Raw genomic sequence first — 278,208 nt, 5'->3', positions numbered from 1 at the left:
AGGGGGCACAGGGCACTGGAAAAGCAGTGACTCCTGCCTGGGGAGATGATGGGGGAGGCAAACCCTCCTGCAGTGGCGGCTGGTGGGACAGAGGCAGCAGCCACCAACACCCTCCAGGGAGCTTTGAACGGAGCATCAGGAAAAACTGAGCAGGCGGTGGTGCTGCCCTGCAGCAGGACACCCGGGGACTCTCGGAAACAGGTGTAGCTGAGGGTCTCTGCAGCAGAAGCCCATGGGACTAGTCAGGGTGACATCATCCTGTGCTTAGGAGGTCTCCAGTCCCACCTTGATCCACCTTGATGTTTCCTGGCCAGTGTCATTACCCCTGTGGTGCTTTAGGCTGTGAAGAGAATCAAAACGAGGTGACTTTCATTTTCCGTGCTGGAATGCAGGGTGGGAGATCAGAGCTGCCGGGATCCTGCTGCACAGTCCGGCCTCAGAAGATTCTGTCCGGGCACTCCAGGGCTCAGGAGCAGCGGGTGCCAGTCACAGCACCACATTCTCATTTTGCCTTCCTTTGTGCCTTTTCAGAAACCTTGGGGTCCTTTGGCTAAAAGAGAAACCACCACCGTATTCTACCCCTCAGCCTCCTACCAAAACCAGGGAGAAAATATATTGATCAGGCATCACCAAAAGGCAATTCTGTCTAAGAGTTGTAATCTTTAAATATCATTTAAATATAATTTAAACAAAGGAATAGCCCTGAGAGCAAAACTGCCCCTTTAAGAACCTCATGCCAGAGGCTAACTACTGAAGAATTACACCTGCTTTGACAAGGAAGGACATGAAAAAGCTTCAGTTTTTCTCCTAAGAACAAGGAGTTCCCTTGCAGCACGGTCCTTTTTCTGCTATTAGTGACAGTGGCACGAATTCCAAACCACGCTTGAGAGCCGCTTTATTTTTCCTTGTGTCCAAAGCCCATCCCGCTCATCCCTGGGAAGGACTCCTGCCAATCTCTGCAAAGCACATCTCTCCAGCCTTGTGTCATCCACAGGTTTCTGTTCAGCCCAGGACACTTCTCCCCGTCCCTTCAGCACACGGCCAGCTCTCAGGTTTGCAGCTGCATGGAGTCAGGCCGCTCCCCTCAAAGTCTTCCCTGCTAAAGTCTTCTCTACGTGCTGATTCCAATATATGGCCTCATATGATGTACGGCTCCACGCTCCTTCTGCAGAGCTCCATGGACGGGGCAGTCTTCCTCTGTCTTTCATGGTTATTCACCTTCGCTTGTTTTGTTTTCTTGTTGTTTGGTTTATTTGTTCTGTGGGGACCTCTGGAGCTCCTCCGGCCAGGGTCACCACTACCCCCCCAGCTCTCCCCAGGGCCAGGAGGGAGGCAGGGGTGCCGGGATCAGCCCAAGGGTGCTGGCCACCAATGTCCAATGTGCTCCTGAAGTCTCTCTCTGCTCTGCTGTCACGGAGGCACCCCGAGGTTAGTTTAAGGGACAACAGGGTCCAAAACAACTTTTATTAAACCGGGGAGAAACAGGGTTTTAGCACTCCAAAAGTGACTTAAATAAAGGTTCGGGTATCAGTTGAGGAAAATTATTAAGGGGCAGCAACTAATACAACAGGCGGTCCACAGAGTGCATGCACGTGGCTTCACCAAAACAATGCCGGAGCCGGCCCTGAGTCCCGGAGAAGCACACACTTGCCTGAACACGGTGTGGGATTATTTTTAAAGAGATACACGTACTCGTAGTGAGTACGGGAAGTGTACACTCGCGATTCTGTGAGGGTAAATTTATAATACACTCGCAATCCTGCGAGGGTTAATTTACTTACACGTGGAAATGTGCACGGAATATTACACGTGCTTATGTGGAAGCACGGGAGGAAAATACACTCGCGATTGTGCGAGGAAATAATTTATACACGTGCTCGTATTGAGCACGGAAAGCTACGCGTGCAAATGTGCACGGAAAGTACACGTGCTTGTATTAAGCACGGAAAGTATGCGTGCAAATGTGCACGGAAAGTTACACGTGCATATGTGCACGGAAGGAAAATACACCCGCGATTCTGCGAGGATTAATTTTACGCGTGCTAATATTGAGCACGGAAAGTTACACGTGCATATGTGCACGGAAAGTATAAATATACTCGCAATTCTGCGAGAAGTTTTACTCACACCCGTGGCGGTGAGGCAAGCGGAGTCTCCATCCCGGGGGGGCTCTCGGCGGCAGCATCTTGATCGTGCTCCGAGAGACCCGTGACGATGGGCGGAGTCTCGACGAGAATCCCGTTTTTATATTGGCTGATCAGATCTGACTGTGGGCATTCTAGAAGCTTCTCTGCACCCCCACCCTGGCTGTGGGTGCCCCTGAAGCCTCCAAACATCCCCCACACTGGCCGCAGGCGCCCAGCGTCTCCCTGGCGCCTCGGCACTCCCTTCTCCTAATGGCCCTTGCCAGGGGCTCTGGGGCCAAACAAAAGAAGCTGTTGGCCTCAAGTAGCAGAGAGAGAGGGAGATGTGCCTACTCCTTCCATACTGAAGGAGGGAGGGGAGAGAGGGGGGGTTTGCATTCTGCCACATCTGCCCACACTGACCCTCACCTGCGCAGGGAGCAGAGCCCTGCCGGCCTGGGGCAGGAGTTGGGGTGTTTCCTCCTTCCTGCCAGCCCCCACAGACACCCCACTGTCCTCACTGACCCTCGTAGACGACCTGGAGCTTCTCCTGGCACACGTCTGCCTGCTGGCGCCCGATGAGCCCCAGGCACACACAGCCCGTCACGCAGCCCTCTAGCCTGCCTGCCCAGAGACCCAGCTTCCTGCCACCAGCCCCACGGGCCTGGCCACGCACCTTCCTGCCCCTGGGCAAGGCTGAGCCAGGGCGGTGCCCCGAATGGGGAGACCAAGAAGGCTGCGAGAGACCCAGCAAAGCTCCCACGGGGAGCCCATGTGCGAGCCCGGGTGCAAAAGGGCAGCAGGGATCCCCGTGGGCCCCACATGGGGCAGGCAGGGCTCTGCAGCTGCCCGGCAGATTTGGCAGCTGCCGTGGGGCAGGGGGGGTCCCTCGGCAGGGCTGTGGCTCACCCAGGAACACGACGGCCGCCTCACACAAGGGCTCCTGCGGGCTCTGCAGGTTCGGCAGGCTCTGGCGCAGGTAGTCCTGCACTCTGCTGCTGTGCTCCCTGAGCTGGTGAGAGCACCAGGGGACAGGGCTGGCGCAAAGCCTCCCCCGACGCCCAGGACTGGCCTCGCCTGCCTTCCCCTGCCCAGACACCCATGGTGCCCAGCACGCAGCTGGCGCCGCAGTCTGGAGGAGCCGGGGGCTGGGTGTCAGAGTCCATGAGCAGCCGTCCTGAGTGCCACCACGCCAGCTTTATTTACCCGGAGCCATCCTGCTCCTTCGTTGGCAGCTTGCTGGATCTGCACTCTTTGCAGAAAGACACGTAAACAGCTCCTTCTTCTGCTTCTTCACCCCCATCCTGAATTGTGCTCTGCCAGGAAATGGGAGAGACAAAAAAGTAAGGGAGAAAGAAACAGGGTCCCTGCACAAGCACCAGCTGCAGACACCAGCAACCCAAGTTGCCTCTTTTTAGCTGCCTTGACTTACCTGGGGTTTTTTTGGACTTCAAATGAAAGCAGAGAGGAGCTGAGTGCACAAGTTACTGTACGCGCCAATGAAAGAGGTAAGAACTGAACCAGAGAGTCCAGATCTCCTGAACCCACCACTGACAGCCGCTGCATGAACCTTTTAATACACAAGGGTTAGCACCAGTTCTCTCAGGAGCTCTGCTGGTGCAGAGACTGTTGGAACTTGCAGCTGTGAACAGGAGGGAGCACATGAAAGCAAGAACATCACTTTGAGCTACAAAACCAAGAATGAGCTGTGTTGTCACAGGTGATCTGATCTGATCTGATCTGCTGGGCTGTGCATTTAGGTTTTCTGTGTAATACTCAAGTGATCTAGAATATGCTGAGGCAGATACAGGCTTTAATAATCTGACTAAAATGTGTTGTCTTCTTCTTTCTTCTCTTCATTGGGTTAAAAGGGAAATAATTGAAATGTTGCAAGAATTCAGCTTATCCATGGATCTCTTGTTTTTCTTTCATGCTACCTTCATTCTACCTGATTTCACCAAATCCTACAAGGATTTTATGGCCATCTTACAGCCCGGCAACAGTGCCAAGTGGGCACCATTAAACCAGACTCCTCCTTCACAGCTTTCTTTTCAGCACTGTTTGGATTTGCAGGGAGGAGCAAAGAAAAAGAGAATTATAAACAATGAGGTAACAATTAACTTTAGAAATACATATACTGGTCCCCCTGCAACCACATAATGTTTGGTCATCACACACACCGCTTGAAAAATTAAAATTTCAGGGCTTTTAACTACCACAGCCTTAAGCACAGCAATAGCTAAATTAGAAAGGATTTCTTTCGAGGGCACTGCAACAAAATCCTGGTTTGGGGAGGCTGGGCTTGGGTTCTTTATGAGCTGTTTGTTTTTACCTCCTCCATCTCTAAAATATCCCCTCGTCACACAGAACGGTCCGTACACCAGTGACTTGCCTCTTGAACGCTCTGTGGAGTCTCCACGTCCTCCTCTGTTGGTTCCTCAGACTCTCCTGAAGGCCGTGCAGAGACTCCACATCTTCCTCGCGCGTCTTCCTCCTGGGTGTCCTCCTCCTTCGTCTCCTCCAGCATCTCCAAAGACACAGGTTCTGAAAGGAGAAATTCCGAGCCTGTTTGAAAAGAACAGAAAGGCCGTTTTGAAAAGCAGATAGCACGACATTTACTTTTCATGTCCTTTCTCTCTCTCTCTCCCTTGTGAAACACCACAATTGAATAAGATCAGCACACAGACAGGAAGATGCTCAGTCACGTTCATTAGACGCAGCGCCAGCCACTCTCAGCCCAGGGCACGGTTACCTGCAGCCAAGGCCCCTTCCAGCTCCCCTCGGTCGCTGCTTTCTCTATCGCAGTCAGTGCCGCTGTTCAGTGGCCTGAGCCGGTAACCCAGACAGCGCATCTTCCTCTGCCTCGCCTGCCCTGCGTGTGTCAGTGCGGTGCCGAGCCTTCCTCCACCAGGACACCCCCAGATTGAGAAAACGGGTACTGAACATGTTTCTGGAAGTCACCTGTTTTTCTAGGGGAGGCAAAAATGCTTTTCCCAGCAGAAGTCAGCTCCAGCCCTTCTCCCTTTATGCTGTTATGACTCTTGTCTTCCACCCTGTGCAAACTCTGAGCTTTCCAAAGCCCAGATTCCCACCCTCCAGCTCAGTCAAAACGCAGCATTAAGACTTGCTTTTGCATTCAGTTATTTCGTGTTCACTCTTAAGATCTCTCAGAATCTTCTCTCTCTTCTGAGTCTCCTTATTTCCATCTTTTAGAAGCTTCTCACCTCTGCTGAGGCTGCTTCTCGCAGATCAACACCTGCCAGAAGCTCCCAATGGTAAAGTTCACTGCGAGCCTTTTTCTTTCATATGCTACCAATATACACCCGGTAACCATTTCAATCTGACCCACCCAGCTTTGAGATGCACCTTCGTTTTGATGCCAAAAATGCATCTGCAGTTCACAACAGTGACACAAGGATCCTGTGGGACACAGGAAACGTTTCCATTACTAACAAAAAAAGTGCCAATGATTTACAGCCTGCAAGTGATGCGTATCACTAGTGATGTGTAAATACTTGCTCTTGCTGAGATTCACCTTCATACTTGGCCCTCCCTCCTTCCCGTGGTTCACTCTACCCATGCTCTTTTTTTTTGCTTTCATTACATTCTTTGAGACAGACTTCTACCCATTTTCAAAAATACCAGGACAAGACAACAGAAACCCTGGCTGTGACCTTTAGGCACTATTACAATGCAAAGATAGACTGTGCGATAGAATCATTTTGGTTGAAAAACACCTCTAAGATCGTGGAGTCCAACCGTTCCCCACCCCCGGCACTGACCCGTGTCCTGAGACCCTCATCTCAGGTCTGTCCAACCCTCCAGGGATGGTGACTCCAGCACTGCCCTGGGCAGCCTGTTCCAATGCCCCACAGCCCTTTGGGCAAGAAATTGTTCCCCACATCCAACCTCAACCTCCCCTGGCGCAACTTGCGGCCGTTTCCTCTGCTCCTGGCGCTTGTTCCTGGGGAGCAGAGCCCGACCCCCCTGGCTCCAAGCTCCTTTCAGGCAGTTCAGAGATCAGAAGGTCTCCCCTCAGCTCCTGTTCTCCAGCTGAACCCCCAGGTCCCTCAGCCGCTCCCATCACACTTGTGCTCCAGCTTGGTGAGGCCAAGTCCCAGGGGGCCGGTGAGGGAACAGGTGGGACTGGGAAGGGGTGAGGGGCAAAGTCATCCGTACAATGTCCAGCCTCACAGGACTGTTCTCCTGCCTGTCCAGATGTCTCCAGGAGACCCCCTGGATCAATATTCATTATAGAATGCTGCTATCACTTCTTGTATACACTGAAAAATGATAGAAAACAACTGGGAAAGAAAAACCCCTCCTTTATGAAATCGTGTTTGAAATCTTCACCATGAAGTATCTGACGGAAAGCTCTCCCAGGAGTTGTGCGAGTGCTGAGGACTCTCTCAGCCGTTCCTCCCAGCAGAGCTGTTCCAGCCTCGATCCTCCCTGTGGCTCCTCTGGCCGCTCCCGCTGTCCCGCCAGCCCAGCCGGTTCCCGAGGGAACGCTCCAGTTTCTTCCCGGTGTCCCAGCGGCAGCGCCCCGGCCCCACAGGGACCCAGCGCGGGGCTGGGGCGGGCACAGGAACCGGCAGCAGCAGGTGAGGACGTGCATGGTGGCCCCTCTGCTCTCCTTCCCTGGGGCTGCCCTGCAGTTATTGACAGAAAGAACAGCTTGGTGGTCTAAATAAAAGAGGTTGCTGTGAGCCAAGAGGAGAAAACAAAAAGGGGAGCGCAGAGAAAGGGGAGGGGAAAAGACACAGACAGGGAGAGGGAAGTGGGGGAGTAGGAGAAGAATCAGAAGTGTTTTCCCTTAGAAGCAGAAAGGAAAAAAGGAAGGAAACGTTAAGGACAGAACCCCCAGCGCTGTCCCCAGCCCCGGCTGCACAGCGGCGCCCAGAGAGCCGGTGCAGCCGCTGCCTGGGGAGGAGGCGACTCTGCAGCCTCCAGCTGTGGTGTCACCAGCTCCCATCGCCCCCGGGGACACGCTGCCCTGACAAGGCTGGCGAGGCCGCCCCGCTCCAGGGACTGGCGCAGCCACCGCGCCGTCCTGAGCAGGGAGGCAGCAGCCAGTTCTCCAGCCTCTGCAGGGATGGGAACAAGAGCGGGGGCCTGGCCCCGCACCCCGACCCAGAGGGAGGGCAGAGCCCTGGGGCTGACGGGCTCTCCCCGCGCGCCTCCTGCTTAGCAAGGTACCAGCACCATTCCTGCACTCCCCAACACAAGCCCTGGCTCCGGAGGCACGAGGCACCTGCTGAAGTCTCTGGGCAGAAGCTCAGACTCACCTATGTGTCGGAAAGCGCCAGCTTCTTGGCCGGCGGTGGTGACACGGTGCTGCTGGGCTGCGGAGCAGCTCTGGCCGACAAGAAGGCTTTCAGCTTTGCCAGCACCAGGCTGGCAGAAGCCCTGCCGCGAGGGTCCCTTCCCGGTGTCCCGGTGTTCTCCCCGCTGCCCCACGGCTCCTGGCCGGGGATGGGCTCCGGCAGCCTGGGGGAGGCGGGCAGGGGCCCGGGCTCCCAGCAGCGCTTCTGGGGAACCTGCGCTTTGGCCCCACTGGTGTGACTGAGGCCGGAAAATCCTGGAGCCGCTCTGGGCGCGGGTGGCGGCTGCGAGGAGCGCGGCTTCTTGGGCCTCGGGGCTGCGTCACTGGGAAACGCTGCAGCCACGTGTGTGGCTTTCCGGGCCACCTTGGGTGACGGTGACCCAGAAGGCAGCTTGACACAGCCAGGCAGGCTGGAGGCAGCTTTGGAAACGGGACCCTCTGAGCTCTTCCCGGGGCTGGGGATCCTGGGGAAGGCAGAGCAGGGCACGTGTTAACTGCCAGTGTCTGAGTGACAACAAGGGGCTGGAGCTCTCCCTGCCACCCTCCCCCGAGACAGCACACGCACGTGGGCACTGGGGCTGCCTGGGCCAAGCTCCTTCCCACACCCAGGCACGTGTCCCCAGCCCCGTCCCACGTGCTGAGCAGGGGCAGAGGGGCCGGGGACACAGGGCGCGCTCACCTGAGGTAGAACAGCACATACGCCTGCTGGTTAAGGACCACCTTGATGTTACTGGGGCGGACCACGCTGTCATTCATTTGGTACCACTGCCCGTCGCTGGCCTGCGGAGGGAGAGAGAACGGGGTCGGGCTGTGTCCAGGGACGCTCCTGGCCTGACGAGCAGCAGGAACAGCGCCCGTCAGCAGAGCTCCGCTCCCCAAAATCCCCAGGTGGCCCTGGAGAGGTGAGGGTTCTCTGCGAGAGCAGAACTCCACGCTTCCTGTGACGGAGCACAGCCCGTACCCCGCGGTGCTCCGCACCACGCACGTCTGCTGAGCACCCTCCTGTCTGCACATTACACGGACCCCCGAGCGCCCGCCGGCCCCCAGCACAGAGCGGTGCCCAGAGAGCGCCCTGGGCTCACCTTCACGTAGCAGTAGTAGTGTCCTGCGTGGCTGCTGTACCCCGAGTGCACCAGCACCGCGTAGAGCCCGTACATGACCGGATCCCCGCTGGTCTGGGACATGTACGGGCGGATGTTCAGGAGCTCAGGGTAGCCCACGTCCTGCGGAGAGAGGATGTCTCAGGAGCCTGCACAGCAGGTGGCAAGAGCAGCTCAGCTGTCCTGCGAGTCCCGTCTCGCGAGGGAGGGGGAACCCGCTCTCCACAGGCAGAGCCCACGGTGAGGAAGACGCCGGGATGAGCCAAACTCCCACGGCAGCGCAGCTGGAGAAGGGCTGCAGGACTGCGGCAGAGCTCGCACCGCGCACAGAACCACCTCCCACCTGCTCGGGGCAGCAGGGCCTCGGGACAGGACACAGCCCCGCTCTGGATGGCCGAGCACCCACCTTTGTGATCTTGCCTCCAGTGAAGTCGGCAAAACGCTTCAGAGCAAGTGTGAGAACCCTCGGCGCTCGGTGGATGGTGAAGCGTTTGGTTGCCGACACTTTGTTCTTGCATCTGCACAGGGAGAGCTTGAGCTGTTCACACTGTTCCACCACCCAGGTGCTTGCCAGCCCTGGCCAAGCCGCAAACCCCACGGAAATGACCCTGCTGAGAGCGGGTACCGCTCCAGGGCGCCTGCTCACGGCCAGGTCTGCTGGCTCAGGTCCCCGTCTCAAGACGGGGGAGATGAGGAGTGACAGGCTTCATCGCCGGCTTCACAGCCACGTACCTCACGGTTTAGCGGTGGAGCAGGTGGAGAAGCCCTCCTGTACTGCAGCTGCCCTCCTGCTTCCCACCAGCACACCCGCGGCCCTTCCCGCCCCAGCCCGCACACTCACTTGTCACACCGGTAGGCATTCTCTCCGCCCAGCAGGTCTGGCTTCACAAACAGCTCCAGTGCCTGCTCTACGTTTGCGGCTTGCTGCCAGGACAGAGGAGAGGTCAGGGCCAGGCACAGGAGCCAGCGCAACAACAGAAGCTGATCCCCTCTTGCCTGCACCGTGCCTGATGCTGGCAGGTTAAACAGCCTCGAGCAGCAGCGGTGCAGCTGCAGGAACATCCCTGCAGAGCAGAGCTCCCCCCACCTGACCCTGCCCCGGTACCGTGATCTCCACCGGCAGGTCCAGACAGGGGTCAAAGGTGTCCGAGACTGCTTTGCACATCAAGCACCTCACTGCAAGAAAAGAGCAGTGAGCACCCCCTGGCACAGCACGGCACCACCGCCCCAGCACAGTGCAGGCAGCTGCCGTGTTCCCCCTCTGCGCGTTTGGGCTCTGGGATGGCAGCACCAGCATTCGCAGCCTGTACGTGCTAGGACAACAAGTGTTGCTGGACAGCTGGCAACGTGGGTTCCTTTGCTGGTGGCAATGAGCTGGGGACCCACAGCTTCAGCTTCGTGACCCACAGATACCAAAAGACTGACCAGCTGCAGCTCTGCATAATTGGCACATGCTTAGTGACTTTCCCAAGTCACTGCAAGGCTCTCGGGAAACAGCAGCCCTGAGAGTCACAGGCCCAGGCCCTGGCAGCCAGCACTCACCACGGGACCGCAGGGAACCGCCAAAGATCTGGTGGATCAGGGTGGTGGCTTGGGTCTGGCGATCCAACCTAGAGACGGCAGCTCGGATCACACAGCGCCCGCCCCAAGAGCCACCCCCACGGGCCAGCGCTGTGTGCTCAGGATCCAAACCCAGCCCAGTCACAGGATGTGGGGACAGAACCGCAGCTGTGCTGGGGTGGAGGCGTCAGGAGAAGGCAGAGAGCAGCCCAGCAGACGAGGGGACCAGCAGACAAGGGCAGTGACGGCCACCAGAGGCCCCACGTACTCGGTGCAGTCGGGCAGGCAGGCCTTCTGCATGGCATCGACGGTGAAACGGAGGAACTCGTGCGCGTCCTCTTGCCTGCCCCAGCGGATGTGCGGGGCGATCTCTGCAGGAGAGGGAGGGATCAGGCGCAGCTCGCGCTGCAGCAGGGGCAGGTCCTCCCGCCCCCCCTCGGGCAGGGACTGCGGGGTGTGAGCTCCCTCGGCCCAAACCAAACGTCAGGCTCATGTCGGCCGTGGGGGAAGCCCCACAAGGCCCATGAAGGCCCTGGCAGGCTCAGTGAGTCGTCTCAGAAGAACCTCTGCCAAGACCTGCCCTGATCTCAAAGGTTCTGCTCCTGCAATGGTCTCTGCCCTCCTGCACGGCTACCGGAGGGGACGCGCGGGCAGCCATCCTTACTCTTGAGGTCTCGGACAAAGGACACTGGCTTTATCACGCTGCCGCTGTTCGCGAACGCCTGCGTGACGTGGTTCTGCATGACGCACATCATGCAGAAGCCGCTTTGGTGACCTGGAGTGGGAGAGGAGAAGACAGGACGTTGAGGACAAACCCATCTTAGTCCTGGCTGTGTGCAGCACAGACAGAGCCGCTCAGCCGCAGGATGCAGAGCTCGGGAACACTGCTACGGCCAGGAGAAGTGGATGCTCCCGTATGCAGGAATGTCCTCTCCACGCAGAAACGGGCGGGCGGGAGCAGAGAAGGCACATCCCGGCAGGCGCACAGCCCCGGCACAGCCGTGCGCAGGGTGCTGAGCGCAGCCCCGGGACAGGCGGCGCTCCCCTCCCCACTCACAGGCGCGGCTGTGCTCCTTGGACAGCAGGTAGTTGGCGAGCGGTGGCGTGTACGTGAGGCACTGCAGGGTGGCGTTGAGGAAGCAGGTGTTTCGCAGGTTGAGCAGCCCGGCGCCGATGCGCTGGACACGCTGCCACTGCATGGCGAGGCGCCCCGCAGGGAACAGCCCCTTCTGGGGCGCAGGGACGCCGTCCCCGTGGCGCCCCGGGGTCCGGTCGCTGCCTGCGGGGAGAGAGGCGGGTGAGCCGCGGGCTGCGCAGCGCAGGGAGAGCCCCCCGGCCCTCTGCACCCACCCTGCTTGCCCGGCTGTCCCTGCTCAGCGCCGCGGGGGTGCTCGGCGGGCTCGGTGCGGGGGCTGAGCAGCAGGTACTTGGCCCGCAGCAGCTCCGGCTGGCCGGAGAAGCCGTGGCTGGCGGGCTGGAACTCGATCTTGTGCAGCAGCACCTTCTTGGCCGAGGTGCTCAGCAGCCGGCCCAGCGCCCCGGCCTCGCCCGCGTCCCGCCGCGCGTTCAGCAGCTCCCTCGGCTTCGCCGTGCCCGCCATGGCGTGTCACCGCACGTGCCACCGCCTCAAGGTCGCGCCGCTCTCTCGTCTCTCCCTCTCCACCACCACACGCGCTTCCCGCGCCTCCTCCTCAAGTCCCGCCCTTCGCTGCGGTTCTCGCGCTCGGCTCGGCCCACTGACTCCTCCCCTCGGCTTCGCCGTCCGCTCCGCTCCGCGTCCAGAACAGGACTGAGCTGCGCCCGCGCGTCCCGGCAACGCCAGCGGCGGAGCCTGCGGGGGTTGGTTGTGATGCCATCGCGCTCTGGACACGCCCCAGAATCCCTAAATGGTCACACACTGTAGTTTCAGTGCAGGGGAACCTGGGCACAGTGGTGGATTTGGCCAGCAAAAGCCTCTGCAAGTCTTACAAGGCCAAGACGCAAGGTGTGCGCTGGGGGCAGAGCAAACCTGGTGTCCCGGGACAGGCTGGGATGGGACCGGCTGAGCAGTCCTGAGGAGAAGGGCGTGGGACTTATGGTGGGTTTATGTATATTTACTAGTAGTATATTAGTATTTCGTTATTTTATTAAACTGTGTTTCTCTCAGTCCAAATTTCTCCCTTCACTTTCGATTCTCTCCCCTGTTGGGAGGGGAAGGGGTAGGGGGTGAGTGATCAGCTGCCGTGGTTGTGTTGCCAGCTCGGGTTACACCACGACACGGTTGAAGGTCCAGAGGAACATCTGTCATGGTGGGTCAGGGGCACATGAGCTTTGTGGAGCAGCTCAGTCAGTTGGGCCTCTTCAGTGCTGAAGGGGGCACAGGGCACTGGAAAAGCAGTGACTCCTGCCTGGGGAGATGATGGGGGAGGCAAACCCTCCTGCAGTGGCGGCTGGTGGGACAGAGGCAGCAGCCACCAACACCCTCCAGGGAGCTTTGAACGGAGCATCAGGAAAAACTGAGCAGGCGGTGGTGCTGCCCTGCAGCAGGACACCCGGGGACTCTCGGAAACAGGTGTAGCTGAGGGTCTCTGCAGCAGAAGCCCATGGGACTAGTCAGGGTGACATCATCCTGTGCTTAGGAGGTCTCCAGTCCCACCTTGATCCACCTTGATGTTTCCTGGCCAGTGTCATTACCCCTGTGGTACTTTAGGCTGTGAAGAGAATCAAAACGAGGTGACTTTCATTTTCCGTGCTGGAATGCAGGGTGGGAGATCAGAGCTGCCGGGATCCTGCTGCACAGTCCGGCCTCAGAAGATTCTGTCCGGGCACTCCAGGGCTCAGGAGCAGCGGGTGCCAGTCACAGCACCACATTCTCATTTTGCCTTCCTTTGTGCCTTTTCAGAAACCTTGGGGTCCTTTGGCTAAAAGAGAAACCACCACCGTATTCTACCCCTCAGCCTCCTACCAAAACCAGGGAGAAAATATATTGATCAGGCATCACCAAAAGGCAATTCTGTCTAAGAGTTGTAATCTTTAAATATCATTTAAATATAATTTAAACAAAGGAATAGCCCTGAGAGCAAAACTGCCCCTTTAAGAACCTCATGCCAGAGGCTAACTACTGAAGAATTACACCTGCTTTGACAAGGAAGGACATGAAAAAGCTTCAGTTTTTCTCCTAAGAACAAGGAGTTCCCTTGCAGCACGGTCCTTTTTCTGCTATTAGTGACAGTGGCACGAATTCCAAACCACGCTTGAGAGCCGCTTTATTTTTCCTTGTGTCCAAAGCCCATCCCGCTCATCCCTGGGAAGGACTCCTGCCAATCTCTGCAAAGCACATCTCTCCAGCCTTGTGTCATCCACAGGTTTCTGTTCAGCCCAGGACACTTCTCCCCGTCCCTTCAGCACACGGCCAGCTCTCAGGTTTGCAGCTGCATGGAGTCAGGCCGCTCCCCTCAAAGTCTTCCCTGCTAAAGTCTTCTCTACGTGCTGATTCCAACTATATGGCCTCATATGATGTACGGCTCCACGCTCCTTCTGCAGAGCTCCATGGACGGGGCAGTCTTCCTCTGTCTTTCATGGTTATTCACCTTCGCTTGTTTTGTTTTCTTGTTGTTTGGTTTATTTGTTCTGTGGGGACCTCTGGAGCTCCTCCGGCCAGGGTCACCACTACCCCCCCAGCTCTCCCCAGGGCCAGGAGGGAGGCAGGGGTGCCGGGATCAGCCCAAGGGTGCTGGCCACCAATGTCCAATGTGCTCCTGAAGTCTCTCTCTGCTCTGCTGTCACGGAGGCACCCCGAGGTTAGTTTAAGGGACAACAGGGTCCAAAACAACTTTTATTAAACCGGGGAGAAACAGGGTTTTAGCACTCCAAAAGTGACTTAAATAAAGGTTCGGGTATCAGTTGAGGAAAATTATTAAGGGGCAGCAACTAATACAACAGGCGTTCCACAGAGTGCATGCACGTGGCTTCACCAAAACAATGCCGGAGCCGGCCCTGAGTCCCGGAGAAGCACACACTTGCCTGAACACGGTGTGGGATTATTTTTAAAGAGATACACGTACTCGTAGTGAGTACGGGAAGTGTACACTCGCTATTCTGTGAGGGTAAATTTATAATACACTCGCAATCCTGCGAGGGTTAATTTACTTACACGTGGAAATGTGCACGGAATATTACACGTGCTTATGTGGAAGCACGGGAGGAAAATACACTCGCGATTGTGCGAGGAAATAATTTATACACGTGCTCGTATTGAGCACGGAAAGCTACGCGTGCAAATGTGCACGGAAAGTACACGTGCTTGTATTAAGCACGGAAAGTATGCGTGCAAATGTGCACGGAAAGTTACACGTGCATATGTGCACGGAAGGAAAATACACCCGCGATTCTGCGAGGATTAATTTTACGCGTGCTAATATTGAGCACGGAAAGTTACACGTGCATATGTGCACGGAAAGTATAAATATACTCGCAATTCTGCGAGAAGTTTTACTCACACCCGTGGCGGTGAGGCAAGCGGAGTCTCCATCCCGGGGCGGCTCTCGGCGGCAGCATCTTGATCGTGCTCCGAGAGACCCGTGACGATGGGCGGAGTCTCGACGAGAATCCCGTTTTTATATTGGCTGATCAGATCTGACTGTGGGCATTCTAGAAGCTTCTCTGCACCCCCACCCTGGCTGTGGGTGCCCCTGAAGCCTCCAAACATCCCCCACACTGGCCGCAGGCGCCCAGCGCCTCCCTGGCGCCTCGGCACTCCCTTCTCCTAATGGCCCTTGCCAGGGGCTCTGGGGCCAAACAAAAGAAGCTGTTGGCCTCAAGTAGCAGAGAGAGAGGGAGATGTGCCTACTCCTTCCATACTGAAGGAGGGAGGGGAGAGAGGGGGGTTTGCATTCTGCCACATCTGCCCACACTGACCCTCACCTGCGCAGGGAGCAGAGCCCTGCCGGCCTGGGGCAGGAGTTGGGGTGTTTCCTCCTTCCTGCCAGCCCCCACAGACACCCCACTGTCCTCACTGACCCTCGTAGACGACCTGGAGCTTCTCCTGGCACACGTCTGCCTGCTGGCGCCCGATGAGCCCCAGGCACACACAGCCCGTCACGCAGCCCTCTAGCCTGCCTGCCCAGAGACCCAGCTTCCTGCCACCAGCCCCACGGGCCTGGCCACACACCTTCCTGCCCCTGGGCAAGGCTGAGCCAGGGCGGTGCCCCGAATGGGGAGACCAAGAAGGCTGCGAGAGACCCAGCAAAGCTCCCACGGGGAGCCCATGTGCGAGCCCGGGTGCAAAAGGGCAGCAGGGATCCCCGTGGGCCCCACATGGGGCAGGCAGGGCTCTGCAGCTGCCCGGCAGATTTGGCAGCTGCCGTGGGGCAGGGGGGGTCCCTCGGCAGGGCTGTGGCTCACCCAGGAACACGACGGCCGCCTCACACAAGGGCTCCTGCGGGCTCTGCAGGTTCGGCAGGCTCTGGCGCAGGTAGTCCTGCACTCTGCTGCTGTGCTCCCTGAGCTGGTGAGAGCACCAGGGGACAGGGCTGGCGCAAAGCCTCCCCCGACGCCCAGGACTGGCCTCGCCTGCCTTCCCCTGCCCAGACACCCATGGTGCCCAGCACGCAGCTGGTGCCGCAGTCTGGAGGAGCCGGGGGCTGGGTGTCAGAGTCCATGAGCAGCCGTCCTGAGTGCCACCGCGCCAGCTTTATTTACCCGGAGCCATCCTGCTCCTTCGTTGGCAGCTTGCTGGATCTGCACTCTTTGCAGAAAGACACGTAAACAGCTCCTTCTTCTGCTTCTTCACCCCCATCCTGAATTGTGCTCTGCCAGGAAATGGGAGAGACAAAAAAGTAAGGGAGAAAGAAACAGGGTCCCTGCACAAGCACCAGCTGCAGACACCAGCAACCTAAGTTGCCTCTTTTTAGCTGCCTTGACTTACCTGGGGTTTTTTTGGACTTCAAATGAAAGCAGAGAGGAGCTGAGTGCACAAGTTACTGTACGCGCCAATGAAAGAGGTAAGAACTGAACCAGAGAGTCCAGATCTCCTGAACCCACCACTGACAGCCGCTGCATGAACCTTTTAATACACAAGGGTTAGCACCAGTTCTCTCAGGAGCTCTGCTGGTGCAGAGACTGTTGGAACTTGCAGCTGTGAACAGGAGGGAGCACATGAAAGCAAGAACATCACTTTGAGCTACAAAACCAAGAATGAGCTGTGTTGTCACAGGTGATCTGATCTGATCTGATCTGCTGGGCTGTGCATTTAGGTTTTCTGTGTAATACTCAAGTGATCTAGAATATGCTGAGGCAGATACAGGCTTTAATAATCTGACTAAAATGTGTTGTCTTCTTCTTTCTTCTCTTCATTGGGTTAAAAGGGAAATAATTGAAATGTTGCAAGAATTCAGCTTATCCATGGATCTCTTGTTTTTCTTTCATGCTACCTTCATTCTACCTGATTTCACCAAATCCTACAAGGATTTTATGGCCATCTTACAGCCCGGCAACAGTGCCAAGTGGGCACCATTAAACCAGACTCCTCCTTCACAGCTTTCTTTTCAGCACTGTTTGGATTTGCAGGGAGGAGCAAAGAAAAAGAGAATTATAAACAATGAGGTAACAATTAACTTTAGAAATACATATACTGGTCCCCCTGCAACCACATAATGTTTGGTCATCACACACACCGCTTGAAAAATTAAAATTTCAGGGCTTTTAACTACCACAGCCTTAAGCACAGCAATAGCTAAATTAGAAAGGATTTCTTTCGAGGGCACTGCAACAAAATCCTGGTTTGGGGAGGCTGGGCTTGGGTTCTTTATGAGCTGTTTGTTTTTACCTCCTCCATCTCTAAAATATCCCCTCGTCACACAGAACGGTCCGTACACCAGTGACTTGCCTCTTGAACGCTCTGTGGAGTCTCCACGTCCTCCTCTGTTGGTTCCTCAGACTCTCCTGAAGGCCGTGCAGAGACTCCACATCTTTCTCGCGCGTCTTCCTCCTGGGTGTCCTCCTCCTTCGTCTCCTCCAGCATCTCCAAAGACACAGGTTCTGAAAGGAGAAATTCCGAGCCTGTTTGAAAAGAACAGAAAGGCGGTTTTGAAAAGCAGATAGCACGACATTTACTTTTCATGTCCTTTCTCTCTCTCTCTCCCTTGTGAAACACCACAATTGAATAAGATCAGCACACAGACAGGAAGATGCTCAGTCACGTTCATTAGACGCAGCGCCAGCCACTCTCAGCCCAGGGCACGGTTACCTGCAGCCAAGGCCCCTTCCAGCTCCCCTCGGTCGCTGCTTTCTCTATCGCAGTCAGTGCCGCTGTTCAGTGGCCTGAGCCGGTAACCCAGACAGCGCATCTTCCTCTGCCTCGCCTGCCCTGCGTGTGTCAGTGCGGTGCCGAGCCTTCCTCCACCAGGACACCCCCAGATTGAGAAAACGGGTACTGAACATGTTTCTGGAAGTCACCTGTTTTTCTAGGGGAGGCAAAAATGCTTTTCCCAGCAGAAGTCAGCTCCAGCCCTTCTCCCTTTATGCTGTTATGACTCTTGTCTTCCACCCTGTGCAAACTCTGAGCTTTCCAAAGCCCAGATTCCCACCCTCCAGCTCAGTCAAAACGCAGCATTAAGACTTGCTTTTGCATTCAGTTATTTCGTGTTCACTCTTAAGATCTCTCAGAATCTTCTCTCTCTTCTGAGTCTCCTTATTTCCATCTTTTAGAAGCTTCTCACCTCTGCTGAGGCTGCTTCTCGCAGATCAACACCTGCCAGAAGCTCCCAATGGTAAAGTTCACTGCGAGCCTTTTTCTTTCATATGCTACCAATATACACCCGGTAACCATTTCAATCTGACCCACCCAGCTTTGAGATGCACCTTCGTTTTGATGCCAAAAATGCATCTGCAGTTCACAACAGTGACACAAGGATCCTGTGGGACACAGGAAACGTTTCCATTACTAACAAAAAAAGTGCCAATGATTTACAGCCTGCAAGTGATGCGTATCACTAGTGATGTGTAAATACTTGCTCTTGCTGAGATTCACCTTCATACTTGGCCCTCCCTCCTTCCCGTGGTTCACTCTACCCATGCTCTTTTTTTTTGCTTTCATTACATTCTTTGAGACAGACTTCTACCCATTTTCAAAAATACCAGGACAAGACAACAGAAACCCTGGCTGTGACCTTTAGGCACTATTACAATGCAAAGATAGACTGTGCGATAGAATCATTTTGGTTGAAAAACACCTCTAAGATCGTGGAGTCCAACCGTTCCCCACCCCCGGCACTGACCCGTGTCCTGAGACCCTCATCTCAGGTCTGTCCAACCCTCCAGGGATGGTGACTCCAGCACTGCCCTGGGCAGCCTGTTCCAATGCCCCACAGCCCTTTGGGCAAGAAATTGTTCCCCACATCCAACCTCAACCTCCCCTGGCGCAACTTGCGGCCGTTTCCTCTGCTCCTGGCGCTTGTTCCTGGGGAGCAGAGCCCGACCCCCCTGGCTCCAAGCTCCTTTCAGGCAGTTCAGAGATCAGAAGGTCTCCCCTCAGCTCCTGTTCTCCAGCTGAACCCCCAGGTCCCTCAGCCGCTCCCATCACACTTGTGCTCCAGCTTGGTGAGGCCAAGTCCCAGGGGGCCGGTGAGGGAACAGGTGGGACTGGGAAGGGGTGAGGGGCAAAGTCATCCGTACAATGTCCAGCCTCACAGGACTGTTCTCCTGCCTGTCCAGATGTCTCCAGGAGACCCCCTGGATCAATATTCATTATAGAATGCTGCTATCACTTCTTGTATACACTGAAAAATGATAGAAAACAACTGGGAAAGAAAAACCCCTCCTTTATGAAATCGTGTTTGAAATCTTCACCATGAAGTATCTGACGGAAAGCTCTCCCAGGAGTTGTGCGAGTGCTGAGGACTCTCTCAGCCGTTCCTCCCAGCAGAGCTGTTCCAGCCTCGATCCTCCCTGTGGCTCCTCTGGCCGCTCCCGCTGTCCTGCCAGCCCAGCCGGTTCCCGAGGGAACGCTCCAGTTTCTTCCCGGTGTCCCGGTGCAGCGCCCCGGCCCCACAGGGACCCAGCGCGGGGCTGGGGCGGGCACAGGAACCGGCAGCAGCAGGTGAGGACGTGCATGGTGGCCCCTCTGCTCTCCTTCCCTGGGGCTGCCCTGCAGTTATTGACAGAAAGAACAGCTTGGTGGTCTAAATAAAAGAGGTTGCTGTGAGCCAAGAGGAGAAAACAAAAAGGGGAGCGCAGAGAAAGGGGAGGGGAAAAGACACAGACAGGGAGAGGGAAGTGGGGGAGTAGGAGAAGAATCAGAAGTGTTTTCCCTTAGAAGCAGAAAGGAAAAAAGGAAGGAAACGTTAAGGACAGAACCCCCAGCGCCGTCCCCAGCCCCGGCTGCACAGCGGCGCCCAGAGAGCCGGTGCAGCCGCTGCCTGGGGAGGAGGCGACTCTGCAGCCTCCAGCTGTGGTGTCACCAGCTCCCATCGCCCCCGGGGACACGCTGCCCTGACAAGGCTGGCGAGGCCGCCCCGCTCCAGGGACTGGCGCAGCCACCGCGCCGTCCCGAGCAGGGAGGCAGCAGCCAGTTCTCCAGCCTCTGCAGGGATGGGAACAAGAGCGGGGGCCTGGCCCCGCACCCCGACCCAGAGGGAGGGCAGAGCCCTGGGGCTGACGGGCTCTCCCCGCGCGCCTCCTGCTTAGCAAGGTACCAGCACCATTCCTGCACTCCCCAACACAAGCCCTGGCTCCGGAGGCACGAGGCACCTGCTGAAGTCTCTGGGCAGAAGCTCAGACTCACCTATGTGTCGGAAAGCGCCAGCTTCTTGGCCGGCGGTGGTGACACGGTGCTGCTGGGCTGCGGAGCAGCTCTGGCCGACAAGAAGGCTTTCAGCTTTGCCAGCACCAGGCTGGCAGAAGCCCTGCCGCGAGGGTCCCTTCCCGGTGTGCCGGTGTTCTCCCCGCTGCCCCACGGCTCCTGGCCGGGGATGGGCTCCGGCAGCCTGGGGGAGGCGGGCAGGGGCCCGGGCTCCCAGCAGCGCTTCTGGGGAACCTGCGCTTTGGCCCCACTGGTGTGACTGAGGCCGGAAAATCCTGGAGCCGCTCTGGGCGCGGGTGGCGGCTGCGAGGAGCGCGGCTTCTTGGGCCTCGGGGCTGCGTCACTGGGAAACGCTGCAGCCACGTGTGTGGCTTTCCGGGCCACCTTGGGTGACGGTGACCCAGAAGGCAGCTTGACACGGCCAGGCAGGCTGGAGGCAGCTTTGGAAACGGGACCCTCTGAGCTCTTCCCGGGGCTGGGGATCCTGGGGAAGGCAGAGCAGGGCACGTGTTAACTGCCAGTGTCTGAGTGACAACAAGGGGCTGGAGCTCTCCCTGCCACCCTCCCCCGAGACAGCACACGCACGTGGGCACTGGGGCTGCCTGGGCCAAGCTCCTTCCCACACCCAGGCACGTGTCCCCAGCCCCGTCCCACGTGCTGAGCAGGGGCAGAGGGGCCGGGGACACAGGGCGCGCTCACCTGAGGTAGAACAGCACATACGCCTGCTGGTTAAGGACCACCTTGATGTTACTGGGGCGGACCACGCTGTCATTCATTTGGTACCACTGCCCGTCGCTGGCCTGCGGAGGGAGAGAGAACGGGGTCGGGCTGTGTCCAGGGACGCTCCTGGCCTGACGAGCAGCAGGAACAGCGCCCGTCAGCAGAGCTCCGCTCCCCAAAATCCCCAGGTGGCCCTGGAGAGGTGAGGGTTCTCTGCGAGAGCAGAACTCCACGCTTCCTGTGACGGAGCACAGCCCGTACCCCGCGGTGCTCCGCACCACGCACGTCTGCTGAGCACCCTCCTGTCTGCACATTACACGGACCCCCGAGCGCCCGCCGGCCCCCAGCACAGAGAGGTGCCCAGAGAGCGCCCTGGGCTCACCTTCACGTAGCAGTAGTAGTGTCCTGCGTGGCTGCTGTACCCCGAGTGCACCAGCACCGCGTAGAGCCCGTACATGACCGGATCCCCGCTGGTCTGGGACATGTACGGGCGGATGTTCAGGAGCTCAGGGTAGCCCACGTCCTGCGGAGAGAGGATGTCTCAGGAGCCTGCACAGCAGGTGGCAAGAGCAGCTCAGCTGTCCTGCGAGTCCCGTCTCGCGAGGGAGGGGGAACCCGCTCTCCACAGGCAGAGCCCACGGTGAGGAAGACGCCGGGATGAGCCAAACTCCCACGGCAGCGCAGCTGGAGAAGGGCTGCAGGACTGCGGCAGAGCTCGCACCGCGCACAGAACCACCTCCCACCTGCTCGGGGCAGCAGGGCCTCGGGACAGGACACAGCCCCGCTCTGGATGGCCGAGCACCCACCTTTGTGATCTTGCCTCCAGTGAAGTCGGCAAAACGCTTCAGAGCAAGTGTGAGAACCCTCGGCGCTCGGTGGATGGTGAAGCGTTTGGTTGCCGACACTTTGTTCTTGCATCTGCACAGGGAGAGCTTGAGCTGTTCACACTGTTCCACCACCCAGGTGCTTGCCAGCCCTGGCCAAGCCGCAAACCCCACGGAAATGACCCTGCTGAGAGCGGGTACCGCTCCAGGGCGCCTGCTCACGGCCAGGTCTGCTGGCTCAGGTCCCCGTCTCAAGACGGGGGAGATGAGGAGTGACAGGCTTCATCGCCGGCTTCACAGCCACGTACCTCACGGTTTAGCGGTGGAGCAGGTGGAGAAGCCCTCCTGTACTGCAGCTGCCCTCCTGCTTCCCACCAGCACACCCGCGGCCCTTCCCGCCCCAGCCCGCACACTCACTTGTCACACCGGTAGGCGTTCTCTCCGCCCAGCAGGTCTGGCTTCACAAACAGCTCCAGTGCCTGCTCTACGTTTGCGGCTTGCTGCCAGGACAGAGGAGAGGTCAGGGCCAGACACAGGAGCCAGCGCAACAACAGAAGCTGATCCCCTCTTGCCTGCACCGTGCCTGACGCTGGCAGGTTAAACAGCCTCGAGCAGCAGCGGTGCAGCTGCAGGAACATCCCTGCAGAGCAGAGCTCCCCCCACCTGACCCTGCCCCGGTACCGTGATCTCCACCGGCAGGTCCAGACAGGGGTCAAAGGTGTCCGAGACTGCTTTGCACATCAAGCACCTCACTGCAAGAAAAGAGCAGTGAGCACCCCCTGGCACAGCACGGCACCACCGCCCCAGCACAGCGCAGGCAGCTGCCGTGTTCCCCCTCTGCGCGTTTGGGCTCTGGGATGGCAGCACCAGCATTCGCAGCCTGTACGTGCTAGGACAACAAGTGTTGCTGGACAGCTGGCAACGTGGGTTCCTTTGCTGGTGGCAATGAGCTGGGGACCCACAGCTTCAGCCTCGTGACCCACAGATACCAAAAGACTGACCAGCTGCAGCTCTGCATAATTGGCACATGCTTAGTGACTTTCCCAAGTCACTGCAAGGCTCTCGGGAAACAGCAGCCCTGAGAGTCACAGGCCCAGGCCCTGGCAGCCAGCACTCACCACGGGACCGCAGGGAACCGCCAAAGATCTGGTGGATCAGGGTGGTGGCTTGGGTCTGGCGATCCAACCTAGAGACGGCAGCTCGGATCACACAGTGCCCGCCCCAAGAGCCACCCCCACGGGCCAGCGCTGTGTGCTCAGGATCCAAACCCAGCCCAGTCACAGGATGTGGGGACAGAACCGCAGCTGTGCTGGGGTGGAGGCGTCAGGAGAAGGCAGAGAGCAGCCCAGCAGACGAGGGGACCAGCAGACAAGGGCAGTGACGGCCACCAGAGGCCCCACGTACTCGGTGCAGTCGGGCAGGCAGGCCTTCTGCATGGCATCGACGGTGAAACGGAGGAACTCGTGCGCGTCCTCTTGCCTGCCCCAGCGGATGTGCGGGGCGATCTCTGCAGGAGAGGGAGGGATCAGGCGCAGCTCGCGCTGCAGCAGGGGCAGGTCCTCCCGCCCCCCCTCGTGCAGGGACTGCGGGGTGTGAGCTCCCTCGGCCCAAACCAAACGTCAGGCTCATGTCGGCCGTGGGGGAAGCCCCACAAGGCCCATGAAGGCCCTGGCAGGCTCAGTGAGTCGTCTCAGAAGAACCTCTGCCAAGACCTGCCCTGATCTCAAAGGTTCTGCTCCTGCAATGGTCTCTGCCCTCCTGCACGGCTACCGGAGGGGACGCGCGGGCAGCCATCCTTACTCTTGAGGTCTCGGACAAAGGACACTGGCTTTATCACGCTGCCGCTGTTCGCGAACGCCTGCGTGACGTGGTTCTGCATGACGCACATCATGCAGAAGCCGCTTTGGTGACCTGGAGTGGGAGAGGAGAAGACAGGACGTTGAGGACAAACCCATCTTAGTCCTGGCTGTGTGCAGCACAGACAGAGCCGCTCAGCCGCAGGATGCAGAGCTCGGGAACACTGCTACGGCCAGGAGAAGTGGATGCTCCCGTATGCAGGAATGTCCTCTCCACGCAGAAACGGGCGGGCGGGAGCAGAGAAGGCACATCCCGGCAGGCGCACAGCCCCGGCACAGCCGTGCGCAGGGTGCTGAGCGCAGCCCCGGGACAGGCGGCGCTCCCCTCCCCACTCACAGGCGCGGCTGTGCTCCCTGGACAGCAGGTAGTTGGCGAGCGGTGGCGTGTACGTGAGGCACTGCAGGGTGGCGTTGAGGAAGCAGGTGTTTCGCAGGTTGAGCAGCCCGGCGCCGATGCGCTGGACACGCTGCCACTGCATGGCCAGGCGCCCCGCAGGGAACAGCCCCTTCTGGGGCGCAGGGACGCCGTCCCCGTGGCGCCCCGGGGTCCGGTCGCTGCCTGCGGGGAGAGAGGCGGGTGAGCCGCGGGCTGCGCGGCGCAGGGAGAGCCCCCGGCCCTCTGCACCCACCCTGCTTGCCCGGCTGTCCCTGCTCAGCGCCGTGGGGGTGCTCGGCGGGCTCGGTGCGGGGGCTGAGCAGCAGGTACTTGGCCCGCAGCAGCTCCGGCTGGCCGGAGAAGCCGTGGCTGGCGGGCTGGAACTCGATCTTGTGCAGCAGCACCTTCTTGGCCGAGGTGCTCAGCAGCCGGCCCAGCGCCCCGGCCTCGCCCGCGTCCCGCCGCGCGTTCAGCAGCTCCCTCGGCTTCGCCGTGCCCGCCATGGCGTGTCACCGCACGTGCCACCGCCTCAAGGTCGCGCCGCTCTCTCGTCTCTCCCTCTCCACCACCACACGCGCTTCCCGCGCCTCCTCCTCAAGTCCCGCCCTTCGCTGCGGTTCTCGCGCTCGGCTCGGCCCACTGACTCCTCCCCTCGGCTTCGCCGTCCGCTCCGCTCCGCGTCCAGAACAGGACTGAGCTGCGCCCGCGCGTCCCGGCAACGCCAGCGGCGGAGCCTGCGGGGGTTGGTTGTGATGCCATCGCGCTCTGGACACGCCCCAGAATCCCTAAATGGTCACACACTGTAGTTTCAGTGCAGGGGAACCTGGGCACAGTGGTGGATTTGGCCAGCAAAAGCCTCTGCAAGTCTTACAAGGCCAAGACGCAAGGTGTGCGCTGGGGGCAGAGCAAACCTGGTGTCCCGGGACAGGCTGGGATGGGACCGGCTGAGCAGTCCTGAGGAGAAGGGCGTGGGACTTATGGTGGGTTTATGTATATTTACTAGTAGTATATTAGTATTTCGTTATTTTATTAAACTGTGTTTCTCTCAGTCCAAATTTCTCCCTTCACTTTCGATTCTCTCCCCTGTTGGGAGGGGAAGGGGTAGGGGGTGAGTGATCAGCTGCCGTGGTTGTGTTGCCAGCTCGGGTTACACCACGACACGGTTGAAGGTCCAGAGGAACATCTGTCATGGTGGGTCAGGGGCACATGAGCTTTGTGGAGCAGCTCAGTCAGTTGGGCCTCTTCAGTGCTGAAGGGGGCACAGGGCACTGGAAAAGCAGTGACTCCTGCCTGGGGAGATGATGGGGGAGGCAAACCCTCCTGCAGTGGCGGCTGGTGGGACAGAGGCAGCAGCCACCAACACCCTCCAGGGAGCTTTGAACGGAGCATCAGGAAAAACTGAGCAGGCGGTGGTGCTGCCCTGCAGCAGGACACCCGGGGACTCTCGGAAACAGGTGTAGCTGAGGGTCTCTGCAGCAGAAGCCCATGGGACTAGTCAGGGTGACATCATCCTGTGCTTAGGAGGTCTCCAGTCCCACCTTGATCCACCTTGATGTTTCCTGGCCAGTGTCATTACCCCTGTGGTGCTTTAGGCTGTGAAGAGAATCAAAACGAGGTGACTTTCATTTTCCGTGCTGGAATGCAGGGTGGGAGATCAGAGCTGCCGGGATCCTGCTGCACAGTCCGGCCTCAGAAGATTCTGTCCGGGCACTCCAGGGCTCAGGAGCAGCGGGTGCCAGTCACAGCACCACATTCTCATTTTGCCTTCCTTTGTGCCTTTTCAGAAACCTTGGGGTCCTTTGGCTAAAAGAGAAACCACCACCGTATTCTACCCCTCAGCCTCCTACCAAAACCAGGGAGAAAATATATTGATCAGGCATCACCAAAAGGCAATTCTGTCTAAGAGTTGTAATCTTTAAATATCATTTAAATATAATTTAAACAAAGGAATAGCCCTGAGAGCAAAACTGCCCCTTTAAGAACCTCATGCCAGAGGCTAACTACTGAAGAATTACACCTGCTTTGACAAGGAAGGACATGAAAAAGCTTCAGTTTTTCTCCTAAGAACAAGGAGTTCCCTTGCAGCACGGTCCTTTTTCTGCTATTAGTGACAGTGGCACGAATTCCAAACCACGCTTGAGAGCCGCTTTATTTTTCCTTGTGTCCAAAGCCCATCCCGCTCATCCCTGGGAAGGACTCCTGCCAATCTCTGCAAAGCACATCTCTCCAGCCTTGTGTCATCCACAGGTTTCTGTTCAGCCCAGGACACTTCTCCCCGTCCCTTCAGCACACGGCCAGCTCTCAGGTTTGCAGCTGCATGGAGTCAGGCCGCTCCCCTCAAAGTCTTCCCTGCTAAAGTCTTCTCTACGTGCTGATTCCAACTATATGGCCTCATATGATGTACGGCTCCACGCTCCTTCTGCAGAGCTCCATGGACGGGGCAGTCTTCCTCTGTCTTTCATGGTTATTCACCTTCGCTTGTTTTGTTTTCTTGTTGTTTGGTTTATTTGTTCTGTGGGGACCTCTGGAGCTCCTCCGGCCAGGGTCACCACTACCCCCCCAGCTCTCCCCAGGGCCAGGAGGGAGGCAGGGGTGCCGGGATCAGCCCAAGGGTGCTGGCCACCAATGTCCAATGTGCTCCTGAAGTCTCTCTCTGCTCTGCTGTCACGGAGGCACCCCGAGGTTAGTTTAAGGGACAACAGGGTCCAAAACAACTTTTATTAAACCGGGGAGAAACAGGGTTTTAGCACTCCAAAAGTGACTTAAATAAAGGTTCGGGTATCAGTTGAGGAAAATTATTAAGGGGCAGCAACTAATACAACAGGCGGTCCACAGAGTGCATGCACGTGGCTTCACCAAAACAATGCCGGAGCCGGCCCTGAGTCCCGGAGAAGCACACACTTGCCTGAACACGGTGTGGGATTATTTTTAAAGAGATACACGTACTCGTAGTGAGTACGGGAAGTGTACACTCGCGATTCTGTGAGGGTAAATTTATAATACACTCGCAATCCTGCGAGGGTTAATTTACTTACACGTGGAAATGTGCACGGAATATTACACGTGCTTATGTGGAAGCACGGGAGGAAAATACACTCGCGATTGTGCGAGGAAATAATTTATACACGTGCTCGTATTGAGCACGGAAAGCTACGCGTGCAAATGTGCACGGAAAGTACACGTGCTTGTATTAAGCACGGAAAGTATGCGTGCAAATGTGCACGGAAAGTTACACGTGCATATGTGCACGGAAGGAAAATACACCCGCGATTCTGCGAGGATTAATTTTACGCGTGCTAATATTGAGCACGGAAAGTTACACGTGCATATGTGCACGGAAAGTATAAATATACTCGCAATTCTGCGAGAAGTTTTACTCACACCCGTGGCGGTGAGGCAAGCGGAGTCTCCATCCCGGGGGGGCTCTCGGCGGCAGCATCTTGATCGTGCTCCGAGAGACCCGTGACGATGGGCGAAGTCTCGACGAGAATCCCGTTTTTATATTGGCTGATCAGATCTGACTGTGGGCATTCTAGAAGCTTCTCTGCACCCCCACCCTGGCTGTGGGTGCCCCTGAAGCCTCCAAACATCCCCCACACTGGCCGCAGGCGCCCAGCGCCTCCCTGGCGCCTCGGCACTCCCTTCTCCTAATGGCCCTTGCCAGGGGCTCTGGGGCCAAACAAAAGAAGCTGTTGGCCTCAAGTAGCAGAGAGAGAGGGAGATGTGCCTACTCCTTCCATACTGAAGGAGGGAGGGGAGAGAGGGGGGTTTGCATTCTGCCACATCTGCCCACACTGACCCTCACCTGCGCAGGGAGCAGAGCCCTGCCGGCCTGGGGCAGGAGTTGGGGTGTTTCCTCCTTCCTGCCAGCCCCCACAGACACCCCACTGTCCTCACTGACCCTCGTAGACGACCTGGAGCTTCTCCTGGCACACGTCTGCCTGCTGGCGCCCGATGAGCCCCAGGCACACACAGCCTGTCACGCAGCCCTCTAGCCTGCCTGCCCAGAGACCCAGCTTCCTGCCACCAGCCCCACGGGCCTGGCCACGCACCTTCCTGCCCCTGGGCAAGGCTGAGCCAGGGCGGTGCCCCGAATGGGGAGACCAAGAAGGCTGCGAGAGACCCAGCAAAGCTCCCACGGGGAGCCCATGTGCGAGCCCGGGTGCAAAAGGGCAGCAGGGATCCCCGTGGGCCCCACATGGGGCAGGCAGGGCTCTGCAGCTGCCCGGCAGATTTGGCAGCTGCCGTGGGGCAGGGGGGGTCCCTCGGCAGGGCTGTGGCTCACCCAGGAACACGACGGCCGCCTCACACAAGGGCTCCTGCGGGCTCTGCAGGTTCGGCAGGCTCTGGCGCAGGTAGTCCTGCACTCTGCTGCTGTGCTCCCTGAGCTGGTGAGAGCACCAGGGGACAGGGCTGGCGCAAAGCCTCCCCCGACGCCCAGGACTGGCCTCGCCTGCCTTCCCCTGCCCAGACACCCATGGTGCCCAGCACGCAGCTGGTGCCGCAGTCTGGAGGAGCCGGGGGCTGGGTGTCAGAGTCCATGAGCAGCCGTCCTGAGTGCCACCACGCCAGCTTTATTTACCCGGAGCCATCCTGCTCCTTCGTTGGCAGCTTGCTGGATCTGCACTCTTTGCAGAAAGACACGTAAACAGCTCCTTCTTCTGCTTCTTCACCCCCATCCTGAATTGTGCTCTGCCAGGAAATGGGAGAGACAAAAAAGTAAGGGAGAAAGAAACAGGGTCCCTGCACAAGCACCAGCTGCAGACACCAGCAACCTAAGTTGCCTCTTTTTAGCTGCCTTGACTTACCTGGGGTTTTTTTGGACTTCAAATGAAAGCAGAGAGGAGCTGAGTGCACAAGTTACTGTACGCGCCAATGAAAGAGGTAAGAACTGAACCAGAGAGTCCAGATCTCCTGAACCCACCACTGACAGCCGCTGCATGAACCTTTTAATACACAAGGGTTAGCACCAGTTCTCTCAGGAGCTCTGCTGGTGCAGAGACTGTTGGAACTTGCAGCTGTGAACAGGAGGGAGCACATGAAAGCAAGAACATCACTTTGAGCTACAAAACCAAGAATGAGCTGTGTTGTCACAGGTGATCTGATCTGATCTGATCTGCTGGGCTGTGCATTTAGGTTTTCTGTGTAATACTCAAGTGATCTAGAATATGCTGAGGCAGATACAGGCTTTAATAATCTGACTAAAATGTGTTGTCTTCTTCTTTCTTCTCTTCATTGGGTTAAAAGGGAAATAATTGAAATGTTGCAAGAATTCAGCTTATCCATGGATCTCTTGTTTTTCTTTCATGCTACCTTCATTCTACCTGATTTCACCAAATCCTACAAGGATTTTATGGCCATCTTACAGCCCGGCAACAGTGCCAAGTGGGCACCATTAAACCAGACTCCTCCTTCACAGCTTTCTTTTCAGCACTGTTTGGATTTGCAGGGAGGAGCAAAGAAAAAGAGAATTATAAACAATGAGGTAACAATTAACTTTAGAAATACATATACTGGTCCCCCTGCAACCACATAATGTTTGGTCATCACACACACCGCTTGAAAAATTAAAATTTCAGGGCTTTTAACTACCACAGCCTTAAGCACAGCAATAGCTAAATTAGAAAGGATTTCTTTCGAGGGCACTGCAACAAAATCCTGGTTTGGGGAGGCTGGGCTTGGGTTCTTTATGAGCTGTTTGTTTTTACCTCCTCCATCTCTAAAATATCCCCTCGTCACACAGAACGGTCCGTACACCAGTGACTTGCCTCTTGAACGCTCTGTGGAGTCTCCACGTCCTCCTCTGTTGGTTCCTCAGACTCTCCTGAAGGCCGTGCAGAGACTCCACATCTTTCTCGCGCGTCTTCCTCCTGGGTGTCCTCCTCCTTCGTCTCCTCCAGCATCTCCAAAGACACAGGTTCTGAAAGGAGAAATTCCGAGCCTGTTTGAAAAGAACAGAAAGGCAGTTTTGAAAAGCAGATAGCACGACATTTACTTTTCATGTCCTTTCTCTCTCTCTCTCCCTTGTGAAACACCACAATTGAATAAGATCAGCACACAGACAGGAAGATGCTCAGTCACGTTCATTAGACGCAGCGCCAGCCACTCTCAGCCCAGGGCACGGTTACCTGCAGCCAAGGCCCCTTCCAGCTCCCCTCGGTCGCTGCTTTCTCTATCGCAGTCAGTGCCGCTGTTCAGTGGCCTGAGCCGGTAACCCAGACAGCGCATCTTCCTCTGCCTCGCCTGCCCTGCGTGTGTCAGTGTGGTGCCGAGCCTTCCTCCACCAGGACACCCCCAGATTGAGAAAACGGGTACTGAACATGTTTCTGGAAGTCACCTGTTTTTCTAGGGGAGGCAAAAATGCTTTTCCCAGCAGAAGTCAGCTCCAGCCCTTCTCCCTTTATGCTGTTATGACTCTTGTCTTCCACCCTGTGCAAACTCTGAGCTTTCCAAAGCCCAGATTCCCACCCTCCAGCTCAGTCAAAACGCAGCATTAAGACTTGCTTTTGCATTCAGTTATTTCGTGTTCACTCTTAAGATCTCTCAGAATCTTCTCTCTCTTCTGAGTCTCCTTATTTCCATCTTTTAGAAGCTTCTCACCTCTGCTGAGGCTGCTTCTCGCAGATCAACACCTGCCAGAAGCTCCCAATGGTAAAGTTCACTGCGAGCCTTTTTCTTTCATATGCTACCAATATACACCCGGTAACCATTTCAATCTGACCCACCCAGCTTTGAGATGCACCTTCGTTTTGATGCCAAAAATGCATCTGCAGTTCACAACAGTGACACAAGGATCCTGTGGGACACAGGAAACGTTTCCATTACTAACAAAAAAAGTGCCAATGATTTACAGCCTGCAAGTGATGCGTATCACTAGTGATGTGTAAATACTTGCTCTTGCTGAGATTCACCTTCATACTTGGCCCTCCCTCCTTCCCGTGGTTCACTCTACCCATGCTCTTTTTTTTTGCTTTCATTACATTCTTTGAGACAGACTTCTACCCATTTTCAAAAATACCAGGACAAGACAACAGAAACCCTGGCTGTGACCTTTAGGCACTATTACAATGCAAAGATAGACTGTGCGATAGAATCATTTTGGTTGAAAAACACCTCTAAGATCGTGGAGTCCAACCGTTCCCCACCCCCGGCACTGACCCGTGTCCTGAGACCCTCATCTCAGGTCTGTCCAACCCTCCAGGGATGGTGACTCCAGCACTGCCCTGGGCAGCCTGTTCCAATGCCCCACAGCCCTTTGGGCAAGAAATTGTTCCCCACATCCAACCTCAACCTCCCCTGGCGCAACTTGCGGCCGTTTCCTCTGCTCCTGGCGCTTGTTCCTGGGGAGCAGAGCCCGACCCCCCTGGCTCCAAGCTCCTTTCAGGCAGTTCAGAGATCAGAAGGTCTCCCCTCAGCTCCTGTTCTCCAGCTGAACCCCCAGGTCCCTCAGCCGCTCCCATCACACTTGTGCTCCAGCTTGGTGAGGCCAAGTCCCAGGGGGCCGGTGAGGGAACAGGTGGGACTGGGAAGGGGTGAGGGGCAAAGTCATCCGTACAATGTCCAGCCTCACAGGACTGTTCTCCTGCCTGTCCAGATGTCTCCAGGAGACCCCCTGGATCAATATTCATTATAGAATGCTGCTATCACTTCTTGTATACACTGAAAAATGATAGAAAACAACTGGGAAAGAAAAACCCCTCCTTTATGAAATCGTGTTTGAAATCTTCACCATGAAGTATCTGACGGAAAGCTCTCCCAGGAGTTGTGCGAGTGCTGAGGACTCTCTCAGCCGTTCCTCCCAGCAGAGCTGTTCCAGCCTCGATCCTCCCTGTGGCTCCTCTGGCCGCTCCCGCTGTCCCGCCAGCCCAGCCGGTTCCCGAGGGAACGCTCCAGTTTCTTCCCGGTGTCCCAGCGGCAGCGCCCCGGCCCCACAGGGACCCAGCGCGGGGCTGGGGCGGGCACAGGAACCGGCAGCAGCAGGTGAGGACGTGCATGGTGGCCCCTCTGCTCTCCTTCCCTGGGGCTGCCCTGCAGTTATTGACAGAAAGAACAGCTTGGTGGTCTAAATAAAAGAGGTTGCTGTGAGCCAAGAGGAGAAAACAAAAAGGGGAGCGCAGAGAAAGGGGAGGGGAAAAGACACAGACAGGGAGAGGGAAGTGGGGGAGTAGGAGAAGAATCAGAAGTGTTTTCCTTTAGAAGCAGAAAGGAAAAAAGGAAGGAAACGTTAAGGACAGAACCCCCAGCGCCGTCCCCAGCCCCGGCTGCACAGCGGCGCCCAGAGAGCCGGTGCAGCCGCTGCCTGGGGAGGAGGCGACTCTGCAGCCTCCAGCTGTGGTGTCACCAGCTCCCATCGCCCCCGGGGACACGCTGCCCTGACAAGGCTGGCGAGGCCGCCCCGCTCCAGGGACTGGCGCAGCCACCGCGCCGTCCCGAGCAGGGAGGCAGCAGCCAGTTCTCCAGCCTCTGCAGGGATGGGAACAAGAGCGGGGGCCTGGCCCCGCACCCCGACCCAGAGGGAGGGCAGAGCCCTGGGGCTGACGGGCTCTCCCCGCGCGCCTCCTGCTTAGCAAGGTACCAGCACCATTCCTGCACTCCCCAACACAAGCCCTGGCTCCGGAGGCACGAGGCACCTGCTGAAGTCTCTGGGCAGAAGCTCAGACTCACCTATGTGTCGGAAAGCGCCAGCTTCTTGGCCGGCGGTGGTGACACGGTGCTGCTGGGCTGCGGAGCAGCTCTGGCCGACAAGAAGGCTTTCAGCTTTGCCAGCACCAGGCTGGCAGAAGCCCTGCCACGAGGGTCCCTTCCCGGTGTGCCGGTGTTCTCCCCGCTGCCCCACGGCTCCTGGCCGGGGATGGGCTCCGGCAGCCTGGGGGAGGCGGGCAGGGGCCCGGGCTCCCAGCAGCGCTTCTGGGGAACCTGCGCTTTGGCCCCACTGGTGTGACTGAGGCCGGAAAATCCTGGAGCCGCTCTGGGCGCGGGTGGCGGCTGCGAGGAGCGCGGCTTCTTGGGCCTCGGGGCTGCGTCACTGGGAAACGCTGCAGCCACGTGTGTGGCTTTCCGGGCCAGCTTGGGTGACGGTGACCCAGAAGGCAGCTTGACACGGCCAGGCAGGCTGGAGGCAGCTTTGGAAACGGGACCCTCTGAGCTCTTCCCGGGGCTGGGGATCCTGGGGAAGGCAGAGCAGGGCACGTGTTAACTGCCAGTGTCTGAGTGACAACAAGGGGCTGGAGCTCTCCCTGCCACCCTCCCCCGAGACAGCACACGCACGTGGGCACTGGGGCTGCCTGGGCCAAGCTCCTTCCCACACCCAGGCACGTGTCCCCAGCCCCGTCCCACGTGCTGAGCAGGGGCAGAGGGGCCGGGGACACAGGGCGCGCTCACCTGAGGTAGAACAGCACATACGCCTGCTGGTTAAGGACCACCTTGATGTTACTGGGGCGGACCACGCTGTCATTCATTTGGTACCACTGCCCGTCGCTGGCCTGCGGAGGGAGAGAGAACGGGGTCGGGCTGTGTCCAGGGACGCTCCTGGCCTGACGAGCAGCAGGAACAGCGCCCGTCAGCAGAGCTCCGCTCCCCAAAATCCCCAGGTGGCCCTGGAGAGGTGAGGGTTCTCTGCGAGAGAAGAACTCCACGCTTCCTGTGACGGAGCACAGCCCGTACCCCGCGGTGCTCCGCACCACGCACGTCTGCTGAGCACCCTCCTGTCTGCACATTACACGGACCCCCGAGCGCCCGCCGGCCCCCAGCACAGAGAGGTGCCCAGAGAGCGCCCTGGGCTCACCTTCACGTAGCAGTAGTAGTGTCCTGCGTGGCTGCTGTACCCCGAGTGCACCAGCACCGCGTAGAGCCCGTACATGACCGGATCCCCGCTGGTCTGGGACATGTACGGGCGGATGTTCAGGAGCTCAGGGTAGCCCACGTCCTGCGGAGAGAGGATGTCTCAGGAGCCTGCACAGCAGGTGGCAAGAGCAGCTCAGCTGTCCTGCGAGTCCCGTCTCGCGAGGGAGGGGGAACCCGCTCTCCACAGGCAGAGCCCACGGTGAGGAAGACGCCGGGATGAGCCAAACTCCCACGGCAGCGCAGCTGGAGAAGGGCTGCAGGACTGCGGCAGAGCTCGCACCGCGCACAGAACCACCTCCCACCTGCTCGGGGCAGCAGGGCCTCGGGACAGGACACAGCCCCGCTCTGGATGGCCGAGCACCCACCTTTGTGATCTTGCCTCCAGTGAAGTCGGCAAAACGCTTCAGAGCAAGTGTGAGAACCCTCGGCGCTCGGTGGATGGTGAAGCGTTTGGTTGCCGACACTTTGTTCTTGCATCTGCACAGGGAGAGCTTGAGCTGTTCACACTGTTCCACCACCCAGGTGCTTGCCAGCCCTGGCCAAGCCGCAAACCCCACGGAAATGACCCTGCTGAGAGCGGGTACCGCTCCAGGGCGCCTGCTCACGGCCAGGTCTGCTGGCTCAGGTCCCCGTCTCAAGACGGGGGAGATGAGGAGTGACAGGCTTCATCGCCGGCTTCACAGCCACGTACCTCACGGTTTAGCGGTGGAGCAGGTGGAGAAGCCCTCCTGTACTGCAGCTGCCCTCCTGCTTCCCACCAGCACACCCGCGGCCCTTCCCGCCCCAGCCCGCACACTCACTTGTCACACCGGTAGGCATTCTCTCCGCCCAGCAGGTCTGGCTTCACAAACAGCTCCAGTGCCTGCTCTACGTTTGCGGCTTGCTGCCAGGACAGAGGAGAGGTCAGGGCCAGGCACAGGAGCCAGCGCAACAACAGAAGCTGATCCCCTCTTGCCTGCACCGTGCCTGACGCTGGCAGGTTAAACAGCCTCGAGCAGCAGCGGTGCAGCTGCAGGAACATCCCTGCAGAGCAGAGCTCCCCCCACCTGACCCTGCCCCGGTACCGTGATCTCCACCGGCAGGTCCAGACAGGGGTCAAAGGTGTCCGAGACTGCTTTGCACATCAAGCACCTCACTGCAAGAAAAGAGCAGTGAGCACCCCCTGGCACAGCACGGCACCACCGCCCCAGCACAGTGCAGGCAGCTGCCGTGTTCCCCCTCTGCGCGTTTGGGCTCTGGGATGGCAGCACCAGCATTCGCAGCCTGTACGTGCTAGGACAACAAGTGTTGCTGGACAGCTGGCAACGTGGGTTCCTTTGCTGGTGGCAATGAGCTGGGGACCCACAGCTTCAGCTTCGTGACCCACAGATACCAAAAGACTGACCAGCTGCAGCTCTGCATAATTGGCACATGCTTAGTGACTTTCCCAAGTCACTGCAAGGCTCTCGGGAAACAGCAGCCCTGAGAGTCACAGGCCCAGGCCCTGGCAGCCAGCACTCACCACGGGACCGCAGGGAACCGCCAAAGATCTGGTGGATCAGGGTGGTGGCTTGGGTCTGGCGATCCAACCTAGAGACGGCAGCTCGGATCACACAGCGCCCGCCCCAAGAGCCACCCCCACGGGCCAGCGCTGTGTGCTCAGGATCCAAACCCAGCCCAGTCACAGGATGTGGGGACAGAACCGCAGCTGTGCTGGGGTGGAGGCGTCAGGAGAAGGCAGAGAGCAGCCCAGCAGACGAGGGGACCAGCAGACAAGGGCAGTGACGGCCACCAGAGGCCCCACGTACTCGGTGCAGTCGGGCAGGCAGGCCTTCTGCATGGCATCGACGGTGAAACGGAGGAACTCGTGCGCGTCCTCTTGCCTGCCCCAGCGGATGTGCGGGGCGATCTCTGCAGGAGAGGGAGGGATCAGGCGCAGCTCGCGCTGCAGCAGGGGCAGGTCCTCCCGCCCCCCCTCGTGCAGGGACTGCGGGGTGTGAGCTCCCTCGGCCCAAACCAAACGTCAGGCTCATGTCGGCCGTGGGGGAAGCCCCACAAGGCCCATGAAGGCCCTGGCAGGCTCAGTGAGTCGTCTCAGAAGAACCTCTGCCAAGACCTGCCCTGATCTCAAAGGTTCTGCTCCTGCAATGGTCTCTGCCCTCCTGCACGGCTACCGGAGGGGACGCGCGGGCAGCCATCCTTACTCTTGAGGTCTCGGACAAAGGACACTGGCTTTATCACGCTGCCGCTGTTCGCGAACGCCTGCGTGACGTGGTTCTGCATGACGCACATCATGCAGAAGCCGCTTTGGTGACCTGGAGTGGGAGAGGAGAAGACAGGACGTTGAGGACAAACCCATCTTAGTCCTGGCTGTGTGCAGCACAGACAGAGCCGCTCAGCCGCAGGATGCAGAGCTCGGGAACACTGCTACGGCCAGGAGAAGTGGATGCTCCCGTATGCAGGAATGTCCTCTCCACGCAGAAACGGGCGGGCGGGAGCAGAGAAGGCACATCCCGGCAGGCGCACAGCCCCGGCACAGCCGTGCGCAGGGTGCTGAGCGCAGCCCCGGGACAGGCGGCGCTCCCCTCCCCACTCACAGGCGCGGCTGTGCTCCTTGGACAGCAGGTAGTTGGCGAGCGGTGGCGTGTACGTGAGGCACTGCAGGGTGGCGTTGAGGAAGCAGGTGTTTCGCAGGTTGAGCAGCCCGGCGCCGATGCGCTGGACACGCTGCCACTGCATGGCGAGGTGCCCCGCAGGGAACAGCCCCTTCTGGGGCGCAGGGACGCCGTCCCCGTGGCGCCCCGGGGTCCGGTCGCTGCCTGCGGGGAGAGAGGCGGGTGAGCCGCGGGCTGCGCAGCGCAGGGAGAGCCCCCCGGCCCTCTGCACCCACCCTGCTTGCCCGGCTGTCCCTGCTCAGCGCCGCGGGGGTGCTCGGCGGGCTCGGTGCGGGGGCTGAGCAGCAGGTACTTGGCCCGCAGCAGCTCCGGCTGGCCGGAGAAGCCGTGGCTGGCGGGCTGGAACTCGATCTTGTGCAGCAGCACCTTCTTGGCCGAGGTGCTCAGCAGCCGGCCCAGCGCCCCGGCCTCGCCCGCGTCCCGCCGCGCGTTCAGCAGCTCCCTCGGCTTCGCCGTGCCCGCCATGGCGTGTCACCGCACGTGCCACCGCCTCAAGGTCGCGCCGCTCTCTCGTCTCTCCCTCTCCACCACCACACGCGCTTCCCGCGCCTCCTCCTCAAGTCCCGCCCTTCGCTGCGGTTCTCGCGCTCGGCTCGGCCCACTGACTCCTCCCCTCGGCTTCGCCGTCCGCTCCGCTCCGCGTCCAGAACAGGACTGAGCTGCGCCCGCGCGTCCCGGCAACGCCAGCGGCGGAGCCTGCGGGGGTTGGTTGTGATGCCATCGCGCTCTGGACACGCCCCAGAATCCCTAAATGGTCACACACTGTAGTTTCAGTGCAGGGGAACCTGGGCACAGTGGTGGATTTGGCCAGCAAAAGCCTCTGCAAGTCTTACAAGGCCAAGACGCAAGGTGTGCGCTGGGGGCAGAGCAAACCTGGTGTCCCGGGACAGGCTGGGATGGGACCGGCTGAGCAGTCCTGAGGAGAAGGGCGTGGGACTTATGGTGGGTTTATGTATATTTACTAGTAGTATATTAGTATTTCGTTATTTTATTAAACTGTGTTTCTCTCAGTCCAAATTTCTCCCTTCACTTTCGATTCTCTCCCCTGTTGGGAGGGGAAGGGGTAGGGGGTGAGTGATCAGCTGCCGTGGTTGTGTTGCCAGCTCGGGTTACACCACGACACGGTTGAAGGTCCAGAGGAACATCTGTCATGGTGGGTCAGGGGCACATGAGCTTTGTGGAGCAGCTCAGTCAGTTGGGCCTCTTCAGTGCTGAAGGGGGCACAGGGCACTGGAAAAGCAGTGACTCCTGCCTGGGGAGATGATGGGGGAGGCAAACCCTCCTGCAGTGGCGGCTGGTGGGACAGAGGCAGCAGCCACCAACACCCTCCAGGGAGCTTTGAACGGAGCATCAGGAAAAACTGAGCAGGCGGTGGTGCTGCCCTGCAGCAGGACACCCGGGGACTCTCGGAAACAGGTGTAGCTGAGGGTCTCTGCAGCAGAAGCCCATGGGACTAGTCAGGGTGACATCATCCTGTGCTTAGGAGGTCTCCAGTCCCACCTTGATCCACCTTGATGTTTCCTGGCCAGTGTCATTACCCCTGTGGTGCTTTAGGCTGTGAAGAGAATCAAAACGAGGTGACTTTCATTTTCCGTGCTGGAATGCAGGGTGGGAGATCAGAGCTGCCGGGATCCTGCTGCACAGTCCGGCCTCAGAAGATTCTGTCCGGGCACTCCAGGGCTCAGGAGCAGCGGGTGCCAGTCACAGCACCACATTCTCATTTTGCCTTCCTTTGTGCCTTTTCAGAAACCTTGGGGTCCTTTGGCTAAAAGAGAAACCACCACCGTATTCTACCCCTCAGCCTCCTACCAAAACCAGGGAGAAAATATATTGATCAGGCATCACCAAAAGGCAATTCTGTCTAAGAGTTGTAATCTTTAAATATCATTTAAATATAATTTAAACAAAGGAATAGCCCTGAGAGCAAAACTGCCCCTTTAAGAACCTCATGCCAGAGGCTAACTACTGAAGAATTACACCTGCTTTGACAAGGAAGGACATGAAAAAGCTTCAGTTTTTCTCCTAAGAACAAGGAGTTCCCTTGCAGCACGGTCCTTTTTCTGCTATTAGTGACAGTGGCACGAATTCCAAACCACGCTTGAGAGCCGCTTTATTTTTCCTTGTGTCCAAAGCCCATCCCGCTCATCCCTGGGAAGGACTCCTGCCAATCTCTGCAAAGCACATCTCTCCAGCCTTGTGTCATCCACAGGTTTCTGTTCAGCCCAGGACACTTCTCCCCGTCCCTTCAGCACACGGCCAGCTCTCAGGTTTGCAGCTGCATGGAGTCAGGCCGCTCCCCTCAAAGTCTTCCCTGCTAAAGTCTTCTCTACGTGCTGATTCCAACTATATGGCCTCATATGATGTACGGCTCCACGCTCCTTCTGCAGAGCTCCATGGACGGGGCAGTCTTCCTCTGTCTTTCATGGTTATTCACCTTCGCTTGTTTTGTTTTCTTGTTGTTTGGTTTATTTGTTCTGTGGGGACCTCTGGAGCTCCTCCGGCCAGGGTCACCACTACCCCCCCAGCTCTCCCCAGGGCCAGGAGGGAGGCAGGGGTGCCGGGATCAGCCCAAGGGTGCTGGCCACCAATGTCCAATGTGCTCCTGAAGTCTCTCTCTGCTCTGCTGTCACGGAGGCACCCCGAGGTTAGTTTAAGGGACAACAGGGTCCAAAACAACTTTTATTAAACCGGGGAGAAACAGGGTTTTAGCACTCCAAAAGTGACTTAAATAAAGGTTCGGGTATCAGTTGAGGAAAATTATTAAGGGGCAGCAACTAATACAACAGGCGGTCCACAGAGTGCATGCACGTGGCTTCACCAAAACAATGCCGGAGCCGGCCCTGAGTCCCGGAGAAGCACACACTTGCCTGAACACGGTGTGGGATTATTTTTAAAGAGATACACGTACTCGTAGTGAGTACGGGAAGTGTACACTCGCTATTCTGTGAGGGTAAATTTATAATACACTCGCAATCCTGCGAGGGTTAATTTACTTACACGTGGAAATGTGCACGGAATATTACACGTGCTTATGTGGAAGCACGGGAGGAAAATACACTCGCGATTGTGCGAGGAAATAATTTATACACGTGCTCGTATTGAGCACGGAAAGCTACGCGTGCAAATGTGCACGGAAAGTACACGTGCTTGTATTAAGCACGGAAAGTATGCGTGCAAATGTGCACGGAAAGTTACACGTGCATATGTGCACGGAAGGAAAATACACCCGCGATTCTGCGAGGATTAATTTTACGCGTGCTAATATTGAGCACGGAAAGTTACACGTGCATATGTGCACGGAAAGTATAAATATACTCGCAATTCTGCGAGAAGTTTTACTCACACCCGTGGCGGTGAGGCAAGCGGAGTCTCCATCCCGGGGGGGCTCTCGGCGGCAGCATCTTGATCGTGCTCCGAGAGACCCGTGACGATGGGCGAAGTCTCGACGAGAATCCCGTTTTTATATTGGCTGATCAGATCTGACTGTGGGCATTCTAGAAGCTTCTCTGCACCCCCACCCTGGCTGTGGGTGCCCCTGAAGCCTCCAAACATCCCCCACACTGGCCGCAGGCGCCCAGCGCCTCCCTGGCGCCTCGGCACTCCCTTCTCCTAATGGCCCTTGCCAGGGGCTCTGGGGCCAAACAAAAGAAGCTGTTGGCCTCAAGTAGCAGAGAGAGAGGGAGATGTGCCTACTCCTTCCATACTGAAGGAGGGAGGGGAGAGAGGGGGGTTTGCATTCTGCCACATCTGCCCACACTGACCCTCACCTGCGCAGGGAGCAGAGCCCTGCCGGCCTGGGGCAGGAGTTGGGGTGTTTCCTCCTTCCTGCCAGCCCCCACAGACACCCCACTGTCCTCACTGACCCTCGTAGACGACCTGGAGCTTCTCCTGGCACACGTCTGCCTGCTGGCGCCCGATGAGCCCCAGGCACACACAGCCCGTCACGCAGCCCTCTAGCCTGCCTGCCCAGAGACCCAGCTTCCTGCCACCAGCCCCACGGGCCTGGCCACGCACCTTCCTGCCCCTGGGCAAGGCTGAGCCAGGGCGGTGCCCCGAATGGGGAGACCAAGAAGGCTGCGAGAGACCCAGCAAAGCTCCCACGGGGAGCCCATGTGCGAGCCCGGGTGCAAAAGGGCAGCAGGGATCCCCGTGGGCCCCACATGGGGCAGGCAGGGCTCTGCAGCTGCCCGGCAGATTTGGCAGCTGCCGTGGGGCAGGGGGGGTCCCTCGGCAGGGCTGTGGCTCACCCAGGAACACGACGGCCGCCTCACACAAGGGCTCCTGCGGGCTCTGCAGGTTCGGCAGGCTCTGGCGCAGGTAGTCCTGCACTCTGCTGCTGTGCTCCCTGAGCTGGTGAGAGCACCAGGGGACAGGGCTGGCGCAAAGCCTCCCCCGACGCCCAGGACTGGCCTCGCCTGCCTTCCCCTGCCCAGACACCCATGGTGCCCAGCACGCAGCTGGTGCCGCAGTCTGGAGGAGCCGGGGGCTGGGTGTCAGAGTCCATGAGCAGCCGTCCTGAGTGCCACCACGCCAGCTTTATTTACCCGGAGCCATCCTGCTCCTTCGTTGGCAGCTTGCTGGATCTGCACTCTTTGCAGAAAGACACGTAAACAGCTCCTTCTTCTGCTTCTTCACCCCCATCCTGAATTGTGCTCTGCCAGGAAATGGGAGAGACAAAAAAGTAAGGGAGAAAGAAACAGGGTCCCTGCACAAGCACCAGCTGCAGACACCAGCAACCTAAGTTGCCTCTTTTTAGCTGCCTTGACTTACCTGGGGTTTTTTTGGACTTCAAATGAAAGCAGAGAGGAGCTGAGTGCACAAGTTACTGTACGCGCCAATGAAAGAGGTAAGAACTGAACCAGAGAGTCCAGATCTCCTGAACCCACCACTGACAGCCGCTGCATGAACCTTTTAATACACAAGGGTTAGCACCAGTTCTCTCAGGAGCTCTGCTGGTGCAGAGACTGTTGGAACTTGCAGCTGTGAACAGGAGGGAGCACATGAAAGCAAGAACATCACTTTGAGCTACAAAACCAAGAATGAGCTGTGTTGTCACAGGTGATCTGATCTGATCTGCTGGGCTGTGCATTTAGGTTTTCTGTGTAATACTCAAGTGATCTAGAATATGCTGAGGCAGATACAGGCTTTAATAATCTGACTAAAATGTGTTGTCTTCTTCTTTCTTCTCTTCATTGGGTTAAAAGGGAAATAATTGAAATGTTGCAAGAATTCAGCTTATCCATGGATCTCTTGTTTTTCTTTCATGCTACCTTCATTCTACCGGATTTCACCAAATCCTACAAGGATTTTATGGCCATCTTACAGCCCGGCAACAGTGCCAAGTGGGCACCATTAAACCAGACTCCTCCTTCACAGCTTTCTTTTCAGCACTGTTTGGATTTGCAGGGAGGAGCAAAGAAAAAGAGAATTATAAACAATGAGGTAACAATTAACTTTAGAAATACATATACTGGTCCCCCTGCAACCACATAATGTTTGGTCATCACACACACCGCTTGAAAAATTAAAATTTCAGGGCTTTTAACTACCACAGCCTTAAGCACAGCAATAGCTAAATTAGAAAGGATTTCTTTCGAGGGCACTGCAACAAAATCCTGGTTTGGGGAGGCTGGGCTTGGGTTCTTTATGAGCTGTTTGTTTTTACCTCCTCCATCTCTAAAATATCCCCTCGTCACACAGAACGGTCCGTACACCAGTGACTTGCCTCTTGAACGCTCTGTGGAGTCTCCACGTCCTCCTCTGTTGGTTCCTCAGACTCTCCTGAAGGCCGTGCAGAGACTCCACATCTTCCTCGCGCGTCTTCCTCCTGGGTGTCCTCCTCCTTCGTCTCCTCCAGCATCTCCAAAGACACAGGTTCGAAAGGAGAAATTCCGAGCCTGTTTGAAAAGAACAGAAAGGCAGTTTTGAAAAGCAGATAGCACGACATTTACTTTTCATGTCCTTTCTCTTTCTCTCTCCCTTGTGAAACACCACAATTGAATAAGATCAGCACACAGACAGGAAGATGCTCAGTCACGTTCATTAGACGCAGCGCCAGCCACTCTCAGCCCAGGGCACGGTTACCTGCAGCCAAGGCCCCTTCCAGCTCCCCTCGGTCGCTGCTTTCTCTATCGCAGTCAGTGCCGCTGTTCAGTGGCCTGAGCCGGTAACCCAGACAGCGCATCTTCCTCTGCCTCGCCTGCCCTGCGTGTGTCAGTGTGGTGCCGAGGCTTTCTCCACCAGGACACCTCCAGATTGAGAAAACGGGTACTGAACATGTTTCTGGAAGTCACCTGTTTTTCTAGGGGAGGCAAAAATGCTTTTCCCAGCAGAAGTCAGCTCCAGCCCTTCTCCCTTTATGCTGTTATGACTCTTGTCTTCCACCCTGTGCAAACTCTGAGCTTTCCAAAGCCCAGATTCCCACCCTCCAGCTCAGTCAAAACGCAGCATTAAGACTTTCTTTTGCATTCAGTTATTTCATGTTCACTCTTAAGATCTCTCAGAATCTTCTCTCTCTTCTGAGTCTCCTTATTTCCATCTTTTAGAAGCTTCTCACCTCTGCTGAGGCTGCTTCTTGCAGATCAACACCTGCCAGAAGCTCCCAATGGTAAAGTTCACTGCGAGCCTTTTTCTTTCATATGCTACCAATATACACCCGGTAACCATTTCAATCTGACCCACCCAGCTTTGAGATGCACCTTCGTTTTGATGCCAAAAATGCATCTGCAGTTCACAACAGTGACACAAGGATCCTGTGGGACACAGGAAACGTTTCCATTACTAACAAAAAAAGTGTCAACGATTTACAGCCTGCAAGTGATGCGTATCACTAGTGATGTGTAAATACTTGCTCTTGCTGAGATTCACCTTCATACTTGGCCCTCCCTCCTTCCCGTGGTTCACTCTACCCATGCTCTTTTTTTTTGCTTTCATTACATTCTTCGAGACAGACTTCTACCCATTTGCAAAAATACCAGGACAAGACAACAGAAACCCTGGCTGTGACCTTTAGGCACTATTACAATGCAAAGATAGACTGTGCGATAGAATCATTTTGGTTGAAAAACACCTCTAAGATCGTGGAGTCCAACCGTTCCCCACCCCCGGCACTGACCCGTGTCCTGAGACCCTCATCTCAGGTCTGTCCAACCCTCCAGGGATGGTGACTCCAGCACTGCCCTGGGCAGCCTGTTCCAATGCCCAACAGCCCTTTGGGGAAGAAATTGTTCCCCACATCCAACCTCAACCTCCCCTGGCGCAACTTGCGGCCGTTTCCTCTGCTCCTGGCGCTTGTTCCTGGGGAGCAGAGCCCGACCCCCCTGGCTCCAAGCTCCTTTCAGGCAGTTCAGAGATCAGAAGGTCTCCCCTCAGCTCCTGTTCTCCAGCTGAACCCCCAGGTCCCTCAGCCGCTCCCATCACACTTGTGCTCCAGCTTGGTGAGGCCAAGTCCCAGGGGGCCGGTGAGGGAACAGGTGGGACTGGGAAGGGGTGAGGGGCAAAGTCATCCGTACAATGTCCAGCCTCACAGGACTGTTCTCCTGCCTGTCCAGATGTCTCCAGGAGACCCCCTGGATCAATATTCATTATAGAATGCTGCTATCACTTCTTGTATACACTGAAAAATGATAGAAAACAACTGGGAAAGAAAAACCCCTCCTTTATGAAATCGTGTTTGAAATCTTCACCATGAAGTATCTGATGGAAAGCTCTCCCAGGAGTTGTGCGAGTGCTGAGGACTCTCTCAGCCGTTCCTCCCAGCAGAGCTGTTCCAGCCTCGATCCTCCCTGTGGCTCCTCTGGCCGCTCCCGCTGTCCCGCCAGCCCAGCCGGTTCCCGAGGGAACGCTCCAGTTTCTTCCCGGTGTCCCAGCGGCAGCGCCCCGGCCCCACAGGGACCCAGCGCGGGGCTGGGGCGGGCACAGGAACCGGCAGCAGCAGGTGAGGACGTGCATGGTGGCCCCTCTGCTCTCCTTCCCTGGGGCTGCCCTGCAGTTATTGACAGAAAGAACAACTTGGTGGTCTAAATAAAAGAGGTTGCTGTGAGCCAAGAGGAGAAAACAAAAAGGGGAGCGCAGAGAAAGGGGAGGGGAAAAGACACAGACAGGGAGAGGGAAGTGGGGGAGTAGGAGAAGAATCAGAAGTGTTTTCCCTTAGAAGCAGAAAGGAAAAAAGGAAGGAAACGTTAAGGACAGAACCCCCAGCGCCGTCCCCAGCCCCGGCTGCACAGCGGCGCCCAGAGAGACGGTGCAGCCGCTGCCTGGGGAGGAGGCGACTCTGCAGCCTCCAGCTGTGGTGTCACCAGCTCCCATCGCCCCCGGGGACACGCTGCCCTGACAAGGCTGGTGAGGCCGCCCCGCTCCAGGGACTGGCGCAGCCACCGCGCCGTCCTGAGCAGGGAGGCAGCAGCCAGTTCTCCAGCCTCTGCAGGGATGGGAACAAGAGCGGGGGCCTGGCCCCGCACCCCGACCCAGAGGGAGGGCAGAGCCCTGGGGCTGACGGGCTCTCCCCGCGCGCCTCCTGCTTAGCAAGGTACCAGCACCATTCCTGCACTCCCCAACACAAGCCCTGGCTCCGGAGGCACGAGGCACCTGCTGAAGTCTCTGGGCAGAAGCTCAGACTCACCTATGTGTCGGAAAGCGCCAGCTTCTTGGCCGGTGGTGGTGACATGGTGCTGCTGGGCTGCGGAGCAGCTCTGGCCGACAAGAAGGCTTTCAGCTTTGCCAGCACCAGGCTGGCAGAAGCCCTGCCGCGAGGGTCCCTTCCCGGTGTGCCGGTGTTCTCCCCGCTGCCCCACGGCTCCTGGCCGGGGATGGGCTCCGGCAGCCTGGGGGAGGCGGGCAGGGGCCCGGGCTCCCAGCAGCGCTTCCGGGGAACCTGCGCTTTGGCCCCACTGGTGTGACTGAGGCCGTAAAATCCTGGAGCCGCTCTGGGCGCAGGTGGCGGCTGCGAGGAGCGCGGCCTCTTGGGCCTCGGGGCTGCGTCACTGGGAAACGCTGCAGCCACGTGTGTGGCTTTCCGGGCCAGCTTGGGTGACGGTGACCCAGAAGGCAGCTTGACACGGCCAGGCAGGCTGGAGGCAGCTTTGGAAACGGGACCCTCTGAGCTCTTCCCGGGGCTGGGGATCCTGAGGAAGGCAGAGCAGGGCACGTGTTAACTGCCAGTGTCTGAGTGACAACAAGGGGCTGGAGCTCTCCCTACCACCCTCCCCCGAGACAGCACACGCACGTGGGCACTGGGGCTGCCTGGGCCAAGCTCCTTCCCACACCCAGGCACGTGTCCCCAGCCCCGTCCCACGTGCTGAGCAGGGGCAGAGGGGCCGGGGACACAGGGCGCGCTCACCTGAGGTAGAACAGCACATACGCCTGCTGGTTAAGGACCACCTTGATGTTACTGGGGCGGACCACGCTGTCATTCATTTGGTACCACTGCCCGTCGCTGGCCTGCGGAGGGAGAGAGAACGGGGTCGGGCTGTGTCCAGGGACGCTCCTGGCCTGACGAGCAGCAGGAACAGCGCCCGTCGGCAGAGCTCCGCTCCCCAAAATCCCCAGGTGGCCCTGGAGAGGTGAGGGTTCTCTGCGAGAGCAGAACTCCACGCTTCCTGTGACGGAGCACAGCCTGTACCCCGCGGTGCTCCGCACCACGCACGTCTGCTGAGCACCCTCCTGTCTGCACATTACACGGACCCCCGAGCGCCCGCCGGCCCCCAGCACAGAGCGGTGCCCAGAGAGCGCCCTGGGCTCACCTTCACGTAGCAGTAGTAGTGTCCTGCGTGGCTGCTGTACCCCGAGTGCACCAGCACCGCGTAGAGCCCGTACATGACCGGATCCCCGCTGGTCTGGGACATGTACGGGCGGATGTTCAGGAGCTCAGGGTAGCCCACGTCCTGCGGAGAGAGGATGTCTCAGGAGCCTGCACAGCAGGTGGCAAGAGCAGCTCAGCTGTCCTGCGAGTCCCGTCTCGCGAGGGAGGGGGAACCCGCTCTCCACAGGCAGAGCCCACGGTGAGGAAGACGCCGGGATGAGCCAAACTCCCACGGCAGCGCACAGCTGGGGAAGGGCTGCAGGACTGCGGCAGAGCTCGCACCGCGCACAGAACCACCTCCCACCTGCTCGGGGCAGCAGGGCCTCGGGACAGGACACAGCCCCGCTCTGGATGGCCGAGCACCCACCTTTGTGATCTTGCCTCCAGTGAAGTCGGCAAAACGCTTCAGAGCAAGTGTGAGAACCCTGGGGGCTCGGTGGATGGTGAAGCGTTTGGTTGCCGACACTTTGTTCTTGCATCTGCACAGGGAGAGCTTGAGCTGTTCACACTGTTCCACCACCCAGGTGCTTGCCAGCCCTGGCCAAGCCGCAAACCCCACGGAAATGACCCTGCTGAGAGCGGGTACCGCTCCAGGGCGCCTGCTCACGGCCAGGTCTGCTGGCTCAGGTCCCCGTCTCAAGACGGGGGAGATGAGGAGTGACAGGCTTCATCGCCGGCTTCACAGCCACGTACCTCACGGTTTAGCGGTGGAGCAGGTGGAGAAGCCCTCCTGTACTGCAGCTGCCCTCCTGCTTCCCACCAGCACACCCGCGGCCCTTCCCGCCCCAGCCCGCAAACTCACTTGTCACACCGGTAGGCGTTCTCTCCGCCCAGCAGGTCTGGCTTCACAAACAGCTCCAGTGCCTGCTCTACGTTTGCGGCTTGCTGCCAGGACAGAGGAGAGGTCAGGGCCAGGCACAGGAGCCAGCGCAACAACAGAAGCTGATCCCCTCTTGCCTGCACCGTGCCTGACGCTGGCAGGTTAAACAGCCTCGAGCAGCAGCGGTGCAGCTGCAGGAACATCCCTGCAGAGCAGAGCTCCCCCCACCTGACCCTGCCCCGGTACCGTGATCTCCACCGGCAGGTCCAGACAGGGGTCAAAGGTGTCCGAGACTGCTTTGCACATCAAGCACCTCACTGCAAGAAAAGAGCAGTGAGCACCCCCTGGCACAGCACGGCACCACCGCCCCAGCACAGCGCAGGCAGCTGCCGTGTTCCCCCTCTGCGCGTTTGGGCTCTGGGATGGCAGCACCAGCATTCGCAGCCTGTACGTGCTGGGACAACAAGTGTTGCTGGACAGCTGGCAACGTGGGTTCCTTTGCTGGTGGCAATGAGCTGGGGACCCACAGCTTCAGCTTCGTGACCCACAGATACCAAAAGACTGACCAGCTGCAGCTCTGCATAATTGGCACATGCTTAGTGACTTTCCCAAGTCACTGCAAGGCTCTCGGGAAACAGCAGCCCTGAGAGTCACAGGCCCAGGCCCTGGCAGCCAGCACTCACCACGGGACCGCAGGGAACCGCCAAAGATCTGGTGGATCAGGGTGGTGGCTTGGGTCTGGCGATCCAACCTAGAGACGGCAGCTCGGATCACACAGCGCCCGCCCCAAGAGCCACCCCCACGGGCCAGCGCTGTGTGCTCAGGATCCAAACCCAGCCCAGTCACAGGATGTGGGGACAGAACCGCAGCTGTGCTGGGGTGGAGGCGTCAGGAGAAGGCAGAGAGCAGCCCAGCAGACGAGGGGACCAGCAGACAAGGGCAGTGACGGCCACCAGAGGCCCCACGTACTCGGTGCAGTCGGGCAGGCAGGCCTTCTGCATGGCATCGACGGTGAAACGGAGGAACTCGTGCGCGTCCTCTTGCCTGCCCCAGCGGATGTGCGGGGCGATCTCTGCAGGAGAGGGAGGGATCAGGCGCAGCTCGCGCTGCAGCAGGGGCAGGTCCTCCCGCCCCCCCTCGGGCAGGGACTGCGGGGTGTGAGCTCCCTCGGCCCAAACCAAACGTCAGGCTCATGTCGGCCGTGGGGGAAGCCCCACAAGGCCCATGAAGGCCCTGGCAGGCTCAGTGAGTCGTCTCAGAAGAACCTCTGCCAAGACCTGCCCTGATCTCAAAGGTTCTGCTCCTGCAATGGTCTCTGCCCTCCTGCACGGCTACAGGAGGGGACGCGCGGGCAGCCATCCTTACTCTTGAGGTCTCGGACAAAGGACACTGGCTTTATCACGCTGCCGCTGTTCGCGAACGCCTGCGTGACGTGGTTCTGCATGACGCACATCATGCAGAAGCCGCTTTGGTGACCTGGAGTGGGAGAGGAGAAGACAGGACGTTGAGGACAAACCCATCTTAGTCCTGGCTGTGTGCAGCACAGACAGAGCCGCTCAGCCGCAGGATGCAGAGCTCGGGAACACTGCTACGGCCAGGAGAAGTGGATGCTCCCGTATGCAGGAATGTCCTCTCCACGCAGAAACGGGCGGGCGGGAGCAGAGAAGGCACATCCCGGCAGGCGCACAGCCCCGGCACAGCCGTGCGCAGGGTGCTGAGCGCAGCCCCGGGACAGGCGGCGCTCCCCTCCCCACTCACAGGCGCGGCTGTGCTCCTTGGACAGCAGGTAGTTGGCGAGCGGTGGCGTGTACGTGAGGCACTGCAGGGTGGCGTTGAGGAAGCAGGTGTTTCGCAGGTTGAGCAGCCCGGCGCCGATGCGCTGGACACGCTGCCACTGCATGGCGAGGCGCCCCGCAGGGAACAGCCCCTTCTGGGGCGCAGGGACGCCGTCCCCGTGGCGCCCCGGGGTCCGGTCGCTGCCTGCGGGGAGAGAGGCGGGTGAGCCGCGGGCTGCGCAGCGCAGGGAGAGCCCCCCGGCCCTCTGCACCCACCCTGCTTGCCCGGCTGTCCCTGCTCAGCGCCGCGGGGGTGCTCGGCGGGCTCGGTGCGGGGGCTGAGCAGCAGGTACTTGGCCCGCAGCAGCTCCGGCTGGCCGGAGAAGCCGTGGCTGGCGGGCTGGAACTCGATCTTGTGCAGCAGCACCTTCTTGGCCGAGGTGCTCAGCAGCCGGCCCAGCGCCCCGGCCTCGCCCGCGTCCCGCCGCGCGTTCAGCAGCTCCCTCGGCTTCGCCGTGCCCGCCATGGCGTGTCACCGCACGTGCCACGGCCTCAAGGTCGCGCCGCTCTCTCGTCTCTCCCTCTCCACCACCACACGCGCTTCCCGCGCCTCCTCCTCAAGTCCCGCCCTTCGCTGCGGTTCTCGCGCTCGGCTCGGCCCACTGACTCCTCCCCTCGGCTTCGCCGTCCGCTCCGCTCCGCGTCCAGAACAGGACTGAGCTGCGCCCGCGCGTCCCGGCAACGCCAGCGGCGGAGCCTGCGGGGGTTGGTTGTGATGCCATCGCGCTCTGGACACGCCCCAGAATCCCTAAATGGTCACACACTGTAGTTTCAGTGCAGGGGAACCTGGGCACAGTGGTGGATTTGGCCAGCAAAAGCCTCTGCAAGTCTTACAAGGCCAAGACGCAAGGTGTGCGCTGGGGGCAGAGCAAACCTGGTGTCCCGGGACAGGCTGGGATGGGACCGGCTGAGCAGTCCTGAGGAGAAGGGCGTGGGACTTATGGTGGGTTTATGTATATTTACTAGTAGTATATTAGTATTTCGTTATTTTATTAAACTGTGTTTCTCTCAGTCCAAATTTCTCCCTTCACTTTCGATTCTCTCCCCTGTTGGGAGGGGAAGGGGTAGGGGGTGAGTGATCAGCTGCCGTGGTTGTGTTGCCAGCTCGGGTTACACCACGACACGGTTGAAGGTCCAGAGGAACATCTGTCATGGTGGGTCAGGGGCACATGAGCTTTGTGGAGCAGCTCAGTCAGTTGGGCCTCTTCAGTGCTGAAGGGGGCACAGGGCACTGGAAAAGCAGTGACTCCTGCCTGGGGAGATGATGGGGGAGGCAAACCCTCCTGCAGTGGCGGCTGGTGGGACAGAGGCAGCAGCCACCAACACCCTCCAGGGAGCTTTGAACGGAGCATCAGGAAAAACTGAGCAGGCGGTGGTGCTGCCCTGCAGCAGGACACCCGGGGACTCTCGGAAACAGGTGTAGCTGAGGGTCTCTGCAGCAGAAGCCCATGGGACTAGTCAGGGTGACATCATCCTGTGCTTAGGAGGTCTCCAGTCCCACCTTGATCCACCTTGATGTTTCCTGGCCAGTGTCATTACCCCTGTGGTGCTTTAGGCTGTGAAGAGAATCAAAACGAGGTGACTTTCATTTTCCGTGCTGGAATGCAGGGTGGGAGATCAGAGCTGCCGGGATCCTGCTGCACAGTCCGGCCTCAGAAGATTCTGTCCGGGCACTCCAGGGCTCAGGAGCAGCGGGTGCCAGTCACAGCACCACATTCTCATTTTGCCTTCCTTTGTGCCTTTTCAGAAACCTTGGGGTCCTTTGGCTAAAAGAGAAACCACCACCGTATTCTACCCCTCAGCCTCCTACCAAAACCAGGGAGAAAATATATTGATCAGGCATCACCAAAAGGCAATTCTGTCTAAGAGTTGTAATCTTTAAATATCATTTAAATATAATTTAAACAAAGGAATAGCCCTGAGAGCAAAACTGCCCCTTTAAGAACCTCATGCCAGAGGCTAACTACTGAAGAATTACACCTGCTTTGACAAGGAAGGACATGAAAAAGCTTCAGTTTTTCTCCTAAGAACAAGGAGTTCCCTTGCAGCACGGTCCTTTTTCTGCTATTAGTGACAGTGGCACGAATTCCAAACCACGCTTGAGAGCCGCTTTATTTTTCCTTGTGTCCAAAGCCCATCCCGCTCATCCCTGGGAAGGACTCCTGCCAATCTCTGCAAAGCACATCTCTCCAGCCTTGTGTCATCCACAGGTTTCTGTTCAGCCCAGGACACTTCTCCCCGTCCCTTCAGCACACGGCCAGCTCTCAGGTTTGCAGCTGCATGGAGTCAGGCCGCTCCCCTCAAAGTCTTCCCTGCTAAAGTCTTCTCTACGTGCTGATTCCAATATATGGCCTCATATGATGTACGGCTCCACGCTCCTTCTGCAGAGCTCCATGGACGGGGCAGTCTTCCTCTGTCTTTCATGGTTATTCACCTTCGCTTGTTTTGTTTTCTTGTTGTTTGGTTTATTTGTTCTGTGGGGACCTCTGGAGCTCCTCCGGCCAGGGTCACCACTACCCCCCCAGCTCTCCCCAGGGCCAGGAGGGAGGCAGGGGTGCCGGGATCAGCCCAAGGGTGCTGGCCACCAATGTCCAATGTGCTCCTGAAGTCTCTCTCTGCTCTGCTGTCACGGAGGCACCCCGAGGTTAGTTTAAGGGACAACAGGGTCCAAAACAACTTTTATTAAACCGGGGAGAAACAGGGTTTTAGCACTCCAAAAGTGACTTAAATAAAGGTTCGGGTATCAGTTGAGGAAAATTATTAAGGGGCAGCAACTAATACAACAGGCGGTCCACAGAGTGCATGCACGTGGCTTCACCAAAACAATGCCGGAGCCGGCCCTGAGTCCCGGAGAAGCACACACTTGCCTGAACACGGTGTGGGATTATTTTTAAAGAGATACACGTACTCGTAGTGAGTACGGGAAGTGTACACTCGCGATTCTGTGAGGGTAAATTTATAATACACTCGCAATCCTGCGAGGGTTAATTTACTTACACGTGGAAATGTGCACGGAATATTACACGTGCTTATGTGGAAGCACGGGAGGAAAATACACTCGCGATTGTGCGAGGAAATAATTTATACACGTGCTCGTATTGAGCACGGAAAGCTACGCGTGCAAATGTGCACGGAAAGTACACGTGCTTGTATTAAGCACGGAAAGTATGCGTGCAAATGTGCACGGAAAGTTACACGTGCATATGTGCACGGAAGGAAAATACACCCGCGATTCTGCGAGGATTAATTTTACGCGTGCTAATATTGAGCACGGAAAGTTACACGTGCATATGTGCACGGAAAGTATAAATATACTCGCAATCCTGCGAGAAGTTTTACTCACACCCGTGGCGGTGAGGCAAGCGGAGTCTCCATCCCGGGGGGGCTCTCGGCGGCAGCATCTTGATCGTGCTCCGAGAGACCCGTGACGATGGGCGGAGTCTCGACGAGAATCCCGTTTTTATATTGGCTGATCAGATCTGACTGTGGGCATTCTAGAAGCTTCTCTGCGCCCCCACCCTGGCTGTGGGTGCCCCTGAAGCCTCCAAACATCCCCCACACTGGCCGCAGGCGCCCAGCGCCTCCCTGGCGCCTCGGCACTCCCTTCTCCTAATGGCCCTTGCCAGGGGCTCTGGGGCCAAACAAAAGAAGCTGTTGGCCTCAAGTAGCAGAGAGAGAGGGAGATGTGCCTACTCCTTCCATACTGAAGGAGGGAGGGGAGAGAGGGGGGTTTGCATTCTGCCACATCTGCCCACACTGACCCTCACCTGCGCAGGGAGCAGAGCCCTGCCGGCCTGGGGCAGGAGTTGGGGTGTTTCCTCCTTCCTGCCAGCCCCCACAGACACCCCACTGTCCTCACTGACCCTCGTAGACGACCTGGAGCTTCTCCTGGCACACGTCTGCCTGCTGGCGCCCGATGAGCCCCAGGCACACACAGCCCGTCACGCAGCCCTCTAGCCTGCCTGCCCAGAGACCCAGCTTCCTGCCACCAGCCCCACGGGCCTGGCCACGCACCTTCCTGCCCCTGGGCAAGGCTGAGCCAGGGCGGTACCCCGAATGGGGAGACCAAGAAGGCTGCGAGAGACCCAGCAAAGCTCCCACGGGGAGCCCATGTGCGAGCCCGGGTGCAAAAGGGCAGCAGGGATCCCCGTGGGCCCCACATGGGGCAGGCAGGGCTCTGCAGCTGCCCGGCAGATTTGGCAGCTGCCGTGGGGCAGGGGGGGTCCCTCGGCAGGGCTGTGGCTCACCCAGGAACACGACGGCCGCCTCACACAAGGGCTCCTGCGGGCTCTGCAGGTTCGGCAGGCTCTGGCGCAGGTAGTCCTGCACTCTGCTGCTGTGCTCCCTGAGCTGGTGAGAGCACCAGGGGACAGGGCTGGCGCAAAGCCTCCCCCGACGCCCAGGACTGGCCTCGCCTGCCTTCCCCTGCCCAGACACCCATGGTGCCCAGCACGCAGCTGGCGCCGCAGTCTGGAGGAGCCGGGGGCTGGGTGTCAGAGTCCATGAGCAGCCGTCCTGAGTGCCACCACGCCAGCTTTATTTACCCGGAGCCATCCTGCTCCTTCGTTGGCAGCTTGCTGGATCTGCACTCTTTGCAGAAAGACACGTAAACAGCTCCTTCTTCTGCTTCTTCACCCCCATCCTGAATTGTGCTCTGCCAGGAAATGGGAGAGACAAAAAAGTAAGGGAGAAAGAAACAGGGTCCCTGCACAAGCACCAGCTGCAGACACCAGCAACCCAAGTTGCCTCTTTTTAGCTGCCTTGACTTACCTGGGGTTTTTTTGGACTTCAAATGAAAGCAGAGAGGAGCTGAGTGCACAAGTTACTGTACGCGCCAATGAAAGAGGTAAGAACTGAACCAGAGAGTCCAGATCTCCTGAACCCACCACTGACAGCCGCTGCATGAACCTTTTAATACACAAGGGTTAGCACCAGTTCTCTCAGGAGCTCTGCTGGTGCAGAGACTGTTGGAACTTGCAGCTGTGAACAGGAGGGAGCACATGAAAGCAAGAACATCACTTTGAGCTACAAAACCAAGAATGAGCTGTGTTGTCACAGGTGATCTGATCTGATCTGCTGGGCTGTGCATTTAGGTTTTCTGTGTAATACTCAAGTGATCTAGAATATGCTGAGGCAGATACAGGCTTTAATAATCTGACTAAAATGTGTTGTCTTCTTCTTTCTTCTCTTCATTGGGTTAAAAGGGAAATAATTGAAATGTTGCAAGAATTCAGCTTATCCATGGATCTCTTGTTTTTCTTTCATGCTACCTTCATTCTACCTGATTTCACCAAATCCTACAAGGATTTTATGGCCATCTTACAGCCCGGCAACAGTGCCAAGTGGGCACCATTAAACCAGACTCCTCCTTCACAGCTTTCTTTTCAGCACTGTTTGGATTTGCAGGGAGGAGCAAAGAAAAAGAGAATTATAAACAATGAGGTAACAATTAACTTTAGAAATACATATACTGGTCCCCCTGCAACCACATAATGTTTGGTCATCACACACACCGCTTGAAAAATTAAAATTTCAGGGCTTTTAACTACCACAGCCTTAAGCACAGCAATAGCTAAATTAGAAAGGATTTCTTTCGAGGGCACTGCAACAAAATCCTGGTTTGGGGAGGCTGGGCTTGGGTTCTTTATGAGCTGTTTGTTTTTACCTCCTCCATCTCTAAAATATCCCCTCGTCACACAGAACGGTCCGTACACCAGTGACTTGCCTCTTGAACGCTCTGTGGAGTCTCCACGTCCTCCTCTGTTGGTTCCTCAGACTCTCCTGAAGGCCGTGCAGAGACTCCACATCTTCCTCGCGCGTCTTCCTCCTGGGTGTCCTCCTCCTTCGTCTCCTCCAGCATCTCCAAAGACACAGGTTCTGAAAGGAGAAATTCCGAGCCTGTTTGAAAAGAACAGAAAGGCCGTTTTGAAAAGCAGATAGCACGACATTTACTTTTCATGTCCTTTCTCTCTCTCTCTCCCTTGTGAAACACCACAATTGAATAAGATCAGCACACAGACAGGAAGATGCTCAGTCACGTTCATTAGACGCAGCGCCAGCCACTCTCAGCCCAGGGCACGGTTACCTGCAGCCAAGGCCCCTTCCAGCTCCCCTCGGTCGCTGCTTTCTCTGTCGCAGTCAGTGCCGCTGTTCAGTGGCCTGAGCCGGTAACCCAGACAGCGCATCTTCCTCTGCCTCGCCTGCCCTGCGTGTGTCAGTGCGGTGCCGAGCCTTCCTCCACCAGGACACCCCCAGATTGAGAAAACGGGTACTGAACATGTTTCTGGAAGTCACCTGTTTTTCTAGGGGAGGCAAAAATGCTTTTCCCAGCAGAAGTCAGCTCCAGCCCTTCTCCCTTTATGCTGTTATGACTCTTGTCTTCCACCCTGTGCAAACTCTGAGCTTTCCAAAGCCCAGATTCCCACCCTCCAGCTCAGTCAAAACGCAGCATTAAGACTTGCTTTTGCATTCAGTTATTTCGTGTTCACTCTTAAGATCTCTCAGAATCTTCTCTCTCTTCTGAGTCTCCTTATTTCCATCTTTTAGAAGCTTCTCACCTCTGCTGAGGCTGCTTCTCGCAGATCAACACCTGCCAGAAACTCCCAATGGTAAAGTTCACTGCGAGCCTTTTTCTTTCATATGCTACCAATATACACCCGGTAACCATTTCAATCTGACCCACCCAGCTTTGAGATGCACCTTCGTTTTGATGCCAAAAATGCATCTGCAGTTCACAACAGTGACACAAGGATCCTGTGGGACACAGGAAACGTTTCCATTACTAACAAAAAAAGTGCCAATGATTTACAGCCTGCAAGTGATGCGTATCACTAGTGATGTGTAAATACTTGCTCTTGCTGAGATTCACCTTCATACTTGGCCCTCCCTCCTTCCCGTGGTTCACTCTACCCATGCTCTTTTTTTTTGCTTTCATTACATTCTTTGAGACAGACTTCTACCCATTTGCAAAAATACCAGGACAAGACAACAGAAACCCTGGCTGTGACCTTTAGGCACTATTACAATGCAAAGATAGACTGTGCGATAGAATCATTTTGGTTGAAAAACACCTCTAAGATCGTGGAGTCCAACCGTTCCCCACCCCCGGCACTGACCCGTGTCCTGAGACCCTCATCTCAGGTCTGTCCAACCCTCCAGGGATGGTGACTCCAGCACTGCCCTGGGCAGCCTGTTCCAATGCCCCACAGCCCTTTGGGCAAGAAATTGTTCCCCACATCCAACCTCAACCTCCCCTGGCGCAACTTGCGGCCGTTTCCTCTGCTCCTGGCGCTTGTTCCTGGGGAGCAGAGCCCGACCCCCCTGGCTCCAAGCTCCTTTCAGGCAGTTCAGAGATCAGAAGGTCTCCCCTCAGCTCCTGTTCTCCAGCTGAACCCCCAGGTCCCTCAGCCGCTCCCATCACACTTGTGCTCCAGCTTGGTGAGGCCAAGTCCCAGGGGGCCGGTGAGGGAACAGGTGGGACTGGGAAGGGGTGAGGGGCAAAGTCATCCGTACAATGTCCAGCCTCACAGGACTGTTCTCCTGCCTGTCCAGATGTCTCCAGGAGACCCCCTGGATCAATATTCATTATAGAATGCTGCTATCACTTCTTGTATACACTGAAAAATGATAGAAAACAACTGGGAAAGAAAAACCCCTCCTTTATGAAATCGTGTTTGAAATCTTCACCATGAAGTATCTGATGGAAAGCTCTCCCAGGAGTTGTGCGAGTGCTGAGGACTCTCTCAGCCGTTCCTCCCAGCAGAGCTGTTCCAGCCTCGATCCTCCCTGTGGCTCCTCTGGCCGCTCCCGCTGTCCCGCCAGCCCAGCCGGCTCCCGAGGGAACGCTCCAGTTTCTTCCCGGTGTCCCAGCGGCAGCGCCCCGGCCCCACAGGGACCCAGCGCGGGGCTGGGGCGGGCACAGGAACCGGCAGCAGCAGGTGAGGACGTGCATGGTGGCCCCTCTGCTCTCCTTCCCTGGGGCTGCCCTGCAGTTATTGACAGAAAGAACAACTTGGTGGTCTAAATAAAAGAGGTTGCTGTGAGCCAAGAGGAGAAAACAAAAAGGGGAGCGCAGAGAAAGGGGAGGGGAAAAGACACAGACAGGGAGAGGGAAGTGGGGGAGTAGGAGAAGAATCAGAAGTGTTTTCCCTTAGAAGCAGAAAGGAAAAAAGGAAGGAAACGTTAAGGACAGAACCCCCAGCGCCGTCCCCAGCCCCGGCTGCACAGCGGCGCCCAGAGAGCCGGTGCAGCCGCTGCCTGGGGAGGAGGCGACTCTGCAGCCTCCAGCTGTGGTGTCACCAGCTCCCATCGCCCCCGGGGACACGCTGCCCTGACAAGGCTGGCGAGGCCGCCCCGCTCCAGGGACTGGCGCAGCCACCGCGCCGTCCTGAGCAGGGAGGCAGCAGCCAGTTCTCCAGCCTCTGCAGGGATGGGAACAAGAGCGGGGGCCTGGCCCCGCACCCCGACCCAGAGGGAGGGCAGAGCCCTGGGGCTGACGGGCTCTCCCCGCGCGCCTCCTGCTTAGCAAGGTACCAGCACCATTCCTGCACTCCCCAACACAAGCCCTGGCTCCGGAGGCACGAGGCACCTGCTGAAGTCTCTGGGCAGAAGCTCAGACTCACCTATGTGTCGGAAAGCGCCAGCTTCTTGGCCGGCGGTGGTGACACGGTGCTGCTGGGCTGCGGAGCAGCTCTGGCCGACAAGAAGGCTTTCAGCTTTGCCAGCACCAGGCTGGCAGAAGCCCTGCCGCGAGGGTCCCTTCCCAGTGTGCCGGTGTTCTCCCCGCTGCCCCACGGCTCCTGGCCGGGGATGGGCTCCGGCAGCCTGGGGGAGGCGGGCAGGGGCCCGGGCTCCCAGCAGCGCTTCCGGGGAACCTGCGCTTTGGCCCCACTGGTGTGACTGAGGCCGTAAAATCCTGGAGCCGCTCTGGGCGCAGGTGGCGGCTGCGAGGAGCGCGGCTTCTTGGGCCTCGGGGCTGCGTCACTGGGAAACGCTGCAGCCACGTGTGTGGCCTTCCGGGCCAGCTTGGGTGACGGTGACCCAGAAGGCAGCTTGACACGGCCAGGCAGGCTGGAGGCAGCTTTGGAAACGGGACCCTCTGAGCTCTTCCCGGGGCTGGGGATCCTGGGGAAGGCAGAGCAGGGCACGTGTTAACTGCCAGTGTCTGAGTGACAACAAGGGGCTGGAGCTCTCCCTGCCACCCTCCCCCGAGACAGCACACGCACGTGGGCACTGGGGCTGCCTGGGCCAAGCTCCTTCCCACACCCAGGCACGTGTCCCCAGCCCCGTCCCATGTGCTGAGCAGGGGCAGAGGGGCCGGGGACACAGGGCGCGCTCACCTGAGGTAGAACAGCACATACGCCTGCTGGTTAAGGACCACCTTGATGTTACTGGGGCGGACCACGCTGTCATTCATTTGGTACCACTGCCTGTCGCTGGCCTGCGGAGGGAGAGAGAACGGGGTCGGGCTGTGTCCAGGGACGCTCCTGGCCTGACGAGCAGCAGGAACAGCGCCCGTCGGCAGAGCTCCGCTCCCCAAAATCCCCAGGTGGCCCTGGAGAGGTGAGGGTTCTCTGCGAGAGCAGAACTCCACGCTTCCTGTGACGGAGCACAGCCCGTACCCCGCGGTGCTCCGCACCACGCACGTCTGCTGAGCACCCTCCTGTCTGCACATTACACGGACCCCCGAGCGCCCGCCGGCCCCCAGCACAGAGAGGTGCCCAGAGAGCGCCCTGGGCTCACCTTCACGTAGCAGTAGTAGTGTCCTGCGTGGCTGCTGTACCCCGAGTGCACCAGCACCGCGTAGAGCCCGTACATGACCGGATCCCCGCTGGTCTGGGACATGTACGGGCGGATGTTCAGGAGCTCAGGGTAGCCCACGTCCTGCGGAGAGAGGATGTCTCAGGAGCCTGCACAGCAGGTGGCAAGAGCAGCTCAGCTGTCCTGCGAGTCCCGTCTCGCGAGGGAGGGGGAACCCGCTCTCCACAGGCAGAGCCCACGGTGAGGAAGACGCCGGGATGAGCCAAACTCCCACGGCAGCGCAGCTGGAGAAGGGCTGCAGGACTGCGGCAGAGCTCGCACCGCGCACAGAACCACCTCCCACCTGCTCGGGGCAGCAGGGCCTCGGGACAGGACACAGCCCCGCTCTGGATGGCCGAGCACCCACCTTTGTGATCTTGCCTCCAGTGAAGTCGGCAAAACGCTTCAGAGCAAGTGTGAGAACCCTCGGCGCTCGGTGGATGGTGAAGCGTTTGGTTGCCGACACTTTGTTCTTGCATCTGCACAGGGAGAGCTTGAGCTGTTCACACTGTTCCACCACCCAGGTGCTTGCCAGCCCTGGCCAAGCCGCAAACCCCACGGAAATGACCCTGCTGAGAGCGGGTACCGCTCCAGGGCGCCTGCTCACGGCCAGGTCTGCTGGCTCAGGTCCCCGTCTCAAGACGGGGGAGATGAGGAGTGACAGGCTTCATCGCCGGCTTCACAGCCACGTACCTCACGGTTTAGCGGTGGAGCAGGTGGAGAAGCCCTCCTGTACTGCAGCTGCCCTCCTGCTTCCCACCAGCACACCCGCGGCCCTTCCCGCCCCAGCCCGCACACTCACTTGTCACACCGGTAGGCATTCTCTCCGCCCAGCAGGTCTGGCTTCACAAACAGCTCCAGTGCCTGCTCTACGTTTGCGGCTTGCTGCCAGGACAGAGGAGAGGTCAGGGCCAGGCACAGGAGCCAGCGCAACAACAGAAGCTGATCCCCTCTTGCCTGCACCGTGCCTGACGCTGGCAGGTTAAACAGCCTCGAGCAGCAGCGGTGCAGCTGCAGGAACATCCCTGCAGAGCAGAGCTCCCCCCACCTGACCCTGCCCCGGTACCGTGATCTCCACCGGCAGGTCCAGACAGGGGTCAAAGGTGTCCGAGACTGCTTTGCACATCAAGCACCTCACTGCAAGAAAAGAGCAGTGAGCACCCCCTGGCACAGCACGGCACCACCGCCCCAGCACAGCGCAGGCAGCTGCCGTGTTCCCCCTCTGCGCGTTTGGGCTCTGGGATGGCAGCACCAGCATTCACAGCCTGTACGTGCTGGGACAACAAGTGTTGCTGGACAGCTGGCAACGTGGGTTCCTTTGCTGGTGGCAATGAGCTGGGGACCCACAGCTTCAGCTTCGTGACCCACAGATACCAAAAGACTGACCAGCTGCAGCTCTGCATAATTGGCACATGCTTAGTGACTTTCCCAAGTCACTGCAAGGCTCTCGGGAAACAGCAGCCCTGAGAGTCACAGGCCCAGGCCCTGGCAGCCAGCACTCACCACGGGACCGCAGGGAACCGCCAAAGATCTGGTGGATCAGGGTGGTGGCTTGGGTCTGGCGATCCAACCTAGAGACGGCAGCTCGGATCACACAGCGCCCGCCCCAAGAGCCACCCCCACGGGCCAGCGCTGTGTGCTCAGGATCCAAACCCAGCCCAGTCACAGGATGTGGGGACAGAACCGCAGCTGTGCTGGGGTGGAGGCGTCAGGAGAAGGCAGAGAGCAGCCCAGCAGACGAGGGGACCAGCAGACAAGGGCAGTGACGGCCACCAGAGGCCCCACGTACTCGGTGCAGTCGGGCAGGCAGGCCTTCTGCATGGCATCGACGGTGAAACGGAGGAACTCGTGCGCGTCCTCTTGCCTGCCCCAGCGGATGTGCGGGGCGATCTCTGCAGGAGAGGGAGGGATCAGGCGCAGCTCGCGCTGCAGCAGGGGCAGGTCCTCCCGCCCCCCCTCGTGCAGGGACTGCGGGGTGTGAGCTCCCTCGGCCCAAACCAAACGTCAGGCTCATGTCGGCCGTGGGGGAAGCCCCACAAGGCCCATGAAGGCCCTGGCAGGCTCAGTGAGTCGTCTCAGAAGAACCTCTGCCAAGACCTGCCCTGATCTCAAAGGTTCTGCTCCTGCAATGGTCTCTGCCCTCCTGCACGGCTACAGGAGGGGACGCGCGGGCAGCCATCCTTACTCTTGAGGTCTCGGACAAAGGACACTGGCTTTATCACGCTGCCGCTGTTCGCGAACGCCTGCGTGACGTGGTTCTGCATGACGCACATCATGCAGAAGCCGCTTTGGTGACCTGGAGTGGGAGAGGAGAAGACAGGACGTTGAGGACAAACCCATCTTAGTCCTGGCTGTGTGCAGCACAGACAGAGCCGCTCAGCCGCAGGATGCAGAGCTCGGGAACACTGCTACGGCCAGGAGAAGTGGATGCTCCCGTATGCAGGAATGTCCTCTCCACGCAGAAACGGGCGGGCGGGAGCAGAGAAGGCACATCCCGGCAGGCGCACAGCCCCGGCACAGCCGTGCGCAGGGTGCTGAGCGCAGCCCCGGGACAGGCGGCGCTCCCCTCCCCACTCACAGGCGCGGCTGTGCTCCTTGGACAGCAGGTAGTTGGCGAGCGGTGGCGTGTACGTGAGGCACTGCAGGGTGGCGTTGAGGAAGCAGGTGTTTCGCAGGTTGAGCAGCCCGGCGCCGATGCGCTGGACACGCTGCCACTGCATGGCGAGGCGCCTCGCAGGGAACAGCCCCTTCTGGGGCGCAGGGACGCTGTCCCCGTGGCGCCCCGGGGTCCGGTCGCTGCCTGCGGGGAGAGAGGCGGGTGAGCCGCGGGCTGCGCAGCGCAGGGAGAGCCCCCCGGCCCTCTGCACCCACCCTGCTTGCCCGGCTGTCCCTGCTCAGCGCCGCGGGGGTGCTCGGCGGGCTCGGTGCGGGGGCTGAGCAGCAGGTACTTGGCCCGCAGCAGCTCCGGCTGGCCGGAGAAGCCGTGGCTGGCGGGCTGGAACTCGATCTTGTGCAGCAGCACCTTCTTGGCCGAGGTGCTCAGCAGCCGGCCCAGCGCCCCGGCCTCGCCCGCGTCCCGCCGCGCGTTCAGCAGCTCCCTCGGCTTCGCCGTGCCCGCCATGGCGTGTCACCGCACGTGCCACCGCCTCAAGGTCGCGCCGCTCTCTCGTCTCTCCCTCTCCACCACCACACGCGCTTCCCGCGCCTCCTCCTCAAGTCCCGCCCTTCGCTGCGGTTCTCGCGCTCGGCTCGGCCCACTGACTCCTCCCCTCGGCTTCGCCGTCCGCTCCGCTCCGCGTCCAGAACAGGACTGAGCTGCGCCCGCGTGTCCCGGCAACGCCAACGGCGGAGCCTGCGGGGGTTGGTTGTGATGCCATCGCGCTCTGGACACGCCCCAGAATCCCTAAATGGTCACACACTGTAGTTTCAGTGCAGGGGAACCTGGGCACAGTGGTGGATTTGGCCAGCAAAAGCCTCTGCAAGTCTTACAAGGCCAAGACGCAAGGTGTGCGCTGGGGGCAGAGCAAACCTGGTGTCCCGGGACAGGCTGGGATGGGACCGGCTGAGCAGTCCTGAGGAGAAGGGCGTGGGACTTATGGTGGGTTTATGTATATTTACTAGTAGTATATTAGTATTTCGTTATTTTATTAAACTGTGTTTCTCTCAGTCCAAATTTCTCCCTTCACTTTCGATTCTCTCCCCTGTTGGGAGGGGAAGGGGTAGGGGGTGAGTGATCAGCTGCCGTGGTTGTGTTGCCAGCTCGGGTTACACCACGACACGGTTGAAGGTCCAGAGGAACATCTGTCATGGTGGGTCAGGGGCACATGAGCTTTGTGGAGCAGCTCAGTCAGTTGGGCCTCTTCAGTGCTGAAGGGGGCACAGGGCACTGGAAAAGCAGTGACTCCTGCCTGGGGAGATGATGGGGGAGGCAAACCCTCCTGCAGTGGCGGCTGGTGGGACAGAGGCAGCAGCCACCAACACCCTCCAGGGAGCTTTGAACGGAGCATCAGGAAAAACTGAGCAGGCGGTGGTGCTGCCCTGCAGCAGGACACCCGGGGACTCTCGGAAACAGGTGTAGCTGAGGGTCTCTGCAGCAGAAGCCCATGGGACTAGTCAGGGTGACATCATCCTGTGCTTAGGAGGTCTCCAGTCCCACCTTGATCCACCTTGATGTTTCCTGGCCAGTGTCATTACCCCTGTGGTGCTTTAGGCTGTGAAGAGAATCAAAACGAGGTGACTTTCATTTTCCGTGCTGGAATGCAGGGTGGGAGATCAGAGCTGCCGGGATCCTGCTGCACAGTCCGGCCTCAGAAGATTCTGTCCGGGCACTCCAGGGCTCAGGAGCAGCGGGTGCCAGTCACAGCACCACATTCTCATTTTGCCTTCCTTTGTGCCTTTTCAGAAACCTTGGGGTCCTTTGGCTAAAAGAGAAACCACCACCGTATTCTACCCCTCAGCCTCCTACCAAAACCAGGGAGAAAATATATTGATCAGGCATCACCAAAAGGCAATTCTGTCTAAGAGTTGTAATCTTTAAATATCATTTAAATATAATTTAAACAAAGGAATAGCCCTGAGAGCAAAACTGCCCCTTTAAGAACCTCATGCCAGAGGCTAACTACTGAAGAATTACACCTGCTTTGACAAGGAAGGACATGAAAAAGCTTCAGTTTTTCTCCTAAGAACAAGGAGTTCCCTTGCAGCACGGTCCTTTTTCTGCTATTAGTGACAGTGGCACGAATTCCAAACCACGCTTGAGAGCCGCTTTATTTTTCCTTGTGTCCAAAGCCCATCCCGCTCATCCCTGGGAAGGACTCCTGCCAATCTCTGCAAAGCACATCTCTCCAGCCTTGTGTCATCCACAGGTTTCTGTTCAGCCCAGGACACTTCTCCCCGTCCCTTCAGCACACGGCCAGCTCTCAGGTTTGCAGCTGCATGGAGTCAGGCCGCTCCCCTCAAAGTCTTCCCTGCTAAAGTCTTCTCTACGTGCTGATTCCAATATATGGCCTCATATGATGTACGGCTCCACGCTCCTTCTGCAGAGCTCCATGGACGGGGCAGTCTTCCTCTGTCTTTCATGGTTATTCACCTTCGCTTGTTTTGTTTTCTTGTTGTTTGGTTTATTTGTTCTGTGGGGACCTCTGGAGCTCCTCCGGCCAGGGTCACCACTACCCCCCCAGCTCTCCCCAGGGCCAGGAGGGAGGCAGGGGTGCCGGGATCAGCCCAAGGGTGCTGGCCACCAATGTCCAATGTGCTCCTGAAGTCTCTCTCTGCTCTGCTGTCACGGAGGCACCCCGAGGTTAGTTTAAGGGACAACAGGGTCCAAAACAACTTTTATTAAACCGGGGAGAAACAGGGTTTTAGCACTCCAAAAGTGACTTAAATAAAGGTTCGGGTATCAGTTGAGGAAAATTATTAAGGGGCAGCAACTAATACAACAGGCGGTCCACAGAGTGCATGCACGTGGCTTCACCAAAACAATGCCGGAGCCGGCCCTGAGTCCCGGAGAAGCACACACTTGCCTGAACACGGTGTGGGATTATTTTTAAAGAGATACACGTACTCGTAGTGAGTACGGGAAGTGTACACTCGCGATTCTGTGAGGGTAAATTTATAATACACTCGCAATCCTGCGAGGGTTAATTTACTTACACGTGGAAATGTGCACGGAATATTACACGTGCTTATGTGGAAGCACGGGAGGAAAATACACTCGCGATTGTGCGAGGAAATAATTTATACACGTGCTCGTATTGAGCACGGAAAGCTACGCGTGCAAATGTGCACGGAAAGTACACGTGCTTGTATTAAGCACGGAAAGTATGCGTGCAAATGTGCACGGAAAGTTACACGTGCATATGTGCACGGAAGGAAAATACACCCGCGATTCTGCGAGGATTAATTTTACGCGTGCTAATATTGAGCACGGAAAGTTACACGTGCATATGTGCACGGAAAGTATAAATATACTCGCAATTCTGCGAGAAGTTTTACTCACACCCGTGGCGGTGAGGCAAGCGGAGTCTCCATCCCGGGGGGGCTCTCGGCGGCAGCATCTTGATCGTGCTCCGAGAGACCCGTGACGATGGGCGGAGTCTCGACGAGAATCCCGTTTTTATATTGGCTGATCAGATCTGACTGTGGGCATTCTAGAAGCTTCTCTGCACCCCCACCCTGGCTGTGGGTGCCCCTGAAGCCTCCAAACATCCCCCACACTGGCCGCAGGCGCCCAGCGTCTCCCTGGCGCCTCGGCACTCCCTTCTCCTAATGGCCCTTGCCAGGGGCTCTGGGGCCAAACAAAAGAAGCTGTTGGCCTCAAGTAGCAGAGAGAGAGGGAGATGTGCCTACTCCTTCCATACTGAAGGAGGGAGGGGAGAGAGGGGGGGTTTGCATTCTGCCACATCTGCCCACACTGACCCTCACCTGCGCAGGGAGCAGAGCCCTGCCGGCCTGGGGCAGGAGTTGGGGTGTTTCCTCCTTCCTGCCAGCCCCCACAGACACCCCACTGTCCTCACTGACCCTCGTAGACGACCTGGAGCTTCTCCTGGCACACGTCTGCCTGCTGGCGCCCGATGAGCCCCAGGCACACACAGCCCGTCACGCAGCCCTCTAGCCTGCCTGCCCAGAGACCCAGCTTCCTGCCACCAGCCCCACGGGCCTGGCCACGCACCTTCCTGCCCCTGGGCAAGGCTGAGCCAGGGCGGTGCCCCGAATGGGGAGACCAAGAAGGCTGCGAGAGACCCAGCAAAGCTCCCACGGGGAGCCCATGTGCGAGCCCGGGTGCAAAAGGGCAGCAGGGATCCCCGTGGGCCCCACATGGGGCAGGCAGGGCTCTGCAGCTGCCCGGCAGATTTGGCAGCTGCCGTGGGGCAGGGGGGGTCCCTCGGCAGGGCTGTGGCTCACCCAGGAACACGACGGCCGCCTCACACAAGGGCTCCTGCGGGCTCTGCAGGTTCGGCAGGCTCTGGCGCAGGTAGTCCTGCACTCTGCTGCTGTGCTCCCTGAGCTGGTGAGAGCACCAGGGGACAGGGCTGGCGCAAAGCCTCCCCCGACGCCCAGGACTGGCCTCGCCTGCCTTCCCCTGCCCAGACACCCATGGTGCCCAGCACGCAGCTGGCGCCGCAGTCTGGAGGAGCCGGGGGCTGGGTGTCAGAGTCCATGAGCAGCCGTCCTGAGTGCCACCACGCCAGCTTTATTTACCCGGAGCCATCCTGCTCCTTCGTTGGCAGCTTGCTGGATCTGCACTCTTTGCAGAAAGACACGTAAACAGCTCCTTCTTCTGCTTCTTCACCCCCATCCTGAATTGTGCTCTGCCAGGAAATGGGAGAGACAAAAAAGTAAGGGAGAAAGAAACAGGGTCCCTGCACAAGCACCAGCTGCAGACACCAGCAACCCAAGTTGCCTCTTTTTAGCTGCCTTGACTTACCTGGGGTTTTTTTGGACTTCAAATGAAAGCAGAGAGGAGCTGAGTGCACAAGTTACTGTACGCGCCAATGAAAGAGGTAAGAACTGAACCAGAGAGTCCAGATCTCCTGAACCCACCACTGACAGCCGCTGCATGAACCTTTTAATACACAAGGGTTAGCACCAGTTCTCTCAGGAGCTCTGCTGGTGCAGAGACTGTTGGAACTTGCAGCTGTGAACAGGAGGGAGCACATGAAAGCAAGAACATCACTTTGAGCTACAAAACCAAGAATGAGCTGTGTTGTCACAGGTGATCTGATCTGATCTGATCTGCTGGGCTGTGCATTTAGGTTTTCTGTGTAATACTCAAGTGATCTAGAATATGCTGAGGCAGATACAGGCTTTAATAATCTGACTAAAATGTGTTGTCTTCTTCTTTCTTCTCTTCATTGGGTTAAAAGGGAAATAATTGAAATGTTGCAAGAATTCAGCTTATCCATGGATCTCTTGTTTTTCTTTCATGCTACCTTCATTCTACCTGATTTCACCAAATCCTACAAGGATTTTATGGCCATCTTACAGCCCGGCAACAGTGCCAAGTGGGCACCATTAAACCAGACTCCTCCTTCACAGCTTTCTTTTCAGCACTGTTTGGATTTGCAGGGAGGAGCAAAGAAAAAGAGAATTATAAACAATGAGGTAACAATTAACTTTAGAAATACATATACTGGTCCCCCTGCAACCACATAATGTTTGGTCATCACACACACCGCTTGAAAAATTAAAATTTCAGGGCTTTTAACTACCACAGCCTTAAGCACAGCAATAGCTAAATTAGAAAGGATTTCTTTCGAGGGCACTGCAACAAAATCCTGGTTTGGGGAGGCTGGGCTTGGGTTCTTTATGAGCTGTTTGTTTTTACCTCCTCCATCTCTAAAATATCCCCTCGTCACACAGAACGGTCCGTACACCAGTGACTTGCCTCTTGAACGCTCTGTGGAGTCTCCACGTCCTCCTCTGTTGGTTCCTCAGACTCTCCTGAAGGCCGTGCAGAGACTCCACATCTTCCTCGCGCGTCTTCCTCCTGGGTGTCCTCCTCCTTCGTCTCCTCCAGCATCTCCAAAGACACAGGTTCTGAAAGGAGAAATTCCGAGCCTGTTTGAAAAGAACAGAAAGGCCGTTTTGAAAAGCAGATAGCACGACATTTACTTTTCATGTCCTTTCTCTCTCTCTCTCCCTTGTGAAACACCACAATTGAATAAGATCAGCACACAGACAGGAAGATGCTCAGTCACGTTCATTAGACGCAGCGCCAGCCACTCTCAGCCCAGGGCACGGTTACCTGCAGCCAAGGCCCCTTCCAGCTCCCCTCGGTCGCTGCTTTCTCTATCGCAGTCAGTGCCGCTGTTCAGTGGCCTGAGCCGGTAACCCAGACAGCGCATCTTCCTCTGCCTCGCCTGCCCTGCGTGTGTCAGTGCGGTGCCGAGCCTTCCTCCACCAGGACACCCCCAGATTGAGAAAACGGGTACTGAACATGTTTCTGGAAGTCACCTGTTTTTCTAGGGGAGGCAAAAATGCTTTTCCCAGCAGAAGTCAGCTCCAGCCCTTCTCCCTTTATGCTGTTATGACTCTTGTCTTCCACCCTGTGCAAACTCTGAGCTTTCCAAAGCCCAGATTCCCACCCTCCAGCTCAGTCAAAACGCAGCATTAAGACTTGCTTTTGCATTCAGTTATTTCGTGTTCACTCTTAAGATCTCTCAGAATCTTCTCTCTCTTCTGAGTCTCCTTATTTCCATCTTTTAGAAGCTTCTCACCTCTGCTGAGGCTGCTTCTCGCAGATCAACACCTGCCAGAAGCTCCCAATGGTAAAGTTCACTGCGAGCCTTTTTCTTTCATATGCTACCAATATACACCCGGTAACCATTTCAATCTGACCCACCCAGCTTTGAGATGCACCTTCGTTTTGATGCCAAAAATGCATCTGCAGTTCACAACAGTGACACAAGGATCCTGTGGGACACAGGAAACGTTTCCATTACTAACAAAAAAAGTGCCAATGATTTACAGCCTGCAAGTGATGCGTATCACTAGTGATGTGTAAATACTTGCTCTTGCTGAGATTCACCTTCATACTTGGCCCTCCCTCCTTCCCGTGGTTCACTCTACCCATGCTCTTTTTTTTTGCTTTCATTACATTCTTTGAGACAGACTTCTACCCATTTGCAAAAATACCAGGACAAGACAACAGAAACCCTGGCTGTGACCTTTAGGCACTATTACAATGCAAAGATAGACTGTGCGATAGAATCATTTTGGTTGAAAAACACCTCTAAGATCGTGGAGTCCAACCGTTCCCCACCCCCGGCACTGACCCGTGTCCTGAGACCCTCATCTCAGGTCTGTCCAACCCTCCAGGGATGGTGACTCCAGCACTGCCCTGGGCAGCCTGTTCCAATGCCCCACAGCCCTTTGGGCAAGAAATTGTTCCCCACATCCAACCTCAACCTCCCCTGGCGCAACTTGCGGCCGTTTCCTCTGCTCCTGGCGCTTGTTCCTGGGGAGCAGAGCCCGACCCCCCTGGCTCCAAGCTCCTTTCAGGCAGTTCAGAGATCAGAAGGTCTCCCCTCAGCTCCTGTTCTCCAGCTGAACCCCCAGGTCCCTCAGCCGCTCCCATCACACTTGTGCTCCAGCTTGGTGAGGCCAAGTCCCAGGGGGCCGGTGAGGGAACAGGTGGGACTGGGAAGGGGTGAGGGGCAAAGTCATCCGTACAATGTCCAGCCTCACAGGACTGTTCTCCTGCCTGTCCAGATGTCTCCAGGAGACCCCCTGGATCAATATTCATTATAGAATGCTGCTATCACTTCTTGTATACACTGAAAAATGATAGAAAACAACTGGGAAAGAAAAACCCCTCCTTTATGAAATCGTGTTTGAAATCTTCACCATGAAGTATCTGATGGAAAGCTCTCCCAGGAGTTGTGCGAGTGCTGAGGACTCTCTCAGCCGTTCCTCCCAGCAGAGCTGTTCCAGCCTCGATCCTCCCTGTGGCTCCTCTGGCCGCTCCCGCTGTCCCGCCAGCCCAGCCGGCTCCCGAGGGAACGCTCCAGTTTCTTCCCGGTGTCCCAGCGGCAGCGCCCCGGCCCCACAGGGACCCAGCGCGGGGCTGGGGCGGGCACAGGAACCGGCAGCAGCAGGTGAGGACGTGCATGGTGGCCCCTCTGCTCTCCTTCCCTGGGGCTGCCCTGCAGTTATTGACAGAAAGAACAGCTTGGTGGTCTAAATAAAAGAGGTTGCTGTGAGCCAAGAGGAGAAAACAAAAAGGGGAGCGCAGAGAAAGGGGAGGGGAAAAGACACAGACAGGGAGAGGGAAGTGGGGGAGTAGGAGAAGAATCAGAAGTGTTTTCCCTTAGAAGCAGAAAGGAAAAAAGGAAGGAAACGTTAAGGACAGAACCCCCAGCGCCGTCCCCAGCCCCGGCTGCACAGCGGCGCCCAGAGAGCCGGTGCAGCCGCTGCCTGGGGAGGAGGCGACTCTGCAGCCTCCAGCTGTGGTGTCACCAGCTCCCATTGCCCCCGGGGACACGCTGCCCTGACAAGGCTGGCGAGGCCGCCCCGCTCCAGAGACTGGCGCAGCCACCGCGCCGTCCTGAGCAGGGAGGCAGCAGCCAGTTCTCCAGCCTCTGCAGGGATGGGAACAAGAGCGGGGGCCTGGCCCCGCACCCCGACCCAGAGGGAGGGCAGAGCCCTGGGGCTGACGGGCTCTCCCCGCGCGCCTCCTGCTTAGCAAGGTACCAGCACCATTCCTGCACTCCCCAACACAAGCCCTGGCTCCGGAGGCACGAGGCACCTGCTGAAGTCTCTGGGCAGAAGCTCAGACTCACCTATGTGTCGGAAAGCGCCAGCTTCTTGGCCGGTGGTGGTGACATGGTGCTGCTGGGCTGCGGAGCAGCTCTGGCCGACAAGAAGGCTTTCAGCTTTGCCAGCACCAGGCTGGCAGAAGCCCTGCCGCGAGGGTCCCTTCCCAGTGTGCCGGTGTTCTCCCCGCTGCCCCACGGCTCCTGGCCGGGGATGGGCTCCGGCAGCCTGGGGGAGGCGGGCAGGGGCCCGGGCTCCCAGCAGCGCTTCCGGGGAACCTGCGCTTTGGCCCCACTGGTGTGACTGAGGCCGTAAAATCCTGGAGCCGCTCTGGGCGCAGGTGGCGGCTGCGAGGAGCGCGGCTTCTTGGGCCTCGGGGCTGCGTCACTGGGAAACGCTGCAGCCGCGTGTGTGGCTTTCCGGGCCAGCTTGGGTGACGGTGACCCAGAAGGCAGCTTGACACGGCCAGGCAGGCTGGAGGCAGCTTTGGAAACGGGACCCTCTGAGCTCTTCCCGGGGCTGGGGATCCTGGGGAAGGCAGAGCAGGGCACGTGTTAACTGCCAGTGTCTGAGTGACAACAAGGGGCTGGAGCTCTCCCTGCCACCCTCCCCCGAGACAGCACACGCACGTGGGCACTGGGGCTGCCTGGGCCAAGCTCCTTCCCACACCCAGGCACGTGTCCCCAGCCCCGTCCCACGTGCTGAGCAGGGGCAGAGGGGCCGGGGACACAGGGCGCGCTCACCTGAGGTAGAACAGCACATACGCCTGCTGGTTAAGGACCACCTTGATGTTACTGGGGCGGACCACGCTGTCATTCATTTGGTACCACTGCCCGTCGCTGGCCTGCGGAGGGAGAGAGAACGGGGTCGGGCTGTGTCCAGGGACGCTCCTGGCCTGACGAGCAGCAGGAACAGCGCCCATCGGCAGAGCTCCGCTCCCCAAAATCCCCAGGTGGCCCTGGAGAGGTGAGGGTTCTCTGCGAGAGCAGAACTCCACGCTTCCTGTGACGGAGCACAGCCCGTACCCCGCGGTGCTCCGCACCACGCACGTCTGCTGAGCACCCTCCTGTCTGCACGTTACACAGACCCCCGAGCGCCCGCCGGCCCCCAGCACAGAGCGGTGCCCAGAGAGCGCCCTGGGCTCACCTTCACGTAGCAGTGGTAGTGTCCTGCGTGGCTGCTGTACCCCGAGTGCACCAGCACCGCGTAGAGCCCGTACATGACCGGATCCCCGCTGGTCTGGGACATGTACGGGCGGATGTTCAGGAGCTCAGGGTAGCCCACGTCCTGCGGAGAGAGGATGTCTCAGGAGCCTGCACAGCAGGTGGCAAGAGCAGCTCAGCTGTCCTGCGAGTCCCGTCTCGCGAGGGAGGGGGAACCCGCTCTCCACAGGCAGAGCCCACGGTGAGGAAGACGCCGGGATGAGCCAAACTCCCACGGCAGCGCACAGCTGGGGAAGGGCTGCAGGACTGCGGTAGAGCTCGCACCGCGCACAGAACCACCTCCCACCTGCTCGGGGCAGCAGGGCCTCGGGACAGGACACAGCCCCGCTCTGGATGGCCGAGCACCCACCTTTGTGATCTTGCCTCCAGTGAAGTCGGCAAAACGCTTCAGAGCAAGTGTGAGAACCCTCGGCGCTCGGTGGATGGTGAAGCGTTTGGTTGCCGACACTTTGTTCTTGCATCTGCACAAGGAGAGCTTGAGCTGTTCACACTGTTCCACCACCCAGGTGCTTGCCAGCCCTGGCCAAGCCGCAAACCCCACGGAAATGACCCTGCTGAGAGCGGGTACCGCTCCAGGGCGCCTGCTCACGGCCAGGTCTGCTGGCTCAGGTCCCCGTCTCAAGACGGGGGAGATGAGGAGTGACAGGCTTCATCGCCGGCTTCACAGCCACGTACCTCACGGTTTAGCGGTGGAGCAGGTGGAGAAGCCCTCCTGTACTGCAGCTGCCCTCCTGCTTCCCACCAGCACACCCGCGGCCCTTCCCGCCCCAGCCCGCACACTCACTTGTCACACCGGTAGGCATTCTCTCCGCCCAGCAGGTCTGGCTTCACAAACAGCTCCAGTGCCTGCTCTACGTTTGCGGCTTGCTGCCAGGACAGAGGAGAGGTCAGGGCCAGGCACAGGAGCCAGCGCAACAACAGAAGCTGATCCCCTCTTGCCTGCACCGTGCCTGACGCTGGCAGGTTAAACAGCCTCGAGCAGCAGCGGTGCAGCTGCAGGAACATCCCTGCAGAGCAGAGCTCCCCCCACCTGACCCTGCCCCGGTACCGTGATCTCCACCGGCAGGTCCAGACAGGGGTCAAAGGTGTCCGAGACTGCTTTGCACATCAAGCACCTCACTGCAAGAAAAGAGCAGTGAGCACCCCCTGGCACAGCACGGCACCACCGCCCCAGCACAGCGCAGGCAGCTGCCGTGTTCCCCCTCTGCGCGTTTGGGCTCTGGGATGGCAGCACCAGCATTCGCAGCCTGTACGTGCTGGGACAACAAGTGTTGCTGGACAGCTGGCAACGTGGGTTCCTTTGCTGGTGGCAATGAGCTGGGGACCCACAGCTTCAGCTTCGTGACCCACAGATACCAAAAGACTGACCAGCTGCAGCTCTGCATAATTGGCACATGCTTAGTGACTTTCCCAAGTCACTGCAAGGCTCTCGGGAAACAGCAGCCCTGAGAGTCACAGGCCCAGGCCCTGGCAGCCAGCACTCACCACGGGACCGCAGGGAACCGCCAAAGATCTGGTGGATCAGGGTGGTGGCTTGGGTCTGGCGATCCAACCTAGAGACGGCAGCTCGGATCACACAGCGCCCGCCCCAAGAGCCACCCCCACGGGCCAGCGCTGTGTGCTCAGGATCCAAACCCAGCCCAGTCACAGGATGTGGGGACAGAACCGCAGCTGTGCTGGGGTGGAGGCGTCAGGAGAAGGCAGAGAGCAGCCCAGCAGACGAGGGGACCAGCAGACAAGGGCAGTGACGGCCACCAGAGGCCCCACGTACTCGGTGCAGTCGGGCAGGCAGGCCTTCTGCATGGCATCGACGGTGAAACGGAGGAACTCGTGCGCGTCCTCTTGCCTGCCCCAGCGGATGTGCGGGGCGATCTCTGCAGGAGAGGGAGGGATCAGGCGCAGCTCGCGCTGCAGCAGGGGCAGGTCCTCCCGCCCCCCCTCGGGCAGGGACTGCGGGGTGTGAGCTCCCTCGGCCCAAACCAAACGTCAGGCTCATGTCGGCCGTGGGGGAAGCCCCACAAGGCCCATGAAGGCCCTGGCAGGCTCAGTGAGTCGTCTCAGAAGAACCTCTGCCAAGACCTGCCCTGATCTCAAAGGTTCTGCTCCTGCAATGGTCTCTGCCCTCCTGCACGGCTACCGGAGGGGACGCGCGGGCAGCCATCCTTACTCTTGAGGTCTCGGACAAAGGACACTGGCTTTATCACGCTGCCGCTGTTCGCGAACGCCTGCGTGACGTGGTTCTGCATGACGCACATCATGCAGAAGCCGCTTTGGTGACCTGGAGTGGGAGAGGAGAAGACAGGACGTTGAGGACAAACCCATCTTAGTCCTGGCTGTGTGCAGCACAGACAGAGCCGCTCAGCCGCAGGATGCAGAGCTCGGGAACACTGCTACGGCCAGGAGAAGTGGATGCTCCCGTATGCAGGAATGTCCTCTCCACGCAGAAATGGGCGGGCGGGAGCAGAGAAGGCACATCCCGGCAGGCGCACAGCCCCGGCACAGCCGTGCGCAGGGTGCTGAGCGCAGCCCCGGGACAGGCGGCGCTCCCCTCCCCACTCACAGGCGCGGCTGTGCTCCTTGGACAGCAGGTAGTTGGCGAGCGGTGGCGTGTACGTGAGGCACTGCAGGGTGGCGTTGAGGAAGCAGGTGTTTCGCAGGTTGAGCAGCCCGGCGCCGATGCGCTGGACACGCTGCCACTGCATGGCGAGGCGCCCCGCAGGGAACAGCCCCTTCTGGGGCGCAGGGACGCCGTCCCCGTGGCGCCCCGGGGTCCGGTCGCTGCCTGCGGGGAGAGAGGCGGGTGAGCCGCGGGCTGCGCAGCGCAGGGAGAGCCCCCCGGCCCTCTGCACCCACCCTGCTTGCCCGGCTGTCCCTGCTGAGCGCCGTGGGGGTGCTCGGCGGGCTCGGTGCGGGGGCTGAGCAGCAGGTACTTGGCCCGCAGCGGCTCCGGCTGGCCGGAGAAGCCGTGGCTGGCGGGCTGGAACTCGATCTTGTGCAGCAGCACCTTCTTGGCCGAGGTGCTCAGCAGCCGGCCCAGCGCCCCGGCCTCGCCCGCGTCCCGCCGCGCGTTCAGCAGCTCCCTCGGCTTCGCCGTGCCCGCCATGGCGTGTCACCGCACGTGCCACCGCCTCAAGGTCGCGCCGCTCTCTCGTCTCTCCCTCTCCACCACCACACGCGCTTCCCGCGCCTCCTCCTCAAGTCCCGCCCTTCGCTGCGGTTCTCGCGCTCGGCTCGGCCCACTGACTCCTCCCCTCGGCTTCGCCGTCCGCTCCGCTCCGCGTCCAGAACAGGACTGAGCTGCGCCCGCGCGTCCCGGCAACGCCAGCGGCGGAGCCTGCGGGGGTTGGTTGTGATGCCATCGCGCTCTGGACACGCCCCAGAATCCCTAAATGGTCACACACTGTAGTTTCAGTGCAGGGGAACCTGGGCACAGTGGTGGATTTGGCCAGCAAAAGCCTCTGCAAGTCTTACAAGGCCAAGACGCAAGGTGTGCGCTGGGGGCAGAGCAAACCTGGTGTCCCGGGACAGGCTGGGATGGGACCGGCTGAGCAGTCCTGAGGAGAAGGGCGTGGGACTTATGGTGGGTTTATGTATATTTACTAGTAGTATATTAGTATTTCGTTATTTTATTAAACTGTGTTTCTCTCAGTCCAAATTTCTCCCTTCACTTTCGATTCTCTCCCCTGTTGGGAGGGGAAGGGGTAGGGGGTGAGTGATCAGCTGCCGTGGTTGTGTTGCCAGCTCGGGTTACACCACGACACGGTTGAAGGTCCAGAGGAACATCTGTCATGGTGGGTCAGGGGCACATGAGCTTTGTGGAGCAGCTCAGTCAGTTGGGCCTCTTCAGTGCTGAAGGGGGCACAGGGCACTGGAAAAGCAGTGACTCCTGCCTGGGGAGATGATGGGGGAGGCAAACCCTCCTGCAGTGGCGGCTGGTGGGACAGAGGCAGCAGCCACCAACACCCTCCAGGGAGCTTTGAACGGAGCATCAGGAAAAACTGAGCAGGCGGTGGTGCTGCCCTGCAGCAGGACACCCGGGGACTCTCGGAAACAGGTGTAGCTGAGGGTCTCTGCAGCAGAAGCCCATGGGACTAGTCAGGGTGACATCATCCTGTGCTTAGGAGGTCTCCAGTCCCACCTTGATCCACCTTGATGTTTCCTGGCCAGTGTCATTACCCCTGTGGTGCTTTAGGCTGTGAAGAGAATCAAAACGAGGTGACTTTCATTTTCCGTGCTGGAATGCAGGGTGGGAGATCAGAGCTGCCGGGATCCTGCTGCACAGTCCGGCCTCAGAAGATTCTGTCCGGGCACTCCAGGGCTCAGGAGCAGCGGGTGCCAGTCACAGCACCACATTCTCATTTTGCCTTCCTTTGTGCCTTTTCAGAAACCTTGGGGTCCTTTGGCTAAAAGAGAAACCACCACCGTATTCTACCCCTCAGCCTCCTACCAAAACCAGGGAGAAAATATATTGATCAGGCATCACCAAAAGGCAATTCTGTCTAAGAGTTGTAATCTTTAAATATCATTTAAATATAATTTAAACAAAGGAATAGCCCTGAGAGCAAAACTGCCCCTTTAAGAACCTCATGCCAGAGGCTAACTACTGAAGAATTACACCTGCTTTGACAAGGAAGGACATGAAAAAGCTTCAGTTTTTCTCCTAAGAACAAGGAGTTCCCTTGCAGCACGGTCCTTTTTCTGCTATTAGTGACAGTGGCACGAATTCCAAACCACGCTTGAGAGCCGCTTTATTTTTCCTTGTGTCCAAAGCCCATCCCGCTCATCCCTGGGAAGGACTCCTGCCAATCTCTGCAAAGCACATCTCTCCAGCCTTGTGTCATCCACAGGTTTCTGTTCAGCCCAGGACACTTCTCCCCGTCCCTTCAGCACACGGCCAGCTCTCAGGTTTGCAGCTGCATGGAGTCAGGCCGCTCCCCTCAAAGTCTTCCCTGCTAAAGTCTTCTCTACGTGCTGATTCCAACTATATGGCCTCATATGATGTACGGCTCCACGCTCCTTCTGCAGAGCTCCATGGACGGGGCAGTCTTCCTCTGTCTTTCATGGTTATTCACCTTCGCTTGTTTTGTTTTCTTGTTGTTTGGTTTATTTGTTCTGTGGGGACCTCTGGAGCTCCTCCGGCCAGGGTCACCACTACCCCCCCAGCTCTCCCCAGGGCCAGGAGGGAGGCAGGGGTGCCGGGATCAGCCCAAGGGTGCTGGCCACCAATGTCCAATGTGCTCCTGAAGTCTCTCTCTGCTCTGCTGTCACGGAGGCACCCCGAGGTTAGTTTAAGGGACAACAGGGTCCAAAACAACTTTTATTAAACCGGGGAGAAACAGGGTTTTAGCACTCCAAAAGTGACTTAAATAAAGGTTCGGGTATCAGTTGAGGAAAATTATTAAGGGGCAGCAACTAATACAACAGGCGGTCCACAGAGTGCATGCACGTGGCTTCACCAAAACAATGCCGGAGCCGGCCCTGAGTCCCGGAGAAGCACACACTTGCCTGAACACGGTGTGGGATTATTTTTAAAGAGATACACGTACTCGTAGTGAGTACGGGAAGTGTACACTCGCGATTCTGTGAGGGTAAATTTATAATACACTCGCAATCCTGCGAGGGTTAATTTACTTACACGTGGAAATGTGCACGGAATATTACACGTGCTTATGTGGAAGCACGGGAGGAAAATACACTCGCGATTGTGCGAGGAAATAATTTATACACGTGCTCGTATTGAGCACGGAAAGCTACGCGTGCAAATGTGCACGGAAAGTACACGTGCTTGTATTAAGCACGGAAAGTATGCGTGCAAATGTGCACGGAAAGTTACACGTGCATATGTGCACGGAAGGAAAATACACCCGCGATTCTGCGAGGATTAATTTTACGCGTGCTAATATTGAGCACGGAAAGTTACACGTGCATATGTGCACGGAAAGTATAAATATACTCGCAATCCTGCGAGAAGTTTTACTCACACCCGTGGCGGTGAGGCAAGCGGAGTCTCCATCCCGGGGGGGCTCTCGGCGGCAGCATCTTGATCGTGCTCCGAGAGACCCGTGACGATGGGCGGAGTCTCGACGAGAATCCCGTTTTTATATTGGCTGATCAGATCTGACTGTGGGCATTCTAGAAGCTTCTCTGCACCCCCACCCTGGCTGTGGGTGCCCCTGAAGCCTCCAAACATCCCCCACACTGGCCGCAGGCGCCCAGCGCCTCCCTGGCGCCTCGGCACTCCCTTCTCCTAATGGCCCTTGCCAGGGGCTCTGGGGCCAAACAAAAGAAGCTGTTGGCCTCAAGTAGCAGAGAGAGAGGGAGATGTGCCTACTCCTTCCATACTGAAGGAGGGAGGGGAGAGAGGGGGGTTTGCATTCTGCCACATCTGCCCACACTGACCCTCACCTGCGCAGGGAGCAGAGCCCTGCCGGCCTGGGGCAGGAGTTGGGGTGTTTCCTCCTTCCTGCCAGCCCCCACAGACACCCCACTGTCCTCACTGACCCTCGTAGACGACCTGGAGCTTCTCCTGGCACACGTCTGCCTGCTGGCGCCCGATGAGCCCCAGGCACACACAGCCCGTCACGCAGCCCTCTAGCCTGCCTGCCCAGAGACCCAGCTTCCTGCCACCAGCCCCACGGGCCTGGCCACGCACCTTCCTGCCCCTGGGCAAGGCTGAGCCAGGGCGGTGCCCCGAATGGGGAGACCAAGAAGGCTGCGAGAGACCCAGCAAAGCTCCCACGGGGAGCCCATGTGCGAGCCCGGGTGCAAAAGGGCAGCAGGGATCCCCGTGGGCCCCACATGGGGCAGGCAGGGCTCTGCAGCTGCCCGGCAGATTTGGCAGCTGCCGTGGGGCAGGGGGGGTCCCTCGGCAGGGCTGTGGCTCACCCAGGAACACGACGGCCGCCTCACACAAGGGCTCCTGCGGGCTCTGCAGGTTCGGCAGGCTCTGGCGCAGGTAGTCCTGCACTCTGCTGCTGTGCTCCCTGAGCTGGTGAGAGCACCAGGGGACAGGGCTGGCGCAAAGCCTCCCCCGACGCCCAGGACTGGCCTCGCCTGCCTTCCCCTGCCCAGACACCCATGGTGCCCAGCACGCAGCTGGTGCTGCAGTCTGGAGGAGCCGGGGGCTGGGTGTCAGAGTCCATGAGCAGCCGTCCTGAGTGCCACCACGCCAGCTTTATTTACCCGGAGCCATCCTGCTCCTTCGTCGGCAGCTTGCTGGATCTGCACTCTTTGCAGAAAGACACGTAAACAGCTCCTTCTTCTGCTTCTTCACCCCCATCCTGAATTGTGCTCTGCCAGGAAATGGGAGAGACAAAAAAGTAAGGGAGAAAGAAACAGGGTCCCTGCACAAGCACCAGCTGCAGACACCAGCAACCCAAGTTGCCTCTTTTTAGCTGCCTTGACTTACCTGGGGTTTTTTTGGACTTCAAATGAAAGCAGAGAGGAGCTGAGTGCACAAGTTACTGTACGCGCCAATGAAAGTGGTAAGAACTGAACCAGAGAGTCCAGATCTCCTGAACCCACCACTGACAGCCGCTGCATGAACCTTTTAATACACAAGGGTTAGCACCAGTTCTCTCAGGAGCTCTGCTGGTGCAGAGACTGTTGGAACTTGCAGCTGTGAACAGGAGGGAGCACATGAAAGCAAGAACATCACTTTGAGCTACAAAACCAAGAATGAGCTGTGTTGTCACAGGTGATCTGATCTGATCTGATCTGCTGGGCTGTGCATTTAGGTTTTCTGTGTAATACTCAAGTGATCTAGAATATGCTGAGGCAGATACAGGCTTTAATAATCTGACTAAAATGTGTTGTCTTCTTCTTTCTTCTCTTCATTGGGTTAAAAGGGAAATAATTGAAATGTTGCAAGAATTCAGCTTATCCATGGATCTCTTGTTTTTCTTTCATGCTACCTTCATTCTACCTGATTTCACCAAATCCTACAAGGATTTTATGGCCATCTTACAGCCCGGCAACAGTGCCAAGTGGGCACCATTAAACCAGACTCCTCCTTCACAGCTTTCTTTTCAGCACTGTTTGGATTTGCAGGGAGGAGCAAAGAAAAAGAGAATTATAAACAATGAGGTAACAATTAACTTTAGAAATACATATACTGGTCCCCCTGCAACCACATAATGTTTGGTCATCACACACACCGCTTGAAAAATTAAAATTTCAGGGCTTTTAACTACCACAGCCTTAAGCACAGCAATAGCTAAATTAGAAAGGATTTCTTTCGAGGGCACTGCAACAAAATCCTGGTTTGGGGAGGCTGGGCTTGGGTTCTTTATGAGCTGTTTGTTTTTACCTCCTCCATCTCTAAAATATCCCCTCGTCACACAGAACGGTCCGTACACCAGTGACTTGCCTCTTGAACGCTCTGTGGAGTCTCCACGTCCTCCTCTGTTGGTTCCTCAGACTCTCCTGAAGGCCGTGCAGAGACTCCACATCTTCCTCGCGCGTCTTCCTCCTGGGTGTCCTCCTCCTTCGTCTCCTCCAGCATCTCCAAAGACACAGGTTCTGAAAGGAGAAATTCCGAGCCTGTTTGAAAAGAACAGAAAGGCCGTTTTGAAAAGCAGATAGCACGACATTTACTTTTCATGTCCTTTCTCTCTCTCTCTCCCTTGTGAAACACCACAATTGAATAAGATCAGCACACAGACAGGAAGATGCTCAGTCACGTTCATTAGACGCAGCGCCAGCCACTCTCAGCCCAGGGCACGGTTACCTGCAGCCAAGGCCCCTTCCAGCTCCCCTCGGTCGCTGCTTTCTCTGTCGCAGTCAGTGCCGCTGTTCAGTGGCCTGAGCCGGTAACCCAGACAGCGCATCTTCCTCTGCCTCGCCTGCCCTGCGTGTGTCAGTGCGGTGCCGAGCCTTCCTCCACCAGGACACCCCCAGATTGAGAAAACGGGTACTGAACATGTTTCTGGAAGTCACCTGTTTTTCTAGGGGAGGCAAAAATGCTTTTCCCAGCAGAAGTCAGCTCCAGCCCTTCTCCCTTTATGCTGTTATGACTCTTGTCTTCCACCCTGTGCAAACTCTGAGCTTTCCAAAGCCCAGATTCCCACCCTCCAGCTCAGTCAAAACGCAGCATTAAGACTTGCTTTTGCATTCAGTTATTTCGTGTTCACTCTTAAGATCTCTCAGAATCTTCTCTCTCTTCTGAGTCTCCTTATTTCCATCTTTTAGAAGCTTCTCACCTCTGCTGAGGCTGCTTCTCGCAGATCAACACCTGCCAGAAGCTCCCAATGGTAAAGTTCACTGCGAGCCTTTTTCTTTCATATGCTACCAATATACACCCGGTAACCATTTCAATCTGACCCACCCAGCTTTGAGATGCACCTTCGTTTTGATGCCAAAAATGCATCTGCAGTTCACAACAGTGACACAAGGATCCTGTGGGACTCAGGAAACGTTTCCATTACTAACAAAAAAAGTGCCAATGATTTACAGCCTGCAAGTGATGCGTATCACTAGTGATGTGTAAATACTTGCTCTTGCTGAGATTCACCTTCATACTTGGCCCTCCCTCCTTCCCGTGGTTCACTCTACCCATGCTCTTTTTTTTTGCTTTCATTACATTCTTTGAGACAGACTTCTACCCATTTTCAAAAATACCAGGACAAGACAACAGAAACCCTGGCTGTGACCTTTAGGCACTATTACAATGCAAAGATAGACTGTGCGATAGAATCATTTTGGTTGAAAAACACCTCTAAGATCGTGGAGTCCAACCGTTCCCCACCCCCGGCACTGACCCGTGTCCTGAGACCCTCATCTCGGGTCTGTCCAACCCTCCAGGGATGGTGACTCCAGCACTGCCCTGGGCAGCCTGTTCCAATGCCCAACAGCCCTTTGGGCAAGAAATTGTTCCCCACATCCAACCTCAACCTCCCCTGGCGCAACTTGCGGCCGTTTCCTCTGCTCCTGGCGCTTGTTCCTGGGGAGCAGAGCCCGACCCCCCTGGCTCCAAGCTCCTTTCAGGCAGTTCAGAGATCAGAAGGTCTCCCCTCAGCTCCTGTTCTCCAGCTGAACCCCCAGGTCCCTCAGCCGCTCCCATCACACTTGTGCTCCAGCTTGGTGAGGCCAAGTCCCAGGGGGCCGGTGAGGGAACAGGTGGGACTGGGAAGGGGTGAGGGGCAAAGTCATCCGTACAATGTCCAGCCTCACAGGACTGTTCTCCTGCCTGTCCAGATGTCTCCAGGAGACCCCCTGGATCAATATTCATTATAGAATGCTGCTATCACTTCTTGTATACACTGAAAAATGATAGAAAACAACTGGGAAAGAAAAACCCCTCCTTTATGAAATCGTGTTTGAAATCTTCACCATGAAGTATCTGACGGAAAGCTCTCCCAGGAGTTGTGCGAGTGCTGAGGACTCTCTCAGCCGTTCCTCCCAGCAGAGCTGTTCCAGCCTCGATCCTCCCTGTGGCTCCTCTGGCCGCTCCCGCTGTCCCGCCAGCCCAGCCGGTTCCCGAGGGAACGCTCCAGTTTCTTCCCGGTGTCCCAGCGGCAGCGCCCCGGCCCCACAGGGACCCAGCGCGGGGCTGGGGCGGGCACAGGAACCGGCAGCAGCAGGTGAGGACGTGCATGGTGGCCCCTCTGCTCTCCTTCCCTGGGGCTGCCCTGCAGTTATTGACAGAAAGAACAGCTTGGTGGTCTAAATAAAAGAGGTTGCTGTGAGCCAAGAGGAGAAAACAAAAAGGGGAGCGCAGAGAAAGGGGAGGGGAAAAGACACAGACAGGGAGAGGGAAGTGGGGGAGTAGGAGAAGAATCAGAAGTGTTTTCCCTTAGAAGCAGAAAGGAAAAAAGGAAGGAAACGTTAAGGACAGAACCCCCAGCGCCGTCCCCAGCCCCGGCTGCACAGCGGCGCCCAGAGAGCCGGTGCAGCCGCTGCCTGGGGAGGAGGCGACTCTGCAGCCTCCAGCTGTGGTGTCACCAGCTCCCATTGCCCCCGGGGACACGCTGCCCTGACAAGGCTGGCGAGGCCGCCCCGCTCCAGAGACTGGCGCAGCCACCGCGCCGTCCTGAGCAGGGAGGCAGCAGCCAGTTCTCCAGCCTCTGCAGGGATGGGAACAAGAGCGGGGGCCTGGCCCCGCACCCCGACCCAGAGGGAGGGCAGAGCCCTGGGGCTGACGGGCTCTCCCCGCGCGCCTCCTGCTTAGCAAGGTACCAGCACCATTCCTGCACTCCCCAACACAAGCCCTGGCTCCGGAGGCACGAGGCACCTGCTGAAGTCTCTGGGCAGAAGCTCAGACTCACCTATGTGTCGGAAAGCGCCAGCTTCTTGGCCGGCGGTGGTGACACGGTGCTGCTGGGCTGCGGAGCAGCTCTGGCCGACAAGAAGGCTTTCAGCTTTGCCAGCACCAGGCTGGCAGAAGCCCTGCCACGAGGGTCCCTTCCCGGTGTCCCGGTGTTCTCCCCGCTGCCCCACGGCTCCTGGCCGGGGATGGGCTCCGGCAGCCTGGGGGAGGCGGGCAGGGGCCCGGGCTCCCAGCAGCGCTTCCGGGGAACCTGCGCTTTGGCCCCACTGGTGTGACTGAGGCCGGAAAATCCTGGAGCCGCTCTGGGCGCGGGTGGCGGCTGCGAGGAGCGCGGCTTCTTGGGCCTCGGGGCTGCGTCACTGGGAAACGCTGCAGCCACGTGTGTGGCTTTCCGGGCCAGCTTGGGTGACGGTGACCCAGAAGGCAGCTTGACACGGCCAGGCAGGCTGGAGGCAGCTTTGGAAACGGGACCCTCTGAGCTCTTCCCGGGGCTGGGGATCCTGGGGAAGGCAGAGCAGGGCACGTGTTAACTGCCAGTGTCTGAGTGACAACAAGGGGCTGGAGCTCTCCCTGCCACCCTCCCCTGAGACAGCACACGCACGTGGGCACTGGGGCTGCCTGGGCCAAGCTCCTTCCCACACCCAGGCACGTGTCCCCAGCCCCGTCCCACGTGCTGAGCAGGGGCAGAGGGGCCGGGGACACAGGGCGCGCTCACCTGAGGTAGAACAGCACATACGCCTGCTGGTTAAGGACCACCTTGATGTTACTGGGGCGGACCACGCTGTCATTCATTTGGTACCACTGCCCGTCGCTGGCCTGCGGAGGGAGAGAGAACGGGGTCGGGCTGTGTCCAGGGACGCTCCTGGCCTGACGAGCAGCAGGAACAGCGCCCGTCGGCAGAGCTCCGCTCCCCAAAATCCCCAGGTGGCCCTGGAGAGGTGAGGGTTCTCTGCGAGAGCAGAACTCCACGCTTCCTGTGACGGAGCACAGCCCGTACCCCGCGGTGCTCCGCACCACGCACGTCTGCTGAGCACCCTCCTGTCTGCACATTACACGGACCCCCGAGCGCCCGCCGGCCCCCAGCACAGAGAGGTGCCCAGAGAGCGCCCTGGGCTCACCTTCACGTAGCAGTAGTAGTGTCCTGCGTGGCTGCTGTACCCCGAGTGCACCAGCACCGCGTAGAGCCCGTACATGACCGGATCCCCGCTGGTCTGGGACATGTACGGGCGGATGTTCAGGAGCTCAGGGTAGCCCACGTCCTGCGGAGAGAGGATGTCTCAGGAGCCTGCACAGCAGGTGGCAAGAGCAGCTCAGCTGTCCTGCGAGTCCCGTCTCGCGAGGGAGGGGGAACCCGCTCTCCACAGGCAGAGCCCACGGTGAGGAAGACGCCGGGATGAGCCAAACTCCCACGGCAGCGCACAGCTGGGGAAGGGCTGCAGGACTGCGGCAGAGCTCGCACCGCGCACAGAACCACCTCCCACCTGCTCGGGGCAGCAGGGCCTCGGGACAGGACACAGCCCCGCTCTGGATGGCCGAGCACCCACCTTTGTGATCTTGCCTCCAGTGAAGTCGGCAAAACGCTTCAGAGCCAGCGTGAGAACCCTCGGCGCTCGGTGGATGGTGAAGCGTTTGGTTGCCGACACTTTGTTCTTGCATCTGCACAGGGAGAGCTTGAGCTGTTCACACTGTTCCACCACCCAGGTGCTTGCCAGCCCTGGCCAAGCCGCAAACCCCACGGAAATGACCCTGCTGAGAGCGGGTACCGCTCCAGGGCGCCTGCTCACGGCCAGGTCTGCTGGCTCAGGTCCCCGTCTCAAGACGGGGGAGATGAGGAGTGACAGGCTTCATCGCCGGCTTCACAGCCACGTACCTCACGGTTTAGCGGTGGAGCAGGTGGAGAAGCCCTCCTGTACTGCAGCTGCCCTCCTGCTTCCCACCAGCACACCCGCGGCCCTTCCCGCCCCAGCCCGCACACTCACTTGTCACACCGGTAGGCGTTCTCTCCGCCCAGCAGGTCTGGCTTCACAAACAGCTCCAGTGCCTGCTCTACGTTTGCGGCTTGCTGCCAGGACAGAGGAGAGGTCAGGGCCAGGCACAGGAGCCAGCGCAACAACAGAAGCTGATCCCCTCTTGCCTGCACCGTGCCTGACGCTGGCAGGTTAAACAGCCTCGAGCAGCAGCGGTGCAGCTGCAGGAACATCCCTGCAGAGCAGAGCTCCCCCCACCTGACCCTGCCCCGGTACCGTGATCTCCACCGGCAGGTCCAGACAGGGGTCAAAGGTGTCCGAGACTGCTTTGCACATCAAGCACCTCACTGCAAGAAAAGAGCAGTGAGCACCCCCTGGCACAGCACGGCACCACCGCCCCAGCACTGCGCAGGCAGCTGCCGTGTTCCCCCTCTGCGCGTTTGGGCTCTGGGATGGCAGCACCAGCATTCGCAGCCTGTACGTGCTGGGACAACAAGTGTTGCTGGACAGCTGGCAACGTGGGTTCCTTTGCTGGTGGCAATGAGCTGGGGACCCACAGCTTCAGCTTCGTGACCCACAGATACCAAAAGACTGACCAGCTGCAGCTCTGCATAATTGGCACATGCTTAGTGACTTTCCCAAGTCACTGCAAGGCTCTCGGGAAACAGCAGCCCTGAGAGTCACAGGCCCAGGCCCTGGCAGCCAGCACTCACCACGGGACCGCAGGGAACCGCCAAAGATCTGGTGGATCAGGGTGGTGGCTTGGGTCTGGCGATCCAACCTAGAGACGGCAGCTCGGATCACACAGCGCCCGCCCCAAGAGCCACCCCCACGGGCCAGCGCTGTGTGCTCAGGATCCAAACCCAGCCCAGTCACAGGATGTGGGGACAGAACCGCAGCTGTGCTGGGGTGGAGGCGTCAGGAGAAGGCAGAGAGCAGCCCAGCAGACGAGGGGACCAGCAGACAAGGGCAGTGACGGCCACCAGAGGCCCCACGTACTCGGTGCAGTCGGGCAGGCAGGCCTTCTGCATGGCATCGACGGTGAAACGGAGGAACTCGTGCGCGTCCTCTTGCCTGCCCCAGCGGATGTGCGGGGCGATCTCTGCAGGAGAGGGAGGGATCAGGCGCAGCTCGCGCTGCAGCAGGGGCAGGTCCTCCCGCCCCCCCTCGGGCAGGGACTGCGGGGTGTGAGCTCCCTCGGCCCAAACCAGACGTCAGACTCATGTCGGCCGTGGGGGAAGCCCCACAAGGCCCATGAAGGCCCTGGCAGGCTCAGTGAGTCGTCTCAGAAGAACCTCTGCCAAGACCTGCCCTGATCTCAAAGGTTCTGCTCCTGCAATGGTCTCTGCCCTCCTGCACGGCTACAGGAGGGGACGCGCGGGCAGCCATCCTTACTCTTGAGGTCTCGGACAAAGGACACTGGCTTTATCACGCTGCCGCTGTTCGCGAACGCCTGCGTGACGTGGTTCTGCATGACGCACATCATGCAGAAGCCGCTTTGGTGACCTGGAGTGGGAGAGGAGAAGACAGGACGTTGAGGACAAACCCATCTTAGTCCTGGCTGTGTGCAGCACAGACAGAGCCGCTCAGCCGCAGGATGCAGAGCTCGGGAACACTGCTACGGCCAGGAGAAGTGGATGCTCCCGTATGCAGGAATGTCCTCTCCACGCAGAAACGGGCGGGCGGGAGCAGAGAAGGCACATCCCGGCAGGCGCACAGCCCCGGCACAGCCGTGCGCAGGGTGCTGAGCGCAGCCCCGGGACAGGCGGCGCTCCCCTCCCCACTCACAGGCGCGGCTGTGCTCCTTGGACAGCAGGTAGTTGGCGAGCGGTGGCGTGTACGTGAGGCACTGCAGGGTGGCGTTGAGGAAACAGGTGTTTCGCAGGTTGAGCAGCCCGGCGCCAATGCGCTGGACACGCTGCCACTGCATGGCGAGGCGCCCCGCAGGGAACAGCCCCTTCTGGGGCGCAGGGACGCCGTCCCCGTGGCGCCCCGGGGTCCGGTCGCTGCCTGCGGGGAGAGAGGCGGGTGAGCCGCGGGCTGCGCAGCGCAGGGAGAGCCCCCCGGCCCTCTGCACCCACCCTGCTTGCCCGGCTGTCCCTGCTCAGCGCCGCGGGGGTGCTCGGCGGGCTCGGTGCGGGGGCTGAGCAGCAGGTACTTGGCCCGCAGCAGCTCCAGCTGGCCGGAGAAGCCGTGGCTGGCGGGCTGGAACTCGATCTTGTGCAGCAGCACCTTCTTGGCCGAGGTGCTCAGCAGCCGGCCCAGCGCCCCGGCCTCGCCCGCGTCCCGCCGCGCGTTCAGCAGCTCCCTCGGCTTCGCCGTGCCCGCCATGGCGTGTCACCGCACGTGCCACCGCCTCAAGGTCACGCCGCTCTCTCGTCTCTCCCTCTCCACCACCACACGCGCTTCCCGCGCCTCCTCCTCAAGTCCCGCCCTTCGCTGCGGTTCTCGCGCTCAGCTCGGCCCACTGACTCCTCCCCTCGGCTTCGCCGTCCGCTCCACTCCGCGTCCAGAACAGGACTGAGCTGCGCCCGCGCGTCCCGGCAACGCCAGCGGCGGAGCCTGCGGGGGCTGGTTGTGACGCCATCGCGGTCCGGACACGCCCCAGCTCAGAACAGGAATGAAGGCTCAGAACAGGAACGAGGATGGGAACGCTGCCATACAGAATGATAAAAGCCAGAGGCACAGCATGACAAAGGCATAGAGAGAGAAGGCAAATGAAAGGAGGAAGGAAAAAGAGACAGCAGGGCGGGGAGACAGAGCAGCATGTACAGACACAGATAGGAAAAGAACAGCAGGGAAAAGAACGGGTCAGAGAAAACATGGGGAAAAACGAGATGGAGGGCATGGAGGCACCACGACACGCAACGGGGACAAGGCCCCGAGGGCCAGGGACTCATGGCAGCTCTTGCTCTCGCTGCTGCCAGGAGGCTTCTAACAGCTCGGATGCTCCTGTCTCCTCCTCTCCTCCCTTCCTTTTCTGCAGCTCCAGGCGCTCAGCCATCCTCCACCTCGGAGAACACATTGGGGTGTCAGAGCTCCTACAAGACGAGGCTTTGGGGACATGGATCCTCGCTGGCTCGCTCACCACGCAGCCGTCCCGCTCTGGGCTACTCGCACAGACTCTGCCATGCACATTGTAGCCTGGTGGGCTGCAGGCTATGCAGAGGGTGCGTTCCCCACCCAGAGAGAGGGGATCTCTGTCTTGCACACCACAGGAAGCAGATGTCAGACCAACGGTCCCAGATTTCTTCGTCTTTCCCTCTCTCCAGCTTCATCCACAGCAGCCTGTGTCCACAGACAGGACGTGCTCCCCTATCCCTTTTCCCACCACGCTGTGAGGAGAGCGAGGCCAGTGGAGACGAGCCTCGTCAGCCCAAGGCGGGTGCAGCCAACGGCATCCCCGGGGTGGGAGCGAACGGCCATGTCCTCAGTGCGGCCTCTGGGAAAGGGAGAGAAGCAGCAGCGACTGTTAGCACCATAGCTCACACCTGGCTGAGCCTGCTCCTTCCGCAGGGGCCACCGCAGACACACCCAGGGCCAGCTTGCCACCTTCATGACGGGGCTCGGGGGCGGCCCAGGAGCACAGGATGGGTTTGTAGGAGCTGCCAGAGCTGGGGCCGGATGCGCAAGGCCAGTGGTGCTGGAGGAGGAGGCTTAGGGGGAGCTCAGGGGGAGCTGCCCCCAGCTGGCTGTCGCCTCCAGCCCCTCTGCCGGCTCCAGGGACCTCCCCAGGGGCTGCCCTGAGCCGGCCGCAGGGAGCGCTCCGCTGCCTTCCGTCCCTCGCCCCCCACGTTAATCCCGGGACACCCGAGACACCACGGACACGCTGCCAGGGACGCAGCTGTTGACGCTGAAGAGAACCAGCGTGCTCTGATTGGCTGCTTCCCACCACACCGCGCTGTCCTATTGGCTGCTCCTCCCTGCGCCCCGCCCCCACGAGCCCCCGAGGGGTGGGACCGGAGTGAAAACCTCAAGCCCATGCGGCCCGCCCCTCCTGTTCCCTCTTGGCAATTTGATTGGCTGGCTGCGCACCCCAATTTCCATTCTCTCCGCCTATCATCGCCCCTCCCCGTTTCCCCGGCACTCCACCCCCAAGCTTTATAGCGCGATCTGATTGGCCCGTTCTGCATCCTTATTCGCGCTCTCTCTGCCCACTCGCCACCCCGCCCGAACCCCGAGGCGATCTGTTTAATTTCTGTTTCCATTTCTATATTTGTTTTCTTTTTCTGTTTCTACATCTATTTCTTCTTTCCCGGCGGCCGGTTCGAGCCCTCGGATGCCTTATTTGCATATATAAATGCATATATATATAAAGGTATATATAATATAGATGAAAAGTATACATAAACATATATACATATGTATATACAAATACATATGTAAAGACACACCATACAGAAAAACATACATAATATATATAAAACTGTATATAAGTATAAATGCATGCCCTTCCTATTTGCACATCCCCTCCCTGACAGCACCCAGCGTGTCCACAGAGCGTCACTGCGCATGCGCCGGTTGCTACCTGCAGTACCGCACTGTGGTCACCAGAGGGCAGCGCAGAGCACGGCGCTGCGCATGCGCCGTTTTGAGCTGCAGTACCGGGATTTCGTCACCTGGCGGCAGCACCGAGCACGTTTTAACACGGTGACAGTGCGCATGCGCAGCTCCCCGGTGCAGTACTGCAGCTCTGCCAGCAGGCGGCGGCAGCCGCACTCGGCGGGAGGTGCTTGGGTGGGGTTTTTTCCTACCCCCAAATTTGTTATTTTTATTAATTTATTTATTCTCCGCCCCCATCACTGCAGACCCAGATTCAGGGTGTTTGGGGTATGTTTGTGCCATGGCGGTGGCTCCCATTCTGTGTGCGCAGCCCAGCAGCAGAAAGTTTCCATTTGGGGGAATCAGCCCCAAATCGGGGTGGGAAAAGGACAAGGGGGAAGAGGCAGCTTTTGAAAGCGCTTTACCACCTTTCTTTCCTTTTGAGAGATAGTGTTGCCGCCGAGCGACTGAGGGCTCTGCCTCCTGCAGAACTATGTTGAATCTCTCGCAGAAAAGCAACTGAACAATGTTTTGGGGCAGGTTCACCCCATTATTTAGCGCAGGAGGAACCGCCGTGCTGAACCCCACTCACCTTCCCTCCAGGGCTGGGGTCAGATCAGTCCACAATCTGCATCTGTTGGCCTTGAAGTCATTATTTTCTCCCCAGTCAACTCCATTCTTCCCAGCAAAGTGCAAACCACACCTGATCTCGACGATGTTCCATGTAATCTGTAGCCATTTGGGTAAATGTGAGCAGAACTTTACAGTGCACAGCTTTCTAAGTAACATGAAGTAGAGAATGTCTGAAAAAAAAAAAATCACAGCACCTTATAATTCCAGGTCATTATTCAGTACGCATTTCCTTAAGCTAGATGATATGAAATCAAAATTGGGCTCACCCAGTGACGTGTGAGTAGTAAAAATCATCCCCACAGGGCCTGTCACTCCGCAGAGAGCTCCCAGGCTGTCGTATTTATGGGATAAAGCAGTTGGATCACAGTTGAATTGCGCACGGTGGGAAAGGTCTGCACCAGACCCCCCGCACCCACTGAACACTTGGAACCAAGAGCACGAGGACCTTCCCCAGGTTGGTGTCCCGGTTTTGTTAAAAACAAGTTTCTCTTTCAGTGAATTTGCCTGTCAGCTCAAGCTTCATATCAGCTGCATTTTCCTGGAGAGCCAGATACATGTTTTGGTAAACAGAGCAATGGAATGTGAAGATATTGATAAGCATGGATGGGCATCTCGTGAGAGGGACAATGAGAAACAGGTGACCAAGAAACTGACCAACTGTGTATAACATTCCATTCACATGAATACTTCATGTAAAAGTGGGAGATCACGAGAATCTCGTCCCTTTTCCTTATGGCGACATTAGGAGAGGACCTTGCGAGTCGTCCCTGCGAACTGAGGCCAGTGACAGACTGAATCCAGCTCTGGTTGGCTGCAGAGTCCAGTCCAGGACTTTGGGTGCCGGCTCTGCAGTTGCTGGGACTTTCAAGATTGGTTTTGTATATTTTGTATTATTTTCTCTATTCTTATTAGTAGCATTAGTAAAACATGTTTAATATTTCTGACTCTCTTCTCTCTGTCCTTCTGTCCCTCCCGATCACCTGTCCTGAGTGGGAGGGGGAGAAGGAGGGGGGAGAGGGGGTTAACAATACATCTGCCAGGGTTTTATTGTCACCCCGCAATCTAAACCCTCGAGGGTTGGCTTCGGCAGTTGTGTTCCACTGCCCAGCGGTATGAACCCACCAGCCCCAATCCAGGGCTGTTTTCTCGGTCCTGATCCCACACCTTCATTCCCAGAACACGTGCTGAATCCTTCTGCTCCCAAAATCCAAGACCTGCAGCATCTTCCCCTGGTAATGGAACCGTGAAGTGTTTGGAACTGACCAGACCTACTGGCAGGGAAAGGCCAGTTCTCAGGGCTATTCTGAGGATGCTCTGGAGGAATAAGGGTAGGGATTAATCAGGGATTTCCACTCTAATGAATTTCCTCTGAAATTGTTAAAAGTGTGTATTTGAAGTAAACACCTGCTACCCTCAGGGTCACTCCTCAGGCAAATCTTCAGGCTGTCAGAGCACACACAACCCCTCGCTACTAAAAATAAATCCAAGATTAGCCCATAGCTCCAAGTGATGACTTTTTATTTTAGGAAAAAAAAAAAAAAATCCCAAAAACATTCCAGTATTGCGGTTTGTAAAATTGTCACTGTTTTCAGTAGAAACAGTTCGCAAGTCAGAACTGAAGATTGAAAACAACATTGTGCAAAATAGTACTGGCATAACTACACATAGCAGAGAGACTGGTGTACATGAAGAATTCCATTGACATTAGTTGAGCTGCTCCAGTTTCACACCAGTGTACATCACCTCAGAACGGGCCCTTTTCGCAGAACATCCCTGGAATTCCTCTGGCTTAAGAAAATCGCCTTACATGCAACAAGTAACCTATGGGGACAACATACACAAGAACAGCTCCACCAGGTATCACAGTGTCACAGAGGAAAACGTACCAGCCCGTTCCATACAAAGGCAAACCCAAAGGCAGTTGTGGACACCCCTGGACTGCTACCCTCAAAAATTGCACATTTCGACACAGGAAACCATTTAGAAGAAAGCCAAACAACATTGTTCTGTAACTATTAGTACACTGACAATTCAAGTGGATGAGGCGTCCAGAAACGTTGTGTTGTTCACTTACTAGATTTTCCAAAGAGAGCTGTTTCAAAAGCAATCTGTGTAAGAAGTGTTAACTTGCAGAATTACCGGGCTAAGTGCTCTTCTGTAATTCAGACAGACCCGTCAACACTGCGGAAGCCTCTGCAGTCAAGCACAAACCCCAGTGAAGAACTATTAAACCAGGACCACACCTGAAGTCTCTACTGATGACGTACAATGAAATCAAGCAGGCAGCACCAGGACCCCGTTGACACCTGGAGCATTCGGAGACTGTGGCGGTTCCCCCGGGGTGCAAGGCTGGAATGCCACACCACTGGTGAACGGTTCATGTTCTCTCCCCCCTTGACTTGGCACACAAAGTAACAGCGCATCCAGGTCATTCTTCTATCAGCAGGACTGATTTTCAGCATTGCTGAGCACTCACAAACTCACATCGAGAAAACATACAGGCACATGTTGCAAGAAGTGGTCATTTTGTTTAGAAATGGCTTGGAAAAGCAGTTCTGTCAGAGCGCTTTGATCACAACACCACCAGTGGTTCCAGTGCTTCTCACGACCCTCGGTTAACAAAGCTGTGCCTTCTGTTACCTTTCCTAACCTCAAACATTTCTGTTTTAATACGCACCAGCCTCTTTTGTGTCAAAGCCATGATGACATCTTTAGGTGATGACATTTGATGGAGAGCACCCACTGAAACTATGGAATTATACGGAGAAAGCACAGCCCTGACATTCGCAAGTGTTTGGATGCTTTAATGTCAAGGGTGTTTTTTGCAGGTTCTATCCATCCGGTGAGAACAAGTGACGATGACACACGAGCTTTGCCTTGGAGATCCATCTGAGTGCGCACCAGTTTGGGATGAGAACAGATCTGCCTCAAACCATTCAGATAAAAGCTGCAGGAGTGCGTGAGCTGCAGCACCGGCCTTGGTGTCTCCCCATGTGTTCTCCACCCTGCCCATTGCACAGAGAAGCTGTGAAAACATCAGCATTTCAGAGGTGGCAGGGAGAGAACAGATAAGACTCGAGCAAGGAATTATTGCTGTGCCACTGAATAAAGTTCAATAAGCAACAAGATGTTAGGCCTGAGGCAAAACAAATAAAGGTTAGTGGATATGACTTTGTTTTTCTTCTTCCCAAAAGGCTCAGCTTTGGTGTTCGCCAACAATCTCAGATTCTGAATTCCAGTAAATTCTATTTTAGAACCATCCAAAAAATAGCCCTGAGACTGAACGTATTTTTTAAGAGCTGCTGTTGCTTTATGTAAACCAAACACAGCTATCATTTACTTCCACAGTATGCATCATTTAATTTGCACTCCCTCTTTTCCTCACTTGGGATACGTATGCGCAACCAAGAATTTCTCCCAGAGACGTATGTACTGAAGCATTATCTGTTACTTTTCCAAGCACTTAAATTTGTTGCTACAGGATTACGGCACCAAGCAAGGAAAGAACAGCTGAAGCAGGTCAGACTTGAACAAACAAGTCCTCTTGTGCCTTGAGCTTTTGAAACCAGGAATCCAACAGTCTCAGCTGCCACCACAGACCTTCGTCACAACAACGACGTCCTTCCTCGTCACCGACGTACAATTTACGATTGGAGGAACACCATTTAATACATCTCAAAATCAACTGTCAGTGTCACTGCGCGCTGCCAACAGCCTTCCTGTGTGGCTGGAGGTGTAAAATACCAAGAAAACAAGAGTTGTGCATAAAACAGACCTTTAGTTTTTCTTAGTCTACGAAGTAGGGAATCAAGGAACTGACTCAGTCTAGTGCATAGTTAGGATTTACAGTATGCCAAAAGAACTCCAACTCTTTCAGTAACCGTGCTTTAGTAATGCATGGTTCGCCCCCAAAAAACTGAACATCCCACTCTAGACGCAAAAGTTTTTAAAAAGCTCTATACGCTCTCAAAGCTATTTTGAAATTGGTTTAAATACGTAATGTAACAGCTCTGCTATGGCACAAGACAGCACATAAAAAGTTTAAGGCTAATTTTCATATGCACACATGTAAAAACTGGTCTCAGAACAAGAGCTGTCATATTTCCTAAATTCTAAGTCTTTTCATAGTAAAGTAGAGCTGCCACAGCAATAGTAGACTTGCCCTGCATACAAAAAAGGCAGAATGTTGTCCTCAATGCAGTCTGTTTTTATAAAAAAAGCAAAAATCGCACACATTAACATTTGGTTTTCATCAGAGCAGCTCACTAATTCGTACAGTACATCGTCCAACAACATACAATATCAACTACCAAAGAGATGCTCAAGTAGTACAACAACAGGTGCAAAAGAAAGTCCTGGGGTAAGGAGGCCATGGCTGTTTGGGGGTCACTCTGGGATGCAAAACTAACATCAGAACGAAGTCTGGGTGAAGTCAGTGAAGTCTCAAGGCTGTAATAAAGGCTGTTTGTTAACTTTAGCCCTTTGGTTCTTAACCATCGCGTTAAGATCTCCTGATAAAGCACCAGGCAGTTTGGCATTGATGGAGAAGCTCCTTATGTGTTGCTGTTACGGAAACAGAAAATAGACTTAAGCAGTTAGTTCCTTCACCTGAGCGAGCCGATCCTCCGTGAACCCAGCCATACCAGCTTTAAACAAACCTACCCAGAGCAGTACATTTTAAGACTTCAAAGTGCACTGTAACCGTTCCATAAGAAACCAATTAATATCCACAAAAATCTAGAAAAGACTTATCAGCTGGCCAAATGACACAGATCTGATGCACAAAGTCGCTTATTATAAACTCGGTGCCTCAACAACGTCTTCAGTGTAAATCAGAGCTGCTACTTTAAAACAAGTTCTTGATTCCCATCTGCACAATCTTATCTGTTTTAATGGGAAGAGAGATAGTCAGCCCAACTCTGCTTGTTTGCTAATTTAACAGGTGTAATATTTCAATACTTTCTGGTATATTTTTCATCTGCTGAATTTTTGCATCATGTTTTAAAAAGGGGTTCATACTATGAACACAGGACTTGTGCATGCTATTGTGATTTACACTTAGTTGCCGAGTAAAGTACATTGCTATTATAGCTTATTTATGTAGGATTTAAAGGAACAGTAAATGTACATCAAAACCATTACTATTATTCGCGCAGGTATGCAAGAGGCTTTTTTTTTTCCTCCCAAGTGAAATGTTCGCAACCAAATGTAGCATATTAAGCACTGAAGAAAACTGTTCTTTTTGCAGTATCATCTTCAAATCAACGCGGTTCTGAGGGGACCTGAGTAGGCAGCTGATCCGTGGACATTACGTATATGCAAGTGAGAACTGCTCGTGTTTAACAAACCAATATTCAGACCAGAGACCGTCCACGGTGGCACTTCCTTTGAAATTACTGATTCTAACTCTGTGGAAGAGGTACAAGGTCAACTTGGTTTACAAGTTGATACAACACTGGTATTGTCGTTGCTGCAGTTTTCTGCATATCTCTATTTTATTTGCTCAAACCCAAACAACGAGTTCTGGGAACACACAAGAAACCTCGCTGAAGTTCCTGAACAGTTTCCCTTTGCAATTGTCTTCTCCTCCCATTTTCATAATTTATTATTATTTCCAAGAACCATAAACTACTGCATATCAGGGCAGACCAAGCATCAAAAAATCCTCTGTTTTACACGCCAGCCTAAGTTGCTAGTCAAAAAGGGAGAATGCGGCTGCTGCTGTGAACCTCTGTGTAACAGATACCATGCCTGACAAACCATCACCTTCAACGGACACACACAGAACACCGCTATGCCAAAAGGGAGGAAATCATGCACAGGTATTTCAGTATGATGTGGCCAGGGTCTATAATACAGTGATGAGTCACGTCAGAGAAAATTTGTACCAAGAGCAATTAATGATTCGGGTTGATTAACTCCATAAGTAGCCAAGCAAGCCTGTTAAGAGGCAAGTTGTGTATTTTCTGGAAAAAGAGAATACTGAGTAAGAGGATAACACATTTTTCTCCCCCCCCCCCCGCCCCACCCCTGCACAAAAATCCTATGGACACACAAAACGATACTGGGGCAAGTGCTTTAAAATGCAGTTTACCAGCCAATAGACCAGCACTGGTGGGAATTCTCTGAAGGAAGGAGTTTTAAGAATGTGACTTACCTGAAGCATAAACTTCTGATACAAAAAAAAATGTACACTATATACTAACACTGCTTTTTGGATAGTTTTCTGTTTTAATAGCTTCAAACTTGTCTTATTTTGTTTAGGGCTGAGGCTGTTCCGCAAGGTCACATAATCTGAGACTGCTGAAATACTTCAGCAATCCTTTGGTCCCATCAGCTATAAAATAACCAAGGAAAAAAAGAACCTCCCATACATTTAAAAAAAACCCAAAGGTCGGGGTGGAGCATCATCAGGAAAATGTCTTCTAAACACGATCTGCTATGCACCAGAAAAAGGTAAATTTTTGTTACAAAATACATGTTTTCATACAAAAGACATCTTGCAAAACCATCTGCTTGCCCCTCCCTCTGCAGATTACAATGGCAAACGGGATCAGCTGGCTGGTCTGGAGAGTTTTGTTTTAATGGAGAAAAAAGTCAAAGGACACACAGCATTACAACAACTGGTCCTTTAAATGGCAAAGGATGATGATAGTCTGTGTTTTCACCAGTGTTTAAAAAAAGAAGGAGAGAAACAGAACCGGAGTCTTCATAAGCAGAAAGTGCAACACGGCGTCAGCTGCTGCATCCTCCTGAACTTCTCAATGTGCTACCAAATGGTCAATTATACAAACAGTTCAATTATGACAGCGCCAGAAATTATCAAAACAATGCAAATAGTGTGATCACAAAGGTCGTCGACTGGTTCCAACTTTTTCCGTGTAGTTGCCCAGCAAAACATCAAGACAATCTGAATCTATCCTTCAGCTTCCTCAATAGGACCGGGTTGCTGGAGCAGAGAGGTCTGTGGTGCTGTGCTTGTCCCACGGGAGATCCTGTCTTGATCTGCGTTTGTAGACAAGGAGGCCACAGAAATGGGCTGGAACAAGCTGGGCGTCATGCTGGAGGAGACAGTCAGGCTGTGCGTAGTGCCCTTAAGTGTGAGATCCTGCGTGGGAAGAAGCGGCTTGAGGATGCTGACGAGACAGAAAGCAGAGCCACTTTTCGGAATGAAATTCACCTTGTTCTTGTCGGGGCAGTAGAAGGCTGGAATCTCATGTAATGGCTTTGGCCTAAAAATAAAATACGATAATTTAAAAATTATATCCAGTTCTGTCAATGGCAGCTACGTATCGCTGAACACGTTGCCGGAGACGAGCTGAGGTTTAAACATGAAGCGTTTCAGCTAGTCAGTAATGTGGATAGTACAGGAATGGCTCCTGTGACTGTCTCTAACCCTGCAAAGCAAATCTACTGAGTTCATCTAACTCTGCTTTAAGATAAAACTATGGGAATCTCTTTCACAGCCTCTCCTCCCTGCTGGAAAATAGCCATCAGAAATTTATATTCATTTTTGTCTTGTTGCCAGCCTTGTTCTCTAGCCTATAACCTCCCCCTCTCTTCCATGTGTTTGTAAGAGACAGACATAGGCACCTTATCTTCTTGCTGCTAGGCCAGTCTTTCAATATACTCTGGTAGGGGACATTGTCCTCTGAAAAGGAATTCTGCTCAAGACATAAGGTACGTTTCCATATTAGCTGATTCTCCAAGTGTTCAGAAAATTCAGCCACAGTTGTAAGTGTTTTTTAACAAATGAAAATCCTGTAACAAGTCACTCCTGGGGAGATTCTGATTGGACAGAAGGAGGAAATTTTTCACTATGAGAAGGATCAGCCATTGGAATAACCTCCCCAGGGAAGTGGTGGATTCCCCAATATCAGACACTAAGATTCAGCTGCATAGGGTGCTGGGCCATCTTGTCTAGACCAGGCTTTTGCCAAGAAAGGTTGGACCAGATGATCCTTGTGCTCCCTTCCAACCTGCTATTCTATGATTCTAAACTTCAGATAGAAATAATGTCAAACAAGGGCTGAGCTTTACATAGTCACACTCAAGTATTCCATGTACATGTGGCAAGTACCAGATGTGAGAAAGATTTTTGCATGAGACTGCAGGGTCTAAGAACCACCACAGTGAGGTAAAAACTTCTGTAGAAGCCTGTTTCACTCTACAGCAGGACAGTCCTATAGCTATGCAGCAAAGACATCCAAAAAGAAATGCAAATGCAAGTCAAATTACAATAGAGTATGTTCTTGGAGCAAATGAAGACTCTAATCTGTTGGCAACATAACATACACACTCTAAACCAGAGACAGGTAACGTAAGTTACTGTCACCCTTCCCATATTGCAATGGAGTGGCCACAGAGACCTCTCAAAATCCACCTACAGAGATCAGACATGGGAAATACAAAAAGGCAGCTCTAAGTTTTTTAGTTAGTACTTGTAATAGATGGCATTGTTGAGATAATATAGGCATAAAATAATTAAAACAAAATTATACTCCTTGTGTGGCAAAATGGAATTTTTAACTATAGATTAAGATTCTTGCATCCAAGTGACATAAGGATAGGAAAACACTGCAAAAAAAATAATAAAATGTAAAACTCCCAAACTATTCCCAAATGGCAAAAGCTGGCTTTTTCAGAATAATCCAAGCATCAAATAGTCAGGGTCAAACTCCCTACACTGTCACTAAAGGTTTCAAAATGACATAGAAAGAGTATTACAGCCGAAAGAGTATGGTCTTCAGAGTCTAGATGCAGCTGTCCTTGTAAAGCTGCGACATGTATGAGCTGATGCACCTGCATTACAGTTTCTCATTACCCCTGTCTGCATCTGATTCTATTTGAGTTCCTCCCCCACTATCTGCCAGGTAAGAAACCATCCTCTCAAGTTATGCTGTTTGTTTTTTTGTTTGTTTTCTAAAAAAGTCTCTCAATATTTTGATTTTAACACAAAATTCCAGCAATAAAAGACATACACATATACCAGCTTATGGTCACACAAAATAACAGCGATCAAGGTGTTAGCATAATTTTAGCGACTGGCCTAATAATTCTGATCTGAGACAAAAATCAATAAACCAGTGAGTAACTCTGAATGTTGAATGTTATTTCTTCGGTAGTAAAGATCAACTTACAAGCTTTCCTCAAAGACTTTCACCTTTTCACAGCCCTCTGGAGGTTCACGCTTGAACATGTAGCTGTTGTTGGGTTTTGGTGAGGTAGCATATTTTGGCAAGGGAGAATTATTCCCATTCTCTGTAGGAAGAGAGTATCTCATTACTTCAGTGTGTCACACTATTAAAAAAACAACAGCTATCTTTACATATCCCCCAAATTGAAACCCACGTCTTTACCAACGTTACAAAATTAAGAAACATTTTCATTCGCCTCCACATCTTCATTTGTAAATAAGCTTTCTTATCTCAACCCCTTTCCTTCTTTCTATTTCTCCTCATATCATTTTCAGGCTCCTCTGCAATCTCTGTTCATTCCTGACTACAATCTGTTTGTAACTGCAAACCTGAATCTACAGTCCTGTGCCACCACCAAAGAAATGGGCAGAAACTATATTCCTTAAAAACCAGAACAGGTTTATGTGGAATGACGAAATTCTCCCAGTGTATCTCAGAAGATTTCTGGTAAAAAAAGAATAATTAAAAAAAAACACAGTTAAACTTTTTACAGGTATAGGTATGAAATGCTGGAAGGTTGCCCATTTTGTCTAAAATAATAATAAAACACGTGACAAGCAACAGGACTAGCCTATTTTTCTGTTCCACCTGTCGCTGTACACTCATGATTCTTCAACTTGCTTAGAGTACTTGAAGAATCTATTATTTAAAAACAAAAACCTGTCTGGGAAGCACATTCTTCAGTCACATCTATGCAGCTCCAATTACAAAGCGCTACATACGTGTGCACAGAGTATTTGGAACAATTCAGAAAAAAAAGGATCACTTGCAAAGAAAAAAATGTTCTACCATTTCTCCATGGAAGTGGGAAACAAAGCCCCTCTTTTGCTACGTGCTCATGCACATAGCAACATGTTAAAGTTCAGCACTTTTGGAGTTCCACAGTACCTTTATCTCTGGAATCGGCAAGAAGATCATCTGTAGAACATGGACTTTCTTCGCTGCCTTCGTTGGAGATGGTAAGAAATGAGGCTGGAGATACGGACTGGGAGCGGCTGCTGTTGTTGCTGCTCCTGTCTGCTCCGCCGGGCGTTTGGGTATCGATGCTGCGGGTGCTGCTGCTCCGCTGCGCCAGCGGAGGTGGCGCTCGGTGCCCGTCCGGAATATCCTGAGGCTGGTCAAAATAAAAGGGATCAGATGGCTGCTCTTGTCTAATTGGCAACGTCTTTAAACGCAGTAATGCTGAGGGGTTTCACAAAACTGGTTGAAGTGGAAAATTTTATCCATTACGCAAGACTCCAACAAAAAATATAATAAGACAGGTTTGGAAACTAAGGACAACAGTTTTCAAGATTTCACAGGATGGCCCAGGCTGGAAGGGACCCTCCTGAGCTCGGCTGGTCCAAGACTGTCCAGGACTGGGTTAAGGTTTCACCATCTCCACAGACAGTGATTCCACAGCCTCTCTGGGCAACTTGCTCAAAACAGAACTAAAAAAAAATAGACTTAAAAAGTGTTTTTCTTGAGTTCAGCTCATTTTTAATTTATGCCCATTTGTTCTTGGCCTGTCACGGGGCACTAAGAGCCCAGCTCCCGCCTCTTCCCTCTGCACATCAGATACTTAGACACATTGATAAGATCCCCCTGAGCTTGCTATTCTCAAGGCCAAATAGCCCCAGGTCTCTCAGACTCTCCTCATATAAAAGATGTTCCAGGCCTGTATTTATGATACTTCATTACTGAAGTTACCTCTAAATATACCTAACAATAAAGTGAAAGTTAAAAATGGGCAAGTTTCGCTTCAACTGGGATGGGGACAGGTCAGCATGGGCAAAGATAAAGTTGCTACAAAATCTCTCAAAACAGACCTTCTGTCTTTTCTCCTGTTTTACTGAGATTTCTTATTTTATTGGAAAACTAATTACATCACACTAATTACAAAGGAAAAAGTTCAGATTCAAGCTTTTCTTTTTGCTTTCCAAGAGACTTTACAGCTATCTTTACTAAAGAAAGCCAAACTAATTCCAGGCAAATTTAAATCAAAATGCAAAATAAAGCTTATGACTTAAAAACCTCAAAGCAAACCCAACATAATTACAGAAAGCAACCATTGTGGCAGATACATACAACAAGCTGCTCCTCTTTGTCTCCAGTCTCCTTAATGATTATCTCAATCTCCTGATTCAGTCCTTCTACACTGTTTCGGAATCGTGATCCCGTTGATTTGGTAATAGGTATCACAGGAACAAGAGCACTCTTTGGGATAGAGGCCTGAAGAACCAGAGACAAGGAGAAAACAATGTAGATTTACTTAAAAAACACAATTATTTCGACTCAAAAGCGAACCTTTAAACAGAACACATCTACACCGCGATATCAAGGATTGACATGAACCTATAGGATTTGTGTTGTTAAAATGGATGCCTTAAATGAAGACACAGACACCCTGAATTTTGTTTCAGATCTTATTTCTAGCAGGAAAAGCTTTCAACAATCCAGTCTCAAAACCTCCCTTGATATGGTCTGTCTCCAGCTCAATATTGTTTTACAAGTGAAAATATAACAGTCAACACTTCAACGTGTGTAACTTTGAGGCCTTTAAAATACAGGGTGTTTCAAAAAGATGGACCTCTGTCTGCATCTGCATCTGATTTCAAAGCAGTATAACAACAAATCGGGTCCATCTTTTCGAAACACCCTGTACATTCAACATTCTTTCTGAAGTGAGCTGTACCACGATTTCACTTCCTTCACTTGTAATTTCATTAACACTGTATTTTAATGGAAGTCTGCTGTCACCTACAGTAACATGACACACGCAGAAGGAAAATTATTCCAAAAATGCAAGATTGCAGTATGCCAGATAGGAAGACCAACTTAGTAACTATATTAAGCCAGGAAAGAAGACTGACAAAACAATTTAGGAAGACTTCCACAGAAAGAATAAAATCTCAAACCCAAATGTTAACACATCGTTGCTTCAAAATGAAGATTTTAAAAGCCCAGCATTTCAAGGTATGCACGAAAACACCATTTGCAGAAGAGATGTTACTGAAGTTTTCCAAAGTGCCTCTTGGTGCACCTTGATTTCTCAAGGTTCCCCATCTTCTCCATTAGCATCCTCCCCCATTAAAAAATAATCACGCCTCCAGAAGGTTAGAAGATTCTGCCCTAAAGCTCAACACAAACTCTTGGTGATTATGCAGTTGGTCTCAATATTAGTGGTTGCTTTGGCTCAATCGATTGGTAAGAGATTAAGGACACATGCTTGCCAGGAAAGCAAAAGAAAGGGGCTTCTGCTTCATAATGTGAAGCAGCAGCGTAACATCGGCCAAGCACACTGAGGTAAAAAGATTATTCTGAAAGACCTAATCCATTTATTCTTCTGTCTGGCTTCAGCTCTGGCCTCAACTCTGGTTTCTCCATTACATTAGTACTGAGAATAAAGGCAGCTCCCATTTGTTTGAGTCCTGTTTAAAGATTTAGTACCGTGTAATTAATTAAAAATACGACGTCCTCAGAAGCATCCTGAGATCACCCGAGGAGGCTACGACCTTTCTGCAAACCCCTCCTCCGTTAACGAGGCAGAATGGGGCCTTTCCAGCATCGTGGAAAAATAGACAAACACAAAATATTAAATTGCTCTGGAAAAAAAACAGTATTCAGCAGCAAGGACTTGACCAAGCTCTTCACCAACTATTTCCTGATCCTGAATAGAGGAACAGGAATAGCTAACAAGCTTATTCCATAGAGATTTCTTTCTCAAACAAAAATCATGGAGGAAAGAAGCACAACTAAACTACCAGTTGGAGGCTTTGGTGGTAAGAACCTTGACATTTTTGGTATAACTCATTTGTGGCAAAGCTTTGGTGTTTATTAGTAAGGAAGAAGGGAGGAAATAAAACCACTGGAATCACTTAGTTTTAACTAGAAGAGTAAGCCATTTCCAACACGTTAAGCAGAGTTCACGTGGTCTCTGTGAAGGGACTACTGAGGCAATTTCCTAAAACATTTTCTCCGCCTTGTCAGGAATTCAACTCCTTGAGCTCCGAAATCTTCGTATGACCCTCTAGAGTTCACAACTGCAAGTTTCCATCAAGTTGGGAACATTAAAAACAAAAAAAAACAAACCAGCAACTAAATATTCTAGTCACTAACTGCAAGTGTTTCCACACAGTCATCCCCACAAATCCTGAAGGAGCTGAGCTGCTGCCAGAATTCGAGTTTAGCAGTTCCCTAGAAAGGAATGAGAAAGCCTTGGAACATTGCCTTGATGCCTACAGTTATAGATTTCCACTCTTAGAAGCCACCTCTAAATGCCATTAATCTAAACCCTTCACTTACTCCTTTTGAATCCTTCTGTAACTTCTGCCCTTTGCAAGCAGTCCAACATAGCTGGCACATTATTTACCAAGAAAAACAATAGTTTGCTTTGTAATACAATGCTGGAAAAGCTGCTTTGCCTCAGTTTATATTTTATAGTCTGTTTCACAAGCCCCAAACCTAATTATGTTGTGCAATACTTTATTCTCATACTCTAGAATGTGGCAGAATGCAAGAGGCCTCCATACTAGAAGAAAAATTTCATTAACATGATAATAAAGTAATTATGCTGCAAAAAAATTCATATATATATAAGGGGTCGGGGGCATTTTTCAGAGTTCCCTTTCAAAATTAAAACCCACTAAGATTGCCCAAGTTTAAGTGACAATAGCATTGCATTCAGAAACCTACAGGTTTGTAAATACCAAGCCAGGCCTGCTAGACTGCATGGAATTCTGAAGGGCCTACACCAACAATTCCTCAGAACCCCTTTTTATTTTGGTTTAAACACCTCAGTTGGCCAAAAGTACAGAACGAATCTTCAAACAAGCTCTACAAATGCGGGTAAAATACCTGCATTGAGGATTTTGACCTGCCTTTTGGTTTTTTTCTCTAAATGTGTCTCATCAATCTTCATAAACTTTCTCCAAAACCCCTAGAAAGGGATTGGGTCATTAATTTGTCTTTCTTCTTTCATCATTTCGGACTGTTCTACAGCAGTATGCTACACTGCACCCATACTTTCGTAAAGCAGATCAAAATGCAGAATGTAAAGCTTGTTTCAAATTCAAACTGTTCTTCTGCTATATAGAAGAGGAGGAAGAAACTGTTTCTGTTTCAAGATTAAAAGAATCCGAAGAATTCCTAAATTGTTATGTCAGAAAAATGGAATTCTAAATAAAATCCTAAATACAACACTTGTAGTAGCACTGAATTCAAACTAATAACAGTCTGAATTCAAGAGCCACTTATCTCCTGGAAATTCATGACTCCTGATTAAATGAACCACGGCAGAGATAAGTCAGGGTCTGAGACAAAAGATGCTACTGATGTGTATACAAAGTTAAGAAGAATAGTGCAGGAGAAATTCAAAACACTGTTCTGCTTTCCTATTTCCTGTCTTGCAGTAGAACAGATTCACTCGGGCACCCGAATTCCAGCTCTGAAAGAGCAGATTTCCAGAGAAGCTTTACAGCTGAAGTACTTTCTCAATTCACAACACTGACGGTTCCAGTTTCTTTCAGCTACATTGACTTGCAAGGCAGTTGTGAGGGGTTGTTCTTTTTGCAACTGTTTTAAAAATTGTGTGTATATCCTAAATATACATTCATGAGATATCAGTAGGAAAAAAATAGTTTTCTTCTGAAAAAATGACCAAACTTTCCTATTGGTTTTCTTAAAGTTACTCAAGCAGAACAGACTTGAAAAAAAAAAAATCTGTGCTTCTCAAAGCCTGTAATTTTTTCCACCTGCTACCAATTGAGCTAAAAATACTACTTCTCTGTGAACCTGACCTCATTAACACTCTTGAGATAAAACTAAAACTGCACACAGAACATGAGGCGGCCTAACCATCGCAATTTTTGAAGCGATTGCTACTCCAAGTCTCAGGGATTGATAAATGACATGAAGAACAAAACAAACTATTACAAAGGCTGACTGAAGCCATCAAGACTATAAACACATTAGTAGAGTACATAAAAATCCCACTCAATAGCCCTTTGTCAGGTAAGCTCCCTAAATCAGTTCATCATAGGATAAGACACATGTTCTTGTCAAGACACAATTTTTTGAAAGCAAGAGTTCAAAGCCAACCTGGGCAGCTACCAAAAGATACAGGACCCCATACACTCGAGTAAGTCAAAGGAAACGGATGTGTTTCACACAATTCACCTATAGCTACAACATATTTAGTAGTATGTGGTACTTCTAAGTTCCCTTTAAGACAAATCACAATCCTAAAAGGAGTTAAAGGTACTATTAGCTACCCAATATGTCCAAAAAGCACCCAGCCTTACCTGACTGTGGTTAATTGCTGCATGGTTACCATGAAATGGAGACTGTCTTTCTTTATCACGATGATGCCTACTGCTGTGTTTGCTTCTCTGCAAGTGTTGACGCAATTTCGCAATCTAATAAAGGAAAAACTCATGTTAGATTTCACCAGGTATATTCAGGGACACACACAGTTTCACCAATTTATTCCACCACTTTGTTGAAATTCTTCGCTACCACACCACTCATAATTATTGGCAGCACTAAATTAGACTCAAGTTCTTGCAAACCTAACACGTCAGCTACCATTGCAGCTGAAGGCCAGAAGACACCTCGGGAGGTTTAATGAAAGAACTTAAAATACATGAATTTTGAAAGCAATTTGCTCCCTGCTATATTTCCTCCTTTGATTAAGAACATCACCTGCATTTGACGCTTTCTTTCCCACACATTCAGATTAAGAATTTTAGTAGTCCTACATTTTTATATGAAAAGAAGTAGCTCTTCATTTGGTATGATTATTTTTTTACCAAGTCCACAACCTGTATAATAAAACAAAGCAGTACAACATTCATGTCTTCCCGAAAACTCCCAGTAGCCGTGCACACCAGTAAAAAGGTATCTCAAATAATAGTGTTTCCGACCTCCTTGAGTTGTTCATTGCTGCCCCATGAGGATGAACGTTTGTGTGAGCTTCTCTTCTTTTCTAAATATTCTTCAGCCCAGGCACTTTCTGTCTGCAGCAAGAAGATTACAGGATTAATCTTAAAAAGGTAATTCCTACTTTCTGGCAGAATATTTTGAGACAAATTAGAAGAGAGAACAGCGTTACGATTCACTAAACTATGAGTGAAAAGCAGTCACTGACTAAAAGACTTTCTGACAAGAGAAGGATGAAAAAGTGGACCTACCCTAATATAGGAATGTGCTGGTTTCCCTTCCAAGTTATCGAGCGTAAGGCAGTATTAACAGCCTGATGTACCACAAGCTGCTATAGAGCTCTGAATAATCAGTGCTGAATTTGGGGGAGATGGTATCTTCTATTTCCTGCTCAGATGCTCACCTTGTTATTGCTGACACAGCAGCAAGGGTCGCTTGGTGTAAAGATTGCGAAAGCCTCTACCAGTACAGCTTCAAAATCGTGTTCTTGCTCAGAAGAATAAGAAAAAAGAAGGCAAGGCATGTAAGCACCACTAAAGCTATTGCGCTCAATGGCTTCAGGTTTATAGCTGCCTTAGGCTGAGCAGAAAGCAACACAGATAATACAAACACACTGTGGTGAAAAAGCTCTGAGAAATTCCAAGTATCTTTATGACTGCATGCATTATGGACAGTTTGCATGTGTTATGGACAGTTTGTATTGCCGTCTAACCTGGTCTAGAACGGCCTTCAAAAGCAGTGAACTGTAAAGGCTCTGAGAAAAGGAATAAGAACATCTACCAGGGAGCTCCGCGCACTCACAACAAACATACCTAATGGAGCAAGGGGAGCAGCTCACACACTGAAAGAGGCAGCAAACTCCTTTAAATTCACTGTTGCCACAGTGGCACACAGCGGCTATCCAGCTAACTCATCCTTAGGAGTCATTGATATCTCACTGTCTCCGACATACAGCAACTTTTATTGCTTCAAAGACTTCACACCCACAGTGTGCAGCAGCTGTTCTTACATTGGAGACTGCCAGCTTGCAAGCCACACCTGTACTCATTAGACAGAACCTCACAAGGCCTTCAATAACATGGCATTAATCCCCATTTGGCAGGGAAAATGGAGGTGCGACTCCGAACTTCCAGGCTGCAACTCCCATTGGCTTCAGTCACAGATCTAAGTTTAATATAAACGAAACCTCCACTATCAAAAACTAACCAGGAAAAAATTGAATACAGTTAGTGAGGGTGCTTTGAATTTCCTGTTTCACAGCAAAATTAGAATCCAGTAGAATCTATTTTTTTTTTCCAGACATGCACTCACTTCATCATAAAATAGAATAGTTGATGACCCCCGTTCTCAAGCATCAGTCCTTGTCTAGTCAATGCTCAAAGGTCAGTCTGGAGCTTCATCCCATCCCCTAGCTCCTGGAACAGTAAGTTTTGCCACTAATTCTAACTTCCCAACTCAGCATCATCGTTACGCTTGCCTATATGAATCTAATGAACACTCTAACCAGTCTTCACATTTAATTTATATTCAAGACTTATTCCATAAATTAATACCTGATTCATTTCAAAGGAATAATGGTTGCTTTGGTCACCCCCAAAACAAATAGTTAGAAATCATTTTAGAGCAAGAGAAGGTATATGACATTAAATTATAGGAAACCTTTACGAGACAGACATGTAACACTATTTTCACAAGTCTCCTACTTATTCCCTGTATTTTATTTATAATACCTATTTTCAAGAAACACAGACCCAATAACCAATTAAAAAAAAGATGGATTTGTATTTCTCTAGGTTCTTAAAGTACTCCTATTTGCTTGTTAGTTGTTACTATTCACAACATCCTTCTGCCTGTTCTAGAATGACAAAGAGAAATGAGTTTAAGGCTAAATTTATCACAGAGAGTAGAACACTTCAGGGAAAAAAAAAAGTCTCAGAGGCAAAGACTTTGCAGCTGAAATGAATTCTTTAAGAATTAAAACAATACAAAGTAATTGTCTCATTTTATCTCATATTTTGACATAGCTATACTTCAAACAGCCACAGGCAAAGCCAAACAGGTTTGATTCAAATGGAAAAAGACACAAGATCACAAACACCTGTTTTAGCGGCACTTAAAACAATATCTGCACATACGAATTCTAGTCAGACCCTAGGACCTCCAACAGTACACTTACTCATCATCTAAACATTCTGCATGTACGTAATTCAGTCTGGTTTTATAGACATTTTTCATCTAAACCATCAGCTGAGGCAGGAGCCTGATGCCCAGACAGCCCCTGTGACCCAGGATCTCCGGCAGCTCCCACCCGTGACCTGTGGGCATCTCTGGAACGGCCGGCGAGCCGCGTGTGTCACCAACCGCTGGCTCTTCCCAGGCTGTATCCTGAATGACCCAACTCTCTATGCCAGGGGTGTCGAACTCATTTTCATCTGCCTCACGGTTGCCTTCAAACGGCACATACAAGAGAACCATACGATCAGGCCTATTCAAGGTGGTTTTTTGAAAGGCAGGTCCTGTTTGACCAACCTGATCTCCTTCTAGGATAAGGTGACCCACCTAGCAGAGGATGGAAAGGCTGCAGATGCTGTGTCCTTAGACTTCAGCAAAGCCTTTGACACCGTATCAAACACATCTCCTGGAGAAGCTGCAGCTCATGGCCTTGGATGATGTGCCTGCGACAAAGAACTGGCTGAAGGGCCGAGCCCAAAGAGTCGTGGTGAACAGAGCCAAATCCAGTTGGAGTGGTGTTCCCTGAAGCCAGTTCTGTTTAATCTCTTTATCAATGATCTGGATAAGGGGATCGAGTGCACCCTTAGTAAGTTTGCAGATGACACCAAATTGGGTGGGAGTGTTGATGTGCTGGAGAGTGTGAAAGCCATACAGAGGGATCTGACTCAGCTGGATCCTTGGGCTGAGGCCAATTGTCTGAGGCTCAACAAGGCCAAGTGCCAGGTCCTGCATTTGGGTCACAACAACCCCAGGCAGCACTACAGGCTTGGGGAAGAGCAGCTGGAAAAGGACCTGGGGGTGTTGGTGACAGTGGCTGAACATGAGCCAGCATGTGCCCAGGTGGCCAAAAAGGCCACCAGCATCCTGGTTTGTATCAGAAATAGTGTGGCCAGCAGGACTGGAGAAGTGATCATGCCACTGCACATGGCACTGGTGAGGCCCCGCCTTGAACCCTGTGTTCAGTTTTGGGCCCCTCATCATAAGAAGGACATTGAGGTGCTGGAAAGAGTGTAGAGGAGGTGATGAAGCTGGTGGAGGTCCTGGAGCACAAGTCTGATGAGGAGCGGTTGAGGGAACTGGGGCTGTTTAGCCTGGAGAACAGGAGGCTGAGGGGAGACCTTCTCGCTCTCTACAAATACATGAAAGGAGGTTGGAACATGGAGGATGTTGATCTCTTCTCCCAAGCAGCAAGCGATAGGACAAGAGGGAGCGGCCCCAAGTTGCGCCAGGGGAGGTTTAGATTGGATATATGAAAAAAAATTCTTCCTGGAAAAGGTTGTCGGACAACGGAACAGGCTGCCCAGGGCAGTGGTGGAGTCACCATCCCTGGAGGGGTTCAAAAGGCATTTAGACAAGGTTCTTAGGGACATGGGTTAGTGCTAGAGCTAGGTTAGGTTATGGCTGGACTCAATGATCCTGAGGGCCTCTTCCAACTGAAATGATTCTATGCCATTCTGTGCCATCTAACATGACATTCAGTCCTTTGAACGCAACCGCAAGGCTGGTGGCCCCCAGTGAAAATGAGTTTGACACCCCTGCTCTACACCGTAAACCAACAGAATCAAAATACCCCCCTTACTCAACTTGAAAATCTTTTCTATCTTAATAGATTCGATTCCTGTTCCCCAAACTCTTGAAATCTGAACATATCCATATCAGACTTCGTGAAATCTGAAATTACAAACTGGAGCCAGAATATATTGTAAGTGAAACTTCATCCAAACACCACTTGGAACGCTAAACAATACAAATGAAGAGCCTACACTATCTTGGGAAACTGACTATTGTAAATCAAATTTTTAACTTGTCCCTAGCTCAAATGGTTGCTCTTGAGCACAGCAGAAAGAGTAAAAGCAACAACATCTCATCAGTGTCACATCAACACAAGCTTTGAAGGTACAGATGCATGTCTGTATCACAAAATTTTCTACTGGTTTGATAAATTTTAAATTAGGAAGTTCAAACAGATCACTCTGTTTCCCTCAGCAGTATACTAACATCAATCAGCACTAAATATACTCATTCTGCAGAAATATCCAATGCCCTTTACAGTCTTCCCATTCATCTTTGCAAATATATTTCTCCTTATACATGAAAGCCCCACTACCATAGCAGTTAGATGTGTCAGACTTGGAAGAAAAAGACAAATGAAAAATGTAAGCCAAAAAGGATAATATCTAACCTAGCTGGAAAATAAATGACTCTGATTCAACTGAAACTAAGCTGAGAGAGATCAAGTGAGTATAGCAAATGCTGTGGCAATAGTACAGAAACAGAATTGTTTTTTTAAAAGTAGTATCCTAGGAAATCAAATATGAAAATAAGTAGCTAAGGCCCCCACAATGATTTAGTTCTGCCCTTGTTTGATGCCTTTTAATAGCAAAGCACGAGCAGCGATTCCTTGTGTATCATACACCTTCTGTCATCCTCCTCCTCTTTCTACGATTTGCTTTCCTTTTCCACAACCTCTTCTAACCATTTTTTCTACTCGTTTTCCTGCACAGAAAACTTGTTCTTCAGATCGTTCCACACGGGCGTATTCCCCTACAAAACACATTATGTTTTTTACTTATCTGCTCTTTGAATTGTTGTCCTTTCTGCAAAATGTTGTTGATCTCGAGAAGGCCGTACAGTAACGACCAATGCTGCAGACACCATCTGCTCAGCGTCCCACACATGTGAGCAGACAGCACACTGAAACCTACACGGCCACATTTTTGTTACTGTCACCAAACCTAAGGAAGGCTCAAGCCCAAGTTTAACTTTCAGCTGCATTTTGCTTATGTTCTTTGGAACTGGTGGAGACCTATTGTCAAAACTATGCTCTTTGAATAGGGATTTAAAATCTGATGTGTTTGGCTCTTTCTTTTACTCTACAAGTTAGAGAAATCCACTGCCAGGCTGCATCCACAGAAGGAGAAATGAAACACTGGGATATTTGATGGAAAAATCCATCTTGAATCACCTCTGCATACAGTAGGATACCATGTAACAACAGCTCCCTTTCGGGAGAATGATAAAACAACTGTCATGATAACAGTGAAACTCTTGTAACACCAGCTTCAAAGTCATTCTGTCATTCTGAACTGCTAAAAGCTTGTGAAATTTTGTCAAGTTGTTGAAGTTTATTGGCAAATTGTGTACTTTTTTAATACTTTCCAGTTGAGCTAAATTGGAGCGTCATTCACAGCTCAACAAGGCAGCTCCTCAATGTAGATAATTCTAGACTCGGTGCATACATCCCAGGTGAACATTAAAATCAGAGGATGAACAGTCTATCATAGAAAAGGCTACAATAACTTTTACACAGGCACTACAGCAGCTTTTTTATTTAGTTTTAGGATAGGCATACATATAAGCAGTCACTAAGTTATCTCGTATACGTTTAAACTAAACAGGACTTAATACCAGTGCAACCTAGGGTACTGCACACTAAGAGCAATAGGAAAACAGATGTGCGACACAGTGTTTTTCTGGGGCAAGAAGAAGGTGAAGCTCTTAACAGACATTATAGTTCACAGCCACCTCTTAGAGAAGAATGCAAATATTTCACATATGCAATAGCAAAGGTAGGATTCCCACGATTTGAAAGTGAACAGGAATGTGCAAGCAACAAAGCTAAAGTGGATGTTTTCAAGTGAAAAAGCTTCTTACATTTAAATCCCATCTTCAGACTTACGTACTGCAAAGTCAAAAATGTGTCCTACCTGCGTGGCTTTGTCTCTCATACATGGAGCAGCTTGTCCGTGACTATCCCGAGGCCACTGTCCGGCAAGGTACGGAGCGGCAAGCGTATCCAAGGAGGACGTCCGGCGAATAATACTGGAAGGGCTTGATGAAGGTGGCCTCGATTTGTCAGCTACAACAAGAACACTTGATTAGAAAGAAAGCAAGGCAGCGAGCTTAATTATTTGAATTGCCTACGAGAAATCATATCAAATTTAAACTACTTTTAGCATAGGAATTAAGCTTGCTTTCCAGGCTCTATTCAGTTCTAATATGTAACAAAATGTGTTTTTATGGTTTCCTTAAAAACATCCTTATGTCACAAACATTGCGTTGGTACTCACACAACATTATTTATTCCCTCAAAGGTGCAACAGTCATTGGATTCCTAAATGACAAAGGCTTGGAAGAAATTAAAATAGCTAAGTTCACCCCACTAGCCCTTTACCCTTCACCTACTATAATTCAAGGGACACTATAAACTGACATGGTTTACAAAGCACCCAGTACACAATATATGGCAGAATCATAAAGAGTTACATCTAACCATTAGACCAGAAGTGAACTTTGATAAGGTAATGATGTACATTTTACAAGATAATCAAGACATCTCCTCCCTTTACATGCTACTTGGTAACTACATTCATTTGCCTGACACTACACGTTCTGCAACACCTCATTTTTAGTGTTTACATTGGTATCACTTTTCAGAATAATTTAGATACTAACAGGAACCCTTATGGAAAAAGGTGAATTCTAACAATCACAGGAAGTAACAAGAGAAGGAAAAATACCATTCGAAACAAAAATTTGCATCTGTCAATGATATCTTAAAGTGGCAGTAAAAGATTGCGCTGCAAGCTAAGAAGTGTAAACCCTGCAAAGCAAGGCTTCTCAAAATAGTAAATGAGGTTTGTTAAAGCAACAAGACTGACAGGCAGGAAAGACCTGGGGTTAAGATACACATACACATTCACGCATTATTTGTTACTAGCTATTCTAGATGTAAAATGCAAATCCAGAGATCACAATGACCTAAGCTTACTATCAATTCATCTGCTCCCCACAGAATTATATCTGAAAGAATCTTGTAATAATCTTACATATAAATGCCTACAAGAAATGGTGAGAACACAGCAAAAAAGATATAGACATCAGATGGAAACTTTACAAGGGCACAGGAAAAACTCAGTCATCTGTCCTTCCTGACTGTGCCTTAGGATGACTTCTGCTCTAAAAGTATAAATAACATAGCGACTCGTGCTCTAAAATCATTTATGGGCAAAAGAAGTTGTGCCTGATTAGAGTTTGTCTGCTAGTCAGAAAGTTAAAACGCTGCCACCAGAAGTCCAGAATTCAATCTCTAAGTCTTTTCAATCTACTAAAGATACATAAATATTAATAAAACCTATTAGGTATAGATTTCAGTGGTGTAGACAATATTTTAGTCTCGTAGAACACCAGTCTTTCAAATATAAGTCTCATGATATTCTATACTAAATATCTTCATGCAGACTTTGCACTAGAAATGTACACATTAGTGTGTGGATAGTATTTCAATTCAACTATAAGGAAGCAATTAGTAGCATTATAATGAGACACATTCACATAAACCAGATGAGATTTCTGGGCTGGTTTCTGATTTCTGCTGGTACCAACGATGACAAAAATCTTCCTGCGGAACTCACAGCAACCTGCTGGCAGGGAGCAGCACCAGAGCACCATTTTTGGGTTACCATGCACTTATCATATCAAATAAATCCTCTGACTACTCCTACCACCACCCTGGAGCACACTGAAGGGTCTGCTCTCATTAGAAGAATTCAAGACTATTCATATTGTCTGTACCACAGGAAAATGTAGCATGCTAATGTAACGCGCCATTCCTTAAAATTTACACTTGCTTCCAAAGTTATATCAAACATGGTACTTGTCTCAGAAATAGTTGCCATACTCTCCATATTTATTTTTCTTCTGAATTATTCTTCTTCCTCTTCAGGAAGCTTCTCTCTTTTTACTAAGTGGAAACAGAAAGGACGGGGGAAAAATAAAACAACAAACCTGAAGCAGCAGAAACTATTACCCTCTCCCCTCCCCCACAAAAATAATTTAAAAAAAAGTGGAAAGAATACTTTCCTGGGCAAACAGACGGAATGAAAACTGAAGAGCCTGTTTAAGTTCAAGGGAAGCTGCACATTTCAAGGCACAAAGCCTGTAAGTGCTTTCTTTTCCTCTGATTTAAAAATTCCTTCAAGGAATTATGTTTTCAAACTACTCCTATGTAGATGGGGCAAGGACATTCCGATATGTTTTTACTTACTCTTCCATCTTTGCAACGTGTCTTAATACAAATTGCCGGAGTCTGCTACACGACTCCTCTGTGCTGTTCCAAAACATTTCAGTGGAAGCGTATGCGATGTTTTCATTGCACTTTCCTCCACTATACTTGAAAGCAAGTGTTCAGCTGCTATTTTTCCTTGGTGTGACCTACATAACAAGAGATCTGCCTCCATAGAGATAATAGTTACAACAGCTGCGGCTGATGAAAAACAATGGAGCTGTTTCATCAAATGGACGCTTCTTAAACATTAGATCTGTTCTAATTGGCCTGATTATCTCTTTAAACCAATATTTGTGATAAATATCAACCCTCCGGTCCATCCGCCACGACTCTATTTAGAAACACAGTCTTTCTGCAATCTGGCTTCAAACAAAGCAAAATAATAGAACAAAACATAAACAGAACATAGACAATACGAATCAAATTTCCCATAATGTGGGAAAACAAGCAAGTCACAAGGCATTGCAGCAAAGCTGATGGGCCGAAGCTGCTACAGGTAAACTGGAAGCACACACATCTATTGCACTGGTGAATTTGGGCACCTCCAAAGGCAGCTTGAGCTGACACAGTCTAACAATGCGACTGAAGAGCAAAACCAAACAACTATAGACGCTTACCAACAACTAACTGAAAGGTAGGAAAGAGAGCACTGGCTTAGGGGTCTTAACATGCAAGTACTACAATTATAACTGAAAAAGGAAATTACAGTGTGAGAACTTGTACCTTTGAATGCCTCATGGGAGAAAATTGCTATGTATAAAGGGAAGCAAAAAACAAGGAAGGTCTTACACATTAGAAGGTCCTAAGAGACAAAACACCCAGTTTATTGGAAAAGCTCAGGACTGTTATTTGAACTGCAAAACATGGATTACTGCTAAAGTATAACTTGAAGATTGATCTGACAGTCCCGTTTATATCTTTCTACATCTTTGAAATTACAGTTTTGAGAAAGTAAAATAAAAAGTCCAAATAAACATCTTCGAACAGACATCGCAAGAAAACAAAACAAATCTAGCTGGCAAGCGGCACAAAGAACCACTGGAAAAGCATAGGACACCATTAACCTCACAAAATTCCCTGTTCTAATTGAAGCTTTTTATACAGGTGGGATATCCAAAAAAGTGAGACCCAACTAGCTTCTCTTGTACCTAGGCATCCAGCTAACCTTTTTGTTCTGGTTTGGTTGGCCTTTTCCTCAGAAAGGACGTTCCTGGGATCTGCCCCATGCACAGCTGTCTTTTCCTAAAAACTCACGCAAAACTCTGCGGTTTCACCTATTTTTTAATGTTTCATTGAAAGTAATCAACAGGCTCGGACAGTATTAAGAACAGACACACACCACAACTGTGTATATTCCCTGTGGAAGACAATCTTGGCTACTCTCTTCACATAAAAGAACTACTCGCACTTTTGCTTCTAGTAATTCAAAATCATCCCTCAGTAGGAGAGAATGACTGAACTAATGTTATTTTACAAAACCAAACCTCAGGAAGCCCAAGAGGCTCAAGTTACTTAATTCTAGTGAACAAAAACATTTTTAATTCAAATAAACTCCCCTGAAGTGTTGGCCACAAGAAAACTGAAGTATGATGCTGCGAAAACAAATACACTTTCTTTACACCGACCATTTGTTAAACTGCTTAGGTAAGCAAAGCAGGCATGTAATGGTACACAAAGCCTTCTGTACTCTCTTACCCTACAGTAAGATCTTTTATAACTACTACAAAACCTTGGTAATTGTGGACAGGTCTGCAGCTATTATTGTGCCACTCACCAAATCCTTAAAATGAGTAAATTCTACAGTGAAATGTAAAGCGCAATGGAGTTCCATTCCTTCTCCCTACCCCAGGGGAGGGTTCACATCTGAACCCTTTAAGACTTTCCAATGTATTGTTATAACAATTTTCAGCATTTCACACAAGTAGGCTTTAATATTATGCTTCCATATATATTTTTTTAAAATCAAAAGCCAACACAGTTCCAGATAAAACTGAAAAATTTTTCTCCTTAATTTTTAGACTGAGTTTAAATGTCCAATACGATCAACTGGAATATACCAGGAAGCTCAGCATCCATTCGAGAAATCTCTCACAACTTCAAGGCACCTGAAAGGGTCAGTAAAAACTGCTATAGATGTGGTCTTCAACTTCTTGTTTACACAAGCTGATGCATTATAACATTTTTGGAACTGAACAGTTGAATTCTTCTGAGAAGAAGTGTTTTATGTAAGATCACATTTGATCTTCACTCAGTAGACAAACCCAGATTAAAGATAACAAAGAGAAAGCATACACAGTTCTCCATCTCGTTTTGCAACAGTCTGCTAGTGGGTCAAAACAACTTCCTCTACAAGGGGTGGTTTGCAGACACAGATGTGAAAACTGAAGTAAAACTGGAGATTGCAAGACAGACCTCGCAGTGTAGAAATGAGGCCTCGATAGTGATGGAAAGGACAGAGCACATTAATGTGCAAGCAGGAGCTAAGTCAGTGAAGTAAGCGCTGGACACTGCAGGGAGGGAAAGCAGCAGATGAAAACTGAGCAGCAGGAAGATCCAGGCTCTTGGGCATATTCAGGAGGCAAAGGGCACGAAAAGCACAGCAATTTAGAAATTGTGCCATGGAATCTTCAGTTTGTAACTACCCCATCATCAACAGGCAATTCAGTTAAGTATTTCCAACGTTCAGTTGCAATGCAGTTCAGAAAACAAGAAAGGGAAATAAAAACACAACACACCAACACAGCACACAAAATAAGCTACTAAGTCACAGTAGTAAATTCACAAGTTGGTGTTTTCAAGTGTGAAGCAGGTTGATGAAAAAACTATGTTCAAAACTACTCAAGTGCTTCCCAGAAAAGAAAAGCCAAAAAACATGAAGCTGAGTCTAAAGCATACAACTTACAGACCCGAAGTTCAGAAGAAGCTATCATCTGTCTAACCTCAAGGTCCATTTTAATCTAAAATAACACAGCTGAAACAAGGAACAAAAGCCATCATCGACTGAAAACAAGAAACAGTGAAACCAAAGTGATTCTGCAGTAGATTCTGACTGATACCCTGAAGTGGCCCGCGTGGCTTCACAACCGTAGTCCCATTATCAAAAACAAAGTCCTGCTTCAATGTTCTCAGCTACCACTACGCTTTCTCATCTAGATGAAGAAAAAATTGAAGTGAACTCAGTCTCTACCAAGCACTGGACTACACAACAATAATGTTAAGCCATATTAAACAGGTTTAATTTGCCTTTGGGGCCAATACAAGCACCATTCAGAAATTTAAATACAAGAAGCAATTAAATGGACGCTACTCTTCTGTTTTTACACATCTTCTAAAAAGCTAGTGGATTTATCTTTAGCACAGTGGAGCGGTCAAATGACTTGTTTCTTCATATATGTTAATTATTAGATCCACTAAAGAAGTTAGCATGGTTTCAACAGGCTTCTAAAGAAGTGGTCTGACACATGTCTTTACAAACAGCTTTTGAACCTGGATCTCAAGGCCTGTTCCTCATTCTGCAGGCCAGGAGATTGCACCTTGGGCAAGAGTTTCTATAAAGTTCACAGGAAGACGACAGGATTTTGTCATGTGTATAAACTCAGATTACTGATTAACAAGAATCTCAGCTGAATAACGACTGTCTCATTTGGCAGCACCATTCCTTAAGAGCCAGGATAGGAAAAAAGCACAAGTGTGATGGGAGGGGTTGAGGGACCTGGGGGGTTCAGCTGGAGAACAGGAGCTGAGGGGAGACCTTCTGATCTCTGAACTGCCTGAAAGGAGCTTGGAGCATGGAGGGGGGTTGGTCTCTTCTCCCAAGCAGCAAGTGATAGGACAAGAGGGAACGGCCTCAAGTTGCACCAGGGGAGGTTTAGATTGGATATGAGGAAAAAATTCTTCATGGAACAGGTTGTCAGGCACTGGAACAGGCTGCCCAGGGAAGTGGTGGAGTCACCATCCCTGGAAGTGTTTAAAAGGCGTTTAAACACGGTTCTTAGGGACATGGGTTAGTGCTGGCGTTAGGTAATAGTTGGACTCGATGATCCTGAGGGTTTCTTCCAACTGAAATGATTCTATGATTCTAAACCAACCTAACACGGTAGTCTGATTATAATCATTATTTCAAAAAGGGGGAGCAACATTAGGAGAAGCGTTAAAGAGAACAGCGTTGGTCCTAGATTTCTGCATATACACTTCTGTGTATTAGTCAGCTTTACTGTGCAGATTATCACATGCAATTTCATGGAAAAGAGTAGCTGTAAGCTTTGGTTAGCTCAAAAGTCACCGATTTTTCCAGATTTGAGGACATTAACACAAAGCCTCATTCATGTATTTTTGAGTAAACTTCTATCCCACGAAAAAAAAGGACCCACATACATAAGCCTCCATTATCCTCAACCAGGTGCCACATATTGCTTAGATTTCAGCATTCCCACTACGTTTTCACTATTCAAAGACATTAAGAAGCCTTTCGCTACAAAATGTATGCCATTCCCATGCTATTTTCTATCTTTGCTGTAGCGCGTGTCATCACTCTCAAGTTCAAACATCCTTCTGCGGGATTTAAGTTGAAAGTAACTACTAAGATAGACACCGCATACTTTCTTCCTACATCTCCATGCAATGCCTGCAGTGCTAGCTGGTTTTCTAATCACAGCCTCATCGACACTGCTTCGGATCAAAAGTACATCCCATCTGTCACGGGATGGAGAGAAACAGCAGAGGATGGGAAGGGTGAATTTAGTGTTGGGAAGCCTAAGTTTGTATCAAAGTATCTTCAGTGTATCTGCCACAAGCACGTGGAAACCTTCGGCGGTACTTGCAGAAGCGCTCAAGGAGCGGTTACAGTTGCCCACATGGCAAGTTTGCCTGCCCTGTCTCTCAAAGCCAGGAAGCCACAGAGCAGCAACAAAAGCAACAAGCCCTTCACCACGTACGCGCTCCGCAAGCGCTGCCACCGGATAAAGAAGGGGCGGAACGGCGGGACAAGCCCGGGCACAGCCCGGGAGCACGGCGGGGGAGCGGGACACCCCGACCCCGGGCCTCCCGCCCCAAAAAGCGCTTCCTGCAACTCGGAAGCGATCTCGGCGCCGGGCCCGGCGACCGCCGCCCCCCCCAGGACCGCGCACCCCCCGTCAGCCCCGCAGCCGCGGGAGCGCTCACCTCTGCAGCCGGGGGAGCCGGGGCTCTTCCTCTCCGGGGAGCTCCTGCCTTGCTCCGGTGAGCGCCGCCGCTGCCGGACCCTGCCCGCCGCTGTAGCGCTGCCCTCCGGCAGCGGAGGCACCGGAGAGGAGCACGGTGAGGGCCCGCTGCCCGGCGGCGGCGGGGGAGGAGGCGGCGGTAGGTGGTGGGGCCGCGGGGGGCTCCCCCGCGCCCCGCCAGCACGCGTGGGGCTGCCCCGCGAGACGGCGGCGGCGGGGGCCGCTGAGGCGGCGGCGCCGCTCCCCCCTCCCCCCGGCGTCTGCGTGGCCGTGGCGGGGCCGCCGCGCCCGCTGCCGGGGGGCGCCGCGCGCGTGGGGCTGATGCTGCGCGAGGCGGGCGCCGCGCGTGGGAGCCCCGCGCCCGGGGCGCCCCCGCCCGCGCTCCTCGTGGGGCTGCCATGTTGCTGCTGCTGCTGCTGCTTGAGCTGGAAGGGCACCGTGGCCCGCATGGGCTGGAGGCGGCTGCCCGCTCCCGCTCCGCCGCCCGCCGCCGCCGCCGCGCCGCCGACCCCCAGGGAGGTGGCCGGGGTCGGGGAGCCGCTGCGCCTTACGCGCTGGTGGGACATTGTCCGCGGGGAGCCGGGGCTCGCGGAAAACCGTCGGTGGCGGGGAACGCAGAGCAGCGCGCCAGGCGCGGGCAGGTCCCCGCGGGGCCCCGGCGCCTCAGGCGGCGGCAGCAGCAGCAGCAGCAGCAGCCGCGGTGCCGTCCCCTCCGCGCCGCCGCTCCCAGCCCGGGACGCCCGGCGCTGCCTCCGCCGCGCGCCTCATCAACAATAGTGCCCCGGCCGCCCTGCCCGCCCCCCGCGCCCTCCCATTGGCCGCGCCGCCGCTCGGCTCGCGCAGCTACGGCGCACCCATTGGCTGCGCAGCGCGCTCCTGAGTGGCCGAGCCTGCGCGGGGAGGGGGGCGGGGCCAGCGCTTAAAGGAACACGCGCCCCCGGGCGGGGGGGTCAGCGGGGCCGTGACACCGGGGGGCGATCGCGGCCCGGGCTGCGGGAGCCCTTGCCGGGGCAGCAATCGCAGGCCCGCGGTCCCGCCCCCGAGCGGCGCAGAGCGGGCGGGGGGCTGGCGGGACCGCTCCGCGCCAGGTGTCTGTCCCCTGGCAGCCGGTGGGGACGGCGGTGCCGCTCACCCTTTCTGGGAGCCTGTCCCGGGGAGACGGGGGCGCGCTAGAAATAGGGCTGCTCCCTTGGTTTTAGCCGTAAACGCTGCGTAGGAGAGGGCGAGGGCTCAGCAGCGGTTTATCCAATCACTTTGCCACCAGCTCAGCATTACCCGTGATGGCACCAGATAGGTGGGGAATATCCAGGCAGACTTGACCCCCTTCCCCCTAAACTGCCGTGTTTACTGAGCTCCCTTGGATTAGTTGCATCTTCACTGCAATCTTTTAAAAACACTTGTTAACTGCCAGCATCCTCTTAACCTGATTTTTGCCCTAGAGAAGTGAATACATGCATGAAATAGGCCTTTGTTGGCGTGTTTGTATCATTTCGGTGCAAAGCAAACACACGTTAGCACCTTCAGGACATGAAGGAATCAATAAATCCTCAATACCGCTGTACAAGTTGCACGTGGCAGCTCAATACTATTGCTGTGATACAAGTGCTGTGACAACAAATTGCATCCCGTTCTCCCTTCGGCTTGGGTTCGGATTTTCCTGCCTCCTTTGCTGTTTCTTATTGAAGCCCATTTTGCTTAAAAAGCACCTTTGAAGAGCCCCATCCTTGTGGCTGATGGGTTTAACAAACCTGAAAAGCGAGACTATGTGCATAGGCCCTTCTTAAAGGATGCCTGGATGCCATTCTGCCTAAAGCCCAGAACGTTAAAGCTCTTGCTAGAGTCAAGAGCTTTTTCTGAGAAGCTGGACTGGCAGAACAGAGCAAGATGGACACGTTTCTGGTGACGAGGCTGCTATGAGGTTAGCTCTTGCATTCTGGATTAATTGATTTTCTTTTGAAGGACATTATGCTTGCTTACAGGTACTGTAGTTGCTGGTAATACAGCCTGCAGGATACCTGGATGGGTCAACCAGAATTGGCTACAAGAGCCTGTGCCCAGTTTGCGGGTTGTCCTGGGCCACCCCTGCAAGCAGCTGCATCAAGGGGCAGCACCAGAAGCCTCACAGATCACCATCGGTCCAGCTGTCTCCCTTTCCTAAAGTGTCCAATTCACTCCGGTCAGCTTGGAAATTACACACGGAGGGCCGCTTGGCAGCCCTTTTCTTGTAGCCATCACAAGCGCTTCTGGAACAATGTGGCAAAGCATCAGTTCCCAGGCAAAGAGTGAAATGCTGGGGAGACAGCGCTCCGGCACGCCTGGAGAAATAAATGGAACCCGTCTGCTGCTTGGTGGGCAGCCCAGGACAGCGCACGGTTCTCCTGAAGCAGGTTAACCTGTGCAGCATGTTTTTCAGCTCTTAGCTGCAATTTTATCAAGCCGAGAAGATGCAATCTGTGCAACCCTTTCTGCGGCCACAGCACCACTGCCAGTGCGGCTGCTCAGCAGCTTTCACCCCTTGGACAGTTTATCCTCTCCAGAAATACTGGGGTTGTTTGGAAGCGTTGTGCCATGAAGATATTTTTAAGGCATAAAATTTTCTGAACAAATCCTAATTCCTGTTTTGAAGAGGCCAAAAAGGAAAGGTATTGATCCATATTTATTTGCGTGGCGCGTGTTACGGAGCCAAGTCACGACTTTGGATGCGGAAGATATCTGTGACAATTATAGTACTTCCCACGTTGTTGTCACACTGCAAAAACGTGCTCCGCACAGTGGTTGTGGGAATATAAAGCAAAGCATTTAGGTGTACTGCTCATCAACAGTTGTTTTGCTTTACGTGCGTTAGACATGAAAGTTGGACGTGTAAAGTCACGTACTCAGACCTAACCAAGCACCTCGCACTTCATGCATTAATTTGTTTAAACTGTAACAAATGTGTTACAACAGGATCTTACTCCTACGCATTATGGAAATAATGGAAGCAACTACATTGTTGGGAGATTAAATCTAGGTATTGCAGACACCCCCTTACATGCAAGGTGCTAGTTCGTTCTTAAAATACGGTGCTGCAGGAACAAACGAATCAATGCAAACCTCGGAAGCACATCAAGAGTGTCCTCCAAGGCAGACGGCTCAGGCACACAGAGCTGCCTGAGCAAATCTGCAACCTGCTGCAAACGGGGATCTAAACAAGTCAGGGAAGCGGCCAGAATCGGAACCCCCAATGAAAAGCAGAGAAACAAGGTCAAAGAGGTTTAACTAAGTTCACAGAATCCCAGAATGTCAGGGGTTGAAGGGACCTGGAAAGCTCATCCAGTGCAATCCCCCCATGGAGCAGGAACACCCAGATGAGGTTACACAGGAAGGTGTCCAGGCGGGTTGGAATGTCTGCAGAGAAGGAGACTCCACAACCCCCCTGGGCAGCCTGGGCCAGGCTCTGCCACCCTCACTGGGAACAAGTTTCTTCTCATCTTTAAGTGGAACCTCCTGTGTTCCAGTTTGCACCCATTGCCCTTTGTCCTGTCACTGGTTGTCACCAGAAGAGCCTGGCTCCATCCTCCTGACACTCCCCCTTTCCATATTGATCCCCAGGAATGAGTCCCCCCTCAGTGTCCTCTTGTCCAGCTCCAGAGCCCCAGCTCCCTCAGCCTTTCCTCACACGGGAGATGCTCCACTCCCTGCAGCATCTTCATTGCCCTGCACTGGACTCTCTCCAGCAGTTCCCTGTCCTGCTGGAACTGAGGGGCCACAACTGGACACAATATTCCAGGTGTGGTCTCCCCAGGGCAGAGCAGAGGGGCAGGAGAACCTCTCTGACCTACTGACCACCCCCTTCTAACCCACCCCAGGTACCATTGGCTTCCTGGCCACAAGGGCCCAGTGCTGGCTCATGGTCACCCTGCTGTCCCCAGGACCCCCAGGTCCCTTTCCCCTACGCTGCTCTCTAATAGGTCATTCCCCAACTTATACTGGAACCTGGGGTTGTTCTTGCCCAGATTCAAGACTCTACACTTGCCCTTGTTCTATTTCATTTATTTTTTCCCTGCCCAGCTCTCCATCCTCTCCAGGTCTCTGATGGCAGCACAGCTTCCAGTGTCAGCCACTCCTCCCATCTTGGTGCCATCAGCAAACTTGCTGACAGTCACTCTATTCCCTCGTCCAAGTCATTGATGAATACATCGAATAATACCGGCCCCAGTTCATAGGCCCAAACCCCACTGGGCGGCTATCAAAACAACTAATACTTAGAGAGTTTTGTTGTACTGAGCACCCAAAGGTCAGGAGTAGAAACCTTCACTGCTCATAGCAATACATATTAAAAATGTACTGTTAAAAGTAATAACAGCAAACCTCCTAGAAAATAACTGTGCTCCAAGTAGCTTCAAATATGTTTTTGTCTTACTCCAAAATTAAACTAATGCAAAGCAGCACACCTAGAGGAGCAATCTACAGCCTGAAATTGGCTTTTTACTTACAGTTGTTGCAAGCGATATTGAAGGTTGAAAGACTAAAGATTCCGGGAGTCTAATCTAAACATTATATTATGCCCCAGGATGTTTCACTGCATTTCTTATCTCTCCCCTGCAGAGCGAGTTTGTTTTGCTTGTTTATGTGGGTGTTCAACATCAACGGGAGAAAAAAGACAAAAAAAAAAAATAGGATGAATATAATCGAATCTGCTTCACACAAAACCTGTAAGATCCTAGTTAATATCACAGAATATCTGGGGGGATTTGAGGAGGCAAGCAGATTGAAATAAGGTATTAAGATTAAAACAATAAAAAACAACAGATGGGACCTTGGACATAAATCAAACTGCGTATGATGAGCAAAAGACAACTTAAAGCAAAATGCGCTCCTGCCGCACGTTATGAAGTGCAGTCTTTAAGAAAAGTTGTCATATAGATAACATCCCGAGGCTCCCGTAATGGTGAGAGAAGAGCGGCCCAGTTCACCTGAACAAGACACAGCTTAATCTCCCGCGGGCGTCCAAGATGCCGAGTGATAATTTGCAGATAACTCCTCCCCTCCAACAATAAAACTTTTCTTCCTTTTAGGAAACAGGTCATTCTTCTTTAAAATGATCTTCCAAAAACTTAGTATCTTTAGCGCAGATTTACAAAGCTCGCAAATATAACACAGAGATTTGTCTGCACTTGTGCGCAGAGATGTAACATGTCTCTGTATTTAGGGCAGAAGGAAGTACGAACCCTAGAAGGACGCTCTTGATTTGCAAATATTAAACATGGATCGCTCCTACGTGCCACCAACACAATTTCTGTACTTGCAAGTACAACTATATACTGTAAAACATTTATTTCAACTGTTGACATTGTGAGTTAATTTGATAAATGACAATATTTCAAGAACTTGGGTTTTTATGGCCATATTGTAGGATGATTAACATCTTGTCTATGTGATGAATAGGCATATAACTATAAACGCTCTTCGCTTAAGAGAACAGAGATGAGTGTTCACTTCCGATTCAGGTCTACAATCTGGTTTTGCTTGTGTTTGCTTTTGTAACATTTAGAAAAGCTAAAGAGATGGTGCAAAGCACGTTGTTCACACACTGACAAGTGGTGACCAAACCATCTTCTCTCTCCATATACCAGCCCTGCAGTGAAACTCTGCCTTAAAAGCACATTTCTATCCCTCACAGTCACAGGGCAAAGCTCTCACACACGATTTACTTGCATTCTGGCTTACCAGAAGCAAACAATAAATAAAATTAGCCTGCTTAAGAGTGATTTTAAGCCAGCTGTTTTTGAGGCCTGCTTCACCATTTTGAACAGTCCTGCAAGAAAATTCTTGGCATAGCAACAGAAATGCAGGTTCCCAATAAATTCTTTGTGGATTCTGTGGCCACTCGTGTGTGTCTTGGCCGCAGTGGAACTGAGGTGTTCACCCTCGCGGGCTGGAGTCTGACCCACAGCTTCCCACAGTGACCTGGGTCAGATCTGGTCCGTAACCAACTCAGAGACCTGGAGGTGCAACGAGTTCCTCGTTACAACATCTCTGCAGGGCTCAGTTATTGCTTTTCCAGTGAGAGGAAAGGTGGAGGGAGAGCAAGAGGTTGAGAAAATAGGTCTAATTTCAATATTACTGCCAATGACTGCAAAAAGTTCGGACTAGCCGTCAGTAGACGGAACAGAGCACAGCTTAGCCGGCTCACTATGCACACCGTTCCACACACATAAAAGTACCTTATGAAAACCATATTTCTGGTCATTCTGCTCAGGAAATTTGACAGCCCGTGGCATGAACTCCTCGCAAACAAAGGCTGCGTGGAGTGAGAGGGCAGAGCAAAAAAGCCGTTCCAAGGGGCCGTTTGCAGGCCCACTGCACACTAGTAAAACGGGCTGTATGTATCACAATGCCCTGCGCCATCCTTTCCTCCGAGCGCTTTCCAGGAGCAATGAAGAAACAGGGCCAAGGACAAATGCTGGTTCTGACTGTGTTGCTGATGCCTGAAGCAAATGTCTCTACCCTCCCTCCGTGCTCTTTCCCCTTCCTCAAATGCACTTGAGATGCCACCCACTGGCTTTTGCCCATCGCCTGCTCTGTGCTGCCTGTGTGTCCTCCTTCTCAAAAGGTGCTTGGACCTTGATGGAGGGTCTTGGGAAGCTCCCGTCCTTCCCATCAGGAATTGAAATGCACCTGGATAGCGTGTTTCCAGCCTTTCTCAACATTTCCATCCTTAACCTGTTTCCGGTGCCCGTGTGAGCCCCATCTAGAAATGCCGTTTGGTCAGGCTCTGCATGGTGAATGCAGACCTGCTCTCCTTAGCTGTGCTCCTCTGCTGACAGGGCTGCTCCAGAGCCCTCAGGCAGCATTATTGTCTTTGTAAAAGAGGCACGAGTGATCCCCAAAGCATGTTTGGCTCCGATCACCACTGGGGATTTCTCCACTGAGAGCTGAAAGCAGAAGGTTCCCCTGATATAAGAGCAGAAGACCCAAGTGTGCCGTTTTCATTCTAGGAATCCAAACATTTCCATGGAGAATGACAAACTCTCAGGCTAACATGAAAAGCTGAATTTTACACAGACACAAACATGTTGGTATAGTCGAGTTTTCCTGCCTGTGGAAAATTAACCTTCTTACCCAACAGAACGTGCTGTGGGTCATGGCAGCGAGCAGATGTCTATAATCTCCTGCACGTGGAGAATTTCCATAGCATCAGAATTAGCAAGAAGTAAATGAGGAAAAAACAAAGAGAATCCCTGAATGGAAACAAATGGAAAACTGACGTGGCCGCGTTCCGCAAAGTACGTTCTGCAGCTGCATCGCTGCTCCGGAACAAAGGGAAATGTAATTATTGTTGTTTTACTTTCATTGCCCATTAGCAAAGCAAAAGCCAAATACAAGCGGTTGTTGTTTCTGCAGGAGGGAGCTGGCCGAGGGGAGCGGAGGAGGTCACACAGAAATCCTACACCAGGACTATTTCTTAAGCCTGGGCAGCTCATGCACCCAATAAAAGGAACATAGCAGTAAAATTCACCAGCAATGCTTTGTTACGGCAGCGCTGCTGGCCTCAGTTTGCTCCTTCTTCCTTATGACAGCAATAAATGAAGCTTCTCATTCTGCCTGCCTTCTTCCTTTGCATTTCAGAGGTAGTTCTTTGGCCACAGAGGTGTAAGGCTTGCACCACTTTCTTATCTGCTTATGAAAATCATCACTGTGGATAGAGAAAAATAAATTAACAATAATTGAGTAAGTAGGACAGATACAAGCAATGAAGCAACCGAGGTGCAGGATGAGTCCCACCAATCTGCGTATAATGGAAAGTACCAGAACCAGTATAGCACTTGGTGCTTGAAGGTACAAGATGTGTGTTGCGGCACTGCAGGGTCTGAGATGCTTCTGCTATGGAGTTGGTGCTGATGCGGAACCCCTTCTCAAGGCAAACCCAGGAGCACTGGGAGTGAAACCAAAGAGAAGAGTTTACCACTGCGGTGACACTGAATCATTGAGTTTAGTTGCCTTTGTGTAAGACTTTGCCTCAAAGCTGTGGGGACCATTGCCCGAGGGAGCTGGCAGCAGGGGCAGCAGGACTCAGAAAGAGAACCGAGTTCCCTCCACGCGTGCGGGCAGAACAGCTCCCACCCAGCCCAGCCAGTGTTTGCGTGGCTGGAAAGGGGAGGAGAGGTGGACAGCAGGGTGACCATGAGCCAGGACTGGGACCCTGTGGCCAGGAAGCCAATGGTACCTGGGGTGGGTTAGAAGGGGGTGGTCAGTAGGTCAGAGAGGTTCTCCTGCCCCTCTGCTCTGCCCTGGGGAGACCACACCTGGAATATTGTGTCCAGTTGTGGCCCCTCAGTTCCAGCAGGACAGGGAACTGCTGGAGAGAGTCCAGCGCAGCCACCAAGATGCTGAAGGGAGTGGAGCATCTCCCGTGTGAGGAAAGGCTGAGGGAGCTGGGGCTCTGGAGCTGGACAAGAGGACACTGAGGGGGGACTCATTCCTGGGGATCAATATGGAAAGGGGGAGTGTCAGGAGGATGGAGCCAGGCTCTTCTGGTGACAACCAGTGACAGGACAAGGGGCAATAGCTGCAAACTGGAACACAGGAGGTTCCACTTAAAGATGAGAAGAAACTTGTTCCCGGTGAGGGTGGCAGAGCCTGGCCCAGGCTGCCCAGGGGGGTTGTGGAGTCTCCTTCTCTGCAGACATTCCAACCCGCCTGGACACCTTCCTGTGTAACCTCATCTGGGTGTTCCTGCTCCATGGGGGGATTGCACTGCATGAGCTTTCCAGGGCCCTTCCGACCCCTGACATTCTGGGATTCTGTGAAAAGATGGGGCTTGTTTCTTGTTGGAAGGGAAGATTCAATACTTTCCTTCTGGTCAGGAAGGGAAGGTGACTTAGTGGGGGTGATATTCAGCTCTCAGCACCATTTTGCATTGATTTCCCTCTGTTCTCCACGCAAACAAGCACCCATGTCCTAAAGCCTCAGCAGCACTCGGGCCACGGAGCAATAACTCCTTCACACTTACACACAGGACATGAGGAAGATGAGATCTAATGAACGGCCTCACCTGTGCATGGGTGCGGTGTATCCACCATTTGTATGGTGTTCATCCCAGTTAACGGCTCGGCTTGAAGTTCGGCTGGAAAATGGGAACTGGAGGAAGAGCTCTTCATCGCAAGGTACAAAATCCCAGACAGCTCCTTCACCATGAAGTCAGGAGTTTGCAGATCACCAGGCAGTACAACAAAGGAGACAAGACCAGCTCCTGGTCCGGCCGCTCAGCTGCCATCGACCCAACGGGCTCCTCCGCTCATTCCTGGGCACACAACTTGTTACTCGTGGCCAATAATCCCATGAAAAACCCACAAAGGACCATGCTTTTTGTCATTAATACGATCTTTAATAAATGGAATAATGCACCATTTTACAGCAAGCCTTTTCTTTTAGACCTAAAGAATAGCCTTTTAAATGTTCTTAACCAATGTCTCTGTATCAATACAATCTCTTTATTTAGGTTTATATATAACAAAGCAATTCTTACAAGTATTCATAGAAAACTCTGTAGTGGCTTTAACGACGTCAGCTTTCATAGTGGCATCCACAGATGATTAAAAAACAAAAATTAGCTTTTCATTTCATACTCACACTGTTCCATGAAACACAACTTATACAGCATAGCAAGAGTATTGGGCAGCTTATACAAAAGAAATAACTGAAAGCAATTATTTATAAATTCATACATGATATTTCCTCAGTCGTTTGAGAGAAAAACCAAAAATACCCGTTAAGGAAAGGGTTCTGATGAGATTCCACATTGTAGGGTTTCTCCCCTCCTCCCCAGAAGGGCTCGCTGGGAAAGTGATGCTCTCTTTACAGTCTGTCGTAAGGAAAACGGCAGTTTCACATCGCCCCTAGAAATCAGTCTTTGCCATGTTCATTTTCCTCTTACTCTGCGTTAGGGGGAAAGGAACAGGAATTGTCAAATGTGATTCCAGCTTAGAGAAATGTGGCCAGAGCACACTTGCCTCTAGAGACAAAAAGCAGACAGGAAACATGACACACAAACCTCTTTAAATACATTGCAACAGCGCGGAAGAGAGAGAAGAGCCACGAATCGGGAAACCCAGGAGTGAGCAAGCAAAGCCAGCTGAACTTGGACTTGCCTGTTTGTTCTTGGGACTTTTCACAAACTATGGAAAACACTCTTTTCTTTCCTTCTGAATAACCGGGACTGAAGTGCGATACTTCACCACGCAGTTCTGAAGCGCCAAAGTGAACCAAGTGCTCTACAAAGAGACCTCGCGCATCTTTGCTGTCTCGAAAACCAAGTGAATGGGGCTACAAAAACTGCCGTGACACGAGGAAGTTGTAAAGGCCAATTATTTCTTGTATTATTGTAAAATAGTGGGCAAGACGTGGTGTGTGTGCTCCTGAATTCTCGCCCATAGGCTCCCGGCTGGTTCTGTCCCCTGCACCGGGGGCATTTCTGCCACCAGCTCCGGTCGGGATGGAGGAAACACCAACCAAGAGATGGGATTTGTTACTATTTCTCATCAAAACTGAACCTCTGTGGGAGGCTGGGATCAAAAAAGCATCTATTCCCACAGCTGGAGGTTTATACGGCGACGTAGAAGCCTAAAATGTAATTGGATTTCACGGACTGAAATGCTACGTTTAAACGGCAAACACACCCCGACCTACGGCTACTACCATAAAAATTATCACGGATGGAGTATTTTGGGTTATCTTTTGAAGAGAAATACCTTGAATTACGCAGCTTCTGATCACGTTTGTGACGGGCATTCCCAGCTCTAAGTCTGTGGTGGGAGATCCCTGGAATTGACACACAACGCGCCTACGCATCTAAACACATTTAAAAAGGAGGGTAATATACTGACCTGTTAAAACGGACAGTGGGAGACCAGGCGGGAAAATCTAAATAATCCAAATTTCTGCACAACACGAAGCCCGGTCTGTAATGCAGCTTTCATAGACTAATCAGCCCTATTGCAATTTGCTTTGATAAGCTGCTCCAAATTTGCCAATTAGACGTCAGGTCATGTATATACTACTATGCCCAGCAATTAAACCCAGCCTACTTCAGCAATGGGAACGCCCAGCATTGTTATACAAGCAAAAATTACAGCATAATTAATTTTTTCCTGTATTGACTAAACATGTGGATTTAAAAATTCTCCCTAATTAGGCTGGAACCTCCCATAATAACATTTCAATGACAGAATGGCTGCGATCTTTTGAATACACACCAAAAATGTATCATCTGAACGTGGACTTAGCGAAGTTACATCAGTGGACTATTGTTTGTAACATTAAAAGAAGGAACAGCATGAGAGCAAAACGCACTGGACACTCAAACTAAGGATGCAGAACACAAAGAGAAATGTTCTTGGTTTCTTGTAGCGATGTCAACATCAGTTGGGTTTCTGTTCAATCAGGGATTCCTTCCCCTTTAGCTGCGCAATTTAAGTGCGCCGTGGAGTTTCAATAAAGGCATTGTTAGTACTCACTGTTTCTCGCAGGAAGCTATAAGCAAACTCAGGGCAAGCGTTGCAGATAATCTGACTTGTAAATCTCAGTTTTAGAAGGAAATCGATGCGCCGGTCTGCTCGGACCAGCAGAACTCGCGTTCTGCACCCCGCGTTGTGCCATAGGAACAGGAAAGGAGACGATGCGGCCACCTAAGCACCAATTCTGGCTTCTGCTAACACGGCACTTTGTAAAACCAGGGAGATTGTGGCTTTTGGCTCATATATACAAACATCACCAATGTTTGCTCTAACATCTCACTTGAATTACACGTTATAAATTACTAGCGCAAATGTTCTACTCTTGCCTATTTGGCAGTGGCACAATTCATAGGTATTTACACTATCATTCTATTTTCATTTTGCTATATTGACCTCATCTGCAATATAAATGAGAAATTGATAGAAAATTATCAACTTTCATCATTATCCTTTTTTCTTAAAAGAAAAATAACACAAAGGAATAAAACACATTTGTCTCCCCTGTTGATAGGACATTTATCAACTATCCACGTGTCTGATCTGTAGAATTCTCTCTCTTACATGTATTTTGTTTGGTTACGGATGATTCCCCGTGGTATGAAATATCATTCAATATCATTTAATTGACAGAGCAAGTATTCTGTGGAGATTGGATTATGGGCTGTAAGCAACAAAACAAACACAAGGGCATTACTAAGTTCAGTATTAAAACCAAACTGCTAATCTGATCTCATCCAGCTGTGCAGAATGACAATATTTTAGTACCTACTTAAGAGTTTGTTTTGACTGACCCTTAAAAATAAACAGGTTTTCTCTATTTAATCGACACGATCCTTTGTGATCAAGTACATCTTTCTGTCATAGCTCAAACAATATTTATCCGTGGTAGATTACAAAGCCAATGCTTTCTACTACTGATAACTCATCCCAAAGGCCTTCCAGCGAGTGATGGAAATAAAGGCAAAGTAAGTACTGTTTGCTTTAAGAATATTTAAGGAAAACTGCAGAAGAACATGTTCACCTGGTGTTAAAATGAGTTGGGTTGCATTGAGCGTAAAAAGTTGGGTTTCTTACAAAGGCTTGGCCTACAAAGTCAGGCTTGGCAGAGAGGAGCAGAACACAAGTCCCTGTTCTCACCCCAGAGAGTTTCAAGTTAGACAAGAGCGTCCTAAATCCACTTTTCAGCCCACGTTCTAAATGCCAAAGGATGAGACGTGCGAGGGAAAGCAAAATGTCACGGGACAGGAGCGAAAACGTCGAGCATGTGCGGAACAGCGACCCTCAGAACCAGCGCTCCCCGGGACCGGACGGACATCTGGGACAACAGCTGGGGGGCAAGAGGCCACATGGAACCCCCAGAGTGAACGTAAAGCCAAACCACAGAAAGGCTGTATTCTTGAAGAGAGGAGATGTATATAAATGTATTTATATGGGCACGTAACAGAATTACGACGTGAACCGGTGCTCTCATGGCTCGTACTTCTACACCTACACTTAAGCCAAGTCGGGGTTTGTAGAGTTATCTCTTGGAGATATCTGGGAGAATCTAAGAAACGCTAAGAAGCTTTACACGAGAAAACAAGCGCAGCTGAGCATAAACAAGGGAGTTTGGGAAACAGCAAGAACCAGATGTGTTCTGCCAGCTGGATCGTCACATAGAGAAGAACAGGGCGGGCAGTTTGGTAACGATGGAACAGCAAGGAAACAAACGGGCTGGCGAGCGCAGAGCCCGCGGAACAGACCTTCTGCCTTCCATCATCGCCACGTCTCACATCAGCTGAGAAACCATTCCCGGTACCAAACACTGACATAGGTAGTCTTCATCTAAAGAGTTTTTACTGAAGTGTTTTCAATCAGAAAATAATATTTCTCAGGTGGAAGGAGGTGCTGAACAATAGGGAAATTCATTTTCTTTCCGCAGACGGTAAAGCCGATCGTTCGGAAAAGGGTAAGGTTTACTTGAGATGGTCAAAACCAATCCTTCTCAATAGATAGCACATTCATGCTTCCCGACACCTAAAATCAATGTGCATACAAACTGAAAGAAGGCTCGAAGCAGAGGGAAAAACCCCCAGCCCTCCCGCGCCAACGCTCGTAGCCATGAATTTTAAAAGCATGCAATACATTTCAACAAGACGATCGAGGGGCTCTAAAAACTCTGAGGGGAGGACGAGTTTCAGCTCAGCAACAACAGTCCCTTAGGATGCACCCACCTGCACAAGTACTCAAGTTGATTTCACCCCAGATTGTCTGGAAGGAGGTAAATCAGGAAAGGTTTGGGACACGTTACAAAACTGGATTGTGCCACTTAAGATTCATAATTTTTCCTCCGTGTAAACAAAGTATGTTGGCAACCTGTCTTCACTGGAGCTTTTCAGTATGACAGGGATTAAGATTGCTGAATAAAATGTGGTTTTCAGTGATCTAAATAAGGTTTTACATAAATACAGGGGGTGAAACCGCACACAAAATAAAATGGAGAAGATGGCTGACACTATTTCCTTACATTTGTTCAACATTTTGTTATTCAGAACTTCACGGGCTGGCATCTACTACTATGAAGAAAACGCATTTTGCTTTGGAAGGATCAAAGGAAAGGTACCGAGCTTGGATTTTTTTGCCGTCGTTCCTTTTTAAAAGCCCTTTGAAGCCGGGGCAAATTCACGCATTGTCGCCTCAGAGCACAATGTGATGGCAGCAGCCGCTCTGGGCCGGCTGCGCCTGCAAAGTCCGGTGGCGAGCGGCCGACGGCTCGGCTGTGCGGGCAAAACGAACCAAAACGAACCAAAACGAAAGGGGAACGTGTGGCAGTTTGAGAAACACGCTTTTCAATAAAGCATCCTGTGAACTAGAGACTATTGCACATTTCAACATGACACAAGAAAAACAGGGGCTCAAAAGAGAATACACTTTGTAACATAGAAATACACAGACTAGCTTGTGCACAGAAATCAAAACATGGTTACGAGACACCACTGCAGTCAAACCTGTCTTAGAGTCTGCTTAGGATCTTAGTGACCTTAAGAAACTGGTCCAAACTGATTATCAGCGATACTTTCTTTTTGTTACTTTTTTTAAAAAAATATTTTGAGACCACATTTTTGATACACATATATATATTCTGTGGTCAAAACAGACAGACTTAACTTTAGCGATACTAAATAAAAGTGCAAAAAACGTTCGAAAAACCAAAACGAAATAAAAAAATATGGAAGCATAAGCTAAAAATTTTCTGCATAGCTGAAATCTATTTAAAGCGAGTCCTTGGTAGGGGTTGCTGACAGGAGGAGAAAGCAGTTTTTTCAAATGTCTTCTGCGTGTTTGTCTCAAAGAACGCAAAAAAAAAAAACCCAAAACAAACCAAAACAACCGAAAAAAAGGTCATTTCTGGGCATTTTAAAGTGTTTCACAGGCAGTTGACTCCCGCGTCCTTGGACACCATGGTGGTGGCGGCGCCGCCCTCGGCCAGGTACACGGCGGTGCTGGACTTGGGGGGCAGCGCCCGCTCGCTGCCGTTGTTGTTGACCTCGCCGGGCAGCGGCTCGGTGGAGATGACCCACGTGGAGGGACGCCAGCGCTTCAGCGAGTACGGGGTTTTCACGCGTTTCTTGATCTTCTCTCCCGAGCCCGATTTGCCGTCCTGCGAGGAGTCACCTACTGAAGGCGAAACAAAGAGCAGGAAAGAGTATCAGGAGGAAGGTAAAGGTGGAGTGGGGGGTCCGGGGTTGTTATCACGCAAAACAGAACAAAAGAACAAAATCTTATCAGACAAAAGCAACTGCAGCAGAGGCACCACAGGTGTATCGGCTACAGCAGCTGCCAAAAAAACAAGGGGTCAGATTCTGTTCTCTGTCAGAAATTAGGCTGAGGGAGCTGGGGCTCTGGAGCTGGAGAAGAGGAGACTGAAGGGGGACTCATTCATGGGGATCAATATGGAAAGGGGGAGTGTCAGGAGGATGGAGCCAGGCTCTTCTCGGTGACAACCAGGGACAGGACAAGGGGCAATGGGTTCAAACTGGAACACAGGAGGTTCCACTTAAATATGAGAAGAAACTTGTTCCTGGTGAGGGTGGCAGAGCCTGGCCCAGGCTGCCCAGGGGGGTTGTGGAGTCTCCTTCTCTGCAGACATTCCAACCCACCTGGACACCTTCCTGTGTAACCTCATCTGGGTGTTCCTGCTCCATGGGGGGATTGCACTGGATGAGCTTTCCAGGGCCCTTCCAACCCCTGACATTCTGTGATACTTCAGCAAAGTAATTTGTAGTACCTTGAATGCACATTGGCATCAAACAGCAGAATCAGCATTTGACATTTGAGGGGCTTTTGCAATCATAGTATCTTATGTTACCTGTAATGGGAGGTACAAAAAAGCATCGCTACTACAGGACAGCAAAGGCTAAACTTTTAATAGCATAATTAAATCACAGGTCCCCTCATCCTACCTCACCTGGCTGAGCCTTTCACCTGGAGACAAAACGGCCCATTCACTGTTAAGATCCTAAGTCAGGATTTGGTACACTGGGTTGCAAAACTGTCAAAACCAACCTTAATCGTGGTAAAATTTCAGCCGTAGAAATCCAGTTGTTAAAAAACCTTTCACTGTTCATGACCTTCAAACCCTTTCTTCTAACTTAAGCTTCAAATAAAGTTACTGCAATAATCTTTTTTCCTTACCCCAATAAGATTTCAACTCAAGTCAACATGTTAAGACAATTTTAGAAATTACGGTTTCCTACTTAAAAGGAAGGCTGAATATTCGACTACATTTCTTGGAAGATCTGCTCTGGTTTGTTTCTAAGCCTTTTCTTTCCAAACATACCTGGCACCCCAGATTATTTCACTAGTATTACAGTGTCTGTCTCAACATAGTCAGAGGTTTGCAAGCACCTTTCAGAGACAAAGAAATAAAAGACATTTGTCTCCGCTGTCGACAGTACAGGGGAAAAGCAGGGAATAAAGCAGGGAATAAAGCAGGGAATGCCCAGCCATCCGTCTGGGCTGGGATCATACAAATCAGTTGCTTTAAAAGTAACGAAGCGTATAAGGAGTTATTATAATAAATTATTTTAATCAATGCCTCTTAGAAGCAGCTGCTCTTCAGAGAATGAGGAAAAGGAAAAGAAGCTATAATGTGGCCATGAAGAAATAGGAAGCTTTTTCAATTTGCTTTGCAGCTGCCAAGGTAGGTGCCTGGCAAGGAATAATGATGGCTAGAAATCACTTCCTAGAGCCAGAGTAGACAGGTTATAAATGGGCAGATTTATTGCACATATGTGGATGGAAGATAATGACCTAGTTGATGGAGACAGGGGTTTATCGAGAAGATTGAAATTGTACCGATAGAAATTAAATTTATATGGGATTTAGTAAGTATGCTTTGAGGAGGGACAGGAGAGACAGAAGTACTTTCTATACAAGCACATACACATGGTTATCAAGTAAAAAAGTGTCAGGTTAAACTGTTCCCGTCCTGCAGACACTTACACTGCACGCTACCGCTGTCCAAAGCGTTTGTGGCTGAGAGATCCAGCGAGTTGGGCCTCTGCGCCCTCCTGGGCTGGCTCTGCCCGGGGTTCCTGGCCACGCTCGGGACGCTGCCCGTGGCCGCGTCCTGCATGGGACAGGGGTTGCTGTTGTTGTTGTTGGCGTTTGTCCGGCCGCCCTCCAGCGGGCGCTCCCTCCTGTCGACCAGGCGGTCCAGAACGCCTTCGTCATGGCCAACCTGCTGCTCCCGCCTCAGCAGGGGCTCGTGCTCGTCGGGGCTTGAGTTAATATTCAGTCGACTGTCCTCTCCGCTGAACTGGTTCTGGAGCATCTCCTGGGCCCTCTGCACCACCAGGCTGGCCGTCTGGCCCGACGGCACCGTGCCGTTGGTGTACTGCGTCGTGCCCGCGTGGGGGTTCACGCCGTGGCCTCTTCCCGCCACCCCGTTCACGGTGACCGTCACGACGTGAGGCTCTGCGGCATTGATAGTGTTCATCTTGGCGACGCCTGTTTCCACTTGCTTCAAGTTGGATTTGTGCTTGCCACCAAATTTTAACCGCGGCTCCTTTGTTGAATTTTTGGTGTTCAGGGGGAGGCTGGTAGGCCTTTTCGGAAGGTTCTGTTGCTTGGGTAGAGGATAGACCTGAGCAGATGGGACATCGGGAATCAAACACGCCTGACCGTTGCCAGCTTGCGTGAAGTCCTGCTGTCCTGTCACCTCTACCGCAAGTTTTATCAGCGGATAAAGCAAGCTGGAACTCGTGCTGCTGAGCGGATCTGGCCCGCTGAACTGCTTCAGTGAATGTTCCATCAGGTTCTCATCAGAGCTTTCCTTCAGGTTCTTATCCACTTCTTTTGGATCCAATTTATTTGTCTCTAAGTCCTCCTCTGTGAGCTGCAGACAAACAGGGGTGGGCCCACCCGGCTGCAGGACGTTTGTAGGACGTAAGTTTGTTTCATCCGAATAAGGCATTTCGGAGATGGTGGTCATGCCAGTGCTGGGAGTGAGGCCGGTTGTGTTGGTGGTGGTGGTGTTGGTGGACAAACTGGTGATGCTTGTCTCAGGACTGGGGATGCGAGCTTGTGCTTGCTGCCGCTCATAGTTAATGGAGTTCCTGTTCTTTTCCCCCAAAGTCAATGGTGTAGTGGACACCGAATGTTCAGAAGAAATGTTCTTCACGATGCTGTCAGTGTGGTGGATTGAATCCTCAATGTAGGAAGAGGAAGAGTAATCCGGATATGGCCTTATCTTGGATACACGCTTATGATGCGACAGATTCCTTTAAGGAAAAATAAGTGATATTAAGACCACAGATGTAAAAATCGCCTAATATTATGATGCCTCTCATTTAAGAGAGCTGAATGTCTTTTCCTTTCTTTTCATGCATAAACTAAGGACAGATACAGTACCAACTGAGATCTTTCAGTAACTCCCTTGAAAAGTCCTGAGCAGTAGAAAATTGTTTTTGCTAGGACAGCAGTTTTGTTATGGGTTTTATCTATACAACTAAATCAGATAACAGGAATTTTCTTCTATTTGTCCAATATGCTGTCGGTCCAGTTCCCTGCTCAGGAACTGCCCTGGTAGCAGAGAAGTGATGCTGAAGGAGGGCGGCAAGAACCCAACATAAAAGTCACAAGGTCCTAAGCCACGAAAAAATCTATTATTCAAACAATTTAGGTAGTCTACGATTTGAACTTAATTTTTTTGATTACTGCCACATAGAGCAACAGTGCTCTTCTCTCAAAGCCAGATCTCTAGTGTGTACTATTAAGCACTAAGGTCAGCTCTGCAAATTCTCACTCCCTCTGGATTATACATAAGCAGAGAACGTGCATCATTTCTCTCACCGGGGTCAGAATAACCACGACTTAAACGATGCCCCTGCGGTTCTTTAACTGAAAAGCTACAGGATTGAGAATCAATGATTTCCTGAACTCGCGTTGCCTGCAAAACGACAGTTTTTAGAAGAACGTTTTAAAAAAGAAGCTCCATGCATCGTTTAGCAAGAGTCCTTAAAGACGATGCTCTTTGGATATTCGCGAGCCTATCTGGACTGTTTGCCTATGCTCAGATGAAAAGGCCGCTCTGTGAGCAGTACAGGTGTTTACATAAAAGCCGCCTGAACTCCAGGGACACACGGGAGATCTGAGGAACGCGAGCCACGGGGCTCACGCCATTCGACGCCCTGATGCGAGGAGCTCAGGTAACGCACACCCACGCCACGTGGCGGACACCAAACCTTTGCTCGTCTTACCGCTCGTTCTGCATGGCAGTTGACATAGGGTTGACCGTTGGACTAACGGATTTATTTCTCTCCCAAATCATCATGAGTTCTGCCATCCTCTCCTCAGCACACTGGGCTGTTAGTCGAGCTTCAGCATCTTGATCCCAACAGTCTTCGATTGTTTCTTTGAGAGACCTCACAGCCTGCCAGGAGACAAACAAAACCCCTTGATCCTAAATTATTTTGCCTTTATATTGTGTTTCTAATTTACTGGCTTATGACAGCATTCTGTATGCCTGAAAATAGACACAAGCTGGTGAGAAAGAGAAATGAAAGAGACACGTTTTCATACAAGCTTGTTTACCCTAAAGCCAGCAATATGCAGGACTCATCCTACCACACACACCCACCAACCAGGAGGACAATTATTGAGGAAAAGGTACATTCCTGGTGTGGGTGCAGCCTCCAGCCAGCCTGCTCTGACGAGTGCACGCTCAGCTCTGCCCTGCATTATGGAAACGGGGTGCTAAGGACCGAGGATGCTGTGGCAATGCTGTCGGCGTTATCCTCATAGCACAGCTCCTGGTCCCTGCCTCGCTTCCCCGCGCAAACACCACGGCCTTGCTCGTGCCATCGCGCTTTTCTTCCTCTGCTTGCTGCTGTGACATCCCAACGAGCGGGGAATCTACCCGCGCTACGGGATGAGATTCTTGCCGCCCTCTGGGATGGCACTGTGGCGGAATGGTGCGGCCAGAGCTCAGGAGCCCCAAAATGTGCTGCCGTATGGTCAGCGGCCGGGACAGGAGACAGCGGAGGTGCTGAGCACCCAACGCTTCGGCTTCCGCGGCACTGAGTGCCGAGCACAGGCAGACACGGAGCGGCCCCTGCTGCCAATCTGTGGACACATGGAACATCCCACATAAAATCACAGAATAGTCTGGACTTGAGTGAGTCACAATTTCGATCTCTCTCTAAGGCAGCAGACGACCTGCTCTGTCTGGCCATTTCACAGTATCACAGTATGTTTGGGATTGGAAGGGACCTCAAAAGCTCATCCAGTCCAATCCCCCTGCTGGAGCAGGAACGCCCAGGTGAGGTCGCACAGGAACATGTCCAGGTGGGTTTTGAATGTCTCCAGGTAAGGAGACTCCACAACCCCCTGGGCAGCCTGTTCCAGGCTCTGCCACCCTCACTGAGAAGAAGTTTTTTCTCAAATTTAAGTGGAACCTCTTGTGTTCCAGCTTGATCCCATTACCCCTTGTCCTATCATTGTTTGCCACCGAGAAGAGCCTGGCTCCATCCTCCTGACACTCGCCCTTTATATATTTATAAACATTAATAAGGTCACCCCTCAGTCTCCTCCAAACTAAAGAGCCCCAGCTCCCTCAGCCTTTCTTCATAAGGGAGATGCTCCACTCCCTTAATCATCTTTGTTGCCCTGCGCTGGACTCTCTCCAGCAGTTCCCTGTCCTGCTGGAACTGAGGGGCCACAACTGGACACAAGATTCCAGGTGTGGTCTCCCCAGGGCAGAGCAGAGGGGCAGGAGAACCTCTCTGACCTACTGACCACCCCCTTCTAACCCACCCCAGGTACCATTGGCTTCCTGGCCACAAGGGCCCAGTGCTGGCTCATGGTCACCCTGCTGTCCCCAGGACCCCCAGGTCCCTTTCCCTACGCTGCTCTCTAACATGTAATTTCCCAACCTATACTGGAACCTGGGGTTGTTCCTGCCCAGGTGCAGGACTCTACACTTGCCCTTGTTAAATTTCATCAGGTTATTCCCCGCCCAGCTCTCCAGCCTGTCCAGGTCTCTGATGGCAGCACAGCTTCCAGTGTGAGCCACTGCTCCCAGCTTGGTGTCATCAGCAAACTTGCTGACAGTCACTCTATTCCCTCGTCCAAATCATTGATGAATATATTGAATAATACCGGCCCCAGTACTGCCCCCTGAGGCACTGCACTAGATACAGGCCTCCAACTAGACTCCGCACCATTGACTACCGCTCTCTGGCTTCTCTCCTTAAGCCAGTTTGCAACCCACCTCACTACTCTATTGTCTTTGCAAGACTCTCCCCTACAGGTTTCAGCAGCAGTAAATTTACCCGGTGTTTAATTTAGTGTTGTCTGCCCTCCAGCAGATCCTTTCCTTTTGATGTTTTAAGGATCATGAAAGGAGCGCAGTGACTGACGGCTGTGTGGATAGTTCACAAAACTGAAGTTCTAAAGCTTCACGTTTCCCACAGTAATGTGTTTTCTATTAATTTCAGGTTCAAAGAGATCTGTATGAAAACGCACTATTTACAAGTTCTAGCACTCATTAGAAAAAGATAGAAGGGACAGAAAATCTGCATTATTCTATTACTCCATTAATATCCTTCAGTCCTGACTGTTGGAGTCGAGCTTGGGCCCTGCTTTGGCTTTGGATAACGAGACATGAACGCTGCTAACCTCCCAACTCAGTTTACAGCCTTCAGTTAGTTTATTCACATCATCTGCTGAGATTGTTGACTTATACTGTGAAAAATAAACTGCTGTGAAGGTCTGTATCGCAGCGCACATATTCCAGAAGCAGACCTGCTGCGTAGGTAATCACAAATTTAGGATTCCACATCTTTCGAGTGCCTTAATTATGTGACCTAAAAAATAAAACATGGCTTTTTATTTGTATTTCTCAAATGAAAAGGGTAAATACATTTCTCTAATAGATGGATTTGCATGGAAGTGTCATAACCCAAGGTGTCAGCACAGCTTTAAATCACAGCCCGAAGTCTTTTCTCCCATGCATTAGACAGGAGGGGTCAGAGCTGGCCCCAGGGGGTTCTCTGCGCTGAGTTTTCTCGGGTACCTGCTCAGCTGTTTTCCTGGACTGCAGCGGGGGGACCGGATTGTTTGAAACCCAGGAGAGAAATACAGATAATTTATTTATTCTTCTTCTCTCTTAAAGAAATGGTGTAGATCCATTCTTAGAGCTGGGCTTATCATCATCGTCATTATTCTTTCGCATTTTTGCAAAAAGAAGTGCCAACACAAAGAACACGTTAGGCAGTTTGATATGGGGATCATTGCTAATCAAGCTGGAGTCTATCAGCTTGTTAAAACGGCAGTCTGCAAACCAGCCTTCTTAAAGTGGGTTAGTCACAAGTGTCTCCAAAAAGAGCTGTTGAGCCCGGTTCTTCCAACACTGCGTTTGCCAGCATGGCTACAGTTAAAACACATTTCCTGTGTAGTTTGGGTGTGGATCTTTTTTCCTCCCTCCGCCGACGGGCTGGCCAAAACTGTCTAATAAAGAACCTCTCCGTGAAGCTCGCAACTCGGTTCCAACACATTTTACGACAGAGTTAATCCTGGAGGCGATGCTCCGTTCCGTGTTCACACGTGTTGGCGGGCACGGCCGAGGCCTCGGGCTGCCGGGATCCCCACCAGCAAAGCCTCTGCAGACCCAGGGGCAGAAGGCCAGGACGGGAATAACTAGAAGGATCTTTTTGAATGAGAGTCAAATATGTTATTTTCATACTATCAAGCTCCTGTAGCTGAAAACAAGTTCCCAGGTGGGACCCAGGAACTGTTTGCATCTCGTTTTGCTGTAATAAAAGACAAAGCGCTCCACGGAGCCGAGGGATCTGGCGTTACCTCGGCTTTGCTGCAGAAAGAAACAACCTCCTGCCCGACTTGCCGTTGCTTGTTGGCCTGCAGCAGCAAGCGAGGCTCCAAGCCACAGCTACACTAATTCACTGCAACAAACAACATTACGAGGCTCATAGTCCCGAAAATCAAAATTGCAGAACAAACGAAGCCATAGAAGATTTCTACTGTAGTTATGCTGAAATGATTGCGAGAGGCTGCAGCCTCTGCAAATTCCGAAGACTATACAACTTCAGTAGAAGTTTATGACAGTGTTTATAGATTTTGGGTTTGGAAGAGTATATTTACGCTTTTGCCAATTATTTTAGGGTGTTATTAGTTTATAAAAGGTAGAAAATGCCTTTGCGTTTCTCATCCAGAGAACAAGTTTCTCACCCAGAAAACATAAGGCCACTTCATGCATAATACTATGGATACTGTCCAACAATTAATACAACACGTTACCTTCTGTGTATCACACTTCAGCATCTGATAATAATCATGGTATTATACTTTTCCTTAAAAGAAATCTAGCTTTCGTGTCAATGTGTTTTTAAAAACCTTAAGTCAATATTTAAGAAGTCCAGACAGAAGCAGCTCTCAATCCTTAAATACTAACAAAAATTCTAAAAGAAAAAAAACACATTCAAAAATTGCTTTTAAGAAGCAATCGCTTTTAATCAGCAGTATCTGATTAAATGATTGTTTCTTTGAAAATATTTTGTCTCACCAGACTGTTCTCCTTCCAGGCTTCCGGGAATTTTGGTCTTTGCTTCTCTCTAGACACCAAGACTTGCATGTCTTCAAAAGTGGGATGGTTTCCGACTTCTGTCTGGAAAGCCATCTGGTACTCTGGCACGGATTCCCCTGTTAGCAAAAGGAAGAAAGGAAAATATATCACAGATCAAAAGGCGGATCGAGGGCTTTCAGGTGATGAAAGGTTGTATCCAAGTTGCTGTCTATCGATATGTTCTCCACTTGTCCCCAAAGTCTGACTTAAGCTGAATGAGCTGCAAATGAACTAAGTGCTGTTGAGCTCAGAGGACAGCGTCCGATCCGCTCCCGATGCTGTATCTTCAGAAGGGGATGGTGGCTGCGACACAATCTCGCACGTTTAATTTTGCAAGTCTACTTCCTTTTGGTTTATGTTACAGGTACGGAGGATTTCCCTGAATTTTCAGTGTCAGCAGCATAAATAAAAGTACAACTGACTAAAGGCTGCATGAAATCACAGCACTTTCCCATCCCTTCTTTCAGGAGGAAAGTCTGAAAGACACTTCAGGCACTTTTCTCAACTCTAAGAACTGAAAGTATCACCTCTGCCATCAGCCCAACTCTCCATGTTTGCAAACTCTGGGCAATAACAACGATAATGCTCAAATTGCACTTGCCATGGGGCTTAAGCAGGTAATTTAAAATCTTTCAGCAAGAACCATGAACCCAGAAATACCCTGTCCAGGCAACCAGCACCGTGAACACTAGATGGCACCGACTTAATGGCAAAACCATTGAGAAAACTGTTCTTCACTGTAAAAAGCCAAGCCTGGGAAGTAGCTGATAACACTTTCTACTACTCCTACTGGTTTTTCCAGTTTTTAGTTACCTGGGAAGAGGTCAGTACATCTCATAAATATCTCCCAGTAGATAAGGCCCAGCGCGTACATATCGACTTGTTTCAAAGCGGATTCGCAGTCCCTCAAGTTCACTGCTCCTTCCAGCACTTCTGGGGCCATGTAGCGGATTGTGCCCACCTGGAAAAACACAAAAGCAAAGCTTCAAATCCGGGAGCAACTTCCAAATTACATTTCTTGTGGGTTTTTTTTTTTCCCTAATACCTCATTTTGGATGTTTTCTACTGTTTAAGAAAACGCGGTTCTCTTCTAATCGGTTCTAGACTCGTATCGGGAGCCTAGTCATAATAAAATCCTTCCCCTACTCTCTCATTTTTTTGTATGTTCCAAAACAAAATGATTTTGTGCTTTACACGCAATACTATATAGCAGAAACTTTTCCTTTTCGTGAAATGTCTCTGTCGAACGCCACGGTGCGTATCCTCATGGAGGAGGAGGATGCCGAGCGAGGAAGAACTTGTTCTGTTTATTCCTGGACTGTCGGCAAGAGCCTTAGACAACATCTATTCATTTCCACTTGGAAATACGTTCAATTACAGCAATTGCTCGGCAGGACTTGTAGGGCAGTATTTTGGCACAGGGCTGTTCCATATCCCTGCGTTTCAACCAGCGGTTTCTCTGAGTCTTTGGTCAGGAAGGGGAGATCCACAAAGAGGACCAGTGCACCAGGTGTTCTGGGTGTAGCACTTTCTAATGGAAGGTGATTAGCACTGCAAAGCACATTTTTGGAAAGAAATATAAAGGTTTTATGTAAAAGCACAAAGGCAACAGACAAATATACTGAACCAGTAGGGACTTCCGCTCTGTTTAAAACAGTCTCACTGTATTTCAGCATATTCAGGTGTCAGTGTATTTATGCTTATGCTAGAAGAAAACAACAACACAAACCACTCTCTGAATCGAAGCATCGTAAAAGAGAAAGCTCAAGAAACCAGTTCCTTCTTTCCGCCCAGAATCCATTCTATCCCACTCCTAGCAGATGTTTCCCCAATCTGTTCCTTAAATTCATCGAGTGATGCAAATCCTACATTGCCTTCCTCAGCAGCCCGTTCCAGACCTTGGCTGCCTGCTACAGATTACAAAGGTGTCGTCACTAACCTCAATTTCCCCTCCTACAACGCAACCCCATTGCCTCTTGTCCCAACCACACTGAATGCAAACCGTTGATTCCTTTCTCTTTGTAGCAGCTGTTTACAGATTTGTCTTTGCTTCCCCAAGCAACCCTTATTCTTTCCTCTCTTCCCACAAGGGAATGTTTCCGACATCCCCTGTGATTCCATCCCTGTTCTTTCTCGGTTGGTCCATGTCTTTCTACGTGCACTTACTCTCCCAGATGTTCCCACTTAAATCAGAAAACTGCAGGTGACACATAGAGAAAGGGTTGTAGGATGCAGTATGTCACTGTTTTGGAAAAATAACACCAAACTCACTAAAGAATGTTTGCTCTTCAGCTCATCCTCGCAGTGCAAGGCTAAAGGGACTTGTACCGCATCATTGCAACCAAACGCACCTCGCATCCCTTCCTAACTGACAACACTCCAGCCTCCAGGGCTGCCAGTCTAATGATTTCAAAATGCTACATCTGCTTTTGAGCGTTTTGAGAACAAAGACGGTTTCTTCCCATCAAGGTTTCAGCCACTTCTTGCTCATGTTGCAGCGATTCCTCCCTTACGGGAATTGTTCCAACTCACCGTTCACCTTGTAACACCAAACCCAACTATCTTGCAGTGTTACTCCCACCCTAGTTTGTCTCGCTGTACACGCTGGTGGATCCCGGTGTGCGCTCACCTCGCTGATGGCTGCATTGTCCTCCTCGCCCGGGCGCACCAGTCTGTTTCCAGTTAACTTCATGGAGAGCCCAAAGTCGCTAATGACACACGTTCCATCGTTCTTCACCAGTACGTTGCGGCTGTTCAGGTCACGGTGCGATATTGCAGGTTTGTAATGGTCTGTTTGGACACACGCAAGTGCCTGTTACTAGTTGAGCAGTTCTACTGTTTGGCAAAGTGAGAGAACCTCATTATGTCTGCTCAGCTATTACAAACAGAAAATCAACTTATCTTTTAGAAAACCAACATTTCTGCTTCTTTGTAATGAGCTCCACATTACGCTATCTATAGAAAACTGACTGGCATTCAGAGTTGCACAGTATCTACACAATATATGGGTCTACTGCTACATACAGTTTTAGTGTTTGCCAAGAAGCTCCTTTCCAAGGGATATTTCCGTGTGATTTTGGCAGGGGAGACACTGTGTACTGAAGCACAGAGCTGCTGCCACAGCCTCCACAGCCCCTCCAAACGCTCTCACATCCACACTCCTGTGTCAAATGCGGCACCAATATTTACATTACGATTGGAATCGGCACCTATTCAGAAGGTATGTGGACAATATTGTTCCAGAGAGTCTGAACATGTTCATCTTGCAAGGGATCTGATCTTTTCCAAAGAATAATCTCAGTCGCTCCTAGCTGACACGCAATGGATTTTGTTAGTAAAGCAGCCAGCACTACAGAACCGGTTTTACTGTGGAATTTATTCTAGTCCACGAGTCCCTCCCCAGCATTCGCAGCCCAGCTGATGGCTGTCTCCTCCTTGTGATGGCAGGTTTACACATTTGCTGGCTGCTGATGGACACACCTGTCTGCACATTCCGAAATGACGACGTTAAGATGAGAGCTGCAGTTTCAACGGCACATAAGAACACTGATTTAGATATTTTCAGTCTTACACTTTGAACAGCATCTTCGGCTGACATTCTTTGCTAGACTTGATGCTTAACGTTTGAGATACACAGCTTGGAATTTTAATCCAAACAGTAGCACCTTAACAGAGAATTAATGATACCACCCTTTTATTTAGCACCAAAAAGCTAACACTTCAGTGCCAGGCCATTTTCTGCAGCCTGATACATCACAGATCAGGATATCTGCTTTATAATCACGCTATTTCAGCTGCTGAAATGCTGGCTTAAGCACATAAACAGAAATATAAAGATATGAATCACTCTGTTGTCACATCCAGTGCTCTAACAGAACACTAAGAGTCCAGCAGTATCGTTTCTACACAGCGAAGACTCAGCCTTAGACAAAAGAAAAAAAGAGAGATATATGATAAATAAAACTACAGTGGACTTAGAAGATTTAATCATGTCTCTTTGCGTATACAGTTCGCACACAAAGGAAAAATCGCTTGTGTCTGAACTGCAAACACAAACACAGTGCTCCATCTGTTGGAGGCAGACACGCCGTGCCGTGGGCCTGCAGCCGCGGGTCGCCATGGTACGGCGGCACCGCTGACTCCTCAGCGTCATTTCCTACTGTACGTAGTCTCGCAGACAAAAAAAAAACCCCAAAAGGCAGGAATCTGGTACCTGATAGAGATAAGAGAGTGTCTCGGCAGCCCTTCCGGCCTTACCTCCGCGGGGCAGCTCCGTGTGCAGGTAGGCCAGGCCCCTCGTTATGGAGTGCGCCAGTCGACAGGAGCTCACCCAGTCGCTTGTGTGGAGACTCAAATATTTGCACAAAGAACCCTAAACAAGCAAACAAACCTGGGTTAAAAGCACTGTCCGGTTGAGTAATTCCAAATCTTTAGGAAAGTTAGTTTTATCTATGTGATCCTGCTAACTGCTTCTGTGTTTACCCAGATGTCTTAAACCACAACATTGGACCAAAATGTCATTGATTTCTAGCGCTGCCATTTGGTTTATCTGGAGAAGTGGAACAGAAGATTTATCGCAGAATAACAAGGATTGCCTTTTAGGAATAATGATGTTCACTATAAAACAAAGCATCCACTTGATTTACTCTTCTGCAAAAGTCCTGTTGAACAACAGAGGAAGAAAGACCAGCCGGGGACACTGAACCACGGCACCTACGGCAGGACCCTCCACAGCCCTCACCTGCTGCAGTCCATTCATGCATCAAAACAAAAAACACAGGTAATTCAGAATAGGAGCCAGTCCGCAGACACTGAAGAAACAAGGAAAAACAACCTCATGTCCCCCTTTGCTTGAAAGAGTGGAAAATATGGGATTTTTTAGTAATTTGCTGGGGAATCTCTAAGAAAAGCAGAAGAAAGGTGTCAACTACGAGGTGTTCTAGAAACCAATGTGAACACGAGCCAGCCTGCGAACTCTGGCACCTCTGAGCCACTGCTGTCACATCGTCCCCAAGGACCGTCAAGGCCGTTTGCACAAACTGCACCTCCGCGTGTGAAGAACGAGTTGTCCAGTTGTCTCTGCACGCATATTCCAATACAATTATGAATACGAACTACCCTGGGTTTGCCCCTTTAGATCTATAGTCTTAAAGATGGATAATTTCTTGTCAGAGTGGCCACTGAAAACGCTTTATTGTGAAATGGGTGATGTAGTGTTTGGTTCAAGACAACGTGGTGTGCGCCATCGCAGCCCCTAGGGCGGTGTGACCCGTGTCTGGTTCAGCTGCATGAACACAAAAACCAGCATTTGAAGTGACCGAAGCATCGGGCAGAACAAGGAACCCTTAAATCAATAACCTCCTCGGCGAACACACAGACCAGAAGTCACTCATGCAGGTTTGCACAAGCCTTTTTTTCCCCACATTGTTTAATATGGACTTCAATTAGATTTTGGTAATTAAAAAAAACAAAATAAAAAAGAGCTGAGAATCCACCTAGAAATTAAAGAATCTTACTTATTTTTCTTATTATTCAAAGCTTTTGAAATAATATAAATGCTGGATTCTGAGCTACACGAGGGACAGGGGTTCGTGCTCACAGTGAAGTTCAATAGAAATGAAAAGTTTTAGTCCAGATTTAGAGAGATGTGTATTTAATTATTCATGTCACAGTCACGAGTTACACGTTAAATTGGGGACATCTGTTCTGCTTATAACTTTTGATAAAAGCGATGTTTTTGTTTTAACAATCATAAGATTCTATGCGTGGCTCTCAACCATTTTTCTATTGTTGTAACTGTCTGACCACCGGGGGGAACAGCTCTGTGACTATTCCGTATTTCCTGCTACGTTATCCCTTGCAACTTACTCAGTGCTTGTTCACCTGAGCACCATCTGAACGGCACGATGATTGATAAATAAACCTTTCCTTACTTGTTCGCCTACTTTCTTTGCTCTGAAGGCACGTTTGGATGACACCACAGTTTGGGTCAAACCTCTCTGTCCTGCTTTCACCAAGAACCACCTTCTGTGTGAAAATGTTCTGGTTTGCGTGTTCCCGTTTCCAAGGAGGAGAGGATTTCCAGGGAGAACAATGTTTTGGACGGGGAGTATTTCACTTAACATGCGGTGCAGGTTACTCCTCGTTGAGCTGAGATGGTCCCAGTCTGAAGGGCGCGATTCCCTCCCAGCACAGACCACGCTGGGCATTAATTCCACCTGCTGGGCGCCTTCCCAACCACCAGCAGATTGATTTTAGACCAATCTTGCTGTTCTTAATATCATCTTGATAGCAGAAGCCTCATCTGTGCGTTAACGCTCATTCCTCGGCTCTGCGACCTCTCCTCAGGTGCCACCGCTTGCAAACTGACGCGATCAACGTGTTCTCAGTTAAAGGTTTCTCTTAAGATACTCTTTATATATAATGTTGCCTTAAATTTGCATATCTATGTATATACATGGCCACATTTGACTTTCAACACAAGCGTACAGCCAGAGCCTGAAGCACCCTAAGACAGGCCATTGCTATTGCTATTTATTACTGTTCTGTTACTTTTGTCCTACTGTCCCCATAACAAACCAGGCTTCAGCCGTCACCTTTACATTTGCAGCTACTGAATGAGGTCCTAACTACCAAAACAACTACCAAAACAGAGACATAATGTTTTAATACTCAGAAGTTTTAAATCTCTTAAATTATTTTGAAGTAAAAATGACTCTTCAAATTCTGCCCTTGAACATTGCACAGTTGCCTAAAAATAACCTGCACCGTAACCAAGAGCAAATACTACGGCCAAGAATTTGTAAGACTACATTTGGTAGCGCTAGCAGGGAAATCTTAGAGGGTATTACAGTAAACCACACTAAGGTTCATTAAAATTGTAATTTGTATGGATTACTTTTACATTACTGTGCAAGAAGCAGCGATGAAAAACACCGGCAAACACTAAAGTACCTCCGTTTTATGTGCCTATTCTTAGGAATCTAAACCAATCTGATTGATTTCCTCGAAGCACTTACATTGGGGTAATATTCCATCACCAATAAATATTCCATACGGCCGTCTGCAGTGAATCTCTCGTCCCCCACAATGAAGCGGGCGATGTTGTCGTGTTCCATCAGTGGAATCCTGTAAATGTTCCGCTCGTTGACAAAGTTCTGACGGTTGGCAAAAGAAAAGACTTTCACAGCAACGGGACGTTCATCTAGAGAGCCCTTATAGACGGCTCCGTAGCGTCCCCGGCCAATCAGCTGAAAGAAGAGTGTAAATAATTAGTGCACGCAATAATAAATGAAGAGGAAATCCGAGTTTTCACTACAAAGATTGTACGCCAACTTTTACACTATCAAAAGCAGTGAATGTAGTGAATACTTTGTATTGAAATCTAGAATTAGAATGCTGTCAGAAAAGCTATTTTGGAGCTGGAAACCTCAGCACAGGGCAACTTAGATCTTTCTAAATTGATCTGTAGTCTGAATACCCAGTAAATAAATCAGAAATCATCTATTCAGCAGTTTTATATACAGAATCAATAAAATCCATATGTTCTGTGCTGCTAATTCTCTTATTAAACTTTTGCTTGCTAAATATTTTATGGCATTTATGCCAGAGATCACAGGCATTAAGCTAAATGTTTTAGGTTTAGGATAGCTTCATAAGCTCTACCTTTTAGGTTAGTAATGACACCATATGCATTTGCAGTGCAAAATGGATCCCGAAAGAGGCAAACAGGTTTTAACGGAAAGGAATAATTAGTTCCTTACTACCTGTGGGTCTTTATTTTAGCCCCCACTATGTTAGCCAGTCTTTGCAGAACAGCTTTTCCCATCTCCATGGCAACTGAAGAAAGATGCCATCTCTGCTCTAAACCAAAACACCTTCAGGAAGGGGCCGAGTTTCTAAAGCTCAAAAAAATTACAACTACATAAGAATTTAAAGAGCTCTTTAAAATTCAAAGAATTTTCAGGAAGACTTAGACAGGAAACTGAAAGGATTTCATGGAATAGGATCTTTTTGAGGAGGAATGGAAAGCTGAAGGGATTACCAAAGTAATCACAGAATCACAGATGGTTTGGGTTGAAGGGACCTTTGAAGGTCCCCCAGTGCCCCCCCTGCCATGACAGGGACATCTTCACCAGCTCAGGTTGCTCAGAGCCCCGTCCAGCCTGGCCTGGGATGTCTCCAGGGATGGTTCATCCACCACCTCTCTGGGTACCTGGGCCAGGCTCTCACCACCCTCAGGGCCAACAATTCCTTCCTCATGTCCAGCCTGAATCTCCCCCCTTTAGTTTAAACCATCACCCCTTGTCCTATTGCAACAGGCTCTGCTCAAAACTCTGTCCCCATCTTTCTTACAGGCCCCTAATGCTTCTAAATGATGATAACACTTGAGCTGGCAGCAGGGACCCCATGTCTGCAGCCTGTGCGACTAGGTGCGACTGCCACGAGCAAAAAGAAGAAAAGCACCACACTCTGAATCTCTCTAGCTCATTCTACTGATTTATTTCTAGCTAAAAGCTTTTACGAATTCCACAGGTTCTATCCAGCGTACCAGTTGAAACATTTTGCAGCTTTCTGATGATCCATCTGATGCCAAGCTGAGCAGAAACTTCTGGTTGGCCTCCAGTTGCCATGGAGATGGAGAAATCCCACTGCGAGGGACGACTGTACCGAACGCGGCGCTACGGCAACATACTGCCCTGTCTGCAGTACATTCTATATTCAATAGTGATACTGAAGCATTTTAAACTGTTACGGTAGGATATTGTACTTAACATGAGTAGTGTCAAGCAAAAAGATGGATTTTGGATGCAACGCTGAAATACAGCGAATTACAATTTCCTCATTACCTCCCATTTTTAGTATTTTCTTCTCAGAGTAGAACATGTTCTAGCTCATACCAACAACATTACTAACAAAACCAGGCAAAATGTAACTGTGGTAACATTTTTAATCTTGTTTTGTTTGTTTCTTCTTTAAACTGTGATTTAGAAGAAAAGGTTACGGGAGCACCAATACATTTCTTTCAGTGCTGTGACCACGAGTGTTACACCAAATAGAAGATGAAGAAACTGAGTTGACCATTTACCTCCAACAACTTTAGATTATCCAGATCCAACGAGGGCTCCGATGCTGCTGCCTCCATCATGTTCATGCTGTGTAAACCTTGTTTACGGTCTCCTGTGGAAGGAATCAGACAGGTTGGGGGTTTTTTTCCACCATGCTACAAGTGAAAACAATACAAATTACCTGGGACTCGGCAGAAATACGTATTGTGACTGTGTCGTAATTGACTTCCCAACCGGTACCCGAATCTGTGTTTTATGATGTTGACAGAATGCTGAATGACCCTGGGTTTAGTTGTTTTTCTGCTAAAAAAAATCTGGTTTGGATAAAGTCTGTCTGGAGCTTATTGCCAGCCTAAACTGATTTTTGGGGCTGCTTCCATGACACATATTGTGTGGAAGGACATCAATAAAAAGGAGTCCTGCAGAATCTTCTTGGTGTCGGTGAAATCAGCAGTGAAGGTGCCGATAGCTACAAACTTAAGGCTACCGGCTGCACAACTATTTTGATAATTGAATGTCATTGGTAAAAGCTACAAAGCATCTTCACGACCTCACTTAAGCTGTGCTGAGCAGAGGGTTTGCTGAAGTGGTCCCCAAAATGCCAGCAGGGAGAAACCATCGGTGTCTCTGGGCTGTTGTGAAAGGGAGCGCTGTGTACAGACACAGAGCAGGGACCGAGGAGAACACAACAAGCGCTTGGAGAAACAGTCGAAAGAACAATTAAAAAGAGAAAACAGGTTCGCCAAACCCTACCTGCGAGCATCCTGTATCCAAAGAACAGAGCGGCAATCAAAACAGCCAGGACGGACACAGATGCGAGGGCAATAACTATCGTCTCATCTCGATGGAAAGAATGAGAAGAATCTGGAAAAAAAAATAAAAGAAAATAAAAAATGAAGGCTTTAATTGTAAATTTGAAAGAATCGGCACGATAAAACATGGATTGTTATCACAGCAACGAAGGAAAAACACTGTGCTGCTATCTGCACCTTATTCCACTTCCCTGGTGTGAATGGGGTTTGTAACCTTTACAAGCATTATTAATTCTTTTCCTCAGAATGAAAATCTCCAAGTTTGCTAATAATGCCACCAATGTGATGAACAGCCAACGTTTTGTATTTGGGTACCTACAACACACATTAGATACAAGTCAATTCGTGCAGGTATTTCAGCACACTTTGCGGTTTGATCTTTTTCAAGGTAACATTTGATTTTTGTCAAAAATGGAAGTATTTTGCCTTTTTTTTTGCCCTGAGGGGGAAAAGGTTTTCAAGAACCAATTTGTTGGTGTCTTGCATGGTCAGGTTAACGCTTCTCCACGTCAGATCCTGGTCTTGCTTCTTGCAGCCGTATAAAAATTCAGCCACTTTAATATAAAAATCTATTACTGCAGATATCCCTCTGATGTCGGAATCACTGGAATGTGGTGCTACAAGACCTCGTTTACTTTGGCTTCAAAACCAAGATTGGGAACTATGTTTAAACTTGTCTTCTATATTGCTAAAAGTACTCCTTAAAAGACTCTAATGAGACCTAACTATTCGAAAACCACAATATATAAAATGATTTAACATTGGGTAAAATTTTAGGTGAGACTGAAATACAATTTATCCCAGTCCACATTAGCTGAAAAAACTGATGAGTTCACTTTGCTTGAAGTGCATTTAAAATAAATGAAACGTGATTCACTTATTGCATTTCCTGGTGTGAACAGACACAAGAGAACCGGGTAAGGGGAAAAAGCAAATTTAAAAGACGACAGCTTCCATTTTTACATAACCATAGTGGTATGAGGAAATAATAAAAAGCTGGTGAAACAAAACAGCAGAGAGAATTTCAGCTGTGAGAGAATTACAGGAAAAATCACCCACCAAAACCAACATGCTTATATCTTATAAACCCTTTTAATAAGAGGGTGCTTGTGCTAATCACGACACCATCAAATTCACATTTGTTCCGTCAAAAGAAATATCATCACTGCTGGGTTTGGTAAATTAGTTTCACTAAGAAAATAAGCTATTGCCACAGAGCAAGAGTTGTGACTCGCATTGTGAGGAGGTGAAAAGATACGCGGTACAATCATCTAAATGAGGAATTCCAATACGCACCTATATATCTACAACCACACGATCATAAAGGAAACGGTCACATCACACAAAGCCATATGAAACACTACACAAGTGCAAGAAGCTGAATCATTGCTGACAGGGAAACTGGAATTTGCATTGTATTGGCTGAGTTTATTTACACTGACAGCCAGACATTGCCCACCAAGGACAAGCTTACTATCTTTTATTTGTAAACCTGCAGAAAAAGCACAAAACAAACACAATGACAAAAAGAACAGATGGCTCCCAAAAGCTCACAAACAGTGTTATTTCTTCTTTGTATGACTAATAACTTTTGATGTCATCAGACTATCAAACTTCCTTAAATAGAACAAAAAGGACATGGCACCTATCGACCCAGTTTTAAAACCTTGCAAAGCTTAAGAAAACTCTTATTAGCTAATTCATTCTTTCAATCCCTGTCTTTCTTTGGATATGTTTCATCTTCAGCAGTTTACAGAAGCTCTTGACTTGCCTTTAAATGCCTAGATAAGAAATGCTAGAAAAGCCAAAACCAGATAGGACCTCTCAAGGCGTTTGCAGAGGTTTGCATTTCCTCTTAGCTATTTTTAAGTAAAATAATACATATTTTATACATACATCCACAAGCCTTGGTATTATTTGGAGATGCACTTTAACTCACCACAAGGCACATCAATGTGGGTCAATAAAAGTAATTACTGACCTTTGAGCAAGTCACTGCTTAAGGATGAAACGATGAATAATAATAAATAAATAATAATAATAAAGAATGAAATGAGAATGTTTAAATAAGAGTCAGACACACAGGTATACACATTTCTGTTCATGCTTTCTTCCCAGCTCCAGGTGCATCACAGAGCACACACACAGAATTTAGTGCAGAAAGAGCTTGCTGGTCTGAAACTGTTCCCAGCCCCATCCCCGCATCACCGGACTCTGCTTTGCAAGTTTATTTACAACGACAAAACACCTGCCCTATGGCTTCAGTATTTTTTCTGTCTTAACATAGCAGGAACTGCCTTTAAACAAGCAGAACTGCTGGTCTGTAATCTGAGTTTTCAGCATCGTTACCAGCATTGGGGTGTTTCTTCAGGGACAAATACAAACCTAACTGTCTGATGCTGGCTTCATACTTCAGAACCAGCAACACTAGTAGCTTAATATTATTCCCAACCCCATGTATAGCATAAAAAAACCCAATAGCATATGCTGAGCAGAATTAGCTGCGGACTCCAGAAAATCCAGTGATGAAGGAGTTGACTGCAAAGCCAAATTCTGCCCACACTTGTTCACAGGAGATATCGGCAAAGCTTCTTCAGGCTTCTGTCACCGAAAGCAGAATGTACCGTAGGTGCTTGTTCCATTGCTATTTATATGTGGGGGTTTTACTTCCAACTTCCACCTAAGCCCCATGAGCTAAACTCAAAAAACAAAACAAAAAATTAAAACCAACTGTTGTAAGGCCCAAAACACGTGAAGAGCCAACTTCTCACCCCCCTCGGCAGCAAAGGGAGAGCACCACACGTACACACTTCTATCTCGAAACATTTCTGCCCGTAACCCTGACACTAGTCGACATTTTTCCGATGTCCACCAATCTCATCACGAAGAAATATCACAGTAAATAGTGTAACAGTCTTTTTTAAGCAAAAGAAACAAAGCAGGACTGATGAAAACAGCCGAGCTCCTCCAGGCTGGGGAGCAGCTGGTAACCACCAAGCCACCCTTCCCAGAAGCGTCCCGACCTCGCCATCAATAAAGGGCTTGTTGTTGGCTTCCAAAAACCCAAGTACAACAGCTCCTGTGTACGGAGAGAATGTTGTCAGAGGTACACAGGACTAATTGAGAACGGATTTCAGAGCAGAGAGCGCTCCTGCGAGTGGGCAGGAGTGAGTCATGGGCCGGCCAGCCTGGCCGCGATCCACCCGTGGCGCCTCACGCGCAGCAGCCACGTCTCCCTCTCCTCTCATCGCTGCCCTCAGAGTTTCCAAACACTCGGGCAGCTTCTTTGGTGAATTTATTGGTTAAGCCTCCACATTGCCACACACCGAGGCTGGCGACGGCTGCCGGCCTGATCGTCCCCAGGAGTGACACAGAAGGAAGAATGCTGACAGTGCTAATGGCAGCAGGAGGGATAATATTTTTCCTTCAAATTAAATCTTCCACTACAGACATAAGCTTGTAATATTAATTAATGCAAAAGTATTCCAATTTGTGCCTATGCTTCAAAAAGCTGCTTCTATTATTCCTCTGTAATGTAGCTTTCAAAAATGAAAGCCTCTTTTGTATGCTTCCTGTTTCTGTATTTAAAAATCAGCATTTATCCCACTACCGGAGAACATTTTGAGAACTCAGAGACAAAACCAGGTAAGTACAGCAATGGTGAAGGAGACTGTAAACACAAAGAGCTCTTCCCGACGCCACATGGAGGATGTGCCACGGCTGCACCTTCCTCACCCACCAGCAAACGCTGTGAAACCTGAAGGGGAAAGGGACCTGGGGGTCCTGGGGACAGCAGGGTGACCATGAGCCAGCACTGGGCCCTTGTGGCCAGGAAGCCAATGGTACCTGGGGTGGGTTAGAAGGGGGTGGTCAGTAGGTCAGAGAGGTTCTCCTGCCCCTCTGCTCTGCCCTGGGGAGACCACACCTGGAATCTTGTGTCCAGTTGTGGCCCCTCAGCTCCAGCAGGACAGGGAACTGCTGGAGAGAGTCCAGCGCAGCCACCAAGATGCTGAAGGGAGTGGAGCATCTCCCGTGTGAGGAAAGGCTGAGGGAGCTGGGGCTCTGGAGCTGGACAAGAGGAGACTGAGGGGGGACTCATTCCTGGGGATCAATATGGAAAGGGGGAGTGTCAGGAGGATGGAGCCAGGCTCTTCTGGTGACAACCAGTGATAGGACAAGGGGCAATGGGTTCAAACTGGAACACAAAAGGTTCCACTTAAATTTGAGAAGAAACTTGTTCTCAGTGAGGGTAACAGAACACTGGCCCAGGCTGCCCAGGGGGGTTGTAGAGTCTCCTTCTCTGCAGACATTCCAACCCGCCTGGACACCTCCCTGTGTAACCTCATCTGGGTGTTCCTGCTCCATGGGGGGATTGCACTGGATGAGCTTTCCAGGGCCCTTCCAACCCCTGACATTCTGGGATTCTGTGACCCCACATCCCCTCCACCCCAATTCATCCTCCCCCTGTGGCCGCTCCAGATAAAGCATCACCAAACCCACCGCTCCCAGCGCCATTGCGCTGGGTCAAGAACCACGGTCTCTGCTGTGAAATATTCCAGCCTGGCCGACAAACTGTGAGGAACCCATGCAGAGTTTTCACATTTTCTCCTTCACCCTTAGGCAGGCCTTGCCCTGATACTAAAATGAGAAGGCACAAAGTGAACAGAATGGGAAATGAGAAGGAAAGACAGTATCCTCCTGTCGCAGCTGGAAACTGTCCTGAAAGCTCCTCTCTACCCCATCTCCAAGGGGCTTGTGCTGGTTGGACTAAAAGCGAGTTAATTTTCTTCATGCAGTTGGAAACCCTTATTTTTCATAGCTAACACTGGTGTTTGGATTGACTTTGAGAACAAGATAACACCCCAGGACAGAGTTGATGTTTTTCTCCAAGTAACCTTCCAGTGTTTCCGAGTCGGAACAAAGAGAATGTGAGAGCTCACTGTTATCTGAGCTGTTGTCCGAGAGCCAAGGTCTTTCTGACCTCTCTGTCCACAGGTGTGAGGCAGCTGGGAGGAGTGACATGATGGGACGGACCCTGAGCGACATCCAGACCCGTCAATGACAATATTCCGTGCCATTAGCCTCAGGCTTTGTATTTCGGGAGGGTTTTCTGGCTGGGGAGACGACGTTCTGGTTCTGCTCCATTTCAGTTTGCCACGTTGTAAAACTAGGAAACCCACGGGGAAAAATGTCATTGTGTAATTAAAGGCTTTATCACAACACAAGCACACACCAGGAGATGGCCTTAAAACTGTGCAGGCAACGATGTTGTTTCCTTCTAATCTTTAAATGTTTGAAGATGAAACCTTGGGCTTTGAAATGTTGTTTTAATGCTGTATATTTACGTGGTGGTGATCGTATAACAAAGGACATTGACACACAAATTTCCACCAGCTCTCTCTATTGCTATTAAAGCTTCTCGTTCTATTTATAGAAATCTGCCTGCTCTTCATGCAAATGACTCACAGCTGTGTATCTGTCACACAGTAGTAAATACCTAGAAAATAGATGTGTGTGTATAAAAACATTTTAGAGAAACACACAATTATTCTACATAATGAAAACCAGTTTTAAAAGTAATTACCTATGTTCCTGCAGAATCTCTGGTATCATTATACCAGAAGCCACGTGGTCTTACAGCTGATAGATACCAAAATGTTAATATTTACTTAAACGGCCATATCACCAAGTAAGTAGCAACATCAGCCTCCAACAAATAAGAAAAACAGCATCCTCTAAGCGTCACAGCACAACGGTTCCATCTGATCCTTCAAAGCCACTACAGCTGTACGACTGATCAAAGTCAGTAAAATTCCACGGGGACTCGAGGATCTGCCCGTACAGATTGCTTGACAAAGCAGCAGAGTCTTCACGCCGTCCTACAACTATTTCTTTGATGTGATAGATTCAATATGTTCATTGCCAATCTGTTGCACAAGTTGCTTTTCCATTAAAGAATCTTAAGGATGCTGCGGATGAAGGAAGCTGATGGTTCGGTCAGCAGCGCAGCACGGGGTGGAATCACGGAATCGTTTGGGTTGGAAGGGACCAGAGTCCAACCATTAACCCAACCCTGGCACTACCCCATGCTCCTGAGAGCCTCCTCTCCTAAGTGTCCCCAAAAAGCCCTGGATGGGAGGCTGGTGGGACAACAGGGCTTTAGCTGCACATGCCCGCAAATGGGCACTGCCCTTCGGAAAAGGCACTTCCCCAGCTTAATTAAGTCTACTTGCTTTTGAAGTGGCCTTTCTTTACACGGTGACCCAGTGTACGACAGCCCTCGTCCCACTGATAAAGCATACAACGAGCCATCTTTTCCAAGGGCCCGTAGATGGCTCAGCAAGTTTCTACACAAAGCTTACATCAAACGCGGCCTAGGAATCAGCCCCGACTGCATCCTAGCAGTGCGTGCCAACCAAACCAAAACACCTCCTCGGGTCTCTTTTCTCCTCTTTTCTGGACAGTCGTGGACATTTCTTTCCAAGCAACACCACCTCATTCCTGACCCAGCACCCCACAGCAAAGGGGGCTCGGCCTTCATCACGCTGCAGCAAACGGCCAGAGAGCCTCCAATGCAAACACAACAACTCCGACTGCTTCACGCAAATCTTAAATTCATTCAGAGCAGGGAAGAAAAACCCAAAGGAAAACAAAGAACAAACAGTAAGCAGAGAATGTGTAGCCAAGAAATATGTTAGTAGCCTTTTAGAAACCATGGACCTAAGTCAGACTTTCATATATGCAAACAAGAATCCCAGTCACACAGCCTTGTACAGCGACTGAACTAAACACGTTTAAACCCACACTTTTAGTTAAGCTGGAACAACAAGGTCAGAATTAAGTTATATTCTACAGACCTGTCTAATGAAGTCCAGCAGGAGCTATGGCCAGTTTTCTATTAAACTCATGCACAGCTGAGCACAATGAAAGGAAAAAAATAGTATTTCCTAAAAATCTTTTGCCGTTCACCTAAAATTTAAGGGGTGCATGTCTTAAAACAACCGTCATTCTAATTCTGAGCTTGTCGGCTTGAAGTGAGGCTGCATCCTTCTGTTTGTTATTTATTAATAGTAATATTTATTATTTATTAATATTTTGCTTGACAGATTATGAATAAAATTAAAATCCATGTCCAAATTTTGTAAGGAGACGCTATAAGATGTAGATATCTGATATCCGTCAATGTGACCACCTTCAAAACTTAAAGCAAAGTTAAGGAGCGCTGTTTCACATACAATTTTTGGAGGCGCCTGAATGCACAATGACGTTAGTAATAAAACTCGATGGAAAAGGACTGAGCACTCACCGCTCACACAGACGAAAGCACAACGGGAACTGTATTTTTTGTAGGAGATGGTGCAATATTCTTTAACAAAATAATCCCGCCAAGGCAGTTTTCTTTCGTAACTGGAAGCTGAGCAAATCCCTGGTTTCTAGTCTACCGGCTTAGATGAAGCAGATTTGCACCTAGTTCCATTCATTTCATTATTTGAAGAAAACATCTAAATAGTCACCGGCGTGTTTCCACTTTGCGCTTAGCACCATTATATTTGACTGATTTTAACTTTTTATATAGAATCTTAGATACTTCTTGTCATGGTATGTCCTGTATGACGTGTCTTTTCATGTTTGTTTGGTGGGTTTTTTCCACATCGGAAGAGCTAAAATTTGGCTGCGAAAGTTCTTTTCCACAAGGTGCTCCAGAGGAACCCGGAGCCAGGCTGCGCCTATTAGATTTGCCTTTTCTTGTTTGTTTTGAAAACCGAAGGCTGCACTGCCAGATGAAACTTCAAAATTAAGCATGTCTGGTAATTTCTTTGGCAGAGAAGTGAATTAGCAGCTTGTCACTAATTCCTGAGCTGATAAAAACCCAACACAACTCCTCTTTCTGCCTTTTCTTCTGAGTTCCAGCATCTTCAGTGTGATTTCTAATGCTACTGAAGAGAGTCTTATAGTCGTATCATGATGTATGTAAAACAAATGGCAATTAAAAAAAAAAATCTTTCTAAAGTTTCATATATATAGATAAAGGGCAAGAAGGAGGACCCAGGTAACTATAGACCGGTCAGCCTCACCTCCATCCCTGGGAAAGTGATGGAACAACTTCTCCTTGGTGCCATCTCAAGGCATATCAGGGATAAGAGGGTCATTAGGAGCAGTCAACATGGCTTCACCAAGGGGAAGTCATGCTTGACCAACCTCAGTGACTTTTATGAGGACATAACGAGGTGGATGGATGATGGCAGAGCGGTGGACGTGATCTACCTTGGCTTGAGTGAGGCATTTGACACAGTCTCCCACAGCATCCTCACAGCTAAACTGAGGGAGTGCGGTCTGGACGATCGGGTAGTGAGGTGACTGTGAACTGGCTGAAGAAGCCAGAGAGTCGTGGTCAATGGGGCAGAGTCCAGTTGAGGCCTGTATCCCGTGCAGTGCCTCAGAGGGCAGTGCTGGGGCCTGTATTATTCAATATATTCACCAATGACTTGGATGAGGGAATAGAGTGACTGTCAGCAAGTTTGCTGATGACACCAAGATGGGAGCAGTGGCTGACACTGGAAGCTGTGCTGCCATCAGAGACCTGGAGAGGATGGAGAGCTGGGCGGGGAAAAATTTAATGAAATAGAACAAGGACAAGTGTAGAGTCTTGAATCTGGGCAGGAACAACCCCAGGTTCCAGTATAAGTTGGGGAATGACCTATTAGAGAGCAGCGTAGGGGAAAGGGACCTGGGGGTCCTGGTGGACAACAGGATGACCATGAGCCAGCACTGGGCCCTTGTGGCCAGGAAGCCAATGTTACCTGGGGTGGGTTAGAAGGGGGTGGTCAGTAGGTCAGAGAGGTTCTCCTGCCCCTCTGCTCTGCCCTGGGGAGACCACACCTGGAATCTTGTGTCCAGTTGTGGCCCCTCAGTTCCAGCAGGACAGGGAACTGCTGGAGAGAGTCCAGCGCAGCCACCAAGATGCTGAAGGGAGTGGAGCATCTCCCGTGTGAGGAAAGGCTGAGGGAGCTGGGGCTCTGGAGCTGGACAAGAGGAGACTGAGGGGGGACTCATTCCTGGGGATCAATATGGAAAGGGGGAGTGTCAGGAGGATGGAGCCAGGCTCTTCTGGTGACAACCAGTGATAGGACAAGGGGCAGTGGGTGCAAACTGGAACACAGGAGGTTCCACTTAAATCTGAGAAGAAACTTCTTCTCAGTGAGGGTGGCAGAGCCTGGCCCAGGCTGCCCAGGGGGGTTGTGGAGTCTCCTTCTGTGCAGACATTCCAACCCGCCTGGACACCTTCCTGTGTAACCTCATCTGGGTGTTCCTGCTCCATGGGGGGATTGCACTGGATGAGCTTTCCAGGTCCCTTCCAACCCCTGACATTCTGGGATTCTGTGAAATATTTGGTTACCACAGCAATAAAAGAAATACCTCACTTCTATAAGCAAACTGCAGTTGAGTACACTTCAAACTTGCCTTCAAGCTTAATGGAAAGCTAATTTGGGCACTTAACCACATACTGGGGACATCTTTATTGAAATAGTCAGAAAAATGTGTTGGTTTTTTTTTTTTATAAAAAGGCTGAAAAAATCTTCTACATTATCCCCTTCTATTGATCTTGGAGCAACGGGACTTCTTCCTTATCAAACCAAAGGGTAACACTGGCTTTAACATAAGGGCACTGTTTTTAAACACTGCATCAAAAAATGCATGTGCTGCAATGAAAAAAAATGAGGAAAGCCTCTTGAAGCTATTTTAAGTTATTTGAAATCCAACGGGCTCAGTAGCTAAATATTTCATGTTTGTAATGTTCCCAGGCACTAAAAATAGAGCCCAAAAAATGACAGCAAAACACCAAAATGCCTGTTTTTACATGGGTGAGCAAACAAACCAACCCCCCCCCACCCCTTCAGCAAGGGCAGCTCTGGTCCCATGTGCCTGCATCTGGGAATGTTTTTTTCCTGCCCACCTTAGCAAAGCTGATGAAAAGTGAACTGATTCCACGGACAGGACTGTACGGGGCGCTCATCCCAAGGTCATTTCCCCAAACACACAACAAAATCTGAATTATAGCACAATTTTAGGCAGCTGTTCAAGTAAAAGCCCAAAATCAGTACCAACAAACAGGGCGAGGAGGAGTTCTGACAAAACCTTTCATTGTGTTTCTGGTTTATGTCTGAGCACTTCAGATCTAACGTCCCCAAGTCATCTTAATACCATAATCCTCAACTGTAATCATCCTCAAGTGTAGCAAATATTGTCTGTACTAAGACTTCGCTCTTCCTATTTTCTTCATTTCAAGAACGTTTTTCTATGCTTTCCGTACAACTCAGCATAGCGCACATTCTTGTAGGTAAAAGGGTTTGTAATTTTAAATCCGAAGGCACGTGCTGCGGAGCTGTGAGTTAAACCTGCCTGATGTTTTAGAAACATTCAAGATCGTGTTTGTCTGGCTAACGCAAATTCAAAATACGTCCGCGGCTGCTCCACCTCTCCCTACCATGGTGCAGAAGGGCAAAGCCTAACGTGAAAGTACACGGCCCATTTTCCCATGCGTCCTCCTTCATACTCTCCTGTATTCTCCTTGTTAAAAAGGAACCTACATCCTCTTTGTAGCCACCTTTGAGACGCTGGGCCGCGGTGCTGGGGTGTCCTCTGCTCCCGAGGCTGCACAACCCGGTTCTCTCAGCCTTCCCTCCCGGTCCTTGGATCATGTTGGTGACCGTGGTACAGCAGGGACCGAAGCAGAACACGCTATGCCAGGTGAGCAGAAGGAAATTCAGTAGAAGAAAAGAGAAAGGACCTCGGCAAGATCAGTAATTTCCACTGATGTGCAGCTTCTGTTTCCAAGGCATCACCTTCTTCAAATAGCCAGCTGCATCTGCTGGGGGGGCACACGAGGGGCTATGGTAGAGATGTGCAAATGCCTTTTTTAGGTTGTTTTTTTTTTCCAGAACTGGAAATATAAAGCCAAGAAAAACTGGGGTTCTGTTTCTGGCTCAGATCAAGCGCAGCCTGATGGTAGGTGGGTGACTCTTTGTGCTTTATGTTAGCCAGTTATACACCAGCACCTTCCCTAACTTCAAAGTTATTCTGATTACTTTAAAATAACATGAAGACGAAAAAGACAATAACGATAAGCAGCAACCCTTAGTTTGCACTAATGCAAAATCCCTCCATCGATCTAAGTACTTGATTTCAGAGGAAATGGATGTCGGTTCCTGGTAGCACCAGCACCAGCTGAAACGTCCATCTGTCTGTCCATCCATCACTCCCTCCATCCATCCATCCGTCCCTCTCCATTCCCAGCCCGACCCATCCCTTAAACTGTAAGACTCAGATCGATATCTTCACAAGACACTTATTTACACAAACACTGTGGAAATTAGAATAGGAAAAGCAGCCTTTTGAAAAATGAATACAAAGACGGCTTCTGTCAATCTGATTTCCTGAAATCCTGAGTGCGCCGTGAAATCCTGTTAAATGAATGGCAAAAGCCTCGAGTCCCATTAAACAAACAGAAATGTGGGTTTTTTTATGAAACCACAAAATAAAATTAAACTTGAGGCTGACTTGTTCCTGCTGTAACACAAGGTTACAGCCACAGCTCATCCCTTCTAACAGTTCACAGGGAATCTGCCTCCGAGCAGGTACCGTCCTGCTGTTGTTTCAGACAGGAGTTCTGTTTTCCAACCTATCCTTTAAAAAGGAGCCCCACGTCTTCTATGATGCCCATAATGCTTACAGGACGCATTTCCTGCTTCTCTTCCTAAACATCCCTTTGCTGTAACATTTCAAATCCAGGAAAGGTCCGTCAGGAGCCCGGTTCACAGCAATAACGGAGCAAGCTGCCAAGGACTTGAGCACATTTCTGCCAAACAATAGAGATATAGATAAATTACAGCTGCAGGCAGATATTCCAACGTGGAAAAGCATTTGCAAGCGTATATTTGCTTCTCTAGAAGCAAAACACTGCAGGTAACAGCACCTACCTGGTCACTGTTTCATTAGTGTGCTCCACAGAAGCTGTTCAGACTGCTGTCTTTAGTACCTTATTTCATTTGGTTTATTCTGGAATAGTCAGTGAAATTAAGGATTCACAGTTTATTTCCCCATTAGCAAAATGTAATTATTATTGTCTTCTTAACTGATAGCTAACACCTCAAGACTATTATGAAAACTTTCTACAGTAGAGCTTGATCTTTTATCTTTTAATAGTAATAATAATAACAATAACAATAATAATAATAATGAATAATTTTTAAATCCCATTTAACTGATCTATATAGAAACAGTGCCTGACCAACCTGCTGACAGGGCCAGGGAGGGCAGAGAAAAGCTCCCATTTCTCTTCAAGGCCAGTAACAACTTGTCCAAACCCCAGCTCAGATATTTTCTGTATGTCCATCCACCCTGACGTGGCTTCACGATGCGTTTTCACCGAGGTTTCCCTGCCTGGACCCGCGTTCAAAGGAAGAACGTTTTGCCAAGTGGCATTTACCGCGGTTCAATCGGCGTCATCCTTTTTGCCTTATTCGCCGCAATTATGTCCTCAAAGAATAGAAATGGAGGGGAACAGAGCAGGTGAATATAACCAATTTGTATTTGCGGCAGTTCAGTTTTAGGAGGTCACATTGGTGTGAACGTGGGTATCTTCTCTGCCCTTGGGTGCTGGGGTTTGCTTTGTGTTTGGTTTTGGTGTTTTGTTTGGTCTTTAAACAGTAAAACCTTCCATGTCAAAAGGACATATATATAAAAACTCCACTTGTGTTTTGTAACATTTATCCAAATTCGTCGGGGTTCAAAGATCTATTTCTGCATACCATGCCACCACTTTTCCAGTGAGTTACAGTATCACAGTATGTTTGGGATTGGAAGGGACCTCAAAAGATCATCCAGTCCAATCCCCCCATGGAGCAGGAACGCCCAGGTGAGGTTGCACAGGAACATGTCCAAGCGGGTTTTGAATGTCTCCAGCGAAGGAGACTCCACAACCCCCTGGGCAGCCTGTTCCAGTGTCTGTCACCCTTACTGAGAAGAAGTTTCTTCTCAAATTTAGGTGGAACCTCTTGTGTTCCAGCTTGATCCCATTACCCCTTGTCCTATCATTGTTTACCACCGAGAAGAGCCTGGCTCCATCCTCATGGCACTCACCCTTTATATATTTATAAACATTAATAAGGTCACCCCTCAGTCTCCTCTTCTCCAAACTAAAGAGCCCCAGCTCCCTCAGCCTTTCCTCACACGGGAGATGCTCCACTCCCTTCAGGATCTTTGTTGCCCTACGCTGGACTCTCTCCAGCAGTTCCCTGTCCTGCTGGAACTGAGGGGCCACAACTGGACACAAGATTCCAGGTGTGGTCTCCCCAGGGCAGAGCAGAGGGGCAGGAGAACCTCTCTGACCTACTGACCACCCCCTTCTAACCCACCCCAGGTACCATTGGCTTCCTGGCCACAAGGGCCCAGTGCTGGCTCATGGTCACCCTGCTGTCCCCAGGACCCCCAGCTCCCTTTCCCCTACACTGCTCTCTAATATGTAATTTCCCAACCTATACTGGAACCTGGGGTTGTTCCTGCCCAGATTCAAGACTCTACACTTGCCCTTGTTAAATTTCATCAGGTTATTCCCCACCCAACTCTCCAGCCTGTCCAGGTCTCTGATGGCAGCACAGCTTCCAGTGTCAGCCACTGCTCCCAGCTTGGTGTCATCAGCAAACTTGCTGATAGTGCACTCAATTCCCTTGTCTAAATCGCTAATGAATATATTGAATAATACAGGCCCCAGTACTGACCCCTGAGGCACCACTAGATTATGCATTAATGGGAGAAACACAACTATGACCAAGCAACCATGATACCAGTAGCTCCACAGGGATGGTCCAGCTGCCCATCAGCCATGTGTTCCTCCAGATCCACATCCAGCCATCTGCTGTGAGCACATCCATGGGCAGGACGCTGAACCCTCCCTCAAAGATACCTGGAAACATCTGCATTTGGCACAGCAAAGAAATCACTTTACACTGCCTCAAGTGAGAAGTGATATATAGAGGATGCCTTACCCTTGCTCAAAGTATGTATAGTTTTGAGGTCAATCCAAATCTCTGGGACAAGGGATTTTTTGCTAGTCTAAGAAAATATTTACAGGCTTGCAAGCAGTTTTTAAATGAGTTCATGCCACCAGTTTAAAGGAAGCGAAAACCCAGGCCCAAGTTGAAATGCCATCCGCAGATACCTCACACACTTCGAGGAAATAACTGGCCTAATGCCAGGAAACATATACGCAATATTTTGTGGGCTCAGGCTTTAAAATAAATGCATGAATGCTGAAGCACTGAATCTACCTCACGGGAACCTTCAAAGGAATTTAAAAGACCTGGATCCCAAAACTCCTGTTCAGTCTCAATGCAACTTGGTATCAGATTTCTTGGGAAAAGCAGTCAGACAGGTACTTATTCTGATATTGAAAGCATAGAAGATAAAAGAAAAAAAAAAAACACCAAAACAAACATTCTGCAGATTTGTAACGGCTGCAATTAAAAGTCAGATTTCCTATCATAAATTCAGTCGTGATGAGCATTGCGACAACAGAAAGCCTGTCTCGCACAAAAATGCACACAACACAGCCTCCCAACTCCAGTGCTCGGTATTAGTGACCATAGCAACACAGCACTGTGAAAACAACAATAATGAACAGTGTACATCAACAACAGCTATTTCAGTACAGAAGGAAAGAACATCCCCAAAACTATCACAGAAAAAGAACAAAACTGTAATGTGATGGGCAAGAGGAACACCACGAAAACTTCAACCTACGGGAAAAGATGCAAAGAAAGGCTCAGTACGGTTATATAGACATAGCTATCACAGCATCCCAGAATGTCAGGGGTTGGAGGGGATCTGGAAAGCTCATCCAGTGCAATCCCCCCATGGAGCAGGAACACCCAGATGAGGTTACACAGGAAGGTGTCCAGGCGGGTTGGAATGTCTGCACAGAAGGAGACTCCACAACCCCCCTGGGCAGCCTGGGCCAGGCTCTGCCACCCTCACCAGGGACAAGTTTCTTCTCAAATTTAAGTGGAACCTCTTGTGTTCCAGTTTGAACCCCCTACCCCTTGTCTTACCATTGGTTGTCACCGAGAAGAGCCTGGCTCCATCCTCCTGACACTCCCCCTTTATATATTTATAAACATTAATAAGGTCCCCCCTCAGTGTCCTCTTGTCCAGCTCCAGAGCCCCAGCTCCCTCAGCCTTTCCTCACACGGGAGATGCTCCACTCCCTGCAGCATCTTGGTGGCTGCGCTGGACTCTCTCCAGCAGTTCCCTGTCCTGCTGGAACTGAGGGGCCACAGCTGGACACAAGATTCCAGGTGTGGTCTCCCCAGGGCAGAGCAGAGGGGCAGGAGAACCTCTCTGACCTACTGACCACCCCCTTCTAACCCACCCCAGGTACCATTGGCTTCCTGGCCACAAGGGCCCAGTGCTGACTCATGGTCACCCTGCTGTCCCCAGGACCCCCAGGTCCCTTTCCCCTACGCTGCTCTCTAATAGGTCATTCCCCAACTTATACTGGAACCTGGGGTTGTTCCTGCCCAGATTCAAGACTCTACACTTGTCCTTGTTTTATTTCATTAAATTTTTCCCCGCCCTACTCTCCAGCCTGTTCAGGTCTCTGGATGGCAGCACAGGAACTCTTTATATTTAATATAAGTCTCCTTATCACATTTTCAGGAGTTCCCCTCACCCTAATCTGCCCTATTAAGCTTTCTTGGTGATATTAGCAGCACAAACCTAAACAGCCCTTTGGTACCAGCATGAATCTCTGTTTGCTTGAAGGCCTCTCAATAGCACAATGACACTCATGGGAATCTTCACCAGGATTTTAGTGAATATGCTGCTGTCACCTCCTGTTTGGACAGCAACAACAGGAGTAATTTGGTTTCTGAAAGCAAACGCTTGGAAAGCCCTGCGCTGGTACAACCTGGAGCACGTGGCCGCGGCACAGCCCTGTCCACGCTGGGTCCCCTGGTGCTTTGAAACATGTAGTTTCTGGTGGCCAGAAAGCCAAAAAGTCACCTCAGACCCCGTGACCCCCAAAACAGCCCCGACAGCTCAGTTCTGCAGAAATAACGGAGACATTACAGCCAGGACAACACGCACGGGGAGCTGGGTCCCCAGCTACAAAACTGCACATTTGGAATTACACAGTGAGTCGCAGGTTCACCACACAAATATCAGAGGCTCTTACCTGTATTTGCCACTCACTTTATTAATAATAAATGGCATAAGCCTTTCTTTGTAAGGAAAACAGACTTAACCCTGATCTCCAGTATGCAGCCGCACGCAGAGATTTTGCCTGGTATGCTGGGGGGAATGTGAAAAACTACAGTTTATCAAATAGGTCTCCTCACCTTTTTTATACTCCCAGCAGAAGGTGCTCTGACAGCACAGTTGTGAGAGCCATCAGAGGAAATCAAATCACACAAAGGACAATCATTTAGTACCTATCCACAAAGATAAGCACAGAGAGGCTTCTGCTCCCTCAGCCTGGCACCCCCGTAATTCCAGCTTTGTCTAAAAGTAATTCAAATGTTCTTACAAGCACCTTCTCACGTTGTTTGAAAACAAAAGCTTTACCTAAGACTGTGCCAGACTGAAATACCATTAGTGTTTCACCTCCAGAGAGCCGCCTCTTTGAAGATGCTATATCATAAAGAAAGGAGCCAGGAATCAATGGTAAGTAATGCATAGGATTTTCATTATTGTTTCCAGATAAAGAAAACAAATATACACCAGAAAAGGCTCAGAAAGGAACAGCGATTAATGACCAACTCTGAAAGACAACATGTCTGAACTCCGGTCCAAGCTCCAGAATAACTGGGGACAGCTAGAACATTCCCAAATCATAACCAGGGCTTTAATTTTGCCAGGTAACGCCTGCGAGGTGCAGCGACTTGGCTAATTGAGCCGGTGTAATTTGTTGAGGAGGGTTTCCTAACCACATTCCCAAGTCTTCAAAGGAGAAACGCTTCCATGTGCTGTACCCTTAACTCAGGTTGAAGTGTTCAGATTTATAGCACCCGGTCTCCAAATGCTTGGGCTGGGTGGAATAGTTATTAGAAGCCTCTTATTACTAGTGCTACGTTAGAAGCCCGTCGATGTGCAACGTCCCCAAAAAGCACAGATACATCAACCTGCCTTCCAGAGAGCTCCCAACTATTTCCCTAATTATCTGGGTTGTTCAATAGGATATCTACAGATATCTGCTAATTACGACATTGAATTTGTATGCGCAACAATATCTAACTCAGACATTACTCAGCTTTCCCAGTAAATTGAAAAAATCCATTTACTGTATTTGTTTTAGCCAAAGGTATCTGCAGATCCTTAAACCCTCAGAAGTGCACAAAACATACTAACGATAAGCAACTGATTTTGAGCAGAGAAGCAAACAAGCGCTTCAAGAACTTACAGGTACTCCTTGGCTTTAAACGCATGTTTTCACTATTACTGAAGGCAGCAAAAATCCCGTATTATATTTCAGAAAATGCATGTTTCCTTTCTTCGTTCTAGACCTTCAATTCAAATAAAATACTTGCTGGGTAGTACTAGAAATACGCAGGACGCTTCAAATGCCAATCAGACCATTCTGTCTGACAAATAAGCGAAAAGTCACGTTCACATCTACTTGAAGGACTGAGATTTCTAAGGAGTCTAAAGTAAAATGTTTTTAGCTCTAGCACTTCACAAACACACTCTCACAATATCAAGATCCCACCTTGCATCCAAAAAGCTTTTAAACAGATTTTTAAAAGAACTTTGCGAATGGTTTTGTAGCCAACGAACCAGCCCAGCTCTGGAGTTGTGTGGGGCTGGACAACAGGCAATGGACTCTTACCAACATCAAATCAAGGGCTTTTTTTGTGTGTGTGTATGGTTTTTGTTGTTTGCTTGGTTTTAGTGTTTGAAATGTTTCTCCTTTTGCAAATAAACACGTTTGTTCTTAAGTTATTTTGTGTTGTGCCTCACACAACTCCAGAGCTGGGCTGGTTCATTGGCTACAAAACCATTCGCAAAGTTCTTTTAAAAATCTGTTTAAAAGCTTTTTGGATGCAAGGTGGGATCTTGATATTGTGAGAGTGTGTTTGTGAAGTGCTAGAGCTAAAAACATTTTACTTTAGACTCCTTAGAAATCTCAGTCCTTCAAGTAGATGTGAACGTGACTTTTAGCTTGTTTGTCGGACAGAATGGTCTGATTGGCATTTGAAGTGTCCTGTGTATTTCTAGTACTACCCAGCAAGTATTTTATTTGAATTGAAGGTCTAGAACGAAGAAAGGAAACATCCATTTTCTGAAATATAATACGGGATTTTTGCTGCCTTCAGTGTTCAGCATTTTGTAGGCTTGCTGCGTATCTGAAATCTTCACTGAACTGAACACTGAAAAATAACGAAAACATTTCCAAAACATTTCCATCTCAGGGCAAGTAAATCAGTTTCATCCACCTGATTAAATGTTTCTGTAAGAGAAAAAAATTACGTGTGCAGTTTTCTGTCTAAATAGGCCTTGTCTTCACAGCTAACATTTCCTATTCAGATTCCAACTGCACATCAAAGCTTTACTTTTAAACTCAATAAGGATGCAAGTTTAATCTCAGGAGACTACGACGCCTTAGAAGTTGAAACATTAAGTGCTGCTACCAACAATCTTTGAGAGATTCTGCTTTTGATATATCCATTTCTAATGGGAATCACTCAAGTTACTCAACAAGAATTACCAGTTATCTTGGGTGACTTGCAAAACCTTCCCCAGGAACTTGGGCTTTCACTTGAATTTCTAAGTAACCTTCTGCACTAATTGCTTTAATAATTTGCTGGCTCTCTGCAATGACTTTCGCTTCTACTTCTTCCCCTCTCCATTAATGCACAATAACTATCACCTTTCCCTTAGTTGCAACAACACGATAAATAGTCTTAATAAGCAGACGTTTCCAAAACATTGTCCCTAAGTGATTGTAGCAACATGCACTATGTCGCAATGCCCTTCGCAGTTAATTCATCTCCTGTAACCAAGCAAACAGCAAAAAAACCACCAAACACAACCAAAAGTTATTTTAAATGTGCATTAAATGTCACGCAGAAAGGCAACGGAAGGTTCAAGGAAATGCACATTTGTCAACAGCTGGCCAAAAATCCAAAATATTTCATCGTAATGTCTGTATCTTAAATTACTACTCCCAAGAAAAAGCCATAATTTGATTTTCCCCTCCATTACCTGCTCTCTTTTGACAGAAACATATTCAGACACGTCCATGCACGTTCATCTCTATCACTCCCAGTAGTTCAGCACCTTCATTTCCCACAGTGCCCTCAAATGACTCCCTGGGAGGCACCCAATTCTTTGCTGCTCAAAGTAAACTTATTTTAAGATATATTAAGGCCCTGAATTACTGTCTCAATATTTCTTCCCCTGCTTTAGGACACAGTAAAGGTCATTAAGCCTGTTTTTAAGGCATTATCTGGGCACTGAAGGGAGGACGTGCCTGCCCGACTCCCTGTCATTTCAAGGGTACAAGTTTGAATCCTCGTGCAGATCAGTCTCGCCTCCATTCTCCCCAACACAAGATCTGCCACCTTGCGAGGTTTGCGATTCCCCCTTTGTTACACATCGGAATCACCTGAAAAATACCATGCAAATAAGGGGAAAATGCTTATTTACAGAGCATTTTCCTAGCTTAGGCAGAGCAGAAATTAAAGACCAGCTCAAACACAAAGTCCGCTCATCAGATACCACATGTGGACCCCAAATGAAATACATGCATTTCAATTACAAATTAATATTGGATGCTGGTCTCCAAAAAAAAAAAAAAAACAATTCAAGATAACAACTGAGAGCGAGCAGGGTTCCAACTTCCTAAAATTAGCCTAAAGTGATCTAATTCAGCTTCAGTGTGCGTTGGATCGGCCAAGAAACAGCCTCAGGTTGTGCCAGGGGAGGTTGAGGTTGGATCTGGGGATCAATTTCTCCCCCAAAGGGCTGTGGGGCATTGGAACAGGCTGCCCAGGGCAGTGCTGGAGTCACCATCCCTGGAGGGGGTTAAATAGTTAAATTAAAACTATTACTACCTTAATTAACCTGACACAGACGTATGTGTTAATAATTCATCAGTTTCCACAGCATTCCAATTGACTTTTACATATGTATTTATATATGTAGCAAGAAGGCTGGCAAAGAAAGGCCAGGATGGCATCAGCCTGGAAAGGTAAATCCATCATCAATCGCTGTTTTCGAATGCAGAGATCCCAGCTTCCCTCTGCGCCCACATCTCAGGGCTCTTGCTTAATGTAAGTTTCTAAATCCTTTAAAAAGTGTAGCTACTGTTTGCTGTCATGAGGAGAAAACCCAACGTCACCTCAAAAATTATATGTAGCAGTAAAGCTCAACTGTTGCTGTCAGGGATATCATACAAAAATATATTCTTACCACTGTCCTGGTTTTGTCAAAAACAAGTTTCTCTTTTAGTGAATTTGCCTGTCAGATAAAACTTCATATCAGCTGCATCTTCCTGGAGAACCAGATACATGTTTTGGTAACATAGCAATGGAATGTGAAGTTATTGATAAGCATGGATGGACATCTCGTGAGAGGGGCAACGAGAAACTGGTGACCAAGAAACTGTCCATCTGTGTATAACATCCCATTCACGTGAATACTTCATGTAAAAGTGGGAGATCACGAGGATCTCGTCCCTTTTCCTTATGGCGACATTAGGAGAGGACCTTGCGAGTCGTCCCTGCGAACTGAGGCCAGTGACAGACTGAATCCAGCTCCGGTTGGCTGCAGAGTCCAGTCCAGGACTTCGGGTGCTGGCTCTGCAGTTGATGGGACTTTCAAGATTGGTTTTGTATAGTTTGTATTATTTTCTCTATTCTTATTAGTAGCATTAGTAAAACATTGTTAATATTTCAACTCTCTTCTCTCTGTCCTTCTGTCCCTCCTGATCGCCTGTTCTTGGTGGGAAGGAGGAAGAGAGGGGAGAGGGGGTTAACAATACATCTGCCACGGTTCTATTGTCACCCCGCAATCTAAACCCTCGACAACCACTCAGTTGCTCTAAGATGAATTTATTTGCAGTGTCAGGAATGCAGCCTTGAGGAGGAAAAGAAAAAGCACTGCTGCTTTCATCTGGATGTCATTTTAGTGTTTCATGACAGCAATATACCTGTGACCAATGAAGGAGACTGTTTACCTCTTTAGCTACTTAAATTCTATTTCAATGGGCATTATGAATGATCGCAGAACTAATGAATTTGCCTTCAAAACAGCCTCACAATTTCAGAAGCATTTTGTAGACATGAGAGGCAGCTATTTAACAAGTCTCAAAACAAATATTTCACAAAGCAGATATAGTAAATACATCTCAAATCCCAGGAAGCCATAGTTGGCCCTTTTTAGGTCAGGTTAAGGGGTATATAAATGTACTGGCTGAAGATATTTATTTTTCGGTCAATTTTCTGTGAAAATACAAGATTGAAGAATCATGAATTCATCCACGAGTCATTCAGCAAAGCATGAAGAAGTATCTTTGCTTTTTAATGAACTTGTTTGTCCTTAATCTTATTTTTCATTTTTATAAAGTTTTGTTACAAGATTAGATGGATTTCTTACATTCATTGCCCAACCAATACGAACAACAACAACAAAAAGGTTTGTGAGATAAACATGTTTTGACACCCTAAAAGACAACAATAACATAAAAATTAAGTGGAGTATTTAAGAACTGCTACATTTTATGACAACGATTTGTTATATCCAGCATGCATTGAGATCCTAATTAACTTCCATTTAGTTTTCCTGAATCCTTTACAGTCTGGCTCCATCTTTCAATACACCACTGTTAATTGTTAAACGCACCAGATTGTATAATTTTTGTATTCCTCCGTTATTTTTCCATTATTTAGCTCAAAAGCCTAACAGTATTGTGCACTTTCCACAGATCATTCATTCAGGAAATGTTTATTCTCTCTGATTCTACTGGAAATCAGAAGAAAATAATTTAGAAACATGTAGTTAACTGCTGGCTGGATTCATCAGGCTTCCTGTAATTAACCACACGCTATCAGCCAACCACAGAACACCAGTGTGGGAGGGACCACGAGGACCAGCTGGTCCAACCCCTCCTGGTCACACCTGCTGTGAAATCTATAGGATCATCCATGCGGTTCCAGCAGCCCACGTCCCTCACTTGGTCACTCAAGAACCATTCAATGTACAACACTTTGAATGCCTTCAAAAAATACGGATGAAATAGTACTGAGATAACCTTCTGTGGGGATTCCCCGTGTGTCTGTGACCTGTTTGATTCAATAAACTAAAAGGCACAGTGATACAGGCCGTATCCTTTCTAAATGCAATTTATTCTTTTTGCTGTAAATTCTATCCGCTTAAAGGCATCTTCATTTCAGAAAACACTTTTTGTTGATAAAGAACTCCAGACATACAGAAACAGTTGTACCTGCCTCTATTCAATCAATCTTTCACAATTCTTATTCATCCAAATGTTTAGATTAGGCCACTCAGCTGCTTTACAGGTTCTGAATTCCTGGAAGGCAGCGCATCACTGTGTCTGCCGCTCACGGTCTTGCTCCTGTACCAGAAGGCGAAGGAGGCTGATCCCTTGGTTTGCACCCTTACGCTATGTTGATTTTACAACAAATAACAGATAATCTAATCGGGAAGAAAACTACCTAGGTGAAACTAGAAATCTTTGAACGTTATGCCAGTTAATCTCTATCAGAGGTATGCAAAAGAAAGAAGGTGGATTTCAAAGCTCTGCAAAGTGCTGAGGAGAATCTCAACAGCCTGATACGAGACCGGTTCTACCGCCCAAAGGCACCCAGGAACCACGGCTGGAAAGAGGTTCCAGAATGCTGATCAACTTACTGGCCGGTTCTTAACACAAGGCTGAATCCTGAACATCCCCACAGGCTTCGGAAGTTGGGCATCCAAATAGCAAAGCACCCAAGATTAGGGATCGTTTTGGAAAATGCGACCTGCATTCAGCACATGCCTGTGCAAGCAGCGAACTCATTCTCCACAGAGCACCGTGGAATACATAAATGTGATAAACCTCATATGGAAAAGCTCTGTTCTGTTTGCTTTTTGTCGCGTATAAATAAAAAGGTCACTGGGTTTGCATACTGTAGTACCAAGGAACTTTCTCTAAATTATTCAGACCATGAAGTGACAGAAATGCAAACATCTCACTTACTGTAAGGTGTTGTATCTGTAGGGTCAGGAGGTGGAAAATTTTCGGTGAAGTTGACGTTACACAAGTCCGTGCTACAGCAGCAGAAGCGATATGTTCCATTCTGGATCAGGGAAGGGGTGGTTGTAACTATACACTCCTCAAAGTGACACTCTTGTGGGTCTCCTATATGAGACCAGCAACCTGGAAAAAGAGGCAAATCGAAGAATCATTTTTAAAGGAGGCATAACATTAATTCTATTGCACAGACAAAGACATCTATAGAAACCCACACATTACCCAGCTAAATGTTTCCCAGTGGGGTGAAAACAGTTATCACAATTTGCTTGTCTGATTTCACTACCATGTTTTAAACCAAAAACTCCAGAATTTCTCTTGGAATTTACCACAGCTGAAGAGAAGAAATATGAGCAGCAATAAAGACCAACATCAGAGGCGGCCGGCTGTCAACCTCAATATAACAAAACCCAAATACCTGAGCCTTCTAAGCAGAAATGTGCCATTGCCCTTTGCCCAGGTTGCCCAGAGAGGTGGTGGCTGAACCATCCCTGGAGACACCCCAGGCCAGGCTGGACGGGGCTCTGAGCACCCTGAGCTGGTGCAGATGTCCCTGCTCATGGCAGGGGGGGCACTGGGGGAGCTGGGAATGTCCCTTCAACACAAACCATCCTGAGATTCTGTGATTTAGTAAAACTGCATAGGATGCTCGTTAATCCCAGTTTCATTCAGCATGATACTACGTTAGCTTGTTTCCAAGTAACCAAGAGCAGAGTCCTCGAGAACAATAATCCAAGCAGCTGCAAGACCCTTCACCCCTCTCTCCCATCACCCTCCCCGCAGAAGAGCAGCAAATTGACAACGGTAAGTGACAGTTTTGTGCTATAACTGCAATTTCCTTTGTAAACAAACATCCCACCAATATGAATATACATTTTTACTTAATGAGACACTTTTAAGTTTAGCATTACATCAATACACAACAGCAATATACTCAAGAAAGCCGGCTTCCTCTGGACACCCCACGTAACCAGCAATTTGAGCGTTTTTTCCTTTAACTCTGCATTGACCTCTTTTAGAAGTCATTAGCTTCAAACCAACATTCTGTTCTTATTTAAAATTGCTAAATGGGAGGTGTAAAATTACACATTCATACAACGCACAGACAAAAGGTCCAGCTTTGCATCTTCCGACCCGCTGGCCAGGTCACAGAACAGCAAAAAGAGCAGCAGAAACTACGGCTGAAACGTTGCGTACCTTGTTTTACAAGATGTATGTCTCCTTCTCGGGTTTTCTCCCACAGTCCATAGCAGGTGCTGCCTTTCATGCACAAAATTGTGCCGTTCTCCTGGGAGATGCGGCTCTCGCTGATCCCATGGTCCTGCTGATACGGGTCTTTAAATGCACACAGACGCTCCTCGCTCTGTGAGGCTTTAGACAAAGAAAATGGGTTTTGTCAGTGATTTTAGGCATAAAAGATTCATTTTAATAAAAATATGACTAAGGTCATACATTCAAAACCATCCTGAATTATACATATCCGCTCTTTAAATTGTACTCTAACAGCCAGGAACAAAACCGACGTCTATCCCAAAGTTGCTTTCATAAAAAGGACAAAAACCTCAGCAGATGCTTGAAAATTAAGAAGTTTGCAGTTCACAGGTGCGGAACGGAAATTTCCTTGAATAGTTGGCATCACCTGCATCACTCGTCCTCAGGCGCAAGGCGCTCAACCGTGAGCTGGTTTCTCCAGCACCCACACGCGTTAGTTGTTTCCAGATCCTAAACCAAGGTGATCTTTTCAGGCTGCATACTGAATTCAGAGGGTGTTTCCCACTCTCTATCGGCCTCGCTCTTCTACCCACACTGACATTTTTGCTCAGCGATGGATCAGTTCAGGTGCTTTCACACAACTTCAGCAATGACCAGCAACAGAAATGCAAACGGCAGAGTAAAACCCATCCGCCCAACCGGCAAGAACATTTAATCAACCAACTTCATAAACTATGTTTTACCCATTTGATTACTGCTTTTTTGTTTATATCACATCAACAGGAGGACTTGACCATGCTTGATATCCCTCTGCATCTTTTCTTTAGGATGAGTAAACACAAACAATAAACTCTTTAGAAAGGCACTGAGTTCGGGATAAATAAATCCTGCATTTGTAGTGAACAGGATATTTAGAATATTTTCATTCGTCCCTTGGGCGATTTCATAAAACGTATGGAAAGCTCGGTGTGTAATTTCAAGGCACTAATGTACTATTTGGTAGTTCAGCTCCACAAATGTCTTATCACAGTAATAATTTGCGCTGTGCATCTCACCAACCAGATTGCATCCAGCTCCTTATCTCCCGTGGAAGCACCGGGAGAGAAAAGACGCGACGTGGAGTAGATCGCTCTTTGGGGAAAACAGATTTTGAGCTTAAAATAAACGTATAGCACATGTAAGTGTAAATTATTAAAGATCCTGTATGTGGATAAAAGATCTCGCTGAGGATTGATTTATGTGCTCATAAAACAGAAGCAAGGCGGACTTAGTGCAAAAAGGCCATTTGTTGTGTCACCAGCACAGACAACTGGGAAACAGCAAGACAAAGCACCTCGGAAGCTGTTACTGTTCATTGATGAGCCGCAATTCAGAACCCTGCCCCATCCAAAACAGCAGCGACGCTGCGAAGGTTTTAAATCAGTTTTGTGCAGTAGCTGAGTGGGACTAAGGTTATCTGAGATGCTGGTTGTTTATGGAATGCTGCAAGATAAGCCCTTTCATAACTGGCCTTTAGTGTGAAAAAATAAATTAGAATTCGTTAACGGTTGTGCTAGGTGCTGTCCGACCATACACTATACAAAATAATGGTTGCTACCAAAAGCTCTTGATTTTACAAGCCATATTTCCCTGTAAGAATTCCTGCAGAGAAGAGGAAGGGGTGAGCGCAGGAGGATCCAACCCCGCTGCCAGCAGCTCCTTGGTGGGTTCACGGGTGGAGCAGAAATGCTGGAGAAAATCGGGGAGGGCTTCAGGTGTCCAGAAACTGTCTTGAAGAATAGAATGGATGAGCTGCTTCTGTTTCTTTGCATGATTTGGGCACGTTCCTGCTCTGAGAATCTGGCAGTAAGGCTTCCTTCTTCCAGGCAGTGGAAACCAGTCAGCTCTAAAAACGATGAGTATCGGAACTCTTCTAAGTCAGGCCTTGAAAGCAACCTCCAGCCTAGACTAATATGCCTTAAATATGACAAAAGAAATCCCAGAATGTGAGGGGTTGGAAGGGCCCTGGAAAGCTCATCCAGTGCAATCCCCCATGGAGCAGGAACACCCAGATGAGGTTACACAGGAAGGTATCCAGGCGGGTTGGAATGTCTGCAGAGAAGGAGACTCCACAGCCCCCCTGGGCAGCCTGGGCCAGGCTCTGCCACCCTCACCAGGAACAAGTTTCTTCTCAGATTTAAGTGGAACCTCCTGTGTTCCAGTTTGCACCCATTGCCCCTTGTCCTGTCACTGGTTGTCACCAGAAGAGCCTGGCTCCATCCTCCTGACACTCCCCCTTTCCATATTGATCCCCAGGAATGAGTCCCCCCTCAGTCTCCTCTTGTCCAGCTCCAGAGCCCCAGCTCCCTCAGCCTTTCCTCACACGGGAGATGCTCCACTCCCTTCAGCATCTTGGTGGCTGCGCTGGACTCTCTCCAGCAGTTCCCTGTCCTGCTGGAACTGAGGGGCCACAACTGGACACAAGATTCCAGGTGTGGTCTCCCCAGGGCAGAGCAGAGGGGCAGGAGAACCTCTCTGACCTACTGACCACCCCCTTCTAACCCACCCCAGGTACCATTGGCCTTCCTGGCCACAAGGGCCCAGTGCTGACTCATGGTCACCCTGCTGTCCCCAGGACCCCCAGCTCCCTTTCCCCTACGCTGCTCTCTAATAGGTCATTCCCCAACTTACACTGGAACCTGGGGCTGTTCCTGCCCAGATTCAAGACTCTACACTTGCCCTTGTTCTATTTCATTCAATTTTTCCCCGCCCAGCTCTCCAGCCTGTCCAGGTCTCTGATGGCAGCACAGCTTCCAGTGTCAGCCACTGCTCCCAAATGAAGATATTACCACAGAAACACACAGAGGTGCTGAGGCACCTGTTCTGAACTTCATCTATTTAAGAGAAATCTTACTTTTCAAGAGAAGAGAGATTTTGAAAAAGCAAATTGCAATTGGATGTTCACGTGTTTACCACTGAAAAACTTGCCACCACAGACAACTGTAGTAGCCACAGATAGGCTGACATTGAACAAAAGGAAAACCTGAACAACGAACTGTAAATGATTTATCGTGAAATGCCTATTGCCCGTGCCTCTTGAACTCGTGTACCAGGGAAACTATGTCGAAATAATTCAATAATAAAACGAACTCAAACTCCCGTTCAGTCGTCCAGTAGAGATTTCCAACAAAGACAAGAAGGGAAGGCACCATTCTCAGAAGTTCTACCAAGGGAAAAAACAACAAGAGTAGGGCAAGCTCTTCACCTCCCTACCGAAAGGGAAGCCTGTTTTACAATTATATTTATATAAAAATACACCTTGCCGTCCATTTTCAAAAATCTGTTTAAAACATACGCAGCGTACGGGCGGTTCAAGAAATAATCCAAGAAATGCTGAACGTTCTGGTCTGTCCTGCTCGGCTGCCATGCTCGGCGTGTCTGATCACCACGTGTGCGTCTCCAGGCTCGGCCTCAGGCCGACCCAGAAACCGCGTTGTCATATTCCAAAGGGAGGATGGGGAAAGAGACCACGTTCAATCGCTCTCCTGAAATCATAAAGGAACTGGGAATTGCCCTTAGTTTCCCCAGGCCGCTCCGCAGCCTCAACACAAAGCCCCAGGGCTTCAGGAATTTCCTTTTGGCGTACGGCTCAGGTTTTTATATGACTACAGACTTACTGTTCATCAGTTCTATAGTTAAAAAAATTTAAAAACAACAAACCACACACCACAAAAACCCAGGTTGTTACAGGAAAATATTATACTAAAGTTTTCAATATTTTCTCCCTGTAACCATACTGCTATTTCCAGCTGCTCAGGAACATAGAAGTGATTCACACAAATACATGAATTCTGGATGTTTGTGGTGGTTCGCTACAAAACCACCCTGAGATGTTTATTATTTGAATGTTTGCCTTTATCCCCCCAAATGGATATTTCTGGAACAGCAAAGATCTAAAGAAAATTGCAAGTGTACATACTGTCTGTGTCAGAAATCACATATGCTATTAAAACACAATTCATCCATACTGGGATGAGCTGAAACACATGAACATATTGCTTTTTGTATACTAATTCTTCCACGATCACTTTGTGTTCTAGGAAAACATGATGACTGAAAACAATTACAACAGAAATACCCAAAGTTACAGGAATCCAACTGCAAATCCTTAGAACATGAGTCATAATTCATTAATAGCGTAGGAAGCCGGATCCATCGGTGCTCACCCGACGCTTCCTGCCCTGCGTCTATTCAATGCAGCGCGTGGAATTCACATCCAGCGCAAAGGGAGGAAAAGGGAGTCGGACGTTCCTCAAAACGCTGCAAAGAATTACCCCGTGTTCTGACTAAAATTAAATAAATAAGCACGCGAACATTTGCCGCTCTGTGATTAATGCCGGGCAATACATTTTCTATTGCAGCAATCAAGACAAAAAGAACCTGAGCATTTGTTTGCCTGTAATGGGATTTCTTTAAATACAGTCCAGCATATATTCAGCTGATAACCTCATTAGGCCACAACAGATTTTTTTGAAAGGACTAAGGTTTGTTGGGTTTTTTTTCTGTAACTTGTCCTTTGAATTAGTGAGATTTTCATCAGAGCGGCCATAGACACTAACCCGTGTTTTCTTTGGGCCCTGTCAGGTCTCTATGGAGTTCTTTTATTTACACAATACGGGGAATCACTGTGGGCCTCGAGGCAGGGGTACGAGACAGCACGTGTCTCTGTAAAGCAAACTATTAAAGGGAAGGCAATTAAAGTAACGTACATCAAGAGGCTCCTTTGAGCGTATCCTTTCAACTACCGATAGCTGAATTCTGACGTGATGAACAGAGAAAGAGAATCTCGAAGAAACACCACTTAGCAAGCACTCTACTGCTGCTTTTTTCATCTTTTTCTCCTCAGAGGCTTTAACTACAACTATTTCTAAATGTGTTGACATTAATATAAAAATATTTCACAAGCAGAGGTCTCTTGAAGGAAATCATTCTTCTACAGAAAGACCATCCTTCATACTAACAAAACGAGAGGAAATAAACATCACAATCATTAAAGCTCCTCCTGTATTTTATACCTCAAGCTATACGACAAAATCGATTTTGACAATAAAACCCTTGCCATTTATACTCAACATTAAAAATCTGGAATAATTGGTTCTCAGTATTGCATGATCCTTAGCCTTCACTCATGGAAATTATTTTGGTTTTGTCTGCTTTTGCTATGTAACATGGCAGTTGCAAATGCCAGCAATGGCACAGAGCCACCGCTGCCCTGGGCAGCCTGTTCCAATGCCCCACAGCCCTTTGGGCAAGAAATTGTTCCCCAGATCCAACCTCAACCTCCCCTGGCGCAACTTGAGGCCGTTTCCTCTGCTCCTAGCGCTTGTTCCTGGGGAGCAGAGCCTGACCCCCCTGGCTCCAAGCTCCTTTCAGGCACTTCAGAGATCAGAAGGTCTCCCCTCAGCTCCTGTTCTCCAGCTGAACCCCCCAGGTCCCTCAGCCGCTCCCATCACACTTGTGCTCCAGCCCCTCACCAGCTCCGTTCCCTTCCCTCAACTCGCTCCAGAACCTCAGGGTCTTCCTTGAGCCCTCAGGTGATTTTAGTGCCCTTGGTGCTGCCATTTTGTGTGTGAGGTGATCCCGCCACCCCTGGGGCCACCATCTTGAGCCCTGAGGTGATTTTGGTGATGCTGGCGCCACCATTTTGTGCACTGAAGTGTTCTCGCCACCCCTGGTGCCGCCATTTTGAGCCCTGAGCTGAGGGGACCAGAACTGCCCCCAGGATTCGAGGTTTTTCCTCCCCAGTGCCCAGCACAGGGACAGTCACTGCCCTGGGCCAGCTGGCAACACTGATACCAGCCAGGATGCTGGTGGCCTTTTTGGCCACCTGAGCACACACTGGCTCATGTTCAGCCACCGTCACCAACACCCCCAGGTCCTTTCCCAGCCACTCTTCCCCAGCCTGGAGCGTTCATGGGGTTGTTGTGACCCAAGTGCAGGACCCGGCACTTGGCCTTGTTGAACCTCAGTCAATTGGCCTCAGCCCATCGATCCAGCTGGTCCAGACCCCTCTCTGGAGCCTCCCAGGCCCAGCAGATCAGCTCTCCCACCCAACGCCTCCGCCCAGATGCATCCGCCATACCAGGAATTTCATGAATTAGAATTCATGTAAATAGAGACGTATGGGGTGGGCAAAAAAGTAAACAACAGTCAACTCGAATTCTTCAGTGAAGGCCTTGCTCTCCTTTCCCCAAATTTACTCTCAAAGAAGTGTCACCTTAGGAGAACCCAGCTGCAGCAAGAGCTACAGCACGGCACAGATTTATTGCTACTGGCCAACAAATCATGTAGTCCCCAAACGCTGGCAGATTTTACGCAAAAATATCTGAGCTTACTGCACATAAATTGTGTCACTGCCTTATTTGCACAGCTTTATAAATGTTTCTGAGGATAACCAGACCACCGTGCTGTGCAAGCCTCATCCGAATCCGGTGTTACCACAGAAGGAAAGCTACTAAGAGCACAAGATAAAAGTGGCGAGAAAGCCAGGCAACACCTGTGTCCTGGCATAAAATCCGCTGGGACAAAATTGAAGAATTTCAAGCAAATTTGAACCACCTCTGCCTCCCTAAATGATTCAGCATTTTGCAGGTAAGACATTTGTTATTATTGTCTACGTCTGTCTAGTTCACAGGTTTCTTCCATCTTTTTCCCCTATGTTAAATTACTATTGATTTTTAACAAGACAGAATTAAAATGAAATGTATACAACAAAGAGGTAGGAGAGGAAGGTTATCAATCTGTCCAATATGAAATTTCTCAATATGTCACCTGCTAGCAGTAGAGAACCCACTCTGGTATGTTAACATTATCTCAGTTCGGTGATTACATAGGACTGATGACAATTTATCACACAACTTTTCACTCAAGAAACAGTTAAAGGCTTTGCAGCAAGAGATTACAGCGGGTTTGGGGATTTTTTTAACGCTGTAAAAATCATACAGTGTCATGGTATTTTAGCATTGACTTTGCTAGCTTTAAAATACTCATCTTTGCCATCAGACTTAGACTTATAGCCAGCTCAAATGCCATTTACATTTAACCTTCTGAAAGCCTGAATATTACAGGTTTTAAACAAATTTTTAAAAAACAATGTTCACTTCCTAAACGCCTACATCTCTATCCAGAGAAAAATCACAACGTTCATATTACTGTTTAGCAATTATGTCGTAACACTCTTGGTCACACATAATCCTTTCCAGTGGCCGGGGACTATTCACAGACCTGAATTTTTCCTCTTTGCCCCAGGCTGGAGCTCAGGGATTTTTTCTGGGTCTGAGTGTCTGGCTTCTGTTTATTTGGGCTGTCAGAGTGAAGTATCTGCAGGAATAACACAGGAAGCTGCGCAGCAAACGCGGCAGCAAAGCGAGCTCACCATGCGGCGTTTCTCCTCCAAACTCCAAGGGAACCAACTGCCCAGAGCAAAATCAATTCTTTCAGAGGCTACTTTAGATTCCATTGAAAAAAGTCTGTTAGCAGACCTTATCTAAAATATATATATATATCCCCACGTAACACACTCACTTTTCTAGCAAGCAGAGATACCATTCCTACTGCATCTACTCTCTTGAAAACTCTTCAGCAGCTTCAGTTTGGAGACAGACAGTCCCCATACAGCCCGTCTTTTACAGCATACTACAAAAATCCTTCCCATAAACATTTTTAGGAAGCTTATATCACTGGCAAAGCACCAGACCATTGGAAAACTAGCAAACGCTCTGGGACCTGAAGCTAGAAGTTCCAAAATCTTAATCGTATGTTGCACTTAGGAATAGGCACTATCTTAATTTAGCCAATGCAAGGTGAAATGCAGTTCGTGCAGAGGACAGATCATCAAGGACTAGCAAGAGATTGTGGGAACTCAGAGCCGCTTCAAACACCCTCCTCCATTTTCCTTTGACGTATGGAATGAATTGCGAACTACACGTGTTTATGGGTGTTTGTTGAACTGGGCAAACCCAGAAAATATTGACTTTTGCTGCTGTTAGACTTCAAGGTTATCAGCCCACTGAACAGAGGTCACTGTTCATGGATTTCTTGGTGTTACCGTGCGTAACTTGTTAGAAGTTTATGGGCAAAGCACTGAAATGATTAAAATCAATTAATACATTTTCTTTACGCATTAATTTCAATCTTTGTTGTACCAATAACAAGTTCATCAGCTAAGGAAGTGATATAAACCGACATTCGCCAAACTTGTACAGTCAGAAAAATCAGTGCCTCGTCAAGACAAGCTCTTCATTAGAAAGCAATATAACTTTCAGTAAACGTTTAAACAGCAGCTTTAATGGAATTCAGATCGGCTTTATTAATTTGTGTACTCATTTTCTAGCCAACTGGCTCTAATTTATGAAAACTAAATTATAACATGGAAAAACACTCATGTTTGCACATGCGTTGGTAAAGTTATGTTTCTTTATCAAGAACACAGTGCTCTACAGATTACTGGCTATTTTAAATAAGCCATACATACAAAGTAGGTTTCCCATCCTTTTTAATAGATTTGTATAATGGAAATCCTATTTGCAACCTCTCTCTAAAGAAGAGATCCTGATCCAAACCTGAATTACTTGACATGGTGATAAGCCAGATAAGAACAATTTCTGATGATTAAAAAGCAAATCCTTCCAATGTTAAATGAATTTAAGTCCAAGTTTTTTGCTAAACCGTTTTAGAACAGAGATGCTTTATTTCTCCTTTCAACAAAACACAACTATCAAAAAAGGGAAAATCCCACCAGCACAGTGAAAACACGCAACTCACAACCCGAATATATGCTTTAGCGTCTTCAGGCAAGATATAATTTATTTTACAATATTCACCAAACACATTTACAGGATCAGACAGGTTTTCAGAATCTCTGAGACAAACTAATACTGCAATCAAAGGATTAGCAAACCAGCTGCCTATGTGCCTTTCCAGCTGATTATCATAGAGTGCAGACAGCCCGCTTGCTTGGGAAGCGCCTGCAGGAACCTCCGGCACAGCAGGAAAACGTCACATTAACTCGTTATTTTATTAATCACATAAAAAAACTGAACTTATGGAATATAAACAGTACGCTGCTTTAGAATATCTGAAGTGATAAACTCCATTCACAGTAAAAGGTGACGAAATGGATTGCAGAACACTAGCGTTCAAAGGTAAGGATGCTGCACAGCCAAGGTTGGACTTTTCGGTCTTCTCCCCAAATCTTACTAAAAACCGAACCAGTGCCAAAATTCATGTCTTATCAGATGCTAAGATCAAATTGTGGAAAAAAATAATTTGGAAGCTACAGGTTTATCTTCAAAATATTTTCAAGTAGCTTTTCAGTTTACACGTAGGAAAAATTTGCCAAATACAAACTCCCAATATCTCTCAATAAAATAAGTGCCTTTGTTATTAGTGTTCAAATAGTTATGCCCACTTTCCTCCTTCAGGCTGCGAGAGTTTATTATTATTATTGTTATTATTATTATTCTGGCTGGAGACTGAGCCCTGACCAGACAGGAAAGCAGCACAAACTGAAGCGTTTACAGCACTGCTCACCAAAATCAGGAAGCGTCTTTGGTTTTCTACTCACATCTTACCAACACTTTGGCTTCGTGTTCTTTCACCGTCTTTCTAAGCTGCACTACTGGTCATGGGACAACGTTTGCATCGCTCCTGCTTGATACAACTAGAAAGGAAAGCTGAGATTTATTAACTATAAAGAAAATTCCGAGGTGAAGGAAATGACAGTAGTGATTCATTCGTCTGGTAAAACCACTCCTTTCGATGACACTGAGGCGAAGCCATTGATACAGCCTCTGCATCTTGGATGAGTCAGAATTTCACGGCCCGTCACGAGCAGACGGGCTGCCCAGGGCAAATACAGAGGCATAAACATGCACTGGTTATTCAAAGCATGGCTTTCCAGAAAGCTTTTAGATTAGATGGATTATTCCTCCCCTGCTCGCTGCTTCTCTAGTTTGTCTTCTTTCCCTCACCTTCTGGGGATTTAAAGGTATTTGAGCGTTCTCTGCAGGAGATGAAACAACTGCCATGCCCAGTTTTCCAACGCTCTGAATGAGGCAGAGCAGTTAAAGAACAGCAGCTTAGCACAGTTTTATCCTCGGCTTCTTCGTTTACAACGTGGTTATTCTCCAAATCCTGCTCGCTGTCTCTGTCTCAGAATACTGAAAGGTAAACCTCTCAGGTTTGCAAGCTCTTTTCACCCCTATATAAAAGCTCTTGAAATCCTCCTTCCCACCCATCCACCCAAGTGAAGATTGTGAAGAGGGTCTCCACGCAAGTTCATTCACACCTTCTTGGGCTTCTTTATTTTTAAAAGGTGCATTTCCAATTCACCGTGTTTTTGTTCTAAATCGTGGTTGCATGTCACCGGGATAATGAGGATAAGAAAACAGGAAATACTTTGACTGATGTGGGTTTTAAGGTTACCCAGTTACTGTATCCCTCAGGAACCAGAAAGGAGTGAGAGAAGTTACAGCAAAGAAGCTCCCAACAACAGAACCAGCTGGATTTGGCAGAGGAGAGAAAAGCAGCTCGTGCTCAGCGTCAGTAATCCCTCCCCAGGGAAAATGCTGGCAGATACCCGAGTCTCTTCTCGGTACCAAGGCAGGAAGGTCCTTCGTCTTTATTTCTACCACAATGTACGTCCACGGTGAAGACACAAGTTCTCCTTTTTTGAACCATTAAAGAAGGAACCACAACCCCCGTGCGCACACAGGTGTTCAGCGAACATACCGCACAGCTTCCGGCGGCTGCCTCCAGCCTCTGACCCACATCCACGCTCTGGCCTTTTTTACCCTGAGTCGTTATTCTGCATCTTTATTCTGTCTATAAGTAAACCGGGACAGGAACCGACCCATGCTTTCATCAAGGATAACAGCATCCCAGGATGTCAGGGGTTGAAGGGACCTGGAAAGCTCATCCAGTGCAATCCCCCCATGGAGCAGGAACACCCAGATGAGGTTACACAGGAAGGTGTCCAGGTGGGTTGGAATGTCTGCAGAGAAGGAGACTCCACAGCCCCCCTGGGCAGCCTGGGCCAGGCTCTGCCACCCTCACCAGGAACAAGTTTTTTCTCAGATTTAAGCGGAACCTCCTGTGTTCCAGTTTGCACCCATTACCCCTTGTCCTGTCACTGGTTGTCACCCAGAAGAGCCTGGCTCCATCCTCCTGACACTCCCCCTTTCCATATTGATCCCCAGGAATGAGTCCCCCCTCAGTCTCCTCTTGTCCAGCTCCAGAGCCCCAGCTCCCTCAGCCTTTCCTCACACGGGAGATGCTCCACTCCCTTCAGCATCTTGGTGGCTGCGCTGGACTCTCTCCAGCAGTTCCCTGTCCTGCTGGAACTGAGGGGCCACAACTGGACACAAGATTCCAGGTGTGGTCTCCCCAGGGCAGAGCAGAGGGGCAGGAGAACCTCTCTGACCTACTGACCACCCCCTTCTAACCCACCCCAGGTACCATTGGCTTCCTGGCCACAAGGGCCCAGTGCTGGCTCATGCTCACCCTGCTGTGCCCCAGGACCCCCAAAAACATTAAGAAAGATCAAAACTGTCCTAGTTACTGTCGTGTTGCCTACTCCTACAGAGCACTTCTCCAAGTCACCGTTCAGGGCAGGTTAAGACCTCATGGACAGTAATTTCTTCAGTGTTCAACAAAAGCACACTGGGCAGAGGCTGCAGTATGCGCTGTCACGCTGAGCTGTGCTCTGGGATCAGCCATCGGCGTCTGCTTGCGACAAGCAGTCAAATCCCATGGGATCCGGGCACGCACTCCCCAGCACCTTCTGCTGAGCATGAACCAACACCTACCCTGTGCTGGCACAAGCAGCATCGGAAAAGGATCAAGAATTTTGTCCATTATAAACCAAAACTTATTCTTGGCAGTGGGATGAACAGAACATTTTATACTGTTTGCTTGATATGCATCAATTCATTTAAAAGATTCCACACAAGCCACCATTTAAAGCTAAATGAGTCTGAGGCTGTCAATTTTTATTTTCTTAAGCTTTCTGTGTGTTCAAAGAAAATAAGTACTGAAAAACATCACTGCAAGCATCACTATAGCAACTGCACTTCTTGAAGGTTCCTTGATGCAATACGCTCGGATTCCAGATGGAACAAAATGCCATGTCTATCTTGCCTTTTACAAGGTGCCTCTTTCCTCCAAAGCCTCCAAAGCCTGGCAGGGACATCTGCTGCAGAATTGGCTCTTGCAGAGACCACACAGGCTCAGATAGATAAATTCACCTATTTTCACAGTTGTGAAAACAAATAAAACAATCGCTATCATGACATCTGCACCCAGACGCCTGTGTGAAATGTCACCAGAACAAGAAAAGAATTACATAAGGCATTTATTCAAGTCTCTTTACCACCCAAGGGTTGACCTCATTCAAGTCAGCGGCAGTTTTGCCCCGTATTTTGGCAAAGGAGACTCCTGTGGTAACGCAGCTCTTTGACTCACCTCACTGCACCCCAAGTATTTTGGATGCATTCACTAGACCTGCTGCCTATCAGCTCTGCAGTTGGTATGAAGGGCTGTGCATCCTGGGATAAAAATCTCAGAAAACAGTAATTAAAAAAAGAAAAAACAACAACAACCCCCCACACACACGCTACTATGGAGATCGTCAACTGATCTAGGGCTGGTTTACCTCTAGGAGAAGGCGGAAGGCTGGGGGTAAAGGCACCACCGGTTTGTATTTTCCATACAGCCATCCAGGGATGAATGAGAGACTGCTGTGAATTTTGTTAATTGGTTCCACTGTGTGAAATTCAGCACTATGAAAGCAAGAACAACCAAAAGATGGTTTTGGGTGCCGCTACGAACTATAACTGCCATTATAACATCCAAGTAAAAATGAGCACTCCATCAAAATGCATCAGCTCTCCATTGCATTCCCATCGCAAAACCAACAAAAACTCCTGATGGATCCTCTGGCTCGGCCCCTATTCAAAAACAATTAAGATGACACTCATCTGGCTCTTGTCTAATTGTTTTTTGAGTTTGCACGAGCCGCCCCCCAGTTCCAAGGTGAACTTGGGGTGTTTCTTGCACCTCCCTGTCTCGAATGACCCACCCAGAGGCCGGTGCAAGGCACGGTGAGCGGGCACAGCACGGACAGGACCCTGCGAACCCTCGTTTCCACACAGCAACGCAGTTCTGCACCGGTAACATCGGGGTGACCTGTGCGTTCAGCCCTTCGCTTCCTATGAGTGCACGAAAAAACATTTCCGAGCTGAGAGAGTAGAAAAATGGGGACAGCAGTTCTCTTTCAGAACAGAAGAATCAATAACGGAGGGAAACGTAGAGGTCAAGTAATTAATTAGTATTAATAGCAATGGGAAACATTTCTTAAATTGTTGTCCAAATTCTTACATCAAATAGCTAAACAAAAATTATTTTGTAAATTATATATGTGGAGCTTTAGTTAGTAAAGGCAAATCCAGACATGCAAATTTGATTACACATTTCTGGCGTGCTCTCAAGGCGCAGAAAAACGCCACATGTACTCGTCTGCCCAACCTCAGCTAGAGATGATTCACACCATAATTATCCAGAAACTTGAATTTTTATTTCTTTTCTGATCTGAACAAGTTCACGGAAATCGCTTCTCACTTGTGGATATGTTGTGAAGAAAGCAAAACTCTAAGGAAACTACTTCATTCTAACTATCTCCACTACTTTTAGCTACAAAGAATGCATGCGGGACCTACAGCTGTAGAGCCCCCAGACACAAAAAATGGCTCTAAGGCCCTGCAGTGTGATTTAGATTCTGTCAAGGAAAGCTACCACCTTTTGAACAGATATTTTTAGAGCAACGTGAAAGATATTTAAGTCAGCAACAAAAGCTCTGTGCTGATCTTTCATTTTATTTTCTACGCCACCCAGTCTAGCATTACTAAACAATGAGCCGCAGTGGTTGGCCATACTTTTCCTCCATGCTGTTGAACCGTTGAACATCTGTAGCATTAACACAGTCGATATTCAGCGCAATATTTGCAATTTTGATCTTTCGACTACGTTGTTTGAAATATTGACAAAGAAACCTACGGAGAGCAACAGCCATCAGCTGTACCTGCTCCCCGCTTTGAGACTCGCGTCCCCCCAAATTAAACTGACGTTCCACATGAAATTGCCATCGGCTCAAGTATTCCAATCACTTCCAGGAGCTTCAGCAAGCCCACCATCTCAACAACAGCAACAAATCCCTTCAAGTCATCCTCCCTGCTACCCAAAAAGAGAACTACAGGTCTGAACCAGCCAACTGCACCTCCACAAAGAGGTTTTGATGAAATTGCAGTCTGAGGGGCCATGTGTTGGCTTTATGAATATTCTGGCTCACTATCAGGTTCTGTTCTCAAAACAGAAACCGGCACTGTAGAAATTTGGCCATAAACCCAGTAGAACCATCAACAAAAGCCGCTATTTATTTCTGCAGGTAGAAGAGCCTCCCCAGCTGTGCTGAGAACGCCATCGTTTTCCTAAATCAACCATTAAACCCATGAGGAGAGTGTAATTTCGAAAGAAGAGTCTGGAAAAGAGTTGGTTTTGCAAATTTGCAGAACAAGCCAGCAAATAGTACCTCTCACAGCTGTTGTGACTCCTCTGCAGCTTCCCCCCACCATCTCTTTGGGCACTTGGTAAAAAAGACAAGACAGAGGAGACCAATTCGGACCCATCCAAGTAACACACCTGTCCAGTTCCCTGCTAAAACCAATTCACATATAACAGCTCAGCTACACCAAACTATCCCGGGTTGTCTTTGCACAGACATTGCAGAGCACAGTTTGGAACAACTCAGCTCAAAACATCCAGCAGGCACCTTTCAAATGAAAAGCTTTTTATATCGGTGCTGCTCAGAGCTAATGTGGCTTTTGGAAAGCCTTAAATCTTATCCAGTTCAAAATTATAGGTTAAATATAGAAGGAAAAAAAAGCAGCAGTTCCAAATTACCTGAGGCTTTCTCCATAACTGATCGAGAGAACACCTTAAGAAAAATAATAGATTGAAATATATATTTTTAGGAAATAATTTACAGCTGGCAAAGAATGGGAAATGTGAAAACCAGACCTTATTTTTTTAAGGGGGTGATGTTTCCATCTTTAATACATAGAATCACAGAATGATTTAGGTTGGAAGAGACCCTCAAGATCACAAAGTCCAACCATTACATTAGTTCTTGTCTGATTTAGAATACACAAGCTAACACAACTAACGATGTTTTCATATAGCGCTGTTCAAGTCAGCCGACATTTGATGCAAAAGAAACTCTAATTTAAACTGGTAGAAATCCAGCTACCTACTATTTAATATTTGAAACAAAAGTAGTCAAGTTCTGATTTCTTTTCTAAGCATCACGATTGGGAAAAATCACTACGACAGGAACTAAGTTCTCCAAGACAGGAGGTTCTGCCTTTAAACAAATATTGAAGTCCTCAACGAAGGAAACACCACAATAATTAGTGACGCTACGCAACAGAATTTGCTCATTGTAAGGTCCGCTCATACTTCCACATTTTTTTAATTCTGATCATTTTGATGCTTCATATCCATATTTTAATTACTTCCTTTTCTAACTACAAGCTATTTTTAAAAAAACATTACAGTACAACTAACTATATAATAACAGCGGCATCCCCGCTGATGTTTCCTGCCCTCGCTGCTGATTCTTCTCTTTACCGTCTAGTGCTGAAGGCCGTTCTCAGCCCGTCTTTACACACATAGATTATATACACACAGTAAGTACACAGTATTTAGCAAAGGCACTTACTCTTCAAAGCTTAAATTAAACGAGATGGCTACGCTCTGCCTGTAATAGCTAATGAACACACCAAGTCAGTCCTAGGCCAGGCCTAGCACGTGCGCTCTCCGCCCATGGAACGAGCTTTCCCAAAGCTACGGGAGGACGTTCCTGCTCCAGATTCCTGCGTTTCACCTCGTTATTACAGAAATACAGCAAGATGCTGCACGCGATAAAAGATGCAGGTGACATTTGACGAGCACAAAGTGCTACATACAACAGGGACCGTCCCCTCCCGGCCCAAGGAGGGCGTGTGGCCTTGGTGTTGGGTGAAACCCTGCGCTGGGGTAACTTTGCAAAGCAAAGCAGTTGATTAAATACAGTAGTGACAGCACCAACGGGGTGTTGAAGATCGGAACAGCAAACAAAGGAGCGTGGACAGAGAACGAGGAGGGAGGGGAAGGGACACCAATATCAGTCCATCCTCCCAAAAAGCAGCCAGGTTACCTTAGCTGGCCCAATCCACTCCTACGTTAATCACAAACTATATTTCAATTTGTGCGTAACGCTGCTGACGTGTAAAGTCACATTTATACCTAAACAATGATTTTGTGTGTTACGACGTCACTAATTTTAAATTGAATTAGCAACCCCGCCGTATGGCGCTGAAGAAAAGGTTTGCACTAACATCATCATCTCACTTTGTTCATTTGAGACCACTAAATATATACAAATTAACGTCTGTGAAATGCAAAAATAAGGATTTATATGTATGGATCTTTGAGAAGAGACACTGATTCTGCATAATTAACAGTACGGAGGAGACAGAAATGTTTTCTCTTCTTAACAATATCCAGTAACCTGTAATTTAGCGAGCTGCTATCATGAAAAACCTGTTATTCCCTTTATCATTTTCTCACCAAGCCAGACTAAAATTTTAGTCTGGATTTCATTTAAATCCGCCTTTGTAACGGCGCAGCTGAACCCGGCTCCATAACCGCGCTGCTTTTGCTGTATTTCTGTATTTTGCTGTATTTTGTATTTGTACAAAGCAAAGCAATTAAGCACCAAGAAAAATCTGACTTGATGCAAATCCAACCCAGCTTCAGATGTGACACACAAACACAGAATGTGTTCCAGTGCAATTTTCTGGCTTCTAAGCATCAGCAGCTTAGGACTCTCCAAGTCAGAGATTAGGGCGCTATATGTAAAATAAAAACTCTACATATTTTTCTTCCACAGATACTTATTGAGTATATCTCCTTTTCATCATCCTCCCCTATACTGCACATGCGTATCAACCGTCTTTAAAAACAAGCCAAGAGCATCAAATCACAGATTCCATAGAAAACCAAGAATACCCAACTAAAACATAAATATGCATGTCAAGAATTTAGACATTTTAAATGCATTTCACAGTATCACAGTATGTTTGGGATTGGAAGGGGCCACAACTGGACACAAGATTCCAGGTGTGGTCTCCCCAGGGCAGAGCAGAGGGGCAGGAGAACCTCTCTGACCTACTGACCACCCCCTTCTAACCCACCCCAGGTACCATTGGCTTCCTGGCCACAAGGGCCCAGTGCTGGCTCATGGTCACCCTGCTGTCCCCAGGACCCCCAGGTCCCTTTCCCCTAAGCTGCTCTCTAATAGGTCATTCCCCAACTTATACTGGAACCTGGGGTTGTTCCTGCCCAGATGCAGGACTCTACACTTGCCCTTGTTACATTTCATCAGGTTATTCCCCGCCCAACTCTCCAGCCTGTCCAGGTCTCTGATGGCAGCACAGCTTCCAGTGTCAGCCACTGCTCCCAGCTTGGTGTCATCAGCAAACTTGCTGACAGTCACTCTATTCCCTCGTCTAAATCGTTAATGAATATATTGAATAATACTGGCCCCAGTACTGCCCCCTGAGGCACTGCACTAGATACTGGCCTCAACTGGACTCCGCACCATTGACTACCACTCTCTGGCTTCTCTCCTTAAGCCAGTTTGCAACCCACCTCACTACTCTATTGCCCAGACCACACCTCCTCAACTTAGCAACTTTCAATAGCCTTTAACATTATTATTCGATATACTTCCCAGGTAGGTAATAGCATTAAGAACACTACTGCAAGGTTTGGCTGGCAACGACCTCCTTGAATCTTAAAAAGATTCACATCTTTCTCTAGGGGTGGAATAGACAATTAGAGCCTGTTAAAAATGTCCATAATTCACTATGAAAAACATCTCTTTACCACTGAAAAAAACATCCAACTGCATAAAAGTCCATTATAAAGCATTACTTTGTACAAGAGCAATTAAGCACCAAGAAAAATCTGACTTGATGCAAATAATTTATAACAGAAGATAAATGTCTTAGTTTGGTTTAACATTCAAGACCAGTATTTAGCAGAACAGAATCATATCCTTAACTTGGTGTTTAACATTAAGGATTTGTTCATTTTCCACTGCATGCACCCCAAGGAATGATGATTTTGAACCTGACATTTAGCAAGATTGCAGTAGATCATTAACAGAGTGATAAAGTCAGTAGTTTGGTTTAATTCACTTTTTTCTATCACGCTAATACCTGTAAAATCACAGAGCTGTCAAGCAACAAGTCAGGTTGTATCAGGCCAGTATTTTCTTCATAGATGCAAATAACTTTGTTAAAATCGCCACTTCTTGATGTGACTTGCGGGTTCTTCTGGCTTACAGCTAATCCAAAAGTGACGTAAAACCACAGAGAAACAGCTTGTGTCCATACGGCAGCCACCACTTGACCGAATAATCCAGAAAAGGCACAGCGGATGAAACAGGAGAGGGGGAAAAAAGCAGTCGCAACCAGCTCTTCAGTAGGAAAGCTTCAAATTAGGAACAGGTTAAGTACAAACTCAGAGAACATTGTACTGACCGATGTAAACAAGCAGTTTTTTAGACCGGTTTCTTTTCCATCACTTGAAAGGGCATCAAACGCGATTCAGCCGTAGTGCCAGAACCATTTGTCGAGCTGTGCAAGTTTGCTGTTTAAATGCCTCCTACCACCTCTGAGCATCTCTCCTGCTTTATTCAAAGGCGATCTGTGTCTGCAGCGCACTTCTGAGCAAGTAATTATGCACGTCATTTACATCTCTTTATTATTTACATTTTCTTATTATCTTAAGTAACCAAAGGCTCACAAAACCCCAATGTTTAAGAAGCCTGTACCCTCCTGCTGCCAGGGATTAGCATATTTAAGCATTCTAGGGAGGCCGGCGTGAAACAAAAGGGAAGGGCTGGGAAGCACCACAAAGCAATGCTTCTCAAGTAGAAATGGGTCCTTTAAAATAAAACAAAACAAAAAAAACAACAAAAAAAAAACCCACTTATGCATTCCCACCACTTGCTATTTATCCAGTGATAGAAACAGAGGGTTTTGTTTTAAAATAACTGCAGAAATTCAAAAGCTGATAAGTGTGTGACATGCGAGCGGCTCAAACCGATTCAGTCCCTTTTTCCTTGCAAAAAAGGTCGGCCCAAAGCTCGCTAAAAAGCACAATACGGCCAAGCCCTTAACGAGCCTCCTTCTCCTATAAATCACGGAAACTACCAACAGGACCAGAGGATGAAAGAAAGAAATTTCTCTCTCCTTAGCCATGAAGTTCCCAAAACACCAACCTTCAAGCCAAGCTTTTTTAATTGAGGCAATGCCGGTTTTAATTGTTTCACGTGGTTTTTCATGCGTCCGTTGTGAACTGCTGACTCTTGCTCCGTGGACCACTTGTGGTCAAAGATTTTGGGGTTTTCATCGGCTGCTGTGGAACGCCCTGTTTTTCTGTATTCCAGGAATAATTCTTGTTTCCCCCCCCGGGGGCAATGGGAGCAGGATCAGCACCACTTGGCCTTTTCCCCTCCTCAGCCTTTGCAGAGCAAACCCCACAGCACTTCATCCTTCTCATTCACAGCAAGCCATCACCAAGTACACCCGCCAACGGACAAAAGGAATCCCAAATTTCCTCTGACGGAAACGAGGAATAGGAAGAATCTGCCATGCTCCTAATGCCACTTCAGGGCACAAAATCGTCACTTGGCTCCATTCTTTTGAAGTGTTTTAATACATTTTTGATAGCTTAGCGAATGGACTTGTGGGTAGTCGATCTGCATATATTGACAGAATATACAAAGCGGTTCTCTGAAGATCCCTTTAAATAAACTACAGAGAAAACATTCATTATTTCAGTAACTATGAGTGATAGAAGCTGTCCCAGAGAAATCAGACATCTGTACACTCTCTGCATTAAAATTTAACTGGATTATTTACTAGCAATGCAATTTCTTTCCCGAAAACCGTTTCACACTCATCTCTGACAAGCCTCTAGAAACCTGGAGAAGCCAAGCAAAAAGTACAGAAATTCACCATAATTACGTGTTTGAAAACAAAAATGGGGGGGGGGGGGGGGGACCAAAACAAACCACCTACATCACAAACCCACAGCAAAAGCAGATCTGGATTGTTGGACATGCACCACACAGCAAAGTGCCCTTGAATTAGTTTCACGAGAATGAACGTTGACAATAACGGAAGATACATCTATTCAACCTACTTAATGTAGACGGTTACTAAAATACAACAAAAGAAGCAGGTAAATATTTCACCTTAGAAGGCAGATGAATATAACTGTAGATGGAAGAAATTCAGCTGTTGCAGGAGAAATACACAGCGACGGATGCGCTTTTTTCTGCAAGTCTGCAAGTCTTATTAACTTAACTAGTTAATCACCCAGATTACTACGCATTTAACTTACACCTTGCTAAGCCATTCTGCACATACTGAATTCTTCTACAAAATCCTACTGTAAGTTTCACATTTGAAATGTTCAGTTACAACACGATCATATTCTATGTTGCTGCAATCACTCAACTCATATTCAGAAGAAAGGTTTAAAGTATTTTCCAGCCCTGATGCACTAGTTTTGTACATATTCAATGAACACTGCCCAACTGCAGCTCTTAAGAATGACAAAGAGAGGGAATTCATTCCTGAAAGGGTAAGTTACACCGAACTGTCCACAAATTGACTATCCAGTCTTATCTAATACATGAGCCACGGCGAGTTAGGAAAAAGTTAATATTATTTCTTTTAGTGGTATATTTTAGTTCTGAAACCAACTGCTTCCTGTGGGGTAATGGTTTGCTTTGAATGAAATCATAAAGAAATCACAGGAAATAGCTAAGGATTAGAAAAACAAGGCAAGATATCTATTAGTGTTTATGAAGAATATTGAGAGAGGTCCGGAAGAGCTTCTCTACACGGTTCTCCCTTTGAGGGAGGGGAGGAGGAAAATAAATCTACCTTCAAAACTGATTTCTCTCAGCTTCACAAAACTTTTGGGAATGTTTCATACCCATAACCACTGTAAACCCCGTAAAAACAGGCAAGTACGTTATAGTAATAAATACTGTTAAATATTTGATCTTGACATTGACTTCAATTGCACACCACGGACTGTTTTTAAAGATGTTACTGACACAACCTCAAGCCAGTCAGGATAACACTGAGTAGTAAATTGAAGACACTGACACTGAAGCTCCCGAGCACACCTGTGGTGACCCGGCGTCCCCAGCCGGTAACGCTTGAGCGGAGGAGCCAAGAATCTCTTCCAAGTTCCTGATAAGCAAAACCATCAGAGCAATTGTTAGAAGATGCTGTGACAACCACACGTGAGTCACCTCGGACGAAACCAGAAAACAAGTTCCCAGGGCTGCAGGATGGGATCCTGAAGACGAACCCGGCCAGGACTCCAAAGATTCAACCTGGCCCTCTGGGCTGCCGCTAAACCTTTCCTGCCTTTACATCCTGCTTTCTATTGTTCCGCTGCTTTAGAAGCTCGCGCACCACAATGAAGGCACCGCTGCCAACCCAGCGCCGCCTCTGTAAATCATTTACTGGTTACATGATTTCATCATAAGCAGCGACTGGAACTGCAGCATCAGGGAATTTAACGTGAGTGTCAGAACGTCCCCAACAGCCAGAGCCTTATCGGTGGCCCGGGGGACACTGAACTGCCTCATGCAGGCTCTTAAGAGTATTCTTAGTATTTTTTAATTTATTAATAATGTTACAAACCTAATTCAAGCAGAAGGAAAAGATTTCATCAAAATTGCAGAACAGTTGAAGACGACAGCAATTCAGGTCAAATAGGTTATAAATACTGACACGCTAGGTCTGACTTGCTATTGGCTTTTTAATGCTATTTAGTTTTGTTAAACTAACCACCACCACAAGCATTCATGTTCTAGTTATCTTAACATTATTTCAGCTCAGTGTGTTCATACACATAACCTGAAATTCAAGTTTTAGGACCTCTTCTGTACTAATTACATTTTTAACCATCTTTTCAGTGTTAGCCAATTAAGAACAGCATTGAGGGACAGCTGGGTTGACATTACTTATGTTTACTTACTTTTAATTTAAATTGTGAGGGAAGGGAATAATTACATTTATTATAACCAAGCCTGGAACGCTGCCTGTAATTAAGGATCTGATACATCTTAGAAGAACTCTATTTTCAGTTACTGAAAACATTTACCAAACTCTCGGTGCGGTCACAGATTTCATCCAGCGAGTGTTTCTCTACTGTTTTGCTCAGCAGTGGAAAACAGATTCTGTTCAAATGATGCCGTCACGTCCCAGAGTAAGACAAGAAAAAAAACCCAGCTTGCGAAGTTCATATTAAAAACACCTTTTGCAAGTAGCTTGTTGACGATTTCTAAAAGCAGCAGGGGCTGAATTTAGGCCGTGGCGGGCGGGCCTTGGGCTCTCGTCATCCTTTGGGAAGCGGAAAGGGAATAGAGGCGGGATGGCTCATTTTCTTGACAAAGTATGAAAATTACAGGCGTCTGAGCAACTTCAGAAGAGGCGGCTGGTTCGGTTTGGGACGCTCTGGGACGTCAGCTTGTCGCACACGCTGCTTTTGCACAGAATAAGAAGCAAGTAGAAGACTAAGAAGGCCGGTATGTGACAAGCAGCGAAGAGGCGGAACGCAGGCCAGGTTGGTTTTTTTAATTAATTGCTTCCATCTCCTCATTGCAGTCAGCTCTCACCAGGGCATCTGGATGCAGGACAGCCTGTGAGACTGACTTTTCAATCAGTGGAGCTGAGTCACGAAAATTTAAGGACATTATCATTAAATGCGACTCTAACTAATCCAAAGATGCTGATGAGATACAAACCAGTTCACCTCCATTTACATTACCAGCATTCTCGCCCCTCAGGAGCATTTCTTGTGCTTCCAAGCAATACATTATTGAAATAACCTTCTCTGTTGCAGCTCTCTTATCTACAGACCAACGCTAGAGCATACATTCTTCTATTTTCATCTATGTGCCACAACACATTTTGATACTTTTAATTCTACTGTACTTTTCTGTTAATGCAGTTTGAAATCCCGCCCACATTAAATAAACTACAGTTTGGTGCCCGTGGTTTTAATATGGCAATAGTGTAAGGTTTGGCAACTAGTGTATTTTAATTCAGGACTTTAATAACACTACATCCTCCTATTTGGAACTTGGATGCTAAAAGTTCCAGCTGCCCAAAGAGGACTTAAAATGACGTCTCCTAATGCCAAAGTCACTAACTTTATGACCATAATCATCCTGCTCTCTCTCACACACACAATGAGCCTTAAGAAAACATACACAGCTCTCTATTAAAATAATTATCACAAATAATGGCTGTTACAAATAGAAAAGGAATGGAAATCAGGTGATACCAGAAAGAAATGGCCACGACTACCTTGAAGTTTCATCATAGTATATATAGCTTAAAATTCGCCAAACTGCGCTGAGAAACTGGCAACGTCTGAGGAAATCCATATAACCTGCTTTACAGATTCTCGGGTAGGAGACGTGAAAGATTAACAGCGTCAGCAAAGGTTCTCAGTGGAACAGGCACTTGGAGGATATCTGACAGAAAAGAGGAAAAAGGAAACGGAGCAGTGGAATTTCAGCAATGTATTCATGTCCTTAGAGTTTGGTGTCACTTGCAATAAAAAAACAACCAAACAAGGATATTCCCCATCAAAAGAAAACCCAAGTTCCACAGGGAATGTTCTGGCTCACTGCTGCTCCTGAGAAATGCAGACGCTTGGATTTGCCGATCTAGAAATAGATACAGCTTGAGATCAGAAACTCACTTTCAACTAAAATAAGGAACACCCACCATGTGCCTACCAAATAGGCACCGCATTTTTGCTGCATCATTAAAATATATTCACATACTTGAGCACTTGTACACGCTGCCAAAAAAATCTATTTAGTCATTTCTTCAGCCATCTTAGCTGTTTATTAAACTTCACAGGAGCAGCTCAATTAAACAGACAAAGAGGATGAGCGGACAATAAAAAACAACAGGTATTTAGAATCTGTGGCCTGCTTTGGCTAACAAGTTGAAGAACATTGAGAGGTCAAGAACGATCATAAAAAATTCAGTTTAACTATGCAGAATTCAACCGGCAAGAAGGCAAAACGCAAGGTAAGACACCCCAAAATTATCTCTCAAATGAAACCTTTTTATTCATTTGAACTATTTGTACAGAATTGAAACAGAGCAGCTAACAGCGGTAAGAAATCAATAAATGCATTTCTAAACCTGAAAACAACAGGTCATTTAAAACTTGGTAGATGGTTCTACGTTTTGCAAGAAGATCATGGCTTTTCACCACTGTTCTCCGTAAGTGTAGCTCTAACAAGTACAAAGCTTTCACAACCCGCTTTCTGCTACAGGATGTCTCGGGACAAGTGTGTTTTTGGGATGGCGAGGCCAGAGAGCCAAGAGGCGCAGTGCAGAGCTCTGTTCCTGCTGTCAGCACCACGCCAAGGCACCGGGACATGTTCTCATCTCCGCGTCCTCCTGCCACAGCATTTGTCAATTCTCTGATGCTCTTCCTCACTATAACCACCGTTAGGCCTCGATGCTTTTGTCTTTTTTATTCTTTTTCTTTTAAAGATCCATACTGCAGTAATCAGCAGTGCCCACAGCACAAGTACTCAAAACACAACCGGTGTCTCGGAGCAGAAAGCCCAGGGAATGAGACTCACCTCCAGCTCCCAAGAAACATTTATGACGACTTAGACAATTGCTCTGAGGGGAAAAGCAGCTATTTTTAACTATTTTGCTTAGTGGCTGCACTAGAGGGAGGTTCCTGTTGCCTTTCCTAGTCTTATGTAGCAGCCATAACTACTACTTCCCTTTCCCTCAGCTGCTTTTATAAAATATCTGGGCTTGCAGCTTGCAACAACACGCTGTCTCCAACACTGTCCCAGTTCAAAGCAAGAGCCGAAGTCTTCCACGCCAGCCCCTGTCCCAGAGGGCAGCGTCAGCTTTACCTTCACTGCATCTATTTCTGTTCCGCCCGGAATAGCAGCCTGAGCCGGGGGGAGCTGGGCTGAGCTCCTGCTGCTCGAGTGCCAAAGGGACACAGGTCACACACACCCCAGTTTTGACTGATCTGCTGCTTGGAGGGATCACCAAGTTGGGCAGGGAAAAATTTAATTAAATAAAACAAGGACAAGTGTAGCATCTGTCATCTGGGCAGGAACAACCCCAGGTTCCAGTATAAGTTGGGGAATGACCTATTAGAGAGCAGCTTAGGGGAAAGGGAGCTGGGGGTCCTGGGGACAGCAGGGTGACCATGAGCCAGCACTGGGCCCTTGTGGCCAGGAAGCCAATGGTACCTGGGGTGGGTTAGAAGGGGGTGGTCAGTAGGTCAGAGAGGTTCTCCTGCCCCTCTGCTCTGCCTTGGGGAGACCACACCTGGAATATTGTGTCCAGTTGTGGCCCCTCAGTTCCAGCAGGACAGGGAGTGGAGCATCTCCCGTGTGAGGAAAGGCTGAGGGAGCTGGGGCTCTGGAGCTGGACAAGAGGAGACTGAGGGGGGACTCATTCATGGGGATCAATATGGAAAGGGGGAGTGTCAGGAGGATGGAGCCAGGCTCTTCTGGTGACAACCAGTGATAGGACAAGGGGCAATAGCTGCAAACTGGAACACAGGAGGTTCCACTTAAATTGAGAAGAAACTTCTCCATGGTGAGGGTGGCAGAGCCTGGCCCAGGCTGCCCAGGGGGGTTGTGGAGTCTCCTTCTCTGCAGACATTCCAACCCGCCTGGACACCTTCCTGTGTAACCTCATCTGGGTGTTCCTGCTCCATGGGGGGATTGCACTGGATGAGCTTTCCAGGGCCCTTCCAACCCCTGACACTCTGGGATTCTGTGATCATGTGCACTTGGGACAATCTCGCTCCAGCACAGGAATCTGCAGAGACAGACGGCACTGTGGGATTTGTCAGCTCCTGATAACGAAAAGCAAATATTTGGTGGATCGTTAAAGAGGAATTTAAGTGTGTCTCTCTAGGAGTATTATGGCTAAAGACCTAGTTAGCTCTGACTCTAGTTTAATTCAGTTTATTTTGAAGCTATGAGACGTTTATTACCGTATGCTAAAACAAGTCTCTGCACTCCTTACCAGAACCGGAGGAATGCTGCCGTATGCCAGGTACGGGACAGGACGGAGGAACTCCATCTTCTTCCTCAAATGGAGACATCTGAGGTGAGGACAGTCTTTGTATTCACATTTGTATACATTTTGTGAATAAAAACCGGAAGGATAGGAAGGGCAGAGCAAGCAAAGGCAGTTCTCAGCTGACTTCCAGAGCCTGACCTCATCAGTCTTGCACAATACAACTCTAAACACAAAGATGAGAATTCCAAATAATTCGAGCGGAACTCCAAGGAAAGGTATCCGCTGTCACATTTTCTTTTCGAAGTGTCACACCCTCCATTCCCCCCATACAGCAGTTGATAACACTGAGAATAATTTCCATTTTCTTCTACATAGGGTCAAAAATATTCCACCAGCTTGCCTTTCAAAAGCCCTCAAACCCTAGGAGAATTAGTTTGGAAATCTGTGCACTCTCCAAGGACTAGAACAGCCCTTCACACAGTTTTACCCTAACAGCCCTCCTCCCCAAAGCCCAACCAAAGCTTCACGGGATTCTTCCGAAAGCATTATTTAAATATGTATCCAAAATCACTTCCTTAATTACTCACTCAAGCTCATGCATGTTTGAAAGCAGTTTAGCAGACGAGCCACCTCTCCCAGGCTGCGCTCAGCTTAGGTAGGCGATGGCTGTGCTGAGCCAGGCTTAGGTAGGCGATGGCTGTGCTAGGCCAGGCTTAGGTAGGCGATGGCTGCGCTGTACCGCCTCTGATCGCACCCGCTGCATCTGCCCCACAACTAATTACACTCTCCCAGAGGATCTCTCCTCTGTCAGTTATGTTTGTCAGAGACTGAGTTCTTTGAGACAATAAAAGGAGAGAGGAGGAAGGGGAGAGGAGGAGGAAGGGGAGAGGAGGAGGAAGGGGAGAGGAGGAGGAAGGGGAGAGGAGGAGGAAGGGGAGAGGAGGAGGAAGGGGAGAGGAGGAGGAAGGGGAGAGGAGGAGGAAGGGGAGAGGAGGAGGAAGGGGAGAGGAGGAGGAAGGGGAGAGGAGGAGGAAGGGGAGAGGAGGAGGAAGGGGAGAGGAGGAGGAAGGGGAGAGGAGGAGGAAGGGGAGAGGAGGAGGAAGGGGAGAGGAGGAGGAAGGGGAGAGGAGGAGGAAGGGGAGAGGAGGGCCCCACTTTCAGAAATCAGACCAGAAGAGTCAGGGAAGCTCCACATTCCTTTGAGGAAAATAAACTTCAGTCTTTTGCACTTCCTTTGCGCATCCCGGTTATGTGAGCACTTATCAAAGATCTCTTTTCAGTAACGTGATACAACTCGTTTCTTTTCGTTAAAGCAAAGAAATGCATAAACCAGCAATGTTCAAGTTTACGTAAAACCATCTTTTTACAGTAACTGAAATATGGGGAGCAAGTGAAAATGAAGAAGAGCGAACACCAAGAAAGAAGCACACATGAGGAACCACCTCCGAATGGGGGATACAGAGGAGCAAGAGGAGCTGAGCTGCCAAAGGCTGTTCTCTGCAAGAACCTGAAATTCCCCCTTTTACCACCAAACGAGGCAAATCCTGCAGAGAAAAATACTTTTTGAAAATCATCGCAGTTTTGCACAAAGCACTTGAATTAGGTCAGACAGACAGCTATAATGATGACTGTTTTTTGGTTTATGTGACTGATTTGTCTTTAATGCTTCACTTTTAGGTAAGTCTGGTTTTGCTAGTGAAGCCAAGATTATAGAGTTATGCTCACCCTCTGCTAAACACAACATTTGCAGCTTCCCATCTTTAAGCGCTCCATTTGGATCTTGAACTGCAGAGGGACTGGCACCTCCTACCCAAGCACAACAATTGACAACCGAGAAGGAACAATGTCCACAAAACCAATAAGATAAAACACCAAATTCCAGTGGGAATTTGCTGTACGGTAAATATTCTGCAGCAACTTTGCACGTGCATGCCCACAAGTTCTGCCCAAGAGCTGTCATACACTTAGGGCAGGTTAGGAGGACACACAGGCAACCAAAGCAAAGCAGCTGGCAAACGATTTTGTTTCCTTTTTCCTTTACATCTCCTTGTTCGTGAGTTCTTGACATTTATCCTCGAGCTGTCAAGGTGCATCTATCTCACTGCATGTGCCTCCTACGCTATCGGAGGCATCTGCTGCTCGCTGCTTGTTGTCACATCACAAGAACACTTGGAAATGGTTCTCACCACTCTCCTCGGAAGCTCCACCGCTCCTTCCCAGCCAATTCTGTAGTGTCTACATAGAAATCAAGCTCACGAATCCGGCAGAACTAGTTAAACCGGGCTCAGCCTGTGCTACATCACACTTTTCCCTTTGCATTTTGATATGCCTTAGAAGGAGAAACTTCCCCCTCCCCTTTTTTTTAAAAAAAGACCTTTTGTTGGCAACTTTCTTTGAAAAAAACCAAAGCTCACTCTACTACTCTTCAATTAAAGAAGGGAGATGAGTCTCTAATAGCGTTTCCTAACGCTTTTTGCTATAAAAGTCTACTTGAAACTTCCTCCCACCTTAACTAGACCACTCTATTTGATTGAAGAGAAGGCTGTTAGCAGCATAGCGCTTGCTTAAACCCTTTCTCTCGCAAACCACCTCTCCGTGTGTTCCGCGGTGTCGCCGCATCTTCAGGTGCGGCCGCTGGACTCCGGAGGGTGTTGCTGTTCCCCATGGCCCCCATGGCTCCAGCTGTTCCCCATGGCCCCCATGGCTCCAGCTGTTCCCCATGGCCCCCACGGCCCCCATGCCCAGCGCAGCACGTTCCTCCCGCGCCAGCTCACCCCCCGTCTGCCGCGGGACGGACGGACGGATGCTGCTCCCCGCCTGTCTAGACGGACAGAAACCTGCCGGAACGCGGTTCCCACGCCTGGCGGGGTGAAGCAAGCCCCGCTCTTATCAACGAGCGCTGAAACCAGGTGCTTTGTGTAATTGCCACAAAGGAATTTACCATCAGATCCCAGCACGTACGTCATCCGCCTTTGTTAGGATGTATTTCAGCTAAAAGTAATATCTGTTTGCATGTAGCACGCCTAGGTTATTTAAAACTATTTAGCGGCGTTTACATGTTGAAAGTGCATGTCAGTAACGTAAAGGTAAATGCATTATATGCTTATTTTAACCGTCCTCAAAAGATTAATAAAACCAAGGGTGGGCAAATCTAGGGAAAGAATCATGCCATAAATCCCTTGTTGTGTGAGAACACTGGTGAACATGCAGGCATGTGCTGGTTTTGTCCAGAGAAGCAGGGATGCTGCAGCAGGTTTCCCGCTCCGTGTTCCCAAAAGTCAGCTCCAAAATTCACGATGAATTCAAAGAACTACCTGTACATTGGTATCAATGAATCAAGTCGTCACAACACTGGGACACTCAAAAGGCTGGGGGGATTATACCAGCATCTTGTATAATAAGCATTTGAAAATAGAATGTGACTGTACCAGACCTCGCTGTCCCAAAGTGATTCTGGTTTTAGGCTTATGGTGTGAACAGAAGAATATGTGAAAAAAGCAACGCTGAGAGGCTCATAACTGGCATCACTTCGGCACAGAAAGGGAAGGGAGACTTTTAACATTTCCATTTAAATACATAACATCCACATAATTCTTCATTTTCCCCTCAGTAATCAGACACAGAAGACAAGACATCTGATACCGTAAGAGTTCAATATTTAGAATTATCTTGATTAACTTCAACTAGAAGCCTGTTGACGTCTTCTGTTTGGTTTTTATTTTGCATTATATGCATGAACATATTGTAGGAAGACTGGGAGTGACATGTCACAGCGTGGTTAAATGGATGTCGAATCCTGGTGTCTGACAACTATGGATTTAACTACATTTTAAGATTTGAAGTTGGTAGTAAAGATACCACATGCATGGCTATATATCCAAAACCTGCCACCAGAAAGGAGACATATCTCTTCTTGTTAGTAATGCAACATTAAAACACAGGTACCATAACCATTCAATCACTTCAATTAAGCATTACCTAAGACACCACACTGATTTTCACAAATATTTAACAACAATTTTATGGAAGATTAATCCCAACCAAACGCAAGGAGGTAAAATCATAAAACGGATTGCGTAATTCCCATCTGGTCCCCAAATTCTTCATTAGTCTTCATTAACTGTGGAGCTTTTTGACTTTTCCACCTACTTCTTAAAATAAGGGAAGTGACATTTGCTGACAGCTTCATTAATGATGCTATTTCTGAGACAGGAAACAATAAAAGAAAGTATCTCTATTTGCCATTTAGGATATTTCTAAGTTTGTACTGCAAAATTCAGGGGAAAAAAAATGACTACATTTTAAATTCTTAGCTGAAAAATGTTCAACAATGTGGCCAAATAATTGTATTCTGCTGCAACTGCATTAACTACTACATACTAAATTTAACTAAAGTTTAATTAGGCCAGATTCATCTTGGTATAACTAAAAGAGAAATTATTTAACAGGTCCTGGTAGAGTCCGGATGTAATTAATAAGCATAAAGTTGACAAGTCACAAAGTAAGGTGTTTATACGGACTTTTTGGAAATTGAGAAAACCAAGCGAACGGCTCATTTGCTAAGATTGACCCAGTAGGTTTTAGCGGCGCTGCCTATTTCGGTGCCTATTTCAGTGCCGGCAGCTGCTCCGGGGCCAGGACGGCCAGAAATACGGGATGAAGAACTCGAAACACGAGAAACCGACACCCTGGTGGCATCCAGACCACTGCAGGGCTCCTCTTACCCTCCTCTCATCCCAACTGCAATTATTTCAATATGGAAAGATTGTTTTGGGGCTGTCTGCTTTTTGGTGCCACGGCGGAACTAAAAAGATACGTGCTACAATTTTCCCGCTACAATCTTAAGTTTCTTCAGCTTAGTATATGGGCTCTACATATAGTTCATATCCCGGAGAGCTAAGCATAATGCAAATTTATATTTAAGAACTGGTAATCATTAGGAAAAAAAGCTAATCTCCCACTAAGAAGGTCCCTCGCCTGCAAATAAATACAGAATAAATGATTTCTAGAGTTTAGCTTTTAAACAATTAAAGGGACTGGCAAAGCTCCCAGCTTATAGTGCATATCTACAGTGTGTATGGTATGTCCACACCAGGATTTCTGCAGCTTGGAAGGTGCAGGGACACAAAGCACCCGAAGTAAATCCGCTTTGCTGGCCTCTCTCTGCACCATCCTACCAAAAGCAAACAGTTTTCTGCAGCAGCCCTTTTTATTTAATGCAATCACTACCACAGAAAATAGCTCGAACACAAACCATTATTTTCCTGCTCCAAGTCTAGCAAATTTCAGAATAGCAAAAGCTCGACTTAATGGAAACCCTAATTGAGGTTCTCTCATAGGGATGGTCTGGGAGTTTTGTTCCAAGTACCTGTACCCACGCTGCTTTGGTTGCAGCAATAAAACATCTTTTTAACAGAAACCGAGTCAAACTGAGCACGTCTGATAAAGCCGAAGCAGGAGCAGTCGAGCAAATTCACATACATGACCTGCAATTACACTTTCAGACAACAAAAAAACCAACCAAACGATGCTTACAACTCAAAATAGAAGAAGCGCCTCTAGTAGAACAATGAGCACCAATGTAGGATCAGGCAGCAGGAGGGTCCCCAGGCCACCGCCTTGGCACCACCGCCTTGGCACCACCGCCTTGGCACCACCGCCTTGGCACCACCGCCTTGGCACCACCGCCTTGGCACCACCGCCTGCTCCAGCCCAGAGGTGACGCTCACACAAATAATTCAGCTATTTTCGTGCACTCCGCAGGTTCTCGCAAGCATAACACGTAACAAAACCACACAGAAGCGCCACAGGGAAAGCGCCACTTACGGCACCGTCGGTAAAAAGACGGTAAGAGGGTTTAACGTGTGGGACATCCGCAGTTCTGCCCAGCAATTCTCTCCTGTTCTGTTCCTAATCTTCATGAAAACAGTAGTGAATCTTGAGACTTTTAGCACCTTTCACAGCTGGCCAGCGGATTCAGAAGATAATAGAGACGGAAAGAGAAAATATCAAGTCCTGAGAGATGCAGAAGGCAGACACCTTGAGAGCTCACACCAAAAAACGCCATTCGACGCAAACCCAAGAAGGCAAATGACAAAACAGCCCCAGCCCAATGACTTGGGATAAAATACCATCCTCACCCAAAAACCTTGTGGTTTCCAACTGTACGAGACTAAGGGAAAAGGAGGGGGGCAAAGGGCTCATCTGAACGAACAGGCCTGTGGTTCAGAACAGAAACCCCCCGCAGCTGGACTGACCTCAGCCCTGTTATTAGGACAGACCCCTCGAGTCAGGACAGCACCATCAGAAATCAACGTTTTAGCAAAACCCTACATTTTCAAAAACGGGGCGGGGGGGGGGGGGGCAGTAATTGCAAAAATCTCATTTTAAAACACTGATTGTCAACTAGAGCTTCTTGTCACCAACTCCTGCGGCTGAGGTTGAGACGTGGGGCTCCAGCATAGGAACCGGCCAAGACCGACGTTCCCTGGCGAGTGCCTGCGTGCGTATTCCGCACACACTTCAGATTGGATTTCCACATATTAATTAAGGCATATCTTAAGTAATCTTGCATTAGAAGGGGGGAAAAATGCTACTGTTGCATTATGAAAAACACGATAATTAAGCGCTGTAACAGGACAGACTACCTAGACAGGCTGTGAAATCCCTCTTGGCTGGAGATTCCAGAGACGTTAGACAAACATTGTTATCTGTCCTTATGCAACCAGACCATGGAGGAAACAGAAGAGAAGTCATTTCCAGCCTTACACTTCTGTGAACTTACATTTCAGAGAAAGAAAAAAAAGAACCCACAGCACAGAAAATCAGTTTAAATGCTGAATGAGCCATAAACGATGGGTATAGCTCCAGTAAAGAAGGGGAAATTGGGGTGCAGATGGGTTTAAAAAACCCCATTTAATATGCAAGATAGAGTCAGTTATTAACTCAAAACACTGAATTAGAAGAACTGAGTTGAATAGGCAAAGGAGGCTTTTGCTCATGTCACACAATTCACATTTCAAACAAATTATGGTGAGACACTGAAGTAGCTTTAACTGGCAAGACAGAGTTGGATAAAGATGCTTCAGTTCAGTCATTTTAATTAATAATTAAACAATCATTAAAAAAAATACTTCAATCCCTATCCAATTCCATTCACACTGGAAATTTTGCAGCCCTGTTGGACCACGTAGGTACAGACCCACAGAAAGCTTCCCAAAGATAAAAGGATATCCCCTTTGCTTTAATTTTCACTTTATATTTCGTGCAAATAATTTCACCATTAGAACGCTGTCTACCTTGGATACATATAAAGAAGGAAAAGTGGTTTAGTGTTGCCTATCACAGGCTGCAGGCGAGCGAAATGAGGAAAGATTATATCTTTAATATCAGGTTGGCACGAACACCCAAACAGAATTCTGCACAATACTGGGGATCAGCAGCCTCCAATGCAGGCACAGCCCCCCCAACCCACACATCCAAACCACCGAAAACATAAGGGCCTTGCAATATGTCTCGCATCAACAAAAGATTTAGAAAGGGGTATTTCAAGTCTTTTGAGAAACAAGGAACAAAGTGGCACAAACCAATATTTTTTCCAATGTAACTTTTTAAACCCCTCAAATTTTAACCTAAGACCAGCATTAGTTAAATGTCCTTACTGTAGTATTTCTCTTTACAAGGACAGTTTAAATACAGAGTTACCAGCTACCTGTTAAGATCTGCATATTATAAAGTAAGCCAGTAGCGTCTTCCCCCTAATAATCAGCAAACAATTCTGAATGTAGACGTAGTTCTTCATTATATCTTCAGTTACAACACTGAAGGAATAACCACCTTCTTTCTTCATCCATATTCTAGATTATGAGCGAATCTGTCATCTACAGATTATTTTCTTTGTCGTCTTCTTTACGAATCTTTACATCTTCCCTTTATTCCCACAGTCTTTGTGGAGCCCTCCCCAAGGAGCTCCGGATCTCCTCCTCCACACAGAAAGTTATAGGCCTGTCATGGAAACACTTTGCCTCTGATATCATGAGTTTGCATTAATAAACCCTCACTTTTAGATACTGCTGAGCTATAGTATCCATCCACTAGGCAGGAGGGAGACTTAACGGGGGGTTTCAAAGCTCCAAGGGCAGCATTTGCACTGATGGGAGCGCACAGTTCATACTTTGGGGGAGGGGAAGAGAAGAAAAGAGTGTTGGCTCCTTCATGAACATAAAAGGGCAGAATTACGCATTAGTGTAGCTTCCCCATGTATAGACATTTTATTTCTGAAATGCACTGTAAACCCAAAATCAACCATTAGTTAATTCAACTAAAGCTCAAATCACCCGTGTAATTACTTTCACAGAGGATTACGACCGAGGTTTTTTTAAAAACTGTGGATTCTTAAAATTTCACAATTCAGAAATAAATCACAACGGGAAAATAGGTTCCTATTCACAACACAGCCTGACGAGCTGGCATGGTTAGTACCCTTTTAACAAGGCAAAACCAGAACTGAAATGCCGGCTCAGGATTGGGGTGAACTGGTAAACCCCTGCAAACTGGGTCAGGATTGGGGCTTTTCAAAAATTATATTTGAAAGAAGAGTTGGGATGCTGGGAATTCTCAATTCATATCTGCTTTAATACAAGACTTTTGACCTTCAGAAGTCCCTTGTTCCAGGAAAAAAAAAAAAAAAAAGAAAGAAGAAAAAACCCAAAACATTCCTCAGAAACTACCCCAGAGAGATGCTGCAGACATCAATCTAAAATAACGGCAGTCAAAGGTCAAGCTGATATAAGCAACATCAATCTTTTCATTTAAATATCTTCTTGAAAGTTACCTCTTCAAAAGCAGTAATAAGAAAATCAGGGACTATCCAGTGAGAGTGACGAAGAAACTGCCTAAACGTGTATACTTACAGGATTTTCCTAATAATGACACCAAGTCTCTTCAACAAATAATCCCGTTTTAAAACCTCACAGAAACTGCCAACAGCTTGGTTGGGTCATCTCAGCAAGACACGTTGTTTTTGTTACAAGGATTCATTTATGTATTAGACACATCAGATTCCAAAATAACACTAAAAAAACAGGCGCTGGTGTCTTTTTACTAATCAGAATCCAATTTGCAAAGTCCTACGAGTCTCCCAGAAAATGCATATGGCAAAAAGAACTGGTATTAGTGCCTAACAAAGCCGGTAACGCTCAGAAGGCTCCAACACGACACAAAACCAAAAGATGCCAGACCAACACACATCCCTCCTCCAACACCACGGCCAAATATCTTACACGTCTGACACTGAGCTTCCCAGCAAAATTAACAACAGGTTTAAAGGCCCAGAAATATGAATAAGGATGCTCTTAGCATATATACTTCCAACTTCTTGTTTAAAAAAATACAACAGTACACTTCAAGATCTTCCAGCATTCCTCAACAGTGTTTTGTGTCCCTGTTCTAGAATCACAAGTGACAACAGGAATAGCTAAATTTCTTCTTCAGATCTCTCCTCCAAGGAGAAAAATATACATTACAGGAAGTCTGTTATAAAACTGCTGCACACGCTTAAGGCCCCTAAAAGCACCGATGCTGATAAAATTAAAAATGGCTGTGCCCAAAGATCCCACAGCAAAACAGGCACAGCTCCGCTGACGATTAAAATATATATTAAAAATTCCTGCATCACCTTACAAAGGGCGAGGCATGCAAAACTAAAAGCTTATATATATATATATATATATTATTTTTCCGAAATTGAAACTAGTTATTAGACAAGAGATGCAGATTTAGGCAAAGCACAGCTCTTCTTAAGGCTTCATTTACACAATAAAGCGGATCGTGTTCTCCGAGACCCGGGGTTGCAGAACTTGGCCGGGCTGAACGCGGCACTTCGCAGGGGACACGGTGCCCGGCCCACCCACCCCCGCGTCCCCCAGCCAAGATGGCCAGTGGGTGCCCGTGGCTACTCACCAGCCGCAGTGCCGAGCAGGAGCAGCAGCGCCAGGTGCTGCAGTGGGGCGGGCATACCTGGGGAGGCCAAGGGTCCGCGCACGACGAGCAAAAAAAGAATTAAATACAAAAAAATAATAAAAAACCAAACAGCGAGGAATCTCCTCCTTGTTCCGCACAGCCTTCCGCGGCTCCCTCGGCTCACAGTCCCGTCGGGAAGGGCAAATGGCAGCGGAGAGGAGCCGCCTTCGCTCTTCCTGCGCTACAGCCGCCCGCCCGCATGTCTGGGCAGCCGGCGGCGCTCGGCGGGCACCGGGGAAGCGCCGGCTGCTGCCTCCCGGCCCCGAGGCATCTCCCGCCGGGGAACCGCACTTATTCCGCACGCAGCTCCGCCGCGGCGAGGGAGCAGCGCGGGTGGGCAGGGACCATCTCCAGAGGCCGGCGGCGGCGGCAGGCGGAGCGGGCTCTAGGGGCTCCCGGCGGAGCCGCGTCCCATCCCGGGCACGGGCTGTGTCCTCTGGCCGCCTCACGCTGCGGGGCGGGCGGCGCCGATCGCCTCAGTCCCTGGGCGGCGCGGCGCGACCCGCGCTCCTCTCACGGCGAGGGCTGCGGCTGCATCCCGGCCCATCCGCGGCCGCCGGCCGGGCGGGCTCCACCGCGCACCCCGGCCCGGCGGAGGGGGGGCGGCGGGCGAGGCCCCTCCTCGGCGGCTCCAGCTGCGAGGGCAGCCGGCTCCCCTCGGAGGGCGAGAGCGCGGCGGAGGCCCTTCCCCTCCTCCGCCTCCCTGCGAGCGCACAGCGCCAGGCACCCCGGCCCGGCCTCCTCCCTCGGGGCTCCGCTCGGGGATCGGCTCAGTCCCTCCGCGCTGCCAGCGCCGGGCTCGCCGGCGAGGGGCAGCTCCGCGCCGCTCCGCCTCCTTCCCGTGCCCGCCGAGCGGCTGCGGCGATAGCCAAGCCCCGGAGCCCCCCCTCCTCCCGCCCGCCGGCACCAACGGCCGCCCGGCCCAGACACAAAGGGGAATCGCTGCAACTGCCGGAGCGCCCGGCCCGCCGCGCCACGCCCCGGCCACGCCCCCCGCATAGACCACGCCCCCGCCGGCCGCCACTGGTGGGACGGGCAACTCCCCGCCCCCTGCCCGCCGCGCCCCTGACCATAGAGGTGGCCTCCGGGCAGGTAGAGAGGGGCCGTCTCGCGCGGGGGCGGCCGCCATGTTGTGGGAGGTGATGGGGTGGGGTCCGGTTCGGCGGGGCCTGGTCCGGTTCGGCCGGGCCTCAGGGGCGCCGAGGGCACCGTGAGCAGCGGGAGAGCCGCGGGCAAGGGGCGGCGGCGCTGCCAGAGCTCCCCGGCCAGGGGCACCCTGGGGAAAGCGGCCCAGAGCCCGTCAGCGGGGAAGCGGGAGCGCCTGGGTCCCAAAGCCACGTTGAACAGCAAAGACAAAAATAAATAAATGAATCTTTTGCAGGCGCTGAGATTGCATCAGCTTTGAACTCCAGGGCCTACTCTCAAAACCCCCGAGCTGCTGCCGCAGCAGGGCCTGGTGTCCTGTCCCCGCCGAGCTGCGCCAGCCCCGCCAGAGCCACCTTCATCCTCCTCATCCTCCTCATCATCACCGTCCTCCAGCCCTCGGGGAACACCCTGCGCCCAGCTCCTACGGCTCCAGCCTAACAACAACCATTATCTGCCTCTTAAAGAGATTTTATGATTTCAAAACAAAGTCAACCCTGTGGTGTTTGTGTGCTTCAACCTGTGCTGTATTGCACGGGGATAACTGCGGCCAGCGGCTGATGGGAGGACTGTGGATGTCGTGTCTGATATTCCAGCCCAGCGAGGCTCTTACAAACAAGTTCTGCTGGGTGTAGCGTTATTAAAGAACGTTCTTAAAAACATCACGCGCGCAGAAGGCGCCTTCGTATCCAGGCTCCTCCAAAGAGTCTGCGACGGGAAACGCTGCCCCGTGCCTGAATTCCTACACCAGTTACAGGAACAGGGTACAAGAAATACAAACTCAAAATTCCGATTCCACACCTCAAAACATTAAATGCTACTGTGCAAAATGGTGTAGATGCAAATCAGTGATGATTTTACTGGTAACAAAAGGCTTCTGCCTAACCCCATTCCTCTTCACAAGCCGTAACAGGTGAAATAGGTGTAATCCAATTCTTGCATCACCAAGAGAATTATTGAATAAATTCTAATAGGATTTTTATTGTAGTCATGCTTCAGCCGTCATTTGACATTCCTGGGGTCAAGCTGAGTTTATGTGGCTGATAGTTATATAAAAGTTTGTTACAATTCTTGTTACTTTCCAATCTATGCAGATCTAACATGGGTATTGGGGGGAGACAATACAATATAGAATCCCAGATTGTAATTTGTATCGCCACTTTCCAGAACTGCAACCACATGTTAAACCACAGTATCCTTCCTGTTATTTGTGGAATGTGAACTGCCAAGAAATAACCTTTAGAAAGAGGAAAAAAAAAAAAAAAAAGGCAAACCCAACAACAAACAGAACAGTTTTACCTCCGAGAGAGACAAAAAAACCCCAATGCTGAATATATTTTGTGGGCCCAAAATCCAGCATTCTTTTCTGGTTCAGCAAAGGCACTGAACTATGCAACGTAATTTTTGCCCAGCTGTACCTACCAGTGAAAGAAGCGAGATCTGCTTTGTTCACAGAAAACAAGAACCTGGCTGCGTGGGTTGCGCGGCACTTTCACTGTTTGGATGGTAAGAGAAAATTACTGTAATTGTTTATGACGTGTATCAAAACCTGCTCAGCCTGAAGTGAATGACAGAAGCCTCGCTAGTTTTAATGGTTCTAGTTTTGGCTCGTTAATTAATACCAGGAGTTCTTCTCCACAATAAATTGTACAAAAGAGACATTTGGCCTTAAAATACTTACTTTTTTATTTTTCTCTCTCCAGAAAATGGATTGGATTTTCGGTCTGTGTTTTCCTAGGAGGAAGGAACAAGACACGGCATTTTTAATACCATTTTTTTTCCTCTCGGTTTCACAAAAAGCCAAACCCTGCTCAAGAAAACACCCTTGCGAAGGCCCCGGGGCTGTGGATCGGGTCCTTGGACTAATCTCCCGGACTTGCCATCCCCGCAGTTTACAAGACTTTCTCCTCCTCCCCTGACCGATTTTGGATTTTAACTCATTGTCATGTGCTTGGACAAGAACATATTTATAATTCTTTCTGTGATATTGTTTTATCTGTGAGTTAGGCTTCCATTAGCCTGATATTCAGCAATATCAAGTAAGGCCAGCGGAAAAATAATCAGGAGAAGGCAAGCTCGCGGAGCTGCACAGTAAATCTGTGGTGCTGGTTCATGTTGGGGTAGGGGAGACACAAGAAGCCCCATATTTCCACCAGGACGAACATCACCCAGTGAAACAACGATATTGAACTTAAGAGAGACAAGACTGTTACAAACTAGAATGAGGAGAAAAGACCTGAAGAAGTAGATGCTCTTTTGCAAGAGCATTTGCTGCTCTCCCAGACACAAACGTGTTGCTATCGCTTGCAAATTCAATGCTGTATATAAGTGAAATTAAACATGTCCTTGTTAGCAGCATCTCCTTTAAACCACACACATTTATTTTTGATTACCTGGAGTATGGAAGCCAACCAGTGGAAAATAAAATGAACAAAGCATGAAGAAAACCAAAACGAACTACCAAACAATAGCCTGAGCCCTGTTTCTTTTTAGAAAGCGCAATTTTCAGGCACTTAAAAAAGATTTCCCAGGATAGGCTCAGTGTTATCCAAGAGTTTTTCGGCGCTGACACAACATAACTGTTATCATCCGTGGGACTCAGGGGACCGTTCTTTTTGACAGGGCCTTTCATGAAGTCAACAAACTCGTTTAAAACAAGCCATAAATTACATTTGGCTGCACATCAGCTTGGCCGGAGTGTTCTCTCAGTGCTGTCATAAGTTTTGGGGAAAGAGGATAACACCACAGACCAATGTTTAGCTGTCAGGGGATATTTAGTTCCCAATTTCAGACCAAAGCATCCTCATAACTTTGTCTCTGATGCATAAACATATGTTAAACAGCAATCAAGATGTTCAGAGGCTTTCCCACAAGTAAGCACCCCCATTCTGGATCCTCAGTAATGGCTTAAGTAATAAGGGATTTGATACGGGTCTCATTGCTAAATCAGGGGATTGTCAGAAGATCATCTCCCCAGTCTCGCCTCCTATAGCAGTACATGGAGAGAGAAGGGCTTTCTGAGAGCTGGGTTCCCAGCCTTATACCGCTCTCTAGATTATTATTATTATGAACATCCTGAATTGCAGCCAGAACAGACTGAAAGTACAATAACCGTCTACTCACCGCCTGCTGAGTCAGCAGCTGAAGCTGCAGCCGATGCAGCCAAACAAGTCACCGCACGCAGACGTCGTCACCCTCGGAAGCGCTCGGTTACTCATTCTGTATCGATTTTTCCTGCCTGTGTCCCAACCCGGGTGTCGCACGGAGGCGTCACCACACCCCTTGGAGCTGGAGGTCAGGAGGGTGGCAGGGACACCCCAGTTACAGGGGAAAAAGGTGAATCCTCCGGGGGCTTTGGCATCACCTCAGAGAAAACAGATTCTGCCAAAGAGGCAGGGAGAGACACCAAGTTGTGACTGGAGCCCTAGAACGGTCCTTTGTGGGGGAAAGTCAATTCTTTCCTGTTCTTTCTGGCAGGACAAGCACCACGCGCGCCGGCCGGGCTGCCCCGCTGCGGTGCGGGGCTGGTAGACCTCCCACCCCAGAGCAGGCTCGCACGCTGACACCGCTACCAGCAGCCTCAAGGAAACAGAAAACTCAACTCCCTGCCTCAGCGGGAGCTTGTTTCCCCTTTAGTCCAGTTAAATAATCTGTGCCAGACATTACTTTTGGCCTTTAGATGCATAGAAGTCCGTCTGAAGGCTGTTATGACTTCATTTTTCTTTGTCTCTGAAGCACAGAGAAGAGCGCCAAATGTTGAGCCTTTGGAAAAACAAAAAGATAAATAAACATTTGCGAGTATGAACTAGTAAGTGTTTTCAGACCTGGATTTTTCTAACTCGACCGCGTTGCTGTGTCATCCACTACAAGGTGAACCACACTCTGCAACGAAGCCACAACAGTCTTCAACATCATCATCTTATATCGGAAGGGAAGTTTTCTGGCAGCTTTGTTTGCCTTTGGATGGGAGAATTTTCATGAATTTAATGCAAAAATGAATCGCACTGCTTTTGGCGGCAGTCCCTGGAAGGATTAATTTTGATATTAAACTTCTTTTAGGCTGGTCGCGTATTCCCTGGGGTTGGTGTAGCAGGTGGTTTCCTCTGGGGATCAAACATGAGCGGGAACGTGGGACAGGTAAAGCCTTCAGCACCTGGGGGAGGAGGAGGAGGACGGTGCACACTGAGTGATACACACAGCGGGAATATTTCATATCTAAAAGGATAACAGACACTTCTGTATTACACCACACTTCCCTGTGATAATTAACTACCGACAGTGTCTGAAGCAGTTGCCGTCCTGTTATACAGAGAACGCTGCTCAGTCTATGGAAATTTTCCCTCCATTTTGGGGCTGGAGGTCAGAGAAACTTCCACGCAGGCTCTGAGAAGCACCTTCCACTCAGAATTATGTCTGAAATGGTATGGTAAGGGCCCCTTCCCGCCTGCCCAAACCTCTTGGCTTGCTCATCACACCGTGAAACGGGAAATTTGCTGCAGGGTGTTTATCAGTGCAAAACACCACTATTCATTAAATCTGACAATGATTCTGACTTGGTCAGACAATTAGGCCTTAAAATACTTCCCCAATCAGGTCAATACTGCTAGCAAAAAGCTAATAAAAATACCCTTTTGAGAACAAAATCACAGCCTGGCTGGACTCGCGCAGTTTGCCGGTGCCGCTCAGCATCGTTGTCCCGCGTTTGGCCGGCTCCAGGAACAGCACCCGCACAGATAAAAGTAAAATTATTACTGTTTACTACAGCCAACAGGAGATTTCTATCCCTTATGCTTCTGCCTGCGAGGTGACACCTGTCGCCCGACGACTTCGAGACGTATTTTGATGCGTGAAGAATGTTCCTTCAGATCAAGACATGAGCCGGTATCTCCACAGGGCCTGCTCAGCTCTTGCAGCTCGATTTGGAAACATAAACCCAACTCACTGCTCCCCAAAACATCCATCAGCAAATCCTCAGGCGGCCCTCGGACCCTGCGAAACCTCCGCCTGCTGCTTCCGATTGAAAGTCACGGACGTAAATGAAGACGGAGGATCAAGCAGGCAGAGGCTTCTAAAGGAAAAATTGCCCTTTGTTTCCATAGTGAAGAGTTTGCGGTTTCGCTACAGATGAAAGTTCATCAAAAGCAGGAAGGCCAATCTCACAGAAGAAAGGTCACATGAGGTGTTTTACATTTCCCACATTTGAAGGAATTTCCCCCGCCTTTTCTTTTTTGTTCCACTCATCTGCCACAAAGTAGTTGTGATGCTTTGCCTATTGCTTTTCCTTTTTCTCTCCCTTCCTTGTGCTCCAGCCCCTCACCAGCTCCGTTCCCTTCTCTCAACTCGCTCCAGCACCTCAAGCTCTTTCGTGTCGTGAGGGGCCCAAAACTGCCCCCAGGATTGGCGGTTTGGCCCCCCCAGTGCCCAGCACAGGGACAGTCACTGCGCGAGGCCTGCTGGCCGCGCTATTCTTGACACAAGCCAGGATGCTGGTGGCCTTTTTGGCCAACAAATGTCCCCAAATGTAGATAACCACATGCGGGCACCTGCAGGTATGGCAGAGCCAGAGCTGGGCTTCACTTCTGCTCTCCATCCCACAGCTGCCCTGCTCCTTTTGCCCAGCCCCAGCAAATACAGACACCGTGATGGGACAGGGGAGCAGCAGCGACATTTGGAGGGGACAGGAGCCTCGTGTGGCTGCCACGCTGCCATGGCTGCGCTGGGGAAGGCTCTGAAGCTCCTTGGAGCAGGTCCCTGGGGCAGACCGGCAGATAAACCTCAGCTCAGAAGGAAACAGCAAGTCCCACGTTCCTCTCAGCTTTGCCAAAAGCTGTAAAGCAGATTCCTCCTGCCCTTTCACCAGCGGTCAGACCTCCCCTGCGCGTTTTGTTGATGGAATCTCTCACCCCAATTCGGGAGATAGCGGTGTTCGCTAAACACACTCTGCCTTGCTACCAGAAGAGCTTCTGACCTTGTCCTGTCTTCTTCTTGGCCTTTGGCAAATACTTATCAGCGCTCGCAGTGACCTCCAGCCAGCTGGGCAGAAAGCTTTGGAGCCAAACATGTGCACAAATAATTCCAGGGGCAGCTGCTGCTACTGTATTATCTCCTCCTGTGGTTTCTACAGATACCAAGAGTTAATACGTGTTGCAGTACGCTGCCCCTTTCCCTTTAGCGCACCAAAGAGCATCTTCCCTCAACTCAGGGCCATTAAACCCAGCTCAACAATGGGGGCCTTCAGCCTGGTTTGAGCCCGCGTTGCCGGATGGATCTTACCCTCTAATGAAACGGAGCCCAAAACAGCCAAAGCCACAGATCACAGTCCCGCCGTCTTTAGCTGAGAAGGTCACCATTTAATCACCCTTCCCAAATTAAACGGAACAGAGGCTGCTCGGTGCGTACCCAAACACAGCATCCCCTCTCTCCGGCTCCTCTGGCCTCCCGCAGCTCAGACACGAGGTGTTTCTTTGCCCTGATGTGCAGAGGTCCAAGCCCGATCAGAGTTCATTCAGCCCCTAGAGCAGCAGTGACTCGCTTCCAAAAAAACAAGACTATTATGGCTAGAGCCTGTTATGAAAGCCTGCGTGAAGCTGAGACCAGATGTGTGCTCTGCTCACTCCAACTGTTGCTTAGAGCAAAGCTCCGGTTTGTTTTGTTTTTGTTTTTTAAACAAAACAAAACAGAGGATTGACAGGAATTAGGCCTCTGTACACAACAAGCAAGACTTTCTGCTGTTTTTCTGCACTGCCGTTGCAGATGCAGAGCTGGGAGCACACACCTACCGGCGGCGGCCACCGACCCTCGGAGCAGGGACGGAGACAGGAAAGGAGCCCTTACACAGGAGGATGAGGAGGGAATTGTTGGCCCTGAGGGTGGTGAGAGCCTGGCCCAGGTACCCAGAGAGGTGGCAGATGAACCATCCCTGGAGACATCCCAGGCCAGGCTGGACGGGGCTCTGAGCAACCTGAGCTGGTGAAGGTGTCCCTGCTCATGGCAGGGGGGTTGCCCACCCAAACTATTTGATGATTCTATAACACGATGTAGATGGGCATGCCGTCCCACTCTAGTTCAGCTCCACAAAGCAGCTGGTTGTCTTTGGGACTCCCTGTCATTGTTTCAGTTGGACGCTCCGTCCTGTCCCCTGGAAATGGGAGCGGCCGCACAGTGACGAGCATTCTTTGCCTTTACAGCACATCTTTCATCAGGCGATCTCAAAGCAACTTGCCGGCGAGAACAGGCACAACCTTACGCTGTGCCTGCGAGATAAGCAAAGGATGGAACAGATTAACTGCTTTAAAAGCACACAGCATCTCTGTGGGATGAAGGGAAAAGAAGAGAAATATATATCGGTTTGAAACCGCGCAGGGTTTCAGAGAGAGGCGGCCTGGACGGCTGCCAGGATGCTGCGATTGCCACCCCTACACAACCGCGAGCGCCATGGAAACCAGCGGGGCACCGCCGGGGAGGAACAGCAGCTGAAAAGTGGTTTTCCACCAAACGTGGCCAGGCTGGAACGCTCCTGCTCTCCCCACGCTGGGGGGACCACCAGTGCCCACCAGTGCCGGTGGGAGACGTTCCCAGTAACTCTACAGCCCCGGGTATCTGCTGTCCTGGTGGCGGCTGGTGTGTGACTGCGGAAAGCGGGGTGGCCGAAGGATTCTGCAGCGTGTCGGCTGGGAGGGAATGGAAACATCGGGGTGAAGTTTCTGCACGTGCTGGGAAGGGCAGGGACATGAAGGGACATTGACACCTGAATGGGGATGAGGAGGGAAGGTGCACACACAAGCTCCTGCGTGCACGGCAGAGCCGTGGGACGCTCACAGGAATAGGAGCTTTCCCCACAAATACCAAGAAGGCTCAAAAAAAAAAAGGAGATTCCTTTAAGCTGAGTAAAAGTAAAGAAAGGAAAGAGGCCTGGAAAACAAAACCAAAAATAACAAAGGAAGCCGAATATAACAGGAATCGCAAAAATAAACAAACCCAGACAAGCAGTGGGGGAGGAATGAACACACTGTGAATCTGTCAAGTACACTGTGCACACACTGAACTGAGTTTGGAGAAACCTCCAAGGGAGGACACCTGCTTGTACCCAACAGCACACGGTAAAACGTCCCCCAGGAGCCACTCCCTTGGTCAGACACGTTGGGAGGAAGCGCGGGGGAGCAGCCGCATCCCCGTGAAACGCTGCGGGGGGAACGGCAGCATCTCCTGAGGCCGCCGGGCACGGGGCGGCTGCACCGGGCTCGGCCAAAACCCGTCCCGGGGAGGGGAGAGTGGGCAGAGACAGACACAGAGCTCTGGCCCCGCTCTCAGTGCCTTGGGACGGGAGGAAACGGCCTCAAGTTGCGCCAGGGGATGTCGAGGTTGGATGTGGGGAACAATTTCTTGCCCAAAGGGCTGTGGGGCATTGGAACAGGCTGCCCAGGGCAGTGCTGGAGTCACCATCCCTGGAGGGCTGGACAGATGGAGATGAGGTTCTCAGGGACATGGGGCAGTGTCGGTGGTGGGGGAACGGTTCAACTTGGTGGTCTTGAGGATCCCTTCCAAGCTAAATGGTTCTATGATTCTAGTCTATGATCTCAGGGGTGACCTGTGACAGCCCCCAGCTGCAGCAGAGGTCAGGGGAGAAGGGAGTGTGTTCCAGCAAAGCAAAGAGGACTGAAAATTCAAAACCAACCAACCAAATCCAACAAGAAACCCCACCAAACCCCAAACGCAGAGAGGCAGCAAAGCCGCGGCCAGCCCCAGCCCGGCTTTGTCGAGGAACAGGCGCGGGAAGGGCCGGGGGAGCGCGAGAAGCGGCAGATAACATCAGGCTCTTCTGGGGCTGCCGGGGCACCGCGGGGCTGGGGGCGGCGCGGAGGCTTTATAGCGCTGCCAGAGCAAACACAATCCGGCCAGGGTCAAGGAACATGGGATCCAACTCCTACTTGTCAGCAGTTGTGGTGCATACGTTGCTGAAAACGGATGCGGTGCCAGGAAAATCCAACTCCCAGCACGAAAAAAATAACTGGGGGATGATAATGAGAGAAGCCAAGGCAACTGCGACTGTGAATTAGTGATTACATAAAAGCTTTTATCTTAAAGTTGTGTCAGGCCAAATTCTGAAGCTGCTTTTTCAGCCAGAATCCTCCCTTGAGACCCTGTGATCTGGCCACAAATTGCTACATCTTAAAAAAAAATAACAATAATAATTAAAAAAGCCCCAAACAAAACAAAGCAAAGATTTTCTTTCTAAGCTGGCTGGCAATACCCAGCAGGCAGGAGCCTCCTCTTCACACCGAACGCACCCTCCGTCTGTCCCGTGTGTGTCACCATCAATTGGGGACACTTCTCAGCATTTTGCTCCCGTATGTGGCCGCTATTCAGACAAGCGGGACCATTGGGTTGTGGGGTATGAAGGGAAGCACATGTTACTGAAAGGACCCTGAAATAAGTGAGATACGATCCGTATCGCAGTTCCTTCCACTGAGACGTATCAAAGCTGCTCCTGAAAAGCAGAACATACAGCAGCTTGGGTATTGCCGTGGGGAAATGCAGTAATAGACGCAGTAATAAATGAGTAATCAGCACTGCCCACCACGTGCTGCTCGCCTGAGTGCTCCAGGAACAGCATCACTACCTAAAAACCCCTTTCTTTTGCCCTTTCTTTTGTTTTTTTCAGAGCTGCAACATTCTTTTGGTACGTCTGGGCTGAACAGCAAGAAAAACGTCCTTTCGAAATAACTGATCGGGGATAAAATCAACCGGTGTCTCAACGGCAGGCACACAAGACTAGTAAGAGGATCCGCTCTCCAGCAATGGAAGCTTCACCCCGTAAGTAACACGTAGTACACTGCCAACCTGCTATTTCTAAAAAGGTATTGAAAATAACACTAGGAAATGATGGATATTTCGAGCAGGAGACATGCCCTTCCTATGGAAGATGAGCTGCTGTAGTAGCTCTTTGGAAAGCAAAGGAATGTGCTCAAATATCGGGTGAATATTTAGGCAACAGGCTTGTTTTTCCCCATGGGGTGACTGCAGCGGGGTGACTGCAGGTGCTGAGAAATGAGGGATGCTGATCCTCCCAAAACCCCGTTTGATGGGCTTTCACAGAAATGGAACGCAGGATGTGACGCAAAAACAACAACCCGGGGTGGATGTGCGATATTTTCGGTAGCCTGCGGAGCGTGACTGTTCCAGCTATGTTTCTGGCGATTGAATCAAGAGGCCAAACCGAGCCACCTCCAAACAAGAATTACAGCTTGAATGATGGGGACGGGCCTGACCGGCTCCTCACCACTCACCTGCTTCTCCTATAACACGGCCGGGGGCACTGGGATCGTCCCCAGCGCCGGCGGCTCATCCCGTGTGACGTTTGTCACGAATCCCACCAGCACCCGGGGTCCCTGTGGTGTCCCCGCCAGTGCAAAGAGATCATGGAAACCTGGAAAGATTAAAGTACATTGAATAGGACCAGGAGCAATTCAACTTTCCTTTAGGGTTTTTTTCTATGTAAGGACTATGTGTCCCTAGAGATATCATGTCAAAATGGAATTGCGTAATGAATATTAACTGTTACCAAGGGAAAAACGGTTGAAAGTGGTCTGCAGTGAAAGATCAAAGGAGAACATCACCTCTGCACCATTTCTGCTCTTGTTTCTTTATGGCACGTGAATTCATCCCAAAGGACTTTAATACTCACCTCTATAGATGCTTCTGCTTTTCACATCAGGCATTAAACTCTTGCCCATCTTGTCCAGGAAGCCTCCGAGTTACCCAAGACCCGGCGAGATTACACCACGGGCGTTGCGACATCCAGGCCCTGGTGTGACGCGTCCCCACGTCAGCGGGAAGGACCGAGACGCTGGGTCTGCACAGGGGGGTGCAGAGCCACAGGGTGCCCGTGTCCCCTCCACGCACAGACAGCACACGAGGGGCTCTGGGACCTTCCCCTTGGGTCCCTTTGTAGGGACAGTGGCACAGGTGGGGCTCCCGCGGGGTCAGCAAGGGACCACAAATGAGAAACGCGTTAAAAACACAAAACCCAACAAAACGGGCATATTTTGCAGGCGTAAAACACAACGACGGGCAAGCAAAACAGCTCATGGCAGCGATTTCTAAAGGCCAGGTTTCCGTGAGGGGACGGTGATCAGCAGCTGGCAGCCACAGGACACCCAGATGTTTAAGGTGCATATTGAGCAAAGTTGGTTGAGAAATCAGAGAAACATAAGCACAGATTCTATTATTCTACATTCAGATTTTCTTTGTAGGTTAAAAACGCGCTCAGAGTCCTTTTTTTTTCAGTTCTAACCTCAGCAAACGCTCGTAGTTTGTTGGTACCGGAGTTGCGAGCTTCGATGATTTATTGCAAACTTCTCGCTAGCTGATATTTCTGACAGCCCATAGGCTCACGTGGTTAAACCAGCGTTTCAGCCTTTATCAGTGTATATTTTTAAGCTTTATGATAAAATAGGGAGAAATAAACCCTAAAAACGTGCACTGAGCTTTTTACCAAAGTGGTCTTCTTAGCCCTTTTGTTGGTAAAACCGTGTGCATCAGTGGGACTTTGGAAACAGATAACAGAATTGCAGAATGGTTTGGGTTGGAAGGGACCCTAAAGACCGTCTGGTTCCATCCCCCTGCCATGACAGGGACATCTTCACCAGCTCAGGGTGCTCAGAGCCCCGTCCAGCCTGGCCTGGGATGTCTCCAGGGATGGTTCAGCCACCACCTCTCTGGGTACCTGGGCCAGGCTCTCACCACCCTCAGGGCCAACAATTCCTTCCTTATATCTAATCTAAACCTCCCACCTATCAGTTTGAAGCCATCACCCCTTGTCCTGTCACCACATGTCCCCACCCCTCCCTCCAGAGCATCTCAAGCCCATCAGCCCAGTCTGAGCCCACGTGTGGGCACCTTTAAAAGTCAACAGAAAGGTACATCTTTTCCAGGACAAGGAAGAGAGATGCGCTAAATACCTCAGTTTGTTTAATCCAGTGTACAGAAACAAAATCCTGAGAGGTTCAAAGCTCCAGTGTTTATTCTATCAGGCTTATTTCTGGGCTAAATAAACCATCAAAATCTAAGCCTCCACTGACAACATCAAACCACGCTGGTTGAAGCGGATGAATAGCAAATGGCAAAGACAAAGCACGAATCCCTAATTATTGTGAGATGAGTCACCTGGAGAAACCAGAGCAGCGGCCAACAATAAAACCCCAAACCTTTGAAAGGCTGGAGGAGAATGCAGGTGCCCAGCAACACACAGCGAACCCTGGGCACCAGGGCGGCCCCGCGTCCAGGTCCCTGGTGACTCACGGGGCTGGAACAAGCCAGACTTTTGCAGACAACAAAAAGAGATAAAAATCATATTGCTTGGGGGAGTGCCAAGCTATTATTTCACCCAATTAGAGTCTTGAACTGCTGAAAGTTGAAAGGATTTCCTCTGGAAAGGGAACATTCCCTAGCCAGAAAGTCTCCAGAAAGGTACAGGAGCAATAAGTCCTGGCGTTCAGCGTTAGGAAATACACGTCTAGACAGAGGCTTTGTTTGTTGGTGGCATTTTAAAGATGCTACATACAGTACAGATCCTGGAACGTGGATTTCTATTTTTACGCTGTGACAGATTCACATGTTCAGGACATGCTGGGGATGGTTTTCACATCTTTGGGTATTTTATTTAACTACCACAGCCTAAAGGTGCCATACCCCGGGGGTTAAAATGGATGGATATCACTATTTGTATGGATATCACTGTTTGTATGGATATCACTGTTTGTATGGATATCACTCTTTGCATGGTCATCTTCAGCGTTACATTCACAGCTGTATAAATAACAGCCCACCCACTGTAGCTTCCATTTTTGGGTGCTGAGAGCAGCAATAACCTGAGCTCGGGTTTGGGTGCTTTCCCCCACTCCCCAAGTGCCACGCCAGCTTTAAAAAGATCATTTCTAAATGTGCTCCTACACCTACTACAAAAGCAAATCTTGTATTTTTTACCACTGTGCAGAAGGAAGCGTTTTGTGCTTTGGCATGGCTGTATTTAATTCCTTCTTGGAGAAGAAAGAGTTTACCGTGGCTGCAGCTTTATCAGGAGCGATTTGGTGGTGGACTCGGCCTCGCCTGCAGCCATTGTGCTGTCAAACAGGTTTCCTTCCTCTTCTTTGCAACCCTTCTACATCACATCCTATTTACAGCTCTCAACGGGGCTTCATAAATAACGTGGTCATGAGAGCCCCGTACGCCTGTGGGATTTGGGGGGCGTTATCTCAGATTTTAAGAGTTGGAATATGGAAGATCGGAGGTGAAAGGTGGCAAACCCAATGGGCTCTGATCCAAACGATGGGGGGGGGTTTGCTACTTCATTTCCCTTGGATTTGGAGCCCTTCTTGGCTTCTCCACCATCTGTCCCAGCGCTTCAATCCTACCCCATCGTTTCTCTGCGGGATACGAGTTTCACACACATCAGCCCCTCTTCGTGTTTTGCTTGAGGCCTGTAGAGACAAAATTGCTGATCCCCTTAGCATGAAAAACCGAACATCAGAAAATGTTCCTATTGTGGATTAAGGCTACTGACAACACAGTCGCTGAACACAGAGGTGCTCACCGCTAGGACAGGAATAACGTTTTGCTTTAGAAATAAGGCGGAGAGCAAAGGAGGTGAAAATAAAGCAGCGGAGGAGCCAGGAGGAGGACGCTCGCCACAGCTCCTGGGCTTCTAAAGAGGCAAACTAAGCACAGGTGTGGACAGAGCATTAAGCAGGACCCTGTGCGTGCTGGGGGTGCAGATGCCGGCTCGGGGCACCCCCAGCTCTGGGGGACCAGGCTGATGGACACAGAGCACTGCGCATCCTGTCAGGCTGGAGAGAGGCAGCAGCTGAGCCCGGTGACTACGCAAACAAGATTTCTATGCAAAATTTTAAGCTGCTCCAAAAGACAAGGTGGTGCTGTGCTTCTCCCTGGGGCAGAGAGGAGGACAGCGCAGGGCAACAGAGGTGCTGAAGGGAGTGGAGCATCTTCCGTGTGAGGAAAGGCTGAGGGAGCTGGGGCTCTGGAGCTGGACAAGAGGAGACTGAGGGGGGACTCATTCCTGGGGATCAATATGGAAAGGGGGAGTGTCAGGAGGATGGAGCCAGGCTCTTCTGGTGACAACCAGTGACAGGACAAGGGGCAATGGGTGCAAACTGGAACACAGGAGGTTCCGCTTAAATGTGAGAAGGAACTTCTTCCTGGTGAGGGTGGCAGAGCCTGGCCCAGGCTGCCCAGGGGGGTTGTGGAGTCTCCTCTGCAGACATTCCAACCCACCTGGACACCTTCCTGTGTAACCTCATCTGGGTGTTCCTGCTCCATGGGGGGATTGCACTGGATGAGCTTTCCAGGGCCCTCCCAACCCCTGACATTCTGTGATCCTGTGACACTGCTGAGCTGTCTGTCTGTTTGCAGTATTTTTTCCCGGAGAAAGCGGAGCGTGGCCACAGGGGCGCACAGGCGGCAGGATGTGGCACAGACGGCAGGAAGGTGACCCATGAGTTTTTCCGCATGCAGAAGCGGCTCTGGAGCTGCTGCACAGGCAGGGACACGGGGGTGATGTCTGTGGGTGTCAGGGACAAGCTGTGGGTGGGTGGGGTGAGCAAGATGTCCACAGGCAGCAGGAGATGTCTGGAAGGAGACACATCCCTGCCATGAGCACCGGTGGGCACAGCCCCATGCACACAAATCCTAATGCACAGGGAGCGCTGCCAAGTAGCGAAGAAAAAACAACCAAAACCCACAAACATCTGTGTTCCAAAAGACTAGAGCCTTCGCCTGAAATAAACATTCGTTTTCCTGACCGCGGCACTTGGATTCTGCAGCCGAAAGCCGGCGCAGGTTTCCTTTGAGGACTGTGTGAACAAGGAAAGCAGCAGGTAGGAGACGCCCAGGACCTGCACCTCGAATCTTGGGCTCAGTCTTGACAAGACCCAGAGGGTGTATTTAAGCTGGTCCCCCGCAGGGACAACCTCCCCCAGGTAGGAGCTGTGGCTGCAGCACCACCCGGCCCCTCGGCTGCTGGTGCCGCTGCCAGCCGGGCTGCTCTTCCTGTGCTCAAGCAGCAAAAGCATCTGTCCTTAATCCAGCGTTAGTTCTGGGCTTTTGCCTTATCAATAGGCAAAAGGTCCATTTTTGGGTGGATCTAGCCCCTCACAAATATTCGTAACCACCAGTTCTCTACGTAAATGCCCCATTGCACAATTGTTTCTTACAAGACAACGCACAAGCCTCGGGATTTCAACAACTTCTGGAAAAGATAAAAAGGCTCAAGTCCCAGTTAAGGGTCTGTCCCAGTTGCTGGGTGAGAACCACCTGTCTGTGGTATTTCCCAACTACACCTGGAGGTTTTCTTTTATTCAGATTGTACACCAACAGCCAGACCTTTGTGGGAAACCACGTGCGAGCGAACCCGCCTTTCCTGCCCGCTGTCTCCGTTCATTTTCACCGATCCCGTTCAGCGCCCCGGTTGAACGCGCCCGCCCATGTTTCGGCACCAGCCCTTTGGGGTACATAGCTCATTGTTTTGGAGATGAGGAGCTTCAGCAGTTCAAACCAGAAGCCAGAGTACTTGTTTCCTTACCTGCTGGCAGATAAGCACATGGTGTCTCCACAACCGAAAAGCTTAAAATCCTTTCCTTGGTTGCCACCCAGCATTTCTGGGTCACACACACTGAGCTCTCGGTTACTTTCTTCTTCGAAGGAGTTTCATTCAGCAGCAACAAGAACAAACCTGCAGCGTTTTGAAAGCAAAATGAAGTAGCAGCTGTGGTTCCAGTTGAGGTGGAAATCAGCGCTCGCTGCACCACACTGGGGAACCTGCCCTGTCCCACCGCCCCGGGCACCCACCAAAATGTGGGAACAGAGGCGAATCCGTCCCCGGTTATCAAAGGAATAAGCACAAGGGAGGAAAACGTGGCCACGCAGACACAACTTCCCTCCATTTCAATCCCAATAATGAGATTTACTAAGCAACTGCTGTTCGTACACATTTTCTGGTCAGGGTAAGTTATAGAGCAGCACATACGTTTTTTATCTGATACCTTTGAGGGAGCGACCGGGCTAATAGTTCAGAGGAAACTAAACTCCCATGTCTGGAGGGATTTCTGCTTGCAAACGCATTTGCGATAAAGAACTAAAGGCACTAATAGCCAAGTCTTCCACCTCAATATGAATAGAATTTTAATACCTCTGCTCAAATGTTTCACCTTAAATTCATCTTGCTGGTCCAGCAAGGAGCGGATGAGCTGGCGAGGCCCCGGTGTTACAATACAGTAGCACAGTCCCGATGCTGCTTCACGACACACTTTGACCAGGAAAATTCACGTTTCTTGATACTGGTAGAACTGCGTTAATAAACACGCTACCCGTTGTGTTACGGATTTGGTGTTCCCACTTGCACCAAGGGGTACGCAAACCACGGGCAGTTAAACACAGAGAGCTGGTCAATACGCTGCGTCCCGCAGAAAAGCACCAGCTACACTGGCTGCAGTTACCAAGCTTTATTTTATTTTGTTTGGGTAATAGTCTAGTGCTACACCTATTAAAAAACCCCACACCTTTCTCTTATTGAGTGATAAGCATAGTGAAATAAAAATGGTTTCCTTTGGTGTCTCAATCGTATGATGTTACTTCAGTGCATCTACAGAGAGCAGCAGATTTGGCAAATAACTGATTTCTCATAAAAACATTTGCCTTTTCAGCTTCCTTATCAGCAAGCTGAAGAAGTCATTTTGCTCTCAGCTTTTTATAATCAAGTTGCCACAATCAGCACAGAAGCGATTTAGAATATAACTCGTGTTAGTTCAAAACTCCTGTCTGAACCTCGTCAGCCAAGGCAGCAAAACCAAAACGTGTGAAAGATCATTATAGAGGTTTTCTCCGGAGTGCAAACTCAGTAACACACCTTCAACGCATCCTCGATATTATGCAGAGATATTTATATCCATTTTATGGAGAACTTAAGACTACTACAGCCTTGGAATTCTTTAAACTGCAACAGAACATCTACACATCTAGAAACTCATTTTGTGGATCATTCATTTAAAACGCTACATCTTAGAAATAGTCCTGCTAGCGGCTACAAAAAACAGCAAACCAAGTGAGAAAGACGTGGGCGGAAAATCTCATTTCATAAAAATGTTTTTATTCCTTATCAATGCAGATTGCATATGAAAGAGGATACACAAGTTAGGAAGGGCAGCGCTCCTCCCTGCTCCCCGTCAGTCTGCGTCCTCCTCTTTCACTTTCTTCTTTTTCTTCTTCTTTTTCTCTGTGTTCTGCAAACAAACAAATGCTGCCATGAACAAACCACCAAGCAACATGTCGCTGACCTTATTTTGTGAGGCAAACCTTCTCGGTGATGGATATAATGAAATAGTGTCCCTGCGTGCCCTGGGTTATGCGGGTAAGACATTTCCCTCCCCTCGCTCCATGTGTTTAGGACAGAATCCACCCGCAGAAGGGGCCAGCGCGCTGGGCCGCTCTCCTCACCTCCACTGGGGGGCTGCTGGGGGGCTCCTCGCCCCCCGCCTCCTCTTCTCCCGCTTGCTTCCCCTTATCCTTTTTCTTCTTCTTCTTTTTGACAGGTTCGTCATTTTCTACAGTCGCCTCTTCTGCACCACAGAAGGAAGAAAAAGAAAACGCAGGTTGCCAGTTAAGAAAGCAAAAGACAAAAGGTAAAGCTCTCTGAGATGTGAGAGGACACGACAGCTATAGCAAGAATGCCAAATATCGCGCTGCCCCTTTACACCCGCTTTCTGTTCCCTTGCCCTTGGCTGCATGACGACTCCCCGCTGTAATCAATACATGAGACAAGTGACAATGTTCAGACAGCCCTCCCCACATCTCTTGGGGTAACAGCATCCTCCACAGTGTAAAACACGCTCACGTGTGTTCACTCAGCTGCCAAATTCATTTACAAGCGCTCTTTTTGAGAAAAGCCTGTCCCCAGTTTGCCAAGTGTCTTCACCAACAGCACCAGAGCAACAGAAGGACCCTCAAACCTGTGGTTTTCATACCTGTTTTGACTGGCAAACACAAAATCTCTTAATGCTGAGCCAACGTAAAGCATTCAATGCAAAAGCAGAAATTCTCTCCTGTCCTGGAAGACAGCAACTGAATGATTTATATAAAGCTGAGAGGAATGCTAACCTAAGATTTATTAATGCCCTCTTACATTTATTTTTCAGAGCTATTCACCACTATCTAACCCTACCATTTACCTCCCGTTTTCTAGAATACGCACCAGGAGTCTCTGGGTAAAGAAGCCAAGCGGCAATCATGACCAGGCTGAAGCAGTCACTTAGCAAAAGGAGAGAAAAAACCCACTGCAATTACGAAAAGCCTGAAACACACCATCTCAATTGTGCTTTGTCACAAGATGAGTTCCTCAAGGCAGCAGCAGGTTACACGAGTCAAAAATACACGTCAATCTGCGCCTCTGACACAAGCTTCAGACAACAAAGTTGGCTTCAGGGTAATACATTTCTACCTGTGCCTATAGGAAAATACAGCCAGCTAACGCGGGCAGTTTTTTGACATTAAGAAATGCCAGAAGCAAAACAGCAAAGGATTCCAGATAAAGGGACTGCTAAGTGGATCCTGCCGTACACATTATTCGCAGTCGGTGTGCAAGCACAAGGCACTCAAAATGTGTGAAAAACAAGTATCCTCGCCTCCCCTTGTATGACACAGGGAAACGTGAAGCAGCTGAAAAGGGAGCATGAACTCCATCAAAGCCGCACAGGAGGCAGGCGGCGCGTTTTGCTGCGGGACGTGTTTCACTGGGCTGCACTAGAAATGACTTGTTATTACCCATCAGGGCTGGCACAGCGGCGGCGGTGCCTGTCGCGGTTCTCACTGCGACGACACACAGCGCTCGCGGCACCGGCACCAGCACCTTCCTGAAGGTTCCAGCCGCTGCTCTCCAGCAAAGCTCATCTGTCTGGGGACATTTAATGACTGTATATAGTCCCATCTCCCGTCCCTCCTCAGGCTTCAGAGTCTGCAGCAACGCTCACAGTAATTTCTAATGCCCAAGTGTCCCAAATAAAACGACGCGGCAGATATGAGTGAAGGGAAAAGGAGCGATGAACCATCATCTGAAGGACGCCTCGTCTTTTCAGGAAGAAAAGCAGCACAACTGAATCCTTAACCTAACGTTTCGGGAAGTTTTAAAACGTGGGTTAGTGCTGGAGTTGGACTCAATCTTGAGGGTCTTTTCCAACCAAAATGACTCTCTGATTCTAAATATTCTGAACATCGCCTAATGCTGAAATAATTCTTGGCAGCTCACGGATACCTGCTAAGCTGCACCTGACCCAGCAAGTGTCAGTGCTCAGTAAAGCAAAGTGAGCAAACACAAGCAGGTTTTGTGTATAAAAGCACAAATTTACAAACAGAAACCTCCTCATCATGCTGCAAGAGACCAGGCTGGAATTGAACGTAGTATTTCACCTGCAAGCAGCTCAGGCCTGGGAGATTGATAATGGCAGGGGAACGACGCTGAGGATACAGGAAGGGAAGGGGGTTCAAAGGTTTGTGACAACACCCACAGTCTCGAAAAAGCAAATGGGCAAAGTTCAAGCCTCTAAAGCAGCTGCAGCCCAAAAATCTGTCTTCATACAGTAACTTATAGAGAAGTAAAGAGCAACTGTGGCCTCTGTTAATTTTTCTCTCTTCAGAGAGTAACGATTGTTCACGTACGATGTAAATTCAGACTGAAATTTCCAAGTGCCATTTCACCTCAAATTCGGTATTCGATGTTTGTATGTTGAAACATGCCAGAAAACTCTTCTATGCAGAATAAACCAGTATGCCTTAAGTAAAATTAGACAAGATCTGGCTTTACAGAGAAGAGCTTTTTTGTCTTCAAGACAGCGAGGCCCACTAAACACCAGCCTGCTGAACAAGAAATTCCGCAAGAAGAATATGAGTTTTGATTTTAAATGTGTCTACATGCTTTTAAAAGCAGAAATCTAAAGTCAACTGACTGCAGTATGGTATCAGTCCATAAAGGATTCTTGTGAGTTTTGCTGTTTGGTTGGATTTTGTGTCGCACCCAAGGAGAAAACCCAGGTAGGGTGGTGGCTGTAAATGTGAACTCCCCCACGCGATGCGCAGACACAGCGACTGACCTTTCAGCTCCACTTTCAACTTCTTTGCTTTCACAGCAACCTCTGCGTCTTGTTCTTCCACCTCCTGAATTTTGCGTTTCTTTGAAACGGCGGGAAGCGTAGAGTCACCAGATGGATCAAATATTTTTACTTCGCTGTAGTGAAGGAAACAAGTCGGTTTGAGTAACAAAAAGAGCAGGTAGGTCCCGGGTAGGATCCTGCGGTTGAATATAAACTTTCCAACACAATCTCCCGAGAATATTCGCAAACCAATCTTGCCCAACTCAATAAAAGCATCTGCAGGTAGCGAGGCCCTTTCTGCAGTGGTTCAGCAGCGATGGGGACTGCAGGACAAACCCCACAAACCACAACTGCCCCAGCTGAACTGAACACAGCGCTTAAGTAGGAGCTTGGTTCTGGTTTCTATCTGTCCAAGAGCACTTGGATGACTCATTAGATGGATCTCTGCTGCTCAACGCCTTTCTAGCGCAGCTGTACAGTCACACGCAGAGCTCCCCACGATTTGGGAAGTCCATATAAACATACCCCAAGGGTTAGAGAGATGTATTTTCATACCTATACACACACGGAATTAGAGGTAGCTTCACTTTTGCTTTTTCTGCACTGCTCCTCCAGCTCTTCAGTTGCACCTTTTCAGGTGCAGTTGAATCATCTACTACATCATCTACATCATTTGATTTCTGACTCAGAACAGAACTCCTACTGAAGGTGAAAAGGGGGTTTAAAACATTAAGCCTCAACTATTCCCTCCCAGGCATATACTGAGCACCTAAACGTCCCTAAAATAGGAATATGAAGTAACTACCTTGCACAGGTTACAACAGCAACTGAGACTAGCAACTAGACTGGGAATCACACGGCAATGCTACCAGATAGTGCCATCAACTCATCCTCCGAGCGTCGGAAATTATTCTTACGGGTATGAGCACCGCACGTAGCTTTACCAAAAATGATTACAGGGCCTTTTGCAAAGAGAGGACTCGGTTTCAGTTAAACTCAGGACAGAGCTTAGTGGCTGCCTTGTTGTTGTTAAAATACTACTGCTAAATCAATCAATAAATAAGTAATCAGCAAGTAAACATGGTCAAGGTAGGCAACGCGCGCTCTCGCGTATTTTTTGGAAAGCATACTGAAACGCTTCATTTGAACCTCATCTCTAAAAACTACCTCAATTAACTTCTGAAACATGACTTGGATGCAGCCAGTTCATCCAGGATCCACAGTTCCATAAAGACAAAGAGATTCTTGCCAGTCTCCTGAAAACCCTTCCAGCACCAAGCAGCACTACAGCGATTTTTGTACCACAAGGACGGTTTGATGGGGGCTGAGTCAGCTTCCCTTTCAGGCCACCAGCCCGAGCACAAGATCTTTGGTCTCCCCCCCCAAGCCGAGACACGTTTGCAGAGCACGTCTAACAGCAGGAACATGTCCTGGCAGGAATTCATGACTCCTCGTTTGAAGAGGTCAAAAACCAGCACGTATGTTGTCTCCACTGCCTCCTTACACGCCCTCATTTATTTACTGACATCGGCTTCTCAAAAGCAGCTCCAGCAATCCCTTTGAACGCCTAACATATGGAAAGTTACAGCTAGGCTTGAGAAATATGTTTGGGGACTGCAGACGGGTGCAAGGGCGCTGTTTTTTCCTCGCTTAACTAGCACCCAGCCCTGGTTTTGCTGAGCACTTACCCTCCCTACGCCAAAGGTTCAGCAAAATAAACAGGCCGAGCGAAGCAAGCAGCCTGCAATCAAATTAAGTGAAAAACCCAGATGTCACGTCTCAGACTAATAATAACCTGCTCCCATCCTTAGATGTTCAGCTGTCCCAGTTGCAATTTAACAGTGTCGCTCTGGGCACTAGAAACTGCTCTAACAGTGTCCAGAGCAGACACCCTATATCTGTCTTGCTTAAGGTATATATTACTTATTACCTACAAGATCTAACAAAGAGATGAAGCTTTGCTCCAAACAAGTGTTATTTTCTTTTCTAAGAATAAGACAAATAAGCAGGGCTCTAGGACAGCTTCCATGTCAAAGAAATGCAGTCAAACTATGATTTTTCTCAAATTTAATTTCTTCAGATTAAATAAAGCTACTACATACTTACTCCCCAAACTATTCAGATTTTTGGGCTGATGCTGACAGCATCTAAATACACTTGTTATCTGATGATGTCAGTAATTCACTAGTAGAAAATCAGGACTCTCTCCAGTTCATTGGCTTTTCCACAACTGGAGAAGGTGAGAAAACTGAAATTCCCATTAGCAACTGGAACTGTCACCCTTTTAAAAGCACAGAAAACATTTTCTGGATCTTAAGTGACTCCACAACCAAAAAGCTTCTCGGAAATAAAAACAAGGAGAGTTATTTCTACTGAGCCAAGCTGAAAGGAAACTCTATTCACCTCTTGTTTTGATACTTGTCTGCCTTGGCCAAGGCTTTTCCAGTGCCACTTATTCTTCTTATCTACAAGAAAAATTTAGAAGTGAAAAACAGATTACTCATAATGAAAACAAACCACAACGCAAGCTCCACAGCTCTTGAAAGGAATTAAAAATGGAAATACAAACATATATTGTTGGTCAGACTCGTGTACCTGGCCGAGTCTTACGTCTACGGGCAGAACAGCAAGGGGGAGGTAACAGGTGAGAAAGTGCCTTTCTAATATTGCTCTTTGAGAGCCCCATTCCATCAAAGGGCATCTGGTACTGGATCAAACACCTCGCGGCCACGCGACACGGCAGATCGTTCCTCTAAACCCCGACCCGAGACCAGCTCCGTTACATGCACGCTTTTTTTCTGCATGTCAGGGCAGGTATCACCCTATGCCTGCCATAAAGCCCACCTGAAAACCACAACACAGGCCCCAAACTGGATTTGAATTAAATTTGTGCTTGTCAGGTGATCAGTTTGTGGTTTAGGATTAACACGGCTCCTGGCTTTTTGTTTTGATAGGAAGCATTGCCCACCTTGAAACGCTCAAGGCGGAGCAGGCAGGTTTTTCTGGATGTTTCTTGTTTGTTTTAGTGATGCCGTATTACAGCATTAGTATCACATCTTCTAGCTTGCTAGGCTGAACCTAGTTTTAATCTAGCAGATCACACGCAGCGGGCATGCCACCAAAAAGAGGAAAGCGAAGCCCACGTTCTCCCAGCACACTGTGCTGACGGCAACAGATGGACCAGCAGGCAAGGAGAAGCAGGATATGCATTAAGCGATGGGAGGGCCATGCAGGAATTTACAGAACAACGTCTTGCTTTAGCTACAGAGAAAGCTCCTGAAGAACGAGCATCACCAGTGTTCAGATTTTTGAGAGCCACGGTGGACAACAGGAGCAGGGGACACCAGGCCACAGTGAAGGGAAGAGACTCTGAGCAGCACACCAGAAAATGGCACCATGAACACAAACGTGGGCTCCGCGCAGCCCTCTGCTCGACTTACCCCTCTCTCTTCCAAAAGCCTCAGTCTTGTCTCCACTTTGAGTCTGTTCTCAGCTCCCATTTCGGCGTTGGTGTCCTCCCCAAGGGCGTCGTAGCGAATAGTCAAAGCAGTCTTAGCTGCCAGCATTCGAGAAATCTGGAAAAGCCAAACAGTATTAAATGCTAAGACTTAATACAAGGCAATAATTCGCTCTGATCTGGAAACCACACCCACAAACAAAAGAACGAAGTAACTATTTACTACTATCGCTTCATCCCAAAACCAATTAGTACATAATTCTTTTGGCAGTGAAATCCTGTTAATGTAACACCTTATTTTCTTGATAAATAAGAGGGAAACATCTGAGACAGCAAGTCAGTTATACATATCCCGCTCCAGCCCAACCATTATGTCAGGTTAGTTTGAGGTGTCATTTCCAGCTGAATAGCTTTTTCCACAAATCAAAACACATATTTGTCCACCTGCATTCTAAAAGCCAAAGCTCTTTAAGAGCAAGCCACACAAGTGACCAGTTTTAGCACAACAAGAGTCTGATTTTTCAGGCGAGACTAAAGCCTGGAACAACTCAGCTTACTATCAGAGAGACGAAAGCAGTAACACGTGCCTTGAGGAAGCCAGGGCTACATCAAGACTCAGCGGGAACGAATCTGTTATTACTCAGACGTGTGGAATGGACAATCCCGTTCACTTTTTCAAACAGGAATGAATGACATCCAAAGATCTGTGGGACACTACCGTTTTGCATGTAACCATGAAGCAATGCAGTAAGGTAAAGCACACAAGGAGCCTCACTGTGAAGCTCAAGCCATCCCATGAACAGATACAAATGCTCTGGGAAAAAGCCAAGCTGGTAGACAATTCTGCAACTCACCTTTCCTTTGTTTTTGGGATTGGATTGTCCCACCAGCGAAGCATGGTAGATAAGGCCAAACTTCGGTGTGTCCCGTTTAGTCTTCAGCGCTCTGAAAAGCGCCTTCTCAGCACCCAGCAACTGAACTGTTGATGCTGGATGTTTTGCCAGATTCAAGAGGGAACCTAGAAGAAGGTAACACAGCAAGGGGAATTTGTCAGAGGAGCAGCTGGAGAAGCGGGAGGCTAAATTCCTACACTGATCACAAGTAGGAGGGTCCAAACCATCTAAGGGAGCTGCTTCACATTCATTTCCTGAAGGACAGGTAAGCCATTTCAGTCCTTCACACTTCAACTCACCCTGCCCCGGCTTCATTTCAGCAGTGGGAAAGAAGGCTGACTCAATAAAACATATCCCACTGGAGTAACGCCTACTCCCGACAAGCTCTGGCAGCAAGAACGTGTCACCGCAGAACAGATACCCAAAATACGGCTGCTACCTCGAGCCAGTCTGACTGGCCAAGCCTAATGGTGGTTTGTCAGTGTTTCACCTCGGAAGCAGCTGGAATATCAGCTGGAGGCTCAGGAAGCGTCTCAGAAGAGGTAGTGACTTCAGTTGCCCTCATATTCCAAAAGGAGTTCAGGCCAACTGAGAACTCTGTCATCACAGACGGCTACCAAGCGCACGCTGGTACTCCCAGGTTCCTCGAGAGCCCCCCTTCATCACCAGATGTTCACCAGGGCCTTGCGTAATGCTTTTAACCGACAAGCTCCGCAGAGAAAACCTCCCGGGAGGTCACCTAAGCTTGATTTACACCGCTGAGCGGAACCCACCTGCGTGAGCAATGAGCCTTGCTCCGACCAGCTCGCCCACCATGACGGTGAGATTGGGAGCGATGGCCATCATTCTGTTCTTCAGGTAGTCGTACAGCTGCGTCCGATACTCCGAGATTTCAATCACCTGGGCATGGGAATCAGTATTAGCCAACCAACAAATACAAAGAGCTAAATATGTAGAGTTGAGGAAGCACCGAGACTTACAACAAAGGAGACTAATGAAATGCAAAATGCTCAGCCAGCCACGGGCCAGAGGTATGGAAAGCTTTCTATAGAGCATATGCCCAGAGCAGAGCTCCAGCCACAAAGTATATTGGATCTGTATTGCTCATGCCCTTATGCAACTTCTTTTCTCCGCAAAGCTCCCGATAAAGGAGCTGACAATGTGCCAAAGACAGCGAAGCAGAACAAAAATACTCGGTAAGGGCATTTTCGCTAGGACAAAACCCTGGAACATTCAGTTTCCACATAAATCTTCGCCACCATTCTCTTGAAATGGGATAAATGCTCTTTGCTCGCTCCATAGAAATACACACAATGAGAATGCACATAAAAAAGCAGCCCAGTCCAGACCAAGAACAGGAACTCGCTCCTTCTAATCCTGCCACTCCCGCTAAAGTCACAAAAGGATCCAGCTGGGAGTTCACGGAAGCGGGATAGAGCTCCTCACTCTTCTGGGGCCTTAGCACTCCACTTTTAACACAGGGTGCTTACAAAGCCACAGATTAAAAAGAAGTTACACAGCAGCATTATTTAGGTCGAGAGAGGTTCTCCTGCCCCTCTGCTCTGCCCTGGGGAGACCACACCTGGAATCTTGTGTCCAGTTGTGGCCCCTCAGTTCCAGCAGGACAGGGAACTGCTGGAGAGAGTCCAGCGCAGCCACCAAGATGCTGAAGGGAGTGGAGCATCTCCCGTGTGAGGAAAGGCTGAGGGAGCTGGGGCTCTGGAGCTGGACAAGAGGAGACTGAGGGGGGACTCATTCCTGGGGATCAATATGGAAAGGGGGAGTGTCAGGAGGATGGAGCCAGGCTCTTCTGGGTGACAACCAGTGACAGGACAAGGGGCAACGGGTACAAACTGGAACACAGGAGGTTACACTTAAATTTGAGAAGAAACTTCTTCCTGGTGAGGGTGGCAGAGCCTGGCCCAGGCTGCCCAGGGAGGTTGTGGAGTCTCCTTCTCTGCAGACATTCCAACCCGCCTGGACACCTTCCTGTGTAACCTCATCTGGGTGTTCCTGCTCCATGGGGGATTGCACTGGATGAGCTTTCCAGGGCCCTTCAACCCCTGACATTCTGGGGTTCTGTGATCTCAAGGACTGAAAAGCTCAGCAATGCCAGAATTCCAACCAAAAGTCTGCCCATTCGTTGTGCGGACACCAGCAGCCCGAGATGGCTCAGATGAGGTAGTGACTGTGCACCCTCATGTCTGTACATCAGGAGAGCAACCATATAGGAATCATCACTGCCATCACAAGGCTTTTAGCGACCTCTCCTCGGCAGAAGAGGCTCCGACACGGCCAGCTCCAGCGGCGTTCCTGTTGCGGTTCATCCACACGTACACACCTGATCACAGAGATGGATTATGTTGTTTATATCTTCTTCTGACACTTCTGTCCCCATGGAAATCTCAGCGGCAGCCTTCACATCCGCCTCGATCTCCTCCGGTAGGATGTCAGAAACATCAGAGGAGGCAAAATTGCTCCTGTCTCCTGTGGGGGACAGATGAGAGCGAGTTTGTGCTGGGGGCGAGATGAACTAGTAAAAAAAGCACAGAAACAGATGAAGATAAAAGGCCAAAATAACAACAGCAAGTCAAGTCTGCTGTCATCCTATTCCAAACTCCCAAAACATATGTCAATGTTCTGCCTTTATGTTTATATTAGCTGAGAAGGGTTGGAAATGTTCAATTTGAAACTAGAAAGAAGCACCCTACATGTAACTCTGACTACTTTCCCTTTTCAGCAGCTGCTTGCTGCGAAATTTGCTGTTGCATGATTACAGAGGAAGAATTCCAGGAAGCAAGCAGTTATTTACCAATAACCAAACCTATGTAATTCTTCCTGCAACTGGGCAAAAAAGCTCCCTTACAACCCCAAGTCTCTCTCTGCACTGCAAACTTCGTTATTAAAAAAAATAATAAAAGAACCATCAATAGAAAGCTTCTACCTCCTTATTACTCACCAACTTTCCGCACACATTTACAATACGTTAGGTTATCTGTGATGATTTTGCCCAGTTCGGGGAAGTGCCAGCCATACCATTCCCTGCAGCGCATGATGTAGTTATTCAGTTCTTTGTCCAAGTCATCAAGAAGCGCTAAGAGAAAGAAGAACGGACGTAATCTGAAAATGGAAAACTCTCAAAACGACAAATTTAAGCAGCGTAAAGGGAGATAAGCTGAAGTATTTTATCCCGTAAGACTGGAGTGAAACATAAGCTGCAGTACATTAGAAGTCTCTACTTTTCTACATGATGCCAGGCACAATATTTTAGGAATATCAGTATTCCCATGAGTGCAGTGTGAAAGTTTAATCCCTGGGACTGCCTTGGACAGACTCCTTGAAGAGCTGCAGAGCACGTTCCCCTGGACAGGGACCAGCAGCCAGTTCTTATTCCTGTTAATATTCCAGTTATTGCTCCTCTCAGTCAAAGCACTACACACAAGATTGATGTTAAACTTAGCCATGTACAAAACTTGAAGGTAAAAGATGTTTTAATGGTGAGAAACTGATCTTTTATTCAATTACTTGACTTAAAAGAATGTATTAAGTTGCCTTTATAATATAAATGTAGCAAACACAAACCCAACAGGCTCACCACTTACCAGATATGACCAATAACAGGATTTAAAACATAAAAGTATAACACCCCCAGCATATGTTCCTGCAGAGCCCTAAGGCTAAAATATTTTCCTCTAACGCAATACCAACATTCCCATCTGTTGTCTCAGTGGTAGTGACGAATGAACTGAATTAAATCATGAATTTCAGCTTAACTATATTCCATCATTGACAACAGTCTGGGAATCAATGTTCCAAACAGGATTCCTCACCAGTGCTTCACAGCAAGCACGCCGATCACAATGTGGATGGCTTCAAGGAAAAATGAGGAACGAGCTTTCCTAGCTGTGTTTACAATTTCGGTTTGTTTTCCATTAAGAAAGCAAGGAGATAGAATGCAGCGTTACATGCTGCGGCAGGTTTTACGTGCCTAACGTAAGAGCTTATATCTACATTGCCCTCTATGCAAGATGGTACCAAACGACAGGTCAGAAAACGTTGCTGTGTGGGGCCCCTTCTCCCATCACCACTCAGAAAGGAAGCCTGTTGGGGAGCAAAATCCCCAGAGGACTGAACTCACACAGGCCATATTTCAGCTGATCTCTATGCTAAGAAAAAGTGGACATCAGATCACTGTATCACCCTAAAAATGTTCCTGCTTGTGCAAAACCCTACTAAGAAAGCACACCTTGCACCTAGCTAAGCACCAGCACCCCTTTGCCAAAACACGCTGGGAGGAAGCTGACAGCAGTACTTTCCTGTAAACCATGTAAAGAAGTCAGCTATCCTAAACCAAACCCATTAATAACTTAAGCTCTGAATATACTTACAAATTGCCTGGATAATCATGGTATCTACTTTGTCGGGGCTGAACTTCAGCTTGTATCGGGAAAGGCTGAGGAGACAGAAACGCAGTTTCATCAGCATCCTGACACCACGGTGACGAGTTCCGCAGCAGCTCTGACCCGTGTACGCACACAGACCGCAAGGGCTGTGCCAGGAAACCAGCTGGCGGTTTCTTTCTTTCTTTACACGCGGTTCCCCACAAAAAGTATTTGTCAACTGTGCCTCCGGTTCCGCAGCAGCCGGAGGCAATCCCCAAAACTGCACCCACCCGGCAGGAATGCTAATGTGAAGCGACAGGAGAAACCTCCTGGAACAGATTCTCACTGTCAGAGAAAGCCATTATCATCTGGCTTTAATGTATGTTTAAAAGTTCTCAGGATGCTGCAGTAGAAGATACTCCATATCAATGAGGACTTGCATATTCAAAGTTCTTCTTCAATATTAATGCCAATTTTGTAAGCAAACGCACAGGCGTATTTGTAAGGAATTAGCTAGAGCGAAGCAGTTCTCTAACTTGTCGATGGCTCACAGACAGGATAAGCGCACGTCAGAATATGGATTAAGTTACTCATGGATGAATCCCTGACCCCATGGTGATGCAACAACTTTGTATTTGACTACTGCTCCACTGAAGCTAAAGGGCAGTGGCAGCAAGGTGAGAAGACAACTCTGCCTTTAACATTTACGTTATGTATTACATGGGTATTTATTCTAGCATAAATCAGCAAATATGGTGTTCACCTTGTGCCTCTGTGGCAACGGAGTTTTAAATGACCCATTTGACTGCTACAGAGACATTTTAAACCAAATCCTGAAGTACGTAACATGCAAAGGAAAACTCTCAACTTCAAATTCAGGTGAAGATTAAGCCTTTCCCTAAAGGGTGGGTGCAAACTGGAAAGCCCTTCCTTTAAAAAACAAGATTTCAGATAAAAGTGTGCCTTAACTTGGAGAGTGTGGAACCCCAGGTTCCAGTATAAGTTGGGGAACGACTTATTAGAGACCAGTGCAGGGGAAAGGGACCTGGGGGTCCTGGGGACAGCAGGGTGACCATGAGCCAGCACTGGGCCCTTGTGGCCAGGAAGCCAATGGTACCTGGGGTGGGTTAGAAGGGGGTGGTCAGTAGGTCAGAGAGGTTCTCCTGCCCCTCTGCTCTGCCCTGGGGAGACCACACCTGGAATCTTGTGTCCAGTTGTGGCCCCTCAGTTCCAGCAGGACAGGGAACTGCTGGAGAGAGTCCAGCGCAGCCCCCAAGATGCTGAAGGGAGTGGAGCATCTCCCGTGTGAGGAAAGGCTGAGGGAGCTGGGGCTCTGGAGCTGGACAAGAGGAGACTGAGGGGGGACTCATTCATGGGGATCAATATGGAAAGGGGGAGTGTCAGGAGGATGGAGCCAGGCTCTTCTCAGTGACAACCAGTGACAGGACAAGGGGCAATGGGTGCAAACTGGAACACAAGAGGTTCCACTTAAATCTGAGAAGGAACTTCTTCCTGGTGAGGGTGCCAAAGCCTGGCCCAGGCTGCCCAGGGAGGTTGTGGAGTCTCCTTCTCTGCAGACATTCCAACCCGCCTGGACACCTTCCTGTGTAACCTCATCTGGGTGTTCCTGCTCCATGGGGGGATTGCACTGGATGAGCTTTCCAGGTCCCTTCCAACCCCTCACATTCTGGGATCCTGTGATTCAGAGACATCGCCAGCAACGCAGCAGAGCCAAGGACACGGAGCGGGGTAAAAGGGACTCACCTGTGCGCCAGCCCCAGACACATGGCTGCCATCTCTCGGGAAGGGAGGCCGGTGATCAGGCCCTCGATCTGCGAGCGAATCCCTCGCATGAGCTCCGTAACCATCGGGCTGTGGATACAGCTCAAATTCAGCTTGTCCTGCAAGACAGAAACCAGTGGCCCACAGTCAGGCACAACAACGTTCCTCAAAGCCCTTCTGTCTCGCTGGACCGGGTTTTCCCTCTGCAGCCCTGCGATCACACAACAGGTACAGTCATCTCTGACTCTCAAGGTAGAGACAACCCCATTCCCCACACAGTAACAATTCCAGACTGAAGAGATTTATAATAATGCTCTATCTGCTATGCAGACACTAGAACTGAAGATCCAAGATTTTGCAGTTTACTAGAAACAGTTTGGCCACAGAGAGAAAATTCAGAGGTAGAGGGTTGGGGGCTTTGGGTTTTTTTTCAGAGAACAAAACTGAATGATCAGTTCAAAGTCCTTGGTATTATTCACTTTAATGCTAAATCCTCCTCATTTTGCAGTCTGCATAAGTCTAAGTCAGCATGAGGAGGTGGTCAGAAAAAAAACAATCAGATGGGAACCTGGCATTTGACACCTAAGAGACATCCCATCTGCTTTTTGGATGCAATCATTAGGGAAACTCATTTTTTAATCTGCTGGGCTCCTAACCAATACTTCCGAGAGAAATCAAGCAAACCTGAACACCTCAGAGCGCTTTTACCGCATCACCCATTTGAGTACTCGAGATGCCATCTTCCCAGTACAAAAGCAGTACCCGTTTGATCATAAGGAGCAGATATCCTCCACAGATTCCATTGCTAGTAACTGCAAAACCTCTGGAACCTGACTGTAAGATTTCAGCAGCCTGAGGCAGAAGGAAGAACAGCAGAATCCACTATCACCTTTATGACACCTCCAAGTTTGGCATCTGCAACAGCCAGCTGTTCATGGGCATCTTTTGCCACTATCTTCTTGAGAATCTTCTTCAAGTTCTTGCTGAGCTTGCCTTCTACAAGAGCTGTGGAAGCTGTACAGAACAAAAAGACCAAAGATGTAGTTTCTTTCCCCTCCCAAACCCTGTAAAAATAGCTCTCCTAACTTGGTATTTTTATTTTAACTGCCCACAGCAGCTCTAGTCCGAACTGCAATGCTACTTTGCCATGCAGCAGCTGAAATCAAAATAGAAGAAAATTACATACTTGCTCCTTTGGAGGCCTAAATGAAAAACCTTCCTCCCAGTTGCCTCTCCTTTCTCCATGTGGTTTCGGTTCTATTTCTGCCAATTTTGTTTAAGGATCTCTAGGAACAGTATACCATGTGCTTTAGATACACCTTTAACATTTCTGAAGGCAAAGCTATGCAGGAACATTCTGTGTACTATTTAATTAACCAATTGTTTTCCAGGTCCCTTGGTCAGCAACCATGATATCCTGCAGAGTAACGGCTTATTTACATCCTCTGCCAATGATTATGTGCTGTCTAGAGCCCAACAAGGAGTGATGCCAAACACACTGACTGGGCAGCTAGACACAAACCCTTTTAATACAGCACCCAGCCTGAAGAACTTTAAAAGGCCATTCTTCATTCTCAAGTATTAATAGATCTGTAAAAGCTTTACAGTCCCGCACAATATATTTTTAAGCGGACACATACAATTCTCTGTGCTCTACTGAACTTCTGCGATTGATGCAACTTCTTCATCAGGGTAAATACAGCAGAAGCCAGGGACTGTTCATTTCCAGAAGCTTACTGAAAGCTGAGGGTAAAAACCTAAGTGCTGTGCTGAGCCTCCTCTCAATCTTTCTACAATGGAGATAGGTTTCCACCTTCCAAGCCGGCCAATAGCTCCTAACTCACTGGAAACACCACACACATAGCCCACCCTTCGAAATCAACACGATGTAGGTAGCTTGAATAACCTCTCCCATTTCACGGATAAGTCAACCTGAAGCAAAGTAGCAGAAGTTTTGGTTTTGTTTGTTTGTTTCTAGGGGTTTTTTAATTGTTTTTTTTTTTTCTATGAGGTGGCTTTTGTTTGTTTGTTTCTTGTTTTTGAATCACTATAACTACATGATACATTATCTGAATCCAAATCTATGCAAAAGCAACAAAATCCAAAAAATATGCCAGGTAGAGGAACATACAGCAGCTTCAATCTCAGTAGTTTCACTTCCAACTCCTGTATGATGGTAGTGTCTCCATTCTTGTTTCCTTGCCTTCTTTTAGAAGCTATTCCTACCCCATCAGAATACAAAGATCCATTCTCTAGTCATAGATGTGATGGGGAACGTTCCCTTGCTGCTGTCATAGAGCAACAGGTGCACCAGTTCTGAATGATTAGGTACAACTTCTATCCTTTCTCTTCAAACTAACCCACAGCATCGAGCAGTTAACTGTTGAATTAGTAAAAAACTATCGAACAAAAGGCTTTTTGTTTAAACTCCTGAATTTCTTCTAAGATTACAGGCTTTTTTTTTTTTTTAGGCTGAAAAAACACAAGTGTAATATGCATCCATAAAACAAGGGCAGTTATAATAATCTGTGTACTCTGCTGTGCCTGTTGTCTCAGTGGTAGTGACGAAATGTTGACTCAAATCAGTTACATTCAGCTTCAACAAGAATCCATCATTGACAACAGGCTACAGATAGCAGACAAACCCACATGCTGCTCACTGGTGAGCTGCTTGGGAATAAGTACGGTAGGAAAAAACGAGACTTTACTACATCCCTACTGCACTATAGACTGGATGGACGACCTCATCAACCAACAGGACCAGTTGACTTTGAAAACTTTGCGATTTAAACACTAAGCAAAGGAACAGAGCAGGGATGGAGGGAAGTAATGAGTGAACTAGTGCACAACAAGGATTTTCTGGTTTTGTAAGAATGGTGTCAACTCACCAGCAAGTGCTTCTGTTGTGTCCTGAAATTTTTCGAAGTGTTTCAGTTTTACTCTACAGAAGAAAAATACAAGTGTGTAAAGAAAGAGACATAAACCAGATGCTAGAACCATTATACTTTTTTTTCTGCCTCTGCTACTCCAGTTCCCCTCTTCTCCCCAAGACTGCGAGAGAGCAGAGATCGATATCCAGATCCTCAAAAACAAGCAAGAGCACTAAACCTGCTGATCAAGTTTGAGCCTGATCGAACTATTCAGCTGGGTCCCACAAATTTTATTAAAAAAAAGAGAAAAAGAAGGAATTTTGATTTGGTATTTCTAGGACCATCACAATCAGAAAACATAAGCCTCCTTTTTGTTTTGTAGTTCATACTTAAAGACAGACATCATCCACCTGAATCTCAGCACTGTGCCCTGATGAAGTGCCGATAGCATCTTCCCACTCCTCTTCAAAAGGAACCCGCCTCTGTGGAACGCACGGTTCACATTTAACAGGCTTTGCAGCCAAATGCATCTTCAAAGCCTTTAAAACTGGACTGATTCATTGCTCAGGAACCCTCAAGTCCTCCCTTGTAATTAGATGTTTAGAATACAAGTTGTGAGCTGAAAAGAAACAACAGAACGTCCTCCCGTGCCCTCCCTAACTGCTGACCAGAGCCACAAACTGTACGGACGGTGCTTAACGGCCACTGTGGGATCCTCTCCCGCTCACGCAGGCTGGGGTGTTGACATCTAGGCTTACAGCTCAGGAGCTCTCTCAATCCTGTAAATTCCTTGTCAGGGCCGGGCATTTGGCTAATCCGGCTCTGATTAACCACCGGCTCTGATTAACCACCGTGCTTTGTGAGTCAAGTGTCTGCGAAGGCAGCAAGGTCACAGATAAAGCTGGGTGCTGGCGTTAAGCCTTCGTACAGCCCAACAGAAGCTCCAGGCTCATCCTGATGCCTTTTCAGACAGGCAGGAATGAGAGGAGTTACTTTGATCGGAGGGGAGATCCATTAAGAGCCGCATTCCGTCTAGCAAGCGGCCAAGACAAAGTTTCCAAGACAAGATTAACAACACTACAAGCAGGAAGATGCGGGATATTCTGTCCTCTCCTCTAAACACTGTTACAGAGTGCAATAAATCCAAATCACAAGGCACGGCTTGTTCAGAGGAGTCTGTTATAACCAAAGCTGGTTAGAAATCTTCCAAACAAAGCACCCCGGGCAGACTGGGCAGCAAAGCACTGCTGTCCCCGGCTCCAGGACACAGCGCTGGCCAGGCCAGCACACACTGCGGTCCCTGTGCCAGCGCTCGCCAGCGGCATCGGCAACACCACCAACTCTCAATTCGCAGCCATGCACGTGTTTTTAGTTTCACATGAATTAAACTTGTTTTTTTTTTCTTAAGAACTTCCTGTGAGCACAAAAAACCTGTTATTTCAGCCAGTTCCAGCATTACGAGCTTGGATGTTCCTGTCAAAGCAGCCAGATCTCCTTAAAATATTATTTAATTTTTTGCTTCAGTGGCACATGGTAGTGACTTCTGTGGCTTAATTTCATTACAAGGAAAAATCAGTTATTTCTTTCACTTTGATATTCCAATTTAGGTTTCCCTGAGAATCTAACTTCACATTATCGTTGTTCACAGCTCTTAGGTTTTACAATGCTGCAAAATAAAAAACGCTACTTCTTTCTGAACCTCCGACGTGCATAACTCTACAGGCACTCATGTCCTTCCCAAAGCCAGGCTGCTATGCCCATATAAAACTGCTTACATTTTGTTTGCTTTTTCAGGAGTTTCAAATTCTTTCCATAAACTGTCAACTTCTTGGAGCTTCTTCTCATTCAGAACCTAGAGAGAGAAAACAAACACACACAAAACAATGTTTAAAGCACTTCTGAACAACCTTCAACCCTGCATTCAGCAGAAAAGCCCTGAAGCAGATTTACACATCCAGCCACTGGAAGTTAACACTGACTGAGTCAGCAGACGGCAGCTGGGTGATCTCCGGTCTCAGCAGCATTAGCCATCCTACCAATACACAATCGTTATTTACAGCGGTTTTACTTTCTGCTGAATGACAGAGGTTGCTCAATGATGGCTGGGTCCTTCTGAGCCTGCACATCAAAGCAGGATGCTCCCCTTGCTGGTCAAAACTGGGCTCGCTCCACCTCCTCTACAGGACTCATCCACAGCCCCCGTGACCTAGAGCCAAACCTGCCACTGCTTTGGGAACATACAAACCCGACTGGGACACCGAACAGGAAGGACTGATCTCCCACAAGGTGTTTTCATCCATCTGACCTAGCCCAAGGAAGAAAGAGACATCTCCACAGAGACAACTTTGCACCACAGCTTAATCAGCTGAGCCAAGACTTACTTAAGAGGCAGCCAGGGCTTAATCTCAGCTCTGTACAAAGGGGATCCCCTCAGTTTTTGAGCAGCGGGAGGTCAGCAGTTACACCCCGAGAGCCTCTGTGCATTTCCCAAAGCGCAGAGTGTACTGCAGATTCCTAGAAAAGCGCTCAGGGGAACAGCACGGCCCAGAGCTTCACAACACTGTGTTCTTTACGCTTCACTCAAAAATCTTGTGGTTATGTCCCCACAGCATAAATCCATCACAATTGCAACTTGATTCAGTGCAGAAATTGCTCTTGGGATTATGAGATTTTGTTCCCTTGCGGATTTTTAAACCCAGGTCCAAGGAGGTCGTCTTTTTAAAACTCAATTAGTAGCTGAGCAAATAAACATAGTAACTCATTTCCTACAGGACTTGGAGGCACAGAAAAACCTGAGGGCAACTCTTCCTTTCCTCAGCCTGCTGATTCTTTCCTCCAATTCATCTTTCCTATCCCGAAGCCCAAAGAATCTTCAGCCTCTGTAAACAGACATGGGGGCACAGAGAATAACAAAGACATAGAAGCTGCTAAATCAAGGTTGCTAGTATATAGAAATTACATACCTATGGATATTTTGTGCCCTGGAAGATAGTAAGACACACTAGAAAAAGCCTTCCAAGATTCAGAACATGGCCATGCCTCATTTTTCCTTATTATTTTAGACTGTTTGCTCCTCTGACGAGAGCAACACCTACAGGGGAATAGCTGAGAGCGACACAGCTTGCAGAGGCCGATAGTCCTTGATCACCAAGGAACAAGGCAGAGCACAGTGATGCTGGCCATGGAAACCTGTGTACGCTGCCGAAAAGGCAAGCGGGTGACTGTCACCGCCTCCCAAAATTCAGAAGCACAAATTCTGTCACAAACCTCGAGTAAAACAACCAAACAAACCAACCCCAGACAAATAACCTCCCCAAAAGCACCCAGCAGTGACAATCTTTAAAGACTGCTTCCAAAAAGAAAAAAAAAAAAAAAACAAGAAAAAGGTAAACTCTGCATAGAATATTTTGACGCAGGGTGCCCTCCCCTGTCCATCCCAGTAAGGACGCGCAGACCTGTCCGCCCTCCAGACCTGCAGCACTTGTGCACCGGGACTTGGCTTCTCCTCTGCCTTCGCTTGCTGCTGAGCTCGCTTCCAAAAGTTAAAATGGGGGTTATTTTCAGCCCCTCCTGGCTGTGTGGAAGGCTGAGATGGTGCGGCTCACTGCGCAGGTTTGATCCCACTGGAAAGGTGATTTCTAACTAACTCAGAAGGGGCAGGAGAGCAGTCAGAGCGAACACAGAAACATTTTGGTTGGAAAAGGCGTTTAAGATCATCAAGCTCCACGAGCCCCCAAGGTGACAAAATGACAGAGTTTGGGGTTGCAGGGAGATCCCGCAAGCCCAGAGCAGATCACACAGGGTCGTGTCCACTGACTCCCAGAATGTCAGGGGTTGGAAGGGCCCTGGAAAGCTCATCCAGTGCAATCCCCCCATGGAGCAGGAACACCCAGATGAGGTTACACAGGAAGGTGTCCAGGCGGGTTGGAATGTCTGCACAGAAGGAGACTCCACAGCCCCCCTGGGCAGCCTGGGCCAGGCTCTGCCACCCTCACTAGGAACAAGTTTCTTCTCAGATTTAAGCGGAACCTCCTGTTCCAGTTTGTACCCATAAACCAGGCGGGTTTGAATGTCTCAGAGCAGGAGACTCCACAGCCGCTCTGGGCAGCCTGGGCCAGGCTCTGGCACGTCCCAGCGAAGAAGTTTCTCCTCGTGTTCAGATGGACCCTCCTGTGTTTCAGTCTGTGCCCGCTGCCCCTCACCCTGGCGTTGGGCACCACTGAACAGAGTCTGGTCCGTCCTCTGACACCCACCCTGAGATACTGATCCCACTGATCAGATCCCCCTCAGCTCCCCTCCGGCCGAACAGCCCCAGCTCTCCCAGCCCTCCCCGGTAGCCCCGCGGCAGCCGCACGCTCCCGGGGCGCCGCCCCCTCCCCTCACCTTGAAGATGGCGTACCCCGCGGCGGTCTCGAACAGCACCAACATGGCGGCGGCGGCGGCACCGGGGGAGCTCCCACGTGCGCGGCGGGAACGACCCGCAGCGCGGAACCGGAAGCGGCGGAAGGGGAAGTGGCGGGGCCGCCTTCCTCGCGCTCCCGGAGCCACGTGGCGGGGGGCGGAGCCTATGCTGCTCCCGGGGCCGCGCCGGGGCCGGTCCCGCCCGAACCGGCCGACATGTGGGTGGCGGTTCCAGCCTCCCGGCGGAAAGATCCACTCGGGGCGTGGCTGTGCGGGGTCCCCCCGGGTGGTGGTTGTTCCCGAGCGAGCCCTCGAAACAAAGAAACAACCTGACGAGCAGAGTCAGTTACGCTGTTAAGCAGCATTCTGTGTTTTATCAGCGCTGGGGATCACCCTTCGTAAGCGCTGCACAGATTGGATGCTCTTGCATTGCTTATATTCACGTAATTATTACATATTAATTACGAATTTTGGAAATTTTTAACACACGGCTACACTAATAGTTAATGTAGTTATAATTGATTAGTTTCTAACTTACAATACATCTATTATTAGTCAAATATAAGCTAAGCACTCTGCTTCTAAACAATGCATCGCTTCACCTTCTGTCTCTTGCCGTGCAGAAGGTTCTAAAACTTGAAAAATATCCCCTTGTTTATCAGGTGGTCAGAAATTTAGGCCGAAGATTAGAAAGCAATTCTTTACAGAGAGGGTGGTCAGGCATTGGAATGGCTGCCCAGGGAGGTGCTGGACTCACCGGCCCTGGAGGTTTGTAAACTGAGATTGGACATGGCACTTAGTGCCGTGATCTAGTCAATGGACTGGAGTTGGAGCAAGGGTTGGACTGGATGATCCCTGAGGGCTTTTCCAACCCAGTCCATTCTGTGCTTCTATGATCATGTCAATTGGTTAATGATGGGTACGTCTATTTGTAACTTAATCACAGTGTGCATTAATTTGGCAGCTTCTCCTCACCCTGCAGCGGGTCGGGGCTGCCTGGGTGTCCCCAGCACGTGGGCATCGCTACTGGGGAGGCAGAGGCGGCCAAAGCCCTGTCCGTGTGTCTGTGCAAGAGCATCTTCTGTCCATCCCACCCCCGGGCCCTGCGGAGGAGCCGGCAGAGCCGCTGGTGGATAACGGGCAAAAGGCGCCAGTCCTGGCCCTGATAAATCCCCACTCATTCCGCAGGGACGGCTCCCTGCGCTCTAACCGGGGTTTTTCCTGACGCAGGACGAAAGGCTCGGAGCGGCACCCGCGGTTGTCAGTGTCAGCCGCTCCGCGGCCGCACTCTGCACCGCCCGTGTGAGTCAGCGCCGCTGCGCTTCCCGCCGGCTCCTCCGGGAGGAACGTGCTGGAAAGTCACAGAAATCCGAGGGGTTACATCATTCTGAATAACTGTGGGTGTTTAAAGGAAAGACTTCGGTGGTTTAGATAATATAACCCATTTTTTGAAGTGCCGCAGCTGGTAATATTGCCAAAGAAATCATGTTTAACTAGAAAGAGAATTTCTGGGTTCCCCTTAGTTTCAAAGTCCACGTTTTGCTGCTGTTGGCTCGGGGAGAGCACTAATATTGCAAAAAGCAAATTTAAGAGTAAATACTACTTACTGGTCTGACTTTGAACATTGCATTCTGCCTTTTTGCCAGCGCTGACCACTCTTGAGCAAACACACTGGCTTTACAAGATTACAGATTGCTCTTAAAGTCCAGTTTTATAAGAAACTTCTGCCAGGCCAAGGAGGTTTTACACAGACTACGAGAGACAATAGTTGTAAGAAAACCACTAACAGCTTCAACCCTAAACCACATACATGGCTTTGGAGAAATTACCAGCAACCTGAAGGTCCAAGGGTGAACTTTATTGACCTGGGGTGATTGAGATTAGTTGCAGATGGGGGAACTGGGGAAGTTTTAAACCACCTGAGAACTAAAAGAGGTTATTACAGCAGGTAAAGCAGCCTTGGTGGTGTTTGCAGCAGCAACTTTGGGCTTTGGAGGAAGGTTGTGTGAGTTTCTTTAGCATTTTTAAAGCAGTGCTATTTTTGTTGTATTTTAATTAAGTTTGCCGTGCATTGAGTTTGGGCTGTCAAAGAAGAAAAGTGTGAGTTTTGCTGCTATATTTCCACAGTTCTCATGGATTGAAGGGAGATTTGGTTTGGGAATGCTGCACAAACGTAACTTGCGTCCTGAACAGTTTAACATCCCTGCAGCCAGGTGAGTAAGAATGGAGTAATGATAGGTGGTGTTGCTGTTACTTAGTGTGTATGCAAGTATGTGCATTTCAGCATTACACTTTTGCTGCTATATATAGGGGTAGGTAACTCTGTTTTGACTTTCACAAGTGTTAGCTTGTATTTCAGGCTTGGGGAGGAAAAATGGTAAAATGAAGAATTGTGTTCAGGTTTTGTGCCTGAGTCTGGGACTTTACCCTCACCGCCATAAGGCTGCTCTTAAAGCTCACTGATGAATAGCGGTGATGTGTAGGGCAGTGTAAGTATTTACCGCTTTCTGTTCTGTGAGTATTGTGTTGCTGTGAAGCCCTTGAATGGTTTATTTTGGTGCTTTATGAAGTGTCATTAAGCTTATAATGAGCTCTCACTGTCAGCTTGGTATAGTATGAATGTATTTGGTTTTACTGCCTCCTAGGCCTTGCCTAAGAAAGATCTTAATTCCATAGCTCTGTATAGTGCCTGTTCTGATTATCTTCAGTGTTGTGGGTTTTTTTTCTTCCTCGTTATTTCTGAATTGTTTTAACGCTTGTGATTAAAACTAGTCTCTATGGGTCTAAATATTGTGCAGCTTCCCTGATAGCAGGAGTGCATCCCCTGGTGTAGATGTTTGTTTTGCTCACCGGCCCCTCAGAGCCAAGCACGTGCTGATTCCAGCAGCTGTTTTTGCAGAGGGATGTTGGTGCCACGTGCAGTCTGAACAGCGTCTCTTTAAGCTGTGGATGTTGCTGCTTGTGTAAACCTGTGTGCTGATGTAAAGCAGGACATCTGTTTGTGCTACTGTGGGGAATCTGAGACCACACCTGGAATATTGTGTCCAGTTGTGGCCCCTCAGTTCCAGCAGGACAGGGAACTGCTGGAGAGAGTCCAGCGCAGCCACCAAGATGCTGAAGGGAGTGGAGCATCTCCCGTGTGAGGAAAGGTTGAGGGAGCTGGGGCTCTGGAGCTGGACAAGGGGAGACTGAGGGGGGACTCATTCCTGGGGATCAATATGGAAAGGGGGAGTGTCAGGAGGATGGAGCCAGGCTCTTCTGGGTGACAACCAGTGACAGGACAAGGGGCAATGGGTGCAAACTGGAACACAAGAGGTTCCACTTAAATTTGAGAAGAAACTTGTTCCTGGTGAGGGTGGCAGAGCCTGGCCCAGGCTGCCCAGGGGGTTGTGGAGTCTCCTTCTCTGCAGACATTCCAACCCTCCTGGACACCTTCCTGTGTAACCTCATCTGGGTGTTCCTGCTCCATGGGGGGATTGCACTGGATGAGCTTTCCAGGGCCCTTCCAACCCCTGACGTTCTGTGAATCACTAGCAGTTTGACGGAATGCAACAGCCTCGGTGCAAATTTGCTCAATAGAATCATAGTTTGGGGTGAAGGGACCTTCCCAGCTCCCCCAGTGCCCCCCCTGCCATGAGCAGGGACATCTTCACCAGCTCAGGGTGCTCAGAGCCCCGTCCAGCCTGGCCTGGGATGTCTCCAGGGATGGTTCAACCACCACCTCTCTGGGTACCTGGGCCAGGCTCTCACCACCCTCAGGGGTAGCAATTCCTCCCCATGTCCAGCCTTAATCTCCCTCCTTTGGTTTAACCCCGGCCCGTCCCGCTCCCGCACGGTGACGTTAGCCAGAAAGGGGCGGAGTCGCGTGCCGGAAGTGCGCCGAGGCGCACCGGAAGTCCCGCCCGCCGCGGCCTGTGTTTGCGCTGCGGGCAGAGAAAGGAGCGGACGCGGCGCCCGGCCCAGCCCAGCGTGCACCAACGGGCCGAGCCATGTCGGACCAGGTACGGCCGGGGGGGCGCGGCGGGGCCGGCCCGGCGGGAGGAGCTGCCTGCGCACCCTCCGCGGGCAGCTCGGGCCCGAGGGGAGCGGCCGCCCCGGCGGCGCGGGGGATGTTCCCCCGGGGTTGTGTGCGCGGGCGGGATCCGCGGCTCGGCCGATCTCTGCTCCCGGCGCCGGGAACACGGGCCCCGGGCCCGGGCGGTGCGGCCAGCGGTGCTTTCGTTGCGGTCGCCGCGGCCCGCTGGGCCCGGGGATGCTCGCTCCCCGGCGCGGTCCCGGGACGCGGGAGGAGGGAAGCCCGGGTCTCCCAGCCGAGCCGCGCTCACCTGCATTAAACACCCGTCCCGCCTTCGCTCCTTGTGCATCACCGTTTTCCTTTCCTTTCCGACTTACCAACTTAAACGCTTCCTTGTGCCACAAGTTCCCGGCTCGCTTGGCCTTGCAGCTGTTGCTTTAGGCGATGTGACCTGCAGGTGGGGAGTTAGAACAGCACTCCAGTTTTCATTTGTGCTCTGGTTTGCTTTGGTGTTTTTTTTTTTTATGTTGCCCCCAACTTTGTGACAATTCAACTTTGGAAAAATCATTGTCAGTACGTACAGCTGTTTCTTGCAGCGCTGTGACCTCAGGATCAGGCAGGAAAAGTATCCAGAGAGAAGGCAAAGCTCAGTGTACAGTGCGTGTTGGGGAACAGCCTTGCCCTGGAGTGCCCGGGAGCAGCAGCTCTTGCTGGACGTGCTGTGCTCTGTCCTGCCCGCCCCGGCCTCCCAGCGCAGCACAGTGGCCTCAGCGTGCGCTTCCCATCTACTAAAACACCTGAAAGTGGCTGCTTAAAAAAAACAGGCAAATTCTGAACTAGATTTGTGTAGACTGATCTTCATGTGACCTGCTCGGTAGCTTTGTGAACCGAGGCATGTTTTAACACAGCAGCTCCCATTAGGTAATTCCTTCTCTAGGCAAATTCTGCTAAAAAATATACGTGTTTGTGCTGTGGGGCTGCTTGAACTACATAAAATTCAGTGCCTATGATAACCTTTTTTAGATACATATCTTGAAGGTCATTGAATAAGGACCCTGTTGGGGTTTTTTTTGTAATTGATACTCTAAACAGTGTTGTACATTGTGTCAGTCATTTCTGGGGGGACTGTACAGCAAGAGGTAAACAGATGCTTAAGTAACAATGTAACATATGGTAATGCCGGCCTGCAAATCTCATTCCTTTGTTGGTCAATCCTACAGGAATAATTGGATTACCCCAAATTGTGGATTGCTTATGGTGTTCTTTGTTTTTGGCCCTGGAATTGAGAGGACATAATTTGTTAGCAGTTATAATTAAGACAAGAAGCATACTTGATTTAGTTACTTTATTTCCAATAGGAAATGAACTTTTATGATAACTAAAAATACTTACAAGAAGGGTGGTTTTCAAAACACCCATTGCTGCTTGGTGGGATCGAGACAGAAACAAAAAGAATAATTTATCCCCTCACTTCAAGGGTCTTGGGCTGGTTTTGCTTCTATTGATCTAGATGTTGGCGTTTTTATCTGTTTGTGTACTACTAATAAATAAATAGTTTGCATTTTCCCATCCCGGTGACAAAGGTAAGAGTTTTATTTGCTGTGTTAGGAAGTGTGTCCTATTCTTTTAGTAATTTTGGTGTTATCTAAAGTATGCTGAGTATAGAGAGGTTTTTTTAGGCTTGGCCATTGAAGTTTGAGCAGTTCAGAAAGCTGAAGGAGGAAGCTTGGCAATACTGCCTTGCAGTGTTTGTTTTGTGGTTTTGTGAGTTGCAATAACAATACCAGAGCGTTTGGTCTGAGAAGCTTTAGGTCCTTTAGGGTCATGAACTTGGTGTTGATATATGAATGGGAGGCTCATTTTGTGCTGCTGAGAACTGTGGAATGATGCCTTTGAAACTTGAGGTGTCTGATGAGGAGTTAGAACCTGGCGTGTGGTGGTAGGTGCTCCTGCTCGTGTGGCGGTTTCCTGCGGTACCCCGAACACCAGCCCTGCGCACAGTGTGCAGGATGGTCTGGAGCCTTGTTTGCAGATTCGGGATTCTGGTAGTGAATACTTAGAGTTTAGTAACTTTGCAATCTCCTCTCTTACTTTGTTCTTAAGTGGTTTTTGTGTTGGCTTTACCATTTGGCTTTGAATGGCAGTATAGTTCACTGAAAAAATGCAGGGAGCTGTTTTGGACTTGCTGGATCTTGTTGTATTCTGATTTCATTTTTTCTTTAAGCTTCGGTTATTGGCGTTGTCAACCTTGATCTTATTTCTCCTTTCCTGAAATCACAGCTCTGTTTGCTCCTAGTTTGTGGGTGGGAGATTACTGGGGCTTTAAGCAGGCATCTTTATGGTACGATGTTTCGTGACTCTGGTTCCCTCTGCTTTTTGTACTGCTGGCTGCTTCCCCTATTTGTTTTGGGTACTAGAGGCAAAGAAGGCAGGAATCAAACCTTCTGAGTCACTGCTTTCCACCCTGTTGGTCAGAGGCGCTGGTGTAGTAGCAATACTGATTTGTCACACTGTATGCAGGGTGATTTGGTTTGGACGGATAAGTAGGTGGATCTGTTACAGCGCACAGAACTGTATAAACTATGACAAATGTCTTTGCTCTGTTTGGTTCTTATATAATGTAAACCAAGGCAGTGACTGACCCAAAACCTCATGTGAGAGGACAGGATGTTCCTGTATCAGCGATAGCAACACAGGAGATTGTTTTGAAATTGCAGACTTCAGATCTGCAGAGATCTGAACCTCTGTCTGATTCCTAGAGGTCAGTAATCCCACAGACGGACCATAAAAATGCTGTTTGTGTGAGTTATCAGGTGCTTGGTTTTACTTTCTCTTCTCAGTCTGGAGTGGAAATTGGTGGTTTTCTATTCCTGCAAATAGTCCCATGAGGTCAGAGCTCGGGGATGTTAGAGAGAGGCAGCTTTGGGCAGCGTGGTGGCTGTGGTCAGAGCTCGGGGATGTTAGAGAGGGACAGCTTTGGGCAGCGTGGTGGCTGTGGTCAGAGCTTGGGGGTGTTGGAAGGGTACAGCTTTGCGCAGCACGGTGGCTGTGGTCAGAGCTCGGGGGTGTTGGAAGGGGACAGCTTTGGGCAGCACGGTGGCTGTGGTCAGAGCTCGGGGGTGTTGGAAGGGGACAGCTTTGGGCAGCACGGTGGCTGTGGTCAGAGCTCGGGGGTGTTGGAAGGGGACAGCTTTGGGCAGCACGGTGGCTGTGGCCAGAGCTCGGGGGTGTTAGAGAGGGACAGCTTTGGGCAGCGGGGTGGCTGTGATCAGAGCTCGGGGATGTTAGAGAGGGACAGCTTTGGGCAGCACGGTGGCTGTGGTCAGAGCTCGGGGGTGTTGGGGACAGCTTTGGGCAGCACGGTGGCTGTGGTCAGAGCTCGGGGGTGTTGGAAGGGGACAGCTTTGGGCAGCGTGGTGGCTGTGGTCAGAGCTTGGGGGTGTTGGAAGGGGACAGCTTTGGGCAGCGTGGTGGCTGTGGTCAGAGCTTGGGGGTGTTGGAAGGGGGCAGCTTTGGGCAGCGTGGTGGCTGTGGTCAGAGCTCGGAGGTGTTGGACGGGGACAGCTTTGGGCAGCATGGTGGCTGTGGCAGCAGTGAAGGCTTCTTTCATGTGTCAAAGTCGCTTGCTCAGAGACCTGAGGGTGTTTAGTTTCCCCTGAATGCTTGGGGTCAGTTCTTGGGTTTGAGCTTGAAGGATGACAGATCAGTCCCAGCAGTCCAGGTTGTGCCCAGGTAGGGGTTTAAAAAAGTAGAATTAAAACCAGATGGAGTCTGTGGCTCATACTTTTTTGCCTTGACAACACTGGAATGTATCTGGCTCGAGGCAGCGAGTCAGGCTGATAGGAAGAACGCTGCTTCTCTCTGTCCTCCAGACTCAGACCCCTACAGATAGGGAAGGTGTTGGGGACTTTCCCCTTCCCCAAACTTTTAACAGGCTTGTCTGCCATTTTAATCTGAAGGTATAGACCTATCAGGATGAACTTAATCCAGAAGGTTAGTGTGTGGTTTTGGCACTTGATCCTAAAGCTCAAGACCAACCCTACAAAGGATGTTTCTGTATACTCAGCAAAATGTCCCTTTAGCGCTGGGAAAATGTGTGTGATAGGCCCCTGAACATATTTTGCTTATTTTGTCTATGGCGTTAAGCAATAAAATATGAAAGGAATACTTGAAAGATGATCAGCAGGGTATCCTTGTTGCTAGTTGGGAAGGTTTCTTTCTCAAGCCCCGTCTGGACCCGAGGCGGTGTCTGTGCAATCCCCCTGTAGAACACACCGCAGCGCCTGACCCAGAGCGTGTGGGGACAGGCGAGGGAGCGGGGGCACAGCAGCTCATCTCTCACTTGGCTTATCTATCTGCAGCCAACGTGAAAACTTCATCTTTTAGAACATAACACACCAGCCTTTTTGATGAGCTTCAGTGCTCAAGTTGTTGAATCAAACTTGTCTGCGCAATTCATTCTCCTGGAAAGGTATCAAACACCGTAGTTCTTAGAACTGCGGCTTTTTAAGAACTTTTAAGAATTGTGATCTTAAAACAAATACGCTAGAAGGAAGCTGTTCCTTGATGGGTTGTTGGCAGAGAAAAGGTGGCTGACCATGCTTCTGAAAGGAGTGAATGCTGTTGGTGCAATAGACTGGAGCGTTTGCGTGGTTCCCTCTCTCCAGGCTGGCAGGGTGTCACAAGTGCGTTCTGTTTACTCTGCTCGTGATCTGCTTTTTGCTGTTAAATATCTAAACCTCTTGCTACGCTTTCGCTATTTCTTGTTTGCAGTCTGTTTGTTGACTAGAAGTTAGTGCTATAAAATCATACTTATAATTTTTGCATCTGTCATCTATTTCCAAACAATCCTTCCCTTGTTTCTTATGTTCTTCAGTGTTTCTTTTCTGCCATTAATTAAATCTTTCACATGCAGTCAGCCAGCCTTTAACAGTGTTATGTTGGTATCATTTTCACACAGGGAAAGGAAGAAATAAAATACCTTGGATAGCTTGATTTCATGTAATAAGGAGGGTGGCAGCTGTCATACTGTTCAGTGAGAAGAGTGTTGAACTGATCAGGTTTTTAATTTATTCTTTTTCAGGAAGCAAAGCCTTCAGCTGAGGACTTAGGAGATAAGAAAGAAGGGGAATACATTAAACTCAAAGTCATTGGGCAGGTGAGTGTTTACATCATTACTTGTTGACACTTGGTGGAGGTGTGAGCTTTTGTATTGTAGAAATGAACAAATGGAAGTTGATACTTCCAGTTCTTCAATGTGGATCTTCCCCTGCCATTAACTACTTACCAATTGCCAGTAATGTGTTTAGTGGGTTGTTCTTTTTTTAAAGCTTGAATAATTTATGACTCAGAATGTGGTCAGTGTGATCCCCATCTTGCAACTAGGCGACCTGATGCAGTGAGGGATTAATTTATCCAAAGACATGACCAAAATATGTGGCAAATGTATACATTCAGGTCTCCAGAGTTCATGTAGTACACTAACCGTGAGGTCAGGTTCCTTGGGCAGTGATAGGAAGAGGATACTGTTGGCTGGCACATTGATAGGTGTGAATGCTGGATTCGAAGTCTGAATTCAAGTTGTGTTGTAATGTGAATGTCAAGAACCTTCTAGAACAGAAGCTCTTCTGTGCAAAGGGCCCCCAGCACATATGACTTGACGTATGGTTAGAGTATTAGTCCGATCGCTGTGCTGTTCATGACTTAGCACAGGACTAACCCCAGCCTGCTTCCCTCTGCCTGGTTTAATTGGCAATGGTAACACACTCAAAAGCCAGACGTGAGCCATGTTCTGTGCTGAACCTCTCGCAGTCTGTTCTAGCTGTAGCCATTCTGACAGTTGTAGTTACTCATAGCTTACAACTGGTAGGAAGGACCATAGAAGGAGGCCTAAGATTTCTCTGTGGGTCAGTGTTGTGTTGCTAAGTCTGCCTGTATCCTAAATTCTAGATAATTAACTCTTAACTCAATGAGGTTTTTGAAGTGCGAGCTTTAACTTGTCTCTAGGAATCTTAGAGCAGAAGTTCCCTGCATATGTGTGTTTGTTTTGCGTCAGTACATCAGCTTGGTAAAGATGGGAGCACAGACTGAACTGTGTATGGGTTTTAGTACTTTTAGATCCCAAAGCTGCACAGGGAGCCTGAGGCTGTGCCATCTGTTTTAAAACAGAGCACACGAGGAATTCAATGGCTGATAAATCATCCTGGAGGTTCATGTTATAATGCACGGTGATAGTTGAACTGCATTCTGTGTTAGTTTTAGATAAGTTTTTCTTAATGCAAGTTGTAAAATTAGCCTAGATAAAGTAAGCAGTTAGGACGAAGAGAGTAACTTTTCTTTTCTGTTCTTAGGACAGCAGTGAAATTCACTTCAAGGTGAAAATGACAACACACCTCAAGAAACTCAAAGAATCATACTGTCAAAGACAGGTTTGTGAAACAGTGACACTTTAAAAAGAAAAACAAGCCAAACGCTGTAGCTTTACTTTTCCTGCTGATCTTTCAAATACAGACAAGCTTCTGTGTAGTTACCAGCAGGACAGGTAGGGGACAGTACAAATAGAATGGATCTCCTCATTCCTTTTGAGAAGGGGAAGGATTTCTATTTAAGACAGTTGTGAATTTTGTAGTAAGTTTAAATTAGTGTTTGAAAATATATACTGGCTGCTCAGAAGATCTGGAATTTATTTTATAAAATGCCCAGGCATGCATTTATAGTTACTGTAAAATCTTCCGTCTCTGAGCAATATTCCCTTAAAGCAGTAGAAAGCTGCAGCTTGGGGTGAGAGCAGCTTTGGGTGTTGTTACAGCCATTCATGTGGTCATCTATAATTTTAGGGCATAATACCAGTGTTAGAAGAAATCTGCAGCATTAATTGTGCGTGTAGATAAATAGTAACTGCTGCTCCAGAACAAAAATCCGTCTTCATTTCCAGATTCTGTGGCAGATATTGTGGATTCACTGCTGCTATTTCCAGAAGCCCTGGCCTAGTTTATCCCCAGCTTTGGGGACAGATGCCTTGCGTGGCCTTTTCTTGAGGAACTGTGTTGGAGTTCACTGAGGAGATATAATTATCAGAACTAATACTTTGAGTTTTTTCTTAATACCTTGAGATAAGTTGAACTTGAGAATTGAAGTGTTCTTTTGTAGAGTGTGTTCTATTTTGCTGTCTTTCTGCACTAAGAGGAAAGAAAATATCAGACACCAGATACGTTTGTAGCCAAATGCAAATGATTAAAATTGTGATTCACTTGAAAAAGTTGACGTTTTAAAATAAGATCTCAGAAATGATTCATTCAGCACTCTTATTGACTGGTGGCAATGCATGCGTGTGCAGTTATGTTTTTTTAAGGAATAAATAATTGCTTGCATGAATACAGCTATATCTGTCTCGTGGGCTGACTTCTGGAGAGCCTCTGATCTCCACCAGCAGTCAGTGTGGTTTTTAGTGTCAAGTCGCCTTTGCCTGGTAAAGGGACCATGATTGTTTCTTCCAAGTTGGTTGGAGGGGTGGTCAGAAGGGTGTGAGGAGCCTTTCTCTCCTTTGAGTTTTTCTACTTAGCAAGCAATATTTGAGATCTAACAGATGTGCTAAACAGGTCATGTTTCATTTGTGTTTGGCTCATAACTTGGAGAAGAAAAGGATGAGGCGTTTGCCTCGTCTGAGGAGGTGAAGTACGATATTCTGCTGGAACACAGGCACGCTGTACAATAGACATACAGGAAGTTCATTTACCACTGGGATGCCCCTTTCTCCCTGTTGGAATGGGAATTTTTTCCCCCCTCAACTCTGCTCTTGTCCCCAGCAAAGAACTTTTGCAGAACCAATAGCGGTAAAGGTTGCTATTCCCTCCTATGGCGATATGAGATTGGGAAAGCAAGGGGAGGAGTTCGTGAAGTGAACATCGTGTTCCTCCTGCTGCCTTAGTATCTTCAATACGGCTGAGATGCAGTTCAGAAAAAGGTGGCACCTTCACGTGTTGTGTTGTCTTGGAAGGGAGAGTGTAGTCAGTACTATATTTATACATTATAATGGCAAGAAAAAAGCTAAGGGAACTTGCAAGTTGAGCCAGGACTCCAGTGATGCTCTGGAATAAACACACATTTCAGCACTGTCCTGCTCCTTGAGTCGCTCCTTTGCATCCATCTGCTTGCAACGGAATAGCTGAGCTCCCTGTGTGACAGGAACTAACACTTTATTTTTGGGCTTTCACGTGTTGTTTTTATTAAAAATGTTTCTCTTGCAAATCCGTACAAGTTTCAAGTGTGTGGTGTTTGTTATTTTTTCTTGTATGTCTGTTTCTTTTTCTAGGGTGTTCCAATGAATTCACTCAGGTTCCTCTTCGAGGGTCAGAGAATTACTGATAATCATACCCCCAAGGAGGTGAGTTTCTTTCTAGAGAAAGCACTACATAGTTCACTGGAGAAACTAAATACCAGATTGGTTAGTTTCCCTGTTCTGCTAGACTGTTAACCAGAATGAAGGCCTTTCTTTAAATACAAGCAGCTTTTTGGACTATATTGGGTCAGCTATAGGCTGGCTGTATTTGCCTAACTAAAGCTTTACTAAGGCCAATATGCAATTCAGGAAGAGCCTGACTGAACCTTCAGGTGTGGTGTAGTCACTGCTTATCAGGGGGAGAAACTCCCAGTTTTTAAGCTAGATGTGCAGTGTGACTTGGGAAAAAATATGTATTTAGCTGACATTTATTAGATGGAAGTGTAAATAAGCAGAAACCAGGTTATTCCTGCTGGCCAGTGACTTCCACCAATTGTTCTGACCAAACAGGAAGAACCACTGTTAGAATCATGACCTTCTGAAAAATCAAATGAACTTGTGTACTGTGAAACTGGGCTGCATTTTTTTCCTCTCTTTGGTGAATTTCGATGGGCCAGAGGAACGGACTGTTGTATAACTTGATGAGGACCTGCTCCGCATTCAGTACACCAGATTTATAACCATTATATGCTGTTTTTTCTCTGTTCTCACAGCTGGGGATGGAGGAGGAAGACGTGATTGAAGTTTATCAGGAACAGACGGGGGGTCACTCAACAGTTTAGATCCTTCAGTTTTTCTTCCCCCTTAATCCTTTTTTATTTTTAAATAATAGTTCTTTTGTAATGTGGTGTTCAACACTGAATTGAAACTGGCACCCCATCTCTGGGAGTTTATTTTCGAGCGTCCGCTATTTTGAATTCTCGTGCTCATTATACACTATTGTTTCTGTTTCCATTGTGCTGAACTTTTGTGACCCAGCCGCAGCCCTGCTCCCCTCTCCCCTCCCGCCCTCCCCGGTAGGAACACCCATGCACACAGGCGTTGGTATGTTGGCGGCGCGTGCATCGCAGGCGCGACGACTGTAAGATCAGCCGGGCGGGCGAGTGTTCTTAACAACTCACGCGCCTGCCTGAAGTTGTGATGTATGACTGTTTCACTCCTGGACTATAACTTCCCGCGTGAGATGAAGTTTTTCAGAGAACTAAACTGTGGAGAAATTATGTATCCGTAACGCAAAGCTGTTTAGCTTTAATTGCGCTGATGGCCCAATATGAAGAAGGTGACCAAGTTGGAAATGGAAGAGCTAGAAGTGTTGTCATCTGTACCTTGCTCCAGAGGTGGCTTTGCTGAAGACATAAAATTGAAAACCCCAATTATTCTTAAATCTTGCCAGAAGAGCCCAGAAGCATTTTAACTTCATATAGCAATTAGTCCATGCAGGTATCCATGCAAGAATGTTCACAGCAGACAACTGGCGTGTTACTTTGATGCTCTTGTTTGTACCTTTTGGCCTGGGACGTGGGTTTTGAATGGACATTGTCTGTACCAGCTTCATTTAAAATAAACCAGAAAAACAATTTTATAAACAACTTGCATTTTCTTTTCAAACGTTTGGAAATGAGCAAAACCGTAAAGTTATAATTGGGGTGCGCTTTTCCACTAACTGTATGTTGAAGCCAGAAAAAACCAATTGTGCTCTGTAAATATACCTCATTAAAAAAAAAATACTTTTTTCTACTTGCCCTGGTAAAATACTTGATCTGCTTGGTTTGCAGGTGACTATTTGCAACTATTAGCTGTTTCTTTTGGTAGACACTCACAGGTTTACTACACGCACAAAAGTTAACCTGGAAGTGCAGCTTGGAAGGAAGCGCGAAGATGGTTTATAATGTCAATGTTTCACGGGATCACGGTACTGTTATATAATTTCTGTGGTGGCCGACACGGCGATGTCGTGATAGTTCATCAGGCCTCACGAAGGGGGGCTGGGTCACGTTCCAGTGAGCTGCAGGTTCCCAGTGTGAGAACCTGTTCTGGGGTGAAAGCTGAGGGGGGTTGTGGCCAGGAGACTGATGCAGGTAAACACGCTTCAGCTTTGCAGGGAAATAAGGCTCATTTGGCTTGGTTTGGTAAGTCAAGTTCACTGTGAATGCCAGCTGCATTTAAAGACACATTTTAGTGCTGCGTACTTGGGAGAAATCGCACATCTGGAATGATTAGTTTTTTATGGCACTTGCTGTAAAGCCAGAAACACATTTTCTTTCATGCTCGTGGTTTGTGTCCTGTCTCTGATTTAGTAACGCTTTTGTACACGTAGTTGCACTAAGCGGTTTTTTAAAGATTAAAAGTTTTGTTTAAAAAATGGCAGAATATGGGGTTTTCTTGAAGTGTTGTATGTAATTCAGTTCTTAGTGGGGAGTGGGATTGCCACAGTGATGTAGAACAACATGGCTTCGCTGCCCTTCCCTCCCATTGCTTTTTTAGATGACTAAATGCATCTGCTTCACAATACCAGAAATAAGCAGCCTTATGATTATAATCAGATCACTTTCTAATTTAAAATGGTATCATTCTCCTGTTAGTAGACAAATAAACCCATTATCCCTTTTCTGCAAACCAGGAACGGAGGTGCCGGGGTGGTTTGCTGGGGTCGATCTGGAAGCTGAAAGCGGAGCCAAGAACCGAATGCAGATCCCCTGGGGTTGATGCTGGTACTCTGGGTGCTGCACCAACTTGCTTTCGCTTCTTGCTGTTCACTTTTCTGAACCTGTGATGTGCTCATTTATATCAGTTTTCTAGTCGAAAGGCTGCCTTTAGTTCTGAGGCTATGGAGGGGTGTTTTCCTGCGGAATGGGGCTTCAGGAGGATGAAACTCGAAATGACTTCTCGCTGTTGCATAACCTTGTCCTAAGAGCTGTCTCTTTATAGAGCAGATATGGTACTGCTGGCAAAACCGATGTGACCTCTTTCTCAGATGTGTTGAGCTTCGAAGAGCCTTGGCAGAGCTGCTGGTCTAAAGCGATGTGTGTGCTGTTGGAGCTTGGTGGAACAGTAAGAACAGGAACACTAATCTGGAGTAAAATTTCTAAACCTTTTATAGTTTTGAAGCATGTGACTGGAATCCAGGTTGGCCTTCATATGTTGAAGAAAAACAGAGAAAATTATTTTTTTCCTCCTTCAATTTTTTCCATCTCTGTTTACATACTAATCTGTATATTAGAATGGAGTGGAGCTGTTGATGGCTGCTTTTGTTAAGTGTTTAAAAAGAAAAGTGGCGATGGGAAAATGAAACCATCTTCACTGAGTCAGTTATGCAGTGGGAGGTGGAAGGTAACGTTTGTTTTACTTCTAATTGTGGAATTAGTATATTTAATATTCACTATGGTGGCATGTAAAAGCTGTAGCGATTGGCGCTTTACAGAACTATGAGTCTCAACAGATTTTCTTAAAGCTGCGATGTTTAAAGGATTTGTGTATTCTCATAAATACGTCTACACGATCATCAGTTCGACTAAATGAGATTTTCTGAAGTTAAATGTGTAAATGTTGGCAGGATTTGACTTCAGTTAGAATGCCAGATAACGCTAATACTTGAAGTTTGCAACAAATTTTGACTAAGCATGTATTGTTTTACACAAAATCACAGCATCCCAGGATGTCAGGGGTTGGAAGGGCCCTGGAAAGCTCATCCAGTGCAATCCCCCCATGGAGCAGGAACACCCAGATGAGGTTACACAGGAAGGTGTCCAGGCGGGTTGGAATGTCTGCAGAGAAGGAGACTCCACAACCCCCCTGGGCAGCCTGGGCCAGGCTCTGCCACCCTCACCAGGAACAAGTTTCTTCTCAGATTTAAGTGGAACCTCCCGTGTTCCAGTTTGCACCCATTGCCCCTTGTCCTATCACTGGTTGTCACCCAGAAGAGCCTGGCTCCATCCTCCTGACACTCCCCCTTTCCATATTGATCCCCATGAATGAGTCCCCCCTCAGTGTCCTCTTGTCCAGCTCCAGAGCCCCAGCTCCCTCAACCTTTCCTCACATGGGAGATGCTCCACTCCCTTCAGCATCTTGGTGGCTGCGCTGGACTCTCTCCAGCAGTTCCCTGTCCTGCTGGAACTGAGGGGCCACAACTGGACACAAGATTCCAGGTGTGGTCTCCCCAGGGCAGAGCAGAGGGGCAGGAGAACCTCTCTGACCTACTGACCACCCCCTTCTAACCCACCCCAGGTACCATTGGCTTCCTGGCCACACTGGCTCATGGTCACCCTGCTGTCCCCAGGACCCCCAGGTCCCTTTCCCCTACACTGCTCTCTAATAGGTCATTCCCCAACTTATACTGGAACCTGGGGTTGTTCCTGCCCGGATGCAAGACTCTACACTTCTAGAAGCACTACAGCTCTATACTAGTTACCAGCTTTTCCTACTTTAGATTGGAAATTACTTTTAAGAATACAACACTAAAATATCTGTGCTGACCTGCACACCTTCTGTATGCACTTTTGAATTATTGCTGTTCAGGTAAATTTTCTTAAATGAGAATATCAGCTTCTGAGGCACCATACAGAGAATGGTAGGAATTGTGCAAGTTGGAAGTAGTGTAAACTGGTTTTGGTTTGGTAACCAGTACTTAATGTGTATTTGATTAATTGAAGTTCCGCTTCAATTCAGAGACTGCAAAAATTGCTTTCTCCACAAGAACTGCAATACGAATTGAATCTACAAGTGTTCCACTTTCTTACCTTAGATAATATCACAGAAGCAGAAAATAAGGTAAACATGATTTACAAAGAAGAAAAGTTCCTATCTTGATCTAGTCTCTCATCTTATTGTTGAGTCTGAAATCTTAAACAGTAGCACACTTACTGCAATTTACCGGTTTGCGGGACTCCTCTTCAAGTCAGCACTGAGGCCTTTGTACCTTCTGTAAACTGACAGTTCCATTGTTTTTTCTCTTAATGCAAAATGGACCGAAGAATCCATGTTCTGGCACCTCAAGGGGTCTGTCTGGCTTCATTTCTCCTGGCTGATGAAACACGGGTGCTTCTACTTGCTAGCAGCAGGGTGTATGGGAACATAGGTTAGTGAACGACAGCAGCACCCATCCCAAAAAATGCTGTTCTGCTTCTGAATCAGGTTGGAACCTTGGATTCCGTAGCGCAGATGGACATCAGATGCTCTAAACCAGCTAAAGAGCGCAGGTAAGATGTGAGTTGCTGATGGAATTTGGGGAAACATTGCGAGGCTGGTTAAATAGCAGAAGAACTGCATTGTGACTTGGAGTTGGAATTGAAGGCAGCTCAACTCCCGAGGAACCGATGCTGCTCTGCAACGTAAACTACACCGACAGAACTCCTGACTACGAAGGGTTTCTGTATAGGCTGGCTCTAGGTGTAAAGTTTTGTTATTATGATTACGGAGGAAAAAATAACTTCACTTTGTGATTAATAGCTACATACCTGATTAAAAACTGTGCTTGTGTTTTGGCTTCCTCTGGAGCTGGTCTGGCATCTCCCTCTGCCTCCAGTTGCTCCTCAGCCTTGTGCCTCGTCTTCTCCCGGTTTCTTCCTTCCCATTCCAGGCGTTCTGCCATCAGCCTCGGCCGCTGCCGTTCCTCCTCTAACCACACGGCTCCTTCCTGCTGCCTGTGTTTTTCAGCCTCTTAGAAACAGATCACCAACAACTATTAGTTGCTCACATACTTCCTGTTTAGGAAATGCAGGGTTTTTAATCAATTACAAATAGAAAGAAAATACATTTATAATACTGACATTGCAAGCATTTAATATTGTCTCAAACACGTATTTGTGTTAAATTGCAATTGGATTTTTTTTTTTTAACGTGCTTGGCATTTAGGTTTTCAAGCCTTCCTCTGTGACTATTTGTTAGAAGTAGAGTGGTTTGGTTTTGTTTCCTCAAATGTGTAGCTACTGGGACTTGGGCTTTCAGAGAGGATGTGGAATGAGAACATAAAGAAATGAAGAGATGTGTGAGCAGCGTGGCTGCTGTTCCCGCCAGCATCCTGCACAGTTGTGTCACAGCTTGGCTGTGGAATTTCTCCAGGCTGCAGGGACTGTGTAAGAGGGGACTGTTGTTCCCATGTCTCTTTACCAGAGGGGGAGCAGCTGAGGGACTGCGAGTTTTGGGACGTGGTGTCACAGGGTACACATAGGCCAAGTCTATGTGTACCAGAAATGGTCCATCCCGATGAGTTCCCTGCAGCTGACACCAGCGTCAGCCTTTCTGGTGACCTGCTCCTTCCTGTTCCTCCAGCTGCCTTTTCTGGAACTGCAGAAGCTTTCTGTGATAAATCCTCCTGCTGCTGCCAAATACCTTCTTGTGCTGCTTTCTCTAATTGTGACTTCTTTGCTGCCTCCTCCTCCTCCTGTTGCCTCCACTCTTCTAGTTGCTGTTTCTGTTAAAACATAAATTATTATTAATTGCTATAGCAACCTTGGGTTTGTGGAACATCCTTGCCAGGAGAAGAGCAGGTTCTAGCCTGAGGAGCTGAGCAGATTGCCAAAGTGAAGGGGAGAGAAATGAGAATAAAGAGAGAACAGGTGTTGGTTGGTGATACTTCACATATATCTAGTTGGTTCTGCAAATTAGTATTTAAAAAAACCTCCACCTGTCTCCTTTGTACTGTCTGTAAGGAGGTGAGAACCCGAACTCTCTAATTTTTGCATGTCTGATTTTGAGCGGAACATGAGGACCGCGGGATTTATAGGTATGTGGTTTTCATGAAACAAATACGTGGAGACAAGGGCTGGAGGAGAGCAGAGGAACAGCGGGAAAGTTCAGAGAACAAGAGCTGGAACAAAGAACACAAACAGGACAAGAACCCAGGCTATGCAACGAGCAGGAGGCAACGGAGAGCCCTGGCTGGGCTTCGGTTGTCACCAGAACGCTGGTCATGACAGCCTATTTTGCAGAAGGATTCATGCAGAGAGTGAGGAGTGTGAAAGTAAGTCAAGGGGGCTCATGAGGAGAAGGAATACGCTTCTTATTTTGGGAATGGGAAGTTAAGGGCAATAAAACTAAATGTCTTCTGCTTCACTGAGAATTTCCAAAATAACTTGGGGTTCTCAGTCGAGCAATCTGACTTGAGTGCCTATTTGCTTTTCTTGAAATAAAGTTAAGCAGGGCATGGCATGACACTAATCTCGAAAAATGCTTCATAAATCAGATTCGTCCTTTCGTTTCAGCCGATTAAAAGATGCTACTTGTACGAACCTGGTTCTTATAGGTGCCAGTGACAGTGGGATTCCCTCCCAAGTGGTGTCATTTCTAGGTAGGCTGCAGGTCTCCAAAATCACCCGGGGAGGTCGCTGGTCCCCCAGTAAATACCATTCTTAATGACAAAGTACAGCATGGAAGCAAAGCTCGGTGGGCGTGAGAATGTGTTGGTCTGTGCATGCAGAACATTTCAAAAGGTGAACAGAAACATGACCATTCTATTACATTAGAGAACTGGTAGGTTTTCCCAGGGCTCTGCCTTATGTGTTTGTGTTTGGTTTGTGGTTTGTTGTTGTGGGTTTGTTTGGGGTTTTGTTGTTTTGTTTCCATAAAGCTACGTTAGCAGATGTAAAGAGTCTAAGTGCTCTTTCCGCATTTTTTTTTAGTATCAAATGCTTGTATCATTAAGGAATAACTTACATTGCTACGTGATGTCTTTATAACATGCTGAGGTTTTTGTCAGGGAAAATGCTCAGTAGTAGTTTTGGTGCTGTATGGGAAGTGTGGAATATCAAGTATAATGTTCATTCACTCACTGTATAGATAGGTACAATTGGTTGAAAAACTGAATTTGTTTAATGACTGATTCACTGTCAATACTGATTTTTTCATTTATGACTTGGAAAATTGTTATTATAGGATGGACTTAGAATTCCGAGCAAGGATAAATGGATGATGATAGTGTTTTTTAGAAGTTAAATTAGTAGACATACACACAATACTAAACTTCGAAAAAATCTAATATGCTGCCAAAAGACAGGACTTGATGTGCGTGTTTCAGATGAAAAGGACTGCAAAGTTATCCTCTAGTTTGGAATTTGGTTGGGGGTACTGGATCTGTTTGCTGGCTCCTTCACACTCTTACATCTTATTAGTCTTCTATTCTATTAGAAGATGCTCTGTTTTATGTATTTACATGTATGTTATTCACACTGTAGCACTGATGGGTTTGGATGTATACTGACAAAAACCAAAGCAAAGACTACCGTTGTTCCATCTCATGGCTGCACTGAAATGTTCCCTTCTCAAAGGAGAACTTTATCCTCACTCACCACAGCTCCTCTGTGTTCCTGTTGTTCCTTTTCCAGATCTGCCTTTGCTTTTTCCATTTGTTCTGCTGCTCTTTGTCCATTTCTGTTCTTGTTCCTTCCTCTTCTCCACTTGGAGCTGCTGCTGTTCTGCCTTCTCTGCCCTTTTTGCTGTGCGGATTTATCATCTTGTCATTTTCCAGGAGGAATCCGAACAGGAATATAATTAATACTGCACTTAAAGTTGACATTCTTTGAGTGCTGATTTATCTGTTATTAACTGAGATTTAAAACGCTTGAAAGAGATGTGTTATGTACTTAGCAAATTAGATTTGACTTATGTGGGACTCTTCCTGTCACGGTGCCTGTTTTCTCTACACGATAAACATTTTAGTGTGTTTTTATTCCAGTAGGTACTCACCTGTGTGATATCTCATTACTCTTACATTAACTTCTGTGTATTTAGTGTCGCAAAATGTTGCTATTTTCAGCTGTATTCTCCGAACCTCTGCCAAATTCATATTTTCCCCTGTATTTTTTCTAAATGTTTTGAAGTTGTAGTACGTGAGGGAGCATGCACGGGGCTTCCATCTAGTCCCAGAGGAATGGACACTTTAGAAAACAGGTGAAGTCTAAAAAACCTAAGGTCTGGTAGCTGATCTGTCAGCCAGGGGGTCACCGTGATGAAATGGGCAGGCTGTGAAAACTCTGTATTTCTCCAGCACTAAACTAGGGCTGAGGAAATTGTTTCCTGGAGCGGCATGGATTTGAGATGCCGCTCCGAGTGTACCTGACCAGCCATTTTAGCTTTGTCCGTGCCGGGGAGCGTCTCCAGTCACACTGGGGCGGGTGAGCAGGTGTGAGCAAAGCCTCCTCAGTGCAGCGCCCTGGGGGCGAAGCAGAGCGTGAGGGGGCGGCCATGTCTGACAGGCCTCCCGAGGAACCTCCATGGGTGACAGGACAGCCCTGTGCCTGCTGGAGGAGGCTGCTGGCTTGGGAGAAGTGGGACAGCTCACCTGTCCCTGCAGAGGCCTGCGTGCTGCGGTTGGGGATGCTGGGGCGCTGGGCCAGGCTGTGCTGAGGGGTCCCTGCTGTGCCATGGCACCCGGAGCCACTCCTGTCCTGCTTCTCCTCAAGTTAACCTGCCAGAAACCCTCCCGGGGTTAGAGCTTCATCTCCTGCCTCTGTGGATGATACTCAGGTACATAAAAATCCAAAGCCTGTGGCTAATGAAGAGTCACCAAGATGCTGAAGGGAGTGGAGCATCTCCCGTGTGAGGAAAGGCTGAGGGAGCTGGGGCTCTGGAGCTGGACAAGAGGACACTGAGGGGGGACTCATTCCTGGGGATCAATATGGAAAGGGTGAGTGTCAGGAGGATGGAGCCAGGCTCTTCTGGGTGACAACCAGTGATAGGACAAGGGGCAATGGGTACAAACTGGAACACAGGAGGTTCCACTTAAACATGAGAAGAAACTTGTTCCCGGTGAGGGTGGCAGAGCCTGGCCCAGGCTGCCCAGGGGGGTTGTGGAGTCTCCTTCTGTGCAGACATTCCAACCCGCCTGGACACCTTCCTGTGTAACCTCATCTGGGTGTTCCTGCTCCATGGGGGGATTGCACTGGATGAGCTTTCCAGGGCCCTTCCAACCCCTGACACTCTGGGATTCTGTGATAAATGAGCGTGGATGAGCTGAGCTCAGCTGCACCTGCGCTGGGGACAGAACACACAGCGGTGAGTGGAGGGGCGGTGAGGGGCTGTGCCCGGGGCGGGGGGCCTGGCCAGGGACAGCACTCCATGTCACGCCTGGGAGGGTCCCTGGCGCTGCCCCTGCCCTCTTCTGCTGCCCTGGCCGGGGACAGCAGCGCTGAGGCTGCGGCTCCAGTTGGGACACCCGGCCAGCACCATCTTGTGTGGGGGGCCGTTTGCCCTGCCAGGCAATGACATGCCCACCAAGTCTCTCCTTTTTCCTTTTCCCTCCTCGTTTTTACATCTCCGTTGCACAGGAGTTGCCATGAGTCTCTTTTGGTTTTTCTGGAAAAAAAACACGAAGCTTTCTGAATCTGACATGGCCAAATCACCGTGGCAGTAGCACATTGTTGATGTGCTTTTTGGATGCTGTGGAGATTCAGTCAGAGCTAGAGGTAAATCTGTTCTTTCTATTAATGTGTTTATTTTTGGATTTAGGTGGTATTTTGTGATGGGGAAAGCATCAGAACAAATAATAAATAGGATGGAGGTGTTTTGTTTCCATCTAAATCTCATTCTAGGTAAGAGAATTTTTCTCTGTTACAACTCGGTGACTCTTTTGTTCTTGGTCTTTCTGCCTCTACTCTGTTTCCTGTTCCACCTGAGTTAGTCCAACACACCAAGAATCCTATTTTGAACCTTCATTATTACGGTCAAAAAGGTGCATCACCAGGACTGTAGCTAAAGGAAACTATTTTCCTCTATAAATTGCACTTTAGGATTTATGGCAAATGCTAAGCTATTGATTGTGTAAAGAACTGCTGTTTGCTCTATGTGCGCTGTTGGGGTTTGTCTGTTATCTGTTGTTGATAAACTGTTCCTACAGTTCCTTTACATACCAGAGTGGCTGTTTGCTGTGACCTGGGACCCTCCTGTTCCACTTTATCCTCCTGAGAGCAGCAGTGGGACCAGTGAGGGAAAAAGGTGGGATCTCAGAACACACTTTGAGCCAGACCTTGTCTCTGCTACTCCAGCTGTGTGTTTTCAGGGCTGCTGGCCTACAGAGGGGTTATAAAGAAGAGTGGCCTTCTACCGTTAATCACTACTGTCTGTACTTGTATGTACATATATGTCACTTAGCAGTTGGCTAGAATTTCATTGTTTTGCCACCTTAACTTTACCCTGATAGTATGAAGCAGACGGAATCTGTACCACAAGCCAGACAGCACTTGCTGCCTTGCATTCGGTGTCTGAACCATGATTGAAGCCAGGGTGGGTCTAACATAAATATACAGTCAAAGACACTCCAGGAGAAGGGGGAGGAAGTTTTGCTGCCATAGGACTGGCCATAGCAAAGCTGCTGCCAGCTGCTTTTCTATCCTGCTCTGTGTTTGTTAGGACATTTTTTATTCTCTTCATAGTGCTTTTCAGAGTTACTTGGTTTTACTCCAGATGTCTCCTTCTGCATTTCATGATGACTGGAAGATCTCAAAATCCTTGATCTAGGTTCAGGGTCTATATCCTGTCTTTAGAAAACTGGAAGGTGGGAGAGAGCAACAGTAAAATTAACCATCAAAATTCAGAATCAATGCCAGTTTAAAAAAAGGCAAACTTGAGAAGGTGTGGTTTGGTTTCACTCGTGCCTTAACCTCTCACCTTATTTTGCACGTGTAAGCCCTGAAATTCCTCAGAATGAGTTGTCAGCGCTCTATGATGAACAGCTGATGTAATTGCCGTGGCCCAGGTAGCTGCTGCTCTCCTTGGAGATCACTTGTCTTCTCATTACCGAGGAGAGTGAGTCCCATTCTCTCTTGTGCCGCAATGAAGATCCAAAGACTCATTTGCAGGTGCCTTGTGTATTTAATAATGGTGAATGTGGGTTGTCTAAATTCATATGATGTGAATTGATCTATAACATAGTCTTATATACATATAATAAGTTAGCTAGTCTGTTGTAAGAGTAGGCCTTGGTAACAGTGGGAATGCCCTGTAGTGGAAAAACCCGACGTGATGAAGCCAAGGACAAGAAACAAAGGACTTACAGTGAAAACCAGGTGTCTTCTCCTTGCAACAAAGTATATCCTATGATTATGAAGCTAGCAACTGTATATCTTATGACCATGAAATTAGCAACTATTAGCGATGGGAATGTAGCTTGTAAAACCTTCTCAGCCGAACTAACTTTGCAAAATGTAACTAATCAGTATGTAACACGTAAGCCTTAGACTATATAAATGTCTCGCCTCTGATCAATAAATTGGATATCTTGCTTGCATCAAGTCGTGTCCCCGTCTCTTAGTCGCGGCAAATGGTGACCCCGACGTGATAACGTGATGCGTGATCGTCTGTGACAGGATCGCAGGTCCATTAACCGCCTGCCTGGTGGCAGCCCAGGGCGAGGTGGCCGGCCGCGACATCCCGCAGCCGCAGAACTTGGGAACGAGCTGCTGAAAGGAAGCAGGACAAGCCGGCCGGCAAATCAATCCCTCCGTCTGGAACGAGAGGTGAGCCGCTGCGGGAAAGATGGGGAATCAGGAGAGTTCCCCCGAAAGAGACGTTTATGAGCACATGAAAACTCTGCTTAATAAGCAGGGAAAAGGAGCTCTTTCAGGACAAGATCTTAAATTAATCCCAAAATGGGTGCAAGTTACAGTCCCTACGGTGACTGCCTCCTCAATTTTTACGCTTGAACTTTGGGACAATATAGAGCAGAGGGAATGGAATGGAGTTAGCGGTGGAAATCATGGGACTGCCTTAAAAGACCTTGGGGCTGAACGATCTGCTGCTGCTGGAATTTTTGCAGCGTTGCAGCCTGATAAGTATCCTGAAAGTTGCTGTGAAGTTTACCCGGCTTGTGTCTGTGATACCCTCCCTACTCCATCCCCTGCTGTACTGTCGGCGCCCCCGATGGCTCAGCAGTCCGGGGCGGGGGGAGGAAAAATGCCGAGCGGGTGGCCTCCTGTACTATCGTCCAGAGGATTGGAGTCGGACAACTTACTCAAAGACCCTGTGAAAGCTGAGAATGCTAAAGTCGTAAACGAGTGTACTATCAGTCCCTTTACCAATTTTACCAGTTTGCTTTTACTGTTTTTTAACCCTCTAACCCCTACGAAAGAGCAGAGGGAGTCACCGGATGAGAACTGGGCAAAGGAACTCTGTGAAAGGTAACAGCTATAGATCATTAGAGACACTAATTGAAACACCGTAATCAGGGTCCCAATGAGACTTACACGCAATTTATTGACCATCTTCAAGAGGCCATCAGTAAGCAGGTTAAAAACTTGGAAGCTGAGAAAGCATTGGTGTTTCAATTAGCAGTAGAGAGTGCTAATGTTTGCTATCAACATGTTATTTGCGAGTTTTACAGTGCATATTGTGTGTTTCTGTGTATTGCCTCTCTGAAAATCGAGCGGCTTGTCAGGAATGTGAGTTAACTGTTTTCAAGCAGACCTGTGCGTTTTCCACCCCCCCCCCCGCCTTTTCCTTCCCTCCCTCCCTCTTCTCAAGGTTTTTACTTGCAAGATGGGGTCAGGAATAATTGTTTTCAGCTGTGTTCCTAAAAAATCAGTATTGCGAGGTGTTTTAAAACTTGGGAAAGCACTCGGAATTATAAGGAAGGAAGATCTTGTTAAATATTGAAATCAGTGTTTGCTGCTGTATGAGTTAAATGATTAG

At 49.5% G+C, this 278,208-nt stretch overlaps 11 protein-coding genes across 11 annotated transcripts; 1 reads left to right on the top strand and 10 right to left on the bottom strand.

Annotated features, from left to right (window-relative positions):
* Positions 1-7,411: 7,411 nt before the first annotated feature.
* On the bottom strand, positions 7,412-11,709 carry LOC309441317 (ubiquitin carboxyl-terminal hydrolase 36-like; the record flags this gene model as incomplete). The annotated part of the gene is made up of 11 exons (XM_082055951.1): positions 7,412-7,913; positions 8,129-8,229; positions 8,532-8,672; positions 8,956-9,067; positions 9,391-9,473; positions 9,655-9,725; positions 10,092-10,159; positions 10,378-10,480; positions 10,774-10,884; positions 11,167-11,388; positions 11,460-11,709. 11 exons carry the CDS (start codon positions 11,707-11,709, stop codon positions 7,412-7,414), a joined length of 1,764 nt encoding a protein of 587 aa, XP_081912077.1.
* An 8,160-nt stretch (positions 11,710-19,869) lies between these two features.
* Positions 19,870-24,166, bottom strand: LOC309441316 (ubiquitin carboxyl-terminal hydrolase 36-like; the record flags this gene model as incomplete). Its single annotated transcript, XM_082055950.1, is given in 11 exon segments — positions 19,870-20,371; positions 20,587-20,687; positions 20,990-21,130; positions 21,414-21,525; positions 21,849-21,931; positions 22,113-22,183; positions 22,550-22,617; positions 22,836-22,938; positions 23,232-23,342; positions 23,625-23,865; positions 23,867-24,166. Coding segments are annotated over 11 exon segments (1,833 nt in total).
* An 8,161-nt stretch (positions 24,167-32,327) lies between these two features.
* LOC309441315 (ubiquitin carboxyl-terminal hydrolase 36-like) lies at positions 32,328-36,625 on the bottom strand (the record flags this gene model as incomplete). Its single annotated transcript, XM_082055949.1, has 11 exons — positions 32,328-32,829; positions 33,045-33,145; positions 33,448-33,588; positions 33,872-33,983; positions 34,307-34,389; positions 34,571-34,641; positions 35,008-35,075; positions 35,294-35,396; positions 35,690-35,800; positions 36,083-36,304; positions 36,376-36,625. 11 exons carry the CDS (start codon positions 36,623-36,625, stop codon positions 32,328-32,330), a joined length of 1,764 nt encoding a protein of 587 aa, XP_081912075.1.
* Positions 36,626-44,780: 8,155 nt separating this feature from the next.
* On the bottom strand, positions 44,781-49,080 carry LOC309441314 (ubiquitin carboxyl-terminal hydrolase 36-like; the record flags this gene model as incomplete). Its single annotated transcript, XM_082055948.1, has 11 exons — positions 44,781-45,282; positions 45,498-45,598; positions 45,901-46,041; positions 46,327-46,438; positions 46,762-46,844; positions 47,026-47,096; positions 47,463-47,530; positions 47,749-47,851; positions 48,145-48,255; positions 48,538-48,759; positions 48,831-49,080. 11 exons carry the CDS (start codon positions 49,078-49,080, stop codon positions 44,781-44,783), a joined length of 1,764 nt encoding a protein of 587 aa, XP_081912074.1.
* Positions 49,081-57,235: 8,155 nt separating this feature from the next.
* Positions 57,236-61,533, bottom strand: LOC309441313 (ubiquitin carboxyl-terminal hydrolase 36-like; the record flags this gene model as incomplete). The annotated part of the gene is made up of 11 exons (XM_082055947.1): positions 57,236-57,737; positions 57,953-58,053; positions 58,356-58,496; positions 58,780-58,891; positions 59,215-59,297; positions 59,479-59,549; positions 59,916-59,983; positions 60,202-60,304; positions 60,598-60,708; positions 60,991-61,212; positions 61,284-61,533. The coding sequence occupies 11 exons, from the start codon at positions 61,531-61,533 to the stop codon at positions 57,236-57,238; spliced, it is 1,764 nt and encodes a 587-aa protein (XP_081912073.1).
* Positions 61,534-69,694: 8,161 nt separating this feature from the next.
* Positions 69,695-73,994, bottom strand: LOC309441312 (ubiquitin carboxyl-terminal hydrolase 36-like; the record flags this gene model as incomplete). The annotated part of the gene is made up of 11 exons (XM_082055946.1): positions 69,695-70,196; positions 70,412-70,512; positions 70,815-70,955; positions 71,241-71,352; positions 71,676-71,758; positions 71,940-72,010; positions 72,377-72,444; positions 72,663-72,765; positions 73,059-73,169; positions 73,452-73,673; positions 73,745-73,994. The coding sequence occupies 11 exons, from the start codon at positions 73,992-73,994 to the stop codon at positions 69,695-69,697; spliced, it is 1,764 nt and encodes a 587-aa protein (XP_081912072.1).
* Positions 73,995-82,155: 8,161 nt separating this feature from the next.
* On the bottom strand, positions 82,156-86,455 carry LOC309441311 (ubiquitin carboxyl-terminal hydrolase 36-like; the record flags this gene model as incomplete). Its single annotated transcript, XM_082055945.1, has 11 exons — positions 82,156-82,657; positions 82,873-82,973; positions 83,276-83,416; positions 83,702-83,813; positions 84,137-84,219; positions 84,401-84,471; positions 84,838-84,905; positions 85,124-85,226; positions 85,520-85,630; positions 85,913-86,134; positions 86,206-86,455. The coding sequence occupies 11 exons, from the start codon at positions 86,453-86,455 to the stop codon at positions 82,156-82,158; spliced, it is 1,764 nt and encodes a 587-aa protein (XP_081912071.1).
* Positions 86,456-90,800: 4,345 nt separating this feature from the next.
* On the bottom strand, positions 90,801-119,704 carry FAM117B (family with sequence similarity 117 member B). The gene is made up of 8 exons (XM_082055361.1): positions 118,874-119,704; positions 111,354-111,505; positions 105,399-105,491; positions 104,778-104,891; positions 100,564-100,707; positions 99,385-99,610; positions 98,440-98,560; positions 90,801-96,531 (listed from the first exon to the last, which is right to left on the bottom strand). The coding sequence occupies exons 1-8, from the start codon at positions 119,475-119,477 to the stop codon at positions 96,216-96,218; spliced, it is 1,770 nt and encodes a 589-aa protein (XP_081911487.1). The 5' UTR covers positions 119,478-119,704; the 3' UTR covers positions 90,801-96,215.
* An 8,556-nt stretch (positions 119,705-128,260) lies between these two features.
* BMPR2 (bone morphogenetic protein receptor type 2) lies at positions 128,261-214,109 on the bottom strand. Its single transcript, XM_082057217.1, has 13 exons — positions 213,161-214,109; positions 176,919-177,092; positions 175,668-175,847; positions 152,355-152,465; positions 151,622-151,713; positions 149,553-149,783; positions 146,791-146,905; positions 145,163-145,323; positions 143,347-143,494; positions 142,474-142,610; positions 138,152-138,324; positions 135,894-137,173; positions 128,261-134,066 (listed from the first exon to the last, which is right to left on the bottom strand). Exons 1-13 carry the CDS (start codon positions 213,213-213,215, stop codon positions 133,816-133,818), a joined length of 3,108 nt encoding a protein of 1,035 aa, XP_081913343.1. The 5' UTR covers positions 213,216-214,109; the 3' UTR covers positions 128,261-133,815.
* A 17,379-nt stretch (positions 214,110-231,488) lies between these two features.
* Positions 231,489-252,432, bottom strand: NOP58 (NOP58 ribonucleoprotein). Its single transcript, XM_082055362.1, has 15 exons — positions 252,281-252,432; positions 249,673-249,749; positions 247,916-247,968; positions 245,917-246,041; positions 245,010-245,146; positions 243,252-243,316; positions 241,823-241,957; positions 241,205-241,350; positions 239,637-239,763; positions 238,825-238,988; positions 237,954-238,088; positions 236,917-236,978; positions 234,514-234,647; positions 231,869-231,990; positions 231,489-231,654 (listed from the first exon to the last, which is right to left on the bottom strand). The coding sequence occupies exons 1-15, from the start codon at positions 252,323-252,325 to the stop codon at positions 231,598-231,600; spliced, it is 1,584 nt and encodes a 527-aa protein (XP_081911488.1). The 5' UTR covers positions 252,326-252,432; the 3' UTR covers positions 231,489-231,597.
* A 3,739-nt stretch (positions 252,433-256,171) lies between these two features.
* SUMO1 (small ubiquitin like modifier 1) lies at positions 256,172-266,180 on the top strand. The gene is made up of 5 exons (XM_082056098.1): positions 256,172-256,299; positions 261,397-261,471; positions 262,664-262,741; positions 264,625-264,696; positions 265,305-266,180. The coding sequence occupies exons 1-5, from the start codon at positions 256,288-256,290 to the stop codon at positions 265,371-265,373; spliced, it is 306 nt and encodes a 101-aa protein (XP_081912224.1). The 5' UTR covers positions 256,172-256,287; the 3' UTR covers positions 265,374-266,180.
* The last annotated feature ends 12,028 nt before the right edge of the window (positions 266,181-278,208 follow it).

The sequence above is a fragment of the Streptopelia decaocto genome (assembly GCF_964273445.1).
Source record: "Streptopelia decaocto genome assembly, chromosome: 6".
NCBI classification, from domain to species: domain Eukaryota; kingdom Metazoa; phylum Chordata; class Aves; order Columbiformes; family Columbidae; genus Streptopelia; species Streptopelia decaocto.
Note: the sequence above shows the minus strand (reverse complement) of the source record. Positions and strands in the feature narration are given on the sequence as shown.

What these genes read in the sequence shown, in the direction of transcription:
- FAM117B (XM_082055361.1), bottom strand. Translation starts at nt 119,477, where the DNA reads ATGTCCCACCAGCGCGTAAGGCGCAGCGGCTCCCCGACCCCGGCCACC. An exon ending in CGGCTCCCCCGGCTGCAGAG is followed by an intron (nt 111,506 to 118,873) that starts GTGAGCGCTCCC and finishes TTCTTGTTGTAG; the next exon opens with CTGACAAATCGAGGCCACCT. An exon ending in CAGCAATTAACCACAGTCAG is followed by an intron (nt 100,708 to 104,777) that starts GTAAGGCTGGGT and finishes CTGGTTCTTCAG; the next exon opens with GCCTCTATCCCAAAGAGTGC.
- BMPR2 (XM_082057217.1), bottom strand. Translation starts at nt 213,215, where the DNA reads ATGCCCGCCCCACTGCAGCACCTGGCGCTGCTGCTCCTGCTCGGCACT. An exon ending in TGGATACAGGATGCTCGCAG is followed by an intron (nt 151,714 to 152,354) that starts GTAGGGTTTGGC and finishes TTCCTTCCACAG; the next exon opens with GAGACCGTAAACAAGGTTTA. An exon ending in CCTGGAAGGAGAACAGTCTG is followed by an intron (nt 138,325 to 142,473) that starts GTGAGACAAAAT and finishes GTCTCCTGGCAG; the next exon opens with GCTGTGAGGTCTCTCAAAGA.
- NOP58 (XM_082055362.1), bottom strand. Translation starts at nt 252,325, where the DNA reads ATGTTGGTGCTGTTCGAGACCGCCGCGGGGTACGCCATCTTCAAG. An exon ending in CATGATTATCCAGGCAATTT is followed by an intron (nt 241,958 to 243,251) that starts GTAAGTATATTC and finishes TCTTTCTCTTAG; the next exon opens with CGCTTCTTGATGACTTGGAC. An exon ending in TAATCCATCTCTGTGATCAG is followed by an intron (nt 239,764 to 241,204) that starts GTGTGTACGTGT and finishes TCCCATGCCCAG; the next exon opens with GTGATTGAAATCTCGGAGTA.
- SUMO1 (XM_082056098.1), top strand. An exon ending in AACTCAAAGTCATTGGGCAG is followed by an intron (nt 261,472 to 262,663) that starts GTGAGTGTTTAC and finishes TTCTGTTCTTAG; the next exon opens with GACAGCAGTGAAATTCACTT. An exon ending in AATCATACTGTCAAAGACAG is followed by an intron (nt 262,742 to 264,624) that starts GTTTGTGAAACA and finishes TTCTTTTTCTAG; the next exon opens with GGTGTTCCAATGAATTCACT.